We start from the raw sequence: 218407 nt of genomic DNA, 5'->3' as shown, positions 1-218407 counted from the left end.
GAGGTGCTTGTGTGTACTGTAACTGCTGTGTCTTGGAAATAAAAGGCTGCGAGGAAGGCTGCTTAGATGAAGTTGGTTAGAAGACAGATGAGGAGCGTTCAGCTCCAAGAGCTTGGGTTCCGACCAGTCTTCCCTTGCTAGCAACCAAAAGATGTTCGTCTTGTTTCTGTCGTTAACGAGAATAAGTTTCTAAACTAGCGGGGCCTGTGGAAACGCAGACCCAACACCTACTGCCATGTTTTTTTTTAGTAATATATCTCTCATGTTTTCTTAGTAATGTGTCTCACATTACTGATGTTTAGAGAGCCCTTGTTATGTTTCACGGGAGTTCAGGAGTGAGTGATGAAAGTGATGCTACACCACCAGAATCAGAATCAGAATCAGAATACTTTATTGATCCCTGGGGGAAATTATTTTTTGTTACAGTGCTCCATTTTAAACCAACATTAAGACAAGACAGACAATACACTAACTAAGAATAGTACAATATATACATATATATACATACATACATACATACATAAGTCACTCATAAATAAATAGTTGGAAAAGAAACATGTGTAGTTGTAGCAGCAAACAGTGTGTTAAGTGGATGCGTTGTACAGGGAGATGGCCACAGGCAGGAATGATTTCCTGTGTCGTTCAGTGCTGCTTTTTGGTAATCTCAGTCTCTCACTCTGCCTCTGGACTAGTGGGTTGCTGCTCTATGAGCTCAGCAGGAGGAGTTGAACCCACAGTGGTTCCCTGGTGGGTAGGAACATCATACTTCAGGTTCAATATTATAGTTACGTTCTTGATGGTCTGAACCTCAGACAGGAACTGGTCAGGACAACTGACTCAGTTTTTTCAAGTTCTGTTACAGAAAGAGAACTAAAACAGCAACACCTACACCTCTACCTGACCACACAATGTTAATGATTTGTCTTTTCAGTGTTGCTATAATATTTTCGGTTGCTAAATACAGCTAAAAGCAGAAAATTCATTGTTGAAAAATCAACACAACCCGACTTACGAAATAAATTCGTTCCCGAGGGTCTTTCGTAAGTCGAAAATTTTCGTAAGTCTAAGCACCCATCGCGCCTTTTGAGTGAACGATAAGCTATAGGCTAATTGCTAATTGCAACAACAATCTGGTCGTTAAGTCTGACGTCACTAGCCATGTCTGGGCCTAAACTCTGCTGCAGGTCCATATATCAAACGATCACTATGGCATTACTGAGAGTTGAAAAACTGTCTAAAGTATTTCATCTTTAATAAAATGATCAGCATTCTGCTCTACCAGGTGTAACAATTGAGTTTAACATCCAGGCATCCATGAAAACGGAATTTATGACATTTAACAGAGTTAGAAGTTAGCAGGAAGTTAGCTCGCTAGCGTCTATCTAAATACAATATAGCATGTCCTGACTGCGGGGTTTTGGAAACAAATTAAAACGTACAGCTCTGCTATCACTTCCAACATAAATGAAGACAGAAAACTAAACAGCAGTGACGTTTGTAGGCTTACTGAAGTTTGGCTAGCTGGTATATAATGATGTGCTACGTGACCGCTAGCGACACAGCTATGTTAGCATAATATAAACAAGCTAACTTTGTTCCCACTCGATAAAAGTTAACGTGAGTGTTCTCGGTGGTCAGGAACAAATGTAATCGCATGGCAGGATGCTGTAAAAGGACCAAACTTCAGCCAGGAGAACAACTGAGATAATCCATCCACAATACGAGGTTAGTCATTCATATACTGCTGCATGGGCTGGGCTGTAGCTACATCCTAAGATTTTAAAAACTGAGCTTAAATAAATGATTAGCAGTAATAAAAGCCGAGGGAGGTCAACAGTGATCACTGACTGTTTTAGGAGCTTTTTGAGATTAAATAGAAGAAAATACAAAACATTAAACATGTTAACAACACAAAAGCCATATTAAACGCAGACTACTTTAGGCCTGGAAGTAGGATTCGTCACGTCATCACTTAACGACCGGATACGTTGTTCAAGTGGAACAGCAATGCGCAAGTACGAAAGCCAAGGGGGTTGTCACATGATTCGGAAGGCATTGTGGGAATTGTGGGCATTGTGGGCTCAGCCAATAAGAGCCAGTGGATTTTGTTACACGGGCATTTTGCCGTACCACAGGCAGAAATATTGCCGTTAAGTGCCTTCGTAACTTGATTTTTTCATTAAATGGGGTATTTGTAAGTTGGGGTTCCACTGTACTAAAGTTCCCCAAACAGTCTACAAAGGTTTTTTTTTCTGTCCACCAAAGTAAATATGATTCAAGAGATTTTTGTAAATTCACTTGTCCAAAAAGCAAATAAAAAGATCAAACAAAAGATATACTGAACGACAGTCAGCATTACCAGAGTTAGCAGAGCTACTGTAGCTTGGTTTATAGATTTGAATTAGGAGGGATGAAAAAGTGAATTCACTTGACTGGAATCTGCAATCTACTGACTTCTAATGGTGAGATTTTACAAGCTCTAACTTTAATGATACTTAAACAATAGGCCAGGCACGGCATTGCTTTTGCCTGAGCCTGTTCAGCCAGCAACACAGCTGTGTAATATGTGAATAAAATCAAAACCTGTTCCAATCAAATTTCCCTTTTTTTAAGTTTTGACCTTTTTTATTGTACTTCTAATTTCTGAAAAATTACTCTAAAGCTTCTTCTAATGCTCCAGAGTCTATTTGGACCATTTGGACATGACAACCATTAACTGAAGTATGAAATTATGCATTCCAAGGTTCACGTCAGAGTGCATGGAGTCAGGAGTAAATTGCAGTAGATTTTGTCAGTGTCTGTGGCAAATAAATTCAACTTACCTCCAAAACTGACAAATACATTCATAATTAACACACTTCCCATTGTGTGAAGACTGCAGCAAGACATCTGCAGATCTAAAAACAACAACAACAACAAAAAAAAAAAACAACTATTAAAAACTAATTTACCTGCTCATTTGATGTCCCTCTTACATGGTAATTCACTCACTTGCTGAAACTCACACACACACACACACACAGCAGATGTTTTGCAAATATTTTTTTTATTTGAGATTCTTGTGTTTAGACCTTTAAAAAACATAATTCCACTCTTAAAGTGATTTAAAGAATATGAGATTTTAATATTCATTTTGATTTTTTCTGACTCTAAATTTTCTTTGGTCATTACTCAGTTTTTTTTCTTTCTAATGTACATTTTGAAGATATTCAGTTACTTTGCAACTTTGAAACTTCGTCTTCTGTGTGAACTTCAGCTTTCAACATTTCTGCACTTTGGCTTATAGGTGAAAGATTTGGTGTATGTCAGTTAAATTTAACAAGCTTCCCAAATATTTCAGCACTTTAAAAAACAAACAAATATTCATGTATCAGCATTCACACTGCATTTTCTCCAGGAAATGCATTCTCTAGTTGTAACGGTATTTTTTTTTTCTTAAAGATTTTTTTTGGAACTTTTTATTTTATTTTGTTGAAGACGTTTTCGCTGTAGACGATGATGAAGAGCGAGTGACGTTTCATTGCTGCGCTGTCGCTTTAACGGTGAGTGACGGCAATATTGTGCGCCGGTGAAGCACAAATCCGGTGACTGACTTTAACCAGTCCTGTTGCCCAGTGTTTTGGGTTAGTTTAGTGCTGTGAATTCATGTATACTAAGTCCGTTTTGTTTACTTAAACCACACAGTAGGCTGGTTAGTGTAGTTCTGCGATATTGGGAAGGGGCTCGCTCAAATCAAATCATGGCTTATATTCAGGTTTTGAAGGTCCTGCACCGAAATCTGCAGCACAGAGCACCACAGGTCAGCGTGCTTATCCATACGCACAGGAGAGTGTCAACATTATCAAGACTGGCCTTCCACAGTGGACTAGAGGCTAATTCGCCTGTGCTAAGCTGCTTAATACAAACACACAGACGGCGGGGTATTTGTCTCGACTTTACAGCCAGAAATAAAAGCAGCCCCGAGGACCGAGACAGGTCAGTCTCCAAGTTCCAGAGTGGGAGTCCAAAGCCTTCAGCTGCACAAAAAGGTATGCATGGCGAGGAAATAAAAAGGATTTAAGTCGTGCTCATATGTACTCAGATATTAGGAGCGTAGTTTCATGATAGCCTGCTATTTTCAAAGCAAACCATTAGGGTTTGTCCGTAGGCACTGTGAAGAAAATGTACTATATTTAACCAAGCAATGATTTATTCCATTGCAGCAGCAGTTTTGGGACAAAAATATACACAATTATTGTATTTATAATCGCAATCAATCGCTCTGATTATCACCAGCAGCAGAGGAAATATCTTAAAATGACCCAGGAGTTTATTTACTGAATAACTGAACAAACACTTGCCTTTATTAGTGAGATTCTAACTTTGCCTAATATAAATGAAAACTATGCACAGCTGTTGCATAATAACCCTCCACACTGAATGCCTTCCAGTGAAAGAAGCTGGCAGGGACTTCACCTACCTGATCGTGGTACTCATCGGGCTTGGAGTGACAGGTGAATACAGCGGAATTAAAAAGCTGCAGTCGTAACCCAAGCAATTCATCATCCTGTTTGAAATGACGTCTGTGTGTGTTGTCAGGTGGGCTGCTGTATGTGGTGTTCCAAGAGCTGTTTGCATCCGCGAGTCCAAATAAAGTGTATGGGAGAGCCTTCGATAAAGTCAAGTCACACCCAGAGGTATGAACGATATTAGTGACTGTCAAACATGAGGCCAGGCTAACAATGTTACAGTTCAGTATTTAAGGTCCTCTTGATGATCTTATGAGGTCATATAAAAAGTTTCTTGTTTATTGAAAATGTAGGTAATTGGTGCATTTGGTGAGCCAATCAAATGTTACGGGGAGACCACCCGTCGAGGAAGGAGGCAGCAAGTCAGGTTGGTGTTTTGTTAATTAGTCAAACAAGTTCAGCAACAAAGCCCGCTTTTAGTTAAGGTAGCCTTAACATGTATAATGGCAGTCTTTGTCTCTTCTCCTCAGTCATATCGAGTACCTGAAGGATGGAATGAAGCATATGAGACTTAAGTTTTACATTGAGGGCTCAGAGCCGGGAGTGAAGGGGACAGTGCATACAGAGTCTAAAGAGGTTGGTATTCTGCCACTCAAAAGCCAGCTTATGAAATACATACATGCACAAGCACTGATTGACATTTCTGCGGTGAATGTTTTGTGTCTTTTCACTAGCACCTACTCAACTCGACTCTGCTCTATTCAGTTTCGGTCATTTTTAATCATATTTGAGTACCACCTCGATGTAGGTGGGATCGTTGTAGCAAGGCGACCTGGAAGTCCCCTGGCGTTATTTGTATGTGACACAAACACAATGCAAAAATGGAGGTGTGAAGCAGCACTGCACTCCTCTGTCGTCACTAACTAGGGAGAGCATAATTAGCCAGCCACCCTGCCATTGCCCCCGAGCCCGCTGAACCGCCCCTCTACACACCTCTGACACAGGAGGGCATCAAGCCAATTGTTTACCTGCTACCAAACTGATGCTAAAACTCTGCATCTCATCATTGGACCAAGCTGTTGGTTTGTGTTCTTATGAAGGAGTTGCTCTCATGACTCACCCAGTGATGTCACCCTCTGCTCAATCAGTGGCTTGTGGTCTATTGATGTCATATTTTCAGCTTGACTCAGCTCGCTTGGAAATCCAGACTAATAGGTACTCAAAAAGTACCTAGTAACAAGTACTACCATCTAATAGAAAATTGAGTAATTTTCAAATTGAGATAAGCCGAGTAGGTGCTAGTGGAAAAGATGCTTTTGTGGGGCCTACAATGTAGCCTACCTATCGTAGGCTCGTTGTTGCCAGCATTTATGCTTGTGCGGGTGTATTACGGGTAAGTTTATGTTGATGTTGTAATTATTATTCCCTATATTGAGGCAGTGATTGTTGTTCTCTCACAGTTAAATTGAAAAAACGTGGCAAAAAAGTATTCCCAAAAATGCACAGAAGAAATCGGCTGTACTGGACAGACCAATCACAGTGGTTGCGGGCTGTGACGTGTAGTTAGATTCAGGTGCATGTCAGGTTACGTCATAGAGTTTCAGAGGATTTTGCAGTTACAAAACGGCTTCAATGGGTAGATTTCACACTGAAGTGTAAATCCCCAGTAAGTGGCACTGTGTGTCTTCCTAAAGCTTTACCTAGTTTCATATGTGATGGCCGTCACATCGCTGATGTTTTTATATGTGTTTAATCAACCAGTTTTTTTTGTTGTTGATTTTACAGAATCCTGAAACTGGAAAATATGAGTTTCGTTATATATTTGTGGACATGGATGTCTACCCAAGACGGACTATAATTGTGGAAGATAACAGATAAGGACCTTAGATGTGTGATTCAGCGTTATGGAAGCATGAGGAGTGTGTGTTAGATGTGTTGCTGGACAAAAAAGCTGGAGAATTCACCTTCACATAGTGTCAGAGGCTGTTAAACAATTACAGCTTTGGTGTAGCATTTGGTGTAGAGCCTTGCAAAGCAGAGATCAAAGGATCACATGGCCCCGTGCTACTAATTTATAAATGTTTGTTTTTTTTACTAGATTGTGATCTTGATTTTGAATAAAATAAAACACTTGGGAACAAACATACAACTGAAGCTGTGTGTGTGTGTGTGTGTGTGTGTGTGTGTGTGTGTGTGTGTGTGTGTGTGTGTGTGTGTGTGTGTGTGTGTGTTTTGGACCCTCCCAGGGAAGGAAGTATGTAATAAGTTCTGTTTGTTGTTAGCAGTCAGTTTTCAAGATATCATTTTCAAATCTTGTTCGATGGCAGATACCAATAGCAGCTTAAGCTGTTTTCATTTTAGTTCACATCAAATGTGAACTTCAGTAAAAACTTTATATTACCCACTATATTTTGGCTTCAAACTTCTCAACAATAGATTAGACCTTCATTGGGGGACCTTCATTGTAAGCCCTCCAAGGTCAAAGTTAATCTTTGGGCGGGGGTGTAATTCAAGGAACTATATTGAGTAATACTTCATATGAAAGCACATGGACAGAGCTCTACAACACATTAACTTTTTCAGTACAATGCCCTACAGCGTTACAATGACCCCATAAATTTTTACAAACTCACACACTGCATAACTATATCTTAAAATCTCAGGTTTCTATAGCTTGTACAGCCAAAGATAATAAAAATACATCATTTTAGTATGTAATGCTTCAAGGTTAAAGGTCACACATCAGGGTGCTGTAATAAAACCAGGCTGACGTCAGTGTGTATTAAAAGCCGGCTAAAGTTAGCAAGTTTAATAAAACCAGGCTGATGTGAGCTTGTTGTAATAAAACATCATAAAACAACCATGTTTTAGCGTAGCCTTTGTCCTTCTAGGGGAGTTGCACTCTCTCGAGTGCTCTTGTTTATTGTAGAGATAATTTTCATTGGAGCTACAATTCTTCCTTCATTTGTAAGTTGTTTTTGGGGTGTAAGGTCCAATGACAATTTAACACATCTTTTACATGTTAAGCTCTTTTTTTTATATACATAAAATACAGGTCTAGAAAATATTATGGATGCTTTCCTGTCAAGTTTAGTTTATTTGTTGTGTACAGAATTACATTTTTAGAAATGAAGTATGAAACAGTCACCACTAGATGGAGGTAACGCATTGAGCTATGTACTGCATGACGTGCCCTTTTTTACATTTTTGCAAGTATTTTCCATATAGAATGTGGAAACCGTAATAATAAACCAATATTAAAACTTGTCTCAACTTAATGTCTCATTTTAAGCAATGGCTAGCAAGATTGCTTTGAATTTAGTCTGTTTTCCCTCTATTATTTTTAACTTCAAAACAGTGCTAATGTCACAGGCCTGGATTAAACAGGATAAAAAAGCAAAAGCAGGGAATAATTAGAGACAAACCAGACCATTAAATGTTCCCTTAGGCTTTCAGAGGCGGTCATATATCCATAAAGCTTTTTATCACCCTATAATTTGGAACTGAGCCCATCTATTGAGCAAAAACAGAAAATATTGATATTTCACAGAGTTACAGCAAGAGGCGTTTCGTAAATCCAGTTTATCCAAAGTATATATGCATTTTTCTATCAAGGGAACAAAGTTTGATTAACAGCTTCGATCTTCTTACGTCCGAGATACTGTTGCTGGAGGTCAGCACGAATAAAAACCTCTATAAATCTCGCGTTTAATGGGTTTATGCTTCCAAATATTTGCACTGATCTCATTCTTGTGTAATACTGTATCCCATGTGTACCCAATCGTCCCTAGAACTCGTGCTACGTTCCATGGCCCTCGGAAATAGTGGAATTTGTGATGGACCCCCAGTAAATCGTTGTAGCAGTTATCTTGGAAATGTCGCTTTTTATTACTGTTTCTGCGTCAGTGCTGCTGCTGAGATATGAGTCTCGTAGCTTTATATTACACGTCTGTAAATCATCTAAAAACAGACAGATTTAGGTGTTTCTTTTTTATGAAGGGGTTAAAAGTTGTTGGGTTTTTAATAATTAAAAAATTATAAACCATGAACGTACCCAAGATAACGTTTCTGGTTCGCATACCGAACACGAATTAGCTTGATGCTACTCGACTCTAAATAAGTTCTGTTTCAAACAGACAACACTTGAACGGGGAAATTTACGCGATTAATTATAATAACTGCGTCCAATAATTTGTTCCCAAGAGGGGGCAGTTTACGGGAAGCATGAAGACAGGAACCCTGTGAACATTTGAACACCGCCCACTGTGAAAGCGAAGGCATCGCTGAACACAGGGGCGTGCTCAGTCAGTCAGAGCTAGCTAAAACTCTGTAGGACTAGTTTAGTTGTTTCTCCAGGGTTAAGCCAGCGTGTAGCTGTTGTAGTAACTAGCTTATGAACTTGTATATAAGAGCAGGAAGGTATGCTCACCAAGCAGCCCAGTCTCCGTCGTTGTTTTTCTTGCGGTGTGGGTAAATAGTGTACGGCTGCTGCTGTTCCTGTTGTTGTTGTTGTTGTTGTGGCCTGCTAGCTCTAAACTAGCCGTAGCCTCATCTGACTCACGGAGCTCCACTCTCATCACATCCCCGAAGACGCTTGGGGGAATGGCACACCTCGTCAGCTAATCAAGAAGACCGACTTGTCGCTACAGAGTAAGTTTCGTTCTTGTGTCTGCTTTTACTAGACCAGGAAGCTATACTAACTGACAAACCGCCGTGTTGAACTCACCATCTTTTTTTTAAGTTGCATAAAAGTGCTTAACCCGAGCTCTGTGTGGATAGCGGCTTGAGGGTTACACATTCCATGTGAAATCTTCAATGATTAGTTAAGACAGTGCGATGGATTTTTTTTTTCTTTTTGGTTGAATAGCCTTGGTGAAAAATGAGTTAAAAATTGCTTTAAGTGGAAGTTTTTCCTTTTTCTTTGGGCAGGAATCTGCAGTCTTCTTCCTCAGCTATGAGACTCTCTGCTTAATAATTAACATCTCACAATAATGGAGCTATACTGGTACATGTGAGTATATTGTATGTATTTTTCGTTAATTAAATACGGAGCTTAAAACTGATCCTTGAATCTGATCAACCTTCCTTCTCATTCTTTTGTGTCCTTTACAGAGTTGTCATTATATTCATCGTCATAAAGATATTTTTCTATGTGTGCTGGTACCGGTCGAGACAGAGGCAACTGGCAGCATACCTGAGCAACCCACGCAATGCTCAGATAGTCATTGTTGGAGGAAGGGCCTACCTCCATCAGATGTGTGAGAGACAGAGCGTAAGTGCAGAACCCCCAACACACATGAACATGCACCTCACAGCGCAAAAATCCAGCTGTGAACTTCTGAAGTGGTTTCACACCTTGGAGGAAGTGACTTTATACACAAAAGTTCAAGGGTGTTCACAGTGAAGAGGACCTCCTCATGCTGGCTGAGAGACTGGAGCTGAGTGAGAAAGAGACAGTCAAATAAGGTCGTGGTTGTGTTACTTTCTTTTTTCTTTTTGCAGGGGAGTTATTTGCTTTCTCGAGAAGGCATGCAGTTTCCAGTCGAGTCATTTTTACTTCGATAGGCAGCATTTCACTTTTAGTGTCATACTGAGCAAGTTTGTGGTCGTCCATTAATAGGAACACATTCTGGTTTGAATGCATGTGGGGGTTTTCGTTGATCTGGAGCTTTTCCCCCCCCCACCGTCTCTGTGTGAACTGTTGTGCAAAACCCATTAAAGCGAAACGCAAACACAGGGAGTAATTTAAATGATTGTCTTGAAAAACTTTTTTTAAGATCCTACCATTTACAAACTATTCATGAGATATATTGGGAGGAGGTAGTCTCGAATGTTTAATTTGCTTGAGATTGTGATTAGTTTACATGGTTTATTCAGGCTGTTTATCCAGCCAGCAGAATGGCTTTCATAGTTTGCTTTGAAACCTCTCATGTCTTGCCGAAACACGTGCTTTTCATGCTCATTTTAAAATTAGCTATTAAAGGCAGCCTTCTGTTTTATGAGCCCCTTGAAATGCGTGTTGGATTTGCCTGTGTTTCTGTTGATGTTCTCAGGGATACGTCTAGAATAATAATGCCTTTCCTCAACTTCAGCGTGTAGCAACTGTTTTCTGTGGGTTACGCCACAGGTTTAGGCATCGTGTTTGTACCTTCCCCAGGGCCGTTCAGCTTTACTGCCTCTCTAAAACACCTGGAAGCAATCTCCATGATTCAGAGCTTCCCCAAAATGAGAATTATTAACAACGGTTTCTAACTCCAGACCGCTACATTCACTCCTTGTTAGGTGTTGTAAATGCTGCATGAACGGGAAAGTTAGAAACAGGTTTTTGTAATAGATTATTAATTTAAATGGAAATGTACATACAGAAATTCATCTTCACCAGATTTTGAATTATTTTTCGGTGTTGTCTGTCCATGTAGCAAGCACACAGAGGGATATTTTTAGTATTGTTTGAAGGATTTGTGCAACAGGAAGTGACCCATTTATAAAATAAATAATGTAGCAAATGATGCAGGGGCGACTGAGCAATGCCGAGGCCTTTGACCTTGGGTTTCCCAAGACCAATTATGATATTATGTGTGCTATCTGAACTGAAGGAACATGCAGTCCAACACAAGATTGCCGGCTGGCTATACCTCCTTGAACTCATTTTGCTTATTCACTCCTCTCTAATCTTCCATTTGTTTCACAGTTTCTGCATTCCCCCGTTCCCCCTCCCACACTTTCCCTTTTTCTCCCCTTCCTTTTTCCCCCTGTTCCTCTCTTTCTTCCTTTCTCTCTTCTTTGTTCCCTCTGCTGTCTCGGATATATAATGTTCCCTGTTTAGATTTTAATGGAATGTGCAGCAGGGAGACCCCTGTGGTCATCCATAACCCGGTACCCTGAAAGTTTTCTGAAGAAATGCCAAGACGACTCAGCTTCATGATGCAGCACTACTTGTTAAACCTCTTGGACAGCTCTACTCACTCAGAGACTAATATGGCAAAAAAAAAACCCAACCTTTTGATAGATAAGGGCCATGGAGAGAAATCCAAATGATTTGATAAGCTATGAGCTGGTTTCAGTCCTCTTTTTTTAGGCCTACATAAACAGTTGCTATTATGTAAGTGGTACCCAATACCTGGGCCATGGACTGGTACTGGATGAAAGCATTTAATTAGATTTGGAAAATACAGATCACAATAATTGTGCAAGTTTAGTTTAATGTAGCTTATTAGTGTGGTAATTATCTTGAACTATTCTGTCGGTGCTTCACTTTCATCATCATTTCCTATCACGCCCACAACAACAGGATGATTAAACTAATAAGCTCATTAGTCTGTCATCACCGACTTACAGCGTGTACACCTGGATCACCAACATGGGCAACAGGTTCAAGAGAGCTTGAAAGCATCATTCAAAGGTGCTGATCTGTCACTTAATAAAACGGACTTCTTTGTCATATGTGGGCTGTATCACAAATCTGCAAAAAGCATTTTAAAACAGACATTTTTTAACATCTCAACTATTTTCCCGTCTTCTCTCATTTCTCCTCTCTTTCAAGGAAATGATTGTATGTGTATTAAAAACGTTCCAGCCTAGTGTAATGTAAGCAACAACTGCTGTTATGTTTATACAATGAACTGGCAGATGTCCTCGCTTCTTCTTTTGTGTAAATACAGGCTTAAAAAACGGTTTATCGGGTTTGGGGGGAAAACGTTCCATGGTGGTGATCTGTGTTTGAAGTCAAACATTAATGATTTGATTCTTTGAAAATGCTGCCCGGCTGTTTATGTTCTGCCCTTTGTTCACTGGTGGTTTTTTGACTTGTGAGCTGTGGACTGTGGCAAAAAGAAAGAAAAAAAGTTTAAAAGAGCTGATGCATGAGTGTAATATTATGATAACCAGCAGCAGCGTCATCTCCGGAGATGTGTACAGTAAAGTTAATGCGGCTCGTTTCCTAATAGTGTTAGCGGTGTTATGATGTTGGCTTTAGCTAATAGATTTCTGTCTCTAACGGCTAAGTGTGTATGTGTGTATTTCATTGTGCTTCTGCTTTTTGTGTGTGCATTTGTGTAATTAACTCTGTGTTTCCTTCCTCCTGTAGCAAACATCAGTCTGGCCTAGTTGGTATGGTGTCCAGGATGACCTTTCACTAGAGGAGCCCTCCACAGCCCTGCCACCAGCAGCATCCTTCTCCCAGCTCGACATGCCACCACCATACGAGGCAGTATCTGGAGGTAACAAAGCTGAATAAGTCACACACATCTTTTGCCTCCTTGTTCTGTTGTTAGCCTGCAAGCGAGCCCCATTCAAAATGTTTCCCCCTTCTCGTACTTCAACATCCTGTGGGGTAGAGCGCTCGACCGTTATCCACTAACAAGTTGGTTCACAGCACCCAGTAAAGAAAAACAAGATATTTGATTGGCACGAGGGCTTAACTGGAGTCCCCTATTCCACCTGCGGTGCTGCTTTGAGCAGTTTAGTGTCAGATTACACAGCTTGATGGTTTCACTACAACATAAGGGTGGTTGTGTCATATGTACTTGAGATGAATTGTGCGTTAATTACATTCCCTGACACCCCCCCCCCCTTAGTAACTGCATTTACATCGATTTCATTCACAGAAACGGTGGGAAAGTCCACCACGTTTCCTGACTGAATACTCTGTGTGGTCGCTGTGATTACATAGTTTCATTTACTGCGATGCAGAGCGCTTGTTGCTGACAGTTTTATAGTGGAAGTGGCTTTTTTCAGATATAAGTAAAAAGAGAAGACAACTGCCGGATGATGTTTTTCGCTCTGAGCAGCGTTTGCCAGCTTTAGAAAGTCTCGGGGCACACATCAGCTTTGGCATTGCTTCAGAGCCTGTGCACATAACGGCTGTAGTTTCATCCAGTTCCCTTTAGTGCTCCATAGTACTTATATCTCTAAAAAGAGCTGTCCTAATTAAAATGAGTTCACATGCTGGTTTGCAGTCAGAGGTTTGTTTATCAGAGTAACTCCATCAAATTGAAACCATCTGTTTCAGTTGTATCCAAGTGCATTGCTTCTGTGTGTGAGTTAACTCGTTTTTGATGACTGTTTTAAACTGCGCCAGAAAAAGCAACACTAAAGAAGAAAGACCCTAGTTCCTTTTCCTAACAGAGGCTCAAATACTGGACATGTGACTGGCACTTTGAGAGCTGATGACTCTTTCCCAATTATTTTGTTTTTTAATTCCATTACCCCACTTTTGTTTTTCAATTTTAAATAATATTGCTACTCGTAATCACTCTTCTCTCAACTAGAAAAGGGATTTTCTCCCTTTTCTAGTTGGGGTTAAATGTACTTTAAACAGTCATGTCAGTGCTTTCAGTTTTTCCTGTTTTGCATAATTAGCTGCAAATATGTGTTTTCGTAGGAGGGCACAAGCTAGCCACTCCAGCTTTTAAATCTTTGTATCAAGTTTCAGAGCGTCCTCTTTCGCAAATGGCATCTCATTTGATCTGAAGTGGTAGTTGAGTCTGACAAGCAGGATGTGGTTACAAAGGCTGGAAATGGTGACATTTCAGCAGCAGTGTAATTACACAATGTGACTGGTTCCATTTCGCCCTCATATCAGATCTTTTTTTCCTATCGGAGACACCAGGGAGGGGACGTTTGGGTTGCTGTAATACAGCAGTTTTAATAGTGCCACTGCATGAAGGTATAATAAGCACTGAATTCGGCGTTACAGCCACACAGCACTGTGTAACTCCTGTTTTCTGCGTCTGCTGCGGCACAATTTAACATTCGCTGTTATTGAATATTTGAAAGTTTTGTGACCGTATGAAGCATGAGTAAAAATTCATCATCTCAAAAAGCTCAACCGAGAAGCTGTGAGAAGTACCGAAACCTTTTTTTTTTTTCCTCTTCCATAAAGGGAGTTTCAGGAAGGTTAAGATTATAATCTTTTTTTTATGATTTTTTTAAACAGCTGACTAAAGTCAAAGTCCTGCCCACAAAAAAAAAAAAAACACCTTGCTGCTTCCTAACATTACAGCTCATTCTATGATCAGCGTGAGCCCCATGTTTAGAGGTGATTTATGTTTTCTCCTGTCGGATGTTATGGTTGAACAGTTTGTTTGTAGTTTATTTTGGTGCATAGTTCTATTATATTTAAGGTGAGGGAAACATTTATCCGGTGGATATCCCTAAACTGAGCAGCTCAGTTCGGGACAAGTGTGTATGATTTCCTGTTTCCTTAAGCTGTCTTCTCTGTTCCTTCCAGAGGACGACCTGAAGCCCCCTCCCTACAGCGAGTGTGCCCAAGGCGACGTGCCCGACGCCCCGCAGCCCTGCCATAACACTCTTCGTATTTCTGAGGGAGGAGACTCCACTAGCGTAAATGAAGCCCCGCCCCCCTACACAGCATCTCCCCCTACACAAGTCAGCCAACAGGACGGCGCTGTAAGTCACAGCGGGTCCACTTAATCAATCCCTGATGCCAGTTTGCCTTTTCCATGCACTGCCTTCCTACGTTCAACCTCAGTGATTGTTGCCAGCCTAACTCTCACAGGAGAGCAAATGTTTATTTGGATGTTTGTGCGTGTATATGAGTGTGTGTGTGTGCATATGTTTGTTGTTTTGTTTTTTTTTTTACTTTGTGTTGTTTAAAAAAAAAAAAAAAGTGGTCATCTGATGAGTTTGGCAATAACAGATGACTTCAGTGAGCCTGTGTGCCTCAGTCAGGACTGCCTTCCAGCTAGGATGAAAATAATCCCCTTGACCTCTGAGTTTCAAGGGTATCAGTGGAGCCACAGATGAGCGAGAGAGACTTTTAAAGTGTGCTCTGTTTTATAAAGGGTTTCTCTGAGGCCACCTTCTTTCACAGAACTAAAATAGTTGATCAGTCTCAAAATCAAACAGATGCTTTAGTTTTTGTTCCAGATGCTATGAAGCATAATATGTGGGGCACGGCTTCATATTTGTGTCCGTCTGTAGACGCTGTTCTGAAACACAGTAAGCGAGTAACAGCCTTCCATACAAATTCACAGTGTAGACAATCTAATTATATTTCAGAGGAACTTTGCTATGTATAGCACATGTGCATAATAAATACTTTCAACTCCAAACTGTGTTTACTCAGTGCTTCATTATGAGTGCACTTGAGTGCTATTTGATAACAAATGCACCAATTGTCTTAGATAATTACCCCATTATCCCGTGTGTTTTTTTTATTGTGGTGATTATACCGGGACGTTAGACAGTTCAAGTGACTATTACCCTGAGAATGGGATTGAGCGAGGGCGAACAGAAAAGGGGAACAAGTGGATGAAATAAATGTACGCTGGCAGTAGAAAAGATACGGAGCGAGTGGTCGTAATCGGTGTAGCTGCTGGGTTCTTTCTGCTGCTCATCATTATTATCTCCTATACACCAGATTGCAAATAGTGTAAACATGAATTCTTCTTCTGTTAAAAGTTGGAAAATTGGACAATCGCTTTTGTTCAATGGGTTGAGAGAAATGCAAATGTGTCTTATGTAGATGTAAATCCAGCTGGAGGATGATCAAAATCATTGTAGTGAATTGTAATTCTCATTTAAATATGTCTTCAAATGAAAACGTGTAACAACCCTAGAAAAACACTCACAGGGCTACGAGCAAAGGCTCAAAACATTCTTGGATGTGAAGGCTGCTTTTTGTGGTTTTTAGAAGTCACCAAAACTGAGCTGTCACTTTTTTCTTCTCTTTTTTTCTTTGTGAAAAGAAAACGAACCAAAAAATTATTATTATTATTTTTTTTTTAAACAGTTCTGTTTCTGATCATTTTTACCTCTGCCACAGGGTGGTAGAGTTCAGCTGTTTTACATATATGTTTTCTTCTGTTGCAATTTTTCAAATACTATTTCTTTGTAAATTTTGTTTTTGTTCTTTTCTCTTTTTTTTCCTGTCACTGCATTTCAGTTAATCCAGAAATAACACTGTACTCCCAAATAATCCATTTTACGTGTTTGTTTAATCAGTCTGTGTGTAGTTTCTGACCATTAAGGGGGCGGGGCGTGAGAAATCTAGAAAAACTGAATGAATTTTAAATGTTTTCTGGACTTTTGGGTAAACGGGGTCTGTTCGGAGAATCACATGTGATGTACTTTAATGGTAATTCTTTGTATTGTGATGACAAATCGTCCGACGCTGATGCGTTTTTACCAAATTTACCTGTGTTGGTTTTACAATCTGGAGGATGTAACGGAGAAGCTCCGAGGTGCAAATCTGAATGTGGGCTTGAAATGGCATCTTTTGTATGGCGGCAGCATGATGACGATTGACGACCTGAGTGTTACGAGGCTTCTGTCCGTACTGTGTCCTGTTTGTTCACTTCACGTTCATTCCCATTGTGGGCAACATATCAGATGTCCCCACTTAGTAGCTTTGCAAGTCGAGGGGAATTAATTATTTTTTCTGCTTTGGGAGAAATGCATCTTCTGTATTAAATTGTTGTTATACAAAATATTGTCAGTTTCATTTTCTCATGTTTGAGGTCACCCCTGGGCTGCACAGCAGAAGAGCAACACTCACTGGTTCGAAAATACAACACAATCACTTTCTAATATACACTTTGGTCTCTGAAGTCTCCACTGTCTTTAAAATCTGCACCTGCACTTTGTAATGCAGATTTTTCCAAACCAGGGAGCTATCACGTTATTGCCCTTTTCTTTTCTTTCTTCCAAACATTGAAAAGCTCTATCTGTAGCTAGAGAATTAAATGTAGCTGCTAGTAGCTTCTTGTATTCGCTACGACAATGAAATCATTCTTTTGCTCCCTTTAGGGTCACCACAGAGGATCATCTGCCTCCACCTCACCCTAGCATCTTTCTCTGTCACACCAACCCCTCTGTATATCCTCCCTTATGACATGCATGAATGACCTCTGTGGTTTTCCTCTTTTACTCCTGCCTGGCAGCTCCATCATTAACAACACTTGTCTAAAATATCCACAATCCCTCATCTGCACCTACAAACGCTCAACCTGAGCAGCCCCTCTGATGTTTCTTGTCCATTCTTCTCACTCCCAGTGAAAATCTTAACATCTTCATACAGAATTCACATTTCCTCATGTTACAAACTTATTCCAAGATGGATTATTTTATCATTTTTTATCTCAGAATTCCACACACAGTACCCTGTAATGGTAAATTGAAAGTTTTCTTGAAATTCTTGCAAATGTATTCAAAGTGAAAAACGTATAACATGTACACAAGTATTCACAGCCGATCTCTGATGCGATCCCACCTCGAGCCCATACATCACTCCAACCCCGCACCTCATACATAACGCACCTTACTTTTAAACCGACTCTGATAGACCTCATGCGAACATACAGTAGAGAATGACAGCTAAATACACATCGGCATGGCACTATAGTGCTTCACCCAGTATGAACTCCTCTCATTTGTAAGGCAGTGAAAGGTTAGCCGTGGGTTCTTCCTCGCAGACTGCTGTTTTCCTCACCGCATTGGAAGTTCTGAAAAACGAACTAGGTACTGAGAAATCCGTGCAGCCAAGTGTAAAAAGGCACTATTTAAAGAGTTTTTTTCTTCTGTCACAGACATGTTTCTTGTGCTCATTATGTCAAAGTAATTCCAGCACAAAAGGAAAAAATATCACCAGGAAAGCAGTCTGTACTCATTCTGGCTAATATGGGGCTTCGGTGCTCTGAGTTAGTCATGTCTTTGATTCAGTGGTCCTTTAAGTGTGACCGTACCCTCATTAACCTCAGTTGAGCTGGTAAATACTTGAACCTTGTTATCAACCGATCCCTCAATGAAGTATGAACAGTGGAGGGATTATTAAATAGAATAAAAAAAGGTTAACCACATGTGAGTACATGTAGGAGCAGAACAAGCTGTGACCCCGTAAATCGCCACTAGAGGGCAGTCTCGCACCAGTGATAATGTCAGCCACATGCTTTCGAGCAGCCTGCACCTGTTGCTGAGCCCGGCGGTCTTTGAGTGCCTACAGGCTCTTGCTGGTATCCCCCCCAGTGCAGGATGATGTCTTTTATCACACGTTTAAACGGCAGAAAGCTCCACTGACTTTTGTTCCAAAGTTTTAGATTTCTGATGGAAAAAATAATTGGGCTCAGACAGGATCAATTGTAGAGCCCTCTTGTGGAATGAATGCTCAAGGACATTCATTTTTGGAGCTGCATACAAATAAGCTCAGCCTAATGTTGCATTTTCTTCAAAGAAAAGTTTATGAATCGTACTTAAAGCACATTAAATGTGGTCAATCAAAAAAGATGAGAAAAATGTATTTAAGGAAACAGCTCCCGCGACATTAAAGACTATAACCTTCGTTCACCGATTCCTGTGTTCATGCGTGACAGACCGTGTTGTGTCAGCTGTGAATAAGTTATCCAGATAAGGTGTGTGGCACTGATTTTGCTGTGCGTAATTTATGGTTTTGGGGGGAAATATTTGCATTTGGGGAAACAGGCAATAATCCATCATGTATATCGCTTTACTGGTTATCACATCCTGGTATAAACAGCTGCATAATGGAGACTGCTCTCAAGGATATTCACCGAACTGCCTTTGGAGATTACCAATGTCTTGAAGGCCATTCGAGGAACACAATAGATGGCTCAATTACCCACTGTTGTCTGTCAAAGATATATTGCGCTCCCAAGACGTGCAAGTGGATGCGGCACCTGTGAAGTGACGAGGATTTTGAGAGTAAGGTGTACGCACTGAACACGGAGAAAGCGGTGCCTTTCGAAGTCTCCGGGAGAGCACATTCCGGGCATGGGTGAGGACGGATAAGATGTCAAAAATACTTCTGTTTTTGATTTTCCACCACAGAGTTGTTTCAGATCAGGACTGCTTTTTTTCACTGTTTGAATTCTTCAGTTGCTTCAAATTCACATTACATTCCTGTGCAATGACAGTGTATCGTCGCAACTCTGAGGGAGCGTTAATGAGTTTCGCAGGTCATTTAACAGCTAACAGGTTCCTGTCTTGTGCTGAATACCTTCATCACTTTTTGTTATCCTTTTTTTTACTTGTTCATTACAGTTTATATTATGCATTAGAAAATAAGGAGTTGCACTTATTTACGGGATAACTGCCTGCGTAACTTAAGTCCTTCAGCAACTGCCAAGTGACCATCCCTTGCAGGACATGCATATCCTCTGTAACTTGTTGGAAATGAAAGTGATTTCCTGTCCCAAAGCACGGCGCACGTGTGTTTTGACATTGCTTGAAACATGTGTTCAACTTTCAGTCTTGTGCAGCAGCAGTTTAACTTAGTGTGGACCTAAATTGTTCCTCTGGTACTTTAGTGGCTCGCAGAACCAAATTTACCATTAATGTCTGTTTGCTTCCCATGTGAGAAATAAGCGGGTGAAAAACTGCGGTGCTTTCTGTTCCGTTCTACTTTATACTCCTACTGCAGTACAAATCAGTGCTGCTTCCTACTACATTTGTTTGACAGATCTAGTTACTGGCCCACAGGGATCCACTAAGGTAAAGTTCAAACGTGTGTTATTGCATTTAACAGAGTTCTATCCATTTTTCTCTTATATGGGATCATTTAATAAACAATAATGTCTGTCATGCAAGAGTTAATGAAACCCCTATTAAATCACACGGCTCTTGCTCAATCTTCATTTGGGGTGAGAGGAACACAGGAGTAGGGAGCTTATCTCCAGGAAAAACCCTGATCTTTTCATTAAACCTGGGATTTGCTTCTGCCCTTTTGGACACAGAGATTATGAGAACTGATGTTGCTTGTTCAGATAGAAAATACCCCAGAAGGATATTTAGACCCTGTGATTATCCAGCAGTTTATCATTATATTGTCATGATTTAGCGGACGAAAACAAGACACCCTGAATAAGTTTATGTTTCAAAGCATTGCTGCCCGTAACAGCTTTCATCTCCATCAGGTGGCAAAAGCATGATAAGCAGGTTGATTGTGTCTCCTTGGCCCCACAAATATAGATATGATCTAGAGGGCAGAGACATGCCTGCTCCTGTCTGTGATGACAGGATAAGTGAGGATGTCTGAATGTCAGGCAGGAAGGATGAGAACTCGGTGCAGACATGCATGTGTCTCGGTGTAATGATATAGCAGTCAACAAGGTAGGGTTTTTTATGTTAAGGATTTATTGTACCTCCTGGATATAATCATCATTCTTTCTTCAGGACCTCTTCTTGATGGCTGCACAGTGCTTAACAGTACTTACAAAATGTGCAAGCAGTGCAGCCTTCCCCAGAGGTAATTTGTTAGTAACCAGAGCCGGTATATTTTGCATTTTTAATCCCAGAAATATTATCCGAAAGGAAAGTTGTCATCCAGGCAAGTGAGTTTGTGACATATAGGCTACCCACCGCCGGTTTCATCAGAACCAGGAAAGGTGAAAATGAGAGATTCTCTCTTCTTGGAGGACCTGCAGCTCTCCCCGGCACTGGCTTGTGAAGGAAACCATTCATCTAGCCCACTGCCGTTCCTTCAGCACTGTCAAATTTCAGCTGAGAGCGGGCGCAGAAACTGTTTGGAAACATCTCCCTGACTTGCAGTAATGCAGTAATTCTTATCGGGATTCGCTGTTCCAAAGTGTTGGGTTTGCCCTTGAGCATATTGGATTTGACGTGACGTGCATTGCTGACTTGCTTTGAAACTACGATGAATTGAAGACGTGTGTCAGCTCCTTGCAAACAATGCTTCTCCACTTGTGCAGTTTATGGAAAAACTTAAAAAGGAGCAGGTGCAGACCAGATTGAATGCTTTTTTTTTTTTTAGCTGTCAGAGGAGCAGACATAGATCTGCAATACACAGAAGCAATGAGGGAAAGAGCAGAGACACTGAGAAGTCTAGAAGTCTGCAAATCCTACTCAGTGCTCTGAGTTCTTCCAACCTTTGACCTTATGTTAATTTCACCTACAGCCTGCTGGGCCTCAGTGATTACCTGCTGTCCCAAACAACAAAATCCAAGTTCCTCTGTAGAAAATGACGCCTTCTGTCTGGTGCCAAAGGAACTGTTGTTCCCCGTTTATCAGCTTAGTGAAAATTTACATTTTAATTGAATCCTGATGTTTGAGCCAAACTATACTTACTGAGTTACTGGAGCCCCTTCAGAGAAACGACTTACAGGCTTGAAGTGCAAGTGCAGCGAAGATGACGGGCAGTCAGAGCCGCTCACATCAACTATGCAGAATTTAACTTCATGTGCCAAGATAGCTCATTCTGCCGTCACCAGGAATATCTTTGGCTTTAGTGTGTGTGGGAAAAATCACAAAACTCCAGCTGGACTTTGTGCGTGTGCATATTTACCCATCAGCTTGTATGTGTTTTAATGAGTTTGAATGTGCCAGGATTTTCATGCTTGCCAGGGGTGTACATGGAACGTGTGTAAAAACAGAGGGGAATTAGAGGTGGGCTTAGGACTGTGTAAGTATGTGCATGCGTGTGTGTGTGTGTGTGTGTGTGTGAGGGTGTTGTCTGTGTTCTCAGATCACTCACAGATCAGCGCTCTAACATACTAATTAGGATGGACGCGTCCACTCCTACTCTGTCTTTGATCTGGTTGTGTTGCCCAACTGTGCTGATGTGCGATACTCAGTCTAATAAGACACGAGATAAAAAGATATGATTCATCAGCACCTGTCTGTGTTTGCTCGACCTTTTGCATCCATTTAGAATATTATATTAGACAGCGGTGGGGGTGTGAGCTGTGCGCCTGTAGCTGACAGAACAAAACCCATAGGTCTCATAATGTGGGACATGACAAAGAAAACAGAAATAATGTAGAAGCTGAAACCAGCAGCAGCGCAGTATTCACGCTTGACCAAACCAAGACTGAGCAGAGACTGGTGAGACTATGATATTGTACTTATCAAGCTATTATTACCTTTGGTATAATGATAATAATAGCTTAATACCTTTGTATAGCACTTGTCAACATACAGAGTTACAAAGCGCTTCACAGTTTGAATAAAATCCACAAACAAAAAAACTAAACTGAAATGAGCAAACCCACTCTGGGAACTAACAGAAATCAAACTGAACTAAAAAACTAAATTAAAATGAAATTTAAAAAAATCTAGAATGGAAATCTAAAACTATAATAACTCGAGCACAGTGCTGTAACAGGATGCCTCCTCTGTCATTAACATCAGCATGAAAACTGTGTACAGGGAGCTTCACCACATGCGTTTGCATGGATGAGCAGCTCCTAGCAGGGGCGCTTCTGGAGTTTTTTCATAGGGGTGGCCATGTGGGGGCCACTAAAAATATTGGGGTTGCACACAAAAAACATAATGTTCAGTTTTGTTATGCAGATGTCAAATATTACTTTACTTAAAAAATATGCAACAACGAGAGAAAGAAAATTTCCTGTTATTAAAGTTGATATCACTGAAAATAGGTACATATGAAAACCAAATAAGATTTTGAAATTGATAATTATATGTTTGAATTGATTGATTGATTGATTGATTGATTGATTGATTGATTGATTGATTGATTGATTGATTGATTGATTGATTGATTGATTGATTGATTGATTGATTGATTGACTGGAAGTCCCAGCCATCACTTTAATGATTCTCAGCAGAGCTGAGCAGAACAGCAGCTTACGATTCACTCTCGCCAATGAGCTAAAACCAAAACCAGTACTAAAACCAAACGACGAGCTGCAGTATGGAAGTTATTTGTTCTTTTTATCTTTTTGTCTTTTATCCATGGTGTAATTTTTTGTAAATGGTCTGCATTTATAGGAACTACAAAGCACTTTACATTGTTTTTTTTCCCCCTTTACCTATCCACATACTGATGGCAGTACAGTGCAACTCAACCTGGTGTTGAGTGCCTTGCCCATGGACACTTCAGCATATGGAAGGGCTTAGGAATTAAGCTTGGGTCATTGATGACGAGCCCCTGGGTCATCATCAATGACCCAGAGGCTCAGTGATGATGATGATCAAGACATCCCAAAGAAGCGTCAATCTGCTGCCTGAGCTAAAGCCGCCCCTCCTACTGACCAGTTTCAGTCTTGAAGTAAATGGTTGGAGTAAACCTTTCTGAATCAAGAAGATGGCTTCTGTTTGAAAACACTCTTTCTTCCCAACACCAGTCTTTAGATTAGTTTAGTATATTACTAAAGTGTTTCATTACACAAAGAACCCAATAAAGGACTATACATACTCTCATATGGACGGAAGCGCAGCCCATTAAAAAGCAATTAAAATGCTGATTTCATTTGTTATTATTATATGAATGCCCGAATGAGGCACCTGCAGGCTTCTTCCAAGTGCTATGCATTGTAACCAGATAGTGATTAACTTATGCATTATCCTGCTGATAAAGACAAACTGAAAAGTCAAGAGCATAAATAGAGAGACAGTTTTGCAAAAGAAGTCATTAAGATTCTAACTAATTACACCTAGTCTGACCTTCCAGTCCCATTACTTCAGCTGGAACAAATAGACTTTCTCATCTATTGCCCTTACCTCGTGCTTTCGGGGGCAAGGGGAAAAATTTGTGGCAATAGATGGGAGCTGCGACATTGTAACTTAAGGAGATTATGCTTTGGCGTGACACTAGAAAATGTTATCATTTTAACAGAAAGCAGATAAGAGTTAATTAACTGATAATGGCTCTCTATTCACAGAGATAAAAGCCAGTGCATTGAAATGAAAGGGTGGGAGTCGAAGAGAAAAATGGACGTTCTGTAAATCTCAAAGAAAACGCAGCTAATTTTATTCCTCCTGATTAAGTTTCACATTGGGATGGCATGAATGCTGAGTAATCTTTTTCACAGCTGCCACAACAATGACCTAAACCGAGGAGTATGAATTTAATCAGGTCTATTTCTATACAAATTGCATTACGAGTTTCATGGAGAAAACACTACACCTGTCATATCAGAGCCTTTGATCGCACGATGATGACCTCTTTTTTTCTTCTGGATCTCTGCTTTCTGGCACGCAGCATAATACAACAAAGCAAATCAATAACAGCATCACCATGAAATTTAAAAAAAGAAAATGCTTGGGGAAAAGTCCGCTTAACAAGAAGGCGAAAAAAACCCTACAAATCTTCCTCGATGTATGCAATGTCTTTGATCAACTTTCCAGCTGGGCAAGTTAGGGCTTTTATCAGCCGTATCCTCAGCTCCCACAGATGAGAAACAATGTGCTTTATTCCATTACACTGTAAATCCAATCTCATGCTTCACGCTCTGTAGAAGAGTAGCAGGAAGAGCGAATGGATGAGATGACATGGGGAAATGTTGACACCAATCCCCACAATCCCTAAGGCAACACCAGTCGGTCATTAGGATACCTTTGAGGGATTCTCAGCAATTAACCAATCAATTAAGGGTTTGATGGGGCTCCATGTAGCCATTATGCTAATGCACATGTTGCTGAAGTGAGAAGCGCACGCCTCGCTCGACAAAGTGCCAAAGTCTGGCTGTTTATTCCTTTGTTGCCTTTTCCAGCCGAGAGGTCACACTTGGGAAATCAGTGGCCTTCCTGAGGGAAAGATTTCAAGTACACAATTAAGAAATAATTAGCTTTTGCCACTTGAAATGTAGACTTGTGCACATAAATTCTGATATGTTATCACCACTGAGGGCAATGTAACACACTCTGATCTTATAAGAGCAAATGAAAATTTCTGAAAATGACTGGACTGAGAATGTCTCTAAAAGCTCCGCATTGCTGCAGCTGACTCTCCCAGACATCTGATGAATGCCAAATTATTAATGAATGGGGAGAAATGTGATATTTAGCTCTTTAAATCTCTTCCAAACAGCCTTTAATATTCACTGATCGATCGCTTGCATGATTCAAATGAAGATATAATGCCTTTAAAAAGGTTTTTATATGTAGTGGAACCTATATGTTTGCGCTTGCTTGTTCATCCCCTGGCACCAGTTAGCTAAATGTTTCACATATGGAACTGTCACCGTTAGGTGTTGAACACTGTTGGGTGCTGAGGAAGCTGATGCATGACTAATTGCTGTTGAAGCTGTTCTCGCTACAATGTATCGCTTTAAAAGATGTCATTTTGAATATTGCAAGACGAAATCTGGTTTAATCCCTGCAAACTGTAAGTATTATCTAATTTAAAGTCAATAAATAAAAACAGACATTTTGCTGAACTGGCTCTTATAGAAGCAAATCTCGTGAATGTCAAAGACAGAGGTGCGAAACATAAGGCCTGAGGGCCAAAATTGGCCCAGCAAAGACTCCAATCCGACCAACTAGACAACTTTGAAAAATGTGATGTTGGCATAAATTTTTAGACTTTTAAATGTATTTTGGTTACTTTTACTGCTTTTCCCATTGATAATGACCTCTCCCATGGCCTCTACATCAAAGTAATGAAGGTGGGCATGAAGCTTCTGTAATTTTACACATTACACAGGGATATGCAGACAAAACCGCGAGATATTTTTGAAATGACACTTGTTGCTTATTATCAGATATCTTAAGGAATAAGTGTGTACTTAAACTTCTTCTTTCACCAACAGGAAAGTTTCACTGGTCCGGTTCGCTTAAGATTAAACTGGGTTGTATGTGGCCCTTGATGTGAAATGAGTTCCCTCCCATCTCTGGTCATAAAGAAATTGACACACTTCTAGGCATGCACATCAGGTTCAGAAAGTCTGGACTCTTTATCTGACTATGTTTGCTTTGCTTTGAGTCCATGGTGAAAGCATGGTCTGTCTAGAAATAGCAGTCAGGATGAGATGTGTGGAGGTGCATGGGAAGATGATGTTGATGGGTCTCAAGCCAGTTCCAGTTAAGGTTTTTAAATTTGATCTCATTTTTACCTTTTTGATCGTACCTCATATGGCGAGTTGGCAAGGTAAGATTTTTGTTGATTTGCATCTATGCAAAGATGCAAATCAACTCAGTTTCAAGCATGAAGGCGAACAGTTGATAAAGAATTTTAAAATATCATGATATATCATATCAGCTGCGACCCTCTGACAGACTGTGGATTTTCCTAATGACGCTGACAGTCAGAAATAAAGGATGAAACTGATTCAGCTGTTACACAGAGATGGATTGTGCCTGGAGAAAACAAAGGAAAACTGCAGGACTTCCTGGTAAATTCTCAAAGTATCTAATTCCAGCTATAGCTGATATTATAAAGAAGCTTGTTTTCCCACTAGTTGGTCATTACAGGCAAATATTTGTTGATGCATTTGCGTGAGTAATGCAAATACAGTGTTTTTGTTGTCTGCAGTGTTCTTTTAAAGTTCAATTCAATAAAAGAAAAAGACAGAAAACAAAAGCAACTTTTAATTAAACCTATGCGTGAACAACAAAAGGTGCTGCAGGGAAGAATAATCCAGCCAAAAGTCCCACCAAGGAAATCTAAACAGGGAAAATAACACTGATTGAAAACAGCAACAGAGAAACAAGTGAGACATCCAGACAGAGCATACCTTGATGGGCTGACAAAGATGTAGTGAAAGCATCATGAATAAATACACATGTGGGAAACCACTGTAATGACAATCACTACATGTGTTTTTATTTGGGGGGTTTATGCTTTTGTGTGCTATTTCTGGATTTCTGGGTGCATTTATTTTGAAAATCACTGTTTTAAATGCCTGTACATATTTTAATTTCCACCTCCCTTAATTAAAGTAATAAATTACCCCTGCTGAGGAAAACAGATAGAAAATGACAGAACAGCGGGACTAACAATAGAGTGGAAGTGCTGCAAAGAACATGGAAGGGTAATGAGGGAAAACATGGAGAAGAGTGTGTTTCGCCAAACATCCAGAAGCAGTGAGCCCCAGCAGGGCATCAGTCCCAGCATTTGGTCAAGTGGAATACAAAGAAATCAGCAGAGGGATCGGGTTATGGCAAAGAGAACGTGGACCGATGTAGTGGTTGGTGACCCCTGTTTTAATGAGCTGCTCCCAGTGTGAGCACCCCACACTGGGAGGACAGGTCAGCTGTTATTCCTCCACTGTAGGCCACAAGACTATTTTAAAGACTCATCTGGACTCATTTTTAGCATTTATATTGTTGTTGATTTATTTTTATTAATCCACATGCTCTCTTGGACTCTTTGATTGCCATCCTATATTGGCTGCTCGCCATCCGATGTTTAAAAAAAAGGAACTTTTTTAAAAAAATCCCTGTTATGGTAACATAAAATGTGTGAACACAATCAGGTCAGAAAAATTGCGAGAGCAGGAAGACACAGAGCAAAAGAAAAATAAAAATAACTGCCATAATAAAAAATATAAAAGGACAAAGCAAGAAAGGTAGATAAAGAAACAGACAATGTGAAGACACAGACAGAGAAGCTCTATAAGCAGAAAGGAACTAAAAAGAAACGGGGGGAGTTTTTCACTTCCTTGAAGTGTTCCTGAATACCAGGCTTGATCACATAGATGATTTCATTATTGAACAGAGCATAGTGTCCACTTACAGTTACTCCCCCAATCTCAACAGAATATACACTTCAATCAGCCACTTTGTTAGACATAGGCTGTATGAAGCTATTGGGCTGTTTAACTGCTAGTAATTACATAATCAGCCCATCACGTAGCAACAGCCCAACAGCAACTCATTGCCATGTGAGTTTTTTCACATGGCACGTAGATGACCTGCTGAAGTTCAGAGCAAGCATCAGAATGGGAAAGAAAGCTGATTTTTAAGTGAGTTTGAACATGGCTGTTGGTGCCACACGGGCTGGTCTGAGTATTTTGGAAACTGCTGATCACCTGGGATTTTCCTGCACAGCGGTCTCTAGGGTTTACAGAGGATGATGTGAAAAGAAAATATCCAGTGAGCAGCAGTTCTTTGAGCTAAAATGTCTTGTTGATCTTCAGAGGACACCTGCTTCAACCTGATAGGAAGGTAATAGTACAGGGTTTGTACAGGTGCTTGAAATCCTTGGAAATGTTTGGATATTAATATTGCTTTTTCAAGGTTTGAAAACTGCTTGAATTTTGGATGTGGTGCTTAAAACTGCTTGAAACTGTGACTGTATTTCATTCACCACAAATAACTATCTGATTGAATAGTTTTCTTATCAGATAGAGCAGGGGTAGGCAACACCAAACCTCAAAAGCCAGTGTCCTGCAGGTTTTAGATGTGTCCTTGATCTATCACAGCTAATTCAAATAGCTAAAATTACCTCCTCAACATTTCTTGAAGTGCTCCAGAGGCCTGATAATGAACTAATAGTTTGATTCAGGTGTGTTGAACCGAGGTGATATCTAAAACTTGCAGGACACTGGCCCTTGAGCCCCACTACCCCTGAGATAGACTTTGCAAGTTTTTTATTTCTCTAACAGCAAAATTTCAACGCTTGGGATGCCTTGCACATCTGCATGTCAGTCCGTTTCAATTGAGGCCTGTGAGGCACTATCAGCCACTGAGACAATAGACAAATTTATGTGTTTTCATCTATGAATATTTCATATTTTAGGGCTGTCCGTTTATTTAAAGGAGATGAACAATATATAATATCAATATAATAATATCACAGATGATAGTTTAAATAAATAAACTGATTTTAGATGGAAGCTTTAGAGTATGTCATCTGTTCAAAGCCTCTCCCGGTCAGTGTTATTGTCCATGTCTGTCTTAGTGTACATGATATTATTAGCATAAACACTTTAAAGGCCCAGACAGCAATGTAGTTAAACATCTTACAGTTAGTTTTATTAGGAATTAACTTTAAAAAAAAAAGTCTCCTATGTTTTGCGTCATTTAGGAAATAGGCATCAATATCTGATTGGAAGACTTATTAATTTGCCTTGCTGTATTTTTTTGTGGTGTTTAGTGCAGTTTTCTTGTTTTGTGGGGTTGTTGGTTTTTTTTCAACAGGAGATGAAAATCTTTCTTTAGTTGGTTTGTTCACATTTGCACATCATAATTTTTAAGTGAAATGTGTGTTTTGAGTGTATACACTTTATGCATATAAGCCTTTTCCTTTTACAGCATTTTGTGTGGTGCGTTTTTCAATGTTTTAACAAAAGGGGAACAAAGGTGTTTAAGTCAACCTACGAATGATTTGTAATGCAAATTGAATTCTTTTTGCATTTTCATGCATTAATGGACCTTGAAAGTGCTTAAAAAGTGCTTGAATTTAACCCTGAAAAAGGTGTATGAACCCTGAATAATAACTCATATAACTACTTGTTACAACCAAGGTATGCAGAAGAGTATCTCTGGATACCCAAGTCACCAAGCCTTAAAGCAGATAGGCTTCATCATACCTGTCAGCTAAAAACAGGAAACAGAAGCTAAAATTGGCCACAATATGGGCAACAGGAAACTGAAAAGAAGTTTCCTGGACAGAATCTCAATTTCTGCTGCAACATTCAGATGGCAGAATCAGAATTTGACGTAACACAAAAGCACGAGTCCATCCTGCCTTACATCAGCGGCTTAAGCTGCTGCTGGTGTAATAGTGTCTGGGATATTTTCTTGGCACACTTCAGGCTCCTTAGCATCAATCATTTAAATGTCACAGGCTACCTGAGTATTGTTGCTGTCCATGTCCATTATGACCAAAGTGTCACCACAGTGGATCTTCTGATGGTTTCTTCCAGCAGGATAACACACCATGTCAGCAAGCTTAAATCACCTCAAGCTGCTTTCTTGTACATGGCAATGAGTTCATTCACTGTACACAAATGGCTTTGATATGAGAGCAGCTTTAGGATGCGGTGGAACAGAGTCACATCGTGGCTGTGAATGACAAATCTGCAGCAACTGTGTGATGCTTTCTCGTCAATATGGACCAAAATCTCTGAGGAATATTTCCAGGATTTTGTTGAATCCATGCCATGAAGAATTAAAGCAGTTCTGACGACAAAAGCGAGTCCAACCTGGTACTAGCAAGGTCTACCTAATAAAGTATCCACTGGGTGTACTGGTCTTAAAAATAATCTTGCACATAATATAAATTCTTTCTTTTTTTCTTTTCCTATTTAGCACAAAACTGTGCAGCAGTCTGACCAGCACCATCAAAAGAGCGTTGGTAGTCTCTTGTTCTTAGAATTCTTCCTTTCGGGGACATTTACTTCATATTAACTTCCTCCATATAGTTTATCTAGCATTGCCTGACTGAAGTGCTCAGACATTTACTTTCATCTTGTCCAAAGGCATACCTCAAAGATGGGAAAAGGTGAAAGTGACTCTGGGGGGAGGGCATGTTCAAAGCCAAAGCAAAAGAGTTTCTTCCTTTTTGCCGAATGGCCTAAATTTCTTAAAAACAAGCAAGTGCTTCCATCTTATAATGCCGTTTTGACGGCTCCGGCTCTACTGCGCGAGGACAGCTAGACTCTCCCGAGCTCATTTTTCCCATCAGTAGGCAAAGCAGCTCCTAAGACAACTTCAGAGAGAAGACTTTCTGAACAAGCTCACGGTTAAATCACCATCTCAGCATTACACTTGCATCTCAGCTAATAAATGGAAAAATAGATATTTCACTCTACCTCCTACACACATCCTGGTGCAGCTCTGACTTCTAGCCTCTAAATGGAAAGCTGACAGTAATTAAAATGATTTTGTTTGTCCAATGTGGGGTAAAAACAATTACCCAAAAACCCCTTTGCCTGTCAAAAAAAGTTCATTGTTATGAGCAAGCTCCTACAAGAGATGATGGATGTCTGAATTTCCAGTAATGCCTCCTTTCTAATGAGTTCCCCTGCCATATTGCAGGCTCATTATAAAAAATACAGGATCTTTATTGCTGAGAATAATAAGAAACGATAATATCCCAGTAATGACTTTGATGATTATCGGTTAAAGCCAGTTTTGATCGCTGTTGTCAGCCTTGCTGGTTATTTTCTCTTCTTTAATGGGCCAGTTTATGAAAGTCAGAGTTGGCTGAAGATGCAGATATCAGCTCTGTAATAGGCAAAGACAGTGATGTGTTTCATTCACCGTAAGCGTGCATATTTTAGGGCAACTTAAACATCTCTTGCAAATCTTTTCAATTTCCTCAGTCTGTGTTTAACGTTTAGTCCAGCAAACTGTGAAAAGCCTGACATACTTTTTGGATTTTTATGTTTCCTCTGCAGACACATAAATCATGTTTCCTAAACTCTGGAGATTAAAAAAAGGAAAAAAGTGCACTGTAGCGAGAAGACCAATCTCGGTTTCCTGTGCATACCTGCTTGGAGTGCATCACGGTCACACAAACCTGCACAAAGGCAGAAAGCATATCGGGGACACCTGAAAATATGTGCACGACTGTAAACGTGTCGTGTTTATGTATGTAATATAACTGTGCGATGCCTGCACCCTGAGTTGATGCGTAGCCATGCTTGGATGGATGTGTGCATTGAGAGAACAGACAGCACCATGCAGTGAGAGGCCAGTGAAGTCACCCTGAAATACAAGATAGCGTTGAAAGAAACAAATTGCTTCTGCCGAGTTAGAAATTGGAGGATTTATTCCAGTTTCCGGAGACGGTTCGGTCAGTATTGGTGAAGAATCACTCTGGTCCCACGAGGCCCTGAAGCAGCAGCGTACAGTGCATTTGTCTGCTTAATCTGAGGTAGCACTGCCCATGTAAACATCACCTAAAAATGTGGTGGAAAAAGCTGGAGGAGTGGCTCTGACTGCAGACGACGATGTACGTTTAAAGATGACCATAGAAAGTTTTGCGCACACATGGTAGAGACTATAGGGTGATCCCACTGCACAGACACATTAACAAGTCATTACAAATGAAATCTGAATTTTTAACTGCGCGTTATTCCCCTTTTAACTCCACGTCTGCCTTCAGAAGATTACAATGCACGGGAGATGGCGGTAGTTTTCCCCACTGTGGCTTCTCCGGATTATACGTGCCTTTAGTACTTACATAAGTGGCTTTATTTTTCTATCCATTTAGCCATGGGTAGCTTTCCCTAGTCTATCTCCACTTAAATTGCCTTTGGGTCTTCAAAATTACTGACTGGGAATAAAATACCTTCTTAAGACAGACAAAAATCAGCACATTGCTCTCTCTAGTGGGAATGGCAAACATCGTGTCCACCAGTCACATATATAATTGTTCTCTACGGCCTCGGTCTCTCCATTTTGACATTAATTAATCTGAAGCAATCTCCAAACTGCCCATGGGGCCAAGACCTCGTGCCTCCAAACCTTCAATTCCCATGATTGAATTTCACAGAGTTCATCTCTCCAGCCCTTAACTTTGCCACCTCACTAATGGTGATGGAGGAGGAGAAAAAAAAAAGAAAGGATACTAAAAAAAAGAAGAATAGGGAAGAAAAAAAACTTTCACTATCAGCCTTATTCTTTTTGCTATCCATCATGGGCCATAGAGGGGAGGACAAAGACAAATACAGCCAGCCAGAACCTCAGCAGAGAGCGAGAAGGATGACCCTCTTGGACTCTGGTGCTGCATTTCATTATCTCACCAAGTTCATTCATTCACTACCTTTGGACGGATTTGGCTCTTATAAACACTCCATCATACCGCTGCACTGCATTGTAGCAGGCTGATGAGACCAGGGCAGAACTACAAGGGTCAGATAAAGATGGAGTAAACGTTCATAATGATGTTATAAGTGAGAAAACAGAGTATAAAGCTCAATCAGGGGAGCGCTATATTTACCTCAGTCACAACTTGTTTGAACCATGCTAATGTTAATGCGACTGTGGTAGCGTTTGGAGCTAATTGCTAACATCAGCATGCTTATACCTTGTAGTTTTTCATGCGTAGCACCATCAGACAATAAGGCTAAAGGCCGTCCATAAGAGGAACGATGGGTATTTAGACAATAAAGAGCCAGTATAAAGAGGCATGTTTTAAAAGAGGAGGGTTACCCAAGCTAAAACAGCTTAGGGGTGGTACTCTGTTTAAGATGGCTTAAACAGCTGAATAAAAATGAAGGTGCACTGCAAGAGATGAATAGAAAGTACTTCATAAAGCCAGTGGCAAAAACTCCCTCCTTGGTCATAATTTCAAAAACACTCCAAGTGACAATGCTAACGTCTAAATTTTGCTCGTTAACATGATAATATTTGCCGGTACTAAAAAGTAAAGTCATTATTTTTGCAAGCATTCAGTCTGAAACCAAACTACTGCACCAGTAAAACCTTTTCGTCTGATGGTGGTACTATGTGGGAAGTGAAAATGATCACCAGGAATGCTTTAATTCATCTGATGAGAACGTAAATGTCAGCAAATTTCATTTAATACATGTTCTCGAGGGCTCACCCGCTGAACTGATCGTCTTGGAACGTCTTCACCAACTCTAGGCTAATATTTCTCCTCTGCTAAGAGAATTCACAGAATCAGTAAAAACTAACCTCCTGGTGGCGCTAGAAAAGGTCAGTGGATCACTAAAGGCATTGAGATTCACCCTCTGGGTACTCTGGGTGCATGCGCTTCTATTCATAGCAATCCATCCAGTATTCTTATGAGCTATTTCAAGTCTGAACCAAGCGGTGGGCTGACAGATCAATATCGTCATCCCTACAGCATGATGTTAGCATGACTAATAATGTGTAAGGAGCTGAATAAAATAGCAGCCTACAGAAACTTAAAGCCCTTAATAATTTTACTGAGTCTGACACCTCACGGAGAGCCCTTTGCCCCGTCGCATACATACTTCCTCTGACACTCTGACAGTAACGGCATCATCGTCCAATCCTTCCTCCCATGAAGCGTGGCGGGGGAAGTAGACTTTGTGGAGTCTTGGCACTACAAGGCCCTGGATGCTGCTGCTGCAGGGGCACAGTAAGGCTGAGTAAGCCTGAGAAATCACACGGCTTTGGCCCTGCTGCAGCGTGGGATGGCTCATTGAGTCTGCAGGTATGGAGCTCAGAGTGAGGAATGACTGCAGTCTTTCACAGCTGGCCGGCTCTTCTCTCTCTCTTTCTCTCACCCTTGCTATCTTTTCATGTGCCCCCTTTTATTCCACAACTCTTCCTCTCCTGGGAAATGACCAAAACATCTTTCTTGCCTCTTACTCACACGTACGCTCAACCTCCTGAGTTCTAGCTTGACTCAGCCGCTTGTAGTCACTCTCGTATTAGCATGCGAGTGCTCCACAACATGTGAGCGCTGTTGCACTTGTGCGTGTGTTTTGTGAGTGTCCAGGCAGCTGCCAGGTTGGCTGACGGGTTGTGTTTGCGAGGTGAGAGATGACATGGGGCTTGAAACGGCAGAGAAACTGCGTGACAGATGGCCTGTGTGACAAAGTGATTTTAGGGGCTCGACTGTGGTCGGTTGAGGTTTGGCACTAATGCAGGAGCTTGGCCTGCTGTTAGTATCTCCTTCCATCAGTGTATAGAGACACACACTACAAATGGACATGCTTGCATGAAGGAAATATGACAAAAAATGAACAGACATTGCTTTTCCCTTCTGGTATTATTATTTTTTATATACATAAAAGCTGGCCTTCAGTTTCTTTCATCGTGACAATATTTTTGAACCATTATTCAGTCACATAGAAGGCTGAAATCTCCAATTCCGCAAAGAAGCTGCCAGATGAAACAATACACAAACAGCAAGCACACACACACAAATACATCCCACGAAGATCTTACATGACGGGGTGAAGTATAGGAGACTTCTTCTGTGGTTGCCTAGAAACTTGAGTGCATTTGCCTGACATCAAAACAGCAAAGCAACAAAGGTAGCCGCACACACCTCCACAAACACACACACAGAGACACAAGCTCCTGTGTAACTTTGATTCATTCTTACGCCTCCCCATCACAGGCTAATATACTCACAATCATCCATCGCCGACTCTGATGGCCCATTCAAAGACACGCCATTGTTTTTCCTTTGCTCTGAAGTTGAGCTGCAGCTCAGCGGGTTTTCGCCGTTGGCCGTGAGGGAGTAAAACATCTATTGTGCGGGAGAGCAAACCAAGCGAACTAAAAGAGAGCCTGAAATTCCTGAAGCAAAGTGAAAAAGTTCTGGAGGTCACAGCGTTTTCAGCTGATGAAAGTGCAAGCTACTGCCTCAAAGTCACTTCATTGTATCAGAGCTCAGTTTATTGTTTCATTGTATGTGTCAGTCACTACCATTGCCTTTGGCATTGCATATCTCTATCCAATCTGTTCTGATATTTTAAGAACGCAGATCTGCTCCCTTTGCATCTCGCTGTGCAGCAAGAGAACAGAAAAGGTTACCCACGCATTTCCCAGAGTTGCACAGAGGCCACTTGAAATGTAAATCTCAGCTTTACCCCCCCCCCCCATATCCCGTTGTGGGTAGCGACATTTTTATGAAAATTACCTGATTTGAATTTAGATGTGGATACAGGGGAGCAGAAGCATTCACAGAGGCATGTTCTGGTTTAACGAAGAGGCATATTAACAGGCTGTTGTCGACTCTCCAGCGTGTCTGTCAAAAAGACAGACACACTTTCAGTCACAGCCTTAAAGCTGTGTACGGCTGTTTGGGCTTTTGGAGCTTGATAGAGGGCTGCGCTCATTCACCAGGGGATAAATAGGTAATTGAACCGGAGGATGTCGCTATTAAAATATACAAAGGCGCAGACACACGCCACTGTCACTTTCTGTCTTGCTTCTCTCTTCTTTCTCTCTCTCTCTCACACACACACAGAAACAGACACACACATATCATAACCTACATGTTAAATCTTTACTTTCTGATAAGATGAATTTGCTGTTCAATGAACTTGAGAGAGCGGCGAGTGGCTTTTGTCTATCTGAAGGATTCGCACAATACTGAGCAGCTGGGTCTGATGGATATATGCATGACAGGGTTCAAACCCACTTGCAGCAAGCACCCTCTCTGCTAAAGTGTCCTTCACTAGCTCACCAGTTGTGCACATGATTGGTAGTTGACTCAAAAAATCTATAATATATGAAAAATTAAATTTAAGCCCTTTGAAGAAGGATTATATTTCCAAATGTAGCTGAACGCACCCTGAGGATTTAATGCAAATGAGTTCAATTAAAAAAAGGGAGGGAGTGCTTTTCAGATTATGACACTGACCTCTGACCTTCATGAAAGAGAAGATCTAGAGGAGATTTCCACACCTGAAAACAAGTGCATGACTAAGTAAATATGTTTAAAAAGAAAGAAAACAAAAGAAAAACTGAAGATCTTCCAAATCTGTCATCCCACTTGTAGCTCCAGCGCTCAGTGAGCTCTAGTCCTCTCCTCCACCTGCAGGACAGCTGTGCGCCGCTGCCACGTCTCTCCTCGCTGCTGCTGCTGCTGCTGGAGTGGACGCGCAAAGTGGGGGCGCAGTCCTCAGCCATCAAAACCCTGCTCGCAACCCTGCGCAGCTGTAACCGCCAGCAGCACCGGGCGCATCAGCCGCCTCCGCTCCTCCCGCTCCTCTCGCACAGGCGCTGAGCGTTTTAGCGCAAGGAAAGTTTTGCTTTTAACGCGCCGTCGTTTTTTCGCCACACAGCGGAGGCATATCGTCTGTGGCGCAGCGCGACAGTGCGTTGTCCGATTACAGATCGTGCGCCGAGGAGCCACCGGCACCAGAGCGCTCCTCCGTGGGAGCAGAGATAGCACACGGGGCTCCTCCGCCGGCACGGAGACGGCACCATCTCCGTTTAACCGAGTTTTACTGAGGTCCATTTCTGACCAGAGGCACAGCTGAAGTGAGGATATTTTCTCCTTAGCTCATATTTGCTTTCTGTCTTTTTCCTCCGCGCTGTTCTCACCGGGACAAGACACGCAGCTTCGCTCCCTACTAGATGACCGGGAGTTGGACACCTCACTTGGTAAGACATGGAAAATAAAAAGCGTTTTTTTGTTTTTTGTTTTATTTTGAGCTCTGCGCCAGTATTGATGTTATTCAGATATGCGTCTGATTTCTGCATTTCTTAACATGTTTTTCTCCTGATCACAACGGACGACTTTAACTCATCTTTAAATGACATTTTGTACTTAAATCACACGTTAACATGCGTAAAAAATCCAAACAGTATCCGGCAGGATGGGGATAGGGTTGCATGCCTTGGGGCACATGCCTGCACTTCTCCACAATGGGGTAAATAATCAGTTTTAGAAGTTTTGCATTGTGCTCTGCGACGTCTCGCCGCTTGGTGGTGCTGGCAGAGTGCGGCCATCAGCAGGTACCTCACAGCTTTCATCAGATCTTTACATCTCACACATTCGCAGCAGTGTCTGGCTTTTCGCTTTCCTCTTTCTAATATCTCGTTACAGCTGATTAGGGTTTCATATCACGATCTAATAGCTAAGCCTCTGCTTCATTCACTCCTTCCGACTTATTTTGGGAGATGCTTGGAAAATATGTGTGTCACAATTTTTAAAAAGAAAAGAAATAAGGGGGGAAAAGGGCCCAACAGTATAGCAAATGGCAGTGCACCAATCCTGAAAACATCAGTGGCTTCACAGGAGACAAGTTGTTGAATTTTCACATCCACATCTTCTTTAGTTAACCATTAAAACAAAATTTGATGTTATTCAAGGATTTATTCCACTTATTATTATTTTTCCTTATAATAAACGTCCTTGCTTTTATATGTAATGTTTTGCTCCTGCTTTAATAGAGTAAAGATTTCAATCTCTGCAGCTTTTGTTGAATTTTTCTTTCTCACCGTTTTGATTCCACAAGAATGAATGAGTGCCCTTTGAGAGACACAGATTTTCCGCAGTTTAATGCTAGTAATTTTCATTTAATCACAATAACAAGATGTGCCGAGTTTATTTCATTCTGCTGATCTCTTTGTTGAGGTATTCAAACTTTTCAGCCATGCACCTCAAATTAAATTCTGCTCACTCACACATTGCACAGCCAGAGCTGTCCTTGGAGGCTTTTTTTTTTTACCCAGGGTTTTTGTTAAACTATCAAAAAAAGAAAATAAAGAGAAGTTATTTTGCTATTGGAATAAAAGCTTCATTTTAACTTTTCTTATGTTGAAAAAAAATCAAGCAAGCAGAACTCTTCCACAAAAGCCAAACTGACATGGCATTCATCATATTCGTCAGTGAGTTGGTTAAAAAAATGAGAAAGGAGAAGTTAAATATACTGAGGGATCTGCTGTGAAGGGGGAAAAGAAGAGATGGAAAGATTTCTGCTGTCAGGAGTTTATGTATGTGGTTCTGCTGCTACCTCAATGCCCCTCATGAGCCTGTCCTTGCAGCACGTTTAGAGGGTTGCTAATCTCCAACTGTGACTATGCTGATGAGTGTACATTATAATTGTTAACTAAGTTGCTTTTCCCCAATGTTTTTCCTGGCTTGAGGCAAACACCTTTTACAAAATCGTGCACATTTTTCTCACATGTCATGTCCAGAATGTCCAACCCATGCCAAACTCTTTTCTCCATTCAGACTCGCTGTTTTTATCGGTTTTGCAAGGTTTTTTTTGGATGTCTCTTAAGTATTGACCTTAAGGATGCTGGGACTCGAATGTGCCATCACACCAGTGGAAATAAGTGACCATCATCCAGATGGAAGAATTATTCAGGCCTTTTATTAGACGCTGGAAGCTAAAGTCCCTTTGGAAAAGAAAAAGGGGAAATAAAAGAGGAAATAAGTGCTAGGAAGTTTTTGGGACAAAATTGCTGAAATGCTTGAGAAATATTGAATGGGGAGAGAGGAAAAAAGGCTCAGAGCTGTAGTCATCAGTTTAAAGAGAGAAAAAGTAAACAATTAATCGAGGAAACTGCCATTTACTTTGAAGCTTAATAAATCTTTTAAGTAACTTTTAATCCAGATTAGTGGTTCTAGCTTCTCAGATGTGAACATTTGCTGCGTTTTCTTGGTCTCTGATAAAAGTGCATTTGTTATCTTTGAGTTTTGGACGGTTGCTTGGACAAAACAGGAAAAACTGCATTTGCTAATGATCGTTTACAGGGGAAACTGTAATAAGCAGTATTTGTGGCGTGCAAAAAAAAACCCCACCACCAACTCCTGCACTGACAGAGAGACGAGCAGCAGGCTCACATGAGCCCATTGTATGTAAACTTGCTCCACATTCCAGCGTGCTGTGAGGAGCAGCATATGATTAGCCGTGATTGATATTTGTGTTGCGTGGGGAGTTTGCCTGAGCGCTGACACAGAACCCCAGCAGAAACACAGCAATTAGTCCCAGCCTGAAGATGTTCTGCGATGACTCTGGTGGTGTCGGAGCACGGTGAGACTGTGTGGTCACCGTGGAAACTGATTGAATGACAAGCCCCATTGTTGTCGACCTTTGTGATTCAACATCCCCTCGGGGGTCGAGCTCCGTTGGGAGGGAAAGCGAAAGGCATTGTCTTGCACGTGCAAACTAAACAGCCATTAGCCTCTGGCCTCTCTAAGGCCCCATTGGTTACTTATTTGTGTGACACCAGCAAGATGGGGTTTTGTTATAGTTTGTCTCTGTACACGCAGCCTCACAAAAGATGTGAGTTTATTGGGTGAGAACTGCATGGAAGGGCAGATTTGACTAATTCTCCCCAAATGGATGATTTATTGCTCCTAAGCAAGGAAACTTGGAGTCGCAAACAATAGCTGAAGTGGTTTTCTGCTCATTCCCGCTGTGCTTTGTCCTCAAGCTACCACAGGCTATTTATACATCACAACCACTTTGCCATTATCTCATCCCTCCTCCTTGGTCCTCCTGCCACTTTTGAGTTCAAGACTGTGGCAGCTCCAGAGAATCATCCCACATGTTGGATGACTGTTTAACTTTATAATTCATTTTGAGGAGAGTTCAGTGCCCGTTTGTGCCATTTCTGACCTGTCCTGACACAAAAGAGAAAGTTGCCAGGGTGAAACTAAGCATTTTTTTTCTCCTTTTCTTTCTTTTTCACTTCTGTCATTGTCAGTGATATAGCGAGATGGTGCAATGTTGCTATGGCTACTCTCAAGGTTTCCTACCGGGGATTTGAAAGGCTGTTGAGAGGAAATGAAAATGTTGGCAAAATGAAAGTTTATCAGCCACGCCACTTCTGTTCTTTAAAGGCCAAAGTGTCCTAACAGTTGCCACAGAGAGCGGAAGTTATGAAGTGGGATGCATAATGCAACCCCAAAGCATCTGTTGTTTATCCTCACAAAAGTCTACGTCTCTGTGTGCCGCACGGAGATCCGAGTCCCTTTCCGTCAAGGTCACCCGTGAAAGGTTTGACGCTTTTTAAAAAACAAACATGGCGCCATCTTTTCCAAAACTCACGTTGTGAGTCTGTTTTCCTGCGAGGACTATTATATTACAGTGCTGCTCAGTCGGGGTAAAGTGAGCTAAAGTAAAAACAAGGCACGTACAGGTGCAAAATTAAGACTGACATGCAAAAGAGGTGGAAATGAAACGATAAAAAAGTGTACGTGTAAAAAGACACACACACACAGACATGCACAAACACACCAGTTCTCTGATGGGACCTATCCTTGTAAAACAGACAGAGGAAGCTGTGGTAATTTCACACTGCATGCTAAACAGCAGAAGCAGCGCAAAGGCAGGTGTAGGAAATAATTTGAGTTCAGAGTGAGGCAGGGAGGTGTGAGCGAGCGATATGTGATCCTGGATGTGCTATTGCTTCTGCTGCTTGGATCCAAGAGTGAACGCCTGCGGTTTGAGTTAAACATCCCTTCGCATGTCCACACGTCAGAAGGAATTAGCACCACTAAACCAGCCGTCACTCGCCAGCACAGCTACACTGCATTAGCTCTGTCCCCCTCTTTCACGACAACCTCCAACCCCACTCAGATAGTGGAGGAATCTGTCTTTTAACCACGATGCCAGCGCAGGCGAAACACAGAGCGGACTATTTGGGTCATGATTGAATAATCCCCAAAGCCTCTTTCTCCCTACTAAGGATCAAGCTGAGAGGGTGTTTGAAAGGTTGAACAGAGAAGGCTCCCAACTTTCACTCTTTTTTTGTGACATCAGGAGAGGCGATTATTGTAAACTTTAAGTTTCGGAGTGTATTGTAGTCTTCCATTTACACTTGCGTCGGGATGAAGCTAGCCAGGAGAGTCGCTGAGAGGTGGGGGGTAGGATGAGAAGGCGGGAGCGTGGAGAGAGTGTGTGATGAGGTGTAATGAGTCAGGTGAAAAGAGGCTTTTTTTTCTTTAAAAGAGAGGCGGGGGCAAAAAAAGAGTGGAGGAGAAGCTTTGCTGGTCTTTGTTTATTGACTGATTGAGTGCCACGGGGCTGTTTGAAGGGTGAAATGAGTCATGAGTTGTCACCGAACACACATGCAGACATACACAGGGGGAAATACACACTTTTCTCCCTCTCCGGGCCGTCACCCTGCTGTATTTCTCTGGAAGATGAATGACTTTGAAGCATGAATGAGAGGATCATTTGATAGCGGCGCTCAGCTCGTATATTTCCCCTTTTGTAGGAGCTTCTTCTTTCAGGCTGCAGCTTGCACCTCTGAGATGAGAGCAAAACTGGACTGCCTCCTGCGAGACTTTGAGACTCTTTGCTATGTATAGTCACAACTAAATTAGGCGCCCACCCACTACTAAAGCAGGCCCATGTGTGTGATTTCTGCGCTTTTATTTGTGTTTACCGTATGCCTTCGAATAAACAGGAGACTATGTAGCTCGCAATCGGTCGCGGGTTTGAGTTTTGTTTTTTTTTTAACTCCTCGTGGGACGAAAATGCTTGCTCCTTATCTTTATGGAGCATATCATTATACGATAAGAAGCTTTTTTGATGTGATGCGTTTAGTACTATCGGAGCTTCATCTATCGCAGCGCCGCAAACAGCCGGAGAGGCTCTAATTTGATCAGTGAGAGGATATAAATACAGAAAATACTTTAATCTTCAGCAAATGAAAACATTTATCTGTACTTTGAAATCATTATGATGGGCTAATCAGTGCAATATCCTCGAAAAAAAAGACAAGAAAAGGAAGAGAAGAAAAAATATTCAAGTTGCAAGAGGATGCGTCCCTCAGCAGATGAAGGAGGAAACGGAATTACAGAGGGTGCTATATTCTTTTTTATCCGACCTCATATGAAAGTTTGCGATAACATCTAAAAAGATAAAGCGGCCCACTTCTTGTAGTTTGGCCACGCGGGGAAAAAAATGGGAATGGAAGAGAGATGCAGAGGGAGATTAGAGGAGAGACATAAAGAGAGAAAAGGAGAGGCGACAACGCAGATATAGGTGAAAAGATAAGAGCTTAAGTTTGCCCAACAAAGAGGGGAGGTGCCTGCTTTTTGAATGGAAAAATAAAGGGCAGGGGAAAGAAAACTGAAGAAATGGAGATGGAAAGGGTGATAGGCAGATGAGCAGACAGGCAGGGTGAACGGGTCTGAGGGAAATTGTTAAGTGTACAAGGAGGAGGTTCCCTCAAGAGGCAGCAGTCCAGTCTGTTCCCGGATGCATCTGTCTGCTGGATTCAGCTGTCAGTGCAAGACGTCCTCAGAGAGGGAAAAAGGGGCAGGACAGGACCAAACAAGACAGAGAAAAGAGAGCTAAGACATCAAGAGAAGGAAAGATGATGAAAGACAGGAGGCAGAGGAAGAGGACAGGTGATAGAAAAGAGTAAGGCAATGAAAGGGAAAATTGGTATAAAGGTTATATGTCTATGTCACTTTTCAAAATCCTCAAAATCTCTACTTTTACACTTTCAGATGTGTCCTGACTGCATTCCTTTACTGTCTCTTCAGAAAAAAAAAACAATTTTATTTGCCACAAAGATCAGAGAAGCTCATTTCCTTGTCCCAGCTGCCTCAGTTTGAAGCAGAAATTTGGCAGTTTTTGCCAAATATCTGCATCCCAGGTTGTGGAAAATAGTTAAGAAGTTTTTTATTCTGAATAGGTTGACACAGCGTCTCCTTTTTTATGCTTTTACAAGTTTCTAATCCACTCTACTTTTGAAAATATGCGTCAATGGCTGCTTTGTAGCTACTTTTTTTTTTTTAAGATCTTATACAAATACCCATAATCAGCTTTAAAAATATGCTTCAATATAAGAGATTAAACAAATAGCCCCCAAGATTTCTTGGCTTAAAAACTACACTGCATTTGGGCTTCTTATTGTTGGCAGTTCCCCCAAAGAACCATTGGCATTTATCGTCTAAAATTTTACACCAAAAGATGAAAACGCCACAAACCAGAACAAATCCAGAACAGAGATTGTCTTTCCCACACTGCTTATTATCTCAGGATTATACTTAGATCACTCTTATGACCCTTTGGCTCTTACTTTGAATACCTGGACTAAATATTTAACATCATAAAAACCAACCACAACGGTGGAACACTTTTTCCACACTGATCCATTATTACTGCTTATCCAAGGTAATCATTTAATTGGATCCATCCATTTTCTACTGCTTATTTAATTCGGGATAGCAAGGGGGTTTTGAGCCTGTCCCACCTGACATATAGTAAAAGGTGGGGTAAAGGTCGGCAGCCTATCACAGGGCCAACACAGGGTGACAAACAGCCAGTTAGATTTACATTCACGTCTACAGTCAATAACATAAAGGTCAATAATAATAGGATCATAAGTAGTAATAACTTACAAAAGAGTTTTTATGTGATGAACTATAATTTAATTGTTGTATTGATATTTTAGCTTTTTAAACTTTTTTCACACTTGCAGTGTTTCATCCATTTAGATCGAGCTCTGGTTCGTTTTCCCCTGGGTGTGGTTCATTTATGCAGGTGTGAATAAAGTAATCGTGGACCAAAGCAACCGCACCAAGACCTATTGGAGGAGGTGGTTTTGGTGCGATTCCAAATTAACTCAAGAGACGTTCGTTTATGGTGTGAACGTGAGCCAACCTCAATCCGAACCAGCTACCAGGTGTACGTTTGAGTTGAAAAACTTCTTGTAGCCATGGATTCGTTGTATTCTGGGATGTGGAAAGGTACTAGAAATGTGCAATGGTCTGTAGGGGACAGCAACTAGCCGTGAAATCAAGGTGAATTCTCTGTGTTCTCCAATAAAGAAGAACATGGCACCTTCTTCCTGTATTTACTTGTGTTGCTCTCGGTCCAGACACATCTGGCCAATGAGTGGACTGACTTGGATTTTTCTCTGTGTAGAAAAATCAGGAGGAAAAGCTTAAAGTTTAGCAAATAGTAAACAAACTATAGGTTAAAACACTCTTATGTGAATGATCTCAATACTGCACGAGGTTCATGCAGCTGTTTTTAGCCTGACTGAAGGAATCATGGAATTAAAAGCTAATATCTCCCTTAAACATGCAAAAGTGAACAACAAAGGTTAACAACATCCATTTGTCCATCAAGAATAAGTTGTCTATCAATTCCACAATGTATATAACATCGAAGCACTTACAAATGTATTATGTTTAATAAAATACCATAACATAAAAGCAAGAAAACACAGTCGTGTGGCAAAGAGCTCCTTGTTTTCAAACCTTTGCCCGCAAACAGTCTTCAGACATGAGACTCTCATGAGTCACCCTCTTTACCGGTCTGTGTGGAGCTTCAGTGCGAATGTGTAGTCTACCCGGTCATAGGCACAATGCCTTCTCAGTTCTGAAGGTGAAACCACACAGAGGATGTGTGGTCCGATCTAAACCACCAGCAGTGAGTAACAAACCACTTATTATTCCTTCTGAATAACATTTCATTCTTACTTAAATAAACTATTAGGAAGAATGAGCCCTCAGCTGGAAACTGGGTGGATGCCTGCCAGGAGCAGGTACCTTATTTTGTAGCTTTTCAGCATGTTGAGCTGGCTGGATTTTTAATATTACTATTGTTGTTATTATTATCTGCGTATAAGAGGATGTGGTCATGTGGAGCTGACTGCTGTTGCACGCAGGTGAGAGTTTGATTTCACGGGCTAGTTTGTTGTGGAACATTAAGTCGAGCCAGGTACTGGGCTTCAGCGATAAGGATATCAGTTGCTCCAAAAGACAATGAGTAATTGTAGAGATATTGCCATCAGTATCCTTTTTTCAGTAGACAGTGTAATACAGTCATCTGATTATGCTGAAACCAAAGAATGTTTCTATCCTGCTCCGGCTCTATTGTGTTGCTCAGTTCCCCAGAGAAGTGAGTTACGTTCAAGAGTTGTGCTGACTCTCTGCCTGTGCTGCTTCCGCCGTGCTGCCCTATTGGGACTGAAGAGGATTGTTAAAAGATGCTTTAGGATGAGATGAGATGTGTTTTTTTCCTCCCCTCCCTCCTTGTTCCTGCATAGAAAAAAGAAAACTCAAATACAAGGAAACTCCAAAGCGCCTAAAACACACATTGCATTGTACACATAGTTTAAGGTGTGTATTGTGTGTATTTCTGTGGTACGGAGGAGATGAGCTTTAAACCCTGCAGCATTGCGCAGTGTAGGCTGAGATTCGACTAAGGAAAAGAAACAGAGGCTGTCAGATGGAAAAGTGAAATCAACAAATAATTCCCTGAGAATAGGCAGAGAGAGTAGAGGCAGTAGCAAAAATATCTCTGTGTACAAATATGAGAAATAGGAATACTTCTGCTCTTTGTTTCACATGCAGCTCAGGCGCATATATGCAGGACTCTGGAGGTCAAGCAGGATGCAGTGGCTCAAGAGGAAAGGCTCCAATTTCACTTTCTCAGGAATGGGTTTGGTCGCAACCCCGGCCTGACCCTAAATCTGACCCCTCCTCCCCAGCTGCCCTTTCAAATACAGATACATGCAAAAATGGAGGAAATGTGCACAGATGCAAAAAAAATCTTGCAAATTTTGCATAAAATTTTGCACAAAACGAAAAGCCCAAGTTTTCCTTAATGAGCACCAGCTGAGATGAGCTCAACAAAATAGATTTTCTGTTGCAGGTAAAACCCTCTGCAGTTGTTTTTGATTTAAGCCTCAGAACTCTTCAGACAGGCGCAGTGAGCGAGGGAACTCCTACGCAGCGGATAAATTTCCTCTGGACTTGCCCTGCCGCCACACTGTGTTGCGGTGCTCCGCTTGTCATTAAAAATAGACTTCTGCCCTTATGAAGCCAGGGGCCCCGTAGCATCCTGATCTATTTTGTGCTTCACGCTATTCCCCAAGGGCTTTCTGGGTAGAAAAGTACTCCCATCACTGCAACAGCAGAGGGCAAAAGGGCACCCTTTCTCGCAGGGTCAATGTCGTTTTATTGACTTTAGAAGATCACACAAAAAAAAGGAGTTGTATTGCACAATGTGAAGAGGAAGCTGTTGCTAGACACCATCAAGTAGCTGATACTCAGGAGGTAATTGTGCGAATAAAGCCCATTTCTTTCTTTTTAATGTCTCCGATTGTGTTACAAAAGCCTGAGATATGCATCTGGAGATCCACAAACCATTCTGGGTGTTTTAGAGAAAATTAGACATCTCTTCTTTCCTCAGCCCCATTATAATATCCACCCTCCTTCTCACCCTGCACTGAAAACCATGATGTTACTGCTATACTCATCCCCAGAGGGAAGAAATCTTTTTCGCTTACCTTCGTCTGATACGGGGGAAGGTCAGGGAGCACAGTCATGATTCAGTAACTCACTGAGGGGTGCCAACAATCCTTCTTCCCACTTTAACTCGGAGTGTTTGTGTGTTAATTACATAACAGCAGAATTTGGAGCCGTTTTGTTTTCATTTATTGCTGAATTATAGTTGGCTTCCAGCAACTAGGAAAATAAGATAATCTATATAAAACTGTCATTCCATTTTACAGGGACGCTGATCCTGATTTGTCTGGTCTTTTAAACCCAGTGTGCTTCTTAGCCTGTCTGCAGTTGTTGCTGCCTCTGCAGGCCACTTTGCTACCCACCTTTACCCCAGCCCTTCCTTTTTATGTTGACTCCATCAAAGCCATGTGTTGTGTCCGTGGTGGCTACTCTGTTCTGTATTCTTGTTTTTGCTCCTCTCAGCTTCAGGCTTTATATGTATGCACGTGGACGGGCAGAGAGGTCCCAGAATAGAGCCATACCTCTAAATATAATTAACTGTAGATAGGACACTAATCTCCTTTGAATGAAAGTATCTCTGGCTGAACTAAAGTTCAAGGAAATCCTCTGTTAAAAAGAACTTTTTAAAAAAGTTTACTAAATTTTTGATGATAATTGTGTTAATTAATGGTGATCACAGTAAAGTCAAAATATAATTAGAGTTTGCCATGATTCACTATGGTGGCTGTGGCAGATCACCTAATGTAATCTGTCACTGTCGTCAACGCAGTTGCACACCTGCGCTGACTCCTTATATATTTTGATTAACACTTTCTCCTTCCAAATATATGCTTCTTCTTAGCCTGGTTTTTAAAACATATGTGGACTACGTGCGATTTCTCAGCCTCTCTGGAATCCAGGGTTCATAATTTTTAGCTGAAGCAATTATACTAATTGGCAGATTACGCTTACGTTATTTCTTCTTTGATTCTCACTCTTTAGTGCTACATCTCCCCCCACCCCCCCACTGTCAGTGTAAATCGATGACATTCAGAGTTCTCGCTGAACTCCTGAGCTTCCCAGACGCTGCTAAAGCCAATTAGTTGTTGGCAAAATAATTAAAAACACCTTCAGCACGACATTCAAAAATGTCTCAAACACATCAATATTTAGCCGCGGAGCATGATTAACGGGAAGGAGGCAAAAGGATGTTAATTACAGTTTACAGCCACATGATTTACTGCTTTTGTTGTAAAGCATTGGCAGCAGAACGTACCTGGACAATTACGCAAACTCTTATCTCTGCCTCAGTGACTACACTATAATTTAGCCGCACGTCTGATTCGGCGTCTGATTCCTCCCAGTCTGTCACTCAAAACTACCCATTTCATTTTTTCTTTCCATCGTGTACACGCGTCCTCTCCTTAAAAAGAAGACAAATGTTCAGCGGTTTTATTCTCCTGAAAACAGCTTTCGTGCCCACGCGAGAAAAGCTTAACATTTCTAGCCGTATACGCGGCGGTGTGGACGGTGCAGAAGGAACAAAGTAAAAGTGAGTGTAGCCTTGGTGAGTTTAGAGGTTAAGAAGTAACATTGTAGAAGTTAAGCACACCTGGAGGCCACATGTGGATTACCCCACCCGCCTCCACCAGCGTCCCCGGGTTGCAAAACTCCATCGTCATCATTACAGCTTAGGGTGGAGGGGATCATTAAGTCATTATTTATGTGCTTTCTGCTGTTTTATCACCTCCAGACACCGTCTCACAGTGCAGACACCCACACTCACAGTCCCAGAAGAATAACATAATTGTACGAGGCAGCCAGGGGGTCCCGTCTAATAGAAAAAGTGCAGACATTAACAGTCTGGGCCAGCTGTAGATACGATTCAGGCCCCCCCCCCCCCCCCCCCCACCCCCATTAGGCTCATTTACACCTAGTGTTGTTTGTGTTTATTCACATGCTGCTCCCAGAGTGAGTCTTCACCGAGTTTTTACAGGCAATTTCCCCTTTACAATAGTGGTAGTTTACTGGACGAGCCCAATTAAAAGCACGCTGCAAAACAGAGCGCTTTAAAGTCAGCAGCTTCTTCCCGTTCCCGCAACATGCTCGCAGCCTGTAAAAGCAGACAGGCTGTCGCAGGTATTTTTGTGCAGACTGGTTTATTTTAAGCTGCACGTCCTTTTTGTCAGGGGACAAATCTGAATCCATTCTCACCCTCTCTGTTGTCATTTCACAGCGTGATGGTTGATTGCAGTCATATGTTTGCAGTTTGCATTAAACAAAACGATAAAAAAAAAAAGGATGGGTGAGACTCGAGGTGTACAGGAGGTGGTGGGGAACAGGCTGTGAAACAGACCTGCTTTGTGCTGCACCTGGAGCCCTGGCTTGTATGAAAGGCCGCCTAGAATCAGCTCTCTGGACACCTCGGTCTCCAAATACCACTATTTCCCCTGGTCGTTCCTTTCCATTTTCTTTAAAAGAAGGGTCTCTTTTGCTTTCCCAGCTGCGCCCGACCGCCTCAACGTGAGTCTGTTCTGTTGTTTTTGTGTCCTGATTCAATTACCTCCGCGGGGCCGCTTTTCCTGACAAGTGCTGGACTGCAGAGATGCGAAAAACTCTTATTTTATGGCATGTGGTATGTTTGATTTATGGAGATCCCAGGAACTCCTCACAGCAAAGCCACACTTCACCTCCAGCCCTTCTTTCCTTGCTCTGAAGTGCTCCTAAACTCCTCTTTGTTTCCACCTGAACCTCGATGTTCTCTTAATCCCGTCCATTCTCCTCCTCGCTCACTGCTCCTTTTGTTCACACCTAACCTCTAACATCCCTCTTCTCTTTACTCCAACCTCCTCCATCCCTGCCCTCTCCCTCAATTTTATCTCACCCAACCACTACCCTTCATCCTCTCCTGCATCTCCTTCATCCTCTGTTCTTGTATGCATCTCATTATTACCGGCCTCTCTCCAGTAATCTACCTCAAGTGACCCTCAACGACTTTCTCGCCCCATCTCCCTCTCAACTCCTTCGCCTGTCGCTGTAGAAGAGTGGGTCAGTGTGAGGCTCATTTTCTTCTTGGAGTTTCAGCCTTTCAGTCAGTTGAGTAGCTCAGTGCCTCCGATGAAGACACACTTGCACTCACGCACATTTGCACACTTGAACAAAAATAACACGCACAGCAGATATCACTGATGCAGGCATCCACTTGCTGGAGAGTGATTTGCAGTAAAGTTAGGACCTAAATTCGTTCTGACTTCATCTATCGACTCCACGCGTTTGATTGTAACCATGTGATAATTCCCTTTTGGGTTTCTGTGACGGTATTCTGTAGGACAATTCAGTTTACTGACACAAGACGGAAAATCAGAAGAGCTGCCAGTTCACATTTCACCACGAGAAAAGATTTATACTTTGAGTCGATAAAATCGCAGACATTACAGCAACAAAAAGTAAGCAGATCTGTTTGAAATACCGCTGCCGTTTTTGATAACATGCCACCCGCCTTGACACCCAGGAGCAAATTCATTTTACAGGATTCAACAACTCATCTCTCTGAAGCAGTCTCTTTGTAAACAAATGCTCTTGAAATATCACAAATTACATTTTGAAGTCTCCTTTGTTTAGCAAAACAGAAATAATGTGGTCAGGTGGTCACGTGATCACATCTTTACCAGCCTACACTGAGAAGAGCGCCGTGGGTGACTGCAGATTGCAGAGGCTTGCTGGGGAACCAGACGAAAGACCATACTGAAGCGCCGTTGAACCTGCTAATTTAGCTGCTGTCTGTGTGTGACAGTTATTTGTGAAACAGGAGGCTGCCAGAGTGTATCGTGCTCACAAATTGCTTTTGTGAAACATGCCTCTTGGTCTCAAGTGAGCCGATTGGTGGCTCTAATAGCCAGTTTGGGTGCTTATTTCAGCAAATTACTGTCCCAAGTGATCGTCTCGCAGATCATAGAAAAAATAAATTCCTCTTTAAGGCGCTTAATATCATTGTCCCCCTTGTCATTAGTCCAATCCGTTTAAACTGATAAATCCAATTTCACACACAGACGTTTGTTTAAACTGTCACGAGGTTGATATTGAGCTCCCTTTCCTGATTTCTTTAAGTTATGATTTGCTTAGCGTGTTGCTGATTACCGGTGGAGACGCTTCGCCCCAAATCACATAAGTATAAAAGAAACACACGCACACCTGAGAGGCGAGAGTGTGGATTTTCTTCCATATTGCCAAGAGAGGCAGATTTCTTCACAGCTTCATAATTATCAGCACATAAAGCTGTTTTATTGTATGACTTACAAAAGACTGGGGCAGCAAAAAGAGATTATTGTTGCTGTCGAGTCTTCTGCTGGTTATTTCTTGATTGAAGAGATCCAGCATATTTCTTAGTCTAACCATCAGTCCCAAGCCCAAACATATTCTGATTCCACTGATATAAAATAGAACAAAAACAGAAAATCCTCACACTTCAACAGCTAATCTACAAAACAAATTAAATCACAATCAAATTCTTTTATCTGTAACACATACACACTCTCATACTTGAGGGTTTGAGTCAATAGGATTTTTTGCACAGAGGAACATCCATGTAAATACTAACTAAGGCCTAAAAAATATGGCCAATAAATTAAAAAATATGACCACTGTGACAGGCAGCACGGTGCTGCAGTAGGTAGCTGCATCTCCCAGTACTCTGTCTTCTTCCTACAGTCCAAAGTCATGTATATTAGGTTAATATTTGATTCTAATTGGCCATAGGTGTGAATGTAGCATATTTTCCAGACCATTTCTCCTGCATTTGATAAGCGGTTAAAGAAGTGTTGAGCTTTGAAGCTTTGTTTGGCGTTTTGACCGTCACAATCTTAGTTTTAGCTAATGCTAACTACCTCAGTGTTTAAAGTGCATCCACAGATGCATTAGAAATGAAATGTTGATGTATAAATAGAGTAATACCAGAATATTATTAACCAACACAGAAGGCCTTTTAGCACAATTAACTGCGCAACAAGCCATAAACATAGTTCAGAGGTCCAGTTCAGTGTTTTAAATTAGCTGAGGTAGTTAGTATCATACAGCTAGCAGCTAAAGCAGCCTGTGTCACGTGTTATGGACATTATAAAAGATGGACAGTCCAGAGCTTTGATGCCATAAAATGAAGCCAGTGCAGAAGTCTGATCAGATCTATCAACATTAACCATCTAACAGTTTGTAATTCTTTCGGTTCTTTAAGATAGAGTTTTAAATGATTCTTTAGATATACTTGATATTTACGTGTGAATGTAATGGACATATGGGATTTTTTTTTTTTACTGTCTATGTGGTTTAGAAATAATTGGTCTAATTGCATTAAATTGCCATCCGCATTTGCATTAGTATAATTTGTCTATTGATGAGGTACAATACAGATGGTGATAGCTTCAGATGCCGTAGAAATCTGTGGAAAAACAGCTCTCTGTCTTGACCTCTGTTTACCTCCATTATGGACGCGCCAAAGGGGCCCAGGCCCACCTGGTAAAGGCACTTTACCTAAAATACCCATATCACTGATACGCAATTGCAGTGTGAGCTCAGTTTAATTATCCGGTTCATAGTAGTTTAGTGCTTTTGCAGCAATTGTGGTAAACAGCATGACTGAGGAGGACACTGAGGATGCAGGTCAGACAGTGGGAAGTACCCTTGATGTCTCTTTGAAACTAATTCATCAGCTTGTGCAGCTAGTTTTAAAGCATGATTCGACTAAAAGATTGCAAAACCAATGGAAATGTGTTGAGTGTATTGTGCACTCACAATCAGCTGCAGTGTGTGAGTTCATTGATCCACTTCTGCACTTAGAGAAAATGTTTGTGTCCTGTTTGTCTCTGTAACTTAAGATTTAGATTTCCTACCTGTAGCTACATTTCTCTCTTGGCTTTTTGGAATAGCAAAGTGAGCTCAATGGCCCCCATCAAAGCTGGTTGCCTGTCCACTTCTTATGGTCTGCTGCCTCTGTAAATGCTTTCCTCTTGAGCTGATGGGCTCAGTCGCTCATTTCGTCCTTAATTTAGTCCATTTTGTACATCTTGGTCATACTGTGATTGAGTAATGATGATTATCTGGGGTACGCTGATGGCTAATGATTCATGATTGGTAAGCTATTAACAAATGAACATTTAACAGTCACCTCTATTCCTCTAATCATATCAGGATTCAAAACATCTAAATGGCGATGGTGAAAGTCCTCACCTTGAGTCGGTGGCTTCACAGTAGCTCCATTCATCTTATACCACCAGGGTCCCCAAGCAGCTTTCACTTAATGATGCTAAACCCCTAATAATGCTAACTTAGTAAAAATTAAAGATCTGAGTTGTGAAAAACAAACAAAAAGCTAGCAGCAGCTTTTTTTTTTTTTAGTATACTGTAAACAAGTGTGTGTTGACTGTAAAGCTGGTCGTGTTATCACAGGGGTCTTTTGGGATTAACTTGTTTTTGGAGCCAGCCTTAAGTGGCCATTTGGGAAACTGCTGTTTTTGCTTCATTTTTCAGTCAAGGTGGTTGCTGTTTGATGCTAACGAGCTAAAATTAGACCACGAGCTGATGCTAGCGCTGTCTGTTGTAGGGTTTTTTGGTCTCTCTCTCTAATGACTCCTTAAACTTAAACTGGTAAAGTGAACTCATACTCACACCCTCAAAAAGCACACAAGTAAGCATAAACTGATAAGTGGGTCATGTGCACACTGACAAAGAAGCGCTTCGGCAGTAATAAATACTTTTAGCCCAGGTAAACAGCTGTGCAGACACACACGTACACATTTTGCTTTTTTACAAACAGGCTTTAAGCTGGTGAAGAGACCATACACACACACACACACACACACACACACACACACACACACACACACATTTACAGAGAGAAACATCTGTTTTTGGCCTATAATCAAGCTCATATGGACCCCAGGGCCAATGTGACAACACCAGGCGAGACCACACATTAGATACTCCCACAGTTGTATGACTGACTGCTGGGGATTTAGAGCAGTCAGGGGGTATCAACCAAGAGTACAACCTGTAATTGTTCTTACAATAACACAGGAAGGTCTTTTCCAAATTAATACATGCCATAATTTCAGGGAAATTTAGGCCAGCTGACCAAAATCTCAGGAGCTTAATGTCTTATGTGGTTCTTAGGTGCTGTAATGCGTGTTTGTGTGTGTGTGCTCATGCTGCATGAATATGCATTGCGAGGGCAAGCTAACTTTTGCAGCAGCAATATGAGGCAAAACCTAAACATAGAAAGTGAATTAATATATTAGAGTTAAAAGCAATGATATTCAGCTTTGATGTTGAGCCATCAAAGGCGTCATGAAACTGCACAGTTCAGAGGGGCAGTGTTGCGCTGTACTGTATATTTAGCTGTGAGCTTAAATTAGACGTGTCACCGCTATAGACACATGCCATGCGGGCTCATGCGTCTCTTCATCTGTCAGGGAAGTTGATGTAGCTGTTGCAGCGGATTAGATGATATTGTTTTTGCTCCCAGGTGGCAGTTTTTGGAGGACTGTGTTTGTATTAAACGCGAGGGGTGGTTGGGAAAAAGGGTAAAAAGACGGACAAAGATTGCATGTATGTGTCCCTTTGTGTATTAATTTGAGCGTGTGTTTGTGTGTGTGTGTTGGCTCGTCCTTGTGCGCGCCTTCAATTCAGCCGAGCGAGAGCGCACTGAGTCCCTTCCTCATACCTGCCTAATCAAGTTGTAGAGGAGCCTCCAGCAATAACGGCTCAGAGTTAATACTGGCTGGCCCAAATACAGACTACAGCTTCTTACTCGTATCCTGAAACCCTTTGGAGTTTCCCCCCCACAAAACTCATTAAACGCCGACCACAAGCCTTAAGTTTACACTTGCACACACTCGTGCACACCTGCTGACACATGCATTCTTATAATGATTATAGCCCATCCATCCACTTCCTAGCAAAACAGAGGGTGGGTTTTTTGATAATTATGTCTTTGCAGGTTTAAAAAAAAGCTTAAAGATATACCGCTTTTATGATATGTGGCAATTTCCAGCTTTACAAGTGTGTTTCATGTGCTATTTGTTCTGACAGATGTAGCATTCTCACTTTTTTGGGTTAGAACACGAGCAGACAGACAGGATGTGTATCCTCACTCTTTGTAGCCTCGAATCCCTGATGCTATCTGAGATTTCTTTTACAGGAAAGTGATGACACACTATCAAAGTGATTGCTATTTGTTACGTTGCTCATTTGGGTCAATTAGAAGAAACTTATTATGTGTTGTCAGTGTTTTGGGGGCACAGTGACACCGTACCCCAAGGACTTGCAATTAGTCTGACTATGAATTCCTCAAATAGTCACTAGTGTTCGTCATAGTCGTCAAAGTGTTGTTGCTACAAGGTAGTTCAAGGCAGCCGTGCCACGAGCTGAACATAGAATAGCTGAAGAGTGAATGCTTGCTTTCTAAACCCAACACTATGATAGCACAGTGATATTTCTGTGAATGTTTTATTTAAAAAAAACAACACTACAATTTTTTTAATTATGTAACACCCGGATCTTTGCAGTAGTTAAACAGTACAGCACAGATTTAATATTTGCTTTCAAAGAAGAATTTGCAGTTTAATTAAAGCAAACAAGGAGGAAGGACACCTCCTGTATCAAAATTTATGTTCAAATTAATAGTAATGTGTTTTATGTTGTGCCTCTCTCTGTGAATGAAAATAACTTTAAATAACGAGAACTAAACTCTGCATGTCTGCTGGTTTTGGAGTACCCACTCAGTATGACTGCTTTACAAATGTTACATTTGCATAATGCACCTATGTGAAACTCCCTTGGACCATGAAAGATTGAATGAGATATGCGGTTATGATGACCTTTGTCTGAATTTTTATTTGAACCGAGGGCACAGACGCCACCTTCAACTTGTCTGTGTGATGAAAAAAACAGATGCACGAGTGTTGTGAAAACCTTTAGAGGAGATTGAGGGAAGATGATCCAACCCCAGACTGACCCAACTTCAAGGAGCGCTCTGCATGCCTGAGCTGGACAGAGCTCATGGTCAGGTGTGCTTTGCATATCTGAATGGGATCAAAATCAATAGCTACAAGAGGCTACTCTGGGTATGAAGTGAGGTCTTCTTACCTTTTTTATATTTGGGGAGTTTCTGCAGGACCTTCCTGTGCAGATACATGTGAGTATGTGAATGCTCCAGCTTGGCTTTTAGTAATACATTTTCTGTGAAAGAATATCAAACCCCTTCCACTGCATCACTTTTAGGAGCTGACATGCTCTCTTTATCCACTGAATTCAGACCAGAGGAAACCAACTATAGTCATAAAAACAGCCTTCTGCACACTGTCTCAGGCAAAGTGCACTTTTCAGCCTAATTACAAGCTACTGCAGCTCTTTGTCTAACTCAAAATAGCCTTGAATTTTTCTTCTTTTTTTTAATATTAAAACCAGAACTGACCTCCCAGCTGAATGCTGCACAGCCTCCCTGAAGTGTTTTTCATATTTTTTCTAAACCATCTCAAAGTCTGACTGCAAATGGCAATGTCAGCAGTTCTTTCACCTTGAAATACTGTAAAGCACATTAGTGAAGCGATGATTGAATGTGGCTCTGTGATGCTCATTCCAAAATGGTCAGAATCAAAGGTGGAACTGACCAGGCAGGTTCAGGTTCCTCCCTGTTTTCAGAGTCACGTCTTTGTTTGCAGTTCTTTGATTGTCCCTGTGTGGCCAGATATAATCTTTACCTGCTCTACTTTCATTGCACCCACCTGTCCATTCTTTGTAGCGTAATTTAGCAGTACACTGGTGGAGTGGATTAGCTGTGCAGTTCACGCTTTCTGTCTGAGGTTTCATGCTTTTAAAGGAGGGCAGAGTGTCATTGATCAGAGAGAGAGAGACAGTGAGGAAACATTATGGTGAGACCTGATTAGTAAGAGCGGAGCATGACGTGCCGAGGGATCAGCATCAGTAATGACACCCGAAGAAAATCTGCTTGAGCCTCAGTTTCCCAGTTTCCCTCTGAAGTTTGAAGTTTCCCCTCCTGTCCTTGTCTCCAAAGCGTGGCAGCTTCTCAAATGCACCACCTCCCCACCTCAGTGCTATTATATGAAAGTCTATGAAACAGCCTGCAAAGGCAAATTTCACTTTGGGAGTTTTAACGATGTTAGTAGTTCCTGTTTGGTTTGGTTAACATGAGGCAGGGCTTACTTGGCAGGGTAAAACTCTCATTTAACCTGCATTTCTTCACTGGCACTTTGTCAACTTGTGCTCCAATTCAGTACTTCTCATGACCTTCCAATTGGCATTTACAGAGGAAATCTACCTGCACAAAAGGCTTTGTCACAGTGGTTAATGAGCACATGGTGAAGGACAACCTGGTCATTAAGCCTTTGGACCTAAGCATGTAGATAATGACGTCTATTGATGTGAGGTGAAATAATGATGTGGCGTGGTTTAAGCTCTTTTACCTTACAGTAATCCAGTGAGTGTCTCTGTTAGAGGGGAAATGTGGGTTGTTAAAGCCGTCAGCAATGAGTACTTTATAAATAGCGCTGGAGCGCTGAATATTCATGCCGCACATGGAGGATGGTGTTAAGGTTAATAAGATATTTTTAAAAAACTAGTTGATGAACTGAGATTTTAATATGCAAATAGGGCTCATCTGTCTTAGTGTGCATGAATTTTCTTTTACAATAATAATCAATATGAATGTTTTTCGCTTACAGAGGAAATGATGGAAGTTTTTCTTTCTTTTTTTAGCATTGCATAAATGAGAAAATGCTGTCAAAAAAATCCACTCTGTTTAGGAATAAAATATTCCTTGCTCCCAATGTTGTGAAAAAATCTCTTTTTTTATTGGAAACGTGTATTTATGGATACATTTTTAATCAAATACATGTATTAAATCTCTGCAGACTTTTCTAAAGGAAAGCTCAGAAAATGCATAATAAAAGTAATTAAATGAAACTCTTGCACACTATCACTACTGGAATATTTAATAAATACAATGTTTAAGTTAATTTGCTTAATGCCTCAATCAACCCAACATCCACTATATGAATTTAATGTTACTGATGGTGCTGTGATATTTAGATAAATTAATGTTTTTACTTAAAAGCTAATGTTGCCAGATTGATGAGCCTCCTGTTTGCTTCTTTCTGGGGTACACAAATAAAAGTGTCCATTAGTAAGCTAATCTCAGTAGCTTGCATGTTATATGATTGTGTAAATGGTAAATGGACTGGCACTCATATAGCGCTTTCCTACTCTAACTGGGCATTCATCCAAACATACACTCATTCATACTGGTTGTTTTTTCTTATACCTATAAACCTTGTGTAACATTTGCGAACGCAATGCATCAGGAGCTTATTATTTTGTCTGAGGATATTTAAACATATGGATGGGAGGAGCTGAAGATCAAACACCTGATTCTGATTGGCAGACAACCTGGTCTCCCTCCTGATCCATAACTAGCCTTGCAATATGTGTGTGAGTTTGTGGAGATGCTGCACACGATGAAGGCAGATTTCATAAGAACGATAAACTTATAGATGTCACCAGGAAGATTAAACATGCAAATGAGGTCAAATAATATTAAACCTTATGTAATGTATTTTTGATCATTTATTTCTACTAGTCTCAGAAGTCAGTGCATTAAAAAATCATATAAAATCAGATCATAATGATGGCAAATCCAGTGGCTGAAGATTTTATTCAAAATGGAACAAAAATGATCTGAAACTGAGACATTTTATTATTTCAGTAATCAATATTAGCCTATTGATTATTGATTTTGATGGCAGCAATGCAGCAAAATATTTAGATGGGGTCAACAAAGGGCTGTAAAATAAAAAGAAACAGATTTATAACTAATTAGGTTAATTAGCAGCAGGTGAGTAACATGAGTATAAAAAGAACATCTTATAGAGGCAGCTTCTAGGAAGTAATCTGCAAAAAACTCAAGTTGTAGAACCATTTTAAAATAATATCCCTCAACATTAAATTGTGAAGACTTTGAATATCCCATCATCTACAGTCTATAATATTATCAACAGATTCAGAGAATCTGCAAAAATGTCTCAGTGCGCAAGAAATAAGTCTGAAAATCACTATTAGATGGCTGAGATTTTCAGGCTCTCAGATGAATGAATCTGTGATGGAAATCACTGCACAGGCTCAGGAACACCTCCACAAATAACTATCAACCATCCACAATTGTAGGTTTAAACTTTGTTAACCAAAGAAGGAGCCATAAGTGAACACGATCCAGAAACACCACCATCTTTTCTGGGACAAGCTTATTTAAAAAGAAGAGAGAAGTGAAGAGAAGTGGAAAACAGTTCTGTGGTCAGATTAATTAAAATTTGACTTCTTTTTTTTAATGGGTGCAAAGACCAAGAAGACCCAGGTCTGCTGAGCAGCTAGAATCCTATATCAGACAAGAATGGGACAACATTCCTCAGTTCCTATAATTTGGACTGTTGTTAAAACAAGAGGAGATGCTACAGAGTGGGAAACGTGGCTCTCTCACAGCTTTTCTGAGACATGTTGCTGTTATCAAGTTCAGTGTTCAAAATTATATGTTTTCTATGTTCTATTGAGTATAAAATCTGGATTCATGAGATTTACAAATCATCACATTCTATTCTTATTTGCATTTACAAAGCATCAAACTTATTAAGAACTGAGGTTGTATTTTTGTGTCTCGATATTGTACGTTATATTGTACAAAATTTTGTTGTTTGATTGACTTTTTAAAGAAAAATCATTTTGCTGGATATCAGAAGCATGCTACTATTAAAACACAATGCACTTGGATCATTCACACAATGATGGACAGCTCAGCATATATTAATGTCACTTGCCCTTTGCTTTCGCAGTTTTTTTCCCCTCTGAGAGGGTGTTGCGAGATGTTGTGCTTGTTTCAAAACAGCCTGGCCTCTCTCGTGGGGAAAATACGCTGGATCACACAGACGGAAATGCAATTACCGCCTCCCTGCAGAATCCTAATCACTGAGCCCTGATGTTAAAAGTTAGCCTCTTTAATGTGGTGCATTTCAAAGACGTAGCACAAATCATTTGATTTACTCACTCGCGTCCTCACAAGATGTAAATAAGCTTATTAACCAACCATTTTCATATCTTCATCCAATGACCTCAAGAAGCATTACCGACATTAATGCAACAGAGGCTCGAAAAACTTACTAGTGAAATTAATATATTTCAAATTTTTTCAAAATTCTATTTTTTTGTGTCGGTGTAGCAGCTGGTTGTCTGTGTTTTCAGGTTCAGCTTTAACTGAATATAAACCGAGCTCCAAGCTAGCAAACTTAAATAAATTTTTAACACATTTGTTTTTAAAAGTGCAGTTGTGATATTAGTGCCTGTGATATAAATAACTGCAGAATCAAAACATTTGCTACACCTCCTAATTGTACCGCGGACTAAAATAAGTCTTCTTCTGGACGCCAAGTGGGAATCAAATGCCCAATTAAAGTCTTTACCCGTAGGCCCTGCTCCTGTAGAAGTGAACAGAAAAGAGAAGGAGAAGAATTACTGAAGTAGCACATTCCATCCTTATATAAGTTTTTGCCTTTACATGGCCTCAATAGATCCAGAAATACAAGATGCCTGGGGCTAAGGTGTGCAGCTTGCCTCTGAAAGTGGCAGGAAGTCTTGGGCGTCTCTATTTTGAGGAGGCTAACTGTCAAAGTGGACTGGTCCGTTCAGCTCGCAGTGAAACGCAATCCTTCAAAATTCCTCAGTACCACGGCGAGGAAATAAAGAGCGAGACAAGAGAGACAGGCCTACATCTGTTTGCTCTGTCTAGCGGAGACACAATCACATCAGATGTCTGCAGGCTCCGTCTCCAACTCTGCTCATCTCTTGTTCCAGTTTACCCTTGGGAGATAAGTTCGGGGAGATGCAGGCTCGGGCAGGCGCGTACGCACAAAGACCACTTCTGCTGCGTCCCTTCTGTGTTGAAACAGCTGCTGTTAACCAAACCCATCTCTGCTTTTCATTAACGCTCTAACTTTCTGCCATTGTGCCTATCTCTGATGTTAACGCGACAAATTACAAAGGCCTGACACTGAACAGACACGCACAGGCTTACACGAATGCACACATACGGGTAATTAATTGGTTCCAGTGGAGCCGGGAACTAATTTACTATCCCTCCTGCCACATTTCTTCAGATACAGAGAGACTACTCATCTCAAGGCAGCTTTCTTATTACTCCCTCCCCATCTGTAGGTCCCTTATGTGTGCTGAAGTATATCTGTTCATGTTTTTCTTTTTCATACCTATGTTGTTGTTTTTCAGGCATATAATTACTGAGCTGTAGGATTTGGCTGCTTGTTAGGCTTGTTTTCTTCGATGTGTTGATTGTGAGAAACATGTGGAAAGATTGATTACCGCACACTTCTGCCTGCTTTTTTGCCCTCTTTTGACCATTTGGGATTTTTGTTAGGAACCAGCCAACTTAAAATAATTTTTTTTTAAAAATTAAATAAAAAGCTATATTGAGATGGGCTGAAAAAGTATCGAACATCAGCTTGGTTAGAGCTACCCCACTTGCAGTCTGGTTTCTTTCCAGTAGCCAAAATAAACATCAGTCTTATTAATAAATCATCACCGATTTATGTTTTCTGGTGAAATTGGGTTACCAGTCTTTTATTAAATCTGACTAATTTAGCAAACGTTCAACCAAACGCAAACCAAAAGTTAAAAAAAAGTAATCTTACTCTAATACACAAAAGCTCTGTTTGTTCGCCTGCAAACTACTCCTACATAATCACGAGTTGAACAACCAAAATGGGAACACAGGTACATTTTAGGCCTCTGAATGTTCTTGTCTATATCAGATATTATGTCTTCATGTTACCTAGCAACCACCTACCAAAGGCTACATAGTTACACCTTATGAAAGAACCATATCAGTTTAATTTCATCAGAATGTCTAGGTTAATGAATAGACTGTATGTGTGTGCATGTAGGCAATGGGATATAGTCCATGTATAGGTAAGCTGCAAGGGATGTAAATATATAACTATAATGAAAATCAAGAGATCCTCTTTGACTATATGGGTTATATTTAACTGAACAAAATCTTGCTTACCACTCATATCACTGCACACTTAGCAGGGTTGGACAGTAGATGTAGACTGTTTGCAGAAAGGTTGAGATGAGCCCCCTTATTCATAGTATTTTCATTTATTTAATAAGTTATCGATATTGGATGTGGCTGTATTGATACAAAATCGCCACACAACATATCGCGATACTGTGCTGTATCGATTTTTCCCCCCCACCTTTATTTGGCAGTGTCTGGCTGTCGAGTGTAGTAGTGAAAAGTCTGAAGCTCCAGCAGCACTTGTAGTGTAAAGAACGATTTTATTTCTTGGCCAACGTGTTTCGGCCAGTCATCAGTATATCTGTCCCCCAATCCATACAACTGTGTGGTTGCATCAGCAAGGATGGGCTGGACATATGGTCATGCAATGTATTATCAGTGTATATTGTCAGCATTTTGTCTTATTTTATATGCCTAACAATATATGTATTTATACAGTGTACTTAAAACAATAAGATTTCAAGCCACGTGAATTAGTCCAGCTTAAAAAAAACACTGTTTTCCCAGCTTGTTATTATAATCTTGTCAGGTTCAAGTTATTGACATGTGTAGGCAAACAAAATGGCACATGATGTACGACCATAGCAGAAATTATGAAATCCTCTTTGACTAAATGATGTTACAAAATCTGCCATACCAATTGTCACTGAGGACAGTGTCTGGTTGATGAGTGTAGTAGTAGTCAAATAACAGTTGACATGACCCCTCAATAACTGATGTTTGTGTGTCCACCTCAACAAAACTCCTGATTGATTATTCTAATGGATCTGTTACCATTTTACGATTTAATTTGAATACATCATGTGGTGTTAAAAGGTTTTTGGTCACGTCACATGTTTTTGTGATAGAATAGAAAGGAAAAAATGGCAAGTGAAAAAATGACTTTATTGATATAGCTATTTAAATACAAAAAAAAATTACGTATGACAGTATATGTTGCAGACGAAGTGTTTTCTAGCACAGATGTATTTTTGAATTAAACCCATGTATAACAAGCTCATTTACACACAAGCTGATCGGATTAACCATTAATGCATATTCTGTTGGCATACTATGCATCAGGACGAGACAACAAACAGATGTTGAGGCTTACTTTACTCAAAATCCACTTAATGGGAACAGCTTGGCACGAGCATGCAAGGAATTAAGTTGATGATTTTTGAGGAGTCACTTTAAGCTATGTATGGCGTTATGTAGGTAAATAAAGATTGGGATCCAAAAACTGTCTTCTAAAAATCTCATCTGTCATGTTGCCAAGTTTAGACTATAAAAGTAAATGATACTTTATCTTGTTTTATGCTTCACATGTAAAGCCGCACTAACAGATTTTCTGGCACGTGAGGAAAAGTGGAAACAGCCTGTAAACACCATTTGATTTGGCAGGCAAGTGTTTACACATCCAGCAGCAAATGCACTAATGTTAGCATTCATTTGGTGTCATGTTTGTGGCCACCAGGATAAAATCCAAAATGAAGAGTTAAAAGAAGCTGTAAAAGTCTGTTTAGCAGGGGTCAGCAGTAAGAATTAAGGACAATCCTCTGCATATAATTAGCTGCTATATACCAACAGGACTTTAAATAGAAACAAAATAGCACCACGATTAAGTATTAACTTTATGATTAAATACCCTTTCTTGCTTTCCACCTCTGCTGCAGAAGCTCAAACGGCACAAACAGCTGAGAGCTCTGCACAATCACAGCAAGCTCAGCCGAAGAGACTCGACCTCCCCTGTGGTGGAATCTATCTGTAAGGGATTTCATCCATCATTCCCCAGTCGTACTCTGTCAACGCTAAAGCTGATGATTGATTGCAAGATTAGTAATTGGATGATTCGAAACTGCAGAAGAACAGACAGAAAAGAAAAAAAATCTCCACTCACTGATTTCATTTCTCAGCTGAATGAGAGGAGTTTACCCTTGGATGGCTGTAATTTTCTTTTCATTTGTAGCGTGGTTAACATCAAGCTAGCATTTCAATGCTCTTTTGGACGTATAGGTCGATGAGCCAGCTGGTCTTGTAGTTAGTGGTTTCCCTGTGATACTGGCAGAGCAGTGGGCGTCCTCGCTCTGTGTCTTCGCCTCAGAGGTTCAGCAGGCAGGTGTGTTTGTATGAATGGCAAGTCAGTTTTCGACTTTGTGTTCGTGCACAGCCTTAGACAGTGATAGTGTAATTTTGCACCGAGTGAGACAGCCGGCTGCCCGTTAGCCAACCATGTAATTAAAGCTTTAAAAATGTCACCATTCCTCAGTGGTGGGCTTTATGCCCCTTATCGCTGCGGTCCCAGGTGAACGTGCATGTGTCGGTATGAGTTTAGTGTTTGTATTTCCTGCACTGCTGCCAAGTTATTTGTCTGCAAGTCTTTGAGTGTTGTGGCTATTCCCGCGCCACGGCCTTGGATCACTCATCAGATGGCACGGCTCTGGTAGCGCGAAGTGGCTCTTTTTAATACACCTCACGGAGAACAAAGGCTTTTGAAGTGTAAGGAATCTTTTGATGCCAGTTCATTACCTAAGCGGTTAAATTTTGGGGAAATGACAGAAAAATCTTCAAACATCCACAAAAAGGATTATTTTGATCATATTCAAGTTATGCGGGAAAGAAAAACAGAAATCAATCAAGCGTTTTGGGGATTGATGTTGATCTTAAGTATAAGCTGTGGTCGAAGACATTGATGAATTTAGGATTACAGAAGGGCCCAAAAATTTTTAATAACATGGGTGGCAGCAGAAAAAAACACTCCCTTCTCCTTATCAGAGAAGTGACTGCATTACGCTGCTGAGGCGCATATGGAAATATCAGCTCTCAGTGTGATGTTGTTTTTGGACAGCAGTGACAAACTGTGGGTTTCGTCTCTGAGATTTAAGCCACTCCAGCGCTGTAAGGTTGTTTTGACAACTTGGTCCCTGTGAACAGCGCCTTCTTGACACTGAGAGCAGCTCAGACACTAGCCTCGGGGTCTGGGCTGCATGTCAAAGTCAATCAGTGCCTCGGCCGGCCACATTTCTTTTTTTCCTCTCTTTGTTTCGTTTGTTTTTAGAAGGTGACACTGTTACATCCCTCAGCAACAGCCTGGCTATAAAGGTTAGGATAGGTGTGCTGTTTGTGTGATGATGGAAATTGGCACAGAAGGGCTGAGTGTGTGGTTTATAGATCCTGATAGCTGATAATCCTTTTTCCCTGTGTCTGTGCTGCATGTAAATCTCTCAGGGCCTTTTTCACTAAGAAAACATTAAAGAAGCAGTTCAACACTTGAAGGCAAATATGCTGATTCACTTCCTTCAAGACAGGCATAAATCAAAGTGACAAACTGCTATTTTATGGACTTTATTGGAATCTCTTCAGATCTGAGTCAATATTTTTTTTTCTGTAGAGCAGTAATGTTTTGTTGCTGCAGAATTAGATACACAGATATAAGGCAAAAAAGAGAGTTTGTACAATTCTAATGAACTTAAAAGTCAGTATTTGGTATGAAGTCAGTATTTGTTCTTTGGTGTGACCACCTTGGTTCTTCAGCACTGTGTTAGGCAAGCTTTATGTAAAAGGTCTTCAGGAACGGTTCTCAAAGCTCTTCTTTGGATGCTGGCTGCCTTTCTCTGTCAAGACACACTGCTTCAGTAGTCCAGGCTCTGGGGAGGCCAATCCATGACTGATCCTGTAACTGCAGTGTGTTTGGGATCATTTTTATGCTGAAAAATGAAGCTGTTGCCAATCAAACACATTCCAGATGCTGTTATCTTTTCTTTGTATATAATTCCATTAATTTTGACAAGATTCTGAGCGCAAGTGGCTGAAATGCAGCCCAGCTGTGGACACTCCATAGGACCTGTTGTCGCTGATTTTCAGCACAGTTCTTGTGTAATTTGGCATACCTCTGCCTTTTCTTCAGTTTCCCTTCCATAAGAATGGCTTCTTGACAGCCGCCCTTTCACTGGGACCATTTCTGAAGAGGCTTCAGTGAACAGTAGATGGATCAGCTGAGCGTCCTCTGTCAGGTCTTTCCACCTGTCCTCTTTCTTTAACTTAACCTACCAGGAGATTTAAAGTTCACCAAATAAAATTGTCTCTCATTTGTTCTTCTGCACAAAAACTCGTGCGCACAGGTGACAACGTGTGGTTTCAATGCATAAATTCTTTAAATTATTATTGGTGCTGGTAGATTGGTGTTGTTATCTTTGGACACAACTTGACTTTCATGTTAAGCTGAGTCTGCCAGCTTCTTATCTCTTTTAACAGACTCTGTATATGAATATTTAGAATATTTAGGGTAAGTGACAAGATTTTTGGTGTGGCTTTCTGATTTCTGCTTATAGTTTGCTTGTAGTTCAGGGTCTTTTGATTGGGCATTTTTTGTGGCCTACTGGTAAACCACTGATTTGAAGAGCAATGGAGGACTGTATTTGCCAAAAATCAAACATAACATCTGTTCATCTGTATTTTTAACACAAATCTGACCTGCGATGTGAAGCACCAACGCACAGCCTTCCCAACAATCACAGTATGACTTTTTTTTAGCACATGGTTGTTTATAAACATCAACAGAACATCTTCTCCAGACTTTTTAAGTAATTAAATAAATAACCAATACTTTCAAGCAATTTACAGTTGTGTTCATCTAAATTCATTTGCAGCATGGTGAACTGCATCAGACTCAGTGGAGGACTTAAAAGGATGAGGTTGTTGATTGACGAGAAACAATATTTGATTTTATTCTAATCTATAGATAGTGGTAAATACTTCTTAAGCACAAATGTTCTCTTTAAAAGAAGTCTATCAATGATGTCTAGGCAACGTTGAAGATGTAACTCAACCAAACATCACAATGACTAGAGGCTGGGAAACACCACCAGCTGAAATGTTTGATATGTTGTCATTCACTCCAGTCAGCAAACTATAATAGGCTTCCAGATTTGGCAGTTTCTTATTTAGCCTAAATAAAAACCAAACAACTTCTCAGTGTGTTACTTCTCAGCTGAGAAGAAAAAAAACCCCACTGAGATGATAAACTCTGTAATTATGAAGTCGGAGTGTAGGTCACGAGCTCTGGCTCTGCCTCGCTTTGACCTAAACTTGAAAGGAAACAGTTCAGGTCTGTACTCTGACCTCGTGTAATGGTTTTGAGTCACAGGTTATATTACAGTACCTCCAGTAATCATAAAAGGAGAAAACAGCAACACAAGCTCCTGCTGGGAATTGCTTTCTGTTGGCATGCGAGAGGATATTTCTCTCTCTTCAGACGTGATGTCACTTTCCTGCCACATTTTGCAGGCTGTTTAAGCCGTGCCTCTCCTGTAGTTGCGTTGATGCACACATGCAGACCGCACTCAGACACGTGCAGCGCAAGTGCTAGAGAGAAAGCAGGCCGAGTAAAAATAACAGCAGAATTTGGGAAGCTCTGGGGAGTTAGGGTGGGACTGTCGTGAAATTGCTGGGTGTGTTTTTGAGCAAGAGTGTGGAAGGAGTTAGTGTGTGTGTTTCTCTGTGGCTCAGTGAGTGTGTGCAAATATGTGCAATGTACGATTTAAGTGGACCAAAGCTATGGTTGTGGCCGGGCGAGTCATCAAGGCTGGTCCAAAAAAAAGCCTTTCTACTCCGTGCAGTACACAGCCTTCTGTATGTTTGAAATTCATTGTGTTTTCCAGCCTGTGGGAAAAGAAGTAAGCATGCAGTACAGGTTGAGCTACTCAGGAGCAATTATCTTAGATCTTAGATTACCTTAGATTGACCCTAAAATAGCAAAAAAGCAACAAAAAAACAAGTTTCAGCGAAAGGTTCGTGAAATGAACTTTAAGCTCTCAAACCGAGGAGGCTGCCTGCAATGTCTCACTGTACCACCAGAGAAGCTCGCGTCTGTTTCTCGTCCCCAGCGCCTGTGTTTCATCAACCATCTCGCCTCCCTCCATATGCTGAGAGCGGAAAACACACAGAAAGTCATGCACTTGTGTTTTCCGAATCTTACTCGGCAGTCCCAAACCCAACAACAGATTGGAATCATCATTCCAGCGAAGGAAAAATAAATTCATTATTTGCTCGATTTACTGTTTGTTCCAATTTCGACCTGTTTGTCGAACAGAATGGAATTTTATCCTCGCAGTCAGATTATGTGCAGGTGAAGATAAAAGACCGGAGCGAGGAATATGCACTGACAAAGAAAGACAGGACGCACCCTGCTGCTGTCGGTCCAAAGTTAAGAAAAGTCTTCTTGGTTTTCACTTGGAGACAAAGCTGTATTTTTTAAATGTCCAAAACAATGTGAAGGAAAACTAATTAGAAAAGATTGAACTTCTAAGGGAAAGTTTTAATCTAAATGAAGAAGCTTGAATCTTACGTATCCACGTTCATGGTGTTAGGGTTTTGTTAGCTTTGGTTCTTTTTGTGTTGTGAGATGACTCTGCCTGTGTCGTCTTCTGCGTTTTCTGTGTCTCAGTTATGGTAAGTCCTGTTTTATTTTAGTAATTGCCATCCTCTTCTTTGTCTTTATCCCTTTTATAGCCTTTATGAGCGCTTTCCAATGAGTTTTCCCAGTGTTCTAGCAGTCAGTTAGTTCCCTGTGTTTTTATAGTCCACGTCCTCACTCACTCTGTTGTCAGTCTGACAGCAAGATTGACAACAGGAGTCAGGAGGACGCTCCTTTTGTTCTCTCTTTTTTGTCTGAGCTGATGTACTGAGCTCTTCCTGGAGTTTTTGTAGCATGTAGTTTTGTAGTTTGCACTTTGTTCAGCATTCCTGCCTCCAGTGTCCTGCATTGGGTCCTCAGTGTTCATGTAGACCCATGTTCAACATAGCTTTCTTTGCATGAGGTGTCTTGGCAGATCCTAAAACCCACTGTAAGGTAACTGGGTATCACAATGATGGTTAGCACCATTCTTTGTTAACTGAGGCTTTCTTCATTAGACTCTATGATAAGGTCATTAAAACCCTGTCCAAGTCGTAGAGAGATCAAAAATATAAGTTTGCTACAAATAAGGCAAGAAGAGAATGCAGACTGATTATGATTGAGCCTGTAAATTTCATAAAGATAATGCATACATTTTATTTGATTGTTTTACTCATTCTAGCATAGCAGCCACACATAAGAAATCGCAAAGTTTAATCTTCATACTTTTAACTCTTTACCACCTGAAAGTCTAGTAGAAGTATGACTTCAAGTGCTTTTCTGAACTGACCGGTTTCTGTTGTATTTCAGGCCTGCTTATAGAACAAAAATAACACGGTAGTCTCTAATCTAATCTACTTTGTTAGTCTCTAATGGAGTCTATTCTAATGGTTGTAAAACCACATCTTTATTTATATCTACTGAGGTGTCAAAACTCGGCATTAAGGAGTCATCTAAGTGGGGTGAAGAGTTAAACGTGAATCACATTCAGGTCTGACATTTCCATGATGAAGTGTACATAGAAATCTATTATACTTTGGCTACATAAGAATGTAATGAATGGCACAAAAAGTACATTTATGTGTTTTCTCCATCACCTACTGAATCCATTCATTTTAAATTCTTTGGAAGTGAAAACATCCAGTTTGCACAGCTTTAACTTTACTTCATAGCTTTGTGTGATGGTACTTCTACCATAAGACTGACCCATACAGAGCCAGTTCCCTTCGCTGACAATCAGTATCACACTCACAGTGATTTTAGGCTGAAAATCAGAACATAACGTGCTCCATGTGCTTAGCAGGTTTCTATAGTGGTCTAACCAGGATAAAAGAGAGCCACCATTGTGACTCTAAAAACTTTGCCTTTAAGCTGTCTAATCCCTTGCTAACTAACTAATCTTCAAAGTACACCCCTTAAGGAGAAATATAATTTGTTTTTGTCCAAAACTCAAATGTCTGGCAGCCTTTGTAGTCACGTAGCTTTTACACCAGTTCATAAAATTATAAATACGAGTGCAGGAATCTGCGGTAAAAGCTATGCTGTTTAATCGAGACATCAGTGAGAGTGGCAAAGTAAAATATATAATGTATAGGATATAGAGCACACATGCAGAGGCCTGAGTGTGTAACTGTTTACACACACACTGACTTATTTGATCCAACTGTGGAGAAATTTCGATACAGAGTAAGAAGCTGGAGTGTGAAATGCTTTTGGAGTTGGAGAAAACTGGGAGAGATGTTTACTCAGCAGTGTGTGTGTGTGTGTGTGTGTGTGTGTGTGTGTGTGTGTGTGTGTGTGTGTGTGTGTGTGTGTGTGTGTGTGAGAGAGAGAGAGAGAGAGAGAGAGAGAGAGAGAGAGAGAGAGAGGAACCAAACTGTACATTTGCACATTTGATTTGTGCTTCAAAAGCCACACTGTGCAGCAAAGATAAGGTTTTGAAACAAGCCATCTGATCCAAGCGTGCTTTTCAATCCCACTCTTGGAGAGACACAAACAAAATTCTTTGCAAGGAATTAATCTGCCCTCTGATGTGGAGGGTCACCAAGCGGAAAGGGCCCTGCTGTGCTGCGATGAGCCTTTGATGGCAAAATCATCACTCCGTCATTCTCTCTGTCATCCGCTGAGCCTGTGAGACACCCAGCGGACCGAGGTGGACTAAGAGCATAAACACTGAGGGAAGAGGTCAGCGAAAGGTGGAGACAGAGGGGCACGCGGAGGGATAACAATATAAGACAGGGGAAAAAATCAGACCAGTGGCAGTAAGGAAAATCCCATTAGAGCCAGAAAATAACAAAAGTCAGAACACAGGCCAGTCTTTCTGTCAGTCATGTTGTGTTTCACACAGCAGTCATTCACTCAGTCAGGCACCTCATCAGTCTCTCTGTCAGTCAGTCACCTTGTTTGTTACTGGGCCACGTCATTTGTCAGTCATCCTGTCAACCTGGCAGGCGCTTGGTTGTTTGTTGGTTACTCAGTAAAACAGCTAATCGTTTTGGCTACTCAGCTAGTTGGTCAATGCTTGAACGCTTGAGTCATTTGTTTAGCCGTTTATTATTTCATCAGGTCACTTTCTCTACAAATAATTTTGTTCCATCATAATCTAATCTGTCAGTCTGACATTTTAGAAAATAAGACAGTCGGCTGTCCCTTTCAGAGCGACGCATCTCCATTTCTGTGCGCGCTTTGGTCTAAACACAAAATCGCAGAAACCAATTGGCAGACAGAGACACAGAACAACAAACCAACACTGGCAGTAACCCACCTGATAGACAGAGTGATAAACAGGCAAACACCAAGCCAGTCACATTCCAAATACACACATATAAGTCTGCAGCTTTACAAGCGTAGAGCTTTATAAAGCAGCTAGTGTCTTTGTGTGCTCTGCTCTAAAGCACAGTCTGGGTTGATTTTACTGGTGGTGTGCTGTGGGGCCATAGTGAGAGTGAGAGAGGGAGACCAGTGGGAGTGAGAGAAGCATCTATCAGCACCGTGGTGTGACCCCGATCTCACACTCCCCTGACTGTGTTTGGACAGATGGATCATCACTGCACTGCTCACATTTGACAAACGTGCTTACATGTGTGTGTTTGTATGTGTGTGTGTGTGTGCCCCCATGAATGTGTCAGTATGATGAATACAATGCCACCGTTTATTCAGGAGTCTATTCATTATGTATAGTGCAGTTTAACCATCATGAAGTCCCCTTCAGACAAAATCAATAGTGTTGTTAATATGATCCTCTCTGCACTTGTTACTGCAGGAAGACCTCAATTGATTAGTTAGTTAACACCTCAGCTCCTAAAATGCATATGCAAATGTGCGTGAGTGCAGACGGTGCAAATGCGACTGAATGCATTATTTTCTGCGTTTACATTTCGCTTCAAGTGATTTTAGCGAAATTATTCATAGTGTGGTGTCTCAAACAGTTGGCTTAGTAAAGGCATAGAGGTTTCAGTCCAAGACCATCACAGTTTAACACCCTACATAAGATTTCAGTGGATTACATTTGCAGTTTAATCTAAACAAGATGTGACATGATATTAATTAGTGAGCTCAGGGGCGCTGGTACCTGTTTTCCACTGCTTCAAGTCTTCTGCTAAACTGAGCTAACCACCTGCTGCCTTCAGCTTTATATTTAATTTAGAAATATGAACATGACCCCCCTAATTATTCCACTAAGTTCTGACATCAAAGTATATGTTAACAAAGATGTGGTTTGGTGACCATTAGAATCCGGTCGTTAAGTGATGACGTGACGAATCCTACTTCCAGGCCTAAAGTAGTCTGCGTTTAATATGGCTTTTGTGTTGTTAACATGTTTAATGTTATGTATTTTCTTCTATTTAATCTCAAAAAGCTCCTAAAACAGTCAGTGATCACTGTTGACTTCCCTCGGCTTTTATTACCGCTAATCATTTATTTAAGCTCAGTTTTTAAAACCTTAGGATGTAACTACAGCCCAGCCCATGCAGCAGTATATGAATGACTAACCTCGTATTGTGGATGGATTATCTCAGTTGTTCTCCTGGCTGAAGTTTGGTCCTTTTACAGCATCCTGCCATGCCATGTTTATATTATGCTAACATAGCTGTGTCACTAGCGGTCACGTAGCACATCATTATATACCAGCTAGCCAAACTTCAGTAACCCTACAAACGTCACTGCTGTTCAGTTTTCTGTCTTCATTTATGCTGGAAGTGATAACAGAGCTGTACGTTTTAATTTGTTTCCAAAACCCCGCAGTCAGGACATGCTATATTGTATTTAGATAGAAGCTAGCGAGCTAACTTCCTGCTAACATCTAACTCCATTAAATGTCATAAATTCAGTTTTCATGGATGCCTGGATGTTAAACTCAATTGTTACACCTGGTAGAGCAGAACGCTGATCATTTTATTAAAGATGAAAGACTTTAGAGAGTTTTTCAACTCTCAGTAATGCCATAGTGATCGTTTGATATATGGACCTGCAGCGGAGTTTAGGCCCAGACACGGCTAGTGACGTCAGACTGAACGACCGGATAGTTTCCTGCATAGGCATAGGTCACTCTCACTTACTTCTGATACAAAGCCAGCCATTTTATTCTACAAGGAGGCCTGAAATATGACTGAAGCTCCTCTGTTCAGAAAAGAGCATCAAGGTTTACACCAAATAGGCTTTCAAGGGGTAAAGTGTTCATTAAAGTGGTAGCTGGAGGTTGATAGCCGCCACTAAGAAATCAATTGCTAAAGGTGCTGTGACTCAGACCTAGAGACTGGTCAGCAACCCCTTCATGACCACTATTCACTAAGGAACATTGTGTATTCCCTGACTGGTTGGTAAAAACGCCCCTGCAATTGCTTTGGTCATTAGTAGCTTGCCAAAGTCATCCACAGTTTGCATGGAACTGCTCTCCAAGCAGCAGTGGAACTGTGAAAAGTATGACAGTTATGGTGCTTATTATTGTCAAAAAGGATCATATATAAATGTGTGATTGACCAGTTGTGAGTTGGGTAGCGTGCTGTTTCCCTCTATTTCACAGTCAGATCTTTCTCATGCACATAAAACCTGGTTTTGATAAGTTAAGGTGGGGATGGCGAATATGCCCAGCTTCTGGCTTCACAATAGCTGGTAACCCACCCACTTCACTAACTCATGTACCAATGACTAATCCATGTTTTATATTCGATCCTGTAATCTTAACAACTTCTACATCTTTCACTTTTTAAAGTAAAAGCTGTAGAAGTTGTTAGAAGTTGAAGGTGGTATTCTTACACAGCCCTTGAATAAAACAAAGTAATTATCATTTATCATTCAATTTACTTTTTTGAATATGAATTAACCTGACTTCAATAGGACATTATGTACATATGTACTGTCTAATTACAATAATTATACAGAAAATTACTTATGCAAGCTTTAAATTCCTTCCATTTATCAAATGTCATTTACTGAGCAGTCCATGACAGCGCTTCAATGTTAATTATAGTTATATACTTATACCTATACTAATCAGAATATAGAGCTACTGCAGGGGTGGGGAGAAAGACAGAGAAAAATTGTTCTGTTTGAGTTATTGCTGATATTTTTGAGCCTTTTAAATGTTGCATTTGACATTAACTAAAAAGCAGCTGCACTTACACTTGGTCTCCTTCTGTAGCTAGCTTGTCTTGAAGATAAGCACCATGATTGCAAGTTTATTGACACGAACATTCATGAACCTGCTCTACTGAGAGACATGATAAAGGGGAAAAGGATGTGTGGCCAGTGACAATAGTGTCTCTCTACTGGAAGCAACAAAAGCACACACACACACACACACACACACACACACACACACACACACACACACACACACACACACACACGCACACATTATTATCTTGCGTGACATTATTAAACTGCCAGTCAGATTTATCCAATTATAATTAAGGTGCTTTAACACCTTTCTAGATTGTTCCAGCCCACTTTACCCTCTGACCTTAATTGGGGTCTGCTGTCATCCATTCATGCTGAATATAGGCTCATGAATCAACAAGACAATAGCACTAATGAATTCAATTCAGTTCAGGTCAGTTTTATTTATATAGCACTAAATCACAACAACTAGACAACCCCCTATGAGCAAGCACTTGGTGACAGTGGGAAGGAAAAACTCCCTATTAACAGGAAGAAAGCATTTGCCACAACCAGCTGTGGGTGATGAGAGGGAGACGAGGCAAAAGACACATTGTGGACGAGAGCCAGAGTTTAGTCATTTGTAGTGATTAGAGTCAAAGTGGTGTACAAACACTCACAGACTGCAAAGAAGTGAGTGAAGAAGAAATGCTGTCAAAACATTTAGCTCACAAAGCTCAACACTTCCCCGGGTTGCATACGGCTCTCTACATACATTTCATATGACATCATTTATACCATGTTAAGTTTTTATGTGACTTCTACTCCCTCTGCTCTGTGCCCTGAATACACCGGGTGTTATCCATCACCAGGTCCCCGGGTGCTGTAAAATGCACTGGCCGTGTACATGTGTTCTTGTCTAGCATTGAGAATAGTAGTGGGTGGTGGTGGAGGCGTGTATTAATGCCCTGGAGATGATTTAGAGTTAAACCACCGAACAGCAGAGCTCTCTTCCAGTTTTCTCCCATAGGACAAGTCAGTGGCTTGTGGTGAGTTACAGAGAAAATAGGATCCAGTCAGAAATCACTTCAAGTGAAACAACAGCTTAAATGGTTTCTCTTTAAATAATGCAACAGCTCATGTGGTCATAAATCAGGTTTCTGTGGGTCTTTGAAGTGACATATGCATTTTTAAAATTTATGGCTCAAATGTTTTTAGCCTCTAGATCTTAATTGTTTTGCCATGTAATGAGAGGTTTTCATTGGAGTTGGCTTTCATGTGAATAGGCAGAATAGGCAGTACTGTGCAAAAGTCTTGAGCTACCCCTTGTTTCTCTTTATTACGCTTACAAGGAGTCTTTTAAAGTGGACTTGAGCAACATGAGTGAAAAATCCAAATTTGAATTTTTGGGTTCACAATGTCATCAATATGTGGCAGAGCTCAAAAAAGAAAACAGTGAGTGTCTACAGCTATGTATAAAACAGAGACTCTCTCATGGTTTGGAGCTGCATTTCGGCCAGTGGTGTTGGAGATCTTTTCAATGGATGCAATTATGAACCCAGAAATGTACGGTCAGACTTTGATCCACTATCTAATATCATCTGGAAAGCATCTGATATGCCTCATTTGTCAGGATGACAGTGATGCCAAACACACTGCCAATGCAGTAAAAGCATACCTGAATAGAAAAAAACATGCAGTAGAGCACTATCCATCATAGATCGGCCTCCCCAGATCCCAGACATCAACATTATTGAAGAATATTGACATTAACAAGAACAAAGAAAGCTTTGGATATCCTTGAAGCAACCTGGACAATTATACCTGAAGACTGTTAATAGATATTACAAAAAAAGTTTGCCTAAAAGAGTTCGGGCTATGTTGAAGAATAAAGGCGGTCATACCAAATATTGACTTTCAAGGTCAGAATTCTACTGACTCAATTTTCACTTCACATGCTGTGTTTCCATGTATGAAGTTTCTGCACCTATTTCTTATAAAATCTAGAGAAATGTCTTGATGAGCAGATCTACATGTATTAATCAACTTAATAAACATTCCCACTATTGTGGTGACCAGCAGATGAATTACACCAAATGAGTGCATACGACCATAAACTTTAGCGCATCCTGAACACTACATTTACCTTGAAATGAAGGCATATTAAAAATTTTAACATCCTGTAACTCAGTGGAACACAGAGAGCACACGAAATGATGAAGAAACAGATAAAAGGGACTGGTTACACAATAGCATGTATTTTTAAATAGCGCAACAAACTGTGCTCAAATGAGATGGCAGTGTTTTGTTTTCCGTGTGCGTGCATGCAGGGATGTTTGAGATGACGGGAGGTTACATGCAGGATTGTTACTGAGGGAGCGAGGCCAACAAAGGGCGCTCAACCTGCTGGCCCTGGCTTAAGCTCCTGTCAGCTAACCCTCTGTATGGGTGTGAATGTGTGTGTGCGTGTTTGTGTTGGGGGACCAGCAAATACGCTCACAGAAATCCATGTGAATAACCGAGCCCTTTTAAATCTCTGACCACATACACACACAAGACTGTAAAAACATCCATAATCTCATTTCCTAAATCGGGTTCACCTCTGCGCTCAGAAGATTATGAAATATTTTCCCTAAGTGAATGCAGGCAGAAAAGGTTGTAAGGCTGCATGAGAAATGACAAGAATAATGTCCAAGCCAGCAGACTAGCAACAGGTAAAATAGCTTTTTAGTGGGCAAAACATTGCTAAAGAGTGTCAAAGAAACTAGCAGACAAAGAAAGGTGCCATGTAAAGCGACAGGTTGACTAAAGCAAAATTTAGAAAGAGTACAGAAGCTGACGCATGAACCGTCAAGACGAAAGGGAAATGGAACAGAGAGAGGCAACTGGCGCTGGCTGTCACTTGCTTTCCCTTCTGTAGATGACAGGTGTTTTACATTACTCTGCGGGTGAGAGCAACACATATATCTGCACCGCCTGCACCTTTACACACCGGACTCAGAGCGAATTCCATATCGCCCCCTCGACCGTGGAGCTTATTCATGCACACTAAGGCCAGAGTAAACTTTTCATTCAAGGAGAAAATGAAATAATACCGCCACACTATCGGCATTATGGTTTTCACTTGAAAGCAGGAGTAGGTGTCTTATATTCTACCCCACAGCCACTCCAAGCTTTCCAGCACTAAGGGGGATTCATACTTCAGAGAGAAGTGGAGCTCTGTGGAGCGCAAATGTTCACACCAATTCTTTTTTTCTTAGCTTGCGAACAGCTAGCTTTTCTTTTTCTATATTTGACTGTTTTCCCACAAGCAACACAAAGATGAACTTTTACTTTTCCTTATTTGCAACCTACCGTTCGTAATAAATGAACTGTGCATGCTCCAGAAAATACAATTTCTTCCACTGGCTGGACAACAGATGAAAAGCCTATTTCACATGCAATAAAAATAATAAGAGTTTTCCACAGGTTCAGCTGCTCTATTATGAAAACCTAAAGCAATGCCTTCCATCACTTGCACTTTACAGCTAAGACCACGAGTATCTTTGCTCACTCCACCGCACACGCTGCTCCTAATGTCGTATACAGTCAGAAAGACTTGCTCCTCCGCTGCGCACAGCATGCATCTTTCTTGGTATTAGCATCACATAAGTGATTAAAAAGTAATGATGTCAGTGGTCTAGACTGCTCATCAATTCACCCCCACAAAGAAAGAAATCAGGAACAATTGAGTTGTGCAAACTGCTTTGTTTGTCTCATAGCGAATGACTACAGGACGCGCGAGTCTGCTGTGTGCATTATGTAATAATTACGTCTGCGCATTGGAGGGTTTGGCTGTGAATAAAAATGTGTCAGATGTGCAGCCGCTATAGGATGTAATTGAGCCACAGGAGTGCTGTGCTGCTCAGTGTGTATATCAGTCACAAAGGCACAAAAGAATGATGAAAAACACATGAATACCCTATTCTTCCTTCGTCGTTAGAGACAGCAAAGCTTCTCTGCAGTGGGCGCAAGGACCTGCACAAAAGGGCATTTAATGTCAGATATTAGAGGGCAGACAAACACCGCCCTTTGGGTGATAATGCATACCACGTCTGACTGACCGCGGTGGTGTCAGAGGTGTGAGAAGTGAGGTCTCACAGTGCAGACGAGCACCCTGCTGTTTCCCAGCACAAACTCTGCACACTTTTCCCTGAAAATCTGTCACACTCTCTATTCTTCACACCTCACTCCCCTGCTCCCTTTTGGTAAGGATTTATATTTGCAGCTTTTCATCTCCTGAGGGGAATGCTGCGCGCTGAGTGTAGCGATACAGAGGGGCTGTATAAGATTTTCAGCACGCGGATTAAATCAAATGTGAAATAAACCTTTGTTAAAACCTACATCTGTCTCTTTCTCCTTCTGTCTCTCCAGGTGTGTCTCCCCAATGCGCTTGGCCCTTGAGGCCTGAGGAGAAGTGAGCCAAGCCCAGGCCCCCATGGGACGCCCTGTTATCCAGCATGCACTGCTGCTTCTGCAGTGCATGCTGGTCCTACGGCCTGGAGGTGTGGCCGGCAGGAGAGGGCCAGTGCTGCTGCCTGAATCACCCTGTTACAGGACGGAGCACCCACTCGTCCCACACTCAGGTAGGTGGTTTAAGAAATGCGCTCTCTTGACGTCATCAGAGCGACTCGTTCCATTTTTCCCCCTCCATTCATAAATATCTGAAGTTTTCTCATCAGTTATACTCATTTCCTTTTCCACTCTTAGCAAGGTTAAACTTGTAAACCATACATGTTTCTGAATGGTTTCATTATTTCAGTTCTGTTGCTAAGAGACATAAACAACCTTGCACACACGTCACGTTGATTGCGATGAACAAAGTTAAAGAAAGTACACAAAGCTTGTAAAGAGTTTGTCTTGTTAGAGCAGTTTTTCTCACACTCTTATGAAATGCTGTTGTAATTATCACTCTAGAAAACACCGTCGTCGCATTTGCTGCCTGGCAAGTTTTAATCTGTGTAAAAGTCATTTTAAATGCACTCAGCACTTTGAAAAATGTTCAGATCCGCAGCCCTGGAGAGCAATGAGCCTAAACCTTTGATTGCATTACAGACATGAGGTAAGCGTACTTCTAAAGCCTAACTCACATTTACTACATTTAATGTGAATTAACTGTTCACCAAACCTCTGCCAAACAGTGAACATCCAATTATATCTTAGCAGCTGTAATTAGGCACTTCAGGCCTGTCAAACTGTGGATTTTTCCACCAGTTTTAATGTTATTTAAATGCAGAGTGATACTGCCTGTGGTGTGGGTTTTCTTTCTTTCTTTTTTTGTATTTAAAAGAGCAAAAATCCAAGTATGGAAATAAGTCTCTTCTCTAATGTTTCCAGCTCACCAACTTTCTGCACACAGTACAACACTATTATTATTATTATTATTATTATTATTATTATTATTATTATTATTATTATTATTATTATTATCTGAAGTGTACAGCTTAAGCATTTACTCTATAAAGTTATTTGAATCACAGTCATCAAACAGTCATGTTAAATAACTTTACACACAATGATGAAAAGCTTGAACAGGTTTTGAGACTGAGGATGATCTATCATAACAAAAAATTATCTCGAGAACATCGTCTGCAGCATCTGGAGGTTTTTCTCTATTTTTAACATTACATCAATTTTTTTATTTTCTGAAACCTTGACCACTATGGTTCTTAGGAGGCTCTGGGATTTCCTCTCACTAAAGAGCTTACAGAACTAAGAAATGAAATGCTGAGACAATCCTCCCAGCTCCACTTCCAGGGGAGAAATGTTCTCTGATTATCAATGAAGAAGCTCTGGTAATTTCAGTCTCTGGTAAGCAGGATTTAGATCAAATGTCAGATTGTCTGTTTTAGATGAAGATTCAGTGTTGATTTTACCATTTACATAAAAAATTATTACCATAGGTAACTACATTGATGTCACATGTTGGTTTCTGAAATCCTGTTTCATCCTGTCTAGTTGAGCATTTTCACTGTTGCCACCTTGGCGTATTAGTTAATATAACGAGAGGCATGTGGTTGATCAAACGTATCAGTCACAAGTTGTTAGCCAATAAGAAACAGAAATGAACAAAAGTATGGGCAAGATTTACAAAATTCACCAAATCTTCTATTTAATATGACCCAAAATGAGTGACTGGGACCATAAACTCAGAAGACAGTAAGAGTTCACAGAGCTCAAGTCAGAAAGATATTTTCTCATAGACTTCTGTTGAAGTCTGCAGTTATGCGGCAACTAGTCACACGACTACTAACCACATCTGGTTAACTTGTTCCCCTTGTTTAAAATCATTGTTGCAATGCAGGGTCAAGTGAATAAGCCTGAACTAGATTATGTTTGAATTCTTACAATCTTGACAGATAAGAGGGTGAACAACGAAAAAGCCCAATGCAGCTTCTGTTTAAGAGACTATTTTATAAGACTTTTACTTTAAGCAAGTACAACCAGAAACATTCAAACGTCGAGACCTTAATTATCCAGCTCATAAATTTTACAGATTTCATCAAGCAAAATTAATGATCGCTGACTAGCTACTATGGGTGGGGCCTGTTTTTTTGGTTTTTTTGTCTTTGTCAGACTGAAATCAAGGACTCATTGTTTAAAAAAAGAAAAAAAAAGTATTGCCTAATACTAAAAATTTACAACAATTGAAATGTGCAAACATAGCATGTGAAAAGAGAAAGACTAGCAGCAATTAATGAAACTAGCAGTTAGAAAAAGGACACTTATGGATTTTTCTGGTTATGTCCTCTTGGAACGATCCAGCTCTAATCTGTAATTACAACATTTCTTGCTGTCTAGGAAAAGTTCACCTCCTTTATTAACTTCCTCTTTGTTCCACAAGGCAGACGGTGCCTTTGTTATGGGCCTTTTGCTACATGGCTCTGCAGTTTTTAGATACAGTATGTTCTGCATCCGATTTCATTGTCCTCACTCTCTGTCATACTTTTCTATTGAACAGCTAAACTGTAATGAAACGCTGTGAATCCAAGTCGACTGAAGGTATCAATAGCGATCAATGCAGTTCTGTCTAGCCGCTGCGAGGCAGCAGAAATGTCATTGAGCTGTTTTCATTACAACAGAGCCCCAGTCACATAATCTCATAGCATTCTGTCTGGGTAAAATTGACTGGAAGAGCAAGGTCACTGCATGTGATCCACACGCATGCATAGACTCATATTCCGAATAACTACCCACCTATAACCCTAATTCTCCCTCACGCTGTCTCCCTTCCTAATCTTTGTCACTTCATTGTTAGCTGAGCCGATGCTCTTCCCTCTGCACCGATTGAGTGCAATGATGATGACTAACTGCCCAGCTAATGCAATACCTTCATACCTTGTGCTTTCTGCGTGGGGAGGATCAGACATCAGCTGGTGGGTCAGCTGTGGTCATTGCGTTTGTGTTCTCTAATGTACCAGATTGGCCCATTAAGCTTCAGTGGGTTAATGCTTTGGTTGAAATATAGGAGCATTAATAAAGAGGGTCGACATTTTAGTTAGCATTCAGACACGGTTCAGCAACACAGAGCCGACTGAACAGAGGAAGAGAAAGGCAAGTACAGAAGTCTTTAGTGAGTGATTAGCTGTGGTGATACAGTTGCTTCTTAATGCAAAGAGTCTTTAGAGCTTCTTTGGGGAGTTATTAAATAAAAGTAGATGATGTATGGTTAAAAGCTAAAAGGTTGACTCACCAAATTACAAAAGCATTTAAGGTTTTATGCCAATACAGTTGACATTAACTATACATAAAGTATGTTAACCGTTGTATTATGAGGCTAAGATAAGATATTAAGTGCGAAGATATCAGCTCATGGCAGCAAGCTCACCAAAGCTAAAGACTGTATGGGAGTACCACACAGACACAGAAACCTGCTAATTAGTGCTTCTTAACGCTAAATACTATAATAGTGTGCACCAAAGCAGCCTTGGACAGTCTATTACTACAATTAACCACACAGAAAGTCATATTATCTCTTTGATAATTGCACACAAAAAAACTTTCACAACAAGGTTGAGACGTTTAGTTCAGTGACTAATCATCAGAGGTGAGGCCTAGCAGACAGCTGCTGGCCACAGCTGCCTGTGTCGGTGTCAACCTGTTAATTAAAACAGCCAAATCCCTAACTTTAAGCCTTATTACATTTGAGTATATGAGTGAATTAAAAAAATAACAGCTCTTCCACCCCTTCTCACGAAGGGATGCATTAGCTTTAAAGGCTAATCTATTTAAAAGTAATGCTTTGGCTTGGTAGGCTTTGAAATGTTTGTTTATGCTATAAATCTGGACATTTCCACACGAGTATCTAAGGGGACTGACTCTCTCCTGGAGTCTTTTTCAAGCGGTCATTCAGAACGACAGTTTTTGGCGCTTCGGGTGGTTTATGTTTTTTTAGCCATGGAGATGTGGCATTTGTGAGTGTGTTTTGCCGCAGCGACTTTGTAGCAAAAAATCGATGTTTAGGAAAACATCTCTGTGGAAAAGTATAGTGCATGGCATATAATTATAACATTTAAATTCATTAGAATTGGACAGGATTTGGAGCTAAGTGCTGGTTTGCATCATTGGTACTGATACATACAGATTAACTGAACCAGGCATCGATGTAAAAGCAACAGAAATCGGACAAATGCAACACTTCAAACACACGTGGTGTTAGTGAATCAGAAAACAGCTTTTTTTTCTTCTCAGGCTTCCAAGAGAGTTGGTTAGTTGTGACTGTGGGAACCAACATGTGCCTGAACGTTTAAGACTGTTTAAGGGGCTAAGCTTCAGCTGAGAACTTTAAAAAGCTCTGTGTACAGCTACTATGTGTCCGTGTTATATTTCTGTTATTCAAGTCTTGGAAACTCGGGAAAAAGCGGGAAGCTACTGAACATGACCATCTCATCCTTAATCTTCTTAGTGGAGAAGAAAGCACCATGTTTTTATTTACCATGAGGATCAAACCAAGTTTATCATTTCTCAGTATCACCAAGCTCTGAATCTTGGAGTGGGTGGTCACAGGGTGAAGCATTAAAAGTGTAAATCAAATTTTGTCTCACCTGCAGTGTTTTAATCCTGGGGTATGAGTGGGTAAGGCTTTATGGAAGTGTTGGGGTACGTAAACACTCAGTGGCACACACACATGCAGGCAGCCCTAGTTTTCATAAAATTGATGCAGTTCCATTTAAATGGCTTGTAAAGCCTGCTGTACTCCTGTTTACATATCAGCTTTGTTATAAAGCTCTAAAGTTCTGCAGACTTTTTCACAGCAGTCATGTGTGGGAAAGAAAATTTGCTTCAAGTACAAGTTTTCACTTGAAGTTTTATCGCCCAACTTTGATTGCATTACTTGCGTTTCAGTCCTATTTATTTTCACCTTGTGTGAGAATCAGCACATTTGCAGGGCTGCTAATTCCCGTGGTCCCATGAAGATGTCCATTTATCTTTCCCTTCACATTTATAGGTATTTCCATTTTGTTTTTTAATAGCTTTCCTTTTGTGCCCTGATTGTGCAGTTCAAACACATCTCGTTGTTCAGGACTGTTTTTTTTTTTTTTAAAAACAGGCTGCTCAATGCTTTTTAGTGACTGCGAAATTATAGCCCATGTGAGGTTTTTTTTTTTTGCAATAAAAGCAAAAAGAAAGAAGCTATGAGTCATTACAGAATATTACAAGGCGTATGCATATGGACATAGACACGCATACGCATATGCTGAGACTGTGTGAGGGAACTGAAGCCTCTCGTTAAACCTATTATCATTGTCTTTTGTGAGTCATGGTGCTCCACGTAATATAATGTAATCCCCGGTTGTTGCGAGTAAACAGTGTGCAGGCTGCCATGACTCCTCTTTAGCCAAGCTGGGAGGACTACAGACACATTAAAGACACCCCTGTGGACCACAACAGCCTAACAGTCCCACTCTACTCGGATGAACATTTCCCTTAAGGACATACACAAACAAATGTATAGCATTTGTCTGTGTATGTCCTTGTTTATGAGTTTTAGTGAGAGTTTCATGGTTTATCCATTGTTATCTGTTGTTAGGATGATGTAGGAACAACACAGGGACATCAAATCGTGTGACCTTCATAGCTGGTGCTTGCATGTATGGCAAGTTAGCATTTGTGGAATATCCACACTGGAAGCGATTCTCATTAATGAAGAGATCTGAGGCAACAGAAAGTGAGAAAGCTCCCATGCTCCTCATTTGTGATGAAAACGTGACAAAATGTCAACGCTTGGGAGGAGGAGAAAAGTAGACATATGGACACATTTCGCATTTGACGTCAAGGAAAATAAGACGCTTTGTGAATCGTGTGGAGCAACTCTCTCTGGTAAAAACACGACAAACATTTAAAATGAATCAACTTTAGATTCAGTCTACAATAATCTTATGAAACAAGGACTAAAACTACACTGACACAAAAAGAATTTAGGCTCTTGAACTATTACTAAAATAAAATGAGACTTAAGTAAAGACTGTGGCTAAAATCAAATCAAAATTAGGTGTCAAAGTTTTCACCGTATGGCAGGAACTTGTCAGTCAAAAAAGAAGTTAGCCACAGGGCTAAAGCGCATCAGCATGAACAAGCTGTCTTGACGAAGACTGGATTAAAAAAACATGCATTTTCAAACATGGAGTTGCCCACTCCGAGTAATTGGAGAGAATCTAGGTGTAAGGACGATTCACATTGCTTTTTGGGAACAGGTTTTATATGCAGGTCTACTAGACCTCCATCTGTGGCTCCTCAGCTCACAGAAAGAAAGAAAAATCCCATGCTCAGCTGGCAAAAAAGGAGTTAAAGTAGAGCTCAAAGAGCGGTTATGACCCATCACGAGAAGCCAAGGTCAAGGTTTGTCTGAGTGGGTTCCAGTGACAGCATTTCTTTCTTTCTGTGTGATTGTGGCCTGACAGTGGAAGGGTGTGCCTCACATGGGTTTGACCCCACTGGGGATGGTGGTTTTCTGACTTGGCACAACACTTGGCTGACAGAACTGCTACTGTGGCGCAAGGGTGCTGTAGTCTAACTACTGCTTTCTGCTTTGTGTGGCGGTTTCAGAAAGAAACATAGAGTTCAGCAGCAATGCTCCAAATGTTTACCCCGAAAAGGTACGCTTGCTGTACTTGAACAAAAACAGGTCCGCATATAGCTCCAGAAGAGGTCCAACGTAAATGTGTGCCATTTATTGGATTACTTTAAGAGGAGCTTTGAAGTATTTCTCTGTTTCTGGCAGGCATGTTTTTGCAGAAGACTCCTGACAAAGGATTTGTAGTGTTACTATAGCCCCTGAGATATACTGTATTAATAAAGCGTTGTATTTAACAAGAGTTCCTAGGTGTAGGCTTGAAAGGCTTTTAAAGGTTATAAACTGTGGTGTAAACAATGTCTTCACAGGCCAAGCCGAGGGCCATGTCTCTGTGGAGAGCAACAGCCCGACTTGTTTTACAGCCACAAACTGAGCTCAGCTTTTATCATCCCCGAACAGCAAACACATCGTTAGAAGGAGGGCAGTGAAAGCAAGAAAATAAACAAATGGTCTTATAGAATTCATAAATGCAACAGGCCGCAAGAAGTGTCAGAGATGCTTTAATTGGCCTTTTGGGGATGTGTCTTTTAAATTTAAAGCCCACTGAGGTCTTTGGAGCTTAACGTCTGTATTAATGTCCAAGGTCAGGTATTCATGAGCCATGTTTTACTTAAATGGGTGGCAATCTGCCTGGGGAACGAATGAGGCGCCATCCATATTTTTGGGATTAGTGCATTTTTACGTTCCCCAACTTCTCTAAGATGTCATCATCATGCATATTTGTTTTCATTTTATATTCCTCTGAGTGGACTGAAGAGATCTGGTCATCCTGGTAAAAGCGCATCTGTCCTAAATACACATTGGATTTAAATATTTTAGTGCACACTTATTTGTGGCTTTTTACCGTGGTTTGTTTTCCATGATTCACTCACTGCCCTGGGGCCATAACACAGCAATGGGGGTTCAAGTTGTAGGACTTCTAGCTGGAAATCGTGCTTGGGTTTGTTTGTTTTTTGGCTCTAAAAAAAACGCAAAAAACAACATGCAGGAACCTCGGGGCGCTGAGGCGTGCATGAAGCTCTTAAGCACCCTCGCCTTTTTTTGCTTTGGATTTTCTCCAACCGCACAGGTGTCGGTTCTTCGAGTGCGCGGACCAGTCGTTTCCTCTTAACAACTTGAACAAATAGTTGCTATTCTCGCCGCAGAGCTATTACCGCAGGGCGGCATTTTAGAGTGAATTGGCTCTTCGTTTATGCGAGCGCCCGCCGCCACACTCTATTTACACCACTCACAGAGAAACCATTCATGTTTCAGAATTGGTTCCACATGTTGCCATTGTTGTCAGCCTGGCAGTGCTGTTGAGCGGCAACTTTAAGCACTGGCAGACTGGAGAGTGGCGTGGCCTCTGATGCTCAGTGTAAATATTTATATATCCTGTCATTTTGTCTTTGTGTCAACTGCCGTGTGTCATAGAAGGGAATAACAAATGGTATGTGAGTGATGGGTTCTATTTTGAGGAGGTGGGAGACAGGGGTTAAGAGGATAAGTTGGGACTGAGAAAAGGGGGGAAGGGGGTTTATATGTGTGTGTTCGCTGGTTTCATGTTGGCCCAGAGCCCTGGCTGCGCTCTGAATTTACACCCCTGATCCGTTTGTGTGTGAGCCGTCCCGCGTGTGTGTCTGCACGCCGTCGTCTTATGAGCAGCCAATCCCCTGATTCAGTCAGCTGCTGTACAAGCCTTGATGTGATTACATTATCACATGCATTTAAAGAGCAGCTCATGTGAACCCATGCAACATGCAAATCAGCGCTGAAATTTAGTAAAGGAGATAGGAAATTGGATTTGTCTTATTAGTTGGGGGGGTCATCCTACTGGTCCCTCATCTGCTAGGTTAACGATAAGGTTAATTTGTTGGCTGTGTGTTGGATCATGTAATTCTGCCTCTAAAATTACCTTCTACAATCTATCCAAAAAAGAAAAAAACACATATATATCAAGTTAGATGAGAAATGGAAATATTTTTTTGGTGATGGTAAACCAGCATCCAGGAATGTTGTTTTGTAAAACTCTTTCCAAGTGTGCCACACTTTTGTAGCGGGAAAGCCAAAGGCCAATGTGCCAAACCCCCCCCCCCATGAATGGGATGTTGGGAAGCTCCGCATATATTTAGCTGCACAGCCTTGGGAGGGCCCATCCACGCTGGCTATGAATGTTTATGAATGGTTCCTTGGCCTCTTCACAAAAGGCCATAAATCCTTTGAGTGCTTTTGTGTTCAATTAGAACCTTTTGCCCCTTTTGCACACTCCTAACAAATATCCCCTCTTCTCCCTCTTTCCGTCTCATACATGCAGACACACACACACAGACACACTCTCCATCACCCCGTTACAGAGCCTCCCCTGGTGAGTCAGGGAGATTTATGAGAAGAAGCTGGGTTCGTCAAGCGCCGTCTTCCCCCCGGGGGGTGTCACAACTGCATTTGTATGCCAGGGATCCTCTCGATGGCGTACTATAAAAAAAACCCCAACAAAAGCCCATTGGAGTCAGAGGATTCGCAGATCCAAAACTTGCTCTCTCCCTCTAGAATAAGCGGAGCAGCAGCCATTAAGCAAAAGGAAATCTTTGGGGTGAAGTTGGTTGCGATCTTCCAGATATTTATTTCAGCAGGGCTAATGAAAATGCATTAATACTGTGTGGAGTAAGACGCGGGGTGTTTTTCTGTCTCGCAGTTCTCTTGTACTTATCACCGGGGACTTGAAAGAGAACAAGGGGAAAAATGTCTTTGCATACAGCGGCGCTGTCTCCACGGATGATATTGTTTTGTTAGGAGAGCCAGGGTTTGGTCCCACTACGTGAGTTGGTGGCAGCAGATGTTCTTTGGAAGCTCGTGTTTCTTTGCTCTGTTTGTCTTCATTTTGAACCACTCACAAATCCCACGTTTGTCACAGAAACTCGAAGTACTTGCTTTTGATGCAGTCAAGGGAGAGCGTGCTTTCATTTGAAACGCTGTCTGACAGGTGTGCCTGAAGAAGCAGATAATGTGTTTCGAGGGGGGATATTCAAGCTGTCCTCTCCCTCTGTTCCAGCCCTGATGGAAAGCTCCCCGGTAAATTAAAAACGTCCCTTTGAAATTTTTAGTCTGGAAATAGCTCGCAAATGTAGTGATGAATGATTTTAAATCACTGTAGCAACCACTAAAAGAAATTTGCCTTGGCACCCTGCTCGGAGATATTCACGCCCGCAGTAATTCCTAGATATCTGAAGGAAATGTCCCATTTAAGTTATTTTAAATGTAACCAGACTTTTGTGTACAGCAATACTTCAATAATGACTCCAGATCAAGCAAGTGATTTGTCACTATAATGACTGACCGACTACTCTCAGCTAAACCTATCAGGTAACCAGACAGTAGACAGACCATCCTCGCAGCTTGATTCAATTGGTCAAGGGTTAATGGGTTGGGCGCCAACAGGCATGTTGTGGATAAGATGTCAGCGTCTGTCTGGGATCTCGCTCGCTCTATCTTTCTGTCTCTATTTCTATGTAACATGGAGAAGCGGTCAGATCGTCCATAAAAACAAAAGTCCAATTCTCATCTGCCTCGTAGTTTTTGCAGAGCATGAATTTCCTTGTGTCAATCAGCACTAGTTGTTCAGTGATGTACTTGTGCTGAATTTAAATGGTTTCCCAGTGAGTCATAAGACATCCAAATTTCAGGTTTCACTTTGGAAGATTTTAAGAAAAGGAGCTTGTGAAACACTAACATCTAAGTACTTTTATCCATGCTGAAGAACGTTTGAATATCAAGCAAGGACGGTGCAGAGCCTTTGTGTTCTTTACTCAGTCTCATCTTCATTTCTTCAAACCCAGTTTAAATCATGGCAGTGAAGAAGTGGACTGACAGATTCAGTTGGGGGATGGTGATAAACAAATATTGTTGTACCAGCACCAAGTACCAGTTGCTCACTTTTAAGTAATTTTCGTACATATTAATGTCTCATTTAAAGCTTGTCTGGGATTCAGGGACACCTTAAAATTTAGCATATTAGTCATAACTGTGTTTTCATTAGAGGATAATCACTTATAAATAATTGTGTTTTGGTTAATTTAGAAGGTGCCCTTCATATCTACATATGCAGGAGGCCTTTTTCAGGGAGCCTGCCATTTCTAGCTGCCTTGTCCCTACATCAGCCCAGAATAGATAAACCAAACATGGTTTCAATGGAGGGCCTTTGGCACGTATACACTAATGTATGGCCACAATAGATTCTTCTATACATACGGGCAACAATGAGACAAACACCAAAACGGCAAATGGTTTTACAGGTGGACACCACTGAAATCTTCCCTCCTCATATTTCTGACTGTTTTTTCACTAGTTTTGCATTTGGCTAGTGTCACTATTAGTAGAATGAGGTAATACCTTATGTATACTCTACAGAATATGAAAACTCCATGAGAGACGGGACAGGTCTGCTCGTTTCTGCAAGGGGGGACAGGATGAGCACTGCTAGAGCTACAAAATGACCTCCAGCAGACTGCTGGTGTGAATGTCTCTGCCCAAACAACCAGAAACAGACTTCGTGAGGGTGGCTTGAGGACCTGACATCCTCTAGTGGGCCCTATGCTTTCCACAGTTGAGAGCAGGTTCACCCTAAGTATATGTAACAGATGTAAAAGGGTTTGGAGAAGCCGTGGAGAACGTTATGCTGCCTGTAACACTGTTTAGCATGCCCGGTTTGGTGGTGGGTCAGTGATAGTCTGGGGAGGTACATCCATGGAGGGATGCACAGATGTCTATATCAGGATGAAGTCTTTGACTCATTGTCAGATCCTACCCTGGTGCAGTGGTCCTGGTGCCTAACAATGCCCAGTGATCTATCCAGGCATTTCATAGGGGAATGAAAGGATTGATACCACTGACTGGTCCCCACACTCGCCTGACTGAAATCCAATTAAAAAAAACCTCTGGGACATTATGTTTCAGTCCATCTTACCTGTACGCTAAACTGTCCAGGATCTCAGTGATGCCCTGGTCCAGATGTGGGAGGAGATCCCCCGGGACACCATCCTTTGTCTCATTAGTAGCATGCCCCAACCTTGTCAGGCATGCATAGAAGCACGTAGGGCCCATACAAAATACTGACTACCATTTTGAATTGCTGCAGTGTAATATCTGCAAAATGGACTATCCTCCCACATCATTTTTTCACTTTGATTTTTGGTGTGTCTTTGAAATCAGCCCTCGGTTTATAATTTTCTTTTCCATCAAACAATGTCGAATCCTTTCATTTCGAACACATTACCCAGTTCATATCAGTGTAGATATGTTTCCCCCTCCATTGAGATCTGATCTGCTTTCAAAGTGTTTTTCTAATTTTTCTGAGCAGTGTATTCGAGTGCCTTGAGAAAAGTTGCAGCACCCCTTTGAACTAACATTATTCATCAGCACAGCTGTCATTTACTGCCAGCTCCACTCTGATTGGCTCATTGATATTTTGTCCTCTGTGTTGTTGACAGAAATGGAGCCCTGGATCTTCAGGTTCAAAGCAGAGGGCACGGTGGATTATTCACAGCTGACCTTTGACCCTGGCCAGAACGAACTTATCGTCGGCGCCAGGTAACCCATATCCAACATTGTTACTTTTCTCATTCTCTTTCCTTTGTCCTTTGTCTTTGTTGTCTGTGCTTTTGTTGTCTTTCATTCTTGTTTTTTTTTTTGCAGCGTTTGTTGGTGCGTTGCATGAGTAATGATCAGTTTCTCCATAGATGTCTTCAAAAGAAAAATGGCTTTGGAGATTGTTTCCAAGTCCATTGTCTTTGTCGAGCACAGCCAAGTGTGTGTGTGTTTGCATATATGTGTACTTGTATTGCTTATGTAGTGAGGACATAAATCTGTTTACACAGTGACTTCGTTGGGATTAGCCTCACTGTTAGAGACAAACACTAAGTGCCCAAAACATAAATCCTTACATTTTAAGGGTGAAGGCTTGGTTGAAGGTCAGGGTAAGGTCAGAGATAAGGATTAGTTAGTAGTAGTTGTGGTTAGGCTAAGATCCCAAATGAATGAATGAATGTATAAAGTTATGAATGAACACTGTTGTTTTTTAAAGAAATTTTATATGTGCTTGAAGACTTAGATGTGTAAGTGTTTGCTTCATTGCTGAAGAAGTATGCTATGCACTTCACTTAATAGCTTTAGTAGTTGTAGAAAGAAATAATCATGGCAGCATCAACAGGAGATAACAGGAAAGCTATCAGGAAGGAGTGCAGCAAAGCAAACAGAAACAAAGTGAGCCCAGGGAATTTACTAATGCACCTAGAACCTTAAGATGGAAAGGCTTAATCTGGAAAATGTATGTGGGTGGATAAAGGTCTTACAGGTGAGTAAATCCCCCCTGGAAAACATGGTAAGGAATATAATATAATATAATATAATATAATATAATATAATATAATATAATATAATATAATATAATATAATATAATATAATATAATATAATATAATATAGCAAATAAAAGCCATCTTTTATTTTTAGCTACCATTCAAGATTCAGTCAGTTATATCAACACATGCATACAACACTCAAAAAAATCAAATAAGAGATTTTCTTCACTTCTCTGTGCCAACTCGATGGCTGTTGAGTGTCTAAGTATGAAAGGCAGTGTAGCTAGATAGATGACTGCAGGTTGGGTTAGAAGTATGAGTGATAATGGAAGGAAGGAGGGATCGATGAAAATATCAATACAGTAAAATAGGAGGCCGTGGCCACGCTGAGACCTGGCTGATAGCCACTCTTCAGGAGACTGATCTTTGCCAAAGCACTTATTTGTATGTGCATGTGTATTCAGGTGCTTGTGGAAACAGACTTTAGGATTTTTACTCTGTAATGAGATATCTGCTTTATTTAGAGAAAAAAAATTAAAGATTGCTCTGTAAAACTGTTTGCTAGCATGAAAAAAAAAGCACCTGATAGGTTATCTTCCTACACGTTTGCAAAATCTGTGTCTGTTCAAGAGCTTTTAAGCAAATCAAGTAATTAAAAAAACAAATGCAGTCCAGATCATCTTTGAATAAAATATTTTTTCTCAGAAATAAACTTAACAAATATCCATATCTATGTAATGCAGCAACTCAGCATACCTGCTTTCTAAAACCATAGACTGTATATAAAAAATGGATACATGCACCATGATATCACTTTATGTTTTGTGGGTTTACATTTCAGAACCTCAGTTTGGACAACGTCATCTTGTTTTTTGTTTTGTTTTCTGTTTGTTGAATTTACTTTCCATTGCCAGGCTTTGTTGATGAGTATTTAGATCATGCTAGCTAGCTAAGTGAGCAAGCTACATAAATATGGGAGTATTTGACATGTGCAGATACCTGCTTATTAATGCTAATGAATGAATAAATTAGGACAAATATCTGTGCAGCAAATAGCATTTCTTTGTCATGTAGCTGCATTAAAAATTGTCCAAAAAGCACCAACACCACAAACATGGCTGAGGTCCATTTCAGTGAGTCTGCACCTTCTGATCAAAGATGGTAAACTTTTAAGTCTTGCACAATAAGTTTTATAATTCTACGACTGTCATGAGGAGAAAATAGCTATAGAGTCCAAAGTTATTACATATTTATATCTATTTGTAAAGCTGGGCATTTTAACTTGATAGCCTATAGGCACTGACCTACTTTTGTAGCCAGTCACACAAGACCTTTCAAGTAGATTTCAGCTTGTCCGAAAAAAGTCATTTTAGGGCCCGAGGTATACATCCACACTAGGGCTGCCACAAACGATTATTTTGATAGTCGACTAGTCACTGATTATTTTTGCAATTAGTTGACTAATCAGATCATCATCCACTGGACATAAAACGTACAGCTTATTGCACCAGCATGCATCTGCTCTTATATAACTATCATTAGCTTACAGCTTTAAGTGTTTAAGGTATGTGCTAAGTAAAAATAAAGACAAGATGATAGTTTATTAAAGTTTAATGAAATCTGCAGATTGTTTTGGTGGAGTTTAATAAACTCAGTCTCGTCTGCTCCTTGCTATCTAAAATATAACGGGACACCGGAGTATATTTTCGAGCATCTCACACTTCTGATAATCAGCTGTCTGCTTGACGTTTATTCAGCTGTGTAAAAACTATAACTTTAATCTCAGCCAAACCGATTTACTCAGAAACAAATAAAATACTGAAAAAAGCCAAACAATAACATTTTTAAGTTATCTAAGTGACTTATATATGTTTAACCTGAGTAGCGAAAGACGGGGGTGGGTTTTGAAAACGATTTGCCGGGAGTCCGGTGTCCTCTAGTGAGCCTTGCCCCCGGCTAGCTATCGAGCTAGTGGGTAACAGACGTCTCCGAAAACGTCGGAGCGCTTTTGAAAATATGTGGTGTCTTGATAAACTGAGCAGATATTTGAGGTTTACACAGCTACATTCTCGCCTGAAAATATGTTAAACGTTTATTTTGTGACCCAGAAAGAATAATAAGAGTAATATTAAAACTAACTAGCTGCCGCCATTCTTGGAAACTGCGCTGGGCCGCGCTATGAATTCTGGGACACAGCTTTTTCTTCTTCTTCTTCGCGCTTTAACAGCAGCTGGCATCCTTGTACATGCAGTGCTGCCATCTTCTGTTTCAGTCCGTTATTACACTCTTAAATCCTACTACTTATTCCTGCATCTTTTGTGATCTCACAAAGCTTCAAACGACGCGTCGACTATTAAATCAGCCGTCGACGATTTTGATCGTCGATGTAATCGTGACTAGTCGACTAATCGTGGCAGCCCTAATCCACACCTCACTTGCAGCTGGTCTGTCTGTACTTAAAGGCACAAAGTGAAATTTCTTCTTCTAATTGTTCAGCCTAAGAGTGTGTGTATATACATTTCTATATATATACAAAGTCAGTTACAAGCTGATTTAAGTTGGGAAAGAAAGTCTAAAAAAAAAAAAAACGAGACTGGCAGATTATAATCTTCGGCAGATTATTCGAAACCGTGGGCACATTTCATATGCACATATAACATTCCTCTTTAAAAATTTGCCTTTTGGTGGCACAGACCTGCAAAAACATGGATATTACAGAAATCTCAAAGGGGGGAAAAAATCACAGTAAATAATGCTTTTAGTCCTAATTGTCAAGTTTCATGTGATCTCATTCTGGTAATGGTGGATAATGGCTGTAGTAGACAGCCTGAGACATTTTTAGTCAAATTATAGAATATTCCTCTTGAGACAGCATTCATTACAACTATGATGTTTCTTGAAAAGTTAGAAATGCCAGTGAATCAGTGTTGTTTGTGTCTTGCAGATTTGAAAAGCTCCAGGCAAGGCAGGACATACTTATTAGAGTGTGATTTCACAGTCAGGCTTTGATTGTCCTTCAGTTGCCTCCCCCCCCCTCTCTCTTACTGTTTTCATACATGTGAAACCCTGGGAATAGGAGCATAAAACCTTTTAGCTATGCTTTATCTACTCTTTTTTTGGTGTCCTAATTATGGGTTGGAGAAACCTAGAGGTCCATCATTTGCTGCAGTCGTTGAATTCAGCCATCCGTTGAATACAGTTCATTTCAATACCCTGACTACGCTCTTACAATTCCTTGTGCCACCTATGAAAAGATTCATTTTAACTCCAACTGCGGGAACTTCAGAAGCTTCAGATGTGGCATTTTTAAAGGGGAACTTCACCAATTTTACACAACAAAGTCTATTTACAATTCCCGTATTATACTGCAGCATATGTGGAACTGAACTCGACAAAGGTCAGTGTGATGAGAGCAAGTTTCCCAAAAAATAAGAGTAAAAATGAGGGAGTGGCGCTGGAGAGGACTGAGGCTGTCTGAAGTCTGTAGCCTGCTTCTCATCCTCGCTTGAGCCTCGTGGATTGAAGCTACATAACTAGTTGCAGTAAAACAGGCATATAAAAAAGAAAGCACATCCTCTTTTAAATTAGAGGTTTTATATATCAGGAATAACAATAAAATAATAAAAATAAATTGTATGGTTCTTACCGAATTCTAAAATCAGATGAACAACAACACATGGCATATATAACACACTGTATTTTCTTTTCTCAACATAAACGAAGCCAAAATATCAAGTAATCTTTTACTACTTTAATAAAACTGAAGACTGTAGGAAGGGTAAGCCGTAGGTGCTGCTAATCAGATGGACTTGATTAATTAATCACCAATCTCTAGCAGTTTTTATAATTTGCTTGAGTCAGGCTTGTGTTAACAAAGGAAGAACGATAACAGCAATAATCTTATAGAAGAAACCGTTTCTGCCCATCAATCTGAGAAGGGTTATAAAGCCATTTCCAATTTGAGGTCCACCACTCTACAGTGAGAAAGATTATTCACAAGTTAAAAATGTTCAACACAGTTCAGAGAAACTGCAAAAATCCCAAGAGGTATATTTTAGACTCTACAGGCCTCAGTTAGCATGTAAAATGTTAATGTTCATGACACTACAATTAGGAAAAGGCTGAACAAGAAGGGCTTGTTTGGACGGTTTGCCAGGAAAAACCCTCTTACCTCTAAAAATGGCATGGAAGCTAAGGTTTGCAAAGTTGCATTTGAACAAACCACAAGACTCCTGGAACAATGAACAGATGAGACCAAAGTGGAGATGTTTGGCCAAAAGCAAACACAGCAAACCAGCACAAATACTTCATACCAACTGAGGGAAGTATGAGGATTTGAGCTTGTTTTGCAGCCACAGGACCTGGGCACCTTTAGGTCATTAAGTCAATCGTGAACTCCTCTGTACACCAAAGTATTCTACAGTCCAACAGATAAAGCTTGGCCAAGATTAGGTCATGCAACAGGACAATGATCTCAAGCAAATCTACAGAATTCCTGAAAGAGAAAACAATTAAGGTGCAGCGATGGTCCAGTTAAAGTAAAATCTTAGAATTGAAATGGAAACGCCTTTTAATAACAGTGCAGTTTTGACCTGTTGTCCGATCCTCACACCTTTGTTTCTTGCTTTCAGTGCATTAAAGGGCTCCATTAACTCACACCTTCCCTTCTTTTCACAGAAATCACCTCTTCAGACTCAATCTTGAAGACCTGACACTGATCCAGGTGAGTGCTAATTCTGTCTCCCGCTGCCGTCTCACTCACCCAGTTTTCTAGGCGAATGCGTATTAACTCTGTCTGCTCGTATGACTCCCCCTTCAACAAACACTGCGCTAATTTTAGCACGCTGCGTGTCTGTGCTCGCAACTTAAAGCGGTTACAGCAAAATGGTTTAGCGTTTCACGTGTCACAACAACTTCACAACCCGGTGGAGCTCCAGTGGGCTCGGTTGACGGCGCCGTGGGTTGATACTCGCAGTGAATGAAAGAGTGTTGATAGGAAGCGTTGTCTGTGTTAATGTCCTCCTTGCTGAAATCCAATTTGAAGGTGTTTGTGAAATTTGAAGCTGTACTTTGCCACATGTCTAAACTTTTAAAAGATCTTCTGCAATTTCTTTAATGTGATGCTACAAATGATTTGAAATGGCAAACAGAAATCAAAGTGTCCTAACATCTTGCGCGCGCGTTGCACGAAATATGTATAAATAGCTGTGCGCGCAAGCTGGCAATTTAATTTTTTCACCCTGTCTTTCCCACATGTTGTCGCTAATTTCTTTTTCCAACATCCTCTCATTTCACTTTCTTTTTTTCCTCTCTTCTATGAGCCCACATATCCCCACCTGTGGAGCAAGCCAATTTTGTGACCCACTGAGTTACCATACAAACACTGACACTTTGAGGGCTTTATTTGCAGGTGGTAACAGCAAGCCTTCTTTGATGCTTAGACAACTCTTTATGTTTGCCATTTACACTCTAGAAAACCAGGGGAGAGGAGAAAGAGAATCAGGGGAGCAAGAACGGCTGGGTGGAACAGGAGTGTTGTTGACATAGATCTGACTAGAAGGGGAAAATGGGGAAAATGGACAGAAGAAATAAGAAGCGAGGCTGAATTTGTTAGGCAGGAGGGAGTGGAGGGTAAAACGCACAAAGGAATCAGGGAGCAGTGAGACAGCACACAGACAACGAGGGAAGAAAGCAGGAAAAAAAACCCCGCAGAGAGAGACGAGGATTCACGCAGAGCCGGTCTTTTGTGGCCGCTCGCTGGGACTCCGATGCTTTTTAAAGTTGCTCTGTGGCATCCGCGCACCCAGCTATCCTCCCCTTCTTTTTTTCATCCTGTGCTCGACTGGGTTTGCAGAATCAGCAAGGAGATTCCACTGAGCCAATCTACCCTGCATCTCCAAGATGTCTTCTTATGAGAGAATAGGATCTGGTAATCCGTGCCAAGGCCTGGGGCTGGTTTAAGCTGACCTGCACACTAGTCCCAGCTTCGCATTTAACCATGCCAAGGCCATAAAGTCAAGCATAAATATATATCCAAGTGGTGGAATTTAAGGAGGAAAGGGGGAATTATTCCTTTCACCTCCTTGAAGCGTCTTTCTTTCCTTCCTTTTTTTTCATCCAAGCATGAAACAGGAGATTAAATGCGCAAAGATTTGGTTGCCTCTGCGCCTGGGTTTACATATATTTCTCATTCTTATTGTTGTTGGATATGAAAGCCTTGAATGAATTTCCCCTTTGGCGCTGTTGCTCCACTCACATTACACGCATTGCTGATTGATCAAATAGATTTACTAGGGAACATGGCGCTGAAGGTGGCAGAGCCAACAAAGAAAGTTTGAGCAGAAGCACTTGTTAGTAGTCCTGTGCATTTTATTACGGTTGCACCAAGGTTCAAGAGAGTTGCATGAGCTTCTCTCTCTCTCTCTTCTGCAGGAGGAAATTAAGCTAAAAGCTACACCTACGCCTGTCTTTGTGATTTCACCCCATCCTCATGTATCAACCCTGTCAGATAATGCCCGATGGCAGTGATTTGTTCTTGCATGGATGGCAGCGTTAAGAAGGAGGCTGTGTATGATTTGACAGAGCACAAGGTTTAAAGCTACTGTAATACAAACAGCCGGTAATATGCTAAAGAGTTGGGTATGATTACCTTATGATTGATGACTGATCTCATCATGCATGAAACCTTTCTGGGGAGGACAAAATAAAAAACAGCCACCAAGGTTTTCTTTGAGGCAAAGATTAATCCAACCTACCTCTCCTGCCCTTGGATGCAGTGTGATAAGTTGCTTTCAAGCTTTTCAAGAGGCAGAAAATGAACTGGGAATATCTGGTAGTCTTACTGTTGTATTACGAAGGGTGTGGGGGGTTTGAAAGCACTGACACTTGGACTGGTAGCTAAACACTGCCCGTCTGTTGCACATATCGAGATGAGACAAAGAGCTTGATCGACCCTGAGCCCCAGCAAACATAATCTCCTCAGTAAATTGGCTCCTTGTTTGGAGGTAATAAAAACCAGAAAAAAGGGCAACAGCTGGAGAGAAAGCGGACTTTTGTTTTAAAAAAAAAATAGTGGATGCGAATTCATCTGTGAAGTGTGTGTTTTCTAAGAAGACCTTAAAGATTTGGTCTTAGGAGTGTAAACTGTGTCACTCCCTGAGGAAAGCTATAAAGGGTGTTTACAAGACAGAGGCGCACTTAAAGAATCATAAAGAGAAGAAAATATTTCACATCACGTTAACTTTCTAACCTGTGTTCAAACCGAGTGGCAGTTTGGGGTTGAAGTGGGAAGAGTCAGTCATCAACACATGCGTCAGCCCTCGCAATGACCTTGATTGGAGTTAATATCTCATACTTAAAGGTTTTTTTTCCTGCTGTGTCTCAGTAGCCTGAAGAGGCTTTCCTCTCCCTGTCAACCTCTACCCTCATCGTCACTGATCTGGAAAACACTGTCAAGAACAAAAGGTGGATACTTTTCTCCTTGCTCCACTTTCAAAACTTGTGCAGCAGAGTCGAAAAAAAATAGAAGAAGAAGACAGGAACGTAACTGTGCAGCATGTGCAACTACTGAGACATTTAGAGCTTCCACAGACAAACAATTAGCTTGAAACGACCCAACGAAGCACAATTTCCCTTCCTCCATTTACAGTAAATTGCACATTACATGTCATCTCCATTCAGTATTGTCCTTCTGCCCTGTTTATCATTCATATCCTGAGATCAGCTACTGCCAGCCTTAGGGGAAGCAAATCAATGCTGGCACTGCCATTGCTAACTATGCCAGCTCAGATTAATTGCTTGTTTTTCTGTCTGCACGTGAGCTCACCAAATAATATCAGCATGCCCATTTTTTAGCAGCGTCTTTACTTCTTTACTTGGGCTAATAAACCACTGCTAACTTCCATGCTCGTCCTTAAAAGCATGAACCGAAAGGACCCAAAGTTTCTAATTTGCATTCAGTGATAAGAGTCTATTGAATTCATATAAACAAAGGTGCTAATGTAAGAAGAAATTACCAGGGGAGGGGGAAAAAAGCTAAACGCACACACACACTCAGCCTGTACAAGCCAATATCAGGATCCTGCTTCCATGCTAAATCGGAATAAGATGCAGAAGATGAGCCTGAGTTTCAACAGAAGAACCGAGGCACAGCGTTAGTCAATAAGCACCGGGATGAGGAAGGATCAGTGGTATTGTTCATGATTCAATACAGGCGAGGAGGAGAAAATAGTGGAAATTCACTCCAGCCTCTCTCTTGTCCTCCTGCACTGGCACAGGAAAACACTATCCATAACAGTTTCCCCTGGCAACAGACACTGTATGCTGTTGAGATGTATTTTGTGCTTTTATTTTTCTTTGCTTCCTCTTGTATTGTGTCCTTCACCCCGTCCCCCTCTTTTTAAATTTTTTTTAAAAGAAGGACTTTTTCCACTTTTGCATGTCTAATATATCACGGCCTTGTCTCTTGTAATTACACTGCATCAGCCAAACAATTAGCCCTGCTAATCAGTAGCTAACAGAAACTGTCCTTCATAGCTCTGGAAGCATTTCCAATTCACTGAGCTGAACGCTAACTTGGCCGTTTAAATGCATAGACCAAAATGCACGATTGGAACTGGAGATGCAGACACGTACAGTGATATCATGGACGCGACGGCATGTTCAACCATAATAGTTGTGAGTATACTGTAAAAGGCAGACAGTAGCAGGGGGTCTCTTCTACACGGACTCATCCGTTCAAAGTGTCACGATGATATGAGTAGAGACACGGACCTACACGTTGGCAAAGGCATGACATCAAGACCAATTTCGCGTGTAAATCTTCCAGCAGCTTACATCAGCAGACATCAATGTGAATAGTAAATACTGTGCCAGCACATCAGAAGGTAATATCAGATATTCATAAGCCAGATTAGATTTCCCCCCACAGGATTTGTCCAGCTCTTACTCTCAACCTGCCGTCCCCTTGTAATGAGGCGCACAGCTAGTCATTTCACAAAGCTAGACAGCTGTCAGCAGCGAGTGTGTTCTCTGGACCCTCTTTATGCAAAATATATTCAATATCATGTCTGGAAACTGCTGTTTTGGAATTCAGCTCCTCACTCCCTCCTCCATCTCACTGACTACCTCACTCAGCCCACACAGTCTGCCTTGTTCTGGCTGACTCCTAAGTTGGACTCTGTTTTCGCTTTGTTGTTTCCCCCCTGTCTATTTGTCCCTTATTTTCCCTTTTCTGTTCTTTCCTCTGTCGTTGTCCATCTCCCTCCCTGCCTACACTCCCCCTTTGTATCTCTCCTGCACCCACCACACCTAACAATAGCCCCTCAGTGTGAGGGCTGACGAGAGACTTGGGCACAATGGTTCATCTCTAAGGACTGCACCCATTACAGGGGGCAGGATAGAGGGTGGACGCGAGGAAAAAAAAAAAAAATCTTCTCCACTGCTTTCATTTCTTCCCTGAAGCAACAAATGACTGTGGTAAATTCTCTCTGCCTAACTGAATTTCTGCATCGTAATCACATTTTATGTTACTTAACATACTATTCCAGTCTATTTTAATTTTCCTATTTTTTAGCCGCTTTGGTTAAAAATAAAACTGTCCATCAAGCTCTCGCTGAGCACTAGATGGTAGCAGTGATGCTTAAAATAAATAAAATGTGACAACAAACAGGCGTATTCGTACAAATTATCCAGAAAATTTCTCCATTTAGAAAATTCAGAAATTAGAAAATATTTAGAAAAGAAAAGAGTAAAAATATTGAGCGCTAACATTTCAAGCAGCTATAGATCTGTCAAGCTAACCTGAGCTAGTACTGCAGTGACCAAACAGCTGTGTTTAGACCTGTTGACAATAAGCACAAGCTTCTCTTTACAGCTGAGCTATTTGGCAGCGTGTGCGTTCAAGACCTCTTGTTTGGCCTCCTGTTGTGTCTCTACAAATAGAAAGTACTATATAATTAACTTTTTCACTGATATTCTAAAATAATTATTGGTCTTAGTCAGTGGTGTGCGATGACTTTTACAGAAAGGAAAGCAGAGCAAATGATCCCCCGACCACCAAATGATCAGTTGAGAAGTTCCGCTGTTTCTCACCCACCAACGAGACAAATTGGACCAGATGAAAACATAATAAACATTTCATGATTAATGTGGCCTGTCTTTTCTGTGCTGACAGCATCTCTCCAGGATCTTGCTGCATTCTGCCTGGATGTCATAAACACTGTGAACTCTTTTCTGGCTGTTTATTTTTGCTGTATAGGGAGGGCGCCTATAATACCCATCAAAATATATACTGTTAACTAAGAATGACCAATGATGGAGGAGTTATTTAGATTTTATTTCCTTTGAAAACCCTACAATTAAGCATACATCGTGTAAAGGTCTCCATCTCCATAATGTCCTACCCACTGCTTCTTTCCTGGTGCCTTTGTCTTAATCCAGTTTTTGGTGATCTTTGCTGCAGAAAGGAGAATTTTAGCCAAGTAACGGCCCTTTACATGTAGGCTACAGCACCTTTCAAGTATCCAAGATACAAAACAAGGCAAGTTCTGGGAATTATATAACCTAATATATCACAAACAGCTGAGTTAATTTTGACTCAGAAAATGTGAATTTTTCTACATTTCCAGAAAATGTGTGCATTATCTAGTTGATTCCATCCACTCAGCCTCCAACACTGTTGTTGTGTATTGGTTTGTTTATCTTAGGTGCAATAAAATACGAATTATACAGTCACATTTTAGACACAAAGCATTCATTGATAAACTCCCTATCAGAGAATTGCTTGCTGGTTATTGCAATTTTGTGGGAAATCAGATACACATTTTTCCCCCTCCAGCGGCAAGGGTACCTAGACCCGGGGCTTAGAGTACGCTTGGGGAGTGTGATTGTGTGTACAGTGTCTCTTTATGTCTGTCTCCACGTTGGGTGAGTTTTGAGTAATTGCATATGAGAGCATGAGGGTGGGAATGGATGTTTGTATCTGTGTGTACCTGTATGTCTGTGTCTATATGTCAGGTTGGGTATCAGACGCCACCTCTCTGGGGACATTTCAGGCCCTCCAACACAGCAAAATCTCCAGTGTTAAATTAACACTAGAGAGTGTCTATATGGGTCCACACCTCTGAGTGTTAAATACAACACTGTTGAGTGTTAAATTAACACTTTTGACAGTGTTATATGTTTAAAAGTAACCTAGTCAGTTTTGAAGATTAACAAAGACTAACACTGAGCAGTGCTGATTTTCTAACACTGGAATATTTCTAACATTTTGAGTTATTTTCCAGTGTTAGAAAATCAGCACTGCTCAGTGTTAGCCTTTGTTAATCTTCAAAACTGACTAGGTTACTTTTAAACATATAACACTGTCAAAAGTGTTAATTTAACACTCAACAGTGTTGTATTTAACACTCAGAGGTGTGGACCCATATAGACACTCTCTAGTGTTAATTTAACACTGGAGATTTTGCTGTGAAGGTATGGAGGCCTATCTCTCCCTACCACCACTTCCCCTGCCAGTGGCAGACGCCCTCAGACATCGGTGCGTTGGTGGGTCTTTGTGTCTGGGGATGGGCATCCAGGTACACACCGGCTCACTCCTTGGTGGCTGCTTATCGGGACCTGGATCCTGGGGCTCGCTCGGGCCACTTCGAGGGTGGGGTGCCCTCGGCCTCTCGGCCTGGGGCTCGGTCAGGTTTTTGTTTTTTGCCCTTTATCCCCGTCCCTCTTCTCCGCTGTTTTTTCCCCCTCTTTCTTTCTCCCTTTTCTTTTCCTCATTCAAGTCTGTCCTGTATCTAGCAAGTGAAAATAAAAAAAATAAAAAAAAAACAATAAAAGGTGAATCAAATAGACCATTACGGCAAGGCTGGGATGGTCCATTTGGTAAAGTAAATCCGTTGGGCATCTTTCTTCGCCTTTAGACAATAATTCTGATGGCAAAAGAGCCAAACAGGACAGGCAAAGAATAAAAGATACACATTTTAAAGGAAACTGCTTGTTTATTTCTTTTTTAATTTATTACTGGTGTGTGTGTGTTTGTGTGTGTGTGAGTGTGTGGTTTTGATTGTTAGTCCATAGCGCTTTATGAGAGTTGCTTATCTTTTTACGTGAAATAACGTAAGAGTTTGAGATTCCAGAGGGGCTGGCAGCAATGCACTCAGTGAAAGGGACTACTTGTTTATTGAGGTAGCTTTATGCTTGCATAGCCTGGAGCTGAAATGGGACAACATGGGAATGCTAATGAAATATTTCGCGCCTATTGCAAATTTCCATTGCCGAATTGTAACATCTACTCTTATCTGTATTAAATCGATAGGTTTCTAAAAGAGATAAAAGAAATATTGTGCAGAATTGAGTTCAACTTATTGGTACAGCCCTCCTCCAGGGTCCCTATTTCTCAAGTGGCCCTTTAGGGAAAATGAAATGCGCACCCCTACTCTGCACTCCAGTTTATGCATTAGGAGCCTACCTCAGGTGGCTGCTTTTCTTTCTCGCTTTCACTTCTTTGTTTTTTACTTCAGAAGTGGCGTTTGCAACTCTGTCATGATCCTGGCCAACATGGCCCAGGATCATGACACTCTCTTTCTGTCTTATCTTCTTTGCTTCCCCTCTATGTCTTTATTCTAGTTCCCTCTAGGTGACAAAGGCACAGAAAAGACTTGTGTGAAGCAGCTTCCTCTGATAAAGCCAAGAATTATTATTACTTAATGACAGCACATTCCAGACATATTTCAGTTTAAGACAGATTCATCTTGGAGGCACAGGGGCTGAACAATAGCATTCTAATGAGCTTTTAATGTTTCCTAATGACACTGGCGCTTGCTTAGCTCGGCTGTGATTCTGTTCTCCACTCTGGACCATTTGAGCCTGGGCAGTCAGATTAGGTGGCACTAGCAGTCTGTGATGTCAGCATATCACCACTTAACTTGCGCGTGGACATCACCTACTTCAGTAGCTGTAAAGTTGATGTCTTAAATATGAAATGAGAATATGTATTATTCCGAAAATACGTTCTGCACCACTCAGGATGACGATAAATCACATGATTGTCCCGTGATGACAAAAAGAAACACTTTGCTCCCACTAATGTGATTTCAAGTTGTAATATAGCCTCGTACCATGACTGATTTTTTACACTGAAAGCTTGTGAGTAAGGTTTCAGGCCATTAACAGTTTTTCTTTACCCCCCCCATGCGATTAGCTAAAGCGCTCTCAGCGCTTTCAGCACCCACATTGAATTCAGCTGGGACCAGCAGTGGTGCTGTGTGTGCAGGCTGTGCTGTTTGTGCTGATGTGTGTGGTTTGTGTAGTGGATGGATGCACAGCCCCAGAATAGCCAGCTTTGGCCTGGAATGGAAGTGACACACAAGAGACAGAGAGAAGCCAGCGTCCATTAATGTCCCATATCTTATCCTCCCCAAATTGCAGCACACACACTGAGCACTTTCCTTCCTTTAAGCCCCTCCTCCCTGTTACTGAACTGTGTACACATTTAGGTGTTTCCATGCCTCCCAAAGGTCACTGAAGCAGAAAACAAAAGCTCTTGTCGTAAAACGCAGCATAAACTTCTGCCGCCTTCTGAAGAAGAAATAAAAGTTCTACTAAATGCTAAGGGGTGTTCAGCTTTCGTTCCCCCTCTTGTCCTGGCATAAAACAGTCCTGATACCAAGGTGAAATCTAATATTCTCTGTCAGTTAGCGATATTTACTATATTCCCACAGAGAGAAGTACTGCACCTCTGGCTACTTTCCAGGTTATTACTGCAGGAAAGTTGTACTGCTGTGGGCAACAAAAAAAACAGAAGTTAAATAGTCTCACTTTTGGAAACTTTTTGTGACTCGGCATTAAGCGTATTATTTCACCAGCCAATTTTTCTTTTAGGTATTCGTGTCTCTGCCAGTCATGCAGAGCTCGTGGCAGTGGTGGCTAATTCTGCCTGTCACAAGTGCGAGCGTCTTAGTGGCCTACTGCCCTCCCAAGGCCAGCAGGCATTTCATGAATAGAGAATTTTTATCAATGAGGAAGCCCCCTTCTCCAGGGGTTACGAGGAAATTAAAAGGTAGAAAGTGGAGCACGTTGGTGCTTTCACCCTTGGAGGAGAAAAAGTCGGCTTTATCTTCTTATTCTTCCTCCTGCTGCCTTAAAATGTCAGAGGCGTCCCTCTGTTTCTCCTTCACATGTAAATCACGTTGACACCCTACTCTAGGGACTCGCCTGTTATGTCTTAAGAGCCCTCCTTTTCCCTCACACATAAATCAAATTGACATTCGGCTTGCACGCTCTTGCGTCTCATTTTTTGGGGGTCTCTGCTTGCTATCCACCTTAATTGGATTCCATGTCTGTATTTAACAGGGCTTATAAACGCGTGTGTGTGTGCCGTAAGAGCGTGCGAGAACGTGTGTGTGCCTCTGAGAGTACAGTGAAGATGTGATGTCAAATTAATTTTCGCCTCTGTTTGAATCCTTCCCTCCTCACCCAAGTCGATCGCTGTATGCTGTATGCTTTTCTATTTGATTTTCTAAATGTGTTTTCCTGTCTTCTGTGGCATTTGTATTGCCGAGCTAGTCAACAAACATCAAACTGACTTCAAAAAGGTGGGAATCATGCCCATGGCTTAGAGCTGGGCATTGTTTTGTTTGGGCTCAGTGAGTGCTTTTCAAAGTGCTTCATGATGATGACATGGCGCCCAGTGTTTGCTACTTCTTGATGGTTTATTGGTAGCCTTACACAGCTTTTCTTTTTCTCTGCAGGAGGCTGAGTGGCACTGCGATGAATTCACCAAGGGAGCCTGCTTCAGCCGTGGAAAGTCTGAGGTGAGTTGAGGCGATGGCTGAACTGTAATTGTGCTTTATCGGACACTTGTCACTAAATTGAAAAGAAAAAAAAAATACAAGTTTCAGTGTATTTTTCAGTGAACTCGTCTCGCTTGCTACTTACAGTTGTTTTCTTGCACACGTTTGTGCACCAGAACTGATATTAATGTGAAAATTCATGGAATTTCCCAAAATGTTTTGTTAGAGTAACAAAAAAGATAGTCGATTACGAACGAAAATGCAATCCTTCAGCATTTGCTGAAAGACTTTCTAAATTACAACCCCGCAGCTTTCATGTTTCCTCAACCTTTTTCCTGCGGGTTTGGTAATCTACAAAAATAACACCTGAATGAATGCTGTTCACTGGAGGAAATGAAGTGCCCAGATGTTCCCACCAGCACATCAGTGCTGTATAATAGCTTTGACTTGAAAGCTAAAAAAAAAAGAAAAAAGGAAAGAAATCTTCTAAAGACACTAATCATGGATCTACCAGCCTTTTTGTCTTTACAGAAACAGTTGATCGGGTTCAAAGAACACAAAGGAAAAATTATGATGAAACATAATGAGGTTTGAAAGCAACGTGGGGCTTCTAATGTGGCTTTAACATATGGACACATGGGGAATCCCTGCTTTCTATATGAGATATACCTCAAAGACAATTCAAATAAAATTTAATGTGAAGTAAAGACCTTCCCACCACACCTTAGCCTCTATTTATGGATCTTGTTCAAAGGGAGTTCCTATTGTTTCGTTCTGTGCAGTGTATGTGTTTGTACGTGGTTAGCGTGCATATTCCCCTACAAAACAGATGGTTTAGCGGCTAAACTTGACTTGTAGGTGAACTGCCCAGCCCTGATCTGTGTGTGTCTGTGCGCGCGCACTACTGTGTATTTATCCTCCTGTGAAAGGTGGTTAGGGACCCATAATAGGCATGCACTGGCTGGCCAGCATAAGATAGCTGTTGTGAATTACAGACCAAAGCTACCTCAGTCCTTGAGAGTCACTGCTGTTTGGCAAGGCTGAATTGTTTTGCTCACTGTTCCCTTCTGAGGATCAGCTCCTGTGATGTACACTAAGAATAGCATTAAAAGACTTTATTCTCCGGCAGCTGACAGGGCTTTCGATGGTTTATTACCTAGCTCAATGCGGAGCAATATACCATCGCTTAAGCTATTACACAGACACCGTCCCTGTGCTTTGAGTGAATTTACAAGTGATTGTTTGGGGTTGTTTTTCTTAATGCACGCATCCGCTCTTCTTTTGTGTATTTGATTTATTCCAGCTGGGAAAAGAAAGGAGACTTAAATTGACTTGACAGGACTTGATTGCTGCTTCTGTTTTGTTTTATAATGTGAGAGCCAAGCGCAGCAGTCTCTGTATTATAGTATGGACGCAGAACATTTGTCAGGAAGTTTTCATAAACAAGTCAAGACTGTGAGGCTGGGCAAATATTAAATATGCTGGTATTTACTCTAGAAACAAACTGCAGTGAAGGATTGAATTATACGGGCCCCTTCACAACCCACGCCTGTTCCTCCACCCACACGCGCGCATGCGGGTATACAGCGCGTAACAAGCTGCACAAACAGCACAGATATATAGGCACGCATGACATTAGGCGCGACTGCTCGTACACGCGAATAAACACATACACACATACTTTGGCCGTTCTTAGCACCAGGAAACGAGTTGTTTTACGAGTCAGCCTTCATCTTGATAGGGGGAAATAAAAGTCCTTACCCTCCTTCCTTCCATCCTCGCTGTGATGCCCTCCACTCCTAAATCAGACCCTCGAGAGGGGGAGTTAGGGTTGCCCTGGGCACTTCAAGTGGCTCAGACAATAGCAGATTTATAAGGTTTTAAATTTCTATGAGGGGCCTCACCAACCCAGCCATGGCCCCTTTCAGATGGAGGAGACCCTATGAGTTTATTACCTTGTCCTAGGACAAAAACAAATGCCGCTCTCTGACATGAATACTGACTCCTGCTGTAACATTTACTACAAAATGACTCCTGCTGATGGAAATTGCCAGAAAGGCTTTGTGGAAGCCGGACCGTTATATTCAGAGTTCATGACTTTCAGCGACAATCATTCTTTCAATCAATCACTCACTCCGTCAGTCCCACTTTATTTGTGCGCTTTTAACCAAGTGCTGAGTGGTTTTGCTAGAAACCCGGGCCAAAACCTCAGAGGAGGACTGAGCCAAGAAAGGAGCTGTGAACATGTACTTCAGCATAATTTAGAGGAAAATAGTTTGAATTGATTAATGTAGAGAGCTGGCTAAAAGAGTGATGATTAAATAGAGTGTATGAGAGTCTACACTTTATATTTCACTTTTTGACCAACCAACAGAGACAAAGTTATTTTCTAAACCAATCCTGAGTGGTACTCTCCCGCAGCCGTTACATTTATCTGTTCTTCACTTTATTCAGATCCCTCTCCAAATCCAGCCCCTGTTGAATTAAGATGTGACTTGGCTAAGCCAGGTGGGCATTAGCCTTGATTTGACTCTGTCTAGCTTGCCCACGTTCCAGAGTAGGCCTCCTGTGGTTGCAGGTGTTTTTCTCATTTATTGGCATAAAGTGTAATTTTGTCTCTACCTGATGCTGTTGCTTGTCAGTGGATAGATAATGGCACTGCTGCTAACTGCTAACTCCGATATGTGTGTTTGCTGGTGTGTTTCCACAGGAGGAGTGCCAGAACTACATCAGGGTGCTACTGGTAAATGGGAACAGGCTGTTTACATGTGGAACCAATGCCTTCACCCCCATCTGCACCAACCGAACGGTATGAACAATGCCAGAATTTGTCTTGGCTTCTGCAACGCTGCATTATTTTGACCTTAACTTTCACACAGAGTCTTATCATTTATATCACTTATATCATTTATATCTACTATATCCCTGATAGTGTTAATTCAAGGGAAGTTGGTATATTATTAATATATTACGTAAATCCTTCAAGAGTGATAGTCTGCTAGTATTTTGGCTCGTTACCTATGTTTTCAGTGTTATATTACACTGGTAGTGAGTATTACGACATAACACATACATGCACCTGCGAAAGAAAAGATTAATTCATGTGCAATAAAATGTAGTCTTTGCAGTGTTGCTACGTCTTCATGCAATAATATCAGAGGCCTGTTGTTCAATAAGCTAGCAGTTCATCCATCCACCCACCCATTCATCCATCCATCCATTCACCCATCCATCCATTCACCCATCCATCCATCCATTCACCCATCCATCCATCCATCCATCCATCCATCCATCCATCCATCCATTCACCCATCCATCCATCCATCCATCCATCCATCCATCCATCCATTCACCCATCCATCCATCCATCCATCCATTCACCCATCCATCCATCCATCCATCCATCCATCCATCCATCCATCCATTCACCCATCCATCCATCCATCCATCCATCCATTCACCCACCCATTCATCCATCCATCCATTCACCCATCCATCCATCCATCCATCCATCCATCCATCCATCCATCCATTCACCCATCCATCCATTCATCCATTCATCCATCCATCCATTCACCCATCCATCCATCCATCCATCCATCCATCCATCCATCCATCCATTCACCCATCCATCCATCCATCCATCCATCCATCCATCCATCCATTCACCCATCCATCCATCCATTCACCCATCCATCCATCCATCCATCCATCCATCCATCCATCCATCCATCCATCCATCCATCTATTTTCTGCTGGGTTCAAGGGGAGCAGCAGTCTAACCAGAGATGACTAGGCTTCCTTCTCCCCAGTCATCTCCTCCAGCTCTTACAAAGCAATACCAATGTGTTGCCAAATTAGCTGAGAGATGTAATCTGAAGGATTTTCATTTTTCATTTTGAATGTCACTTTTCTCCTTTCCTTAAGTTTAAGACTGAGTCTAGCCAGCCTTTGGAGGAAGCCACCGCTTGTGTTCACGACTTTGTTCTTTCAGTTACTCCCCACAGCTCATGGGTTCATAGGTAAAAGTGACAATCTAGATCCAATGTAGTTCCTGCCTGTGGATTGGATGGTGGCTAAATGAAGGAGGTCTTAGTGGTCCAATAAGATGCCTTGGTTAGATCTTGGCTTTGGTAAGCAAGCCAAAGACTCTTCTAGATGAATGTCTTGAGTTTTTATTACTCCTCCAGCCTGCTTATGGAAATCTTTTTATATACCCCGTCTTCAGGTACTAGGCTAGCCTGCACTTTGAAAAATCATACTAAAAAGGGATATTGGGTTTGTTAAAATGTGATACCAAGGGGTCTTGACGAAGCAACATTATCTGTACAATTATATTTGTGAGTATGTATGTCTCACTTTCATGTTGAGTTTCGAGTTGCCAGTTTAGTTGTTCTCTCGAGCATCCCTGAAAGTCGTTATTTTTTAATAAGCCTGCAAATATTCCAAATATTAAGACTGATTGATCGGTGGATGTCGTCAGAAAGAAAGGTCAAGGTTGATAAACACACTTAATCAAGGTATGATTGAGATCTTAATATCACAGGATTCTCTGTACAAGCTCTTGTGGCTTTTCTTGCCTCCTGTTTTGCACTCTGGGATGTAGACTAATTACAAAATAAATCTTATTAAGCTCTCTTATTTTGGATGTCGTGTTACCTCAGACTTGTTAAGCATCGTAATCAAAACATTGCCTTAAGCTCATTACTCCTGAAAATCATGGTGCTGGCCTGCAAGTAAACAGACTCCCTGTCTCATCTGTTCTGCTTTGTCCTTCTTCATGAGTCACGGCAATTACTTTGCACCTTTCTAGCACATCACATTGTCTTTTCGTCTCCTATATTTCTTTCTACCGTGACGCAAGGTTTTCGCTCCTCTCTCTCTCCTCCTAACTCAAATTCCCTGCAGCTCTTAATCCCGTGTTTTAAAGGATGTTTAGCTGGACTTTTCATTTTGAATTGCTATTGTGTTTCAGCAGGCTCTTGACACAGTTGAGCAACCCAATATTTTTCTCGTGAAGTAACCACCGGTTTGCGAGTGGCTGCAGCCCTTTCACTTTTATTATAAAAGCAGCACTAATAACCATGTTTCTTGGTAACTGACGTGTCAGCTGAGAACCTTTTTTTTGTTGGTGGTGGTGACAAATGCTCACTGATGTTAAGTATAGAGCAGCGCTTAAAATGTTAGAGTATTGTTCTTACCTTAGAACAGCAATAAGGCCATAGCATAGATATCTAGCTCTCGTTCTGTTGTGCGTTTAGAGGAGGAGGAAGCAGGAGCTTACTATTATGATGACATTTGTTTTTGTCCAAAAGCACTGAATCCAAAGGTCACTGGCTCGTAATGACTGTTTACCGCTGTGAAAATACATATAGTTGAAATGCCATGGCATTATTATAGCAGTATTTCATCAGGCGCTGTCATATTTACCCACTGAACGTCCGTTAATGTGAAACACGAGTTGGGAACAGCAACGGCGACGGAATCACGCTCGGACAGATTTACTATCAGCTGTGGTGATAAACAGACAATGAGGAGAATATTAATGGTTTAATAAGCGCTGGGAGATGGATGATTAAATGCTGTTAACCATTTGAGTTTTTTGACTGACTTTCTCTCTTGATTTATGTCTCTATTTTAAGTTGTTATAGTGGTCCTAGTTGGGAATAGATTCGATTATACACTATAACTCATGCTGCAGCACAGGATGAGAAGGAGCTTCGCCTTCTGTTCATGGTTACTTGACAGATAGGCACTGGATGTGTCATATAAAGTGATATCCCCCGTGTCTCTTCGAGGATTACTGTTGACAACTCTGTCCACTAGCGCATCTCGGATCAGACATAGGGCTTGCGGCTAGACTTCTTGCTATAGTGGGTAGTTTAAAATTCTCTCAACGGCTTCTCAGTAGCACCATACACAGCATCCCGCTGGCACTCGCAGTGATCTGTCTTCCACTGTGAGCTGTCTCTTTCTGCATCGTCTCTATCAGGAGCATTCAGAGTCACTTCAGCGCCCTGTTCTCGCAGCTGCCGGGTCTGCCATAGAGACAACTGTCACTTCACTTCCTCAAAATGCGACGGATGCACTGCGTTCTATTTATCGCTGCTGCTCTTGGTTTTCTAAATGGCCCGATTGACCTTAGAATGACTATTCCGGCCCACAGAAAGAGTCCAGTCAATAGCAGGCTTTCATCTCGGCCTGGCAGAGATTAGACAGGGCCGCTCTGTCTGGTGTGGTTTGGGCGGAACAGGGGTGGCAGGAATGAACAGAACTCTTGATCCAAATTGACCAGCTCCGGGAAATTGGCGGCAGAAGTCGGCTGGCTCGTTATGGAATAAGGGAAGGAATGCACAGATTGATGAAAACGTGTGAAAAGCAAGGGGAGCATTTGAAGCGTTTGAGACTTTGCACTGTCACTTGGAGTGGATAGAGTCATAAATGTGGAACGAGGCTGATTGATAGAAAAGTAATTGCAAATAGAATAATTTTAATTATTCTTTGTGCATGTCTAAACCTGAGATTAGTGCAGTCATTTTGCATCATGCATTTTTTGTCCCCCATCAGAACTCAGATGAACTCGGATGGGAGCACGAACCATGAGCTAATCCCCGTATACTGTGTTTACTTTTGCACCATAAAATATAATTACATCTTGGATTTAAAAATTGCATTACTACTTTTTTGGTATTCAAGGCTGCGTCTCTAAGCTATGGCCTGTGCTTCTTCTCCTTTTTTTGGAGGAGCAACCAGAGCAGTGTGTCAGTGCTAAGCCGGGGTCATGCTGTAAAGTATTTTTAAAAAGCGGGGAGTTGGATTTGGCTTCATATTCAAAGGCAATATGCAACAGAAGACTGCATCTCACATCAAGCCTCTTTTTGAGCTCAGAAGGGCTTCTTAAAGTTGTGGTATAATAGCGCTACAGCCAGAAAAACAGCTGCTTGTCCTGTAGAGACATCAGAAACCAAACCAACTAAACAATGCAGCCAAGAGTAACTTGATTTAAGAAGCCGGTTTAGGAATTTTATTGGTTTTATAACAGGTGGTTTCTTAACGTTGGACTTGAAACAGCTGCTGTGTTGCTGTGTTTTACGTTGCTAATGATTCTAAATGTGTTCTTGCTGCTCCTGAAGGTTTTGCTCAGATAGATCTATGTGTGTGTTTCTCAGTAGATGTAAACCAAACAAAACATAATGAGAGGAAGTATTTGTTTCCATTTTTTTCAGTCTGCAGCATTTGCATATTGGCAGGAACAAACAAAACATTACCAGACTCCTCCAGTTTGAATTTTAATGCTGCCCTTTGATACTATGTCCTATATTTTTATGCAGGTTTTCAAAAATAATCATTTGTGTGAAGAAAACAACTCTTATTCCCACGAGTGTTTCTTTTCATTGCTTTGGCTTAACTCATGGGATACTCATGCTAACAATCAAAATAAGCTTCTTTTAGTAGTGCGTATGGAGCGTCTGCTTCCAACCACTCACTGTTTGTTTCCTCTTTAGTCTCCTCGCCTTCATTGTCTTCTCTCTCTGTGTTGCAGTTGACTAATCTGACAGAGATCCACGATCAGATTAGCGGAATGGCTCGGTGTCCCTACAATCCCCTCCACAACTCCACCGCCCTCATCACCTCCAGCGGGGAGCTGTACGCCGCCACTGCCATGGACTTCTCTGGGCGAGACCCCGCCATTTACCGCAGCCTGGGCGGCTTGCCACCGCTGCGCACTGCCCAGTACAACTCCAAGTGGCTCAACGGTGGGGAGCTGCCAAAGTTCAAATGAATGCTACATTTTATGCAAATCTATGTAAAAAGTTGTTACATAAAGATAAATGGCCATTTCGAATAGAGAGAAACACCATAGGAGGATTTGCTTTCTTTTTTGCTTTATCCCCGCGCAGCTATCGAACATTAGCACTGCAGCTGCCGGGGCTTCAGTTTGTGACTTCGACGATGCTTGAGCTTGGCAGATGCTTATGTAGCATGGGAGTTGGAATCTGTCTCTGCTGAAAGATTATCTTCCACCTTAAATCTGCTGCGCAATGCTGTTTTGGCGAATGCTAAGAAAAGAAGATCCTCCTCTCATAATTGTTCTGCTGCATTTCACCTTAAAAAACAATTAATTCTTAAGTTACTAAGCAACTAGAAAATCTTTATATTTACCGTCTAGGAGGGGCATAAAATTGTGAATTCATCCAACAAAAAAAAAAAAAAAATCAATGTCTTTTCCCCTGAACGTTCAGGCTGACTTCAAGCAGAGACCTCCTCAGTGCAGATTGGGCGACTTCAGAGCGCTTAAGGTGTCCAGCCTACAGAGGAGCAGGTCAATCACTATCTTGTCAGCAAGTGACTTTTATCTGATTCACATTTAAGTTAAATTGAAAAAATAAATTAAAAACTACCACATACATTGCTTGGCAGCAACCTTCTGGGAGACGGTTTAATAACTAATTTTATGGCAAATTGATTTTTTTTCCACACTGCCCTCCAAAGGTGCAGAGGAGAAAAGAGTTGAAACGAGGAGGTGCTGGGGAGGGGGTAACTTTCATTTAAACCTGAATTAAATCACTGTCAGTGAGAATAAAGTGTGCGGTTTAAATCCAATAATGTCATACATAAAGATGAACGCTGTAGTCGTGACAGTGTCGTGGAGGTCGTGTGTTTCAGATAGGGTGAAGCTATTACGCTACACCTGTTTTGGTCATTTCTCATCCTAACCTTTAGGTTTGGGGAGTGAAAAATGAGTTTTCTTATTACAACACAACGCCATTAATAACATAGCCTGTAGTTATTAATCCTGATCACCTGCTGTTGTGTGGGCTGAGTGCTCGCACACACTGCGAGTCAATCAGTCATAGCACATACCTCGTTCGCTCTCCCACTCCGTCTTACTCCCACAACCTTAAATAGTTTTCTTTCTGTATTTTTTCTCCTTTTCTCTGCACTTTATCTTTCTTTTGGCATCCTTCAATTTTTCTTTCTATGTCTTCTTTCTCTTTCGGACATGCCACCTCCCATTCATTCCCCTCCTCTCTTGTAACCTTTGCCTCAACAGAGCCGAATTTTGTGTCATCCTACGATATTGGCAACTTCACATACTTCTTCTTCCGGGAAAATGCAGTGGAGCACGACTGTGGTCGGACGGTGTTTTCCCGCGCCGGGCGGGTGTGTAAGAACGACATCGGTGGCCGCTTCCTCCTGGAGGACACGTGGACAACCTTCATGAAGGCCAGGCTGAACTGCTCCAGACCAGGAGAAATCCCCTTCAACTACAACGAGCTGCAGGGAACTTTCTACTTGCCTGAGCTGGAGCTGCTCTATGGCATTTTTACTACTAATGTGTGAGTGACATGAACCGTAATATTTATTGTTCCATCCACAGAAAATTAGCAAAACCCAGATAATTTAGCTACTGTTGCTACACCTCAAGCTTTCTGATCTCACGTGGCAAGTATCATGTGGCTAATGCTAGCTATTTGACTAGACATTCTCCTCCTGCTAAGAACCTGGGTTTCCCATTGTTACTGCCTAATCCATACCAGAAACACGCCAAAAGGCCTTCCTGTCCTTTCCTTTCACAATAAAAGTCTGTTACGTCTATATTGAGATTGCAGTAGCTTAAAATGGTGACATGGTAGTACCTATACCTCTGTGGCTTCCCTCAGGGCAACTTGGCTTCCTTGCAGAGTCCAAAGACATGCATAAAGTTTGGTGATTCTAAACTGTCCATAGGTATGTGCATAAGTGATTGCCGGTCTCAGTATTCGACCTGTGACAGACTCGCGACCTGCCCATGGTGTACTCTTACCCTATGCCCGCTGGGATAGGCTCCAACTCTCTGCTGCTCTAATAAGAATAAGGCAGAAGAGAATGGATGTACGGATGAAGGGATAGTCTTAGTTTAGTGAATACAGTAAAGTAAAATTCAACATATGTTTTTAAACCTTAAAGTTTGACTTTAATTCATAACATTTTGCATATAAGAAACAAAAATGCTGGCACGCACGTAGTGGAGGCGATCACTGCCATCGAAGTCAGATGAAAGAAGAGCTCTTTGTAGAAACAAGAAAAATGTAACACGTGCGTTACTTTACACACTGAGACTGATGCCAGGTAACAATAGTTCAGTGACTTTCATCGGTCAGCAGCAAGAAAATGATTTTTAAAAATCTGTAGCTGTGATAAAAAAAAAAAGTTCATATATTGTTGTACAAGTTTTTTAAAAAGTTCGGGTTTCTGTGTGCTGATCAGGTACTGAATTACTAAACTTTTTGCTGTGTGTTGCCAACAAAACACATTTTAAGTATACCCTCAAAAAAGCAAGTGAAAGTCTGGAACGACTTGATTTGAGAACCACTTCTAGTGTCAGACTGAATTTTCCAGCAAAAAAGAAAAATCAGAAACCTAGAAAAGTTATCTTAAAAATGTGTGTGTTTGTTTGTTTCAAATCATTCACCAATTATTCATTTTAAATTATTTTCCTTGGTCTTTGATATCATGACTAATCAGAATAATTCAGTTGTTTATTCAGCATTTATTTGGTTATTCTTTTAAAAATTATATTTTTTGTTTTCATGTTTTTCACATAAATTTTAGTTCATTTTAAATGGGAAATTCTGTATGAACATGCTATTAAATTGGGTTATACATATAGCTGGTTCACAGCAAAAGTTACAAGTCAAGGTATTTTAAATTTTAAGGTAAAGATCGTACAATATAATAGAGGACAAAACAGGACATATCTTTGTTATATTTTATGCAGCGAGTGTATATAATTGAGTGTTGTGTAACCATATTATTGTCTAGAAATGTTCATCCTCATAGCCCAAGTTATCTACAAAGAGGGCTGCAAATCCCATTTATTCCCCACAAAAGAAGCTTATCATCTTGCTCCACACTATATTAGGTATATGGGAGTATAATGAAAAGTATTATTTTTTTGTTGTCGTAAACATCAAAACCCTTTCCCTCTTTTTGTCTCGCCATCTTTCTTTCCTCCTCCTACCTCGCTCATACACACAAACACACCTGTGCGCCCCCACGTGCACACACAGGCCATTATTAAAAGCTGAGTAATCAATTCTGTATGGTCAGTGCCTTCACATTGCTGAAAAGAAGTCTTTTGAAGGGTATTGGAAACATTTCCCCCTGCAGGCACAGAGTTTAATGAACAGCTGCACTGGATTATAATTCACACCGCCCAACTCTCACTGTTTGAGTTGAGAGTTAATACTCTCATTCTTTACTTTCTCGTCCGAGGGAGGAGACCGGTACTTGTTGAAACTGACAGCTTAAAAAGTCAAAGCTGTATTTCAAGCATGAGATCTGTACAGTTAATCAGACAAGGCGAACAGCTTAATTGTGTCCCATTGCTGGATTTATATTCCAATAATGACCATCACTTACCCCGGCGTCTGCGTCTGTCTGTCAGTGTTTGATTTGTGTTGTTTGTGAGCAGTGCAGACATAAAGAGGTCAGCTGTACAAATACCAAGAAATGCTGAACAGATTTCTACTTGCAGTATAGTCCCCCTTTTTTGATTTTGGTTATTCTAACACTTACTTCTGTTTCTCTCTGTCTCGACATTCATCCTTTCCATTCTCTCATCACCCTCTGTTGGATTCTTCCTGCCTTTTTTTATCTTCCTGACATTCAGAAACAGCATTGCTGCCTCTGCAGTGTGTGCCTTCAATCTCAGTGCCATATCACAGGCTTTCAACGGGCCCTTCAAGTATCAGGAGAACTCAAGGTCGGCCTGGCTGCCCTACCCAAACCCCAACCCAGACTTTCAGGTAATGAAACTATTTAAGTCTGTTTATTTCGCAAACAAACCACAAATGCTTAAAAAATGTGTTTAATTTAGTCCCAATAATGCTCTCAGCTCTGTTGGACTAAAAGCCAAAAAGCGTTACAGTTATTGACTGTGCAATGGAGACCTCACTCACTATTCAGAGAACCCGGGTTAAGCCTGGTAACCAAACTCACTAGCATGCTAACACTATTGCTAACGCTATTTTGCTAATGAGAATGCTAATTACTTCAGTTATCCCAATCCAGAGCTTTCGAACTCCACCTAAATGTTACAGATAGAGTCGATCAGATTTATGCTCTGGGGTTTGATGTCTGCACAAAAATTAATGCTTGTCAAGGCCAAAGTTTTGGACCAGTGATGCATTCCTCCATGCTGCTAGCATAGTTAAAACCATATGTGATGGAGCAGCTTTTTAAAGGATGTATGTGAGGTAAAGTTGAGATCTAGCTGCCCTTCTGTGATTGTGACTGATCTCTTTCTTTTTAAGCTAGGGGTCATTTAGACTCAACACACAATCAAATCAGTCATACAGTACAGCTGGGAGCACGCCCAAGGAAATATATGCATTTAGTGTGCATGCTGCATGTGTATGCTGATAAATAAATGTGTGCTTGCTTTGATCGGCCTTGGTCAGAGTCCGAGGAAGCTCTTCACTCTCATTAATTTTCTCTCTCTTTCAGTCACCTCTCTCCTCTGCTCATGAGCACACACATTACGACCGCTCGTTATAAAATCCAGTGATTTTTACAATGGCACAATCATTCCTTGAAGATGTCTCATAGCCTCGTTCTGTGAACTGTGGGCCTCCTAATAAACTGTCCTTGTTTTGCACAAGTGGCACTTTATGTTTATGCTCCATCCTAAAACCCGCAGGGGCAAACCAAGCACCTTATTCTGATTTGAAGCACTCCTCCATACTGATGGCATAGCGGGAATGCTTTATTAGCAGAAGAAGTGGCTCTCAGTTGTTGCAGGCTTAACAGATAGCGAATGAGCTAATCCTCGCAGCTCTCCGTGAGGGATTCAAATCCCTCTGAGGCATGGCTACCAGTGGTGAGCAAACCCCTTGTTTCCACACATCATGGCCCTCGACCGTTTTCCCACCAACAGATGCATGAGTATTCACGATGCCTACTATCGAGAACTAACGCAGACACGTTATCTGTGGAAAAAGTGGCTGAAATGCACATAGAGAAAAATGCTGGGTGTGATAGTATTCTAAAAAAAAAACATGCACATACATATGAATTTGTAAGCTGTCACTGTCACCACGTATTCACATTTCTGCACATCAGCACCATCAAGAAAACCAGTGCTCCTTATCTGGTCACAGATGTATCCTCTTCAGCACCTTGTACATGTAGGTACATCATCGGTGGGGGGGTTCTATGCACTATAGACTTTTATACGGCTTCTTCCTCTTCCATCTCATCTTTCCACTTAAGCTCAGGCACAATGGCTGCTCCTCACCACTGGACCGATGCGCACTTTATCTAGGTTTCAGTGACATCTTCATCAAGCATTTGTCAATGTTGGAGGATTAGATTTACGAGCACAGGATTTATAGCCTGTCCTTTTTTTTCAGGCCTTTCTACAAGCACACCTACAAACCTACACACACACACACACACACACGAGTGAATGCACAAACAAACACCTACAGGAAACTTGCAGCCATGAAAGCCACTGGCCACGTACATGTCTACCGTACACAAATACGCCCTCAAAAATAAAGGGTTATAGATTGCTGCCAAATAGAGATAATTATGACTGCGAGCTCATCACTCAACACACACATACTGGTCATTGATTGAGAGCTTAATTCCCTGTCTGTCTGCAAAGAAAAGCCCCCCATTTATTTGAACCACGCGGATTGATTCTGGAGAGTTTATTCAGGCGATGAGTCATGTTTGCTGTACATTAGGAGCTAATGCCTTCTATGAGTTGTATAGGTTTTCTGTCACTCTGTAATTGCTAACAGTAAAAACACATTCATTGCTTATGTCTGAAAATAAACTTTAAAGTTCAACTCAAACCCAAATATGAATGTCCTTATTATGGTTTATATTTAGATGTCAGGAAAATAAAAGTGTCAGTTTTCTTTGCCTTCCTTTGGCTGTTATATATAATCATAAAATTGACCAATAAAATAACCAGATTTAGTTCTAACCCACATTGTTTTTAAAATACTGAATAACCTGGAAGGTTAGGGGGAAGAGAGTGGAATAGCATGCTATCAGACCGACCCACCTGGATGGATTTCTGAGTGGCACTTATCATCCTGCCAGAGCGCAGTCCACTGGTGATGCACGAGACAGCTGATGTTGGATGGGTCCTCAGCCAAATAATGGCTGTGTCCCTCACCTTGACTGTACTGAGGAAATCACAACATCCATCTCACGGTTCATTCACAGATGTCATAGACCCTCACTGGTCAGTGTCTGACTTTGTCTCACTGTGGCAGAAATATAGTCACAACGACACTCTGGGATTCAGAGACACGCACACAATGCAAGGACAAACCGCAAAAGGAAGCCTTACACGTGCGTTGCTATTCAGGCTGCATCGCGTAGACACGCAGCACATTTTTGGCACAAGCAGGAAGTTCATTTTAGGCAGTCTGGCACATGGGCACACTCAGTGTTGCTCCTGCTTGTACTTCAGGGCTTTAATTTCCCATTTCCTGATGTGGCGAGGGCACTGATCCATTCACCAGTGTGGGGAAGCCCTCTACGATTCTCATCTGTCAGCCCTGGGAAGGCCGAGGATTGATCTCTATAAAGTCTCTGTCATGTTCATACTGTAGCTAGTCAGCAGGAACTAATTACCACCCAAGGTCCAGTTACAACCAAGTAAGAAATGAGTGTGTATAGTTATCCTGGAGCAAACATGATCCTATGTACAAAACAGTCATTTGGGCTGATGCAAGTGCAGAACAAAGCTTATTTTGCTTTTCTCTGCTTTATCAGTTAGTATAGGACTATTCTTTGTGAACTGGGCCTCAATCCATGATCCTGAACCCAGCCTGGGACCTCTTTTACTGAAGAGGACATGCATGGTTAGCTTTACTCATCCAGCTCTCCCTCAGCAGAAATGGCTTTATGCCTCACCTTGTCCCTTTCAGCTTGGTGGAGAAAAGGATCTACATTTCCACTTTAAAAAGCATGAGGATCATCCTGTGAATACCAAGTGCCTCGCAAACATTGACTTTTAGAGAGCTGAGAAGCACAGCCAGGTTTTCAGTATATAGCTTTCAGGTAATCCAATGTGTTTTCAAATAGTTTATGTACCTTTAAGAAGTACAGTTAGGTCCATATATATTTGGACACTGCCACAAGTTTTTTTTTTTTTTACCTGTTTACTGAAACATTCCAATTATAGGTATATAATGGACATGGAGATAATGTGTAGACTCTCAGCTTTTATTTGAGGGTTGTCACTCAAACAAGCCTTTTGTTGATCTACATATTTTATTTTATTTTATTTTATTTTTTACATTATTTACATTTGATCTTTTACATTGTATATAATGTCTATTGATTTTATTGTTTATTTTAATATTTTAATATTTGTGTACAGCGCTTTGTGATTGCCTGTCTGCGAAAAGCGCTTAATAAATAAAGTTTACTTACTTACTTACTTACTTACATTTAAACTGGACGAAGGGTTTAGTAACTTTCGAGCCACTGAAATGAAGGTATTGTGTTAAAAATGCTTTAGTTCCTCACATTTTTATGCAATCTTTTTATTTAAAAAAAAAAGACAGCTTTAAGTCTGCACTTCCATTGCATCTGAGTTGTTTCATTTAAAATCCATTGTGGTAATGTACAGAACTAAAAGTAGAAAGAAAAAGTCTCTTCCCAAATATTTATGGACCTAACTGTAGATACACTTTACAATTTGTTTAAAATCTCAGTGATCACGTTACACAGAAAGTTGCAAAGTGTTTTTTTTTTTTTTTTTTACAATAGTAGTGCACTGTGATGTGTGATAGTGATGGCTGGAACTATACTGAATTTGAAAAACGACGTTTCAAAATCGTAAAAATCGTTTTAGTAACATCCAATAAAAAGATTCAGTTAACAATACAGTTTTAAAAATGAACACACTTGGGTTTTACAATGTCCTCTAACGTGAAAAAGGAAACCATACTCCTCTTGACTCCTTAATATTTCCGTCTTTAAAATCCCATTTGGAGAGTGTTCACTTTATTGAACTGTTTTTTTTTTTTTAGTAATAGACTCTGGGAAATATGTTACATAGCGGATATTTCTTATTATAAGCCAGCGCCGCAGCACTGACTCTGCTTCAGTCGCAGGTCTCTACCGGGACTTGAGAACTCCAAGTAAACAATGCCTGATAAAATCTAATTTATCTGTAACAATGGAATTCACTCATTTCTGTGAGACACTTCTGTTGTTTTGACTGCAGATTTTTACAGTCCAAAAATCGTGGGTGCAAGCCATTTTGAGTGCAGGGTGGGAGTTCTTTGGTTGAATGATATTGTTGCATGCTTTATTTTCAGAGTAGCAATAACGAAGACCTGAAAAGTGATTTAAGAAGATACTTTTGAGGTAAAGAATGACAAAATCAAGACACACTGTTATGGGGGTACCAATAAAGCTCACCAGCAATATATATGCATATGAGGAGAAGAATCTAATGAAAGAGATAACTACTTGCTCAGTCAAACATCACATTCAGACTCCTTCCATCAGCCTCGGTGTATTGACTACAAAGTCTTGAGGTTGTGAGGATAGAAAACCAGTGCAACGACTCAGCAATTGACTTTCAAGCCTTGTTCATTTAATCATTCAATCCCTCCCTTTTCCATCTCTGGTGGTACTTCTGAACAAAAAGCTTAAGCTTATTAACTTGCCATCCCAGAGGCTTTTATTAATGAAATCAGTCAAGCCTTTTCTTTTTTTTCTTCCTTTCCGACTCCCCTACCTTCCCCACAGTGTGGCACCATCGACTCCGGCGCTTACGTGAACCTGACTCAAAGAAACTTGCAGGATGCGCAGAAGTTTTTACTGATGCATGAGGTGATCCAACCTGTGGTTCCTGTGCCCTACTTCATGGAGGACAACGTCCGCTTCACTCATGTGGCAGTGGATGTTGTGCAGGGGAAAGACACGCTGTTCCACATCATATATTTGGCCACAGGTAGGTCTTTAAGATTGCATCTACATATTTCTTTTTCATGCACATTGAGTTTTGGACCTTCTGATGTCAATGTGTGACATATTAAAGGGTCTAAAAATACATTTTCTCTATTAGCTTCTTGTTATGAGGAACAGTATCCTACATAAACATGTTATTTATTTAAAGTGGGCAAAATTAGAGCTAAATTTGTCTTAATTCATAAAAAAGGGTAATTATTTTTCAAATGTTAGCTTTAATTGTTACTTCGACAGCCATGAATATTGGTTGTCACAGTAAAATACTTAAAATTATACTCTCATAATTGAAGTGCACTCTGTACGTGAAAAATAGGGGGCTGTGTGAAGACAAATGAAACCAATCTATCAGTATGATTATCATGTAGACGCCAAAGCTCTGTCTTTGACATGGGTTTAAATCACTTTTTTACCTCCATATGTTCTCCATATGCACTGACGCAACATAAACTATTATGCAGGCAGGCTCACCACATGTCACTCCCATGCAATCCCTCATGAAGAGATCATAAATACCATGAAACAACAGACAGCGATGCATCAAAAGCAGACAGATGGATAATTAATAACACACACACATTCAGCCCTTGCACGGTTACCCAGTCTGACGTGCGTGGTGCCGTCTGCTTATCAGTCCACTGTTTGATCATAATGGCGTGACAATATGTGATGTTAGACTTGGCAAGGTGGGGGAAACGGTATCAGCAAGACACCAGATAGGCACCAGGGTGTCTTTATTATGATATAACACACATACGTGGATTATGAACAGGTGTACTGAGCAGAATTTGAATGTAGTGACCCACTTCACTGTGCTAATGTACCATAAGCCCACTGGGAAATGTCAACATGATCTTCCTGTTGTAGCGTCAGTGTTATTTTTGGATATCTCATATACAAGCATACAAGTTCTTTTTCTCCCTCTTACTTACACACACACGAAAACACACACACACAAACACACACACAACCTGTTCCAGTTCGCTGCCTCCGTGCTTGGCATCTCCCTCAAAAACTCCCCTCTCATTGTTTGCATGGGGCTGTGATCAATGTAGCATTGGACCAGAGTTGCCCACACTGCAAGTTCCCTAGACACTAACCAGACGCTAATGAAAACATCTGAAATGCCGCCAAGGCCACTGGCTAGCACACATACTGTACCTAATCACATGCCATTATTAACGCCTAAACACACCCCACTGATTGGGGCCATTGTGGAAAAGCTGCTAGCTACAACTAGGGGTCCAAAGATGTGAAGGTGTGGGGGTTTTCAATTTGAACATGTGGCAAGCAGTCACCTTGTTTTTCAGCCCTCGTTAGAAGTTTCTGTCCTGAAGCAGTATTTATTTTCTTTCCATTAACGTGAACAGAATTCAGTTAAAAGCAAAAGACTTTTAAATTCATTGTTCACCGCAGTGCTAAACTTTTAACCAGGTAAATCCTTTAAGAAAAAAAACAATGCTTTTCTTACTCATAAGGCATTAATGATTAAAACTTTAGCTAATTAGTCATTTGCAAAAGTAATTAGATACAGTAACTGTGACCTTAGACGTCCTCACACGGATGCATATAAAGCATATCAGAAGTAAGACATATACATATATTAATATAAGCTACATTTGCAACAGCACAAAAATAGAAGTAGGATTACATTAATCTTTGATTAAACAGATAATGCTATAATTATCTATTATAATTTATCTGCTATGATTTAACTTTGAGCAAATAAGAAGTTAATGATTTTGATTAAATATGAATCGAATGATCTGAAATCATTGCACTGTATTTTTAATTAAACTTCAACATACAGTCACAACGTTTTTCTGAAACACGTGTGCACAATAAAATAATCTTGGATTTAAAAATAGAAAACCTTTTTTTAAAACTAATTTGAAAGTACGGGGTAAGAATAACACCTATGCACATATAGTAGCTGCCTACACATAAATAGTATAATATGAAGGATGATAAATGGTGATACTACTAATTAATACTATTTTGTCTTATGCCATACGTGTTATTATTTGCCACGCTTGTGGATCAGTCTACCTAATGACTGCTGGCCTGCTGAGACTTTTTAAAACTTATTTTACTTTTCATATATTTTACTTTATTTTACTTTTCATATATTTAATGGCATGTTCATTGAATCATTCCTTTACATGGTTAATCCTCTTTTATTATATTTGTGTATCTATTTGTTCACTTTAGTATCTATTTGTTCACTTTAGTTTCCCTTACATCTTTTTTTATCTGTCAGGTGGGTGTCGATATCTAGGTGGGGTTGTAGGGACAGAGGGGTGATGAGAGGGATGAGTGAAAAAGGTGTTTGTGCCCGGCTGTGTATTTTTGTTTATTTTCTCCTTTTAATGTGTACAGAAATCTGAGTTGCATCTTTATTGTATGAGAAGTACTTTGAAAATAAAGTTTTGATTGATTGATTGATTTATACAGTACAATATGAGTGAGTAGCTATCTATTAGCTAGCTAGCTAGATCAGCTAGCTATCAATAGCTACCTTAATGTTAGCCACAATTAGCACAATTAAAGTAAGCTACTTTTTGCTGCTCCCTTATTCACACGGGGTCTCCACAGCAAGTAGTGGCCCAGTATCTTTGATTTAGTAGATTTAAACCCTTCCTGATGTAACCCAAAAGGAGTTTGTGTCTCCTCCCAGGGAAAAAAAACAGTGGATTGTTTGCTTGCTAATGCATAAACCACTGCACTATGGAGCTACTCCCTATCCTCTATCTAATCAACTAAATTCAGCTCATGTTTCTGGTTCCAACCCAGAACTCCATCCCTTTAATGTCTCTGCAAAGGTAGTAACTCTAAGACCCATATATTTATGGACTACAGGCAGAGTGGTCTAATATCTGGCATCCAAAACAAGCAAGCCAGCCAACTCCCAAATACCAAAGTAATGTAGCCTTACTGGGATTCTACACTTCTTACTACTTCCAGAACTAATTGCTCCCTTGCCCATAGTGCTGGGGGCAAAACCTAACTTCTGCATCCCCTGCCTTAAAAATATCTATTAGCATGTCACGTCTTCCGTAGGCATCACTGTGCACCTAATTATTTTTTCTTCACCCAGGGGATTGCATGTATAATAGATGATATTTGTTTTAACTCTCTCCGAAGAAAATGTGTCCCTAACCTTATCCCATGGGGCCCACCTTTACAGAAAATAAGGTTCGGGACACATTCACGGTGACATGGATTTACACACTCCTCTCTCTCAAAGCTACAAAGAGGTTTTATCCCCTGGAATATCCCTCAAAGCAAAGTAGGCCAGAAATCATGGATTCAGGTGCCATATCAATTCCCTGGTTGCATCGACAGTGCTGCATGTTGACGGCATAACAGAGCTCGGCACACCAGCCATCGCCATTCTTTTTGACAGTATTATTTCACAGCCGCTGTGTTAGGAAGTAATTGTTATTTGTGTGCGCTCGCACCCTGAGTTCACATCCAGCAAATATGTGTTGTTGTTGTTTACCCTCCTCAAACTCCTCTATTGTTACCATGGCTCTCTTTTTGCTCTTTCCTCCACCTTTTCTTGTTCAGAAAATGACCCTCCTTCCTCTTTGTGACCAAATCTTCACCTCAGCTCTTTCTCTCTCTTCTAGATTACGGTACTATCAAAAAAGTGCTTTCCCCGCTCAACCAGTCTACAGGGAGCTGCCTTTTAGAAGAGATTGAGCTGTTCCCTCCCAGGAAGAGGCAGCACATCCGGAGCCTGCTGATCCTGCACAGCCGCAGCGAGCTATACGTGGGTGTGAGAGACCAGGTCATCAAGATCCCGCTCAAGAGATGCAGCTACCACAAGAGCAGAGAGTGAGTACATGCGCAAAGAAACCAACAAACCAACACCGTTAATCTCAGTTGAAATGGTCAAAAAAGCAAATGTGCTTACAACGAAATTTTAAAGCTCCCTCTTTCACGAGATGCTCTTTATCTGAGGGAGCCAGGCCTTTGTGTTGATCAGGGGCCTTTGGTGAGATTAAAAATCCTCTAAATCAGCTTTGTCTGAGCAACTGGAGGTGCCCACGGCTGCCCTGTCTCGATGTCGCTCATTGTCATTGACCCGCCCACAAAACCACATGTTTTCTGCCTCGTGCACAGTGCTGCAGCGACCGTGTGCGTGTGTTTATCAGATATATTGAGTTTCTGTCTGTCTGGAAGAAGCTCCATCAAGGTATAAATATTGGCAAAGAAAACCTGAGACAGAGGCCGGGGTGTGAAGACTCACTAAGATTGGGATCCCATCCATCATGGCACACAGGAAAGGAATCACACCTGCATACCTTGTCTCTCGCACAATGAGCTGTTATTGGAATACACAAAAGACTTAAGGCTTCATATTACAGCTGTGGCTCTGTGATATATGCTGCAGCCATAATGGCACTTCATCACATCGCTGATGCTTTTTTTTTTTTCTTAAAGAGAGAATTCAGAACAGAAAAAAACAGATAAAAGTAATAAAATCTTGGACACGGACTGGCAGCTACAGGGAGTGTTTCTGGGATCATCACTGACGTTTCTTTGAGGTTTGCCTATTTGAAATATTAGACGGCTGTCTCCGTGTTTTGCTGTGTGGCTCACCGATGGGAGGTGTACGATCTGTACAGCCCTTAAGGCCCCATGAAAGACAGGTACTGACGTGTTACTTCTCCCTTTCATTTTGTTCTCCTGTCTTTGGCCCTGATATTTTGTCTGGACACCTACAGTCACCCAGACATTATGTCAGCCACTTTGTGTGTGCAGGAAAGCATGAGTCTTCCCTTTCTGCAATTTTATACAGCCAGATAGGGTATGATCATGTGTTGCTTGCATAAGCTCACTTGTTTGTGTGTGCATGCGGTTCATTGTTATGAAACCCACGGACAACTTTGTTACATTTCACTAGGGGCATGTCAGGCAACATTGAAGCCTGCGGCTCAAAGATATGTCATTGTGCTGTCAGTGCAGACTTTTATTTATATGAAAATAGTAACATCGGGCTTTTTATTGCACTCAGCAAAACATCTGAAGCGGATACGGCAAAAACAGACCCAGTTATCTTTACTACAGCATTCTCATGTGGGAGCTGATAAGCTATTTGAGTCAGGAATGTATGTGTGCCCGTATGTGATGGCATGAATGTAATCCTGGTGTTTGACTGAAGATTACCTGAAAAATCAGTCACTAAACTGTGTTAGGAGATAATTCTAGGATGCTGATGCATTGCAATGCATGATGGTGATTTACATTCCCACTGTAAATTTTCTTCTTTGTCCTCTCCCAAACGCTCTCTGTACCCCTCTCTTGTTTTTTTTCTTATTTCCTGTGCCGTCACTCTTTTGACACTTTCCCCAGCATTTTATCTCTCGCAGTTCTATATTTCCATACATCACCTATTCCAGCACCTTATCGTTTAGCTCTCCCAGTAATCTCCCTCTTCTTCCTGATATTTGATTTCATGTCAAGCAACGATGCAGAGGTGTCTGTATGCATACATGACAGGTTAATAAAAGCCCATTAAATGCCGAACTTGATTCTCTCCTTTCAGAGCCTGTGTAGGAGCGAGGGACCCGTACTGCGGTTGGGACCTGCTGCTAAAGAAATGCACCACTCTGGAGGAAAGCATCAGAATGAGCCAGTGGGAGCAAAGCATCTCAAAATGCCCGGTGAGTATCATGAAGCTATTGTGTGATGTGCACAGACTTCATTGTAGCTTACTTGCTTGGTGTTTGATTGCTTTAGTTTTCTTTTTTCAGCTTTCAAACTTAACAAAAGTTGGCAGAAAACACAATAATCCTTGCTCCACCTGCAAGCTCACTCTCTTTTTTGCATGTATTCGTTTCTTACATTAATTTGTACTCTTCCCCATTGAAAGCTACATCCTGCTCTCCAGATCTTCACGGCTCACGAGCAGTCCCTAAAACCAGCACTGTGAAACATATCCTTCCCAACAACAAAAGACATCTCAGGACTGAACAACTTGACTTTATGGGAACTGCATGTACCCTCAGAATGATCGAGGACGCTGCCTCAATCATTCACCTCCGGCTGCTGGTTCATTAGCACAACAGTTCTTCCATTTATTTTTAACGTGCACCAGCATTGGGAGCCGTATTAGGGGGCGGTAAGCCTATCAATTTGAGCAGTGTTTCACAGACATCAGTTTCAAGCCAGTCAAGAGTGCTGTGTAGCTCTTTTATGTGGCTTTATATTCAGGGAAATATTTGGCACTCAAGCCATGGCATCTGTCAGCAGAGCTCTGGCAGAAAGCTAGCCAACACCACATCCGCATATCCATTAAGAGCATACATGAACACAATTACACATGCATATATGTGCATGAATAAGCATTACCATTACCAACTGCAACAGTGAGTTTTTTCTTTGTGCCAGAGGCAAAAGCTTCATGAGCTCACCACAACATTTCTAGTCAATATTTTATCAAGATCACATTTTCACTGAAGCAATTTCAGCTTCAAAACATTTAGCTCTGCTACTTATGATCAGTTGAGCATTTTGGTGAATCATTTTAATGTGCGGGAAATTTACATCAAGAGTACAGTTTGGCCATATTTCAGAGCTGCAACATCACTGGAGTGCCCAAAAGCACAAGGTGTGCAATACTCAGAGACATGGCCAAGGTAAGAAAGGCTGAAAGACGACCACCACTGAACAAGACACACAAGCTGAAACGTCAAGACTGGGCCAAGAAATATCTCAAGACTGGTTTTTCTGAGGTTTTATGGACTGATGAAATGAGAGTGAGTCTTGATGGGCCAGATGGATGGGCCCGTGGCTGGATTGGTAAAGGGCAGAGAGCTCCAGTCCGACTCAGACGCCAGCAAGGTGGAGGTGGAGTACTGGTTTGGGCTGGTATCATCAAAGATGAGCTTGTGGGGCCTTTTCGGGTTGAGGATGGAGTCAAGCTCTACTCCCAGTCCTACTGCCAGTTTCTGGAAGACACCTTCTTCAAGCAGTGGTACAGGAAGAAGTCTGCATCCTTCAAGAAAAACATGATTTTCATGCAGGACAATGCTCCATCACACGCGTCCAAGTACTCCACAGCGTGGCTGGCAAGAAAGGGTATAAAAGAAGAAAAACTAATGACATGGCCTCCTTGTTCACCTGATCTGAACCCCATTGAGAACCTGTGGTCCATCATCAAATGTGAGATTTACAAGGAGGGAAAACAGTACACCTCTCTGAACAGTGTCTGGGATGCTGTGGTTGCTGCTGCACGCAATGTTGATGGTGAACAGATCAAAACACTGACAGAATCCATGGATGGCAGGCTTTTGAGTGTCCTTGCAAAGAAAGGTGGCTATATTGGTCGCTGATTTGGTTTTGTTTTGTTTTTGAATGTCAGAAATGTATATTTGTGAATGTGGAGATGTTATATTGGTTTCACTGGTAAAAATAAATAATTGAAATGGGTATATATTTGTTTTTTGTTAAGTTGCCTAATAATTATGCACAGTAATAGTCACCTGCACACACAGATATCCCCCTAAAATAGCTAAAACTAAAAAACTAAAAACTACTTCCAAAAACATTCAGCTTTGATATTAATGAGTTTTTTGGGTTCATTGAGAACATGGTTGTTGTTCAATAATAAAATTATTCCTCAGAAATACAACTTGCCTAATAATTCTGCACTCCCTGTATGTTCACGTCTGGTTTCACACAGTCACAGTGGCTTTGTCCATTTTTTATATCTTCTCTCTATAAGTTGTTGTTATATGATGTAAAATTTTACAAAATAAAAGTGTAAAAATCAAGTTGTCGCTCCCATTTTCCTAACAGTATCACAGCTTAAAGTAATTGTCATCTGTCTAATCATGGACGTGAGACAGCATGGCTTATCTTTTAATCTAACTGTCATTTGGGGGGTTCACATCTCCCCCGCCCCCCAAAATCCAAGTTATTACTTTAAATGCTGATTGAAGATATTACCTGTGTTTCTTGCTGCATAGCCACTAATACTTTAGTTTTTATGCATTTTCAGGTGGCCACATATCACTGCCCACACCACTGATGGGGTATATATTTTCTTGGTTAACCTTTGTCTGGTCCGGTCTAGTCCATTTAGAGTGATCATGAGTTAATCTAAATGAACTTTATATGCTGACACTGAGGAATGGCCAGACAGTAGGAGTCTACAACAATTCATTCGCAGTTTGTAAAACCTGAAAATAAAGAAGCGTTCTTTTATCACAGCTACAGTTTCACTCCCTGGGAGTCCATTAACAGTTTGCAAAGGCTAAACTGGCTGAATGTCTGTTCTCCTGCGAAGTGGAAGCCTGGAGTTGGAGGCCAGTCAAGGGTTTGCACACTGAGTAGTGTTGTGTAGGCAGAGACAGGAGATACGCTTTACCAACCTATTCATAATCGCCATCTGGCTTCACAGTCTCATGTCTGGAAACAAGCAAAAAAATGTGTTTTGCTGTGGTTTTAGGGGAGGTGAAAGTCTTAGTAACAGACATTTTCGTCCCAATTTTAACTCAGGTAAAATGGAAATCTTTACTCAATATTTTTGGTAAGGTATCCGCTTTGCCTGTCCTCCACCAAGCCCAAATCTAAACCATGTTTTTTATATATATATTTTTGAATAAAAAGAGACCCCTCTCTTGCTTTTTCAGTCAGGGAAAGAAAGTATTATTTTTATATTCCATAAAGAAATATGAGTGCTTTTCATCATCTTTCAGATTTTTTCTATTGTCCTCTTTCTGCCGCCTTTTCCCTTCTATTTTGGCATTTTAATGAAAAAAAACTACATTTCCTGACAGTAAAAAAGTAATTTTATTTCTCTTTGGATCTTTATTTTTTAATGAGAGATATATACAGCATGAAATATTCATCTACCAAATCATTTATAGCCTCAGCTGTAAATGATATTGCTATATTTCTGCATTGGCTGTCGCTGTATAGTTGTTTGCTTTCTAGGCAGCCCATTGATGTTGTCTGCCTCAGCCAAGGGTACCCCATTTAGGCACACAGCAGAGTTCAATTACCAAAAAGAGCGGAGGCCAGACGGTATTCTGCTTCTGCCAAAACTGCTGATGATCACGCTCCCTCTTCCCCTTGTGTGAAAGTGTTCTTTGCATTTTTAAATCATCCTGAAATGTTGCGGCGACATGGCTCATATCATCTGCAGCTCTGAATCTCACAACGGCGCTTTTTTGTATTTAGCTCATACGCCTAGGACATCAGTCGTAATTCATAGCGGCTGCAATATCAGGGCCTTCCTGTTCGATTCTGTTTTGCTTCACATATTCAGTTATGAGGCCACTTTTATTTCCTCATATTTCTGTCCTTTGAATGTGTCCATTCACAGCCTTGATCTGCATTTATGAATCTCTATTTTCCCGTTTTCGTCGCTCATCATTTCCTGATGCAATTTTTGTGTATCTTCCTTATGTTTACAGCACATAAATGTGCAATTTGGGGTGTGCTGTAGATGTAATGTTTTTTTTTTCTTTGCATCTATTAGAGGAAAATTGATTTCTGTTTTCATCCACCGATGGGCTGAATTTCACAGAGCAATACCTTCCTGAGAGCATCACTCAATGACCATTTTCTGAGAAAGCCATTACTTTCAGGTGTTTTATTTTTGACCTTCTCTGTTGCTGCTAGGTTCGTAATGTTACAGTCGATGGAGGCTTTGGTGCCTGGTCCGGCTGGTCCACTTGTAGCCACAACGACGGAGGCAGTGCAGGGTCTTGTCTGTGTCGGACGCGAGCCTGCGATAACCCAGCCCCGCAGTGTGGTGGGCAGCAGTGTCATGGGATCAGTGTTGAGGTCGCCAACTGCTCCAGGTAAACTACTTTGTTGATGCAGCAGCACATATGTGCAAATGTTTCTAAATTGTCTATGAATATTTTTGCATACATCTATGTAGGGAATGATAGAACTGGAACTTTGAGTAACGTTTGAACAGCGGGCACGTCAACATTATTCCCCTATTCAGCTGCTCGGTGACTCAAAGGTTGACAGTTCCCAATAGTAAGGTGTACTAGATATGTGGTCTCTAGTCACAGACATAAAACACAAGTTGATGTCCTTTTTGGTCGCTGTATTCAAGATGGCGGGGTAATATAGAGACTTCTACAAATTTTAAATTAAGGCATCAGTTTCTTGGAAGATGTAATTACAGATTAATCAATATGTACTTATAAGTAACATTGATTTTTTTCTATAAAGTAACCTTGAAAACGACTGACTGTACCTTTAAGAGTGAGGTTGAGATGTTAGTTAATTTCCTGGAGAATTGCATCTACTCCTTTGGTATCTACACACAGCCAGTCATTATGTGTTACATCCTCACTGTCACCTATTTAGGGATAACAAGTGTTGATTGGGCGTTGCCTTTTTTTGCACCGCATCAGCTGACATGACTGTTTTTAACTCTCACAGTTAAAGTTGGAGCTGCATGATTCTTCAGGCGGCTATACAAGGATGTGAGCATATTCATTCATGAAGGATGAGGCATTTTGATGAAGGGAAGTTAGAAACAGTCAATTAATCTTTTGCAGTAATAAATGTCTGAGCGTAATCATAAATGCTTATCTCAAACTCGGAGCCTATTATTACATTTAAAATGAAACAGACACGTGAAAACACATCCCTTTATCTGATTTGTTTCACTGGCTCATTTTCCCTTAATATGTGCTACAAAGATTGGTCTGATCGCCAGCAAGCAGCACAGTGGTGAAGTGGTTAGCACCATCGCCAAAAAGGGAGAAGGTTCAGATTGCAGGCTGGTCCTTACTCTTCCCGTGTGGCTAAATTGACCATAGGTGTGAATGTGATGGTGAATGGCGGCGTGTTTCTCTGTGTTAGCCCTGAGAAAGGTCGTGCTGTTCCTCTGAGCAACATGCGATGAGGAATGGCTTCTCAGCCAAGACCTTCTTCTTAAACAATAAAGACAGGACAATCTGGTACAAGCAAGACCAATTGCACAGCTTTTCAATCAGTGGCTAAAGTCACAGACTGACATTACTTCGTCTGTCACCATAGAAATGGAGCGTGGACGCCCTGGACTTCCTGGTCTCCCTGCAGCACCACCTGCGGTATTGGCTTTCAGGTGCGTCAGCGTTCGTGCAGCAACCCGACCCCTCGCCACGGCGGACGAGTATGCGTGGGCCAGAACCGCGAGGAGAGGTGAATAATGCAAACACAACACCCACACGTATACATCGGTCAACATGAGCCGATTCAAGTAAAAACAAGCTTTACAAGTGCATTTGGATCCATGCATGTTTAAGTTAAGGGAAAAAGAAAACAACTTTTTTCCCCCATAATTTGCAACCTGCTGTTAGAAAGTACGACTTTGGCTGTGACTTTTTGTTTTCCTCCCCGCCTTCCCCCCTCACTTCTGTCCAAATATGTGACAGCCAATTAAGGAATAAGTGGGATAGGCCTGCGCTTGGGTAATTATCTGGCTTTCACACACAGACTGAGTCCACGTTTTGAAGCTTTGGAGGCTTTGCTGTAGAATAATCGCCTTTTTAAAGATGTTTGTATGGTTTCTAAGCAACCTTGAAGGCCTGAAAAAAACTTTCAAGGAGAAAGTATGCGAAGAAGCAAGGTAGAAAAGGTCAAGAGATGAGTTTTCTTGAGTTAAATGAGGTCAATTAAATAAGGTGAACCTGAAAAGCACTGAGGAAAACTTTAAGATCTTTAGGTGTGTTCGAAAAATATACGAAACAAGCTGTCTTAGAGAAAGTTAATTCCATCCAAGTACAGAGCGGCATTCCTTCTTGGTGTCCATAGTGTCTGATGTTTTTCATCCATCCCCTGCTGTTAACCCGAGGTGAAGGCTGTAAAAGTACAAATAAACACAGTTCAGAGGATACAGGGAAGGAGAAAGGAGACAGAAATTGTTACCAGTTGTCACCATGGCAACAGAAGCAGCGTGATGGGTGAGTAATAGGATACGGCCTTCAAGGATGAACCTTATATTACTTGTTTTTCTTTTTTTTCCTCTCCCAGCACTTTTTCATTTCCTCTCACTCCCCCGTCTAACCTCCTGCCTCCCCCCACCCTCTGGCACTCATTGCTGCTCCTGGAGCAGTCCTTGAGAAAGTGACTGCTCCGCCACGAGCCCTAAGCAAAACATGTACAGAGTGACCGGCACAGCCCACTTACTCAGGAACCAAACCCAAAAAATGCTGGCTGGCACTAAAGACCACAGGAGGCCAGAAGCGCATTTTACACCAACCACCCTTCGATTTCACTCTCCGAGCTTTAATCTCATTTGTTTCATCTCCCCTTCCATCACTGCTTGCTCTGTTCAGCTATTTAAAACACCTTAGGCCACCTTAGAGGCCAGCTGTGAGAGCTGGAAAAGGATCCTTGTAAGACAGGAGTGAAAGGGGAGGAGTCTTGCGTGTGTGTGTGTGTGTGTGTGTGTGTGTGTGTGTGTGTGTGTGTGTGTGTGTGTGTGTTAAGTGCTTGAAGAGAGAAATGAACAGGAAAGCCTGAGACTGCCCGAGGGAGGAAAAAGAAAGGGATGCTAGAAAAGGTGTATGTGTGTGTCCTGGTGAAGCAGGAATGTTTATTGCTTGTGCCACAAAACAAATTGGGAAGAGATGTAAAAAAAAAATTAGGTGATCAACACAGTGTCCAAAAAAAATTCAACCACCTCTGTCGTTAAAAGCGTGAGGCGGACTGGCGTTTTTTCAAATTCTGCTCACTGAGCGATTCTTTTAATGCCAGTGGAGGCTTTTATTTTATGAGGCACTGGGTTTCTTTCATAGGTGCTAGACATCTGCAGCAAAGACACACTATACGCTGTTCTTGCTTCAAGCACTCTGTTGGGATTAACTCGCAGGCCTTATGTTCACAGATCCATGGATATGACACGAGCTTATATTTACACAGACACGCATATTCGCAAAATACAATGATTCTGAGGGCAAAATAAACTTCTTTTTCTACGTCTTTTTTTTTTGCATTAGCCAACAGGCCTCCAATAAGTCTGGCCCTGATTGTTTGCAGCAGGCAAAGCTTTTAAAGATAAAGCAAATGCTATGAAACAGCAGCGCTACAGGCTTAAGTCTGGCCAGTTAATGCCTGCATTTATGAACCTTCTGTTGGTATTTCCCTCAGCACACTGACAGCGTCCGCACTGCTTACTCAGCCTATAGCGGGTAATTAGCCTCGCTTTTGGTTTGATCAGCTCTGTGTGTTTTACTGAGAAGGGAAAAGGATAAGATGAGATGGAGCAAAGCCACTTGCTCGTCTGAAATGATTAGTGTGTATGATGATGATGATTCTAAAGCTCTACATATTGATTGCGGACATGTTTTGTTTTTTTTTCATATTGTGTTGGGTTGCTGCAGTTAATGCGCGCGACTTGTTTGCACGGTCGTCCGTGTGAGCATGTGTGTTTGTGCATCTTCCCCCTTCTCTGGGCTTTCGCAAGATTGTAATCCACACTTGTCCTCACTTTTCCACACTCCGCCTCCCTACTGTATCGTACAACCGCGCAGATTAGTAGAAGTGGAAAGAAAGACGCTGCTCTAAGGATTTTTAACAACATGGAGTGTACAGAATGTGGCGTTTGATTTGCCGTGAACAATAGCCGAGTGTTTGAGAATGGTACAATGGAAATATCCCGCCTGAGCCTCTGGAGGAAGGGTTTAAAGAAGACTCGGTTTTCTTCAAAAAGCGGTCATCTGCAAAAAGACAACAAAATAGCAATAAAAGCAATTTTATAGCATGTGTAAGAGTTATAAAATAAATTATAGGGCTCTAATTAGACTGGCAATCGTCTGTAGTTAATGCCTAATGAGGATTGAGCTATTAAAGTATTTTAGACATCGCCATAATCCTGTCTTGTAAAACGATGTAATTACAGATGATGCATGCACATGTGAGGCTTTTTTAATAGGCTGTGTCAATGAATTATGCAAACTACATGTGGAAGTTGTGTTTTGAGATTCAATTTTCTTAACTGTACTTTGAAGCCACAGTGGCTAATACAACATTATGCACAGACATACGCTACAGACCTTCAGACTCGCACCGAGCTGTGTTCTCTGCACTCCAAGGCCACATCAAAGAGGGATGTTGGTTTTTACAAAAGTTTGTTGGAAGTGAAGTTTACACGCCTTTTCAAACATCCCTGTCTTGTGGTCTGAGCTATTTGTAGTTGTAGCGCAGTGGCAAGGTTTCAAGAGTGCGGTGACGTCTTCGGTGTCCTTCATATATAATTTCAGTGGTCTGTCAGATAAAGAAGCTATTCCATTTTCCACAGACAATCCCAGAGACTCCTATACATGATTCAATAAGGTATCCTCTGTGAAAGCTTTTAACCTAACTCCTGTCAGAGCCTCAGGAGTTTTTTTGAAGACTGAAACAGCTACAGATGAAGTGTTATTGGACACTTTAGTTACTTCTTGGAGGGTAATAACCATCTTAAAGACAGCTGCTTATGAGTTTGATATTAAACATGACATGACAGTGTTGTTTACAGCTTGTTGAACTGACATGAAGTGCAGAGTGGTCAGTGACGCAACCTGGAATACAGAGGATGAGACTGGTTAGAGATACATTCACCTTTTAAGCAGAATAAACTCACAAAAGTACTCGATAACTCTCTCTCTCTCCTGCTGGGGGTCTTGAATTTATCTTTGAGTCAGGACTGCTGCAGTTAAAGGAAGAAAGGTATTTCCATCTGCATCTATTTGCAGACTAGTGGGGCAGAGCAGGAGCTATAGATAGACATTGTTTAATACAGAAGCAGAATGATATGATAAGCTGAGTTTGAGAATGATTGCTGAGTGGCTTGCAGATGCATGGCAACCATGGTCAGGCTAAATCAGCTTAAGTAGAGTGTCCTGCTGTGTGTGAAATTTGCCAGTTGGATGTATTGGAGACCACTTTGTTGTTGAATTGTTGTTGAATTGTTGTTGTTGTTGAATTGTGCTATACAAATAAACTTGCCATTAGATAAGCCATCAGCTGAATGTGGCTGCGCTTGACTACTATGAGTTTAAATCTGTGCTTATGTGACTTCTCAGGTACTGCAACGAACACTTGCCCTGCCCGCCACACGTCTACTGGTCCGCCTGGTCGGCGTGGGAACGCTGCACTGTGCCTTGTGGCGGCGGCATCCAGTCACGCCGGAGAACCTGTGAGAACGGCAACGACTGTCCCGGGTGTGGTCAGGTATGTCATGCGGAACAATGCCTCTCATATGCACCGTTCTAACACCCGTCTTTTCTCTGTGGCTGTTCATTGTTTGGGAGCTCAGCTTAAGCCATTTGATGCGACGAAGCGTCAGTGGTGATGAAATGGGAACATCTAACACGACCAAATCCCCCGGCTATATTTATACAGTGGCAGCAGCCATCAGATTTATTACCAAGACCTATTTAATACCATGCACGCACACACACACACACATACTGTAATCATTCCACATATGAATAGGCTTATTTTCTGCCACAAAGATGTCTCTAAAGCAAAGATGATGCAAGGAAGTGTTGAAATACGAGTGTTCTTCTTGATGACAGAATGATGTGATGCTTGTGTTATTTCTGCTGCTATTTTCATACACGCACAGACTCCCTCATCCTCAGTCCTGGTAAAAATAAGAGAGAACGAACATGATAGCTGTAGCGTCTTGTCCCCCTGTTGAAAACGGATTAAAGAATATGGGTCAGGGCCTTGTGGATGCATGGGATTCTTGAAGTGTATTTCTGTTTGTTTGCGTGTTTTCTTTATCATTTTAAGTAGACGTTTGGATTTTTTTAATGTTTTAGGCCCAAAGCTGAATGTTTTTTAACTTCTTTTGACTTAGAAATGAAATAAGAATTATGTGTATTTTCATAGAATTTTCATGTAAAAGATTGGACACAGACATTCACTTGGTTAAATTAAATAATTGGGTGCTTTTTGCTTTTAGAAAATTTTAGTAAAATGCTGTAAAATACTTTCATTGACCCAAATCGCATTTAGCAGGAAAAAAAGTCACATTACAGAGGTTGTGTAATGGTCTGTTGTAAAGCGAAATAATACAGTGTAAACGATGAAACATCCCACGCAAGACCTTGATACCTCGCGAGCATATATAGTATGTGATAATTGCTCGTGACACATTAGTCGATGCAGAACACCCAAATAAAAAGACTGACCTCCCATTAAGTAGCAATTTAGCAGTCGTACCTTATCATCTCCTGCTTCGTGCACCTACAGAGCCACGCGGTTCCTGTGGTCATATTCCTGTCATTGCATGGTGGCCATTAACACGCTAGGAATAGAGCAACTTGTCATTAGGAATGAGGGAACAGGACAGGAGATGTTAAAGATGGTTTGCGTGTGTCCGTGGAGGTGACAGTGTCGTCGCAGTTACAGTCGTACTACACAAAGGAAAGCAGGAAAGGTCAAACAGGCACTTTGCATTGACTCTTATAAATTTTCTGTTTGTTTAGACAAGTTGTCTTCCTCCTCCCTCTTCCTTCTTGCTCTTGCATTTTCACTTGTTGTCCCTTTCTCCTTTGTTTTGTTTTCTCATTGACTCCTTGTCTTCTAACATTGTGATATGGACTTAATTAGGGACGTTTCAGGCACCGGAGAGGTAATTACATACTGACTTCAGAGGCAATTCTTTGCCGGGGAAGACTTATTTGGACGGTTTTTCTAAGTTATATTAGAGCCACACATTTACTCAGATCAGAGAACCATTTGCTGCCTTTTATTTACAACCCGTATAAGGTGCTAAAAGGCACAGCTGTTAATGTATAACAAGTGCTCCAATGCATTTAAAACACCCATATCCACACACATTTCTATTCAGACCTTAAAGATTTCCACATATGATGGGGATAATAACAGCAACGGTAATTTCAAGAACCCCCAAAATGTGATGGAGTTCATTTTTATGTGCCATCTGCATGTGTTTCTTTCCCCGGACACATGTTTAATTAAACAGAAGGAGACCACACGCACAAACACACACATGTTGCAGCTTCTGTCATCACAGCTACTTTATTTAGTCTGGGAATCCTACTGAGACCTGGAAAGGGTGTTAGATCAACAAAGGTGCGCGTATGTTCATTTGCGCCTTTGCGTTTACCTGTAAGGATTTATATTGTCACAGCCACCTGTGGTCAGCTCCAGGTGTTTGTCAGATAGGTATTGACAGCAATGGGTTAACATCTGCTTCTTGTTTTGAAAAAAGAGAAAGATTTTAAATCTTTTTTTGGAACTTTTTGACGAGTGTGCAAAGTTGAACTAAGTTGGTGATAAATATTCTGTTGTCAAAACGCTCCCAACATGTGGTAAAATGAATCCCTGAGCAGAAAAAAAAAGTTCAGTTCTTACTTTTTTGTGATTTTTGTTGATCCCTGAAGCAAACATTTCTTTGCTTATACCCCTCCACAGGGTGCTCGCAACACAGTCAGAAACAGAATAGCTCAACTAAAACTAGTAGGGATTCAGGTCAAGGACATTTCAGTTTAAATCAAAGAGTCCTCGCTCACTATGCAACCCCGCTACCCTGAAAACAAAATGCTGCCAGATGCTTGATTAAAGGAACAACCTCTCTCGGTGCTTTATTTCCATCAAACCTGCCCTTACGTTGCCCCGTGTGTCATAGCCATAAGCTTCAGCTGCAGGCTTACTACAGTTCAGTGCCTCATTTTTGCTGATGAAAAAGGCCACATAACTGCAACTTCATCAGTCTGAAGTCCACACAGTGCTGCTCCATCACATTCAGTGTATTCACTCTTCAGTGTTGAGTCCCCAGGGAAGCTAGCTAAGCTAGATAGGAAATAAAACAGTAGTGATGCACTATAGCTGCAATACAGTACTTAACCCCATCTTTTCCTGTGACTTAAAACTTTACCACAGAATTGGAAGTGTGCTCAGTCAACCTTGGATGAATTGGAAGCAAGGTATTTCTTTCCCCCAGTATTGAGACGAAAAGCTATTATTTGCCGGAGGTTATGAATTCTGGAAACAAGGCTAAAATAATTAAATAAATTTAGAAGCAGCTCGCTCACTGTGTTTAGAGTGGGATCATTAACGTGGGCTGGGGAAATTTCATGCTGAATTTATTCCTGCTATATGCTCCATGGCCAGACAAACTTTTCACAGGCCAGGAAATATACCTTGTGCTTCGTATTGACAAAGTTTGTGCACACAGGTGAAAATTTACAAGTAAAACTGTAGCGAGCAAAACAACAGAAAGGACTTAACTTTTACATCAGCTAGCATAGCAAGAGTGCTGCAGTTGTAATTGTAACAACAGGAGCGCAGAAAGAATGATGTTGTTACATCATGATACATGAGCGTCACTGCAGCCCCGACAATAAGCATCAAAAGACAAACACTGTGCATTGAAAGGGAAGTTAGATCAATTAATAAGGGTGTAAAACAACAAAAACCTAGAACTTAGTGATTATCTATTTACTTTACATTATAAAGTGCTTTGGCGAATCTATGGCGCTATATAAATAATTAAAGTGAATTATTGCACACAGACAGGCCTGAATCATTTAGTTTTCTCTCTTTCCTTCATATCTTGCAACTAGTCTTGGCGTCGTTACCCATAAAAAAGTGTTTTACACATTATTGTGTATTACGCATTACTTTACTTAATTACTCTCTGGAGAGAGTAGTTTGTTACACTACTTGTTTCACTGCTCATGATATGTACTTAAATGCATTGCCACATATTTACCGGTTAGCAGTATAATCCTGAGGCTCAGTCCTACACTGATACAAATCCCTGTCCTAATAGGATAGGACACGCTTACAGTTTTTCTTTTAGTGCTGAAAAGCAGCTGAAAGAGACTTCATGGCAATCATCACAGCAATTCTACTGCGGAAGCATGCGTAGGTGGCAATGGATGCTACAATGCTATAAGCCTGACTGCTCATTGCTGCCATTGTTACCTGCCAAAACTCAGGCTCTGGCTGCTGGGCTGGGGTCAGCACACACTCAGCTTTAAGTCACTCTGGGAATTGATTGTATAGTAGCTTACACAGAGCCAGCGTTGTGTCAGCAGTATAACGTAGGTGTTTCTGTCCTGGATGCAGATTGCAGTTTACCTTCGCACTCTTGTTCTTCCTAAAAATCAAAGTAATGTCCACATGTTTGCTTGTCACAAGTTGTAGACTGCTCCACCCTTTTTTCCTCCTCCCATGTACACCAACCTAAATAAGCTGATTGTAGTTCAAGTGGAAAAAGGCATGTTTGTCACATGTTTGGATCACACTGCCCACACTTCCTGAGACATTTCAAAGTAAAAGCATATCAAGAGAGTATGTTTGGATACATTCAACACAAGTTACAATCAGTTACCACATACAACTGCTGACTCAAGTCAGAGGGCAGAATAAGTAGGACTGTTATTTATAAGCATGAAGTAAGCAATGAGATAGAAGGAAGAAAAATGGTTGTAGGTGATTAGAATCTGTAAAACTTTTCAGCGGCATTGACAAATAGATCTTTCTTCAACTTCTGGGGGGGGAAAATGGAGAGTTGGTCCCTGCGTGATTAAATAATTTTCACTCCCCTAAACCTCCATTAATTTCTCATTTTTCAAATCACATCCTCAGCAGCTTACCGACAAAAAGACCGACCCGTGTACGGCGAGATCTACAGTCGTTTTTATTAAATGAAGCATTACTGCCGAAATTCAAGCTGAATTTAATTTGAGTTTCATTTAAAATGCAAGTTAGTATTCTCTTTGCATTTTCCATACACTGCATTTCTGCGTTGAACGATTTGAAATTTAGTGTCACGTTTTGCATACTTGCACTCAGTTTTAGCGCATTAAAGCTATGAAGTTACTATGTTAGAAATGATCTACGATTAAAATAAAAGTCGTGAAAAAAGACAGCATATAAGAGAGAATTTTAAACTAGATCTTGCCGAGAGCTACAACTTCATTGTGAATGCCACGGTTTTATTCCTTTTAGTTCCTACGGGTAGATGAAAGAAGAGTTCAGAGTTGCGCCGTCTTCAAGAATACATCCTTCACTATGGTGTTTCCTACTTTGTACGCTAAAGTATATCAAATGTCTGTCACATCCAAGGATCAAAAGGAACCATTCTTCTCTGCTGAATATGCCTGGCGGAGTTAAATAAGTCAAACGTGGGCCAGGCAGAACTGACGATGCACAGAGCTGCTTAATGAAACTGAGAGCTGTTCTATTTACCTGTGAGGAGTTCAGTTGTGCAGCCAGCCTGTGAAATGAAAGTTAAGCACACAGTGTTTGTGTAGGCAGTCTGGCAGGTGAACGCACTTGTGTTTGTGTGTGTGCATGTGCGCGCGCGTGTGTTTTTGTACTGCTCCGTTTTAGTTATTGTGTGCGCACTGCTGTGTAGCCTGCTCCTGGCCGAGAGCGAGCTTCATTATGGAGTCAGACTGGTAGGCAGAGAGAGAGTAAGAGAGAGGAGTCTGTGTTTGACAAAGTGTGTTTTGGTCGGTGCCGCTAATTGAACTGATGTGTCACCGAGACTTGAGGAACATTAGGCCTCCGTCTCTGCAGACTCGACCACAATAGATAAAGACGTAGGCACCGGAGAGGATTAGTCACTCTCACATCTGGAGCGTACACTTAAACGTCTGGGTTCTGCAGCAGTATGTAAGTGCAGCCATCCTTATATTCACAGAAGTTTTCCTCTCTGGCTCACACACTCACTGCTCTCCCAGTCCAATAAGAAGTTTAATGAGTGTAATGATGGTAGGAGGCTGGAGAAGCACGACTCTTTATTATTCACCTCCCACAGCTGACCGTGACAGAGGCCCTTTTGTACCTACACACACATTTTGTTTCTTCCACACACACATAAGTTAAGATATACAGGGTATTTCGGCCTTACACTTTACATTCATACATTTTCCAGTAAGGAAAGAGGCTGAGGGATTATGTTTCCACAGGACTCAAACAGTATGCTGACACTCACACTGGCTCTCTTTCTTCCTTTCTCCCTTCCTCCATCCTCAACTTGTATCCCGTTAGTCTGTAACACCTAAAAAATAGGCGGAAAGGTCTGTGGATGGAGACAGAATGAGATAGGAGCTGAAGCCTGAATCCATAAGTCAGCCATGGATAAATGTATAAACATGCACGCGCTTCAGGCACAGTAACAGACAAGTCAGTGAAAGGTGCCAAAGTAAGAACTTTGACTCAATAGTCAAGCTGACAGCCTTGCATAGACACATACACACAAACAGCCCGACCACTGCTTCCATTGCTGACCAACCAGACCGTTATGATGCTATCAAGCATCCTTCCACCCAGCCCTCCTGAGCTCCAGCCAGAAACCCATTACAGAGGTGCCCGTCTCCAAGCAGCTGCCTGTTAAAGGTGTTAAGCAGCATAAAATCGCAGCTCTCCATTTGCCCATAATGCACATTGCTGCTCTCGCCAGGGGGGCAGTGGACACGGCTATGAGTCAAAATCAGCGGACTAATTGAATTCAATCTTGTGTTCCACATGCCACTCGTCACATCCAACTGCTTTGGTCTATGTTTTTCCCTTTTAGGGTAATTTCTGTGAAATTGAGACGTGAGTGTGGCTGAGTGAAGAGTGCAGAAAATCCTTTTTTCTGGTTTTTGTTGTTCTTTTACTTGTTTTACTGTAGTTGTATTACTTTGTTTTACTACTTTACCAAATCAGCTGGAAAGAATGAGATAAAACATTTAAATAGCATAGTTAAAATGAAAGTTTAATAAAAAAAAAATTATAAAAGAAATAGGGCTCTTTTTTTTAAATTCAGACAGACATGTTTACAATGGTCAAGATGTATTTTATGCCCAAAATTGCCTATTCACTGCTCGGAGACAGTCAAAGTCATTAAAATGAGTCATTTTATCGGTTTGTGGGTGTATGTGTGTTATGGTTATAGGTTTGGATTGATGTTTATTTCCACCTCCTTAGGTCCATTTTTAATGCATTATTCAAAACATGTTGTAAAAATTTCTACTCTAAAAGCAGGAGAGATTGTTTTTGTGTTTATTATCATGCCATTGTGTCCCATGCATAGCCACTGTAACAAGGCTCCTTTTTATTGCAGTAAAATGCAATAAACTGTCCATTATCCCTCCACTTTAAGAGTAGACACCGTCAACAGCAAGGGTGTTTTGACTTATTTCACATTATAGACCCCCAGGTAACACAGGGCTAATACTGGGGAGCAGCAAGATTATCTTCATGGCATTGCATTGCAATCCCATAATATACTTCGGTACAAGTAAAACAAAATGACCCTTCCCACAAATGTTTCCATACAGCATGTCTACGTGAATGTATCCGTGTGGGTAGCAGAGGCTGTATATAAAAGATGGACGTAAACGTGAAGTCAGTGGAAGCACCTTAAAACCTGCATTCTGTCCAACAGCCAGCAGAGGGAGACTCTACTTTATTTACAAGCCTATAAAATATATTGTCTTTATTTTTTAACCCTGGGAATATTTTGACTTCATGTCACATTTAATACAACATGATGGTAACTTTGTAAGTTATGGTCCCGTTCAGGGTAAAGCTGAAAATAATTGTGCATTAGTGTGTGGCTACCTCGAGAAGAAGTCCACAGACATGTATGTACAGTCTATGATTGAAAAAATGCTTGTTGCTGTGTATTGATTGGGGCGATCGTGGCTCAAGAGTTGGGCGTTCGCCTTGTAATCGGAAGGTTGCCGGTTCGAGCCCCGGCTCGGACAGTTGTGTCCTTGGGCAAGACACTTCACCCATTGCCTACTGGTGGTGGTCAGAGGGCCCGGTGGTGCCAGTGTCCGGCAGCCTCGCCTCTGTCAGTGCGCCCCAGGGTGGCTGTGGCTACAATGTAGCTTGCCATCACCAGTGTGTGAATGGGTGGATGACTGGATATGTAAAGCGCTTTGGGTCCTTAGGGACTAGTAAAAGTGCTATATAAATACAGGCCATTTATTGATTGTTCAGTTTAGCCTAGGATAGACAGTGAGCTGAACAGATTGTAAAATCCCCTTTAGACAAATGTGTGATTTGTCATTATCACCTGTATAAATAAAACTGACTTAGCGTGCAGATTTTCTTCAGACCAATAGTCTCTAACACATGCCGGCAATGCCACATGTAAATAAATGACACACTGAGCTAGCTTGAAATCTCTTGAGCCTAAAAAGTCAAACTAAACCCTTTTGTTTTGTTTTTCCTCTGTAGTAGAGCCATTAGATGTACTCCTAAATAAATAAGCCACTATATCTAAATTAATAATAAATTGATTCATGCACTGATTTAAAAATTTTATTATCTCTATTCCACTGCAAATCCCATACAACTTATGGGTAATTTTTTTTCTTGTGACCCTTAAAATAAAGTCATGTCTAACTGTCACCACATATCAAAGACATGGTGTATATAATTCATAAAGTCTAACTTCACAATCCCTTTTTCAGAGTGTTTTAATTAGCATGTTTTTAGAAGCCTAAAGAGACAAACAATTTGTGACCTCTCATCTTTATCTCTGGAGCTAATACAGATACATTCGTGGGGTTTTATTAAGAACCTGTCATTTAATTAGTCTGACTCCACAAAAAGATTCACCTTATTGATAAATACTAGGACATAATGTCATGCCAATTCATTCAGTGTATACTTATAGACATATATATATGTAGAGAGAGAGAGAGAGAGAGAGAGAGAGAGAGAGCACTATTAAAAGTCTCGCGACACCCCTCATTTCAGCACCCAGATATTTAGATTGCAGAAATGGAAAGATGCAGTGATTTATTGAACCGTGTGCAAAAGTACATAGAAATACATTATAAACCAGCGTTTTTGCTCCAGTGAGCTTGACAGTAAATATTTGGCATGGCCACCTTTATTCTTCAACACTTGAACTCTAGATGAGCTTTTCTGTAATTTCTTGTAGTAGTCTTCAGGAATAGCTCTCCACATTTCCTGATGGACATTCAAATTCTTTGGATGTTGGCTGCCACACTGAAGATCCCACATGTGGAGGCCAATCCATGGCTAATCAGAATGGCTTCTTGATGTGGATAACTTTTGTTTCTTGACTTTCAGGTACAGTTCATCTGCTCCAGATACTTTTTTAAGTCCGTCACTTCTTCTTTTCTCCTCCACTTCTCCAGTTTTCATCAATTTTTAAGGGCACTCTGTGCTGAAAAGCTGAGAAACACATTTTTGTTGCATAAATACAATGTTATGCTTGTTAAACTGTGCTGTCTTTGGCATTTTTTGGAGATTTTGCTAAAAAAAACAACAACAATTTGCAACAAATTATGTATTTTTGCAGCAGGCTACTAGTAACAAAGATACAATTTAAAATTGGTTCTTGGTTAAGTTGGCTGTCGTGTCTCCATCCCTAGAGTTAGGTCACTTTTAAGTAGCTCAACAAACAGAAATCCTCTGAAATCCTTTGAAAGCCCTTCAGAAAGGCTGGACAACCATTTCTCAAGACCACTTTAAAAATTGCTATGCATATACAGATATATATATATATATATATATATATATATATATATATATATATATATATATATATATATATATATATATATATATATATATATATATATATTAGGGGTGCAACGATACACAAAATTCACGGTTCGGTTCGATACTTTGGTGTCACAGTTCGATATTTTTTCGATACAAAAAAATGTTCATGCATTTTTAATTTGTCATTTATTAAAATTATAAATATATATTTTAACTCAAAAGTACAGTTTTTAAATTTAACCCTCACCCTTGTGCGTGTTTTTTATTTTGACAGCGAATGCGCACCTGCGGACCACTTATGTGCAGCCCTGGTTATTTAGCTCATCATATTGCAGCCACAGAAATTCTTTTGTCCATGAAACCATAAAGCTGCACTTTCTTTTTGCCTTATAGTCTGATTTGTCATAACTTCTCCGTTTTGTGGTCAGCTTTTCTTTGGCTGTCACTTCTTCACCCTGACCTGTCTTATTTGGCTCAGCAGAACTGAAATGCTTTTACACACGCACTCACATAAGCTCAGCGATTCTCTGCGCGATCAACCTCTCACATGTTTAAGCTGCGGGAGATTTCACTTGTCATGTTTGCATAGTAAGCTAACGATTAATAAGACGATGTCAGAGGAATTGGTGCGCAAATTATCATCACTCACAGATCAGTGCTGTCGCTCTCTATACACAGTTCGCACGATTGCAAAGTGAAAGCAAAAAAACAAGCGCAAATTCAAACGCGATTTCAATATGTCACATATTGACAGTGGCTCACCGATGCCAATGACATAATTACCCAGCTACATTTCCGAAAGAATGCAAAAGCATTGATATATATTTTTCCTACAATAGCCCGACGGGCAGGGAAGAGATAGATTTTGGTAGCCCGACTGAAAAAATCGCTAGCTCCGGCACGTCGGGCTAGCGATATTGCGAGCCCTGTATCTGATTGAGGAATCACTCATCTTTGGAAAAGAGAGTTTATTACAGAGAAATGGCTCTTTCCAAAATAAAAGCTATACTATCCGCTTCTTCTGGGCTATATTCTCAGCAGCATAAGGAGAATCATGTGCTAACAGCGGTCTAAATGACTCGGCTAAAGTTAGTAGCATGCTTGCTTTTTTTTTTCTGCTTCCACTTGTCTTTGCACTACGATGATGTCGGCGTAAATGTGCAGTCATATTCGTTGTGTTCCCACTAGTGCTTTCAGGTTAATCTCGTTGAAATGACCTCAACACCACAACACGGCAAATCTCCGTTAACGAGCTACCGCCGATTGCTCCGTGCATGGGGCTAGACGGCCAACACGTTAACGAGCTAACTGCGCTAACACACTAGTTCACACCCATGTAATTGAGCATTGCATGGCACATCCAACATACTGTTTTACTTTAGTCCATGACTCGCTTACCTTCAGGGTCATACGTCACATGAAAACCAAAATAATTCCAAACGCCAGATCTGAATGAGAGTGGGGGAGGTCCATCTTGCAAGGAGAGCTTAACTTCTGTCTCGCTAGCTTGCCCTGCGCTCTTCCTTCTGACTATGCTGTCTGTGTTGAGCGCTCAGTGGATCTGCGCTCGACAGTGCAGCCTAGGCGGAGTAGTCGAACACAGATTCACTGAGCGCTCAACACAGACAGCATCGTCAGAAGGAAAATTGATAAAATAAATTACAAATTTTGTATTGTTCGATACATATGCGTACCGAACCGAAAGCACTGTATCGAACGGTTCAATATCGATACGAATATCGTTGCACCCCTAATATATATATATATATATATATATATATATATATATATATATATATATATATAAAAACCACTAGCTGTAAGATATGTAAACTTCAGCTGTAGTTGTTGTAGATTCCTTTAGAGACCTTGAATGAGGTTTAGCTTTAAACCCAGTAATTATCTCCTTAGCCCACTGCACTGATACTAATCCCCAGAGTATAGGGAGAAACGCTTACCAGACAAGCCTCATTAAATATTTACTGTGTTTGGCCACCATCAACCACTCTCACAACAAACACCCACAGACTGTTTGCCTTTCCTCCGTCCCCCCCAACCCCCCATTCATGCCATGTGTTGCATTTGTGTCGCCATAGGCGATGGCGAGAAGCTGACGTGGACTTTTTTTCTTCCTTCCCTTTTGTTATTGGCTGATAATCACAGATTGTGGGCTGGTCTGTGATGCGTGACAATGTTAAATATTAATGTCTGAAGATGATTACTGCACTGGATGGAGAGAGGCGGGAAGTGCGGTGGAGGTGACACCCTCATTCATCACCGGGCCCTAACAGAATCTAAATCCTCGCTGTGTTTTTAACCTTGGTACCCTGGGGAAGTGAGACAGAGGGAGCGAGAGGAAGCAGGAGATAGAAACAGTGGTGCATAGGGAGAGGAGAAGGAGATGAAACAGATACAGAAGGAAAAAAATAAGAAACAGAGAGCGAGAGAGAGAGAGAGGGGGACAGATGTGTCACAAAGCGAGTTATAAGCTGTGTGAGAAGAACGCAGGGGGGTGGAGTTGGGGGAATATAAAGATAGATGGATGGATGCAAAGTAAGACCATGACAGCGGATAAAAAAGGAAGTGAGATGGTGAAAAATATGCCTGCATACTGTATAATGTATAGAGCTCTTCTCCTCAGCTGACCTGTCAGCGTATCCTATGTGACAGGCTGACGGATGTGCAGAAAGGAACTCTTATCTTATTTTGTCAAGGTCTGGCAGTCAGTCAAGTCCTATTCAGCATAAATAAACAAGCAGCGAGGAAAATGGCAGCCATCTCACCTTCTCTTCTACAGTGTCATTTTCCTCAGACGTATCTCTCCCTCCGCCTTCTTACTCTTTAGCTGGGAACAAAACGGGGCCGGACTTCCTATTACCCATCTATTATCATATTGAATCTTATCACCAAATATAGCACCACAGAATAAGAGTATTTCTTTTCCAGCCAGCTGTCCAAGTTGGCTGAGGAGAGTGCTGGATATATATATGTGTGTGTGTGTGTGTATGTGTGTGTATATATATATATATATATATATATATATATATATATATATATATATATATATATATATATATATATACATATATATATATATATATATATATATATATATATATATATATATATATATATATATACACACACTCAACAAAAATATAAACGCAACACCTTTGTTACTGCTCCCATTCCCCATGGGATGGACGTAGAGACCTAAAATTCATTCCAGATACACAATATAACCATCCCTCCCAAACAGTGGTCACAAATCAGTCCAAATGTGTGGTAGTGGGCACATCTGCCATATTGAGATAATCCATCCCACCTCACAGGTGTGCCACATCAGGATGCTGATCTGACATCATGAGTAGTGCACAGGTGTATCTCAGACTGCCCACAACAAAAGGCCACCCTGGAATGTGCAGTTTTGTCTCACAGCAAAATGCCACAGATGCCACAAGCAATGAGGGAGCGTGCAACTGGCATGCTGACAGCAGGAATGTCAACCAGATCTGTCGCCCGTGCATTGAATGTTCATTTCTCAACCATAAGCAGTCTCCACAGGCGTTTCAGAGAATATGGCAGCACATCCAACCGGCCTCACAACCGCAGACCTCGTGTAACCACACCAGCCCAGGACCTCCACATCCAGCAGGTTCACCTCCAAGATCGTCTGAGACCAGCCACCCAGACAGCTGCTGGAACAATTGGTTTGCACAACCAAACAATTTCTGCACAAACTGTCAGAAACCGTCTCAGGGACGCTCAACTGCATGCCCGTCGTCCTCATCGGGGTCTTGACCTGACTCCAGCTCGTCGCCGTAACAGACTTGTGTGGGCAAATGCTCACATTCGATGGCGTCTGGCACGTTGGAGAGGTGTGCGCTTCACGGATGAATCATGGTTCACATTGTTCAGGGCAGATGGCAGTTGAGAATGTCCCAGTTCTTGCATGGCCAGCATACTCACCGGACATGTCACCCATTAACCCATTGAGCATGTTCGGGATGTGCTTGACCGGCGTATACGACAGCGTGTACCAGTTCCCATGAATATCCAACAACCTCGCACAGCCATTGAAGTGGAGTGGACCAACATTCCACAGGCCACAATTGACAATCTGATAGACTCCATGCGACGATGTGTTGCACTGCATGAGGCAAATGGTGGTCACACCAGATACTGACCGGTTCTGGGTCCCCAGACCCCCAATAGCGCAAAAAACTGCACATTCCAGGGTGGCCTTTTGTTGTGGGCAGTCTGAGGTACACCTGTGCACTACTCATGATGTCAGATCAGCATCCTGATGTGGCACACCTGTGAGGTGGGATGGATTATCTCAATATAGCAGATGTGCCCACTACCACACATTTGGACTGATTTGTGACCACTGTTTGGGAGGGATGGTTATATTGTGTATCTGGAATGAATTTTAGGTCTCTACGTCCATCCCATGGGGAATGGGAGCAAAAACAAAAGTGTTGCGTTTATATTTTTGTTGAGTGTATATACACACACATATGGCACTCCTGAGTAGGTCCCACATATCATATTGTTATGGCTTTAATGGCGTGTTATTCATTTTTACCGCCTGGCTTTCAAAGTCAAATGCAGATTGGAGGAAGAGTTGCCATTATTACTGTATTCTTCGCCTCTTTCTGTGTCAGCCTCTTGCTGTCCTTGGCTTCAGCGCTCCTTCTCTCCATCTTTTCCCTGTGGTTATAGATTAAATTTGATCAACAATGACCTTTTCTGCTTGGATTGTTTGCCTCTTTCCATGTTCGGCAAGTGGTCTAATGGGAGCATATCCATAGCCAGTGCGTGCAGGCATAATGGCACGCTATATTAGAGCCAGGCAAACCAGGCCTGGTTGGTTTGTAAAGGGTATTTTTGGGAATGAGTGGCACTCGTTCTGGAAACATGCCGTACTGTAAACCTGCCAGAACCAGAATCAAGAGGCTTTCAAGGATGAGCGATGATGAAAGGCGTTGGTTTTTTTTCTCACCCCTTTATAGTTTGTTTAATTTCACATGAGCGACTGCTGAGGGTTTCAGAAGGCATTGTCCGGGTCATTATTATGTTTGGAAAACACAACAGAAGGTTTTTGTCGGAGCCTGTTGTGCTAATTATCGCCTCGGTCATTTGTGATTCTCTCTCGTGAAATAAAACTGTGGGTTAAAATGCAGTGTTTCTGTGCCTGCAGGAGTACCAGTCTTGCAACACTCTGCCATGTCCCGACCTTAAAAAGACCACACCCTGGACCCCGTGGACGCCTGTCAACATCTCCGACAACGGCGGCCACTATGAGCAGCGTTTCCGCTACACTTGCAAAGCTCGCATCCCAGACCCGAGCCTGCTAGAAGTGGGCAGACAGAGGATCGAGATGCGCTACTGTTCCAGCGACGGATCCACTGGCTGCTCCACTGATGGTGAGTGCATAAGAGGGAAGAGACTTATGGTCTCTTTCCAGCTCTCTCAGCCTCTGGATGTTCCTGTTTTCCTGCTCCAACTGTCCTTCTGCAGCTGCGGGTTATTGTCCTCCTCGCTTCAAGTCAGTCCTTCTTTCTGTTTGGCTGTTGCTCTTTCTCTTCCTTTCTCGATGTCCTGGAAAAGTTATAGGAGCCCTATCTCGGTCAACTCTCGTGTTTACCATCCCGTCCTCCTCGCCTTTATCAGACATCAAGGCGTCAGATGTACTAATGAACTTCCAATCCAAAGCGATCAGCAGTTTACGACTAATTTCATCCACCACGCTCACATGCACAGAAACGCAAACAGACACACATGCACACAAGTTCATTTACAGCCTCACAAAGAAGCAGCAAACTGCGGCTCTTTATCCGTAATTCCAGCTATTCCCATTTGCTTAAGTCGCTGCACCACACGGTCTCAGTCAGCCACACCCCTGGCGAATTAAACGCTGTAAATGTTTGTACAAGAAGCCTGCTAATTGACGAGTTGTTTATGTTGTCCAAGAGAAGTATGCGTGTTAGAGAGGAGACATGCAGGATGGCATCGCACCACAGCAAAGCGATTCAGATACAGATGCAGCAGTTAAAGTTTGTTTATGGTGCCGCTCTCTGCCTCAGAGGGGAAAAAGCTGTTTTTAAAGGGCTTCAGAGTTAGCGCCCGGCTAAGCTGCGGCGGCCTCCCATCACGCTGGGTTCATCTGCGTCTCTGGGTGGTCTGTTGCTACCACCAATCACACGCCACACGCTGCGATAATCACTGAGGTTAGCCTTTTTGATCTCACCACCTCTTCCTTATTTCTGATTATTAATATCCGTCTTTCTTCCAGGCGCTAACAGTGGTACAAGTTGTTCTCCTCACACTTTGAAGCCAGCGCTTAAATGTTCCTGAAGGGTTTTAAATGAGCGCCGACAAGCACAGAGGAAAAACCTGACTGCAGACTCAAAGCTTTAAGAGGAGTGACAGCCACACATCTGAGACGTTAGAGAACAAAGGCTCGAGCTTTAATAGGTCTGTCTTGTTTCTGATTAGTGGGAGGAAGTAACCGACACAACGTGTTTCATTAGGGGTTGTCACCGGCAGCCCGACATCAGATTAGCTTCAGTGTTAATTACAACAATTGGAGAAAAAAAAAAGCAAGGCAGTGATTTCAGCAGTCACTTTTGGCAAAGTGTTAGTCTGTGCAGGATGCAAGCCGACTATAGGATCCAAGCAGGCAGATGGTAATACACCATATGAGCTGAGTAGTACTAGCTGTAAAAATGTAGCTGTTTTTTTGTTTTGGGTGTTTTTTTTCGCAGATATACCATCATGAAAATGATGGTATATCTGCGGAAAGCTGCCATTAGCTCAGCTTGTTAAAGTGGAAACTTTGTAGCAAGCAGGTTGCGTTTAAACCATTATTTTGCAGGGGAGGTTAGGATATCTGTGCTAATAGAGACAGACTTCATTATACGTACTGTGGCAAAGATTATCAACAGCCATGATTAGTTGTGAGGCTGTTGCACTTTACACTTCGCTTTAACTAGATAAGTAATTAACATCACTGCAGGCAATGTTTCTAGTCTCCTCAAAGCATAGCCTTGTGAATAACAGGGTGATTTAATATGGAATTGGTGAAATATGTGAAATGATTTTTTCTTTCTTTTTCATTTACTTTCTGCAAATGTTCTGTGAAGCAAATTTCCTTTCAACATCAGAACGGTTTAACTCAAATCTGTCTTTTTTCCCTCCTTTTTGAAAGAACTGAGTTACGCGTGTTTGAGCAAAAGGGAAAAAAGGTTTAAAAAAATACTTCAGTGTGCACTTTGAAACTTCTGTTTCAATTAGCTGCACTGAGTGAAGTGGAGATCTATTGAGGTGTGCGTGGCCCCTGTGTTCTCGTCCGCTCTGTCCCGTGTTGATTGTCCATCTCCGGTCTTCGGTATGATTCACTTCTCGGAGGAGTTTTAAGTCATAACTGTCGAAAAAGAGGACAGACTCCAGCGATCCACTTCTTCATTTCAGCCATTATCAAAGTTGCCATCCATCTGGAGAGCACTGGTGTGTGTATTTGTGGGTTTGCGTGGAGGCGGGTAATATGTGCGTTTGCCTTTTTCTTTTTCTTGGTGGGTGGATATGTGCACATTGTGAGTGTGTGTGTGTCTGTGTGTGCGTATGAGACACTTTCAATAAGCCCTCCTCCTCCTACTGTCCATCTCTCATGTGGTGCCAGATCCCCGGGGACAGCAGTTAACTTTTCTGACAGCAAGAGGCTATCATAAAGTAATTACTACCACAGCGCTGGTGTTTATTGATACTCAAAACTGGGGCAAAGGACAACGAGATCCCTCTGAGACAGCGGGACCCCGAAAAGAAATGGTGTGTCACTCAATAAAGATTTACTATTTGCATCAGGCAGCTTGCAATCGATTAGAGTTCAGCTCACATCACGCGCTTTACCTGTGAGAGCCAGTGTAAACAGATTGCTCTATGAAGAGTGGCGGGAAAGTTATTTGAGACGGTAATCAATTAGTGCATAGGCCACAATAAACATGTTGCTGTTAATCCTTAGCAGAGGACATGTTGAGACACTTAAGGTGAGATAGTGCATCCAAGTACTGTTTTTTCTTCTTTTAAACTGCGCTTTGTCTCCTAGAAATTAATGCAATTTAGTCCATGGGTGACATAATACTTCCTTTGAATAATTGAACACAATATTTGTAACAATATTTGTAAAATAAAAAAATGTATTATTGTTATCATATTGAATCGACCATGTGATAAATGTCTGCAATTGCAAAAGAAGTTTGTTTTTGTTTTTTTAAATAAGTTTTTCTCATACTCTGAGTCAGATATCTCCACTCCAGAGGAGTAAGTTTACTTTCCATTTTTATTCTTGTTTATATTTATCTGCATTTTGGAGTAGGGCTGCACGATTAATCGTTAGAAAATCGCGATCTCAATTCATACTTATGTGTGATCTCATTTCCAAATGATTTAAAATCCAACGATTTTTAAAAAAAAAGAAAGAAGACGATGACGATTGTACCACATTTTGATCCGGGACGTAATCTGCATGAAAACAAGCGCTCACTCTTCCTGCTCAACAAATGACAAGGGCGGAGCCTTATACCACGTGGTACAGAAGCTGGCTGCTAAAATTGGCAGGGAAAAAACAACGGAGAGCACGTCAGGGATGAGGAGAAAGTGACAGGAGAAAATCCGTCCCGGTCAACCACCCAAACATCAATAACGGGAACCTTATACAGCGCTTCCCTATACCCGTCGAACTCCCGCAGGCACAAAGAAATTACGGAGGCTATCACTTATCACCTGACCAAAGATATGGCTCCCATCAACACTGTGCAAAACGAGGGATTTAGGAAAATGATCAACACCCTAGACAAACGCTACACAGTGCCATCCTGCAATGATTTTTCTATTGTTGCACTACCTGCTCTATACACGCAGCGTCGAGCAACGGTGGAGACGAAATTTCAAGCAGTACAACATTTTGCGGCAAGGACAAAATGTGAGACATTTGTTGTTTTTATGTTCAGTCTCAACTGTTACGAAGTTGATGTGCAGTTAATAAGTGCAATAAATATTTATACTGGAAAAGAAAATTGTGAGAGAATCGTGATCTCAATTCTAAGCCAAAAAAATCGTGATTCTCATTTTATGCAAAATCGTGCAGCCCTATTTTGGAGGGTGTTTATTTTTACCGAAGGGTTTCTTCATGTATCATTCAGTACCTGGTTTAGAGAATGGTTTTTTTTCCTGGGGCCTTATTTTTTTATAAAAACAAAATTTGTTGTTTTTTTCCCCTGTGGCTGTCAATAGTATCAGAATTATGAAGTGGTAAAAAAAGAAAACCCTCTCGTAGCTCAGCTGAATGTAGTCAAAGCTAACAGCGGTTAGCTAGAAGCTTCTAGTTTGCAGCTTTTAATCAGAAACTACCTCCTGCAGCCAAGTGTCGTCTGAAAACGCAGTTTTATTTGTAAATTAAGAATTCACAAATATATTGGAGCCACTTTTGGACCCCTTTTTGCCTTCAAGCCTCTTTCAGCTGCTCCCTGATTCAAACGGGGTCACCACAGCAGATGGATCCAAAGGTTGATTTTGTGGGTTTTTATGCCAGATACCCTCCCTGACACAACTCTCCCAGGGATTTGTGTGTCCTCCCAGTCTCAAAGCAGTGATCTTTCATATATTAGGTGAATGTGTTAACCATTATACTATGGAGCTGCTCATCCTTTTGCTTTCAGAATTCTGCCTTAACTCTCTGTGGGAAAAATAAAAAAAGATGCCAATCTCCCATCACGTCCCAAAGGTGCTCTAGGGGATTGAGATCTGGTGACTACGGAGGCTGAACTCACTGTCATGTTGAAGAAACCAGTTTGATTGGCTGATTACATACTTGCATTAAAAGGGCTCATGCCACCAAGTGTGAAATCTCCAAGGATGATGAGACGGATAACGTGCGTGGCAGCGTTCGGTCAGGACCATTTTGCAGTCTTTAACAGGATCAACCGTTAACGCCTGCTCGTGTTAACTGATGACCACAGATGTCAGTGCATTCATGCCATTTCGATGTGAAAAGGACTTAAGTCAACAAATTAGATTTCCAAACTGTTAAAGAATTAACATGTTGCTGTTACTGACTTAACAGCTTAAAACTGAATATAAATCCTTTTTAAAAAATGTATGTATCCACTTTTTCACACACTATATATAAACATTCTCTTTACACATATTTTTAAGTGAACTAACCTTTTCGTACTGCTAGGTATGTTCTTGTTTGGATATTCTCTTTTGAAGTCAGTGCATGAACATTTTCTCTCACTTGCCGCCTTGCTGTCACACTAATGTCACTTCCCTGCAATTTAATAAAAAGCCCACTTTTCCATGTTGTTTAAGATCTTCTCCGCCGCCCTCCTCCTGGGCACTGTGTTTGTACACTCGTGCATCACAGCCATCAGATATACCTGATTTGGATTATATTCAGACACATGGCAGATGTTATTGGCACACACCTGGAAGTGTTATCACGGACATACAGATAAGAAGAAATTAATCCCCTGTCAATACAGGGGGAATAAAACTGCTGCTGGAGCCAACCTAGCAGCTTCCTTCTGTCTTTGTTTCACTGTTGCCTCGTGATCGCTATCTGTCTTTATTACGAGAGACAAATTATGACTATATGATTTAACCAAGCATTTACAATGAGCTTTTATGTAACATACTGACTTGTTTCATATCAGTGATCGTAGCTTAATGATAGCGATGAGTTAATTACTTAAGATCTGTGGTGATTTAAAGACCTCTCTTGTCATGTACACCCATTTATTAGTCTCGTAGCTCTTGTAGTCATTTTCCTTCTTTTTCACATCTTACATGGCTGAATGAAAAGCCAAACATTTGATCAGTTGGATACATATAAGTGTTAAACATGAAGTTCTTTTTAATTTTTCAAAAGCAAAACATAAAATCTATAGATTTCCTCTCCTGTTCATACAGTATATCCTAATGTTTAGTGCATACACATACCTACACCCCTGCTTTTCATCTGCTTCTCTATGGATGGAAGCACACTGTAGAAGCCTTGCACAGTTGATGGTGTCACAGATATGCCCCCAAAACCTTTAGATACTGCTACAGTGCATGTCTCGTATTCCATTCCCAAATGGCATGTATGCACTTAAAAAATAATAACTTCATACCTCACAAATGACAACGCAGGAATTCTTAATTTTCCGAATCATTTGGTCCTTTTTTGCAGACATGAATTTTGCTTCCTGAAATGCTGTTTTGTCTGCTTGTGTGTCTGTTTGTTAAGCACTGTGCCAAAACTGCTTGGGGGAGAGGTGGGAAATTGGCAAAGGAAGAAAATTCAATGCAAATTCAAATCAAGGATGGCTTCCAGGATTGTTTTTTTAATAACAGCAGCTTGTGAACAACAACCACATCAGGCAACTGCTTGGGGCCACAGGCTGTTAGAGGGTCAGCGAGGGCTCACACACTTTACCCCACTCGCCCATGAGCTAGCAGAGGATTTGCAGTGGCATCTAAAGGAGCCCCAGTTAGAGGTGTGTTCAAAAAAACACCAGCTGTTTAATAATGTAAGCCTCCTCAGCTCTCTTTTTAATGTAACTTCAAATTTTTTAATGCGTGGAAACTATGTCTAGTAGTTTTCTTCTCTGCTCAGGTCCCCAAACTGTCGCAGGGCTAAAACACAGAGTGACAGACAACAGACGGCCTCGCATTCACAAACCTACAGTCAATTTAGCCCAACATGCATGTCTTCAGACTGCGAGAGGAGGCTGTAGTATCTGGAGAAGACCCACACAGACATATGGAAATAATGCAAATTCCACACAAAAAGGCCCCAGCCAGGTTTTGAGCCCAGGACCTTCCCGCTGCGAGGCAAAAGTGCCAACCACAGTGCCACTTCTATAATTAAAATTCAGTATCCGCAAGTAGCTGATCCATTTTTGGACAAAGGAGTAAAGCAATGCTATTGCATTCCAGTATACACTGCAAAAACTCAAAGGCTACCAAGTATATTTGTCTTATTTCTAGTCAAAATGATCTCATTGCACTTAAAATAAGACACAATAAGCTACAGAGCAACATTTCAGTAAGATATAGGAACTTTCAGTAAGAACAACACAGTGAATCTTGAAACTAGAGAATTTTTATGGCGTTATTTTTGTGCCACTATTCTGAGCGCACGAAAAAAAAAAAAATTTGCAGCTGCAAGTGTTGCATTTTGAGGAGAAATTTATTTTGAGCGAAGAAAAGCTAAATTTGAGTGAACAAAATTCATTGCTGCGTGCAAAAAATGTATTTCAGTGTTTGCTATTATCCATACATACACACACACACACACAAAAGCAGCCCCTCACTCAGTTTTTGCATTTGCGCTTGCTCGCAATGTGTTGCTCGCGCTCTCAACATTTCTGCCCAAGCGTGCTCAACTCTTTCAGTACACCGTTATATTTGTGCACTAAAACCAGCCTATCACAGACTCGGATGCAAAAAATCTGATTGGCTGTTTTGGTCTCCAATCAGCTCGAAATGACTAAATGCAATATCCCAGAATCCATTTCGTCCAAAACTCAAACAAGGCAGTGGCGGAGGAACACAGAGTGGCGGAGCATGTTTAAGTTTGGTTGGGGTTTCTTTCCCACAACCAATAAAAATCCAGACAGAGCTGCTAACATTGCTCAAATATATGAGAAGGCATGCCCTCTTTGGTTTCATGTATGCTCCACAAATAGGGGTAGACAAAACCCAGCACGACACAACCTATGTGGAATTAATAAAGCTTGCTTGCATTCTTTCTTCTGTAATTCCTTACTGTGTTGCTTTTTTCTCAGATTTTTGAACAGACTGAAACCACAACACAACCCTTTAAGTCTTGCCAGATATCAGGCTGCTTGCCATTCAGGACTGTGACTGCACTCTCTGTGTTCGGGGGCGGTGTTTTTTTGTTCCGTCAATTATTCACCAATCAAGCAGCCACCTGTATTTGACATAAAACTGGAAATAACCCTCCCACTGTGGCAAGGATTGAAACCAGCTCGCTTTCTATCATTAGTCAGCTTAATGTAAAAGACTTCGTAGCTATTACTCGCTGTCTGTGCTGCCACAGGCCAGCCCACTGCACTTTTAATTTTAAATGACGGTTTCTGCAAAGCCATATGTCGATAAAACAGATATTCTTGTGCAATTCAATCTGTACATGTGGTGAATTGGTTAAAAGTTAGTCAGGCTGGTTTTATGTGAAGCAGTGGTATAATCAAGCTAAAAAAAAAAGCTTTTAAGCTTGATTATACCACTGCTGCTTTAAATGTTTTATCATTTGCATCACACAAAGCCAGAGGCAGAGGCAAAAGAAAGTGCTGTAAAGATGAAAGAAGGTTGTGAGTTTGTAATTTTGCTAGCTTGTGCTGGTGAGTGATGGCTTCATTTTATCCCAGGGAGAAACGGTGGCTTGTCAGCAGCCTGATGTGTTTCACTTCAGCTGATCTGGTATCAAGGCCAGGGCCCTCTCATGGACGAGAGATTAGTTCTTGTGCACGGATGTCGTGAGCAGGCACTGAGTAGACACAAGACAGCGCTGAGGGACGACTCTGACGGATGACAACCAACCCAGTGTCCTTATTGTCTTTTTGGTATTTCTCTTGCTCTCTTCCTACACTCAATGCTCCCTTTTTATGTGGCTGTTACTCTGTCAAGCAAAAAGAGTAAAAGTAGTTGAGCCAACAACAGAGCGCACAGTTTAGTTAGAGACAAAGTTATACAACACATACATCTGGTACCTGAGAGGCCTGTTTCTATGGGAAACTGCTACAAAATAGTAAAAAAGATTGAATGCATTCCTTATTTTGCTGAATAAAGTAAGGACGTGAAGGTCTTCACAAAGGATGAGAGATGGAGAAAGAGTGCGACATCCCGAGAACCAACAATAATCTACAAAACAGCTGTTGTTTCAGCGAGGCGAGATCATTTGGAAGAATTGAATATTATTCATTGAGATAGAGAAATAAATGTATTTGGTGATTAGTCTCTAATGACCTATCATGTCAGAGTGGAATCCCTAAATAGGATTTAGGACAGGACCCTGGACACTGGTGGTGGTGAAGATGAAGGTGGAGGTTTGGATTGAGCTCTGAGTTTCTGGATGAGGTGGAAGGAAAATGACAGAGAGCGCAGATTTAAACCACGCAGAGTGGAAGCTGATTGGCTCAAAGAAGGCAGGCAAGAAGATGATTGGACTAGAGTAAAGACGTCAGTACTGAGATTGGCAGCGTGGGAAAGTGGTAGTAATGTAATGAAGAGACTAGCAGCAAAGAATCCAGGATGCAGGCAGATGAGTGACTACAGATCTTCTTTACTTAACTTGCACATAAGCTTCATATCTAATTCCATCCATCCATCTTCCATTTATCCAGTTTAGGATCCTGGAGGGGCGTAGGAGTGTGTCCCAGTTGTCATAGGTGGAGTACACCCTGGATAGGTCGCCAGTCTGTTGCAGGGGTAGCACAGAAATACAGGCAACCATTCACAGTCACATTCATGTCTATGACAAATTTAGATTTGCCAATATACCTGTCATTTCTGTGGACTGTGGGAGGAAGATGGAGTACCTGGTGAAAACCCACGCAAGCATGCAGAAAACACAGACTTTACACGAGCAGCATCGAGCAGCGATTAGACCTGTTACCTGTTGCAAGAAGGTTCAGGGTTCAGACTCAGAGGAGCTCTGTGAATATAGCAATGAAATGTTATAGATCCATTTTGGTCTTTCTTGACTTGATTAGAGTGCACTGGTGCACAGTTGTTAGTGCATAGAAACTGAAACTCAAGCCAGGAGGTTAAAAAAATAGACCTATGAGGCAATATTGTTTCAAGGCACATTTCTGTAGCACACAAATTGCTCAAGAACACTTGTATCTCGTTTTATTTGTTATAAACAAGCGCCTAAAAATAATCTGTGATTACTGTCAGCTTCTCTTGCTTTCTTATTAGCACCGTTTACGTGCATCGCATCTTTAAACTCAGTTTTTCAAAATCTTACGGTGTATCTATAGGTTATGGACTCGTGGTTTGCCAAACAGCAAATATTTGAATGCTTCTGAAAAGAATCCCTCTGAGGCTAACTGAGATTTGAATCGGTACACAAAGCTGAGCATCAGGAATTTTTAATAGCGAGTAATCAAAACCACGCAGCACATTAATGTCTAACCTCGTGTTGTGGATGAATCATCATAGGTGTTCTGTTGACTGAGAGAGCAGCCACACTGATCATTTTATTTTATTAAAGATAGAAGAATTTGGGTCATTTTTGATACCACAGTGTTTGTATGAGTTTGGGAATTGAAGAAGAGTTTAGTCCCAGCAATGGCTATTGACGTCCGACTTAATGGGCGGAGTTCCTTTGTTGGCGTGCAAGAACCTTATAGCACTACTCCAATCAGACCTTCATGTAGAGTCGGCAGACAGAAGCCATTCCACACTAAAAGGCATGTGAAAACCTGCTGGGGTTTACCAAAAGGCAGCTCTCAAACCATGCGAAGCAAGATCCTCTGCTCTGATTAAAGAAGGATTTAACTGTTCCGCCGCGATTCCATGTGTAGCGAAAACTATGCTCTTGTCATCACTTCATTAGTACCAGCTCAATAGTGGCAGCATCATGCTGTGGGAATCTGTAACAGTGACTGGGAGACTAGTCAGATGGAAAAATGGATGCAAAAAAAGATAAAAACCAAGCAAAAGTTTACATTCTAAATACCCAACAGCCTAAAACCATGCGGAAACTCGGGAGCATCATCGGAAAATATTGTTGATTCGGCCAGTCAGAATCTGGACCAGAACTCAATGGTGCACTTCTAGAGAGACCTGAAATTGGCTGTGCACCAACACTCCCCATTCAGCAGGGACAGGCTTGAATGATTCTGCCAAGAAGAATGAGAGAAACTTTCTGTTCCAAGTGTGTAGTATCACTCCCAAGAAAACTTGAGGATGTTATTGCTGCCAAAGATGTTTTAACCATTCACTAAGTGAAGGGTTTGAATGCTTATGTAAATGAGGTATGTAAATACGAAAACCCCTCCAAAGGCCTGTGTTGCTTGTCATTGTGGAGTACTGTGTTCATTTTCTGTAATAAGTTGATCCATTTAAGGAAGAGGCTCTTCATTTGCATCGTGTGTCTCTACGGCAGCGAATGGCTTAAATTGTGATGCTCCCGTGTACTTTTTAAGTGATGTCGCCTTAGTTGCAAGATCCCGCCCTGCACGCCTGTCAGTCATGCCTCACCTAAGCACGTAACCCGTGCCCTCCTCCAGATTGCTGTCAGATGAAGTTCATAACCTAATTGGAATTAACTTGACACCAAATTTGCAGGGTAAGATTGGGATGCCAGTGACACGCTGCCTGTTTCACCTTCGGCCCCAGCGCTTTACAGAGCGGCACAAGTTTTTGTGATTTAGAGTCAACAAAATTAGGAAGCCAGAGTAAGCGGTTAAAAAAAACACCACCTGTCAGAATTTCTTTTTTTAAAAATCACTTTTTTTTACTTTTTGGCAGAAAGCCACTACAACATGTCTGCATGAAATCATGGCTCTAAGCTCTTAAAAACATCGTACCCGAAGGTTTTGACAATGCCGTCTAAACAGTTTTCAACAATAAAGCTTAACAACAAAAGAAAAGTTTTTGGGTGCTCACATTCAGGCTCAGTGATGGGCTTTTCTTTGCCTGTGTTCTCTGACATTGATTCACTTTCAGCTTTATTTCCCTTTTTTTTTTTATCTGGTCTGACTGCTACCTCAGAAAGCCAGGCAAATTATCAGGGAGAAGGATCTTTCTTTGATGGTAGCAAGTTTCCTCAATGCAGGTAAAGAAATAAGTTTCCTCTTACACTGTTTGTTGGCCATCATAGAGAGTTGCATTGGCTGTGTTTTTAGTTTTTTAAAATACAACAACCATGTGCTTGATGTCCACCAGAACAGCCAGCAGAACCAGCTGAACATTTGTGTTTCTCGTGATTGTATTTGGCAGGAGTGATAAATGGAAAGAGCTGGCCTTGAGTTTCTTTTCCTCATATGTGCTCCTTCTGCTGTATTCAAAACAGAAATCTGGTCAAGAGAGCTAGAACACCAACTGTGAGACTATGTTCGTCAGTAGACGATTTATATAGAACATAAAAAGGTAAATTATGTATAAGATGTATATTTCATATATGTCCCGGTGTGTGTTGGACACAGGGCTGCCTGCTGTCACTTATACTTGGAGCATGGAGGACAGTTTATCTCAGGATTTCTTCTCTACTTTTTGCAAGTCCCGTGGGTCTTTTGGCTTCAACAAGCCACGACCTCCAGCTTGCTTGTGTTTTGCAGCTGAATTTGAAAGGGTTGGGACGTACATTTGCACCTCCAAGTCTGAAACCATGGCTCTTAGTTGGAAAAGGAATGGATCAGGAGTGAGTTGCTGACCCATGTGGAGGAGTTTTAGCATCTTGAGGTCTAGGGAAATGGATTGGTGTGGCGTCTTCTGTGATTTTGATGCTGTACCTTTTTGTTTTGGTGGCCAAAAGAATGAGCTTGCTGATACACATGATGGAAATAAGTTGTCTGGGTTCGATCTTAGAGATAATTTGAGGAGCTCAATTACTCAGGAGGAACTACACTCAAAAAAATAATTCATTGGATGAACTTAATTTCATCTTGCCACCTATATTCCATCTAAACAAATCATGTTAAATCAATCCATCTTGATTGTGTTGTTTCAACACTAAATATGTTTGTAAGTGTAACATAATTTAAACATTAACATTCAGTTAATTTGATTTTTATTCAGTTAACATGTTTGTACCAAGTTAGTCTAATTAAATTAATTTAAATTCATGTTATATTGTTTAAACACTTTGGCACATCAAAAGTCAGTCTTGTTACATGAACTAGTAAAATATTTGTTTGTTACACCAATGTTAATCTTGTTGAATGAACAAATGTAATTTATGTCTGTAGTACTTACACCAATCATGTTTCAGTTAGTGTTTGTATTGCTTATGTAAACATTACTTTTAATTAAATTAATGAAACATACATAAATGATAACTTGCAAAACCATCTTTTATTTTGCTTGAACATTCTTAAAACAGTTGGCAGGATCCCAGTTCAGCCTAGCTTTCTCCCCTTTAACCATCTCATACTAAGACCACAGAACTTCCAGATCAAGACATGCTGACTGAAAGAAAAAATACAATAAAATAACCCTAACCCTAATAATAAAAATGAAATAAGTCTGTTGAATAGTTTGCAGACAAAAAATATTATCCCCAAAGCAACTTTCGTAAAATGTAGTAAAATATGCATTGCAAACAACAATATGAATTTTAACACAATTTAAAGCTCAGACATAACATTCAACATTACTATAATATTACAACATTACTATGTTGCTTGCATACATTAGTCCTCCATTTAATCAGGCTGTATCCATTAATAGTGACTTTATGCTATTTAACGTGTGGAGAAAACATTCAATTTTGAGTATAACTGCTCCACTCAAACAATTTGTGAAAACCAGTGTGCATTTGCCTTTGTAACAATTGCCATCTGGCAAAAATCAGTGTTTACACTTAAACTGTATAAGACTTTAAGTTATGGACGAACAATCTTTGTGTAATAGCCACAGAGCAAACCACATAGTTTATATGAACATTTTATAACTTACAATTTTAAACAGTAAACACATATTTGCATTGCAGAAACCTTGAAAAAAAAAATATCTGGCTTGCATGAGTCCGTTTCAAGCTCATTCACCCCATTAGCTTGTTTTTTAGAAACTGTGCCTTGGATGACAACCTCTGTCCATCCAGCTTCATGATAATCTTTTGCAAGACTTCAAAAGTGCATTTGAGCTCCGGTGGGTAGCTTAGGTTCAGACAGTATATCAGTCCAAATAACAGAGCACAAGCAATTGCAATGCTCCTCAAACCAGTGAGAACCTCCACGCCTTCAATCAGGACACCGATGTTCTCTGGGTCATCTCCAGGCTCCGCACCCTCCTGATGTATGACATACACTCCCATCACAGTTTGTTCCATGGCTTCAGTGTTGGCCTCAGTGTTCTGTGACGTAAAATATAATAATACATTTGTTTGAGTCTACATATGAAAAAAAAAAAAAAAAGGAATTCAGCAATCAGTGTGAATATGCTGATATATTTACTAAATTCTATGTCTCTGGTTTCACACCTCAGAAATTTGACATGAAACAAAACAAGGACCAATTGCAATATCTTTTATTCACACGTGGTGTTACATTTTACCATTTCATATATCGAAATTACCCATAACTCCTGGAGCAAATTACATAACACAGAACAACTTGTGAATATAACTGACCGTATATTCCTTCACAAGTTTCTCATGGTCTTCATTCAGGTAGACACACAAGGACTTCAGGATGCATGCTCGTCTTGCATGTATTGTGTCATCCTAAGAAAAAAGGGAATCCATAATGACAATATTTAACTTTTAGGCAGCAGTTTGAAAAAGGAATACTTAGTTTGGAAGAGTCCAAAAGGCCACATGGTAAATAGACTGGTTCTTATATAACGTTTTTCTACTCAGAGCACTCAAAGCTGCCTTTATACAACAATTCATTCACCCAATCACTTTTTCTAAACTGTTTAAATGGCCTGTATTTATATAGCACTTTACTAGTCCCTAAGGACCCCAAAGCGCTTTACATATCCAGTCATCCACCCATTCACACACACATTCACACACTGGTGATGGTAAGCTACATTGTAGCCACAGCCACCCTGGGGCGCACTGACAGAGGTCGAGGCTGTCGAACACTGGCGCCACCGGGTTTAGTGCTTACTGTCTAACATTCATACACATTCACACTCCGATGAATGCATCGGTGAGCAACTTGGGGTTAGTATCTTACCCAAGGATATTTGGCATGCACACTGGAGGAGCTTGGGACCAACCCGCCAAGCTTCTGATTAGTAGCTGACCTGCTCTACCACCTGAGCTACAGCCACCTCAAAACATCTGTCTAAACCAAATCAGACACAAAATGAGGCAACACTAATGTTTTTTTGGGGGGTTTTTTCCCCATTTTGATCAAAATTAACCATACGATTTTATCAATTACTTATTAATATAAGACTGATGCTTATATAATTTGTATAAAATATGAAAACCTCTTAGGACTTTTGCCTACCATATGTATAGATATCTTTGCTCATAAAATTGCCAGATTATGGGCATAAAAAGTTCTTAAGCACAGATCTAACCCACCTTGGAGATGGCCACGATGATGTGTCTCATTTTTCTGCCAGCCACCCCACCTTTGCCTCGAAAGAGCTCCATCATGCGTGGAGTGTACAAGTCTAGCTCATAAAAGAATCTAGATAGCAGCGGTACTGTCGATATGCGCAGGAATTCCTTGTCAATCTGAAAAACATGAACAATGCACTTACAATATGCACCAGAGGAAGGACATACCAGGAATTATTAGCTGTTTTATCACTATGTTATGTCAATATTAGTGAAGCAAGAAATAACTGGTCAACCATAAACACACTCTAAAAGTTTGACATATAGGACATGCACCTCTTTCTCGGTGAACAGAGCTGGCCATCTGCTTTTAAAATCTGCAATAAAGGGCTGTCCTTGAATAACTTCTTGCCTTCTGTACGAAAAAGTCTTCTGCATTTTCATTGTCACTATATTGTCATTGTTTCTCTTCTGAACCTCTGAAAGCAGTGCAATTCTCTCTTTTTCCAGGCTGTCAGTGGTTTCTCCTTTTGGATACTGCGGACAGTAATTGACTTCTACTCTTCTAGGCTTTTTCACATTCAATGCTGCCTTACTTTTGTCTTGGGCCTTGTTCTTTAGTGAATTTACCAACACCTCAGCACAGCCCAGGCCTCTTAGTTTGGTCCGGACATTGGCCATTTTATACTTGAGGCTAATTTTCCAACCATAACAGCCATTAAAGGATCCCTGCTCCCTCAGACAAGGATGCTGTTTGACAAGGGCTTCTGCAACTTCATTCAGGTCATTGTCAGTTGGATAGACTTTAAATTTTATTATTTCTTCAGCCAGCCTTTCTAAAAGGTGGGATTTCAGTTTTGGTGAGGGGGTCAAATGAGTTCCACCAGCAATGAACTCAGCATTGGCCTTTTCAAGTTGCAGTTCAGCCTCATAGCTGAAACGAGGGACTGTGAAGACACTTGGCCACACTGACAGTCTTGTAGACGGTGATGAACCTGACGATGAAACGGGCCTTGTATTGTCTGTGTCTGAAGACCTTGAAAAGGAATGTGTTGGACTTCGCACTGGTTGACATGTCACTCCATCTTCTGTAAAACTTTGCAACTGCACACTATCCAAGTATACAACCTTTAAAGTTGCTTTATCATTAATTTCAGAGATCGCAGTCAGATTTACAAAATCATTTCCGAAATCAGGATCTTGATATTGAAGACAAAAATCCTGTTGCACTCCAAAATTTGTCTTTATTTCCTGACACAATTCCTCAATGGAGTCTGATATCCCAGCTGGTAAAATTAGTTTCCTGGCATCATCTTCTCCGAGAATGATCCTCAGTCTTATGGGCTGGGGCATCATGCTGACCTGGACAAATATCAAATATTTAAAAAATAAATAAAGATGTACTCATTGACTATTGTGCGAGTGTGTGTAACAAATTCTAATGTCAACGATAATTTGATGATGTCACCTTGGCCTCGAGGAATTTTTTTACTGGAGAAGTGAATAGTGCATTTTCCAGATTTGTCTTGCATTCTTCTAATTAATGACAATTCTTGCATAAGATGCTTAAAAGAAATCTACTCTCAATAAATTAAGTAGCAATTGGTCTGCAAAGTATGATGTATTATTTACTGTGCCAGGTGATATAGGGGGAAAATACTTACAAACATCACTCCTGTTTACCCTGCAAGTTAGTGTGTCTCTTCAGAGTAACCAGACGCAGGCCTCCCACTGAATAGGCAGCTAACGGGTAGTCATCGAGTAATTCCCCATGCTCAATCAGAGACACCTCTCTCGCATGTGACATGTCAAGCTCAAAAGCTCTGAAGTGCTCTCGATACCAAGCAGAGAACTTTTTTACAAAAAAGTATATTCTGCCATGCAAAATAAAAATCTGCAGAATTTCTGCAAACTCTGGCAAACCAAATATTTGCCCATGAACAACTATCATTCCTGTGCTGTAGTTCATGCCATTGTATGACACGCTTTTTGTAATATGGACATCAGTTTCATCTGGTAATCTTTGCTTTATAGCTACTGCGATATCACTTTTCAGAACATCAATTGGTACTGATGAGCCAACATTTACCATTAAAGGTGTCTTATGGTCAGAAGAGTGCAAGTCAGAGGCAATCACGAGCTGATGTTTTTTGGCAAGTGTAACAGGTATGTTCTTAAAACAGTTTGTATGGCGAGCAATTTGTTTAAAAAAAACTATGTTTCGCCTCAAATCTCATTGTCCATTTGTGGACAAGAGGCCCAAAATGCCGAATCAGAGCAGGGTAGTGCTCCAAATAATGATGTTTAGGGAGAAGACTGTTGTTTGGAAAAAGTTCTTGGTATCTCTGGCGATGTTCACTGATTTTACACTCAAGGTAGGAAATCGACTCATCAGACTGGACAGGGGCTACAACAAGCTCCACAATGTCCTTCAGATCCAAAACAATATGCCATGCAGGTTCATCCTCTGGAACAAGTGGACCAATAATTAGAGGCAACAAACGAAGCAGAGACCAATTTTCATGTGCATTTCCACCAATATTTTTTTTTAATGAGAAAGTCTGGGGAATTGCATGAGGCCGGTTGGTTTTATCTGCCCATTTATACTCAAAATTTTGGATCAAGTTGTTAAGTTTTTCTAAGGTGAAATACTTTTTAGAGATTAAAAAAGAAAAACAATGCGCAAGCTCCACTGGTATTATGCCCTCTAGCAGATCATGTGCTACATCTGGAGGGTAGCCTGCAGTGACATGAAAATGGCTCAGATTCTTACTCAAAATACAATCTCGCTTAACTCCACAACAAGCACTTGCTGTTTCTTGTGCACGCTTCAAATGGAATTCATGAAGTTCCGGTGTTCTATGCTCAAAATCACCAGCAGTCACTGACTTTATTTCAGATTTTTTAGCTGTACAGAATCTGCATATGTATTCAGCAGAAAAACTTTCCACAAAACCTGCCAGCCCATGGGCTCCTAGGTTGTCAGCTATGACGCAGCTCACAGTTCCTTTAATACACTCGTTCAACTGACTGATGAACACACCATGTTGCTCCAAAGTTACCAGATCTCTCAAAAGTGGATCAAAGACTTTTTCAAACCCAAATGTCCTCAAATCTTCACTCTTGCAAAGGATTGCCAAATAAATGGATGAAAGGGCTGAATGAGAACCAGGTGGTAAATTGCCCAAGACCCAATATACACCACAAAGCTTGTGCTTTTTCCGTGAGGTCCCAAGAGGATTACTAACCTCAAAATCATCAATATAAAGGTTAATAGAAATTCTCAACTTCTCACCATCTAGAAAGCTATTTCTTTTATAATGCTCCCCATCTCGAAAAGATCTGTAAACCCTCTGATCACCATTCAGATTCTCTCTATTTTCTTGAGCTATTTGTTCTTCAATCACTCTATCCAGCAATTTATTGTGACTCAATATTTCCTGCAATAACTGTAATAAAGGGATGTACTGAAATGACTTCCTTTGGTCTATCGATAAAAAATACTCAACAGGCTCTACAACCCTAAAATTTTGTATGTAGTATAGTTTTCTTTTATAAGGAGTGGCAAGAGGGCCACACTTTCCCAATATTTTAGCCACAGGGTTAGAAACACATACAGAATTTGCAAGCTCCTCAATAACAGCCTGACTAATATGGAGGTTATGGCTCTTAAAAATTTCTGTAATTGTACGTTTTGTCAGAGGTACACTAGCTGAACTCAACAGAAAAACTAACTCCTCTAAGAACTCATCTAATCCTTTTGCTGGAACATGAAATATGTGTTCCAATTTCAACAATATTACTGCTAATTTCCGTTCAGTTAGTTCGGGCTGATTTTCAACAGCACTATTATCACATTCTGTCACTGACTCACTTTCAAATTCACCATAGGATACATCTTCAGAACAGCTAGCCCTTACATTATCAGAGGACTCTATCACTTGAACTGGGTCCACACGTGTAACTACACTGGCTTTAAAATCTTTAAGTGTGTGTGGATGATGCTTCCTCTTTTTGTGTGTATAAAATGTATTGTAAATATTTGTCTTGAAAGGGCAACCAAGAAACACACAACTAACTGTCTCGTTACTTCGCAGATGTGTTCCAATATGGACAAAAAAATCTCTCTCAGAGAAGACGTCACTGCAGTCACATAACTCACATTTAAAAGTTACTGAACTTGAAGCTGTCTGTGTAAACTGAGATGAATGAGCTTTATAGACATGAGTGTTCAGTCCACTCCAAGTCTTAAATGTGCACGGACAATTAACATATATGCACAGATAATGTTGACCTATTCCGTAATGATGATGTAGTTTATAATGTTGAAGTAATTTGTACCTGCTGCTCTCTCTGGTAACACAATGCTTGCACTGCCACATACACGTCACTGATAAAAAAATGAAATATGCATTAGAAAACGTCAAGGAGATTAAACTTCTGCATCATCCAAAAAAAATAAATAAATAACATAATAATAATAATAAGGCAAACATGAACTTACCATGTATTGTTGAGGAGGTGCATAAGAATCTCAGAGCATGGGAATGTGGCTTTATTTTGTGATGTATTTCTGGGGAGAGAAATTAATTAAAACAAAGTTATTACTCTGACAAATTTGTGTTAATATCTACATACTGTGAAATGTGAAGACTGTTACGGTGCGTACACACCGAACGCGATAGACGCGACCAGAGCTTCAGGTTTACATGTAAAGTCAATGGAGGAGCACGATGAAGCGCGACTGGGGGTCCAGCTAAACTTCGGAAGCAGATTTGCATTGAGAAAACGCTTTTCTGCCTACTTCACACGACTGACGCCTTTGAAGCGCGAAGTAAAATACGCACTGCAGTTTGTGTGGTGCATTTTGTGCATTCGCGCTTATCACGTCTACCGCTCGAGTTGGTAAAATCTGCGGGACAGCAGCTTCTCAAACTCGGCAAGGGACAGAAGGTGGTACAGCTGAAAGCGGCCGTCATCCAGACGGAGCTTCTGGAGCAAGTGGTGAAACTCACCAAACTGCTCACGCTTGTGGAAGACCTGATGGACCCAGGTACAGTGAGGACATCCTTTAGGCACTGCTCTGCTCTCCACAGCAAATAGAGAAGGGAGACTCTTTCTTCAAACGCTAGATTGACAGCTGCCATTTTAATAACATACCGTCTGGCACTACTTCCTCCCAGATCTCTTCTTCATACGAGTGAAAATTGCATATAAACCTCGACCAGTTCATGCTGGACGCGCTTCGAGGTGCAAATGTGCACGAGATCAGCTAGGGGCATCTATCGCGTTCGGTGTGAACGCACCGTTAGTCAGCCTAATGCAGAGCACCAGAGAAACTATAACCCAAACAATTATCCACCTAAATCATTCTGAATTCAAAAATTAAGTGAATATATTACAAAAAAAGAAAATGCACATGCAATTATTGTGACAGATTTTATCTTACTCCTTGTTATTAACTCCCCTAAACGCTGGTTTAGTTGAATTAAACCTTTCATCAATCCAGTTAATGCGGTTGCCCGCGACTAAACTCCACTGACAAAAACAGGAATTTTAGATAGAGCATCATAAAACACTCATAAAATCACCAAAACCATGTCGGTCAGTCTTACCACTACTACCAACAATCACCAACTCCGGTTAAGCAGAAAGTAACCCTTCATTCATGGAGCTATATGCGAAGACGTTACGGCTCTACGCGGCTTTCCCGCTCTTCAAAGTTAGCTAACTCCAGAGAAGAAAAACAGTCCTACCAACGCAGATAACCATGATACACACCTCATTCAAAGTCGACAGAAACAAAAACACGAACTTACCAAAATAACCTCATCAGTTTTTGCTCTGTTGCAACAATTAGCGACTCCGGTTAAGTTTTAAAAAAAAACATTAAATTCACCGACTTACATTTGAAAAATGTTTGGGTCTACAACCTCCCTGCTATATATAAATCTCCACACTACACAGGTAAAAAATTTTAACTAATAGTGTTTATCTCTCACTCCACTAACCTAAATAAATATATCAAGAAATATTACTTACCTCACTATCAGGTATGCCAAAGAAGTAACTCCACGTGCGCTCGTTAACTTCTCAACGGACCTTTCCGCATCCGGTGGGCGTGGAGCATGCGCAATACATGACGCTATCAGAGCCTTTGGTTTGATGGACCTCATTCTCATTGGATTGCCATGAACGAATTTAACTCATCAAAGTTTTCTTTGATTTATATTCAACAAAAAAGAATGAATCATTTAATGAGCATAAAAATGATTTCTTCATGTGATGTAAACATATTACTACTTTGTTAATCAAACACATGCCCTAGTTGATTTTTTTGAGTGTAGGATATCTTCTGGGTACCTCCTACGTGGGATGTTCGGGCATGTGCTGCCAGAAGGACACTGCAGGACAGATCCAGGACACACTCAGCTCACTTGGGAATGCCTTGGTATCCTGAAGAAGCTAAAAGGAATGAATGGATGGATGGATGGATGCATGGATGGATGGATGGATGGATGGATGGATGGATGGATGGATGGATGCATGGATGGATGGATGGATGGTTGTTTTCCAAAGTCTGCCATAGAGTTACAGACTTCAGGTTTTTCACCTTCCAACAAGGTGTTTATTTCAGTTAATTGTTTTCATAGTATAAAAGTGAAACCTGAAACCTGCATACTGAAGAAAAGTTGTAGTTACCCTAATCTTCTTGTCATAGTTGTTTTATTGTTGCACTTTGAGACAGACAATTGCCAGCACTCTCCTTGATGGTACATTCAAAGACAAATTGTCAGTCAGAAGCTGCAAATCTTATGATTCAATGCAGAGCTTTCTTGTCAGAAAATCAAAGCCTCAGAAAAAAAGACAAAAAACACGCATGGGCACTGTGAAATGCACAAGGTTGGCTGTTAGTGTGGTTCAAATTTTGGATTTCAAACGTTGGCAGGGATGAAAACTAAATACGATATGAAGTTAATGGCGCTGAAATTCAGCCATAAAGTTTAACCTCCTGGAAATCCCTTTAAACGTTAAACCCTGCAAACACTACAAAGTAAATAAATGTGGTTTATACATGCTGGAGGTCGAATAATGTGCTTTTAGTCCTTGTATCCTTGTAAGCCTAAATATTACAGAGCGTGAATAAAACCTCCTCAGTCCGATAAATCAGTCTGTAATCAAACCTGGAAGTAGGGATGACAGTATTTCAGCAGAGGACACCGCTCTCTGAAGGTGCAAGTTGGGTCTTTAATCCTCCTCATAAAAACATGGCAAACTCCCCGGATTCAACTTAGGTGAATTCCAGAAACATCCCGTTCTAGTACATTCAGTAATCCGTCTACTTATTTCAAGTTAGCATTTAAATCCATGTTCTTCTGTGTGTGTGTGTGTGTTTCTGAACTTGTGCACTCGTTCCTCACGCTCTTCAAGAGTGGGTTTTTTAATTGCACTTTTACAAACCTTTAATTGCCTCTTCCTTGAGAGTGTTCCTCTAGGGGGTTTCTGGGTCAGTCATCGCCCGGCAGACGTCAGGACAGCACAGGTAAAACGGCCACGTTGTGCCGCTGCAAACAGCCCGAGCCCCTAATTTTATGGTTTTACAACTCGTACCATATGTACGAATGGCCATACATTTCTAAACACTTGCAGGCACACACACATTGAAAGAAATGGGTCCCTCCTCAGGGACACATTGCTGATCTGATATGGAAAGTAAAGGCGGAGGGGGAGGAAGAGTAATAGGGAGTAAATGTGCAGTTCAGAATCTAGGACAAGCTGGAACAAGCACTTCTCCTCTCCTCTTTTCTCCCAGTGTGGTCTTGGTTTACTCTGGTGGTGATAAAACTTGACAGTTCATCTCTCTTCTCTACTGAAAGTTTCTTTTTTTCAAATGTTTTCCACCTGTTTGCCTCTCACATCTGTCTATCTTGAAGCCGAGTTGTCTTTTTAGTTTGCAGATGTCATCTCAGCTCCATCTCTGTCTTAACAGTTGACTGTACGGTGCATTCGATTGCACGGCGTTGCGTGTTTGCGCGGCCTCGCAATTTTTTTTCCTTTTTTACAAATCCACCATTGCTCTTTTTCGCAGCATCCATAATCCCACACACACATAACTTCGCCAGTTTGTTTACAGTGCAATTTGCCTTTGAGCTGGGTGTGAGGTTCAGCGAGGGGAGGAGGGAACTCTTTTTTTATGTCCTAGTTTCTTTGCGGTGGGGACTATTGGATGTTGCACTGTGTCCTTCCTAGCTTTGGCTCAGCCTAGCCTGTCAGGAGAGTGAGGATTAATTCTCTACGGCTGTGTGTGGTTCTTGTGATGATCGATAGATCCAGTCGCTACCTATTTGATAAGGAGGGCACCAAGCTGTTTGTTTTGGCGACAGGAGGGCAGCTCCTGTGAAGTAGCGTTAACAATATGCACAGTACATCAGAGCAGCCCCCGGCAAGAAGCTTAAACAAGCAAAGGGAGCAAAGTGCAGTGTGTGTATATATACTGTATTGTGGGTTACACACAATCCAAGGCTGTGTTTGCACATACTTGTATTGTATGTGTGTCTTGACTGCAGCGCTCTTGTAATGTGTGCCTACATATTTGCACATATGAGAAGCATTAATGTGAAGCAGTCCATCTCCCTTGGTGCAGTGGTCCAGTCTACCGGGCTACTGAAGGCTGATAAAGAGTATGGGTCATACTGCCAGGTGGGACTGTCCATGCCACTTCCTGCTCAGAATCGATAAAGAGCTGGGGGCCTTGAGCCCTCGACGGGCCTGTCAGCACTCACACCATCTTGACGCCAGGGTGAGTCAGCCTGTGCACCGCCAAGGTCAGCCGTAGTTATGAAGAGGTTGAGGATTTGCACTAAGTAAACACACTCTCTTCTCCCTGAGAATACAAAGCAGTCGCGCCATGATAACTGTCAGTGAAAAGAGCAATGCTGACAAAACAGCAAGGCCAGGCTGGAGGACGGAGAGATAGCAGCAAGACAAAAGGTAGGAGGAGGTTAATAGCAAAGGAAGTAAGAGAGAAAGAGAAGGTTACAGAAAGGCCGTCTGCAAAATAGATGAGATAATAATAATTAAGAAAAATCAAAAGATTAAGAGGAGAATCAGACACAAAAGGAAGGTTTCACGCTTGAATTGCTAAGATTCGTGATCCAGATGTGCATCTGCGGTCTGTGTGAAAAGCCCTAATACGCTCTCCTCGCGCTCATTTAAATGCAAGAGCAAAACGAGACGGAGCACAGAATGATGCCGGTGCAGGCACTGAATGAAGATTTGCATTATTATCTGAAAAAAAAAGTAATATAAAAATCACAGCACAGTTTTCTGAAGGAGTGAATCATCAAAAGAGCGCTCGGTCAGTGACTGTAGTTCCATCGGATGTTTGAGTGATTATCGTTCAGTCGAACAGACGAATTTGCTCTTTTCATTCAAAAATGCCAAAAGCTTTCTCTCTCCACTCATTCTGCTCATTCTCTCAGAGCAAGGAGCTGATTAATGCGCACGGTAATTACAGTTTAGTAGAAATTAGGGTTTCATATTTCATTAGGAATCATCTATTCGACTCATTCCAGATGAGAGTACACAGAGTAGTCAAGTGATGTTGTTTGATGAGCGAGCGTGTTCGCGTGTTGACGGGGCGCATGCTGCTCTCGCTGAATCCATCTTTAAAGAGAAGATTAAAATCATGGGTTATGTTGTGTAGCTGATTTCTGGTGGCATGTGCGTTTGTAGAGGTTTAAAAGTTTCATTGCTCAGAGTCATGCTAGGAGTTTTGTGTGGCACACACTGACTTTGCACATCCCGATTATAGCAGGTGGAGTGTTTACGGTGGTCATCGTGTTAGTATTGCAAGTTACCATTTTCCAATTAGCTTTAGCAATGAGTGAGGACCCTGACAGCCGTTGGTTTTACAGATATTGGATCATAAACCAGAGGGTTACATACTGATGCAGTTGGTGACAACCTTTTGGCACCTGAGTCTTACTTTCTGATTTATGACTTACCTTTTTCAACCAAAGTCCCAATAAGAAGGCAACTACACACAACTTCCAGCACTTTCTGTGCACCTGTCATAAAAGTAAACAAATAAGAAATACTTTAAAATAAGTCAAAAGTTTCAAACTAATAAATACGTGTCATTTATTAGACAAACAACTAATTGAATTCACATTTTTTTATGCCTAGACGTGAGCCGCCACACTGGACTTCCCTAAGAACTCAGAAATTAATCAAGCATAGCATTCAAACACTAAAACTAATTTTTCTCTTCAGGGATGCAAGGAAATAACTGTGATTTGGCATCTTAATAAAATAAAAAATCATAATGTGCTTTAATGTGTTTCTGTTTCTTTTATAAATTAGTGCATTTGAAAAGTCATGGATAAGAACAAATTTTGGATTTTAGCATTACAAATATTACTTCAGTTTAAGAGCTTGCACATAACGGTGGATTAACCATGATAAAAAAAACAAAAACATTTTGGTAATTACCAATACTGTTGATTTAAAGCGACTACAACACCTAATACGTTGTACCTAATTGCATTGTATGTGTACAGAAATACTGGAGACTGTATGTTAAAGATGAAAAGTGATGCTAATATCAAAGTGCCTTAAATCTGCAATCTTTCTTATGACCGTCTCCTTTGGCTGCACAAACAAGACAAATTGGATCCAAATCTATGGAGAATCACTACTTCTCACTTCATTTATGACCTCAGTAAAACTTTTTAGTTCGTGATTTTAATTGCTAGTTTCCCCTATCTGTTAGAGCATGATGTCTATTTGTAAATGATGATGTCATGTAGAGTAAAACAGACAATAAATCAGAGTAGGACTAACAACTAACTGTTTTACTGCTGCTTTACTTTCAGATACAGCCTTCTGGTCTGGTTTAAAATCACCAAAATCACAGATTTGAGTCTTCCAAACAGGACATCACAGGCTAATTGATGACATCATATAGAGTTGGCATCATAAGAACTATAATTAATAATCATCCTTCAGGTAGAGCTGGGCGATATGAGATTTTTTCATATCACGATATGTTTTTTTCATTTCAGGCGATAACGATATCTATCACGGTATAAGCCAAATAACTATATTTGTAAGATTTAAATGTGCCGTTGCTCACAAGTAAAATGTGAAATAATCAGCAGCTTGTTTTTATTTAAATATTTATTTCCCATAATAAGTTCAACAGGGTAGATGTACTTAAGGAACATGAGACTTTTTCAGATAAATAAAGGCAAATATTGCAAACCACACAAAAGGCAGCCACTAAAGCGTTTAAGTTTCAAAATAAAACAAACGAAACAGACTAAATTGTCAATTCCACTTAGAAACAAAATATTAATTCTAAAAATAAATCTTAGTTTGTTTTACAGAAGAACAGACAAAACTGACTAACTTTTTTCAATATCAAATAAACTGAGAACTAAAAGGAAATTCTCAATCTCTCCTTGTTGTATAGCTGAGCTTTTCAAACAGTTTTAACAGTTACTTTAGTCTGACAAAAGCCGAATGACGAATTAGCGCTTCCAGTCAGAGACTGAGGCTACGTACACGGGTATTTGTGAAAACGGAGATTTTCCGTTTTCGTTTTAAAAAATAATCCCGTCCACACATAAAGGCAGAAATGAAGGAAAACGCTGCTATGAACATGCCAAAGCAGCAGGTGGCGCTAGATTCCTAACCGTGCCGAAATGTTGGCCAATCAGAAGTCTAGAAGCCTCGGTGGGAAAACGTAAACAAAGCTGGGGCATAGAAGCAGAACCGAGTCGTATGTGTGGAGGGACAGTAACTGTGTGTATATGTAAGCATTTAAACACTGCAGAGAGTAGAATTAACAGTAACAGTATTGTAGAAATTCATTTCACCGAAACAATAACGTGGCGCAGTGTGACGCATGCACCAGTTTATTGTATTTCCAGACTTGCTTTCGGCACAATTTACAGTGCACGCTACTCTGTTTTTTGTCAGACTTGAAATAGCCGAAATACCTTCACACTACGGAACTTCTATGGCTCTTCCGTTTGACAATCTCTCCGGCATTGGAACCATCATCTGTTTTCTCTTCGGTCACGCTCGGTTGATTTTTCTAGTCGGCACACTCATTTCCTCCATTACCCGCTGGCTGCTTCCCAAACAAACACACGTGCGGCTTGGCACTTGTGCTGTAAGTAACAAGTCACGCGACGTGACGCTGCGGCTGTGATTGGTTCGGCTCTGCGCTACTTAATTTGGATTGGCTGACCTTTTTTTTTTTTTTTTGAGGACAAGAGCAGCGAGGTCTATCGGGATAGCTTAATTTCTCTATCAGTAAAAGTTATATCGCGATACATATCGTTATCGTTCTATCGCCCAGCTCTACCTTCAGGTATCAGCAAATCTGTTTGCTCAGATTCGGGGGACTAACCTACCCAAAAAAAAAAAGATACCAGCATTCCTGGATCCATGCTACCTGCATTACTCAAACACATTAGTGGGAATGGATAAACTGGCATCTGTGCTCCTGACTCATTGTTTGAGACAGCACACTAAGACTGACAGCCTTTAGAAGCTCCTATCATTTGATGAAATCCCTCAAATTGCTTTACAGCAGAAAGTCATTGAAAAACACCACAAGCCAGGAAGTGGTCCAGACTCTTTCAGCGCAAATTGAGCTAAAGCTTGTAGCTCCCAACTTTAATAGTAAAGGCACATACACTGTTGTCAAGAGTGGTTATTGACTCTCTGCCCGCTTATTGCTGTTGAAAATAGATGCGCACATTGATGCTAGTAAGTTAGAACAGCCATCTGCTTTCTTCCTGCAAACAGCAGTGCTCATTAATGAGAAACACTAACAATACCACAATTTTAGATACTGATGAGAGTTTTGTCACACTTGCATGTGTTGTTTAGGAGAAGTGCTTCGTCTGGGGAGGATCTCAAGCCACACGGTAAACGGTGCCTGGTCATCCTGGAGTTCCTGGTCTCAGTGCAGCAGAGACTGCAGCCGGGGAATCCGAAGCAGAAAGAGGACCTGCAGTAACCCAGAGCCCCGTTATGGAGGTCAGACCTGCTTGGGGCCGGCACAGGAGTACCAAGAGTGTAACATTACCCCTTGTCCAGGTAAGAAATCCACAAACATATTCTGTACAGTTAAATACATGAGAGGATTTCAGTTAATTTTATAGTAACAAAGGCATGCATCGATTTAAAAAAAGAAAAAAGACTTTCAGTCACACATTTAAACACACACTCCTCCACACGATACTCGGGCTTCGGCTTTTTTGTTGTGGTCGGGTTTTTCGTGTGATTAATGTATAAGAAGTGCAAAGACAAAATCACTGACCAAATTATCAGGAACCACAAAAGAAATCAGTTGCAGATAAGAGGTGTGACGAAGACCTCAATTTACGCCAAGAATCAAAGAGACAATCCCTGTGGCGCTCCACTGTGTAATTACATTCCTGGGTAATTATGCTGCCAGCTATGGGAGGCCTTATTTTGTTGTGAAAAGCCCTGAGACAATGCATTTTCAACACTCCTCTAGTGGAAGACGGCAAGAGGAAGCTTTCTAATTAAAAGAATACTCTGTCTGACAAGGAAAGTAAGCTGTTTAAATGGAAATCCACTGCTTAGTTTGGCATAAAGCACACCTGGTATCCTGCAAAGGCGGTAAGCAGACAAGCAGGACGTTGTCTTGGATGATTATTAATCAAGCCCCCCTGGAGAACGGCTTTGCTATCTTGCTAAAAGCCCGGATCGGCGCATCGTCTTCTACACCCGCGATCTGTCTTCATAACTGCTGCCAGGCTGCAAGCAAGCAAAAGAGACAAGAGAGTGAATGGCCATCTATACTATTTTTACAGCCTGTTAATTCATTCAGTGAAAGCAGACACCATTCAGCTCCTCAACAGCTTGACCATTCTCGCTAATAGGGTAAGCTGTTATCAGCTGCGAGCTCAGATGAGGACTTTGGATGGATCTCAGAGAATCTGATTTGGTTTCTCCTGGAGGAAGGTTGCCACAGGTGCTCGGCCCTTGAGTGAAACGTTGGGTGAATGTGCTTTGATTTTCCTGCACTGCGTTAATACATGTACCGTAGTACACTTTTTTCTGGGATGTTGACTGGAATAATACCACAGCTACAACATGTTGATGAACAGCTCTGCGCTCCTGTCCCCCAAAGGAAACGACTTGAGCAGCAATGAATACTAATGCACACTCAATTAGCACCCCTCTCAAAGTGAGATATTATTTCGAGGTATCCAAGCCAGGCTGGAAGACCAACTTTAATCCTCCTTTGGTTAGTTTGCTGTGAAGGAGCAGAGGAGACGGGGGGTAAAGCGCAATGCCTACAATCCATCTGCTTTGGAAACAAATGAATCCAGGTTTTTCTTGAGTCTGCACCCGAGATGAGACGATCCGTCATCGAGGGCCAGGGATCGACTTATGTGTCACTCTGTGATAGAGAAATTACACCGAGATGACAAAAAGCATCGGCAACTTCAATTACCTGCACAGCGCTGCCAGCCATCTCCAAGTCTTTAAAAGCAATCGAAAAGGGGATTTCTCTCTGCTACAATGAAGTGAGGTTTTATCCAGATGACTGGCAAAGGATATTTGCGTCTGCTGTGATTCATGTGTAAAGATTACACCATTTTTATTGCTCTCTTTATTCCTCTCCTTTTATTTCTCCCTCTCTTCGTTCTCTCCATTCATCCACCTATTTATGCAGCACGTCTTCTCTGATAGCCTGAATATTCATGTCTTTTAAATGTCTGTTGTTTGGCTTGGCATCACACGAAGAGAGAAGCCATGCAGCGGACTGTGATGCTTCATTTATCTTTATTAATCACAGGAGAGAGTGTTATTCCAACGGTTTAGGGAGGTCAGGCCTTTGCTGTAACAGCTGGGTGAAGCCCAGCTTCTTTCAGTTCAAGACACAAGCACATGTTCTCCGTGCCTCGTACGTGTGTATCAATCATTGGTGTTTCAAAATGGATTAGAGTGACTTCAATTGAAACTGTCTGTTGTAAAGGACTCGGAGATATGAAAACCCTCATTTTTAGCAACCGTTTTATTAGAAAACCAGAAACAGCAGAATTTAGTGACTCTTTCCTGCTGCCTTTATAATATCACCTCACATTTATATTAAAAATGTGCCACTGATATCCCCGGTTTAGTGGACGGCAGCTGGTCATGCTGGTCTTCGTGGTCCAAGTGCTCAGTGACGTGTGGAGGGGGTCACTACATGAGAACACGAACCTGCAGCAACCCCCTGCCAGCCTACGGTGGGGACATCTGCCTGGGTCTTCACACTGAGGAGGCACTGTGCAACACGCAGCCTTGTCCAGGTACTCACACACACACCTTAAAGATAAGCAGCTACACAGGCTCATTGTTTATTTTCTTTAGTTTCTTTGAGCCCCTCAGAGGGCACCCAATGCACCACTAAAATACTCATCCAGTGCAGCACACACACTCACATACACCCATCGGGCAGGCTGTGTGTGAGGTTTGCTGTCATTGCCGTTTCCAGAGAGCTGGTCCAGCTGGTCAGAGTGGTCCCACTGTGACTCCAGCGGCGCCCAGCTGCGTGTGCGTCACTGTGATGTCCTTTTCCCCACTGGAAACCAGTGCTTAGGAAACAGCAGCGAGACCAGGCCGTGCTCTCCTGACTCCAATTTTATACCAGGTGATCACACACACACTTCCTTCCTTCCTTCCTTCCTTCCTTCCTGTGTAGAAAAATCTTGGGCAATCATGCATGACCTAACACACAAGTTTAAACACACACACACGCACACGCTCTTCACTACCCACCACCATATGCCCACAGCAGCAATTGAGTTCATTTGCAAGAATCCCATGATAATGAAATGCGTTATTGATCCCTCTAAGGGACCCGTCTCGTGTCAGAGGTCAGGTTCAGCGACAGGGCAGCGCTTTCGTGGATGGTTGGGGTTATAAGTATTTTGCTCAAGGACTCTTGAGTACGGCAGGTGATTAGGTGGGGGCGTGAACTCGGGTGCTACACTTAAGGGCAGTCCCTCCACCCATTCCAACAATCCTGCTGCCGTATTAGTTTCATTATGAGCCTATGAGTCTTGTCAGGCCATGCAGAAAGCACTTACACAAGCAGTTTTGCATTTCTCAAATGGAAGAAATTGCTCCTGCATGCTGTTTGTATCCGGTCAATGAGGTATTTTTGCTTGCTTCTCTGTATGTGGTGTTTCCATAATAATGATATTACCTTTAATGTTGAAAGCTCTTTCCTAATGAGAATAGTTATACTGTTAAGGCAAGAGCGTGTGGGAGTGTTTTTGCCACTTGTGAACAACTTATTAACAACTTCTTAAATGTCAATTCAAAATAGTTGAGCAGAATGTTAGGTACAAGAAAATAAGATAGACGTTATTGATTGCACACAGGGAGCTAACTGCTCACCGGGGCTGCCAACTTGCAGAGACGCCCACCGTCAGGCTCCGTCTCACAGTCTCAGGCTGCCTAAACAAATCTCATATCAAATAACAGTAGATGTCTTCTCTTGCCATTGAATGTACTACAGGTTAAAAAAATAGGAGAAGACATTTTGTGTTTTGCTCACAGCTGTTTGTAGGAGTCTTCACCTTTGAGGTTTATTTAATATACGTAACTTCACCGACAGAATCTATACGTGCACGACAGAAGTTTCAGTATCACTTTATTATTATCAGTCGAGATCTAATATTAGGTAGGCTTGTGTGTAGGCATGCTTATAAGCTGCAGTTATATTTTATTTGACTACCTTTCTCAGGTTCAGTCTTGATTTTTAGCTGTTTCTGCTCTCCCAATTCAAAAATACTCATGTTTATCATGCATAGATAGACCCCCATAAATAGGACAGGACTCAGTAGTTAGAATAAAGACTAATTTTACTGTACTATAAGTTGCTGTCATTCAGTAAACCTTGATTAGATTCTTGTCAGCAGCACAGCAGCATATTAATTGTTTGGTGTATTGTTGTGCTTTGGGACTTGTCTCAAGGATACAGTCAAATACATCCCGCCCTCTTTGTCTAAGGGCAATCTTAGAAGTCCGTCCCATCAATTTACAGCTACAGCTACCCAAAGCAGTGGCACCTTTTCATTTAGATGGTCATTTTATAGGTTTAAAATATTGAAAATAATGAGATTCATCTTCCAAAAATTATTGTCCTAATCAGGAAAATAACTGGTTATTCTTCAATCAGCTTTTTATGTTTTCAAGAGTTCTTAACATAGCCTTTGATTTCTACTTATTGTGTATTGTCATTAAAACTGCATGTTCAATGGAAATTCAGCAATCTCACAAGCTGATGATCCATTTAGATGACACTAAATGAAGGAACACATTGTTCTTTTATTGCAGCCTAAAGCTGGGCAGTCCTAGAGAGAGGTGTGATTTCAGGCTGCTCTGTGTTGGCAAGTTCAATGCTACCTGTCGACTGATAAAAAAACAAAGAACAGGACAAAGCTGCGACATTAGCAGAGGGTATTCTGAATCAGGGCTTAATGTAACCCCACTAACTCAAACTGGTTAGTTGATGATCATTCATCCCGGTTAAAAACCATTTTAGCTTGTATTTCCAAGTGTGAAATAAATAAATGAAATGAAATGAAAATAATGTCTATTTATTGTTGATAAAATCCTACTTTGATTTAGAGATAGGATTAAGCTGAGAGTAATCAAATCAAGTTTGCATATGCAACACATTTGAAAACAACTGAAGTTGATTAAAGTGCCATACACGTTGCATTGCAAGTCATGTCACAAATATGTGCAAAAAAGCAAGACACAAAAGAGAATTTACAAGATCAATGGGTGCAGAAAGCAAACATGATATGGGATGGAAGTAAGACAGAAGAGAAAAATGGCTAATGCGCCTAAGAACAACTCATGGTGGTTGGAAACATCTTAAGATGTTTCCTGAACCGAGGGGTTAAATGATTATGAGAGGGAGGTTTTTACAGAGCTTTAAGAAGTTAGGAAAATCCTTTCCTTTTAAAACCTCAGCATACTTACTGTAAAACCACATGCACATTATCTCACGCACACACCATCAGTATTGACATCTGCTTAGACAGGCATCTCCCTATCGACAGCCAGTAATGTGAGACACAGAAAAGTATCGATCTCTGCTACACGGAGATCAGTGAAACTTCTCCCTTTATCTGAGGATTCTTGTGCTGATGTTATTCACATTGTGTTACAGGGAACACTGGGACGGCTGCGTCTGCAAAAGCTACCCATTCACGAGTAAAGTCCCCGGGTCTAGAAACTTCAGGGATCATTAGTTATCAGACAGAATAAACATTTGATTGAAACATGGATTTGTAACCTTTTCTGTATTAATTAGCAGGCGTATAATACTCACGAGTACCTTCACAGATCTTTGTAGAATTGCCCATTTGCCTTTATACCTTATCATCCATCCCATTTTATGGGAAAGGTAGTCCATTAGGGTTCATTAGCAATGTCTTGTACTTCATTTCCTTTAATGGGAGCTGATACTTTTCATAAACCACTCCAGGTGCCACAGCTGTGATTAGCTTGTGGAGTTTTTCACGATAATCTGTGCCGTATTGAGCGCAGCTTTCATCCCCACATTCACCTTCAAGGATTCACTTTGTCATGCTAACAGGGGAGAGTATATGTGTTTGGCTGTATCCCTGATACTTCTGCCTTTTCTTGTTGTTTCTTTTTCCTTTGCCAGAAGTCTCGATCGCACGCTCCAGTCAGGAGGAGAGGCGCTGTGGAGGTAATTTATATGTGTGTGTGACAGAGGGGGTGAGATACAGAGAGGGGGGATATAGCACCTGGCAGAAAACACGTACAGTATCATGGGCAACAAGATAGCTTTGCAATCCTGCTTAGCCGCACTGAAACTCTCAAGTAAATACATCCAAGAAGCAGGAAAGAAGAAGGTGGGCAGAGCTGATCTTATGTTAGCTTTTTTTTTTTAATGCTTATTTTCTGCCATAAATAAAGCTCTAATTTCAAACTATCATATTCTGAGCACTCATCAAATTCTAAATGTATTATTATGTTAAGACTAAGGTTAAGTGAGTACTTAAATGATGACTCATTTGCTATTATCAGCTGCTAATAGCTGTTACAGTGTTGCAAAGGGTACAGCAAATAGCATCTATTAAGCGTTTATATTTTTTCTTTAATCTTCTTTTCTCGTGCACACAGTGTGTAAACAGAGCATGTCATCTCCGTGACAGATTGTTTTCTTCTTGCACAAAACAAAGAAGGGGGGAAAAAATAGCAGCAACAAAAGATTATCTATTTTCTTCAGCGATACAGAAGGGTCTTTTTTACTGTAAGACACTCCGTGGTTACCGTATGAATTGCTGCTTCAATTGCGCTTCTGCCGTCTGAATCAGCAGAGAATTACCCGCAGCCTCTCGCTCTCCTTCCAGACTTCAACCTCTTCCACATGATTGCCGTGGGGCTCAGCAGCTCCATTCTTGGCTGTCTGGTCACCCTGCTGGTCTACTCGTACTGCCAGCGCTACCAGCAGCAGTCGCACGATGCCACCGTCATCCATCCCATTTCAGCCGCGCCGCTCAACACCAGCATCACCAACCACATCAACAAACTGGACAAGTACGACACCGTGGAAGCCATCAAGGTCTGTAGACTTTATTTGCCCCGGGTTCGCCGCGGGTCACGCTTGACAAACGTCGAGCTATTTACAGGCAACATTTCCTTACTGTTTGACTTAATCAGCTGACGTCCCCACTCTGAGTCAGTGAGCAACGGTTTGCCTCTTCCCCGGGTGTCAGCTGTGATTAAATGCACTTCTTACTGCATGACTCTCACTGTCACGCCACCTCCTGTCGTGCTCAGACACTCTCTAGTTGTGTAACAGATAGGCAGCTGTGCGTTCATCCTCACTCCCTGTGCCTCTGCTGTGTGTCTCAGTGTGCGACTGTTCTGTGTCAGTGGTCATACACTGCTTTCTCATAACATACAAAAGTGCAATTACTTATTAGAGCGAGTAGGAAGTCGGTGAAGAGGCTTTGCATCTGCACATTTGCCTGCTTCTTTGTGTCATTATTACATCCTAAAGTGCAGGCAGAAAGTCAGATGTGTGAGAGCCAGTGAAGGAGATCCAGCTAGTCTCAACGCACAAGCAGCCTCTTATCCACATCTAGATCAGGCCTTTACTGCCAGACTGGGCAGCTGATTACTATTTGTCCACAGATACCCCATACTCCAGCTGGGCTTTTCCAGGTTCCCGGTGCTCTTTATTAAAGGTTTAAAAGATAGTCTAGCGGAGCTCACTAGAGATAGGCAGCTATTCTAGATGTAAAAGTTGTTGTTTTGGCACAAACAAGGAATGTTTTTAGTACTACTTTATGTTTCAAGTAAACATGTCAACCAGTGATGCACACAGTTTTAGCATTAGCATTCCTAGCATTTCCTAGCAAATGTACTGCAGTTCAGCCTGTACAAAAAATAGTAGCTGTTTTTTGAAACAAAAAGGTCCTCGATGTCAGGCCCGCACGCGAAAGCAGCTTCACATTTCCAGGCGTCTGAAGTATAATAAAGTGTAATTTAGTTCTAGCATTAATCTGTTTTTCAGCGTAGCTTGCATTCATTTCAAACTGCAGGATTCACTTTTAACTTCACAATAGAGGATGATTATCCGGTCGTTAAGTCTGACGTCACTAGCCGTGTCTGGGCCTAAACTCCGCTGCAGGTCCATATATCAAACGATCACTATGGCATTACTGAGAGTTGAAAAACTCTCTAAAGTCTTTCATCTTTAATAAAATGATCAGCGTTCTGCTCTACCAGGTGTAACAATTGAGTTTAACATCCAGGCATCCATGAAAACGGAATTTATGACATTTAACGGAGTTAGAAGTTAGCAGGAAGTTAGCTCGCTAGCTTCTATCTAAATACAATATAGCATGTCCTGACTGCGGGGTTTTGGAAACAAATTAAAACGTACAGCTCTGTTATCACTTCCAACATAAATGAAGACAGAAAACTAAACAGCAGTGACGTTTGTAGGCTTACTGAAGTTTGGCTAGCTGGTATGTAATGATGTGCTACGTGACTGCTAGCGACACAGCTATGTTAGCATAATATAAACAATCTAACTTTTTTTCCACTCGATAAAAGTTAACGTGAGTGTTCTCAGTGGTCAGGAACAAATGTAATCGCATGGCAGGATGCTGTAAAAGGACCAAACTTCAGCCAGGAGAACAACTGAGATAATCCATCCACAATATGAGGTTAGTCATTCATATACTGCTGCATGGGCTGGGCTGTAGTTACATCCTAAGGTTTTAAAAACTGAGCTTAAATAAATGATTAGCGGTAATAAAAGCCGAGGGAGGTCAACAGTGATCACTGACTGTTTTAAGAGCTTTTTGAGATTAAATAGAAGAAAATACAAAACATTAAACATGTTAACAACACAAAAGCCATATTAAACGCAGTCTACTTTAGGCCCAGAAGTAGGATACGTCACGTCATCACTTAACGACCGGATAGGAAATTGGTGACTTCTGTATGCCCATATAGACATCTCATTAAAAACTTCTTTCAAACTTTCTTTCAAACTGCAGGATTCACTTTTAACTTCACAATAGAGGATGATTATAGAACCATTGTGTTTGGGTCATGTGATAACGTCTCAGGTATTGCTGGCTGAGGTTATGAGTTTGTAAACTGACGCACACAGCGCCTGTGTGTACCATTCAGAGCTTGATTTCAGACATACGTAAACACATCAGAGAGGGTATTTCATATTAAACAATGGCTTTTTTTATTCAAAAACCTATGGAGCGTCGCTTGTAAAGTGAAACATGCTGAAATTAACGGCAACATTTTTCCATATTTAGCTCTAAACCTTCCAAAAACATGTTTTTTCAAGTCATTTTTTACAACATTTAGTAAAATATTTGCAACTTTTCATATTTAAAACACAATTTTAAACGTTAAGTCTAAATGTTAAACATTAAATCTAAATGTTAAATCTAAATTACGAAAACCTCCAGATGCCTCTAATAAAATAATAAAGATCTCACCGTGTAGACATTATAAATGAAAAGTATCAGTTCTACACACTGGTTTCCAATGCTGAAATATCCAAAGGTTATTCCACTATAGACTGGATATAAGATCAACATGGTCACTCACAGGTTTGTGAAATATAATATAAGCCTAGGGGATGGGTTTGACTGAGAAAAACAACATTCATAAGCTAGCAATTTATTAATCACAAAATATCCCTGTTCTAAAAAATAAGCACCATACTGTATTAAATAAGACTTGAAATTAGTATTTGAAGCCATAGACTCACAGATTCAAGTGTTTGCATAGGTCACAAATAAAGTGATAGTGTTTTATTGACTTTTTTATGTAACTAGAAAAGTCACCCCCTGCTGGCCATTAGAGGGAATTGATATTTCATCCGTGTTTTGATTACAGTCTATGATTGGCATACCTCCTGTGATTAGCTGGTTAGCTGTGATCAGGTTGTGACTATTGTGAGGGAGGACTTAGTGAACAGTTATTTGAACATCTTTATCTTCAGGAGTTGAACAGTCAGTATGATACTACAGGAATCCAGATAAATAAGCACTTTTTTAACAGCTTTGCGTTCCTTTGCAAAGGTTTTTTGATGCTGTACACCATCAGGGGGCACTTTCACTATCAGAAACTGTCTATATTATGAACTAAGTGAATACCTGGATCTCTGTTTGCAAAACCACTTCACAGTTATGAAAATGTTTTGTATAACTGTCAGAATGTGAACAGATCCGCTGGCTCGAAGCAAACTTCTCTGAATGTTATTTCGTTGCAAAATGAAGGTGTGAGGAGCTTCATCTGTCATGCAATTAGAGTCAGGAGCACAGAGCATAATTCAGTTAGAGCAGTTGCAGATAGAGGAGGATATGAATATAGACACTCCATGCGAAAATACAAAAGGAGGTGCCTGACAATTGAATAATGTGTGATTTTCCAGAAGCACATTCTGCCTCCAGCCCTCTCTCTGTGGGCCTAAACAGTTCAGATGTTGCAGTGAATTTTCAACCATTAAGTGTGCAAAACCATAACATGCTTCTTTTAGGTGTGTACAGGAAGGACTCGTGAACACCTGACGTCGTATTTTAGCAGATTTGGCTCAGATCCTGATGTTGATGATGCATTTGTCGTTGTTGTTATTATGCACAGTGTATCACAGACACACTTCATACCGGTGTCCTGGAGTATTTGCAGCTGTATAGTTTATGATCGCAACGCTCACCGTTAAGCTGCACTTTTATGTACAGTGTATCATATTTCCAGGCTTCCTGTAAAACAGAATATGGCCTTAGGGTTTCTCTGAGATGACTCTTGCCCGTTCCTCTCCTCCTTGCAGCCAGATGTGTCGGTACTCTTGCCCTTGGACGACCCCGCCATGCACCAGCCTCTCTCTTCTAATATGGGGGTGTCTATGCGTGGACTGGAGATTTTCTACTAACCACTGACCTCTACAACATCTCGCCTTTTGACTCTTCCCCCCCAACAGCAATTTGACCCAAACCACTACTACTTCTGCTACTACTACTGCTACATCCTGTTCCCCACCGTGCCCCGCCCCTCCACTTCCTGTGGCTCTTCCTGTGTGTGGCAGGTTGGAGTACAGTACTCTAGTTTCTCTTTCTCTGCTCAGACCCTTTTCATCCCGCCATCACGAAACCCTCCCTTCTCCTTCGCAGCTTGTGAGAAGGCAGTGTATCCCATCTTTATGTTTCTCTTAAAAGCGCCTCCATGTGCATGTTTTTTTCTTTCCGTGTCCGTATTCCTTGTTTTGTTTCTTACTTGATGGTTTTGATTTGTTGGGTTCTTTTATTAAACTCCTCTGTTACCTCTCTTTCACTGATTCTACTTTATAGTTAAAGATACGTTTGTTTACAAATACATACAAATATAATCACTCCTGAGCCAATTAAAAGCATTTAAGGCAAGATGAAGTAGGTGATGCTAACAAGCATCGTAGCACATCTGTTTGAAAGCAGCCATGGGGCCACCTGCAGAGACACATAACCGTCTCCGGGGCGGCAGGAGAGTTGATTGCATTCCCTTTGTGTGCAAATCACATAATGGGAATGAAGCAAAATATATGAGTTTTTTGTCCGGCACACTTGTTCCCTATCAGTGTCAGTCGGAAGCATCCATCAGCTGCAAACGCAGCATCATCAAGTGTTCAATTACGGTTGCCCCCAAGGGACTCCCAGCACACACTCCACTACAGCAGACTGGAAATGAACACATCTATTTGCCAAATTGCTGATGTTGTATTGAGCACCACATCAGAGGCATCACTCCATGTTTACCATGTCACGCGGGGACAGAGAAGATGCCCCCATGGCTCATCCTTATTGTTTAACAGAAAAGTGACTCTCACATGATCAATTTTTATGGCTTAGATTGTCCTGAGGACCAACAATCCAAGGGCCATAAAAACTGCTGATGCTGTGTATTAGAGATGACAGAGGTGGACATACGGATGCGCATCAAAATAATTTAGCCCTGTGGTGGCTTATCATTTTTCCAGCCTGTTTGCAAATGCTTTGACCTTGCACTGTGGAAAGTATGTTTCATTCACTGAGCAGCCCCTCATTGATTTGTGTTGCTCCCTTTTTTTATTTCGGGGAGGGTTGCTAGATGGATTTGCTTTTACCTTGCCATCTGGGCTGAATAATCACTCGATCCATGCGTCGGAAACAAGTCCGTACTGACTCAGCTTCCTTCCTTCTCTCCTTCTTCTCTTTTTTCTTCTTATGTTCACAGGCCTTCAACAAAAACAATCTGATTCTGGAGGAAAGAAATAAGTATTTCAACCCACAGCTTGCCGGGAAGACCTATACCAATGCATACTTCACCGACCTCAACACCTACGATGACTATTAACCCTCGACGCCTACCTTATCATCAAATCTGACTTTTTTCTTTTCTTTGTGCTTTGTATTGAGATTCGTCACACCACGCGTGGGACAAGCCCACTCTGAGACTCTATGGCAGCTGGTATGTAATTAAACACAGACACACAGTGTTGCCAACAGAGGGAAATCCCCACTTTCTCTCAGGTGCCTTGAGGTACACTTGGAAAGCTCAATGTTTTGGGGGTATATCTTGCCTTGACTCTTACTGAGAAATAGACAACTGGATTTCCTGATGTGGATTAAACAAAAACAAAAGAAACAAAAAAACAACAAAAAACTAAGAAGGGAAAAAGAAGAACTCACGTCAACGAGACTTTGGGAACCGTATCCCTTTTAACTTTCCTGTGACGCCTCTAAAACAGACCTGTATTTGTAATGATTGGAAATAACCACAAATTGCTTTGCATGACTTCATCTGATGTGTTTTCTCTGCCTTTCGGTTTGATTTTGCATGATCGATCGCATTCCATGGTGTAGGGGGCATTTTGATTTTTGGGGTTTTTTGCTGGGCTTAGATTCAGGGCTGGTTTTGGATGTCATAAAAAAAACAAAGGCTGCGGTGATGCCTGGTGGCTTTACTGCAGCAGCAGTCTCCAGGCAGATCAATATCTACCCCCAGCCCCAGAATCAGGATGTAGTTATTTGAAGTCTGTGGTCAAGTTTGTCCATGTTTTTCTTTAGTTTGCTTTTCGTTCCTCTAGCAGCTAGAAGTGTTTAAACTTTCAATGTAAAATTATTTTCTCTTTTTCATTTTGCTTTTAAAGATTACATGTTTTTCTTTGTTTGTTTTGTACAGGAAGTTCAATTTGAATCCCCTGTCTGCGGGTTTTCTAAATACATTTATTCGGTGTCTCAAGTGTTAAAAGAACATTTTCCTTTAAAAAAAAAAAAAGGTTTATGTACGTTCTGGCAAGTAATTAGGAGTATTCATTTCAGCCTGCATCAAGTTTCGTCCTCGTCATTGTACTTTTTATATATTTTTTGTAAAAAAAAATGTTTTTGAATTTTGATAGTGCTCATTATTATTCTTTGGCTTCTGAGCTAAGTGTTTGTGAGAGCAGGCATTTGCTGTACAGATGGTGCAAAGTAGCAACTACTGTTCTCCTGAAAACCCAACTGGAGTGCTACTCATATACTGTAAGATGACATTCAATCATTAAGTTGAGATCTTTCTGTTCAGAGTGTATAACCAAATATTAGGTTATTCAATGGTTTAGTTGCGACTAACTCTTTTTACATGTTTGCTTGTGTTACTGTGCATAAATTAAAATTGCTTCGTACACAAACTTGTCAAGGTGTGAATTATACACGTTTAGTTTCTTGCAGTTTCATCTGTAAAGTGTGAAAGCGATACATCACATGACTGCTTATTACCTGTGTGGCTCTAATGAATGACATAAGGAGGAGAAAACAGATTATTTAAAGCTGCTATTCCCAACCAGGGCCCTATTTCAGGAAGCCGGTTTAGAAAACTCAGAGTTAAAAACGATACTCAGGGTTGAGTAACCCCGAACTGTCCAACTCGGAATATTCGGTTTCAGAAAGGCTGATAACAATTAGTTCAGTCAACGCGGAGTTGCTTTAACCCCAAGTTAAGCGCACGCACGAGGATACATAAAGCCCTGATTAGTGGAGCACAGATTAAGCGAGTCACCATGGAGACGGAGGGAAAGAAGGCGCGGTCAATGTATTTTACAGCGCTTGAGGCCGAAATTCTGATGGCAGCATATGCCGATAACATGCTAATTTTGCGGAAAAAAAGTAACACAGCCTCAGCTGCAAAAGAAGGGGAGCATGCATGGCAAAACATAGCCGACAGAGTCAATGCGTGAGTGTTAATTTAAACATTGATCTAGGGATTTCCACCCATTTAACACGTTATTTTATTATATTTTATTTTATTTTGTATTTTATACATTTTATTTTGTGATGTGATGTGAGCGCAGGTGCAACCCAACAGGCCCCAAACGTTCCTGGCAGCAAGTAAAAATGAAATATAAAAATATAGTCCAAACAGGTAAGGTGTAATTGTATTATGAGCCATAGTGCTCGGTCTGTTTGTCCGATGTAAATCAATTGCAGTTAGAGGCTACATTAATTTTCTTTCTGTAAGCACTTATTGAAATTATCTGAGCACATTACAAGTACATATTTGCTTACTCTGTATGCTCAAATGTGACCCGTTATAGCCAACAGAAAAAAAAGCGGAGGCCTGAAAAACAGGTGGAGGTCCTCCACCACCACCACTCACAGAGCCTGGCCACTTGGCTTCCACATTTGTGATAATGTTGGCAGCATCACATATGATCTTCACAGTGCAGAGAACACAAATTAGCATCCATTACTATAATGAAATAATTTGTTAGTTTGAAATGCTACAGGGAACCATGTACCTGTACATTAATGCTGTGGAAAGACTTCCTGTTCACATAGTCTCCTTCATTTACTGAAGGAGCAATGATTGGAATGTGAGTGCCATCTATACAGCCAATCACGCCTGGGAACCGTGAAAATAAATGTAACATTTAAGTAGTAGTTCAAATATCACCACATCATGAATTAAGTTTCGTTCATCCTGATACCTGCAATTTTGTGGAATCCCTCTTTGATAAATCTTGTGGGTCTATGACCGGGGAACACCACAGACGAGTGCAGGAGACGTTTCAGTGCAACTGTAACATTCCTGACTGCCCGACAGACGGTAGCCTTGGAAACGTGCTCAGCGTCACCAATATTATACAGAAAGCTCCCGTTTGCAAAAAACCGAAGTGCAATACAAATAATATGTACAGAACTGAGAGGATGTCCGCGATGTGTCACATGAGCAATATTAGGCCTGAGGATGTTATTCAAATAAATTATAGATTGTGCTGAAAAACGGTAACGTTCACACAGGAAATCATCAGGAAATGATAAAATGTCCGAACGCGCTCTAATCACTCTCTCCCAGCGGAGAGCTCTGCGGAGAATTTGGGCTTCAACATCTACTGGCCCTTCAAGGAAGGGACACGCCATGTCTGACACTTCCTACAGTCAGGTTTCTGACAAAGAGGCGGAGAACGTCAGGGTTAGTTGAAGTAAACCTGCTAGGGGGCAGGTTAGCTTCACGGAGTGTGTCGTCATAGTGACTCACTCAGAATTAATCTAAACTCGCTTTGTGAAACCGAAAACCCAGAGTTTTCGTTAACTCAGGGTTTACTTACTCAGAGTTTGCACTAAACCGGCTTCCTGAAATAGGGCCCTGGGCACAGGTTAAACCACTCAGGAGGTAATTCTGCAGTAGCCAAGGGATTGGTGCACATTTGAGCTCAAATCTGAAAAAAGCTAGTTTGAGAATTTTGTGGATCTGCACAGGGTGAAGCAGAAATGTTAGTTTCCTGATAGCGATAGAGAAGCAGTGCCAACAGATTGTTGCTATACGGGCCAAAGATGCAGACCAACAATCTTCCTCACTAGAAATAGCCAAGCAGCGACTTAGTCAAGAACAATGGAAATTTCTGGTATTTCAAATGTTAATCTTAATTTGACTGCCTACAAGTATGTCTCAAGCATATGTTTGAGACAACTTTAATGCATAAACTGCAAATGACACATTGTCTTGCCTCATTTCTTCATCCAACATGCAGAAGATTTTTTTGTTTTTACTTCTTCAAGAGGCCATTTGTGTCTATACGCACCATCACTGAACCAAAAATAATTCAAAGAACAGACACAGGTTGACATTTTTGAGTAAAAGATTCACAAAAAATAAACAAAGAAACATACATGAAAAGTTATTTTTCCATGTTAATCTACAAGTTTTAAAATTTTAGTGAACATAAAAAAATAACAACGTTGGCCCGGTGTTCAAATTCTGTTACAAATACAGTTACACTCATCGTGACCATGAATGTCATGCTAATTATGGGCATCTGATGATGTCTTTGAACTGTTTTTTTCCAGGGTAGAATGATTGCACAGTATACATCTACATAATAATTCGTGTTTACACAATGTCTTTTAACTTGAAAGGCTGTAAACTGCCATGGTCAGTTCAAACAATTGTACATACGTATGAGTTTTCTCAATGTAAGGACAATTTGCCAAGGTCTGGAAAAAGACCCAAACTGTCACCCGGATTGGTTAGAAATTGACAAGGAACAACCCAGGAAGATGAAACCTTCTGGAAAAAGGTTTTATGGTTAGACTAGACAGATTGAGTGATTTGGCAACAATGACAGGGGGTATGTTTGGAGGAGTAAAGGTGAGCCTTTCAACCCTATGAACACTGCAGAAGTGGCAAGCATGGTGGTGGTGGAATCATGCTCTGGGACTGTTTAGCTGGCAGAGGTACTGATACAGTGAGCTAATATAAATAAATATATGAAATTGTATGCTAAACACACCAAATAAATCCTTTAATAAGCAAATAATAGCAAATAAATAGCCAGACATATATATAAAAATAAGACTCTCCTTTTTGGTTTAATTGATAACCACCACCACTTAGATTGATTATCTGAAAGTATTGATGAATAAATTGTGGCTAACATGCTGGAAAGGTAGCTGAAATAGCAAACTGAAGCTGTGCATTAAAATCTGCTTATAAACTGTTAAAGGAAAAAGATGGAGTGCTCACTCACGCCTGGAGGAGGTCCCAGAACAGAAACAGGATACATTGGGGAGATTGCAGCTCTTTCGGCTGGTTTGGGAGCGCCTCAGTGTGGCCGGGGAGTGAGGACTGCTCCCCCTGCAACTACAACCCAAATCAGTGGCAGAAAATGAATGGATGAAAATCTTCATCTAAGTGTCATGGCTAAATTGTTATAACTGGTTAATAAACACAAATGGAGCATTGACTGAGATAAATTAGTAAATTCATAGCTATGTCTGATCCAGTTTCAAATGAATTCATATGAACACATTTGAACCTGACTGTGTTTTATGAAGTGGGTCCTTGAGTCCACCTTATAGGAAAATTGTGAACCCCTCACATGTATTTAAATCACTCACAAGTGTGAGACGCCTCTGTCCAATGTGGCTCATCTCACAACTTTGGAGACTATGATATTCCTCAGGCTAAACACTGTAAAACCACAGCAGCTCAGGCATGTACCAGCACTTCATAAATCACCCAAAACCAGAGGAAGAGACTCCCTCCACCTGTTTTAAAAGGAGTCTTCAGCAGGGCCCTGCGGTGACAAATGGCATCAGCATCGGTGGAAGGATACGTGAAGGATACAAATCGCGTGAGACAGCGGGGTAAAGGTTGTTGGGTCTCAAGTCCGAACTCTAATCTGTATGATTGGGTGTAATACCACACACCGTGCTGTTCTCCATCAACCTTCAACCTGACGTCCCATCTGTGTGCAGAGGGTAATGGGAGGGGCTGTTATTAATCACCCTGCTGTTTGGTTGGTTGAGGGTCTGACTTCAGAGAATTAATCTCTCTTTACCTTGACTTCATTCTCGCTACCTGAGTAAGAAGAAGAGATGCAGCAGTAGACACACAGATGGTTGTGTACAGAAGGGGCTAGGGGGCAGTGGGTGTAAGAGCAGTTGTGTATATGTTAGTATTGGTTAGTCTCCAAACACCTTTTCAGTCTATGTGCATGTTATATAAATCAGCAATTTGTTCCACACTGACCTCAACTAACCTTGACTGATGAGTCATTACTGCACACATAATGTGTGTGTACATATATATATATATATATATATATATATATATATATATATATATATATATATATATATACACATATATACATATATACATATATATACATATTATATATATATATATATATATATATATATATATATATATATATGTGTGTGTATATATATATATATATATATATACACACACACATATATATATATTCGGAGCACTAGGTGCGGTGACTCCCAAGCTAGGCGAGTGGCTCCAGCAGATCCCGGGAACAACATCGGAGATCTCTGTCCAGAAGAGCGCAGTCCTGGGAACAGAGTGTATGTATGTATATATATATATATATATATACACACATATATATATATATATACACACATATATACATATATACACACATATATACATATATACACACATATATACATATATACACACACATATATATATATACACACATATATATATATATATATATATATATATATATATATATATATATATATATATATATATATATATATATATATATATATATATTCATTGCAGACATACACACACATATACAGACTAAAGAGAAGCACTCAAGTTTTCTTGGGCACTTTTATCCTCCCATGAATTTGGCAGCAACACGAGCTATGTGGCTCGTAGTCAGTCAGACACATGTGACATTCCACTTTGACAGGAGGGGCCAGCACGATAAATGACTTTCTCAAAGTGGCATTTGGGGACTGCTAAAGGTCACAGCTAAAGGTCACAAGAGCAGGTCTGGTGCATGTCAGAGAAACTGACTGTGTGAGTGCCTGCATGTGTATAAAAAAGTCAAGGTGTGATGAGATGACTCACAGGATGAGATGGAGCAGATTCTGCGTTTTGTATATTAAAGAGGCTTTAAGGGAATGAATATTTGAGCCGAACAAATCGGGCGTTGAACGTGACAGAAAACTATTTAGGACCTAATAAGCTTTGTAATTAAAAAAGTCTCAACACCTAGATTGTCAGCCCCTGAGTTTTGAGCTGGTTGTTGAGGTTTTCTCAGTTTTTCTCTGTATTACTGGAGGAGCTTTACCTTATAATAAAAAGCAACCTTCAGGCAACAGTTGTTTGGATTTGGCGCTATATAAATAAAATTGAACTGAAATGTTATTCCATAAGTTCACTATGGTGTCATCAGATACCAGAAAAGCTCATCAGGCTCCTATTATTCTTAGGATTGAGCTGTTGTTTTGCACTAATTAGGAAATGTTAGCATGCTAACGCACTTTCCCAAAGTGGAAATGTTTTAGCGTCTGTAAGCATTTACACATGCTTGTTCCAGTGGTTTCGCAAATAAATAAATAAAAGCTAAACTGGCTAAAATAGAAAGCGAAACATCAAAAATAAAATATCCCTTCTGTCACGCTTAAACTCAGCATGTGTGGACAAGTTGGCAGTCTATTGCCATTCTTAATACAAAGATAGGCATTGTAAATGTTGAGATTTTAATGATTTTTTTCTTTGTTTTTTTAAAACATTTGTACTTTGACTTTGTCTTCTCATTCCTGTTGCAATGGGAATACAGGCAGGCTGTGGTTACTGAAATAAGCAATTACTTAACTTGCTTGTGACTTCAAGTCTAAAGCAAACGAATCAGTATTTTCCCCAAAAATCTGATATTGATTGGTCTGTTTAAATGAGTTTGGGTCAAGCATCATCTTTGTCCTTTGTTTAATAGAGTTTTGAATTTGTGCAAAACAAAGATTTTGGTCTTTTTAGTATTGTTTTTGTACAAGTCAAATATCACACTCAGAGACTCCTGAACAGATATATGTAAAGATGATGATAGAAAATCCTTATTTGGGGACAAAGTTAGTATTGCATATTAATCAAATAGAATTGCATATTCCATACATTCAGTTTTTATGCTAAGATAATTAAGTCGTCTGAGACACTTCAAGACCTTTGGCTCTTGTCCATATTATGACAAAACACAAAATTAATTTTATTTCTTTACTTTTGGAATCAGCCTGACGGGGAAAACATGACCTGTTTCCAATTAGCCGAATACACAGCTTTCTTTTTCACTGTTTTTATGTGAATCAAACCCTAAAAAAAGCTTCTTCTTTTTCTTCTTCTTTCAACTGCTTCCTTTAAGCTTGTATCTGTATCGTTATCAGTATCAAGTATCTTTGTACAGTTTTAAATTAAATACATGTCTGAATAATTGGCAGATCATAGTGTTTTATTTTTTTTATTTACCCTTTGCCCAACATAGTACTTTATATAGCCATTTTTTATAGTTTGTGGGTGTTAGTGTATGTGACTGAAAGATGGCACACGTTTGCTAGGAATTTAATTTCCCAAATATGAGCCAGGCTTCTCTGTGCAGGTAGCAGATTTGCTCATAAAGCATTCAGGAGCCCTGGTAATTAGCAGCCTGTATACAGAGGCCTCTGAGTGGCAAATAAGGCCAGTGAGTGAGATTGTTCCTGTCAGGCAGGTAACAGAGCGTGAACATCCCATTAAACACCTCTTTTTCCTCTCAAGATCAGATTTTCTCCCTTTTGCATGGATTGCTGTGCTCGAGATCGGTCTTTCTGCAGCTCCCCGAGTAGACTCGCCACCCCCGTTAGCACCGAAACATCAGCCGGACAAGTTGACAAATTCCCCAAAATGATGTCCCCCTGACAACAAGTGGCTGCTGCTGCAGCTGCTGTTGTTATTCAGTGCCTGTGGTTAATCAAGCTCACGCTCTTTAGTCATTTGTTTGTGTGGAGGAAATCAAAAGAAGTTAAAGCAAAGTCTGGGACAGGACCCACATACAGTCAGGAGAGAAAACCGAGTGATGAATGGGTGCTGAAGCGTTGCTTTTGCACGAGTATGGAGAAGTGACGGCAGTAGATGTTGACTCAACTACCCCAGGGAAAACGGAAAACTGCTGAACAATTTATGAGCTGTCATGAAATTTTGTGTTTTTTGCAGTAGGAAAATAACACCGATTACCGAAAATTGTTACACAGTGGAATCCTTGAGCGAGGAAGACGTGGCGGACAGTAAGCGCAGTTCAAATTAGTTTTAAAAGCAAGAGCGCCGCATTACCTCACACTCCCACTCCATCTCTCCCCACCTGAGGCCAAGGTGAAGCCGTGTGGATTTATCGCTTTATTTGTTGTTACTTGTAAATAGACTGAGTCAGACAGAAGATGCTTTAACTATCCCGCAGTGCATTGGAGCATCCCCTTAAATGTAAGTTTTTTCTCCGCACACTTGTATGTTTTGAAGCAAACATTCCCTAATGCAGCTTCAGTCCAGATTAACATTACCATGTATTCAAAGCAAACAGATGAGAAAGATTTTTCAAAGCAGCTCTAATCTCCATAACATCCTTGCTGCCACGCTTAAAGAAAAATATGTTTTTGAACAGCGACATCTTTGAGGAAAATTGTGTTTTTGCCACCGAGTCTAAGAATCCTACACTCATTAGGCTACATTAGCATCTGCTGTTGGGTGTTACTTTACAAGTTTCCAGACAGAAAAGCAGCCTCTTCTCTCTTTATTTCCTGCACTCTGTTTTGTCTTTTCCTTTATTCCAGGCAGAAGGAAGCACAACTTCCAGCAGGGCTCACGTGCAGATCTGTGTGGGTAGATAGGAAGCTGGCACGACGCTTCCAGTTCCGTTATGCCAGACTGAAGGATGAATGTCACCGTAGGCACTAATGCCAATTGAGAGATGGTACCATAGATTCCACCCTGAGACATCTGGAATCCCAGGTGCCCTTTCCAACCGATCCAGGTCTCAGCTGCAGGAAGCCAGGAGTCCTCGTGGATGCCAAAAGCTTCGCAACACCAGCCAAGCTACACTGAGCCTTATCGCCTCCACCAGAACCCTTTATGGGCCTATTCACCTCAATCAAAGCTGTTATTTAGGTAACGAGCCAAGATGGCGGATATCGCTGCGCTCCAATTACCCACTATGTCTTCTCCATGTTTCCTTGCCAACTCCCCCACAAGACCCGATTCTACTCATCTTTCCCAGCTGCTCTGGCGCTGCTCCCCTTCTTCAGTATCTGTGCGGCGCGAGACCTTTCAGAACAGAAGGGCTCTGTCGGCGCTAGATTCACTCGCAAGAGATGACTGCCACGGTGTTTAGCGGGTTTTATCAATAGTGCAGAAGTGTCTGTCAAAGTGCAACGTCTTTAAGCCTGCAGGTAATCCGTGATATTACCAGTGTTGGTGTGATTACTCAGTAAAAGTAACATGTTACAGATTACACATTACTTTTCTTAAAGGTAATTTAATATGTTTAGCCAGAGAAAGTAATTTGTTACACTACTCATTACATCACTTTCTTGTTGCGCTGTAAAACATTACCCCGTATGAACACAAAGCCAGCAACACAAGGCAAAGACAAAAAAACAGACAAAGAAAAACTTCATAGCGATCGCCTGCAGTGATTCTACAGATACAGAGGCTACAGACTGCTCATCAATATTTTTCTGACTTGTTGAAGTTCAATATCAGGGCCCTATTTCAGGAAGCCGGTTTAGAAAACTCAGAGTTAAAAACGATACTCAGGGTTGAGTAACCCCGAACTGTCCAACTCGGAATATTCGGTTTCAGAAAGGCTGATAACAATTAGTTCAGTCAACGCGGAGTTGCTTTAACCCCAAGTTAAGCGCGCGCACGAGGATACATAAAGCCCTGATTAGTGGAGCACAGATTAAGCGAGTCACCATGGAGACGGAGGGAAAGAAGGCGCGGTCAATGTATTTTACAGCGCTTGAAGCCGAAATTCTGATGGCAGCATATGCCGATAACATGCTAATTTTGCGGAAAAAAAGTAACACAGCCTCAGCTGCAAAAGAAAGGGAGCATGCATGGCAAAACATAGCCGACAGAGTCAATGCGTGAGTGTTAATTGCTATTAGGAGCTCCAAGCTGCTCCTAATAGCAGGTGAGCTCCACTGGTGTCTGTGTGAATGGTGGTGGTGGGGGAACAAAACAAAACATATTTTTAAGTGCCATAGAACGGCTAAGGTAAAAAGGCACAGATAGTTCACTATTTAAACCTTACATCAGCATTTTAGCACTCTCACTGTAATAGGTACTCTATGCTGGCATGCTGACATCAGCATTTAGTTCAAAGCACAGCCTCAGACCTGGGCTCTCTTTGTTTCAAATGCAGATACGTTGTTAAACTACACTTTATTTCTATGTGTGGATGATCCAATGCGTGTGTTACCCTTTACTCCCATACATCTCTGCCACAAAAGATTTCTTATTTCTAGTATTTTTTACCAGTGAGCATCATAGCGGATAAACTTCATACAGAATTTGGAATCGCTATTTGTTCTCTTACTCACTCACTGCAGACCTCACTTTAGAGCAGCTTTGATCAAGTGCAGCTTCAGTGGAGTTTTTCATCTTGAGATGACTCTACACAAGCAATTAAGGCTGAACTCATCAAACAAAGCAATCGCCTATGTTGCCGGAGTAAACATATGTCCTTAACCTGTAGTTCATAAAACTCGCACTGAAGGCTAATCGCAGGTAATTTAGCAGAGAAAATTGTCTATGTTGTAAATGCACAACATTGGATGACAGGAGCACCAATTGCTGATCATTAAATATTTAGTTATGTCGTGGGTCACCATAAATGGGCAGCACAACGTGACCGCCACGTGGGAGGCATTTAAGACTGAAATATAAGAGACCACTTAATGTGTTGGGAATATTTTGATCATCATAAAGGCTGTGCCCAGAGGGAAGGTGCATGTACACTAACTCCCCCTCATTTATTTGAAGAGTTAATGCATCTGACAGGTACAAATGGCCTTCATTATTCTTGTTTTCCCAGTTAGAAATGATTTTCTGGTTATTGCAGTAAAGGTGAAAACCAGAGTTTCCCAATTCAGTGATCAAAGGCAGTGAATCTGAAGTAGTAGACCTCTGGCTGGTGCAATGAACCTGCCTGAATAAGAAGATAAGAAAAGAGGGTTTTGTATTTTATTAAGCATTGCGAAGGTTAAGTGTGCTCAGATCCATTTGGATTCATTTGTTAGATTAAATGCACCTGAAGTTATGTTGTAAGTACTGCAAATGTTGAATTTTAGTGGGGTCTCCAGCTTGAATTGTCCTACCTGATCGATCAAACCAACAGAGAAAGCAAGCTTGCCTGTGAAAAAAAATAATAGAGAAAATTATTGATAAGTAAAAAACCCCAAAATGTTTGAGATGCTGAATATGGCACAGACATTTGTGGATATTTTATCAGGTAGAAGGAATAACCTAAAAAACTCCAAACTCATTCATCCTTCTCCGGCTGTTCTTTTTCATTGTGGAGCTGCAGTTTAGCCCAAATGTTATTCAGCTCCACTCTCAGAGTCATCACCTCCAACTTGCGCTCCTCAGTGCCTTTCACTCCGTGTAATTCGCAAGTCCACAGCATCTAATCTGGTTTGTTGCTCTGAGGCTGTCGACAGAAAAGCAAGGACAGTTCGTATCACATTTAAATTTAATCATGGTAAACAGTAGAGGTTATGGAAGTCTGAAAGCTTATTAAAAAAACATGCTAATCATTAAAGGATAATGCTAGCATGCTTTGTAAATTCTAATGTAATTTATGCAAAAGACTTTGAATTGATCAGAAAGTGTTGGGCTTTAATGCAATTACAATTTATCTGTGATAAAAATGATGAAGAGTAAAGACATCTCAAAGTTTACTTTAGTAAATATAAAATTATGCAATATATGGTGCCGTGCAAAATTTTTGTCCCACCGCTGATTCCTTTCTATCCGGTCGTTAAGTCTGACGTCACTAGCCGTGTCTGGGCCTAAACTCCGCTGCAGGTCCATATATCAAACGATCACTATGGCATTACTGAGAGTTGAAAAACTCTCTAAAGTCTTCCATCTTTAATAAAATGATCAGCGTTCTGCTCTACCAGGTGTAACAATTGAGTTTAACATCCAGGCATCCATGAAAACGGAATTTATGACATTTAATGGAGTTAGATGTTAGCAGGAAGTTAGCTCGCTAGCTTCTATCTAAATGCAATATAGCATGTCCTGACTGCGGGGTTTTGGAAACAAATTAAAACGTACAGCTCTGTTATCACTTCCAACATAAATGAAGACAGAAAACTAAACAGCAGTGACGTTTGTAGGCTTACTGAAGTTTGGCTAGCTGGTATATAATGATGTGCTACGTGACCGCTAGCGGCACAGCTATGTTAGCATAATATAAACAAGCTAAATTTTTTTCCACTCGATAAAAGTTAACGTGAGTGTTCTCAGTGGTCAGGAACAAATGTAATCGCATGGCAGGATGCTGTAAAAGGACCAAACTTCAGCCAGGAGAACAACTGAGATAATCCATCCACAATACGAGGTTAGTCATTCATATACTGCTGCATGGGCTGGGCTGTAGTTACATCCTAAGGTTTTAAAAACTGAGCTTAAATAAATGATTAGCGGTAATAAAAGCCGAGGGAGGTCAACAGTGATCACTGACTGTTTTAGAAGCTTTGAGATTAAATAGAAGAAAATACATAACATTAAACATGTTAACAACACAAAAGCCATATTAAACGCAGACTACTTTAGGCCCAGAAGTAGGATTCGTCACCACTTAACGACCGGATTGTGTTTTGAAGGATCCAGACTTTCTTGTAATGTGTTAAAGTGGTCTTGCAACAGATCATTGGCTGCTTTTTCACCAATTTTCAGTCCAGTCCTTTTCTTTGAAACACTTGAGACTCACTTATGAAACTTGCAATAATAGAAAAGGCACTAACTTAAGTGAACAAGTGTTGTGTCTACACATGACAGAGAACTTAGCAAAGAACCAATTTGAAAATGTATCTTTAGGCACTTTGTTACTACAAGGCAATTCCCAAAAAGCTATTAGTTGGCATATCTTTGCATGGTGTGCAATGTGAACAATTCTTCTGTAATCTATGCCAGATTACACAAGAAATAGTCCAAAAACTGGAGTGAAGAATCTAAATTTGGAGAGACGTACAACAGTGAGTATCTGCAGCCATGTGTAAAACACGGCAGAGGGTCTGTCATGTGTAGGGCTGCATCTCAGCCAGTTTTTGAATGTGTTGAAGAATAAAGATGGTCATACCAAACATTAACTTTCAAGCTTGTTAGAATTGAACAAACTGATTTTTGCCTTATTTACTGTATTTCCATGCATCCTTTCACACGTTTAAATAAATCACTACACTTATTTCCAGTTTTCCTAGAAAAACATAAAGAAATGATGAAATAATGTCCCTTCATCACAAATTAACCCAAAGCTTTGTGCTCGTCATTCATACTGGTTTGTTGTAGTTGAGTGAAAACATGAGATGAGTCTTTGTATCTCTTACTCCTTTCTCCACATCCTCTATATTATTATCTTTGGAGCTGCACTTGAGTCTCAGTGGTACTCAATACTGCTATAAAAATGGCCAATTCTTTGCTCTGATTGCTTAGGTCTCCCTCACTGGCTGCCACACTCTGTTGAACAGAGAGTGGCAGCCAGTGCTTCTGCTGATAGCACTAAAATTGTAAAGAGGGAAAAAAGCACGAGTCGCTGTTATGCATTCAACAGCTACTCAACAAAATCCAATCTATTGTAAATACAACCATAACAAATCTAATGAAAATATTCAAAGCATAGCCTCAAGCAAAATTCATCTGTGGCATGCCTGAAATGAAATATTTGAATCAATATTTCAAAATACACACACACAGCATTGGAAGCCATAAAAAAGGATGCCTTTAAACCAAAACTTCAAACAAACTCAGACTGACTTTGTGGAAACCATTTGAGCTTTTACATCCAAATGTCTTGTATTCCACTGCAAAGCTGACGGTTATGAAGCGAGAAATGTACCCATACGCCCGTGAACCACTGTGGATATTATTTCTGCATTCACAAAGTCAGGATCTCATTTATTGTCATCCTCAGAAGAATAAGCAATTCTCCAGTGTTGTTATGATTCATCTGTTCATAATATTCCTGGCAGAGCTTGTGAGATGTACCATACCCTCAACCTTTGTGTGTACTTTGTCATGTTTTGAATATTTTTAATAATAGTGCTAGGAATAGCCCTTTCATTTGGTTTTGGATACGGTTAATACGCTTCAATAATTTCAAGTAATGTGGCCATGTTTCACTGGTGCCATTCACAAAATAAACGGAAATGCTCCATGGCTACACTATGGGTTTTTTGGGTTGTTGTTTTTTTTTTTACACATTTCAATGTGGTAGCCCGGCCGTCTAAAACAGCAACTACCTGGACATCAGCTAGATAACTAACTTGCTAATTTGTACTAAACACAAACTGGAGATGAGGAATTTCAGCAAACTGCATCCCAGCTTCAGAAAAACAACACAGAAAGATGATGGTCTGGTTACATATCATTCCTCAGCCACAAGTGGGTTCGTCACAGCCGATCACTCATCTGGATGTTTCTCAGCCAAGATGAGTCCAGAATATACTCAGTAGCTCTGACACTAAAATCAATTGTACCACATCTTTACTGCATTTACCATGAGCTACAGCACTAAAACCACCTGCCTCATATCATATGGTTTCCCCTCATTCTGCCAAAACAGCCCAGAGACAATGAAGCGCAGATATGGCACATTTTGGAGGTGTCCTGTGGTCTGGGATGATTGCTGTGGGGGCAGAAACTCCACAGATGCTCAATTAGATTGTGATCTGGGGTTTGGAGACTGGATCAGTGCCATGAGTTTTTGTTCTGTTCCTGTAGCCATAGTTCGGCATTTTTTCATTTATTTTTTTGCTGTTTAGTGGAGTGCATTGTCCTCTAGATGGAAGCTGCTGCCATCGGGGTGTGCTGTTGCTATTGGGGGGTGTTCAGCGTCAGCATCCAAGGTTTACCGACCGGTGGCACTGACGTCACATCTTATGAAGACTCTAGAGCGGCTCTTCCTCAACTTCCTCCGACCACAGGTACAACATGCCCAGGACCCACTACAGTTTGCATACAAGGCGGGTGTCGGAGTGGAGGATGCCATCCTGTACCTCCTACACAGAGCCCACTCACACCTGGATGAGGGAAAAGGCACGGTCAGGATCCTGTTTCTTGACTTTTCCAGTGCCTTTAATACCATCCGGCCCTGTATGCTTCAAGAAAAACTGAACAGGATGGAGGTGGACCCCTGCCTGGTGGCTTGGATCTCCGACTACCTCACCGACAGACCACAGTACGTCAGGCTGAAGGACATCACGTCTGACACTGTGGTCAGCAGCACAGGAGCACCACAGGGAACTGTGCTGTCCCCTCTTCTCTTCACCCTGTACACCTCTGACTTCTGCTACAACTCTGAATTATGCCATATTCAGAAGTTTGCAGATGACATGGCCATCATGGGGTGTATCTGGGATGATCAGGAAGAGGAGTACAGAAGTCTGGTGAGGAACTTTGTCGCATGGAGTCACACAAACCACCTGCAACTCAACACCTCAAAGACTAAGGAACTGGTTGTGGACTTCGGGAGGTCCAGAGAACGTCCACTGCCGGTTCAGATAAAGGGGGAGGAGGTGGAGGTGGTCAACAAGTACAAGTACCTCGGGCTGTGGGTGGACAATAAACTGGACTGGTCATGCAACACAGAGCACCTGTATAAAAAAGCCCAAAGCCGACTGTACTTCCTCAGGAGGCTGAGGTCTTTTAACATCTGCAGGAAGCTCCTGAGGATGTTTTACCAGTCGGTGGTTGCTGGAGTACTTTTCTATGCTGTGGTGTGCTGGGGGAGCAGCACAGCAAAGATGGACTCATCCAGGCTGGAGAAACTGATCAGGAAGGCTAGCTCTGTGGTCGGCATGAAGCTGGACACTCTGGTGACAGTGGCAGAGAAAAGGACATTAAAGAAACTGCTGGACATTATGAACAATGCTGGGCATCCTCTGCACACGGCCATTAACAACCAGAAGAGTCTGTTCAGTGACAGGTTGCTTCTCCCAAAGACAAGAACTAACAGACTTAAAAACTCCTTTGTCCCACACGCCATCAGACTGTTTAACTCCTCCCTGGAGGGGAGAGGGAGGGGAAACAGGAGGACAAAGGAGGGGGGAACAACTAAGCTGTAGTGCCTCTTCACCTCACTGTACAATACCTTGTGCAATACTTTTTGTAAATAGTCAACAGTGCAATAGACTCAATACTTGAAATGTGCAATTCACTTGTATTTTTATTTTTTACTCCTATTTATTCTATTTATCCCCTTTGTATATTTTATTTATATTTGTCTCTGTATTTATATATGTGTGTGTGTTGTTATATATATATATATATATATATATATATATATATATATATATATATATATATATATATATATATATATGTATAACAATTCTGTAACTGTAACTTCGGTCGTTGCTGTGCTTTTTGGAAGTCGAATTTCCCAGAGGAACCCACCCGAGGGATTAATAAAGTTCTATCTTATCTTATCTTATCTTATCTTACCAGACGATCATCTAAGGTTGTAGCTGATTGGTGTATGGACTAAACCATTGTACAACATGTGGCACCCTAATTTTTAATCATATATATTTTTCATTTAATAAGACAAATGGGCTCATTGCACTCATTGCAAAGCTGAAAAATTACTGCATACAGACCCTCATTCGTTTTCTCCTGCTCAGTCATCTTCTTCCCAGCAACCAGCAGCTCCTTTTCTCTGCTCATCTACCTTCTTCAACAAATCACCTAGCTCAGCTGTGAGAAGAAGCACTTTGCTTCTCTTTATCTTTGCCTGAACCTCTTAGTTTGTCATTCTGGTTTCAGGCTCCTCAGCTCTACCCTCAGCTGCACATTCACAGTCCCCAGATCATACATCATGTCTCTCAGCATTTGTATCTCAACCCAGATCGCTTCAGTGGACAAATCTGCACCATTGCTGTAGTCATGCAGAAGAACAGCAACACCTGAGCTACTAAAACTAAACGAACTAAACAACTGGTCGACTGTTTTTTCAAAAACTGTCTGCTCAGAGATAAAATGCGGTATTTCCTATGGCCTTCAATGTGCTGAATTAAAAATCAGACAATTAAAACAGCGGTCTGGCTTCTGTTTATTTAAGCACTTTGAGTGCTCAGATAGAGCAGAAAAGCCCAATATACAGTAACAACCACTCCGTTCACCACTTATTTATTAGATAGTTGAGTTTTAATCAGAAATACCGAGCCTATCTGTTTATGGCAGCTTCATGTAATATTTCACTTTTTGTCATTAGTGTATATAACAAGGTTAAAAATCTAAAAAAATTTTAAGTGAAGCTTAAAATGAAATGTTATATTAGTAGGCACAGTTCTATCTCAATTGTGTCTTGGTGGGATATTCACATGGCTGCATGTCTATCTGTCGATGTCTCCACAACAAAACCTGTTTGTTTATTGAACTAAGTTTGATTTTATTTTATTTATATACCACCAAAATCATAATTTCAGTTGCCCCAAGGTGCTTTATTATTTTTTTTGTAAGATGAAGACCCTAAAAAAATACAGAGAAAACCCGAAAAATTAGACGACCCCCTATGAGCAAGCACTTGGCAACAGTGGGGAGGAACTGCCAGAAGCCTATGTCTATTGCACCATAACTAAGGGAAGTTTCAGGGTCATCTGATCCAGCCCGAACTATGATTTTTATTCAAAAAAAGAAAAGTTTTAAGCCTAATCTTAAAAGTAGAGAGGGTGTCTGTCTCCTGAATCCAGCTGTGGAGCTGGTTCCACAGAACAAAGACAGAAAGATGAAACGTCTGCCTCCCATTGTACTTTCAAATATTCAGAGAACCACAAGTAAACCAGCAGTCTGAGAGCGAAGGGTTCTACTGAGGTGATATGGTACTGTGAGGTCTTAAAGATAAGATTATTCAGGACCCTGTATGTGAGGAGCAGGATTCAGTGAAGTCAGTGAAGAGAAGCCAGTATGGAAAAAATATGCTCTTCCCTTCTTGTCCATGTCAGTACTCTCGCTGCAGCATTTTGGATCAACTGAAGGCTTTTCAGGGAGTTTTTAGGACATGCTGATGATAACGAATTACGATAGTCCATCCTAGCAGTAATAAATCCATGAACTAGTTTTTCAGCATCACTCTGAGACAGGATGTTTCTAAATTTAGAGATATTATGAAAATACAAGAAAGCAGTCCTACACATTTGTTTAATATGCACATTGAGGAACATATCTTGGTCAAAAATAAGTCCAAGATCCCTCACAGTGTTACCGGAGGTCACGGTGATCAAGAGTAGGTATCTGGTTAGACGCCATGTTTGTAAGATTTTTAGGGCGACTACAATAACCTCAGTTTTATCTGAATTTGGAAGCAGGAAATTAGAGGTTGTGGAGGTTTTTAAGTGTTTAACAATGTGGCACTAATACTGGAACTGCAAAGGTCACATTCATTTCACAGGTGCAAGTTCTAAAAGTCATAGTCGTTTCAACAGAGTGATTCTTTAATCTCCTAAGACCCGAACTCTTTCATGGCATTCGTTTTTTATTTCTCTTTGCTTTTTGGGCTGATTGGGACCTGATGAACTTAAAAATAAAGAATTACCAGATTTTTTTTTTACCTGATTTTTGTTTCTGAGAAAAATGAGATCCACGTATTTAGTATTTAGTATGTATAGCGCTTTACTAGTCCCTAAGGACCCCAAAGCGTATGAGGACATTCGTTTTAAATTTCGATAGAACAGTGGCAGTATAATGTCCTCGTATGTGGATATCAGGCCCTTGTAGAGCAACATTTTGTATTTTGATCTAGACAACCCAAAATGTGATGTTCACATATGTGGACACCAGGTCCTAGGAGGTTAAGTAACTTGTAACTTTACTTTGCAATGTTACAGATGTTCTGCTACTAGGAAGCTCAAATCCAAGGTCAGAATAGAAGTCAAAAGGTCAGCAAACATAATATCAAAACTGCATTTCTTACATGATACAGTTGCAGTTCATGTTAGGCCAAAACTGGATGGATAGTTCAGGAAGAGTGTCCGTCTGCTGAAAATGAACACCTACTCTCATTTAGGAGATATTTACCGAAATTCAAGGACAAAATTAATTTTGGCCACTTCTGGTTTTAATAAAGAACATTTGGTCTTAGAACTGACACAACAGCAGTATCATCAAAACAGGAGCCGGCCAACGCATCCTTTTCAGTTTCAGTAACCAAAAATTTGTAACAATTTGTTTCAGAAGCATTTTGGCTGTAAATCAGTGTTATCAGAGTAATGAGTAACTCATGTCCATCCAATCTGCTATCTGTAGCTGAACAGCTGCAGAGGGAAAGTTTAAAAGTGTGTGCTCAGTCAATTACACTTTCACAGAATAAAATCAACATAACTGGCGATTTAAAAATTAATCTCTCTCTGAGGGTTCGCTAAAGAGGACGCTGATGGATGAAGCTATGATATCATATTGCTTGATTCTGACACATAAGATATGTTTTTACAAGAAAAAAATATCTATATAAAGATGTTTTTCAATAAAGTTTTGAATGTGTCGACTGCACTGAGTTATTCTTGCTTAATCAAAATGATCCAACTCAGATTAAAACTCTAGAAAACTGGAGCCATCTCATATCTATTATCTTTCTTTAGAGCAGAACAAGGCTCAGAGCATGTACTCTCACGCTCACACAGTTTCTTCTATAAAAAGTCTCATATCTCATATTGCTTTGTGTGTTTGTGGGGATTGTAGCTGCCAAAACAAATGTGCAGTAAATTACATTTCCTTAGATGTTTTAGCTGCTGATAATATAAATTCGTCAAGTAAAATGCACAGTATCTCCGTACATGTACTTGTGTTTAGTAACTTGAAGACAAATGTCTTGTCATGACATCATGCCAGATTTCAGCCCTGGGAATGTAAATTCTCTCCCATTAAATATGTTGGATTTAATCTGACTTTTTCTCACATCATCTATCAGTGACCTAGTTTCTTTTTCAGATAAGACCGATTGCTTTTTTACCATTTTTCCCGAAAAATCCTCCAAACTTCTATTTTGTGGTATGAAAAATACAAAACTTCAGGTTCTGCTAACAAATGTCCACTATCATACAAGAGGGGGAAAAAATGATTAATTTTTTTCGATATTTTTTCATTCCATTACAGCATCTGCTGCCCTGCTGGTTTGCTTTTTGGCTGTGGATGATTATGCACGGTGAGTGTGTGACTGAAATCATGAAGTCTGACAGCTGCAGGTTAGCCTACGATTTTAACAAAAGTCATGAAGCGTGTGGGAGTGCTGGCTGAAGACGTATTGCTGTGAAAGCTCTTGGGGTGTGATATTAAAGGGTTTTTTATTTATTTATTTATTTACTTATTTTGTGACACATATTTCCAGACACTGGTAAAAAAGGAGAGGGACTGCGGCATTATCTGTGAAATGCACGTGTTAAACCAGGATGAAGCCAGAATCTTCTTTAACGCCACTGGTATGACTGTTTGCGTAATTAGCTTCAAGTGTCATTGCTCGTTTTTACCTGTTGGGCTCACCAGATGGCTGGAGATCATTCACAGTGTCAGGTAAGTTGTCCATCCCAGACAGTTATTATCTTTTCGATGCTATATTCTCTGAGGGGCATCTTTAAATGTTTACTGTTCATTACAGTCCCCTGCTTGGTAAATCCATCACCTGGTGCCTCCAAGGCTTAAATGAACTGAACGAGGGTTTTCAAATATTATTTGACCCGGGTCTCAGTCTCGGCTGTGGGAGCATGAAGCAGCATAGCTGATATCTCATTAGGGATGGACTAGAGGTCAGGGTGAAAAACACTGCACTCGTCACCTGCGGGATGACAAATGAAGCCCTTCATGAGCCACAGGACGGGAGGAGATGGGAGAAAGAGAGAGAAGGGAAAGTCAGAGCATGAGAAATCGACAGATGGGAGATGACAGCGAAAGATACAAGCAAGAGAAACTCAAGACTGACTCTTGTTATTTGTCTCTCCTGGTGCTGTAACATCTTTCATTTTTACATATTAAGTTTTGTTCTGTTTTAGCACCATTTTCACAAATGTACAATAGAAGCACGAGCTTCCCCTAAGGTATGGTTTGTCTGTTTGATTAATGAAAGCACTCGACATAGGCAGCTGAACACTTAAGGGATTCGTGCTCATAAGAAAATTGATTACCTTTAACTAGAAAACAATGGCGAATAGGGAAGCGTAATGACTGGGCCCCTGTTTTTAGCTTCAAGATCATTACAGGAAATCAGTCCAGGTAAAGTAATCACAATGTTTTGTAAAGCTCTGATATTAATGGTTCTTATAAGTGCATGTAAAACATCACTAAAAATACTTTCTTCTTTCGGCAGAGTAATTACTTGCATCATACAACAAAATAAAACACTAATACCACGGAGATGAGAGTCTAGCCCTGTACGGCTTTCAAACTTCCAAAGTTTGCAGTCACGTTGGAAAAATAAGGCACTTGGATCTTAAACTTTCAATCACATAAGCTGTTTAGGGGATTAATCAGTGTTAATTTGCAGAGCGGTTTCAGAAGCAACCAGTAACTCATCTTTCTCTAGCTCTTTACCTTACCGGGTCGTACAATTAGAATCAGGCTGTCCTGGATTAAACCAGCCCTTCTTTTCCCCACCTCATTAGACCCATCCGCTCTGCTAATGGACCTTGTGATGAGCTATTGATCTACAGCAAGGTGTCTGAGGAGCTAAGTGTGAGGGCTAAAAGCAAAACACTAAAAAAGAAGAAGAAAAAATAAAATATTCTCCAAAGTAATGTAGGAGGCATTTTAATAAGGTTATTAATAAAAGGTTTGCCCAGGTTACACCACTTAAAATCTGAGCTAATTTTTTGAAAACCGGGACCTTTGAATCCACACAAAGGAAACAGAAGCAAAGCAAGCTCTTCATCGCTTTCATCACCATTGACTTTATTCGCTCAAATTATGCCAGTCTCTAGACTTTATCAGCATTAGCTAACTGTCATGTAAGTCAGGACATTTCTAAAAAGCACCTCCATATCCAGCTGACCTTAATCCCTTTTTCTTAATCTGATTTGTTTTAAAGAGGATATATTCAGATTTTGGCAAAGTTTCCATTTTTAGAGTGCACAGTACTGTGCAAAAGTCTTGAGCCAACCCCTTTTCTTTATATTTGTTTTAAGTGATTTTGATCAATAGTTCTCCAGGCTTTCTGAAGGTCTCTGAGCTTTTCTTTGGACATTGGCTACTTTTACTGTCATTTTCAGTCTAATCCTTGGACCTGACCATTTTCAGATGAATGTTTTTTTACTTTTTATCATTTTTCAAGCTACTTAACAATGACTGATGAATCATTCAAGCATTAAAAAGGCACCTAACAAGGAATGGACCAGTGTTGTGTCTAAACACAACAGATAACTTAGCAAGTAATTAAATTGCATCTTTAGGCTCTTTATTACTAGCCTTTCATAAAAACATATAATTTGTTCCCATTTCTTCAGTTTAATCTATGAAAATGACAAAGATAATTCTCTTTGACAGGCATAAAAATAATGTTTTTGCAACAACAAGATGAGTCACTATGAGGCATCGGCGTAACTTTGTGCTGAACATTGGGGGGGTCAAGATCTCAGTCTAAATAAATAAATACATCTTCGTAAATTCCCAGATGATTAAAAATGCAACTATTTTGCTGGTAATAACTGAAACGTGTAAAGAAAATCAACAGCCAATTTATGCAAGGTAATTCATAATTTTATTGGGGGGGGGGGGGGTTATACTGGTTGGGTCTGATTATTGGGGGGGGGGGGGTCATAGCCCCCTAACCCCCTGGAAATTACGCCCCTGCTATGAGGCTTTAGCTGCAAAAATGATGCGCAGTGTGTCCTTAAAAAAACGGACAAGTGAGAACCTGAACCTGAGTGATACGTCTGGACCTTTTGCTGGAGCCTCATCAGAAAGTCTCAGTGAAAGTGTGGCTGTCAAAAAGCTATTTTTATCAGTCATGGATTGGCCTCCCCAGAGCGCAGACCTCAATATTATTGAAACAGTGTGGGCTCATCTTTAGAGAGAACAAAAAAAAAGGCAGCCAACATCCAAAGAAGAGCTTTGAATGTCCTTCAAGAAGCCTGGAGAACTATTCCTGAAGATTACTTAAAGAAGTAATAATAATGTGTATGTGTTAGTCCCCGTAGGAAAATTACTCCTCTGCATTTAAGCCACCAGTGCAGCGCCCGGGGAGCAGTGTGTAGGGACAGTACCTTGCTCAGGGGTACCTCAGGGTAGCTGTTCAGTGACCGACTTACCTACTGAGCTATCCCTGCCCCAAGCTTACCACAATGCATGCTGGCAGTGAAGGAGGAGGGCTGTGGTTGGACTGCAACCGGTGATTTGATAAATTTTTTTAAATGATTACAGGTAAAAAAAAAAAAAAAGATCATTAAAAAAATAAAACAGTGCTGGTGGCCGCTGTCTGTCCTCTGAGCAAAGCTGGATTTCAACCAGAAAAGTTGTTAGACGCAGCGCTGCTGGGGTTTAACGAAGCACCATCCACCTACAATCACCACACTGTGTGTGTGTGTCAAAGGACGAACAGCTGTGTGGCGTAGGAGCAGCTCCTACTGCTTCAGGTTCCAGACATGCTGCTCTCTTATGTGTGTGGATTTTTTGTTAAAAACTAATTGAACAAGACTTTTTTTGTCAAATCTGACAACCCTACTCCAAACAACCTGAACAAAACAAAACTGGCCATGTGAAGGTAAAGGTCACGACGTGTGTAAAGGTTAATGTTAATCGATCATTAACCCTTCCACGAATGCTTGTTTGTCAACATGTCCTTTCCCCTTTTCTCCAAATAAATGGCGATTAATTTAACCTTTAACAACCTTAAAAGGAAAAAATTTGAATCAAATACCATCAAGAAAGTGCCTTACTCTGTGAAACTCCTCCTCGGCTTTGTGATATTGGCTATTAGTGATGAGGTTTTTCATTTCCGGGAGAGGATCAGATGAATTACGGGGCAGAGTGAGTGATGATGGTAATTAGGATTTGGTTGTCCTTTCTCAACCTCTGCTCTTCAACCTTCTTCAGGACCTGTGAGGACTTTTTTCTCTCTTGGGCCACTTCTGAATGAAAGATTATTAACATCCATCAAAAGGTAATTATTAATAAGACTTCAGACTTGTATGAACTGTCATCCTGGAGGAGAAGACTGATATTTTTTGATTATTCCATGCGAGGCTGTTTACAGCCTTTCATCTATCAACAGACGAGAATAAAATAAGCAGTTTTGTGTTATACGCAGCCTGTAATTATTCCGAATTTCATCGATTTACTTTATATCCAGCTTGGCCAGACTTCCCACAGGTTATTGATACAGATATCCTGGCTCCAATTTGATTCTAGTGGTTCAAACACAGCTCTATTATATTTCCTACAGTTCTCCATTTATTCATTGTGTGCTTTCCCTGCTGCTCAGGAAGATTTGCAAGGCAGTAGAATTTGATCCCTCCCAGAACAAATTGAGATGTACTGTACTTGCAGCGCTCAGCAGTAGGGCTATCCAGCAGCTCAGAGAAGCCATGTTGTGCTGACTTGACTTGAGCGCTCACCTCAGTGCGTGCGCCTACACAATGGAGCTTCACTTCCATGTTTTTGTGCAAAGACTTGTGCATGTGTGTAAGTCTTGTGTCTGTATTGATATGCTTTTGAGTTTACAGGGTACATTTAAAAAAATAAAAAAAAACACCTGATGTAAGTGTGGCTCTGCATAAATACACTTTTATGGATGCAAAAGATGAGGGAAGCCATTATTCAGCTGCTAACCGCGGAGACGTTTAGTGCCTGAAAAATCCGACACCGGTATCTCACAGCTTTTCTCCCAGACAGTGAAAGCAGTGGGCAGGCTAAATCTGGATTTTAGACACATAAACACCTCTGAGAGTCAGCCAGGGGCCTCGGAGTTCATAGATTTGATGTTGTGAAGCCCTCTCCACCCCCTCCCCACACTCTATCTCATATACACCATCAGGCTGTTTCTCAGCCTCCTTCCCAGCGTCCCTCTCCTTCTTTCTCCTGTCCTCCCTGCTCACC

At 40.9% G+C, this 218407-nt stretch overlaps 3 protein-coding genes across 5 annotated transcripts; 2 read left to right on the top strand and 1 right to left on the bottom strand.

The window, feature by feature from the left end:
• Window positions 1-3522: 3522 nt before the first annotated feature.
• Window positions 3523-6568, top strand: timm21 (translocase of inner mitochondrial membrane 21). Its single transcript, XM_026179643.1, has 6 exons — window positions 3523-4028; window positions 4431-4493; window positions 4579-4676; window positions 4802-4875; window positions 4979-5084; window positions 6234-6568. Exons 1-6 carry the CDS (start codon window positions 3740-3742, stop codon window positions 6324-6326), a joined length of 723 nt encoding a protein of 240 aa, XP_026035428.1. The 5' UTR covers window positions 3523-3739; the 3' UTR covers window positions 6327-6568.
• A 12333-nt stretch (window positions 6569-18901) lies between these two features.
• sema5a (sema domain, seven thrombospondin repeats (type 1 and type 1-like), transmembrane domain (TM) and short cytoplasmic domain, (semaphorin) 5A) lies at window positions 18902-192989 on the top strand. 3 transcript variants are annotated; one of them, XR_003273311.1, is made up of 23 exons: window positions 36577-37130; window positions 78207-78418; window positions 90369-90468; window positions 95915-95960; window positions 105985-106047; window positions 108737-108835; window positions 113570-113783; window positions 115082-115367; window positions 117683-117818; window positions 122800-123004; window positions 126651-126858; window positions 128573-128690; window positions 132658-132839; window positions 134041-134184; window positions 138051-138198; window positions 152693-152918; window positions 180650-180859; window positions 182920-183090; window positions 183276-183431; window positions 186471-186515; window positions 187183-187394; window positions 191145-191399; window positions 192560-192620. XR_003273311.1 is itself a non-coding variant. In XM_026179439.1 (22 exons), the coding sequence occupies exons 2-22, from the start codon at window positions 78271-78273 to the stop codon at window positions 192677-192679; spliced, it is 3237 nt and encodes a 1078-aa protein (XP_026035224.1). In that variant the 5' UTR covers window positions 18902-19200; window positions 78207-78270; the 3' UTR covers window positions 192680-192989. The 3 variants fall into 3 exon arrangements, 2 of the variants coding, with proteins under 2 accessions (XP_026035224.1, XP_026035223.1); XM_026179439.1 differs by lacking the exons at window positions 36577-37130; window positions 191145-191399 and adding an exon at window positions 18902-19200 and having other exon boundaries at window positions 192560-192989; XM_026179438.1 differs by lacking the exon at window positions 191145-191399 and having other exon boundaries at window positions 36581-37130; window positions 192560-192989.
• On the bottom strand, window positions 165107-174256 carry LOC113028945 (uncharacterized). The gene is made up of 5 exons (XM_026179440.1): window positions 173786-174256; window positions 172248-172316; window positions 172085-172133; window positions 166856-166948; window positions 165107-166579 (listed from the first exon to the last, which is right to left on the bottom strand). Exons 1-5 carry the CDS (start codon window positions 173923-173925, stop codon window positions 166268-166270), a joined length of 663 nt encoding a protein of 220 aa, XP_026035225.1. The 5' UTR covers window positions 173926-174256; the 3' UTR covers window positions 165107-166267.
• Window positions 192990-218407: the final 25418 nt, after the last annotated feature.

This window comes from Astatotilapia calliptera, chromosome 9 (genome assembly GCF_900246225.1).
Source record: "Astatotilapia calliptera chromosome 9, fAstCal1.2, whole genome shotgun sequence".
Taxonomy (NCBI): Eukaryota; Metazoa; Chordata; class Actinopteri; order Cichliformes; family Cichlidae; genus Astatotilapia; species Astatotilapia calliptera.
Note: the sequence above shows the minus strand (reverse complement) of the source record. Positions and strands in the feature narration are given on the sequence as shown.

Bases quoted from the DNA above. Each gene is read 5' to 3' on its own strand.
- timm21 (XM_026179643.1), top strand. From the start codon at position 3,740: ATGGCTTATATTCAGGTTTTGAAGGTCCTGCACCGAAATCTGCAGCAC. The intron at 4,677-4,801 runs GTATGAACGATA...TTGAAAATGTAG, and splicing joins AAGTCAAGTCACACCCAGAG to GTAATTGGTGCATTTGGTGA. The intron at 5,085-6,233 runs GTTGGTATTCTG...TTGATTTTACAG, and splicing joins TGCATACAGAGTCTAAAGAG to AATCCTGAAACTGGAAAATA.
- LOC113028945 (XM_026179440.1), bottom strand. From the start codon at position 173,925: ATGAGAATGAGGTCCATCAAACCAAAGGCTCTGATAGCGTCATGTATT. The intron at 172,134-172,247 runs GTAAGTTCATGT...TTTTTTTATCAG, and splicing joins CACCTCCTCAACAATACATG to TGACGTGTATGTGGCAGTGC. The intron at 166,580-166,855 runs GTCAGTTATATT...TTTACGTCACAG, and splicing joins AACTTGTGAAGGAATATACG to AACACTGAGGCCAACACTGA.
- sema5a (XM_026179439.1), top strand. From the start codon at position 78,271: ATGGGACGCCCTGTTATCCAGCATGCACTGCTGCTTCTGCAGTGCATG. The intron at 138,199-152,692 runs GTATGTCATGCG...CTGTGCCTGCAG, and splicing joins ACTGTCCCGGGTGTGGTCAG to GAGTACCAGTCTTGCAACAC. The intron at 183,091-183,275 runs GTACTCACACAC...TGCCGTTTCCAG, and splicing joins CAACACGCAGCCTTGTCCAG to AGAGCTGGTCCAGCTGGTCA.